At 46.2% G+C, this 262,002-nt stretch overlaps 5 protein-coding genes and 1 long non-coding RNA gene across 30 annotated transcripts; 3 read left to right on the forward strand and 3 right to left on the reverse strand.

Annotated features, from left to right (window-relative positions):
- The first annotated feature begins 1,052 nt into the window (after window positions 1-1,052).
- FNBP1 (formin binding protein 1) lies at window positions 1,053-133,494 on the forward strand. 20 transcript variants are annotated; one of them, XM_086324541.1, is made up of 17 exons: window positions 1,053-1,275; window positions 45,036-45,151; window positions 57,855-57,911; window positions 58,613-58,760; window positions 74,501-74,563; window positions 74,999-75,103; window positions 101,127-101,255; window positions 102,920-103,066; window positions 105,054-105,251; window positions 106,206-106,388; window positions 109,305-109,388; window positions 112,172-112,186; window positions 116,034-116,143; window positions 121,437-121,569; window positions 123,856-123,977; window positions 124,292-124,431; window positions 126,592-127,266. In XM_086324541.1, the coding sequence occupies exons 1-17, from the start codon at window positions 1,252-1,254 to the stop codon at window positions 126,768-126,770; spliced, it is 1,953 nt and encodes a 650-aa protein (XP_086180667.1). In that variant the 5' UTR covers window positions 1,053-1,251; the 3' UTR covers window positions 126,771-127,266. The 20 variants fall into 20 exon arrangements, with proteins under 20 accessions (XP_086180667.1, XP_086180649.1, XP_086180650.1 ...); XM_086324523.1 differs by lacking the exons at window positions 109,305-109,388; window positions 112,172-112,186 and adding an exon at window positions 130,545-133,494 and having other exon boundaries at window positions 126,592-126,750; XM_086324524.1 differs by lacking the exons at window positions 109,305-109,388; window positions 112,172-112,186 and adding an exon at window positions 130,545-133,494 and having other exon boundaries at window positions 124,295-124,431; window positions 126,592-126,750.
- Window positions 71,719-72,618, reverse strand: LOC147362412 (uncharacterized). Its single transcript, XR_015136188.1, has 2 exons — window positions 72,408-72,618; window positions 71,719-72,076 (listed from the first exon to the last, which is right to left on the reverse strand). It is a non-coding gene; the product is annotated as an uncharacterized LOC147362412 (long non-coding RNA).
- Window positions 133,495-138,688: 5,194 nt separating the features above from the next.
- On the reverse strand, window positions 138,689-183,294 carry USP20 (ubiquitin specific peptidase 20). Of its 3 annotated transcripts, XM_086324520.1 has the most exons (27): window positions 183,250-183,294; window positions 173,397-173,511; window positions 169,508-169,604; window positions 169,033-169,123; window positions 164,484-164,537; window positions 162,672-162,734; window positions 162,263-162,394; window positions 161,153-161,249; window positions 160,812-160,881; window positions 159,625-159,738; window positions 158,495-158,573; window positions 156,222-156,669; window positions 155,540-155,677; window positions 155,071-155,180; window positions 154,618-154,790; window positions 153,890-153,984; window positions 146,844-146,877; window positions 146,636-146,681; window positions 145,338-145,518; window positions 145,133-145,259; window positions 144,219-144,388; window positions 144,058-144,139; window positions 142,968-143,076; window positions 142,023-142,125; window positions 140,889-140,960; window positions 140,183-140,359; window positions 138,689-140,032 (listed from the first exon to the last, which is right to left on the reverse strand). In XM_086324520.1, the coding sequence occupies exons 9-26, from the start codon at window positions 160,868-160,870 to the stop codon at window positions 140,199-140,201; spliced, it is 2,301 nt and encodes a 766-aa protein (XP_086180646.1). In that variant the 5' UTR covers window positions 160,871-160,881; window positions 161,153-161,249; window positions 162,263-162,394; window positions 162,672-162,734; window positions 164,484-164,537; window positions 169,033-169,123; window positions 169,508-169,604; window positions 173,397-173,511; window positions 183,250-183,294; the 3' UTR covers window positions 138,689-140,032; window positions 140,183-140,198. The 3 variants fall into 3 exon arrangements, with proteins under 3 accessions (XP_086180646.1, XP_086180644.1, XP_086180645.1); XM_086324518.1 differs by lacking the exon at window positions 169,033-169,123; XM_086324519.1 differs by lacking the exon at window positions 169,033-169,123 and having other exon boundaries at window positions 183,128-183,294.
- Window positions 183,295-183,495: 201 nt separating this feature from the next.
- On the forward strand, window positions 183,496-192,047 carry C11H9orf78 (chromosome 11 C9orf78 homolog). Of its 3 annotated transcripts, XM_086324544.1 has the most exons (9): window positions 183,496-183,634; window positions 183,999-184,058; window positions 186,442-186,493; window positions 186,628-186,698; window positions 187,229-187,306; window positions 187,845-188,042; window positions 189,043-189,179; window positions 189,283-189,381; window positions 191,393-192,047. In XM_086324544.1, exons 1-9 carry the CDS (start codon window positions 183,552-183,554, stop codon window positions 191,482-191,484), a joined length of 870 nt encoding a protein of 289 aa, XP_086180670.1. In that variant the 5' UTR covers window positions 183,496-183,551; the 3' UTR covers window positions 191,485-192,047. The 3 variants fall into 3 exon arrangements, with proteins under 3 accessions (XP_086180670.1, XP_086180671.1, XP_086180672.1); XM_086324545.1 differs by lacking the exon at window positions 183,999-184,058; XM_086324546.1 differs by lacking the exons at window positions 183,496-183,634; window positions 183,999-184,058 and adding an exon at window positions 184,705-184,815.
- A 1,114-nt stretch (window positions 192,048-193,161) lies between these two features.
- TOR1A (torsin family 1 member A) lies at window positions 193,162-201,065 on the forward strand. 2 transcript variants are annotated; one of them, XM_086324542.1, is made up of 5 exons: window positions 193,162-193,375; window positions 193,981-194,246; window positions 196,844-197,019; window positions 197,121-197,248; window positions 200,460-201,065. In XM_086324542.1, the coding sequence occupies exons 1-5, from the start codon at window positions 193,192-193,194 to the stop codon at window positions 200,708-200,710; spliced, it is 1,005 nt and encodes a 334-aa protein (XP_086180668.1). In that variant the 5' UTR covers window positions 193,162-193,191; the 3' UTR covers window positions 200,711-201,065. The 2 variants fall into 2 exon arrangements, with proteins under 2 accessions (XP_086180668.1, XP_086180669.1); XM_086324543.1 differs by lacking the exon at window positions 200,460-201,065 and adding an exon at window positions 197,634-198,981.
- A 1,947-nt stretch (window positions 201,066-203,012) lies between these two features.
- TOR1B (torsin family 1 member B) lies at window positions 203,013-210,132 on the reverse strand. The gene is made up of 5 exons (XM_086324547.1): window positions 209,876-210,132; window positions 208,977-209,242; window positions 207,067-207,242; window positions 205,352-205,479; window positions 203,013-204,898 (listed from the first exon to the last, which is right to left on the reverse strand). The coding sequence occupies exons 1-5, from the start codon at window positions 210,072-210,074 to the stop codon at window positions 204,657-204,659; spliced, it is 1,011 nt and encodes a 336-aa protein (XP_086180673.1). The 5' UTR covers window positions 210,075-210,132; the 3' UTR covers window positions 203,013-204,656.
- Window positions 210,133-262,002: the final 51,870 nt, after the last annotated feature.

Below are 262,002 nucleotides of genomic sequence, written 5' to 3' on the forward strand. Positions count from 1 at the left end.
TCGCAAAGAGTGGGACACGACTGAGCGACACACACACACACAATCCTGGAATGTTATTTGTGTATACTCTGGGAGTGTAGGGAAAAAGGAGTCCGTATCTACTTAAAAATTAGTTCTCAATTTACCAACCACTGGCCGGGTAACAGGTGGTCATCTCCTCTCGCTGAGCTGGGTAGTTACTGCCTCCCTTTGGCGGGAGGTGGGGGAGGAGGCTCTGAGCTTCTCCAGAGGTGGAGGCCTTGTCCTAGGCCACCCAGCTAGTGAGTGCGGGTTGGCGGGACTGGAACCAGAAACGCGAATCTGTGGACCCAGAGCCTTTGCTTTTTTCACCCACTACGCGGCAACGTGATTTCAACGTCTGAGAGTTTCTTGGCCGAACAAGTCGGAAATCACCGGTTTCAGAGATTAGAAATCACCGGTTGTGCGCCCCTGGACTCCTTTCCCCAGCCACTCTGCTAGGTCGCTCTCGGCCTCCGAGTCCTTCTGTGTGCAGTACGCAGACAGCACCGCAGCTGGCCCCACGCCCACCCGCGCAAGGCTGCGAAAGACCCCCGGGCCTCCAAGGCTTCCCGGGCGGTGGGGGAAAAGACCCGCTCGAGCTAGCTCTGATGGTTGAGCAACGAAAAGCATGGTCCTTAAATTCAAAGCGGCGCTCGGCGCAGGGGAGCAACCTCAGGCTACTCGGCAGAACCCCCGTAATAACAGAGGCCGGCTCCGTTCAGAGGCGAGTGGTTTGTCCCTAAGAGCAGAGAGTGTGGCTGCTAATAAATAATTTAAAAAACAACAACAACAACAAACGGCAGCGGGGAGGCCGGCGGCTCCAGGTCCCACCAGGGCCCCCGGCTTTCTGCAAGTCCTTCCGGACCCCTGGGCCATGCGGGCGGGGGGCTCCCGGGGGGAGGTTGGGCCGGGGGCGGGGCGCGCGCGTGCGCGAGCTGTCAGGCCGGCCCCGCCCCCGGCGCGAGGCCCCGCCCCTCCCCTCCCCCGCCCCTCGCTCTCGGGTGTGGGGCGGGCGGGCGCTGCGGAGACCGCGGCTGCTGCTTCCTCGGGCCATTTTGCCGAGGAGCGACCGGGGAAGAGGACCGCCGCGGAGACCCTAGGCGAGGAGCGGCGAGCCGGAGGAGGCGGCGGCCGCACGGAGCACGAACTTTCCTCGATCGCGGGGATCTCCCGGGGAGACGGGATCGCTGGGGAGGGGGACCGGAGAGCCGCGCCCCGCCGTGCGGCGCGCCCCTTCCCGCCCCCTGCACCATGAGCTGGGGCATCGAGCTCTGGGTGAGTGAGGGGCCGGGCCCGCGAGGATGCAGGGAGGTCGGGGAGCGGTGCCTGGTGCGCCTGGGCTGGGGGACGCGGGCCGGGCTGCCCCCGGTGGACGAGATCGCTTGCCAGTCGGGGGTCTCGGCGGCCCTGGCGGGAGGCGCAGGTCCGAGTGCCTCTCGTTGGCCTCGGCTTGAGCGGGAGGTGCGCGCCAGATTCGCCCTTCCGAGGTGAGGGGGGGCTGGTGTGAACCGCGCCCCCCGCCCCGGCGGCCAGAGCAGGGGCCGCTGGTGTGGGTCCCCTCCACGGCCCGAGAGGGGCACGCGGATCTGGGTCCCCGCACCTCCCGATCAGAGGCGCGGGCGGGACCCCCGTGTCTTCAGCGCGGCGGGCCGACTCAATGGGGGCGTGGAAGGCCGGGGATTTTCAGGGCTGCGTTAGGTATTCGGCGCCCAGACCCGCGGTCCCCTGCTGTCTCTCCAAGGAGGTGCGGGTGTGTCGGGCGCTCTCCCGGGGGGCGGGGCGGCCCTGGCGGGGCCGGATCCCAGGGCTTGGGTTTGGGGGTGCAGGGGTGAGTGAGAACTGGTGTCTTCCCTCTAGTGGCGAGGACGTTTGCCCTGTGGTGGTTTGGGGTGCGCTTGGGATTCTCCCGGGGCAACTCAGATCTTGGATTTGATGGGATTGCGGCGTTCGGCCTGGAGGGGAGAGTAGTAGGAGTTAGAGGGACGCCTTGCGTTGCCGCCTGCGGGAAGAGGCATTAGCGGGGTCAGTTTTGTATTTTTTAACCGCTGGGAGGAAAGAGTCTGAAAAGCGGTAGGGAGCGCCCCGCCGGGATGTTTAACCCGGGGCGCGGATGGATAAACAAGCGGCGTGGTGTGTGCAAGCTCCTCTCTCCCCGGACCCGGATGCCAAGGCGGTGCACTGGCGGTCCTGGGGAGGAGAGGCTGTGGCTTGTGGACTGGGGCTTGTTTTCCTCTGGATTCCTTGCTTCCTCTGGATTCCTAAGGAGATCTCTGGGCAAGCGATGGGCAGAGCGGAGTGCAGAGGAAGAAGGAGATGAAATCTCAGTTATTGCACCGAGACGTCCTCAAGATGAGACATTTCCCAAGAGGAACTCGAAAGTGCCTCCTTTCGGAATTCCATTTGTAAAGGGTGTGGAGAAGAAAGTGTGGGGTGGTGGTTGCTATCTGAGTGGAGGCCAAGAAATCTCACGTCAAAATAAAAGGTTAGAGCAGCTATAGAAACAGAGCGCATCCTCCCTTAATTAATTTTTTTTTCCCTTTAATTGTTTTTACATAACCACTTCTTAGGCTCAGAAGCAGCTACTGTTATTGATACCAAAATCCTGAAGGCAGTAGTTTCCTTAAATGAGAATTCATTTTGTAAACATCCCCAGCTAAAAGGATCTCAAATTTTCGACTGATGTTTGCAAATATTCATTCTTAAAGTAGCAGATGGTCGTAAGTATTCATACACAGCTAATTAGGCAGAGTCTACCATTTTAAGTGTTGGATTTCTTTCCTCTTCAATTCCTTCTGCACTCCCTTTGCCTCTTTTTACCCTAGGGGGAACGAATCAGAATAAATTTTTATCAACAGAATAGAAATTTTGGCACAATTTTTATTTTCACTTGTTCAAACAAGAGAAAGGGTTTATTGGGAGGAGGGAATACAATATATTTCCAAGTGAAATAGGCTGTAGTTTAGGGATTGAACACCATGGTGGCCATTTCATGGTGATGTTGGTGAATGTTATAGAAGGTGATCCAGAAAGGGGTGGGCGGTGGGATAGTAGTTATGAGGAAACACCAGATAAAATAGCCTCAATCCCCTGCGTTATTCTGTACACTTCTTTTGGCAGGTAGAGGGTGGAAAGGAAGGCAAAGGCAAGTTGTTGAAAATCAGTAGGAAATGGAATATATTCAAGTACAAAGAAACCTTAGATTTGCTTCAAAAGAGTTTGGGGTGATAGTGGATGGGAATGGGAATGAAATGAAATTGCGCCAGAGCCGGTCACTGCTGACCTGGGTAATGGGTACAGGAAGGCTCGTGGTACCAGGTTTTCTACTCTCTAGGACTGAAATTTCCTACAGTGAAAATAACTGGAAAAGATTTTTAAGGGAGAGGGTGTGTAAACTACTTGAAATTTTTTCTCACTTGTTAAGGTTTACGAGAAAGAACAGTTATCTGTTGTCTCTAGGAAGCACCTGTCCATGAAGAGTTAAAAAAAAGAAAACGGCATTCTACTAGAGTATCGCCCTTTGCCCTTGAGTGGTTTAGAGGTTAATAGAGGGAAAAGAATGGAACTTGTAATTTGTACTAAGAGAAGTGCAAAATCTGAGTTTAAATTCCAAGAAGCATAAGGGCACCAAAATGTCTGTTTTCAGTTGCCTCATTTCATTAAAATTTGAGATTAAAAAAGAAAATTTAAAAAAACAAAAAGAAGAAAAATGTGAGATTAAAAAATGAAGAATTCTGAAAAACGAACCTCCAGTTCTCTGGTGGTGAGAGACTGTGGTGTGGTGCATGGGGCGGCCTGGCAGAGCCCTGATTGAGGGTTTTCCTTGAATGGTGGCTGTGGAATTTTGCACAGGGGTAATGAGATAATGACGGGGCACTCAAGCCTAACTTGGCAGAACGATGCTTCTAGATGGAGAGAGATGGAGCTCTGGTTTGGATGGCCATGAGTTCTTTGCGACAGGTCTTTGCAGCTTTCATAGACCTTCACAAACGCCATCAGGTTTTACACATGTTTTAGGAACGCAAGTCAACGTCCCTATAGGCTTTTCAAAAGGATGTGTTTCTAACGTGCACTTCACATTAAAGTTCTGTTCTTAGCCACATCCTGCTTTGTAGACAGTAAAACCGTTCTCTTCTCTTTTTTCTTTTAACCTCTTCATCGGCATAAATTTTGATATTCCTGATAGTGAGAAATCAGGAAATGTCAGGAAGGTCTCATGCAATCATAAAAATGAACTCAAAACCCATGATTTGTAATAACTGTACTAGATTGTGTGAAAATTGGGGCTTTCTATTTTATACCAGTAGGTCGTAACAAAGTATAAAATGGATGATTTGAAGTGATGGGGTCATTACAGAGTATCGAGCAGATGGGAATAGAATGTAAAAAAGAGTGGATATATCAACTTATGTATGTGTGACTGATTTACTTTACTGCACAGCAGACACTAACAATATTGTAAATCAACTATACTCCAATAAAGTAATTTAAAAATTAAAATTAATTTAAAAATTAAAAAATATAGTAATTAGGATATAATAAAATATTTCTGTACATCTCTTCCTAATTTGCATTTTAGTCAATTTTTAATTTTTTTATTGAATAGCTATTGTGTGTAAGACTGACAGGAGCCTGTGGTTTCGCTTTATATACTTCGAAGGGAATCTGCCTATTTCAGTGAAAGCATGTAAAATCGGGTTTAACTCTAGCCTGCAACCTCAAAGTCAAAAAAGAGATTTGTTTCCAAGATTAACCAAAATGCATTTACTCAAGACTGTGTTTAAAAGGTCATGGTAAGAGGCTATCTAGTTTGTACTGACTTGTTCAAGTTGTCTCTGGTCATTGGAGAAATGGCAAAGCAAGAATTTCTTTTGAATTTTTTGGGGTTTTGTATCTGCATATTAAAAAGAAGTAAGGCATTATTGAAGTGTCAGCTCAACTTTTTATAAGCTTGATCATTAATGTGAAGTAAAAATAAATCCATTGGAAATTTTAACCTGCCTTACAATGGTCTACTCTTTGTGGCTAATAAATTACTAAGTGATATAATCTGTTTTTATCTCCTACTGTTCTCTCTGCTATCTTTCTTTCTTTTGATGCTAATAAGAAATGGAATAGCCCAAAATAATAACAAGAAAGCAGAGACCCAACTAATACATATTGGTTAACATATTACTATGTTAAGCCACCTGTGTTGATGGTACTTAATTTTCTTTTAAACATATTGTTTTTAGGACAGTGCCAGGCATATAATGCTTTCCACAATTTGTTGGCTATAGTGACATTGATTGTGGTGTTCACTTTTAAGAGGCAGCAGTGAAAGTTGTCGACCAACTGGATCAGGAACAATACCTGCCTCACAGTAGTAGTTCAAGAAATAACCTATTGAATAAATGAATGAATCCTTTTTTTTCCCTCTTGTTTTAATATTTGCTGTTTTTTGTTTTTTTTTTTAATATTTACTTATTTTTTATTTGGCTGTGCTGGATCTCAGTTGCGGCATGCAGGATCTAGTTCCCTGACCAGGAGTCGAACCCGGGCCCCTGCATTGGGAGTGTGAAGTCTTAACCTCTGGACCACCAGGGAAGTCCCAACATTTGCTGTTTTAAAGTAATGGCAGGGTAGTTTTAATGCCTTTCTTTGCTTTGGCAGTGTAAAGATTAAAAAAAAAAAATTCTAGGCACCTTTTTGTAAAAAGTAGACTATTAAAAAATTTTTTAATATATATTTATTTGCTTATTTATTTGGCTGCGCCAGGTCTTAGTCGTGGCTTGCACTCTTAATTGCAGCATTTGGGATCTAATTCCCTGACCAGAGATGAACTGGGGACCTCTGCGTTGGGAGCTTGGAGTCTTAGACACTAGGCCACCAGGGAAATCCCAATAGACTACTTTTTAGAGCAGTTTTAGTTTCACAGTGAAAATGAGCAGAAGGTCCAGAGATTTCTCATATACTCCTTCCACACAAACACAGTCTAGACCTTTTTTTGTTTTTTGGCCACCCCAGAGACCTGTGTGCGGAAGCATGTGTGCATGCTAAGTTGAGTCTCTTCGATGCCACGGACTGTAGCCTGCCAGGCTCCTCTGTCCGTGGGATTCTCCAGGCAAGCACCCCTGGAGGAGGGCCTGCGGAAGCACGGAGTCTTAACCCCTGGACCTCCAGGGAAGTCCCTCTAGACATTTTTTTTTACCTTTAAAGTAGAGCTTGAAAAGTTGTCTCTTTTCTGTTGTTCGTGCGGCTGATACCTGATGCATATGTGTGTGTTTATATAAGAACACTGTGTGTGTGTGTGTGTGTGTATGTGTGGACACGCTCCTGTGCGTGCTAAGTCACTCATTCTTATCCAACTCTTTCTGACCCCATGGACTGTACACCAGGCTCCTCTGTCCATGGGATTCTCCAGGCAAGGATACTGAAGTGGGTTGCCCTTCCCACCTCCAGGGGATCTTCCCAGCCCAGGGATGGAACCCCCATCTCTTGAATCTCCTACATTGGCAGGCAGATTCTTTATCACTGCACCTCCTGGGAAGCCCATAAAGAGCACTTTATAGTGTGTTAAAATTTCAAGCTAGACAATACTGATTCTTTTTTTTAACATTGACGTAATTAACTAGTTGCAGGATTTGGAGAATTATTAGCTTTTCTCACTGCCCAGCACTCAATGGAGCAGAGTACTAACAACAGTTCATAGCTCTCCTCCAGCTCTTTTCTTCTTTAACCCTTCAGAGGTTTCTGTTTGGGATAAACACGGCAAGACTGACTTGGGAGACATCAATCCTGGAACTAGGGTGAGCAAAACCACCTCAAAAGACAGACCAAAAAAAAAAAAAAAATCAAGTGTAGTTCTGTCAACCCCACCTTTCCATTAAAACAGGGTTTGCATAGTCTTCTCTGGATAGTAGATTTTTAAAAAATATTAATTTATTTTTTATCTTTATGTTCTGTAACTGAAGTATAGTTGATTTATAATGTTTCAGGTGTATAGCAAAGTGATCCAGTCATATATATATATTTCAGTCTCTTTTCCAGTATAGATTATTACACAATATTGAATGTAGTTCATACAGTAGGTCCTTGTTGTTTATCTATTTTATATATAGTAGTTTGTATCTGCTAATCTCAAACTCCTAATTTATCCCTCTGCTGACTCAATGGACATGAGTTTGAGCAAACTCCTTGAGATAGTGAAAGACAGGGAAGCCTGGAGTGCTGTAGTCCACGGGGTCACAAAGAGTCAAGACACGATTTAGCAACTGAACACCCTTCTCCTTTGGTCACCGTAGGGTCGTTCTCTATGTCTCCGAATCTATTTCTGTTTTTCTTTTTTTTTGCCACACTGCTCAAGGCATGCATAATCTTAGTTCCCTGACCAGGGGTGTATCTGGAGCCGTAGTATTGAAAGCGCCGAGTCCTAGCCGTTGGGCTGTCAGGGAAGCCCCAGTCTATTTCTGTCTTGTAAGTAAGTTCCTTTGTGTCATTTTTTAAAAATTCCACTTATAAGTAATATGATATTTGTCTCTCTGGTTCAGTCAGTTCAGTTCAGTTAGTCGCTCAGTCGTGTCCAACTCTTGGTGACCCCATGAATCGCAGCATGCCAGGCCTCCCTGTCCATCACCAACGCTCTGGTTAGTAGATATTAAACAAAACAGGGGAGATCTGGTGATTTTCTGCTTGACATTTACCCATCAGTTTGTTGCTTTCACCTTGTACTCAGATATCATCCTAAACCTGCATTTTGGTAGGTAAAGCTGTACTTCACTACCGTAAGCGGTTTTGCCTGTGCTTCCTGTGTGACTACATCAGAACTCTTGCTTTACATTGGTGCGACATGGAAAGTGCCTCTTGGAAGGACTGCTCAAGTGTCACCCACTTCCTCGCTAAGCTAATATTGTGTTTCCTGCAAGTATTACTCATACTTGTTTCATCAACACCGCCCACAGTTTAAAATAAAGCTTTATTTTGACACTTAAAAATTGCAAGCTACCAAGAATACATGTATGCCCTAGGAAATTAATCTAATTAGATTTTGGAATGTGGGTGTGAAGTCTTCTGGAATTAGTGTTTGTAATGAAATATTTGTTTCCTGATTTAGTAATATATAGTCTTAACGGCCTGAGCCTAGTGATGTGTCTGGTTAATGAATTCAAAAAGTCAATAAAGGGCCAAATGTGTTTATTATGTCAAAGAGTTAGTTGGGAATATACACATTTTTTTAATATTGATTCTTTTAACTCATAAACTTCATCTGTAAGACTCTGTGCTAACTTTCTGTAAATCTTAACAACCTCAATTGCCTAATACTAGAACTGGATTCATACCACCACCACCACCAAAAAAATAGATGAAACTTAAAATTTCCTGTTGCACAAATTATAAGATTTGTTCACCTCGAAACTGTAATATCACATTCACTATATTATGGTTTCTTTTTAAAACTTAGAACACACTATTCTAATAACTGGAATGAAATTTTTAATAAGAATTAATTCTTAGACTAAAGCTATGGTTTTAGTGTGTTAACAGTTCAGCAGCTACAGTTTCCACCTTTACTTCTCTACTCTACGGGTTGTAAAAATAGAAATAGATTATCATTGCATAAACTCTGTAGTTCTTGTAATAATTTCACGTGCACCATGCCTTAAAAACAGTTGAATTGGTGTCATCAACGTTGCTGATTATTATCATGCTGTATACCTCACACTTATTTTCTGTATGTCAATTATATCTTAATAAAACTGGAAGAAAAACAAAACCAAAGCAAAAAACAAAACACACTGCTGCTTACGGAGAGCATACCATGCCTCAGGTGCTGTGAAAGTTTGTTGTCCGTCATCTCATTGAATCTTCAGAAGAATCCAGTGAAGTTAAAAGTACCATTTGGGCCAGCATCTGAGAAGATTCTGAGATGGAACTAGGAATGCTGAGCTGTGTAGGGAAGGAACCACCTGTGAAAGGAAAAGGGAGTGATTGCGATTGGGCCGAGGGAGCCATCAGACCATAATGCTGCCTGAGAAAGTCTCCACCCGGCCAACGAGAAGCTCTAGAGCAAAGATTATCCATTCAGGGAGTCTCACGGTGGGCAGAAACGGCCAGGCCCTTGTACCACTGCCTTGCTCGTTCACTGGCAAAGGGCTACCCCAAGAACAATGTGACTTTGGCTCGGAAGACAAGGCAGACCCTAAAGGAAGCTGTCTGCTAACCACACCCTGTGCAGCTGGGCAGCAAGTCCTTTCTGGAAGAAGGATCTGAGTGGCACAGCTCTGCACTGACCACACCATCATTATCCTTTTACAAGAGAGGAAATCGAAGCACAGAACAAACAGTACGATAACTTAGCAAGTTCACAGAGCAGAAAGCAGAGATTCAATCCCAGGTCTGGGATGCTAGAGCTCTCCTCATCTTTCTTTCAAGTTAATACTTTCAGATGTTTTTGTTGTCGTTGTTGTCTATTTTATTTTTATTATTTATGTATTTTTATTTTTTTAACACCAAAACCATTTTCTATTGGGATATAGTCGATTGCCAGTGTTGTGATCGTTTCAGGCGAACAGGGAAGTTCAGCCACACGAATTTTAATTGTTTGAACTTCTTAATAGGAATTTTCAAACATACATAGAGAAAATACGATGAACCCCTCTGTACTCACCACCCAGCTTCAAGATTATCAGTGTTTTGGCATCTTTTTGCCCCCATGTGGTTTTTCCGGCCCCTCGGTCTTCACCAGCACACATCGAAAAACCTCTCTGCTGCCTCCTTTTCTGGGGAATCTGCAAAGAGCCCAAATTGTCCCTCCATCTTTTAAAGTGTGAAAACAGAGAGAACCAGCCTGTTCAGTGCTTGACACACCTTGATTAAGGGATTTAAATACATGCTTTCATAAACTAATAAGGACCCTGTGAGTTTGTTATTCACATTTTATAGACCAGACCCACCCAAACCATGAATACCAGTGCTGGAATGTTGTTTTTTTTTTTTCTCCTAACACTAAACAAATGTGAGTTTTAAAAAATGTATCTTCTGTATTAGCAGCTCATAATCCCTCTTTCCCCAATTCAGTTCAGTTCAGTCGCTCAGTCGTGTCCGACTCTTTGCGGCCCCATGGACTGTGTTGCGACTGTGTCGCGACCCTGGCGACAGCACGCCAGGCCTCCGTGTCTATCACCAACTCCCGGAGTTTACTCAAACTCGTGTCTGTTGAGTCGGTGATGTCGTCCAACCATCTCGCCCTCTGTCGTCCCCTTCTCCCGCCTTCAATCTTTCCCAGCATCAAGGTCTTTTCAAATGAGTCAGTTCTTCGCATCAGGTGCCAAAGTATTGGAGTTTAACGTCTTTAACAGCTTTGACAGCTTTAACATCAGTCCCTCCAATGAATATGCAGGGCTGATTTCCTTTAGGGTAGACTGGTTGGATCTCCCTGCTGTCCCCATTACTCACTCGTGTTTCCCCAACCACTGATGGGGGTTTTGCTTTCTAAAGCATTTAATGTTACTCACGTTGAGAATCACTGAGAACTAATGACTCATAGTGCTGTGCTATAATCACAGCAGAAACCACTATGAACAAAGCTTCTGTTCTAGCAGGTGCTGCGTGCATGTCTAATGATCCCCCATTCCTGTAAATCTGAAGGTTATTTTTCTTTTTAAAGAAATTAATTTGTAAAGGTATGGTGAAAGAGAATGAAAGCAAAAGTCACTCAAAGTCGTGTCGGACTCTGCAACCCCATGGACTGTAGTCCATGGATTTCTCCGAGCCAGAATACCAGAGTGGGTAGCCTTTCCCTTCTCCAGGGGATCTTCCCAACCCAGGGATCGAACCCAGGTCTCCCGCATTGCAGGCGGATTCTTTACCAGCTGAGTCACAGGGAAGCCCTGTAAAGGTGTTATAATTTGTATCTATTAATTTGTATTACAATTAAATAAAGGTATTATTTTGTAAAGGGAGTATCAAGTTTCTGATCTGGGGTCTAATAAAATTATGTCTTGATGAAAAGTACTTTTAATGAAATTGAGACAGAGCAAAGAGAATTAGATACTGACCACTTTGCGGGTGATCTGGCCGTCCCAGGCAGCACCTCAAAGTTTTGGTTCCCTAGGAACAAGAAATTAAATATTTCCCTTCATTTCAACAGCAAAAATAAAAAAAAAACAAACCCGGCACCTTTACAGGAAGCTATACCCTTTGTACTTCTATCTGCACAACCAAACTGGATGGTTCCTGAAATGCAATAAAATACCTATAGGTCTTTGGGAGAAATGGTGTGGGCACACCCAGATGGATGAGAGGGCCTGGAAGCACTCAGCCAGGACTGCATGGCTTGCCCCATCCAGCATTTATTAGTGTTGGGCACATCTTTATCTCTGCTCCTCGTTTTCCTGATCTATCAATTGCTACGATGAAGCTTTGCCTTCACAAGAAAGTGCAAAGATGAGTGCATGCTTGCTTGTGAAGTGCTTCAAAATTGTTGGATGAGAGGGGATGGGTAAATACAAGTTAGGAGAGTCTTGTTGTTCAGTTGCTCATGTCTGACTCTTTGTGACCCCATGGACTGCAGCACATCAGGCTTCCCTGTCCTTCACTACCTCCCAGCGTTTGCTCAAACCCATGTCCATTGAGTCAGTGATGCCATCCAACCACCTCATCCTCGGTCGGCCCCTTCTTCTCCTGCCTTCAGTCTTTCCTAGTATCAGCATCCTCTCCAGTAAGTCAGTTCTTCTCATCAGGTGGCCAAAGTATTGGAGCTTCAGCTTCAGTATCAGTCCTTCCAATGAAGATTCATGGTTGATTTCCTTTAAGATTGACTGGTTTGATATCCTTGAAGTCCAAAGGACTCTCAGGAGTGTTCTCTAGCACCACAATTTGAAAGCATCAATTCTTCGCCGCTCAGCCTTCTTTACGGTCCAGCTAGAGTCTGGGGGAAGGTTAAAGGGGAAAAAAACAGACAAACCTGTTCCTTGGGAACAAATTGCAGAGTTCTCCTGCCGGAAGCTAGTCTCTGTTAAATGAACATTTCTAGTTTGCATGGCACAGGCTGTCCTTTGATTTAAAATTCTGTTTTCATGTTAACCATAAAATAAAATAACCTAATAGTAGGGAGAAGGCAATGGCACCCCATTCCAGTACTGTTGCCTGGAAAATCCCATGGATGGAGGAGCCTGGTAGGCTGCAGTCCATGGGGTCGCTAAGAGTCGGACACGAAAGTGAACGACTTCACTTTCACTTTCCACTTTCATGCCTTGGAGAAGGAAATGGCAACCCATTCCAGTGTTCTTGCCTGGAGAATCCCATGGACAGAGAAGCCTGGTAGGCTGCAGTCCATGGGGTCACATAGAGTCGGACACGACAGAAGCGACTTAGCAGCAGCAGCAGCAGCAGCAACAATAGTAGGAAAGTGCCTGGAAATAAGTGCTTTGGAAAGGAAATCTGAATTATAGACTATGCATGCATGTTTATCTCTTTTCTTTAAGAGATAAGACTCTAACCATTCTAATTTTTTAGCAACATACTTGGATCGACTTAAGGTATAATCTTCATATTATCCCTCAGGTGGACATAATTCTTTGTGGCTGTTCTTACCATTTAAAAAAAAGTTCTGCCGAAGTCACATTGTCCTCCCCCCTCCCCTGCAGAAGCTGGGTGTTTGTTGCTTGAGGCAGCTAATGAATATTCTATATATCAGCTCAGTTTGAGACTGTTTTCTTCTTAGCAAAGAGAACTAAGAATTTTAAAAATGTTTGTGTTAGGACAGATACATATGAAAATGACAATGTTTGTGCAAAGAAAGTTGGATTTCATGAGTGTACATGTGTATGTAAAATATATTTTTCAGCATGACTCTGAATTTTTAAATTTAAAATTTACTTATCTTTAAAAGTAAAGCAATTATCCTTCAATTAAAAATAAATAAATTAAAAAAAACTTAGGTTATCTGTTTGCATTATTCAATTTTCAAAAGATACTAAGGTTACATGAAAAGTCTATCTATCATCTTAGGATAGATGTAACTCTTAATTGTCATTACCATTTTCAGCAAGAGGATCAGTGATGTTGGTGGCAAATAATTACGACTTTAGTAGATAAAGGAAGACACCAAAATTAGAAAAAAGTACATCAGACGAGGGAGACAAACACCTTGAAAGTGACTGAGACTTCATATTTTGTCCACAGTATCTGTGTATTCTTTGAGCAGCTGCTAAGTGCCAAGACAGTGTTCTTGCCCACTGGCTTGCAGTCTAGTCAGGGGACAGAAACATACATAGGAAATTGCAGTACAGTGTGATAAGAACTACGGAGAAGGCAGTGGCGGCCCACTCTAGTGCTCTTGGCTGGAGAATCCCATGGATGAAAGAGCCTGGTGGGCTGCAGTCCATGGGGTCGCAAAGAGTCGGACACGACTGAGTGACTTCACTTTCGCTTTTCACTTTCATGCATTGGAGAAGGAAATGGCAACCCACTCCAGTGTTCTTGCCTGGAGAATCCCAGGGACAGGGAAGCCTAGTGGGCTGCCGTCTATGGGGCCGCACAGAGTTGGACACGACTGAAGCGACTTAGCAGCAGCAGCAGGGGTAAGAACTAAGCTAGAGTAAACTACCCAGAAACTTGTACATAGGAGTGTAACTCAGTTGGGGAAGAACTGGATCTATATCCTGTCCTGTAGGACTGGTAAGTTACACAGATGAAGACAGGTGATCAGGTTGGGAGGGCGATCTGGACAGCCTTCCTGGAGGAGGGATTAAATGCCAGGTTCAAAGACCCACAAGTACAACAGAATGCCGAGCTCCAGAATGAACCGAGCCATGAAGAGAAGCCTGAAAAGGTAGACTGCGGCTGAAAACAGGTGAAGACAATGGCTTCACCTTGGGGACATAATAAGATATCCATCCTTGAACTGCTGAAAGCAATTGCTATGGGGCTAGTTCTTCAGTCTCCTTACTGCAGTGCAGAGAAGGTTGGAAAGCAGCGACAAAGCTGCGGGCCAGACTAGGCTTAATTGGCCTATTGGATTAATCCCCTGGTTTGGAGCAGAGAGCACCCCTTCACATTTTTCTAAGGGTGGCATCACTGACTCAGTGGCCATGAGTTTGAGCAAGCTCTGGGAGTTGGTGATGGACAGGGAAGCCTGGCGCGCTGCAGTCCATGGGATTGCAAAGAGTCGGACACGACTGAGCGACTGAATTGAACTGAAGCGTGGAATTGGTGTAAATGATTTGCCAGGGAGTCTTGTTGCCTAGGGAAGACCTGGCAGTGCACTTCGTGTGTGGTGAGCCAGGGCATTGGAAGGATGAGGTCAATTCACTGCTTTGGCTAATGGGTTAAACAGTATATTGGCCTTAGTTCATTTTTGTTTTCTCTCCAGTTGGACACAAACTGCAAACCTACAGTCACTTCTTTCTTGCTGTCTCTTTGTTTGTGCTCAGTGCAACCTTGATGGGGCTACCGGGGTCTGCTTCTCAGCTCTTTTCACCTAACAGAATTGGTATTTTCAATCTGCGTTAGAGGTGACTCACATTAACCAAACTCCCAAGACTGATGCACAAACCAGAACGCAAAGTTTCAAATTTACAACGAGAAGTATATCTATGAGCAGACTAAGCTATTCATATTTGCTGAAGCGCACGTATTTCTTCCTGAAGGCTAATCTTTGTGGAAAGTTAAATTCTATACAAAGTTTCTTGGAGAGCATAAAATCAAAATAGAGTTGGAGGAATTTAATGGATTGTGACGCCAAGCAGTGGAAGCCTGAGGCATCTGTTTCTTCTAGAGAGGTAAATCTGCATTAAGGATAGAATGGAGTCTGTTTTGGGTTTCCCTCAGTGGCTCAGTGGTAAAGAATCCTCCTGCCAAGCAGGAGACACTGGTTTGATCCCCAGATTGGGAAGATCCCCTGGAGAAGGAAATGGCAATCCACTCCGGGATTCTTGCCTGGGACATCCCATGAGTCAGACACAACTGAGCGACTAAACAAGAGAGTCTGTTTTACTGATACTATGTAGATTATTCCCTTTCCTTTTGTATTTCTTTAGACAGACTATAATGTATTTAGTTAAGTCAGACTTTCTAAATTCTAATCTCTATTCCATCTTCCATCCCTGAGATTCCATCAGGGTTTCCAGGTTGGGCGTTGGGTGTTCATCATCTTCTCCCTTCCCAGCATTCCCCAGGCTGGCACATCCAAGCATCTGTGCATTTAAAAGCTCTCCTAGGTAATTCTGATGTTGCTGAAGAAAGCATGATTCAACACTAAGATTCCTTTTTCATACATCCTCAGTTTTTGCTCATTTTATCCTTTATAACAAGTTTAAAATCTAGCAATACTTTGGAGCTACTTTCTTACCCCGTTAACCACTTACAAGCATAATCATTCTAAGGTACTCTTTCTTTGAAGTTACATGACATGGTGTCACTTCTTTTTTAAAATGTTTATTTATTTAATTTCGGCTGAATGGGGACTTCATGGCCGCACGCGGGCTTCCTGCTCTGGATGCAGAGCGCGGGCTTCTCACTGCGGTGGTTTCTCTTGTTGCAGGCTCTAGGACACATGGGCTTCAGGAGTTGCTGCTCCCAGGCTCTAGAGCACAGGTTCCGCAGTTGTGATGAACAGGCTTATTTGCCCCGTAGCATGTGGAATCTTCCCCGACCTTGTCCCCTGCATGGGCAGTCAGACTCTTAGTGGCTGGACCACCAGCGAAGTCCAGGCCTCTTTATTCCTTTTGGGTCTCTCATTGTGATTTATTCAGGCACCAGGTAAGTCATCATTCATTCATTCAGCAAGATTAATGACCACCTCCTATATGTCAGGCTTTGTTCTGGGCATCGGGAAAGGGACAATAAACCAAATGGTAAAAAAACATTGCCCTCATATATGTGATCGAAGGGCAAGTGTAAGGGTATATCTAATGTATCCAATAACGATAAATGCCGTGGAGAAAAATAAGGCTGTGAGAGACTGAGAACAGGATTAAGGTTGACGGTGGCGGAGAGAGGGGGAAGAACAGAAGTTTAATGTTGGACATTTTGCCAGATGCTCTTAGATATCTAAGTATCTAGTTAAATATATGCATCTGGAGCTCTGGGCTCTGGGCTGTTTGGGTCTGTTTGGATCTGATTATTCAATATAAGGTTGGGGAATCAGAAAATTCTAAGCTCTTGACATGGTTATATTCCTACAAGCACTCTTATTTAACTTTAGAAAAACTGTCATAATATGCTGCCCTTTTGGACAGGGGCTGTGCTCTCTCTGCTCCACTGTTTGCCTTACTAAAAATCCAGACTTGCCTGGTGGTCCAGTGGTTAAGACCCCATGCTTCTAATGCAAGAGATGAGGTTTCAGTCCCTGGTCAGGGAACTAACGTCACACATGCTGCGTGGCATGGCTAAAAAAAAAAACGAAGACAAAAAAAAGAAAACCTTACTGAGAATCATAATGTGAGACTTGTGTTAGGTTAGGAGGGCATAGACTATTAAGAGTTGATTGGTTTTGTAAAATGTTATAGGAGCATAATAAACAGATCTGAAGCTTCGATAGGCATAGAAGTAAAACTAATGTACCGATTCATAGATGAAAAAATAAAAGTAAATGGCCACTGATGGGCACTGAGTTTTTGGTAATAATCAGAAATTAATGTCACACATGCATCATTTTAATAAGCTTTTGCAGACAATCTGAGTTTCAATTGTACTTCTTTGAAAGCTCCGCGTGTGCTTTGGAGATGCTTAAAGAATGTTTATAATTATTCAGTTTGCATTCTGTTGACTTAGGGATCTCTCTCGTGCCTGATATATGGCCTAATATTCCCCTTTGCATTTCTCAGAGGTAGTTTAAAATATTAGATCACAAAATCAATCAGATTGGACGGGGTGGGGGGGTGGAGGGAGGGATTCTACTTCACACATGTGACAGGTTCTGTTTTGCAAGGATGACCACAATAGTATCTCCCATTCTACCTGCTCTTCCAATGTCACCTTGAGATTCCTCCCACTGAGGAGCGGGGGAAGGCTTCTGTCCCTTTCCCTTGACCCTAGGCAGAACCTTATGACTTCCTTGACCGGTAGAATATGGTAAAAGTGACGCCATGTTATTTCTGAAGCAGGATTGTAAATATACCAAATACACCATGCACTTTGGCCTTGCCCTTTGGGGATGGTTACTCTTAGAATTCAGCACCATACTGTTAGGAAGCCCAAGCAGCCCATGTTGTTGTTGTTTTTCAGTCGCTCAGTCGTGTCTGACTCTTTGCAACCCCATGGACTGCAGCACGCCAGGCTTCCCTGTCCATCACCAACTCCCGGAGCTCGCTCAAACTCATGTCCATCAAGTCGGTGATGCCATCCAACCATCTCATCCTCTGTCATCCCCTTCTCCTCCTGCCCTCAATTTTTCCCAGCATCAGAATCTTTTCCAGTGAGTTGGCATCAAGTGGCCAAAGTATTGGAGTTTCAGCTTCAGCATCAGTCCTTCCAATGAATAAGCTGTCCATGTAGAGAATCCATCTGGAGAAGTTAACTGTAGGGGTCCCAGCTGACAGCCCAACTGAGGGCTTGGCGAACAGTCATAATCAACAGCCAGCCTTAGGGAAGGGCATGCAGATGGTCATACCCTCTTGCAGTCAAGTCCCCATACACAGCCTTCAAGCCTTTCCAGTTGGGGTCCCAGCCATGGAGGATCAGAGACAAATTGTCCCTGTCAAACTGCTGGCCTAGAAATGATTCTTCCTCACTAAGGTTTAGGGGTGATTTCTTACACAATAACAAGTAAAACAATATCCTTGGGTGTCATGCTTGATAATAATACTACCATTGTTCATTTACTTAAGAATAGAGCTACAGTTTGTCTTTTTCTTCTATCTAAAAATAAAATAAAATACCTTTCCAAAGAAATTCCTTAGAATAAGAAATCGAAAAGTTGAGGAACATTCAAGTAGTATTTATGCTTACTCTTTCTGAAGATGATGGGATAGGAAACAGAGAAGCTCTGACATGAAGACTTATAGGAGAAAATAAACTCCCTAAACTATGCTGTGCTTAGTCACTCAGTCATGTCCAGCTCTTTGCGACCCCATGGACTATAGCCTACCAGACTCCTCTGTCCATGGGGATTCTCCAGGCAAGAATACTGGAGTGGGTAGCCTTTCTCTTCTCCAGAGGATCTTCCCAACCCAGGGACCGAACCCAGGTCTCCCGCATTTCAGATGGATTCTTTACCATCTGAGCCACCAGGGAAGCCCAAGAATACTGGAGTGGGTACCTTATCCCTTCTCCAGGGAAACTTCCTGACCCAGAAATTGAACCAGGGTCTCCTGCATTGTAGGCGGATAGAGGAGAAAATAAACTCCTTAAACTAAATTTGTCCTAAGGTTCTTGTCATGAAATTGTCAACTTTGAATATGATGATACTGTGTCATTCTTTACCAAGCCTCAAGATTTTCTGCATTATTGTCACAGCCATGGACCCACAGAAGAGGACATTTCCCTGCAATTCCTTTTCATAGCAAATAGTTTTTCTAGTTTTTTCCCGCCTAAAATGCATCTTCTCTCCGTAAGCCATACTGATCCACTAAAGAAGTGTTATATAAGAAATATCAAGTAAAATGCCATGATTTCTGTTGCTTTAGTTGTGAAATAGAGTCAATATTCTGGAGGCAATGAACCTGTTAGACTAAAGCTAAGCAGATGCATCTCGTTGTCTGTCTGCTGCTCATTCATTCTGTCTTCATTCTCTGAGTGGACCACTTGGGCTTGATAGCCTCTAATGATTCCCTGGCGTGCTGCGATTCATGGGGTCACAAAGAGTCGGACATGACTGAGCGACTGAACTGAACTGACTGAACTGAATGATTGCTTAAAGTTCTTTTATTTTTAACAAGATTTCCACAATTTAGCCAGCGCCACATTGTTCAACAGCAAGGGACTGGATGGTGACGGCTTGGTTCATAACATGATACTAACTAGCTGAGTAATTGTGGACAAGTCATCCGACCTCGGTTCCTTCATCTGTAAAATGGGGAGAAGAGTGCCTGCCTTATGGGGGTACTGAGAACATTAAATGAGTTAATGAATACTTGGAGCAGTGAGTGTCTGACACAATAAGCTTTATGAGCGTTGTGTGTTGGTGTTCACCTTTCCATGTTGTGACGATCTTGAGTTTTCTGTTGAGAAGAAACTAAATGAGTACTCCTTTCTGTGTTGGGGGTTTTGTCGAGGTGACTGATGAATTAGGTGTAAATTAGACCGCATGACCTCAGGCCCCTTCAAGTGTTCTAGGGTAATCTGAGTTCCAGGATCAATTGACCCTAGAGGTGGTTGTCCCAAGAGTAATACTTCATAATACATGGAGAATACATCAAGGTCAATTATGGTCGGGTAACTACTTCCAAGGCTAGCAACTCTATTTAGAAATTTTACATACAGTTCCCACACTGGAGCTCAAAGAGATGCCAATAATTTTAATCGGAGGTTTGTAGAAGTTTCAACAGATCAAAAAGTGGCATGTAAATAGACTCATTAGACCCATTCCCTAAGTTGTCAGATGCTCTATACATGGATTGAATGTCTTGGGTGTGACTCCATACACAGAAATATCTGGGACTATTTTGCCAAACAAAAGCTTTTTGGCTGAGAAACCTGAAAGGCTGGATGTTAAACTTATTTTGTCACTTTGGTAGCTGCAGGTAAATAAGGTAGCTACATGAGATCATTCCAGGAAAACTTTTAGGCCGTCAATGCTTCGTTTCTAGATAAAAATATTCAGACACTGATGGAAATGAAATGCAGGTTGGCAACTTTTTTCTTCTTTACTTTCTGGATTATCTTTTGGTTTATGAAGTGCTAATAATTGAGAAAGTGGAAGGAACAGCCAGTCGAATGAGAAGGAAACCCTCCATTAGATGAGAGACACTGGGATAAAGAATGTTCCTGATAATTCCAAGCAGATCTACACATGCTTTGATTGTTGGAAGAAAGAAAAACTTAAAATTTTGTCATTTGCAGAAATGGGCAAAAAAAAAAAAAAGAAATGGGCAAAGGATCATCTCCATCAGCAGTGTTCAGTTAGGTGCCACCCATGTCCCATAGTCTGTAAAAAGATCTGTTTGATTAAAAAGAGATCAAGTTTGTTTGAGGTATAGACCCCACTCAGGTCACATGCTTGGAGTATGGGACTGGCTGTTAAACGATTGCAAACGTAGGCCAAGCTGAAGATTGTACGTATCTTGATTTTACAATGTGGCAGAGACCAGGGTAGCTCAAAGGGAGATTAGAGGATTTTCTACACTATTTACTTGGTCATCTTTGAACTGTGGGCTCATCCTGGGGACCAGGCAATCTCACATGGGATGAAAGGAAAGAAAGAAAGGGAGAAAAGAGAGACTAGATAGGAGGAATGTCGGGTTTGCCGACGTCAGTAGGACGTTGAGCTCAGGTAAACGGAAAATGCTAAATACTCAGATTTTAAAAGATGACCCATTCTTGGGATCTCGTAGGCAGCTTCAAGGGGTACTGCGGGGAGAACACGTAGGAACCTGGGTTATCTCCTACGCGGTAGGTGAGGCGTGGCCCTGAGCCCACACCTAAGGAGGTCTTTCTTGCCATGCTGGAGTAAAATGGGAATTTAAGAGGACTTCCCTGGCGGTCTAGGGTTTCCGACTTTGCCTGCCAGTGCAGGGGGTGCAGTTTCGATCCCTTGGTTGGTGAGCTAAAATCTCACATGCCTCTAAGCCAAAACACCAAAGCATGAAACAGAAACAATATTATTTAACAATTATAATAAGGACTTTAAAAATGGTCCACATCAAAAAAAAAAAAAAAAAACCCTGTAATTAGACAACCCTTTACCTTGCCAGCCTGCCCGGTATCCCTAGACACTCTCTTCAGCCAAATCTGCCTTCCTTCCTAAGCACCAGCCTGCTTCTCCCCTTGGGCTCTGCACTGCTCTGTCCAGCTTCACCCTCCACCAGGAGCACCCTTGCCTGGGTAGCTTCGTGCCTCTTCACCTCCTCCCACCAACCCTCCTTGTGTGTCGTTTCTCCCTGTGATATCCTTCATGTAATTCCACACTTAAATGAACTCTGCGAGTTCAGCCCTGAGAGAAGACTGTTAAAGTAGCCAAACTGGAGAAGAGTCATGATTTCAAAGGAATGATTTATTTCTTATTTACATACTGAATTTATTTATGTATTTGAATAGGCGATACACCCTTTTTCCTCCCTGGGGACAATCATTGTTACTATTTTGTTTTTTTTTTAATTATTTATTTTAATTGGAGGCTAATTACTTTACGATATTATGGTGGTTTTTGCCATACACTGACATGAATCAGCCACGGGTGTACACGTGTCCCCCATCCTGAACCTCCCTCCCCGTCTCGTCCCTCAGGGCTGTTCCAGTGCACCGGCTTTGAGTGCCCTGTTTCATGCATCGAACTTGGACTGCTGATCTGTTTCACACATGATAATATACATGTTTCAATGCTATTCTCTCAAATCATCCCACCCTTGCCTTCTTCCACAAAGTCCAAAAGTCTGTTCTTTATATCTGTCTCTTGCTGTCTCACATATAGGGTCATTGTTACCATCTTTCTAAATTCCATATATATGCGTTAATATACTGTACTGGTGTTTTTTTTGTGACTTCTTCCAGTGACTTGTTGGTTTTCGTTTGTTAAGTCATGTCCAACTCTGTGATCCCATGGAATGCAGCACACAAGGCTCCTCCGTCCTCCGTTTTCTCCCAGAGTTTGCTCCAATTCATGTCTGTTGAGTCAGTGATGCTATTTAACCATCTCATCCTCTGTCACCCGCTTCTCCTTTTGTCTTCAGTCTTTCCCAGCATCAGGGTCTTTTCCAATGAGTCAGCTCTTCACATCAGGTGGCCAACGTATCAAGGCTTCAGCTTCAGCATCAGTCCTTCCAGTGAATATTCAGGGTTGATTTCCTTTAGGACTGACTGGTGTGATCTCCTGGCAGTCCAAGGGACCTTCAAGAGTCTTCTCGAGCGCCACAGTTCAAACGCATCAATTCTTTACGGTCCAGCTCTCACGTCCGTATGCGATGGATAGCTCCAGTGAGCTATCGAGTGTTTATAAACAGATGCCACTCCCCCATAGAAACGTTAGTATACTATTCTCACTTTTTGCTACCCTTTATCACTTGTAATATCTTGGTATTTTATTTCGTCTTTTTCCTTAGCTACCTCGTTCTTCGTGTGTCCCTTTTTTCCTCTTTTCTTTTTGTTTAAATTCAAGTATAGTTGATTCACAATGTTGTGTTAATTTCAGGTATACAACACAGTGATAGTTTTATATAAAACTGTCTACATCAATATATATAACTATGTATTTAATTATGTGTATATTCTTTTTCAAATTCTTTTCCCTTATAGATTATAACAAAATATTGAGTATAATGTCCTGTAATTTAATGTAACTTAACTTTTAGTTAATAAAATCCCATGATACTGATATATTGAAATTTGCTAAGATCATTCAACTGCCTTCAGTATATTTTCCTATTAAAAACAGTGCAGATTAATAGTCTTCTATGTGTTATTTTCCATCAGTGTAAGTATATTTGAAGGATAAATACCAAAAACTTGGGTAAGTGTCATCAGATCACCCTCCAAAGAGGTCTGACAACTGTGTTGTCACCAGGCACGTATTGAGTTCTCCTTAACTGTTTGTAATCAAATGTTTCAATATCTGCTCAACAATTGAGTGTTGTTAATTTTACGTTACGTGAATTTCATCTCAGTTTAAGACAAAAAAAAGATAAAAAGCAGATTGGTACTGGGCATATTTGTTATCTCCAAGACGACAACCAATCTGGGAAGCTTCTTGATCTTTGGAAATTTAAAAGCCATTGTAAACACTATATAAAACAGTTGAGCTTAAACTCCTCAGAAGGGTTCTAGAAATTTTCTCCCAAGTAATTAAAGGATTGCTGTGTTGTGTTTCAAGTCTCCTTAATGATTGTCTGAGAACTCTTGTTGCAAAACAGGTTCTAAGGGTATATTAGGTGCAATTAAAAAAAAAAAAAATACACCCACAACATTAGCCCAAACTCAAAGAATTAATTGGGAACTGTTCTCTTTGCAAATTAATTTTTCACCAAATCAGTTGTTAAGCTGTCTACCCAAACCAGTACTTAGTGGCTTTCAGTTAAGTTGGCTAATGTTAGTGTTCCAAAGAAGAGAAAGGAGCAGACGGTGAGCAGTCAAGGTTGACTTTTTACATCTCACTGTAATTACTGCGTGGGACTAAAAATAGCTACGTGGTTTTGTTTTTTTTGTAAAGCTACTATAGTTAGATCGACTATAAACATCATGCAGTTTACCTGTGTTGTAACTCACTTCCACAAACATGCAGTGTGCAAAGCACGGAATGAGGTGCCTAGGGGGTGGATATGAAAAGACCTGACAGCCGTCCTTAAGCTGACCAGGTGTGAGGTTTCTAGAAATTGCTGTCATCATTTTTCAATACCCAAAAACCCATTTGTTCTGAATGGCCAGTTTTCTGTTAGGTCAAAAGCATGTTGGAAAAATATTAATAGCCAGTATTTGACATTGTTTGAAGAAGGCTTTTTTTTTTTTTTTTTTTTAGCAGGTGGGGATCTAGAGTATCTATTAATGGTGATTTTGATTTGTCTTAGTAACAAAGGATGTCCTGACACCCACAGTCTACAGGGGCCAGTTGGGCTTTATATTCTCTGCTGTTCCTGCAGTGGGAATGAAAGGCTGAAGGCTGCCTGCCACTTGAAAAGATGGCAGCTTTTCAAAGTCCTGGAGTGCTCCCCTCCCTTGAATCTGTTAAGGCATTCAGAGCCAAGTACAAGAAACTCAAGGTCTGAATTGGATTCTCTCTTTGCTGAGTTGGCATAGCATATTAATGCTCTCTTCCTATTGGCAATTTTTGGTGTTGTTAATAAATTCTTAGGGCTTCCCTGGTGGCTCAGACAGTTAAGAATCTGCCTGTAATGCAAGAGACCTGGGGTTCGATCCCTGGATTGGGAGGATCCCCTGGAGAAGGGAATGGCAACCCTCTCCAGTATTCTTGCCTGGAGAATCCCATGGACAGAGGAGCCTGGCGGGCTATAGTCTATGGGGTTGCAAAGAGTCGGACACGACTAAGCAACTAACACTTTCTTCTTAATAAATTCTTAGTACCTTTTTTTTTCCCTGTAATTTATTATTATTATTATTTATTTTTTGACCAAGTCATGGGGTGGGTGGGATCTTAGTTCCCTGACCAGGGATTGAATCCATGCCCCTGCATTGGAAGGGTGTAGTCTTAATCACTGGACTACCAAGGAAGTCCCACCTTTTGGTTTTATGTTGATGTAAGGTAGTTCAAATGTTACAGAAACTGTCATTTTAAAGTTGTCATTGTACTATTAGTCTCAAATAGATAACATTTAATAAACCAAAAAAGGAAAAAATGCCTAACACAAGAATAATGACAGGGCGATTCTCAAGTACCCGAATTCAATGAGAAAAATCAGTGTTCACGTGTATTGCTGATGTGACAATAAGCACGTATGCCATTTTCTCCCAGGCTGAATCACTGCTGTTCGTACCTTGTGTATCATCTAGGGTGTTGACAGCCAGTGGGGATTTTCCCTTTAGTATCCACATGGAGAAATATGATTGGAACATACTTCTGTTGCCTAAAAGGCAGATCATCAGAACAGCCTCCTAAGGGACGTCCAGGTTGCTTTCACGTTCTGTAGGCTTTTTTTGTGTTTAATCTAGTGGGGTCCTGTGAAATAGTCCACTGTTTACAGAGATATGATCAGCACTGCGCATTTGACCACTCGAAAAACTCGAGGTTCCTTCCTGGCCAGCCATCATTTAGAAAACCAAAACAAACAGCCAAACAAGCAGGAGTGGTATTGTTTCTTTCTTTCCGGTTAATTATTGTCAAATAGGAATTTGTGTGGCAGCTTGGGCCCCAGATGGAGCAGTCAGCTCTTTTGGAGCTTTACTTATTGATTTTTGTAAACACAGGAGCAAATTACAAAACTGATACTCCCAGAATATTTTCTTAAATCACTCCACTCCATGATGTCTCTTTCATCCAAAATCACTGTTAAACTCATAAAGACTTTTTATGAAACCAATGCAATCGCATTGTTGGTTTAACCCAGGAAATCATCTTGGCTGGTGTATGTTGGCTTTTGTCTGGGGAAAAATATAACAATTTGATTGTCTTTTTGATGTGTTATTTTATTATTTCTAGCTAGGAAAAGCTGATACTTACTTGCTTGAAATAAATTCCCCACTTCAGATTTTCATGCAGCAGAGTTTTCAGTTTGTAGAAATTCTCGTAAAACAATTTAGCTACCTTACATTCGTTATCCCAGCTTTATTGATATAATTGACATATAGCATGGTATAAGCTTAAGAAGTACAACTTGTTGATTCGATGCTTATATATTACAAAGTGGTTACCACTATCATTACCTAACACCTCCATCATGTCACGTAGTTATCTTCTCTTTCTTGTGGTGAGAACAGTGAAAAGCTACTGTCTTAACGACTTTTAGGTATGTAATATAGCATCATTAACTATAATTACCATGCTGTGCATTAGATCCTGAGAACCTTTTCACCTTCTAACTGGAAGGTTCCACCCTTTCACCAACATCTCACCATTCCCACATTCACCTCCAATGCTACTCCCTGGTCCTTGGTAACCACCATTCTACTCTCTGTTTGGCTTTTTTATATTCCGCATATAAGTGACACTATACAATATTTGTCTTTTGGTGTCCGATTTCTTTCATTTAGCATAATACCTTCTGAGTCTATCCATGTGTCACAAATGTTGGAATTTCCTTCTTTCTCATGACTGAATAATACTCCATTGCTTATATGTACATCACATATCTTTATTCATGTATTCTTATTTTCGTAAGTGGTAAGTGCCTGTATATAAAAGTGGACTCTTCTTTACTGCTTTTAAAATCATCCAGGGGGTGGTGGGAGGGAGGGGATACATGTGTACACAGCTGAGTCACGTTGATGTACAGCAGAAAATAACACAACTTTGTAAAGCAGTCATACTCCATTTAAAAAAATAATTCCGTATTCTCCATATGCTATGTGACAAGTCTAAAAACAAAATTTTGAGGTAGCGAAAATTGCAGTGAACCTTAGCAATTCCTTTTTGTCTTTTTCTTTCTGCAGTAATTTTTAATCAGCTGTATATGAGATGCTGTTTGAATCTTTTCAAAACCTGAAATGTTTTTAAGTTTAAGAAATTTCTCACTAACGCTGGCTCTTTTGATATTATTAAAATAGTTCTTTTGCCAAAATACTCATTCTGTTATACCCCAGAGGAATACAGGGGTGAGCACACAGAGGGTGCCTACCCTCATAGAGCTTACTAATCAAATAACATCCCAGATAAGTGTGGATTTATACTCTTATCATTACCACAAGAGAGGAGTACATCATATTATGAGACCGTGCTTGGAGAGCTAGCTAAGACTAGGAGTTTCAAGAGGTTTCCCTGGGGAAGTGAATACCGTCTTGCTCGTTTATGCTATCTTTACAAATACTGCCTGAAAAAAAAAATTTGCATGGCATGCCTACAATTTACCACACTTTAAATTAGTCAAGATTTTTTTTTTCTGAAGGGAAAATATCAGTCAGATAGACACACCCATGTTTATAGCAGCTTTATTTATAATTGTCAAAACTCAAGAAAGAAACATGATGTCTTTCAATAGGTGAATGGTAAAACAAACTGGTATATTCAGACGATGGACTATTCTTCAGCAATAAAGAGAAATGAGCTATCAAGTCACAGAAAGATATAGAGGAACTTTAAAAAAAATTTAATTGAAGTATAGTTGATTTACAATATCATGTCAGTTTCAGGTGTATAGCACAGTGATTCAGTTATACAGGGACACACACACACATATAAATATATGCATTCTTTTTCAGATTATTTTCCCCTATAGGTTATTAAATAATATTGATTAGAGTTCCCTGTGCTATACAGTAGGTCTGTGTATGACAGGGAGGAACTTTAAATGCATACTGCTAAGTGAAAAAACTGGTCTGAGAAAGCTACGCACTGTCTGATTCTAACTATATTACATTTTTGGAGAAGGCAAACTATAAAAAAAAAAAGTCACTCAGTCTTGGCCCAACCCATGAACTATACAGTCCATGGAGTTCTCCAGGCCAGAATACTGGACTGGGTAGCCTTTCCCTTCCCCAGAGGATCTTCCCAAGCTAGGGATCGAACCCAGGTCTCCCATATTACAGGCAGATTCTTTACCAGCTGAGCCACCAGGGAAGCCCAAGAATACCGAAATGGGTAGCTTATCCCTTCCAGGGGATCTTCCTGACCCAGGAATCAAACCAGGGTCTCCTGCATTGGAGGTGAATTCCTTACCAAACTAAAAAAGTCATATTTGGTACAACCCCTAAAATTTGGTACTACACCAAGAGGGAGGCTCTAGTTTCAAGAATATTAAAATATTCAAATACATAATGGTGTTGTATGACAATAACCAGGGTGTGATTGGCTTACTCTGTTGGGCAGTATTGCTATTCATTTATTTGTAATAAGTAAAAAAGCAAGTAACTCTGCAAGCCAAATTCTATGTTGGAAGTGCTTTGGGTCACTCCGATGAGAACAACAAGGTTAATCGCTATTAGGTTTTGATCTTTCTTAAAGCGAAACTTGAACTTGACTTTTGTTTCAATTGCTGTTTATAGTACCAACTATTATTATGACCTCTTCTTGTGTTGTTGGACTTTGTTTCCTTTACTTAGAATAAACAGAGGTTTTATTTATTTATTTATGGTTGCACCGGGTCCTTGTTGCAGTACCCGGGTTTCTCATTGTGGCTGGCTTCTCCTGTTCACAAGCTGTGGCTCTAGGGCCCTAGAGCGCAGTGTCTTTGGTACTTGTGGCTCACAGGCTTAGTTGCTCTAAGGCGTGTGGAATCTTCCCAGACCAGGGATCAAACCTACGTCCCTTGCGTTGGAAGGGGGGTTCTTTACTACTGGACCATCAGGCAAGTCCGCATAAACTTTTTTTATTGTAAAATATACATAATATTTCTCTGAACTATCTGTTTGTGTTGATTTTTTAAACTTGAATACCTTTTAGTTATTAAGACGTGAGTTTGAGTAAACTCCGGGAGTTGGTGATGGACAGGGAAGCCTGGCGTGCTGCAGTCCATGGGGTCACAGAGTCCGACAGGACTGAGCAACTGAACTGAACTGATAAGTGTACAGTTCAATGGCTTTAAGAGTGGTATTTGCACTCACAGAAGTTATGTGACTTCACACTGTTAGCGTGGTGGGGTGCTGAGATAGGAGGCCAACTGTGGTGCCTCATGCTGCAGCGTCCACAAACCTCCCTCCCCCTGCCCTGCAATAAAACACGGAGTCTGACTAGCAACGCTGTATGTTTTTAGCTTACTCATTTTAGTTCATTTTTAAAGCGTGACACAGAAATAGCTCAAAAGAATGGAATAAGATGCAGCTAGAAACGCTTTACAACCTCTCAAAAATAGAACCAAACACGATGGGTTTTCTTTGAGCTATCTGTTTGTGTTTATTTTAAAAACTTGAATAGCTTTTACTTATTAAGAAAACTGTGCTGAGTGCTACATCACTTCAGTTGTATCCGACTCTTTGTGACCCTATGGGCTGTAGCCCGCCAGGTTCCTCTATGCATGGGGATTCTTCAGGAAAGACTATTAGAGTGAGTTTCCATTTCCTTCTCCAGAGGATCTTCCCGATGCAGTGGGTCCTTTACTACTAGTGCCTCCTGGGTAGCCAAGAAAACTGACTACTCATGTATGATTAATGAAAAGAAAAGAAAATACTTGTGCCAGAATTATAGCTATCTAAACATTTGGCTGTCTCACATTCCTTGGTAACAGCTTGGGAAAGCAGCCATGTACTAGAATTTTAAGGTTTTTTTTTTCTTTTTTTTTTGCACCTGAGCTCAGAGACGTAAGGGCATGGAGACCTTGGTTCGATTCCTGGGTTGAGAAGATCCGCTGGAGAAGGGATAGGCGACCCCCTCCAGTATTCTTGGGCTTCCCTTGTGGCTCAGCTGGTAAAGAATCCGCCTGCAATGCAGGAGACCTGGGTTTGATCCTTGGGTTGGGAAGATCCCCTGGAGAAGGGAAAGGCTACCCACTCCAGTATTCTGGCCTGGAGAACTCCATGAGCTGAGTGACTTTCACTTTTAGGGACTTAAGGCAAATCTTAGTTATTGTGATTGGAAGTTGTAGAAAACAAGGCCAAAAAGTAAAAGCAACCTTATATATGTAAAATCTCATGTTATTGTAGGTTCTTCAAAAGTAACATGTTTAATGCCTCCATGAGAGCACGGTACTTTTCTGCTCGCAACTGCAGTCCTAGCTCTTGGCAGAAAGGCCAGCACACATTATCCTGAAATCCAGGATAAAAACAACGTATGTGAGCTAAACTCATTCTGATCATGGACTTGAAGGAATTAAACAGCAGAAGAGTTACAGTTGTAGCTGAAGAAGTTTCCACTGATTCATTCATTCCGCAAATATTTAACAATGACCCCCCTGGTGGCACGTGCCATGTTAGTCTTGTTTGATGGTGCAAGACGTGGTGAGCCAGGCTCAGATGAGGTCGTGCTCCGTGAAAAAGGTAACTAGTGTTGGGATTACAGGTGAGAGTTCCCAGCGCATCTTTGGTAAATGGATTACTATGAAGGTGTCGGCACTTGGCAGCACGTTTAGAAATTTAGACGAAAAGACATTTGAAAGTGAGCCATGGATTCCTGTTTAATGTACATAAGTCAGTGGAGATGTTTTCCCTTTTAGTAGAAGCACCACACTTGAATAAAATGGCAGCATTTATGCTATTCTTATCATGAATTAAGGAAATGGCAACCCATTCCAGTATTCTTGCCTGGAAAAGCCCATGGACAGAGGAGCCTGGCGGGCTACCGTTGATGGGGTCGCAGAGTCGGACACGACTGAGCGACTAACACACACACAGCCTGGAAGGAAATGGTAATACAGTAAAGTGAAGGTAGGAGTTACTTCCGGTATACTAGATGTTTACGTATGCTATTTCCTTAGGTGTCTTAAAATACGTATGTATGTGTACTGTGGGCTGCAGCGGGTCTTAGCTGCAGCACACAGCCTCAGTAACTGTGGTTCGGGCTTAGTTGTCCTGCAGCATGTGGGGTCTTAGTTCCCCGACAAGGTATCAAACCTGTGTCCCCTGCATTGAAAGGCGGATTCTTAACTACTGGGCCACTAGGGAAGCCTCTCCTTAGGTATCTTTAAAAATAATAGCTAATTTTAAATTAACACCAAACTATATTGATAATCGGAGAAGGCAATGGCGACCCACTCCAGTACTCTTGCCTGGAAAATCCCATGGACAGAGGAGCCTGGTAGGCTGAAGTCCATTGGGTCGCACAGAGTCAGACACGACTGAAGCGACTTAGCAGCAGCAGCATATTGATAATCAGGGAAAATGCTCATTGAAGAAAACTTGGAATGCACAGAGAAGTATAAAATAGTGGGGGGACCCTCAGAGTTCTCTAATCCCCTGAGATAACCATAACCATATATTACATTTCTCTGCATAAAAAATATACATCCAATTTTAAATCCAACAAACTACGAAAGACATTTATACCAAACATGACGCTTAAACTTTTAAGAAATGGTGAGCTTATGCAAAGCAATAAGATAAATTCAAAATTTCTAGTAGATAAGTGAATAGAGGTTAAGAGAATAGTTATGAGAGGAAATTCCAAATGCTAATGAACCAGTGTAAAAAACTTAAATTCATCAGTCGTCAAAGAAACACATAATAAAGCAATGTGTTTAACAGATTGGCAAAATGAATTTTTTTTGTTCGTTTTTTAAAAAAAAATTTAATTGAAAGATAATTGCTTTACAGAATTTTGTGGTTTTCTGTAATGCAACAACACGAATCAGTCATAGGTACACCCGTGTCTCCTCCCTCCTGGACTTCCCTCCCACCTCCCTCCCCATCCCAGCCTTCAGCCTGTCACAGAGCCCCGTGTGAGTTCCCTGAGTCATACAGCAAATTCCCGTTGGCTGTCTATTTTACATATGGTGTTGTAAATTTCTTTGTCACTGTCTGCATCCATCTCCCCTTCTCCCTCCTCCCCTCCCCCCACGCCTGTTCTCTGTCTGTTTCTCCATTGCTGCCCTGTTTCTTCCCCATTGACCTTTGATCATGATGGTATGATGGTGGTCATGATGCTAGTATTAACACTCACTAAGGACTGACCATGTACCAAGCAGTGTTCTAAGTGTGAGACAGCTTATACAAATCCTTTTACAAATTCCTACAGATCCTGCTATTATTCCCAGTTTTTAGATAAGAAACAAGCACAGAGAGTTCAAGTAACTTGCTCCATGTGACATAGCTGGTCTATCAAAGAGCTAAAGTGAAAGTGTTAGTTACTCAGTCATGTCCAACTCTCTGTGATCCCCATGAACTGTGTAGCCCACCAGGCTCCTCCGTCCATGGGATTCTCCAGGCAAGAATACTGGAATGGGTTGCCATTCCCTTCTCCAGGGGATCTTCCCAACCCAAGGACTGAACCCTGGTCTCCTGCACTACAGGCAGATTCTTTACCATCTGACTCCCCCAAGGAAGCCCCAAAGAGCTGGAGTTCAAACCAATTCATTCTAGCCTCCGGTTCCTGCCTTTAGCTTCTCTGACTCTTCTATACGATTACCTGTTTTCTAGACAAAGTCTTTTTTGGCTTGGGCCTGTTCCTGGCCGTCTCGTCTTTGCATTCTCCTATTTTTCTGTCCCTGGCCAGTACCACACAGTACCACACAGACTTTACAGTAAGTCTGTGCTGGGTGTGGCCACTACCCCTACCTTGCTTTTCAAGAGTGTTTTGTCTGTTGACTGACTTTTGCAGTTCCTTTTAGTCTTGAATTACATTCTCCAGAAACCTGGGATTTTAATTGAAACTACATTAGATCTATAGATAATTTGGGAATGATTTGATATATTTACATTATAGAGCCTTGTATCTCTTCATTTCTTCTGGGTTTCTTCAATGTCTCAAGAAGGTTTTATTGTTTTCTCCCTGATGGTCTCACAGATTTTTTATTCAGTTCATTTCTACCCAGTTGCAATTTTTCATGCTGTTGTGAATGATATTATTGCTAAAACTTCACGTTCAGCTTGTTGCTCTTGTACTGAAAAGCAGTTGCGTCCTATGCATTGATTTTATATCCAGCAACTGTATTAAACTCTTAGTTCTTAAAAGTTATCACTGGATTCTTTTGTCTGTGCTACATAGTTAATCATATGCTCTGTGAATGACATATTTCTTCCTTCCTAATCCTTATATTTTTTTCCTTATCTTGTCTTATTGAGCAACTGATTTCCCCAAATTAGGTCTGACACCCATTATCCAAAACCTTTGGGACCAGATGTGTTTGGAATTCCAGATTTTTTAAAATTTAGAAAGGAACTACAGTAAATATATCATGTAATGTAATAACAATCTGGTTCTACCATGGAAGATAAAACTAATCACAGTAAGTGTGACACATGGGTAAAGCGTGTCACTAGATGAATTAATATTTCTTAAAATACTTTTTTATTATTTATTTGTATGCGTCAGGTCTTCATCATGCAGGGTCTTTCATTAGTTTTTCTAACATGCCTTCTTTAAACTTAAGTATTTAAAAAATATGTAGTATTTGGACCAGATGTTGTGAATAATAGCAGAAATAAAAATGTTTTATTCTGTATTTTTAAACCTGTTTCGTACAAATAAGAGCTCTCCTGGTCGCAAAACAGACTCTCAAAAATTCTCTAGCTGTGGCATGCAAGCTTAGTTGCTCGGTGGTAAGTGCAATCTTAAGTTTCCCGACCAGAGATTGAACCTGTGACCCCTATGCTAGAAGGTGGATTCTTAACCACTGGACCACCAGGCAAGTCCCTGAACCGACTTTACTTAACATTGGAAGTGAGTTAATTGCTACGCGTTTACTCTTTTTCATTGGTGTTAACTAAGTTTCAGGTGCCAGGACTTAAACAAAAATTTTCCCCTATGGTATTTCTCTAATATTCTGCCCAATCCCACACACACACCTGGAAATAATTTATAGAGTTTAGAAATAAGTCAGAGTTTTAAAATCTGGCTTTTTCCTTCTCATTAAAAGTTTAGTTTATATACTTTGCTCTTCGTTAGAGTTTGGACCGCCTTCAAAGTTCCTCCTGGTATTCAGAATGTGGTTTCCTCCTCTCTCCCTCTCCCTCTTTTCTTCTGCCCTTGGGTTAGTCTTAAACCTGTGGAGGATGGTGTGGGACGTTTGAGAGGTACAGTGAGTTCTCTAGGACTCAGAGGACGGCTGGCCAGCTGGAGGAGGGGGAGGGGACTGAACTCTTGGACCTGCTGAGGGAGCCGGCCCAGGAAAGAAACCAGTTCGTATTTAGACAGCCTTCCATGTCCAAGCTGATGCACAGAAACCTGGAAAGGAATGAGAAGATTCCATTCCAGGTCGAGGCCAGATGGCGATGATCCTGAGCGTTTGTTTTAAAAATGTTCATCTTAACAAACTTGACTAAGCAATGAGAGCGTTCTGTCACAAGGAGAGCGTTTTTTTTTCTTATAAAGAGCAAGGTTTTGTTCTCTGACTAATTTCCATCTTCAATCAGCATTGATGCAGCCCACTACAATTTCAAGCTAGACCCGGCTTTCTGAGCCTAGTTTTTATAGTTTCATCATCCTTCCTTCCTTCCTTCCTTCTTTCATTGAATATACTTGATTTACAATGTTGTGTTAGTTTCAGGTATACAGAGCAGTGATTCGATTTTATATATATATATCTATATTTTTTCAGATTCTTTTCAGTTATAGGTTATTACAAAATAGTGAGTATAGTTCCCAGTGCCATACAGTAGGTCCTTGTTGTTCGTCTATTTTATATACAGTAGTGCTTAGTTGCTTAGTCGTGTCCGACTCTTTGCGACTCTCAGACACCCATGGACAGAGGTGCCCGGCGGGCGACAGTCCATGGGGATTCTCCAGGCAAGAACACCGGAGTGGGTTGCCACGCCCTCCAGGGGATCTTTCCAACCCAGGGATGAACCCCAGGTCTCCCGCATTTGCAGGTGGATTCTTTACCTTCCGAGCCACCAGAGCAGCCCTATACAGTAGTGTGTATCTGTTAATCCCAAACTCCTAATTTACCCCACCCTACCCATCACCCTTCATTCTTTTCTTCCTCTACTTAAATATTTGACAATGTCTGTCTGGAGGAGTACCATTAAAAATATCATTTACAGGCAGAAACTTAACACAAATTGTAAAGCAATTTTCCTCCAATTAAAAAATATATATATTAACCATGAAATATTATTTACAAAGTTAGTGTTTTTTTCTTTTTTTTAATGAAAAATAGTGAAAGCTCCTTGAAATGTTTTTTCGTTCAAAATCTTATTCTTTGCTATCTCTTTCACGCAGTCTGTTTGGGGTAGTTACAGATGTCTGTTTTTGTTTGTTTGTTGCTTTTACTGTATCCAAAGGAACAGAGAAGAGGGCAGAGAGTGATTAAGGTGTTCTAAGAACATTGAAATAGGCCGGAAGCTCACTGCAGCTTCTTAAAGCAGTATGTTCCAGAGCAAATTCCCCTGCGAGTCTCATCTGCTTGGTCTCCAGAACAGTCAGAATTTGGGTGCTTTTTCTCACATATGATTTGTTACCTTCTCTTTTCATTTCAGGATGCAGGGTAAAATCACATTACACTTGGCCGAGGGCACCCCTCATTCATTGGCCTGAGTCCTCTGCTTTCTGGGGCCTTTAATTTGTTGTACATCCAGCCAGCACCAGCCTCCTTACTGCCCTTTGTACACAATGTAATTATTGTTAGAAAAATTCCAAGACGCAACTTTTCATGTACTGTGCGCCTTTCCACATTCTTTATGTCAATAACTTTACCCATACGCTGTTGCCTCTTAAACTTCAGCTACAGTTTTTGTTTTTGACTTGAACATGTATTTTCATCTCGTGTTTATGTCCTTACCTTTCATGTTTCCAGAGCACTGGCTGGAAAGAACATGGAGTGATTCTTTAGTATTTTCATTTTCGTAACAGAGAGAGTTCACAACAGTGACTCATTATAGCAAATATACCTAACTTTGTACCTGTTTTTTCTGACATGCTGTAGACTTCCTTGTTTGTTTTTAAATGTTTATTTATTTGGCTACAGTGGGTCTTAGTTGTGGCACGTGGAATCTTCGATCTTCGTTGTGGCATGTGGGTTCTTTCAGTTGCAGCACCCAGAATTTTTAGTGGCGGCTTGCATTATACACCCTTATACCATGCAAACTCTTAGTTGCAGCACGTGGGATCCAGTTCCCTGACCAGAGATCGAACCCACGTCCCCTGCATTGGAAGCACAGAGTCTTAGCTACTGGACAACGAGGGAATCCCTAGACCTGCTTTTTAAGGAGATCTCAAGTTCAGGAACGGAGAAGGCATTGGCACCCCACTCCAGTACTCTTGCCTGGAAAATCCCATGGGTGGAGGATCCTGGTGGGCTGCAGTCCATGGGATCGCAAAGAATCAGACACGACTGAGCGACTTCACTTTCACTTTTTACTTTCATGCATTGGAGAAGGAAATGGCAACCCGCTCCAGTGTTCTTGCCTGGAGAACCCCAGGGGCGGGTGAGCCGGGTGGGCTGCCATCTTATGGGGTCGCACAGAGTCGAACATGACTGAAGCGACTTAGCACCAGCAGCAAGTTCAGGAAAGCCTTTCGTTTTGCATGCATTCCCTTCCTAATTAAAATCTGTTGTACCAACTTGACTGTCCAGCCGTGACCCTGTCACATCAGAGCCCCTATTTTGTCAGTTATGTTACAGGCTGTTGCCTGAGTAGGCATTCTCAACCCAAGGAGCCGCACCACCCCAATTCACTGGACCCATTTCAGAATCAGCAGATGTATATATGGTTTGACAGAATCTGCAAAAATCTGTATTGTCAAAACACAAGGCTATCTGGCTCCTTGAAAGAAACCCTCTAATGCTGTCTCTCACGTTTTATCTACTGTGGACAAACGCTGACGTCACTTTGGGTAATGGTTTTTCATCACTTTCAAGGTTTGACAGCTTTTACGTTGAACCTATATTTTGGGGTATTTCTGCCTTTAATTTAATGTATGAGGACAAGTCTTCCTTTGTCCAAGGAAATGAATTGAAATCTTTGTTAAACATCCAAGAAATAGAGTCGCAGATGGTATTTTGGATGACACATTTTTGTTTATAAAGTTCTATAATTTTTTGTTGTTCTTTCTATAGATGCAACCACTTGAATATTCAGACTCAAGTGGATTTTTAAAAACTTTTTAAGTGAGTTTTTCTTACATTCAGTCTGGGTAAATCTATATCTTCTGACATTTTGTGTGTGTGTGTGTAGTAACTTTTTTAAAAATTTTATTTTTAATGGGAGGGTAATTGCTTTACAATATTGTGTTGGCTTCTGCCGCAGAACAACACGAATCAGCCATAAGTATACATTTGTCCCCTCCCCCTTGAACCTGCCTCCCGCTCCATTCTACCGCTCTAGTTCTCACTGAGTTCCAGGCTGTGTTCCTGTTACACAGTGACTTCCCGTTAGTTGTTTTACGCGTGGTAATCTGTATGTTCGATGGCTGCTCTCTCAGTTCATCCCGGCTCTCCTTCCCCTGCTGTGTGCTGTGACCCCTCTCGGTTCTGTGTGTCTGTGTCTCTATTCCTGTCCTGCAAATAGATTCATCAGTACCATTTTTCTAGATTCCATGTATATGCATTAATATATGATATTTGCTTTTCTCTTTCTGACTTATACTTCACTCTATAAAACAGGCTCTAGGTTCATCTACCTCACTGGAACTGACTCAAATGTGTTCCTTTTTATGGCTGAATAATATTCCATTGTATATATATACCACAACTTCATTATCCATTCATCTGTTGGTAGACATCTAGGTTGCTCTGACACTCTTTTAAAAGTTTTTTTATTTTACATTGGAGTATAGGACATTAACAGGGCTTCCCTGGTGACTCGGACGGTAAAGAATCTGCCTGCAATGTAGGAGACCTGGGTTTGATCCCTGGGTCAGGAAGATCCCCTGGAGAAGGGAATGGCTACCCACTCCAGTATTCTTGCCTGGAAAATCCCATGGACAGAGGGGCCTGGGGGGCTTCAGCCCACGGGATCTCAAAGAGTTGGACATGACTGAGCAACTAGGGACTCATACAATAGTAGGTTAACAATGTTGTGTTAGTTTCAGGGATCCAGCAAAATTATTCAGTTACACATATACCTGTATCTGTCTTTTTTCAAATCTCTTCTAACACTTCCCTCAAAGAGAAGAGGACGCCAACACCGGTAATATCATCCCAAGGGATTGTGTTGAAATAGAGCCATTTGGGGCACTTCCCTGGCTGTCCAGTGATTAGGACGCCTAGTTTCCACCACAGGGGGCACACGTTTGATCCCTGGTTGGGGAACTAAGATCGCGTGTGCCCCATGGCACGGCCAAAAGAGAAACAGCCGTTCAGGATCAGGTGCTTCTCAAGGCGCCCAAATCCTTAGGAAAGCGGGTTTCTTACAGAATTAGAGCACCCTAAAACAGTGTTTTGATACCACATGGAAGTGCCCCACTGACAGGAGGGGATAATTCCCTTTCCTGAGTAAGTAACTTCCGGCAAGGGGATGGATTTCCGCATTTCTGTGTGGAGGAGGGTTGCCTTTGGATACCCTTTCTCCAGTCTGCGCCATTTATACAGAGGTGACTTTGGCAACTTAGTTTCTTATTAGATTGGCTTTGGATGTGTCTGTTTAATATCCTTTTTGATTAGAGGAAGTATCGTGTTAAAAATTGACCTGTACTTTGGAGACAGCTTCACTGTGGCCGATATGGGTCTCTTCATCTTAAATAGTTTTTGTGCTCATAGTTCCTGTGTTAGTTCTTTGGTATAATTTGAAAAAAAAAAAAAAATCCGATTTCAGAAGTCTTCTTGAGTAAGCAAGAATAGTCATTATATCTGACCTAGAGAAACCAGTCTTCACCCTGACTGATGGGTTTATATTGTAGGTCTATGGGAAGGCAAATTTTGTTTGTATTAAACTTTATGATTTGGGGACTTGACTGCAAGGAGATCCAACTAGTCCATTCTGAAGGAAATCAGCCCTGGGATTTCTTTGGAGGGAATGATGCTGAAGCTGAAACTCCAGTACTTTGGCCACCTCATGTGAAGAGCTGACTCATTGGAAAAGACTCTGATGCTGGGAGGGATTGGGGGCAGGAGGAGAAGGGGATGACAGAGGATGAGATGGCTGGATGGCATCACTGACTCGATGGACGTGAGTCTGAGTGAACTCCGGGAGTTGGTGATGGACAGGGAGGCCTGGCGTGCTGCGATTCATGGGGTCTCGAAGAGTCGGACACGACTGAGCAACTGAACTGAACTGACTGAACTGATGGCGGTCCAGTGGTTAAGACTCCACGCTCCCAATGCTAATCCCTGGTCAGGGAACTAAAGTCACGCATACCACATGGTGGAGCCAAAAAAAAAAAAAATAGAAACCCAAAATACAAAAAAATAAATAAACTTCATGATTTTTTAGAACCTCTGATGACGATAACTTCATGACCTAAACCAATGCTAGAGGTCATGCTTATTTCATTGTTCAATCTTCAGTGTATAAAGGAGCTTGATCACAGTCTAGGACGTAAAACCAGACCTGAAAAAATAATTGTAAAATACTGATTAATACAGTTGCACTTTCCTCATTTGTCTTTTCGGCTTACTCAGCCCCTTGTGGCTGAAAGCTCCTGCCAGGAGCCTTTGGTTCATTAGAATTCAAGGAGCAATGAGAATTCAAGAGAAGGGGGGGGGGGGGGAGGGGGAAGGGGATTCTGAAAAGGTACCTGTCAGGTTGTAATCAGTTACTTGGACACATCCGTTTGCAGTTCTCTTGGCAAATTTGGAGTTATTTGTTGAGTGTGTATATAGTATACACTTATAAATTAAACATTTTCCATTAGGTCCTACATTATCCGACTTTCTTCGTCTTTGGCAGTATGAAGCTTTCAAGTGAAATTTTAGGGTATGTGTCATATGATAGAGGTTCCTCAAGTGCGTCTCTGAACCTCTGGAGGTTCCAGAAACCCTCTCGTGGAGTGCACGAGGTCAAAACTATTTTCATAATGATACTAAGACATTGTCTTTTTCACCGTGTGGGCATTTGCACTAATGATACAAAAGCAGTGGTGGGTAAGATGACTGGTGGCTTAGCAGGAATCAGGGTGCTGGCTCCAAATTGTGGTAGTGGTTATTGTATTCTCATCATTGCCTGTTTAAAGAAAAAAAAAATCAGTTTTATTTTTAAATGTCTTTGATGAAACAGTAAAGATGAATGATTTTATTAAATTTCAATGTTTGAATATACATCATTCATCTTTTTAATAGTGTGGCAAGATAGGAACCAGAATACTTAAACCAGATATTAAAGTATTAAGTAATTAAACCAGTATATTAAAGTATTAAGAATACTTAATCCAGAATACTTAAGTGATTGTATTTTGAGCTGGACTAGCTGCTTTTATCAGGGGCCTTCCCAGGTAGCTCAGCTGAAAAAGAATCTGCCTGCAATGCAGGAGACCCTAGTTCAACTCCTTGGTTGGGAAATTTCCCTGGGAAGAGATAGGCTACCCATTCCAGTATTCTTGGACTTCCGTGGTGGCTCAGACAGTAAAGAATCTGCCCTGCAATGAGGGAAACCATGGAAGACCAAATGAAGGAGGGCATGGTAACCCACTCCAGTGCATACTTGCCTGGAGAATCCCCATGGACAGAGGAGCCTGGCGGGCTACACTCCTTGGGGTTGCAAAGAGTCGGACACGACTTGAGTGACTGAGCACAGCTCAGCTGCTTCGGTCATGCTGCTGCTGCTGTTTAGCTCCTACGTCGTGTCTGGCTCTTTGCAACCCCACAGACTGTAGCCCACCAGGCTCCTCTATCCATGGGATTTCCCAGGCAAGAATCCCACAGCAGGTTGCTATTTCCTTTTCCAGGGGATCTTCCCAACCCAGGAAATGAATCTGAGTCTCCTGCATTGGCAGGTGGATGCTTTCCCACTGATCCACCAGGGAAGCCCACTTTTATCATAGGCTATCGTTTTTACTTCAAAGAACAATCAACAGATGAACTCTTGGGCATTTGGCAGACATTTTCTCTAAAGTGAATGAATCAAGCCTGTCACCTCAAGGAAACAACTGACCGTATTTGTAGCTAAAGATAAAATCCCAGCTTTTAAGTGGAAATTAAAGCTTTGGAAAATGTGTCCTTGCCACTGTGACCTGACTGTTGCCACATACTTAAAGACTCATCGGATAAGATCAGTAATGATATAGACGTGTGTTTCTAAAATGGTTTATATTGAAACATGTCGACACTTGGAAGATCTGCATAGTAAGTGAAATAACATTTCCAAATGACCAGAGCATAATGCAGTCATGCCCAGGTAAGAGATCCATTCACAGTGCAAGACAGACTAGTGCATTTTATTGCAACTGGTATGAAAAATTCATTGCCATGGTTTCAAGTTTCACATTCCAGCTAGCCTTTAAGAAACTAGTATTTGTTGAGTTTGGGTATGGTATCCACAATTATCTAGAAAGGACATTGAAATATGCCTCTATTTTCTAACCATTGCATATCTGGGTTAAGTTGTATTTTTTTATATACTTCCACCAAAATAAGGACCCACAACAGACTGAATGTGAAAGAAGATGAGAATCCAGCTGTCTTCTATTAAACCAGACATTAAAGAGATTTGTAGACATGTAAAACAGTACCATACTTCTAATTTTTGTGGGGCGAGGGGGTGTTTTTTTGAAATAAAGTGCCTAAAAATAATATATATAGATATATATATGCTAGGTAAATTAATATACAACAAATTTATTGTTGTCTTTTAAAATTAATTGATATTTTTTAAGTCTTTCAACTTTTAATTTCTGATAGAGTAAATATTGATAGCTATAAAGCAGATAAACAGGAACCTGCCTGGTGGTCCAGTGGGTAAGACTCCTCGCTCCTGATGCAAGGAGTCTGGGTTTGATCCCCAGTCAGGGAACTAGATTTCACATCCTGCAGCAAAAAGGTCCTGTGTGCTGCTGCTAAGACCCAGCACAGCCTCTGTGTGTGTGTACACAGATACACACACACACATGCGTATGTGATAAAATAAGATGAGCAAAGGCTCTTTGGGGTCTTTAATGAATTTTAAGAGGGGAAAGGAGTCTTCAAAACTGCTGCGATGTGACATCAAACAGCAAAGGATACATTTTCTCTCTCTCTTTCTCTCCCTGCCGCTCTTTAAATCAAGTATAATTCACAGAAAATGGAAAGGACTCATTTTTGATCATGGTACCATCTGCAAAGTGGTAAAGGCTATTTTGAAAAATACCACCTACAATATTTGTTCATAAAAGAGTCTTTTTAAGATCTGGAGGGTTTTGGGTTTTTTTTTTTTTTCCCATTAAGTTTTCCACATTTTCATCAAGAATGTAAGCGGGTTGATTGGTTTTTCATCTGTTTTGAATTTTCTTGTAGCTGCTGTCAGAAAGTCCATGTTGCGGCCGTCCATGTGACAGCAACAGTAGAGTCTTGCATCACTGAGGTGTTGTAATATAGCAGAAAAAAGAACTATGCTGTATTCATGAGCAAGTGCTAGTTGGTTACTGAGTCAGGTTTTTTTTTTATTATTATTATTAAGATCTTCTATCCCATTTGGACACTTATTTTAGTAAGTGCTTTATTATAGCTTGCAGAATGGTCTTGAATAGAGATAACTTTATTGAAAACATATTGTTGGTTTGAGGCCAGTAATTTTTAAGGTAGGCTCAATTCAAGTGTAAATTTTTTTTTTTAAGTTTTTTGATCTCAAAAGCTATTGCTTTATATTGTACGCATTAGTGCTGAAAAGAATTGCAAAATAATATAGTAAGGAAAAGTAGGAGATTTGGTTGTTAGCAGGACAAGGGTGAAATCTAAGAGCAGATGATCTTAGTAAGATTTTGAGGAAACATCTATACCTTTAAAACTAGTAAGGCTGGGGACTTCCCTGATGGTCCAGTGGTTGACTCCATGCTTCCAACGCAGGGGGTGTGGGTTTGATCCCTGGTCAGGGAACTAAGATCCCACATGCCCTGTAGCATGGGTGAAAAAAAAAAAAAAGTAAGGCTCTGGTGGTAGAAATTATACAGAGAGAGGGGTCTCAAATGGAGGGAGGGGTATGAAAAAGAGTTAAATAAATAAGGTCATTGTAAAACTGTATTAACAACGGTTTACTGATTAGCAGAAAGCTTTAAAGTAGCCTTGCTCTGGGAATTCCCTGGTGGTCCAGTGGTTAAGAATCCAGCTTCCAATGAGGGGGACACAGATTTGATCCCTAGTTGGGGAATTAAAATCCCACATGCTGTGGGGTAATTAAGTCCACAAGCCCTGCAACTAGAGAAGCCTTGATGCACCTCGACGAAGACCCAGAGCAGCCAAAATAAAGAAGAAAATAAAACAGCTAATTAAAAATAAAAGAAGCCTCTGAATAACTAGGAACGATTGCAATCATTACTTGAACTGTTTGTATTTTTGTTCTCTGCAGTACTTTAAAGAGATCTACAGTCTTGTTTACACTTTAAATTTGCCTGACCATCCTTGTCCTTAGAGGTAACATAAATAACCTTCTTGAGCAGTGAAGTCTCAGTTTGTGAAATCTATTCTCGGGGACCAGGAATCAGTGAAAGTCTTTAATATTGGTCCTTGATTTTTGGTGGCTCAGCTGATAAAGAATCCGCCTGCAATGAGGGAGACCTGGGTTCGATCCCTGGGTTGGGAAGATCCCCTGGAGAAGGGAAGGCTTCTCCCACTCCAGTATTCTGGCCTGGAGAATTCCACGGACGGTACAGTCCATGGGGTCTCAAAGAGTAGGACACGACTGAGTGACTTTCACTTTCTTTCACTCAGTTTTTTTGTGGTAACAGTAAACATTATTAGGTATGGAGATAAACATTTTACAGTGCTAATTTTCAATTAGAAAACATTCTAGTAAAAGAAAACCTGAATTTCCTTTTTTTTTAAATTAATTCTTTTCGGTTATGCTGGGTCTTCGCTGCTCTGCATGGGCTTCATCTAGCTGGGGAGAGTGGGGGCCACTCTGTTTTGCGCACCAGCTTCTCCTTGTGGCAACTTCTCTTGTTGCAGAGCACAGGTCTAGGCACATGGGCTTCAGTGGTTGCAGCTCACGGGCTCTAGGACACAGGCTCAGTGGTTGTGGAGTTGGCTTAGTTGCCCTGCTGGCATGTGGCATCTTCCCAGACCACGGCTCAAACCCATGTCCCCTGTATTGGCAGGTGGATTCTTATTCACCGTACCCCACCAGGGACGTCCAAGAAAACCTGAATTTCTTACGTCGTTTCTCCAACTGTTGTGTGGGGCCGAGTTCTGCTTCATGGAGAAGACAGGCAGAGGGGCGGCAGTTTGGGGTGAAGTGATTTGTTGAGTTAGGGTTCCATGAAGCAGAACCAAGCAGCCACCCTAGGATTCTCCCCTCCACATCCCTTCCAACTCTCCATCTAATCTGTCATGAAGGCTAGCTGAGTTTGAGCTCAGTGGTGCGAGCCCATGGACTGTAGCCCACCAGGCTTCTCCATCCATGGAATTCTCCAGGCAAGAATACTGGAGTGGGTGGCCATTCCCTTCTCCAGGGGACCTTCCCGACCCAGGGATTGAACCCAGGTCTTCGGCATTGCAGGCAGATTCTTTACCATGTGAACCACCAGGGAAGCCCTTCTAATTGAAGTACAGTTGATTTAGTGTTGTGCCAATCTCTGCAGTATAGCAAAGTGTCTGAGTTATACACATATGTATATTCTTTTCTTATAATCTTTTCAATGCATTTTTAAACATTCTTTTCCATTATGATTTATCCCAGCATTCTGAATATAGTTCCCTGGGCTGTACATTAGGTCCTCGTTCATGCATTCTAAATGTAATCGTTTGCATCCTCGCTGATTCTTTGTTCATGATCTGTAGACTCCTTCCCTCTGCTCCTGGTTTTTTGCCTTTGGATTACTGAACAGTCCCCTGACTTCCAGATCCTGGTGATGCTAAATGTATCTCTGGCAGTGCCCCTCCATTTGTAAGCCGTTCAGTGGCTCACTGGTGCCCACCAGAGAGTCTGAGCACCTTAACTCGGCATTCAAGGCCCTGGGTGATTCAGCCAGGCCCCTCTGGTTCCATCAGCCACTGCCACTCGTTCCCTTGCATCCTACCCCCACCTTGGGCTCTAGCAAGACCAGTCCACCTGATTCCTCTCCCTCCCTTTGCATTAGCTGTGGCTGGAATACCTACCCGTTCTCACTCTTCCAGACTGCTGTTCTCAAGGCACTCGGCACATTGGGGCTATATTTTTATTCTTGGTTCCCCAGCCCCAGTCACCATACCTGCCCCACACGGTAGGCTTGACGCATGGGTGAATGTTGAATAGAGTCCATGTGAGTCATTTTATTTGTTTGAACTCTTATTTTGTAACTCTTCTCTCTCCCATTTCTTTGCCCCAAATTTCAGTGAGCTTATGTTGAAAGTTAACTCGCAAATGACCCTTAAGGGGCTAAGAGTATGGCTGAGTTAACTCGGGAGTGTGTTTCATGTCTCAGTTTTTGGTATCTGCAGAAGACACTCTGCTTTGCGCCAATACATTAAATATATCCAAACACCACGTTTCTAAACAGAAATAGGGAACGTGAACGGATGGGTCAGAGTTCAATATCTCAGGCAGTTTTCAAACCAAATTTGGTAATGTTGATTTAAAATTGCTCAACGAAAAAGCACCCAAGTACAATCATGGAAAATGTTAGAACTGCTTTCTACGTACTGATATATTGTTGAGAGAACTGTGCACTGAAGTTATGTTAATCACAGAGAAAGATTACAAGCTCTGCCTTTGTTTTTTTTTTTTATTAACAGGATCAATTTGACAACTTAGAAAAACACACACAGTGGGGAATTGATATTCTTGAGAAATACATCAAATTTGTTAAGGAGAGGACAGAGATTGAACTCAGCTATGCAAAGCAACTCAGGTAAGTTGATATTGAGAAAGGTTGTTTGTTAACTGCAGAATGAATGTAAGGGTCATTTATATCCTCATTTTATACCATAAATGTGTAAGCCTTTAAATATTGATTTTCCCCTTTCAGGAAAGCTTATATTTCAGTGAAAGCAATTTTTTTCATATAGAAAATTATTTTTCAGAGCACAGTAAACAGAAAAAACAAATTATTGCTTTTATACTCTGTTGCTTAAAAGGTCAGCAGCTGAATTTTTGAGCAGCTTTTTTCTTCCCCCAGAAAACTTTATCTGAAGCATAACAACAGAGAAGTACACATATCACCAGTGTATGACTCCAGAAGTTTTCAGAGTGAATACAATTATGTGATCGGCACCCAAGTCAAGAAACAGAAAATTACCAGCCTCAGTGTCCACTCCCCCGGTTCCTTCTGGTTCATGCCCCTCCCCTGCCCCCGTGGTTGACCACTCTGCTGATCTCTGGCCGCATGGATTGGTCTGGCCTGTTTTTGAAGCTTTGGTGAATGTTATCATTTATTATGCACCATTTGTATGTGGTTTCCTTTGTCCCTCATTAGGTCTATGAGATTCATTCATGTTACATGTTGTGGTGCTTTTTATTTTGGTTGATGAGTGTGCCAAAGCTTGTCCAGTCTGCTGTCACTAGGCTATTGCTTGTTTCCAACTGGGGGCTGTAAAGTACATGTCTAGGAGTGGAATTCCTGGGTCTTAGGCTTTGTGTATGTTTAGATTTAGCAGATGGAGTCAGTTTTCCAGAGAGCTCGTCTGGTTCATCTTCCCTCCAGCAGCAGCTGAGAGGTCCTCAGGCAGCCCTTCTTACAACTCCAAGGACAAAATTATCCAAGAAGTTTGTGTTCTTACATAAAATATTTAAAAGTTGCTGGCAGAACTAAGCTTGAAGTGGCAAGATCTTTAATGACTTCTTGTTTGGTTGGTTTGTGCAGATTGTGAGTATCTAGATGACTTTCGATTTAGAAACATTTCATTTTAATCCAAAGACCATCTGGACAAGGTGAATGTCATGTATCTTTGAAAGAATCATCTTAGAGAGCTCCTGATGTCATTTAATAAGCACCTAAGTGGTACATACAGTGCACTTCATGGATGATAAGTTTTGTTTCCATTGAGCAAATAAAATACAATATATATTGCTCAATGAAATAATTTTTATAAAGAATTTTTTATAAATTTACTATTTATTTGCTTAATAGTACAGCTGGGAAAGAGTGCAGACAACAGGAGACAGGGGCGGCAGAAGATGAGATGGTGAGATAGCATCACCGGCTCAATGGACATGAATTTGAGCAAACTGTGGGAGGTAGTGGAGGACAGAGGAGCCTGGCGTGCTGCAGTCCATGGGGTCATGGAGTTGGACATGACATAGCGACTGAGCAGCAGCAACAACAAATTTCTTTAGTAATAAATATATTATTTAATAATAATTTGATAATTTATTTACTATGAATTAAATTGTCTTTAATTTTGCTGAATAAAATTTAAGTAAAATTAAATTTCCTCAATAAGAATTTCATAAATAAACTTATTTTTATAAATGAATTCTATTGCAGATGAACTTCTGATGCCTTATATGTGCATCAGCCTCATTAGCAGTTGAAAGCTTCATAACTGACAGTGTGAGTGGCCAGCGAGCTGCTCCGTGTTGATTATTTAAACATTGCACCGTCATAAAATGTTGTCTTTCCTGTGGAGATGGGTTGCGCAACAGCTTTAGCCAAAGTGTGCTGCGCTGTGCTTGGTCTCCCCTAAAGGATTTCCCTGCCTCCATTGACTTTCTGTCTTGGCGTCATCTCCTCTTTCCTGGAGCCTCCGCCACTGCCTTGATTTGCTTGGGAGGTTTGTCATCCAATGTCGTGAAGTCTGTCCTCGGCAAGCTTCTCCGTCAGTTCTGTGTCAGGACAGAAAGGCACTGCTTTTGCTGCCCTCTGGGCAGCACCTGTCTCCCGGCCCTTTCTCATGACTCTGTGAGCGAGGATTTAGGTAACAAAACTGGAGGCTATTGGAAAAGACTCCCAATTCCAGCAGTAGGTTTGGGGTAACATTTAATAGCTCTCTCCATTGACCATTTCCCCCTGTTTCAGATCTAGAATAGCAGTGTTACTGCTGTGGCTGTTATCTCTTGGGAAGTCCTTTTCCTGAGATGTAAATGTTAACATTTGTTTCACTCCATCCCTGCAAAGTATCTAAATTTGTGCTTATGGGTGTGTGCTTAGTCGCTTAGTCATGTCCGACTCTTTTCGACCCTATGGACTGTAGCCCACCAGGCTCCTCTGTCCATGGGGAATCTCCAGGCAAGAATACTGGAGTGGGTTGCCATGCCCTCCTCCAGGGGATCTTCCCAACCCAGGGATCGAACCCCAGGTCTCCTACACTGTAGACGGATTCTTTACCCTCTGAGCCACCAGGAAAGTCCTATGCTTATGGGAGAGGTTGACAAAAACAGATAATGAGTAATTGAACCTTGCCTTCAAGACAATTACTAATCCTCTGAAAGTGTCTTCTAATCTTTAAGACTGAGATCTGGGCAGGGCCCTTGGCGCTGAGGAGTAATCAGACTGTCTTTTGTTGATCTGCTTTTCCATTTGCCTGAGTTCTTCATGGCTTCTCTTGCCACACACCCCAACATCTCCTTCCTACTATCTTCACTGCTTGCTTCCCGCTTCCCTGAGAAAATCGAAGCAGTCCAAGGAAAACATCCTTAGAGTTTCACACTCTGTAACCCACCTGTCCGAATCTGTTCCCATACCTGATGCTCCTGTCTGAATCCCAGCCCACCTCTTACACCCTGGCCCTTCCCAGAACTCGATTCCACTAGTTTTTCCTCCATCTCCATGTAATCAGTGCTTCACTTTCTATTAGATGATCCCCATCTGCACAAAAACGCACCGTCTCCCGTCGTTGAAAATCCACAAAGAAAACAAAACTTTTGAGCTCACCCCTCCTCTCCTTATTGAGCTCACCTGTGTGAACTGCTCCTAGGGGTGCCCGTGACCTTCATCCTGCCCCAGCCAGTTGCCTGTCCTCAGTCCTCACCATCCTTGACCCCTCAGCAGCTTTGATGGGGTGGATGCTGCCTCTTCGAAAACACTTCCCTCACTTGGCATCTGAAACCCCTATCTCTAGGCTTCCTTCCTATCTCACTGAAAGCTCTTTGGAAGGCTCTGCTCAGGCTCCCTAGAGGTTCCTCGTCTCCTCCCGCCCCTTCACCCCAATCTGTCCCAGTGCCCAACTCCCGGTCATCTTTTCTTATCAGTCTATGCTCTCCTGGTGATCTTGTCTGTCTCCTGGCTTTCAGGATGGTCTCTATGGCAACAGATATGTGTCTCCAAGCTAGACCTCTGTCCTGAACTCCAGAAGCAGGTTGCTCAGAATCTCCGTTTGGATGTCTAGAAAACATCTCACATGTAACGTATCTGAAAAGGCATCTCTCCGCTCAAAATCTGCATCTCTGCAGCCCAGTTCTCCCTCTCCCCACTGCCCCCCCCCCCCCCCCCGCAATTCAAGTTTCCCTCAGAGTAAATCCTAAATCCTTACGGTGGATGTCCTACAAAGCGAACACAAACGGTCTCCCTCCCTCTCTTACATCATCTCTCCCTTCGTATCTCTGCTCTAACCATCCCCGCCTCCTTGTTCAATCTTGTGCGCGCCAGGCCTGCTCTCGCCACAGGGATGCTGCATGGCCGTTCATATGGATCACATAGAGGTTTATCTCCCGGGATCCACGTGGCCAACTGCCTCACCTCCTTCAAGTCTTTGCTCTAATGTCGCCTGCACAGTGAGGGTCTCCCTGCCTCCCTGCTGTACTTTCTGGTTTTTCCAAAGTGCTGATAACTTTCTAATATTGTATAATTTTCTTATATACTGTTCATCATTGCCTTCCACTTCTGCTAGAATATAAACCTCTCAAGGGCAGGGCTCCTTGAGTTGTGTTGACTGATGAATCCCCATAGTACGGAACAGTGACTGGCACATACTAGGGACTTAGTAAATAGTTGTAGAAAGAGTGAATCAATGGGAACAGGTCTGCAATATTTGGTCAACACTGTTTCAAGGAGAATTGCGTGTTGTCACAGGCCTATAAGAGCTGATGAGGCTTTAGCAACAAATAGAACAACTAACAATATGTCGGTAGGGTTAGGGGAGGGGATTCTAGTGAAAGAGACATCGGAAGTGCCAGAGCCTGAGGGATTCATCTTCGCACTATGGAAAACAGACCGCAGGCAAATGAACAAGGCCGTAAATCACTTAAAGATAGCATTTTATCACCTTGAATAAGTAAAACCAGTGATGCATTAAAGCTTGATGTGGGGCAAGGGTTACTTAGTCACACCGGCCAGGGAAAATCCATAGCTTGAGAACTGACAGACAGCAAGCAAGGGTCTGAGAGTCGTTCTTCCAGGCCAAGGAGTCAGCAAGTGCAGAGCTCCTACAGTGGTGACAAGTTCGAGGAATGAAAAGTTCCAGCCAGTGTGACTGGAGCATATTCAACAAAGACTTGCTTGAAATATCAGTATGATGTTGAAAAACATCACTTTTTTGGGGAGATATCTGTCGTTAATTCTTTTCTGCATTAGAAGAAAAAAAACGCTAACTTATTTTAGATGTAGAAGATGATAATTAAGGCTTTGGTTTCTGTAGGTCAGTGGTTAACAAACTATTGGCCACCTCTGTGGCCCAATCCATCACTGCCTGGTTTTATAAATAAAGTTTTATTGGAACACAGGCACATCCATTCATTTATGTATTGTCTGTGGCTGTTTTTGCAAAAAATAATGGCAGTGGAATAGTGCAACAGAGACCACATGACCATGACCTGCTTGCAAGTCTGAAATATTTAGTGTCTGGTCCTTGCTAAGCTTGCTTATGTACGTGTTCAGTTCAGTTCGGTCGCTCAGTCGCGTCCGACTCTTTTCGACCCCATGAATCACAGCACGCCAGGCCTCCCTGTCCATCACCAACTCCCGGAGTTCACCCAGACTCACGTCCATCGAGTCAGTGATGCCATCCAGCCATCTCATCCTCTGTCGTCCCCTTCTCAAATGTAAATATAAATATAAATATATATATATATATATATGCTTATATAAGCTTGCTGACACCTACTATAGTTACACTCCATTCAAGGCATGTGTGCATGAGTGCTCTGTCGCTTCAGATATGCCTGACTCTTTGCAACCCTATGTACTATAGCCCACCAGGCTCCTTTGTCCATGGGATTCTCCAGGCAAGAATACTGGAGTGGGTTGCCATGCCCTCCTCCAGGGGATCTTCCTGACCCAGGGATTGAACCCATGTCTCCTGTATTGTAAGCAGATTCTTCACTGCTGAGCCACCGGGGAATCCCCTCCATTCAAGGCAGGGTTAAATTCTGAATATAATCTTAAAATATGTTATATGACCTATATAAGAGAACCAAATATTGATTGCCCCTTAGCAACTGTTTCTTAAAACAAAACAAAACAAAACACTGACTTATTTGTTATGACCAGGTAATGAACTCATATGACTGAAACTTCTAATCCTTGCTTCCCTGAAGTTCAGGGTGGCCTTGCCTTTCTGCATCCTGCAGATTATTCTAGAAGTTCATGTTTATCTTTTATAACTATACAGTGTTGTACTGGATTGGTGGATAGTTGATTGTTTCCAGCTGTTTGCAACTCTGAACAAAGTTGCGATGGATAACTTTGAATGAAACACTTGGGCAAACATGTCTAGAGAATAAGTTACTAAAAGAAGCACTTTGGTTCTGGTAAAATTTGCTAAGTGGCCCTTCTTGGAAACTGTAACATTATTACCATCCAAGAGTGCATGGCACTGCTCCCCACCTTGACCCTCAGTACTTCTTGTTACCCGTCTTTTTTAAATCTTTGCTAATTTGATAAGTAAATATTGCTAGATCTGACCAGTAATTTATGTTTTTCTTCGTAAGAATGAGGTTGAGTATGTTTTTATGCATTGGAGTCATTTGTACTTTCTTATTGAGCCATTCTTATCCTGGTCATTTGTTTTTTGTTTTTTTTAATTGGAGCCCATTGTAAATAAAAGGAAACTGTCAAAGTCATTTTATAAAATATACTGCACATTGTATATACAAGGTATTGAATTTAAATTTACTTGAACAGTTAGCAAGATATTAAAGGGAAACTTGAAGGATTTACTGAGCTTGAAATATTAAATTCTTATAAGATTTAGCAAAAAAAAAAAAAATGCAGGTTGTCATTGCTGTTTGGTGGGGTTTTTTGTGTGTGTTTTTGTTGTTGTTTGTTTTGTTTTTAACTCATGTTGTAATTTTAAACAGTCTCAGTTGACTCACTGCTAGGAAAGATAAAGAAGAGAGTATTTACATCTTTTACTTCCTCTCCTAGTTGAGTTATATAACTTGGTTTATAAAATGAGTCTCACAGTTAGTTTGTCTTAATTACAGATAAATGTTCATCAGCATTCCTTCTACCACAGCCTCTGCACTTGTTTGTTGGCATCAAGAAAAATAGGGATATTTTACCCGTGATGGGAACTTTTGGCATGCTCCTCGAGTTCTTTCTTGTTTGAGAATACCACTCTACAGTCATCCCCCAGTGTCTGTGAACATCGGTTCCAGGAACCACCTCCTCAGATACGGAGATTTGAAGATGCTCAAGTTGCTTTATATAGCAAGACATAGTATTTGTGTATAACCCTCACACATCCTTCCAAATATTTAAATCATCTCTAGACTCCTTATAATACCTCATACAATGTAAATACTGTGTCAACTGTTGCCAGCGTGAAGCAAATTCAAATTTTGCTTTGGGGAACTTTCTGGAACTCCCCCCTCCCCTCTAATATTTTTCATCTGCAGTTCATTGACTCCATGGATGTGGACCCCAGAGATATGGAGGATAGACTGCACCTAACAACAATTTGACTTAAATTATTCTGTGGTCATTCTTTCTCTCCAAACCTTGTTGTTGCTACATTGTCTTCTGGTGTAAAAGTCTAGGGGCAGCCCAATATTTATTCTAACCTTTTTGTGCCACTTAGCAGTTTGGTAACTTTTCCAAGCAATGCTTTGTGGTTGATCCCTCTTTATCAATTTTCCTTACTTTCAATTGCAAAGTCAGTTGTTTATTTCATACCCTCATATATTTTCTTCCAGATTGGGTTTTTCTCTGTCATTTTCTTCCTCCCTTGTCTTCTGTATTACATTGCATCTTTTCACCTTGCTTGTATTTAATGCAGGCAGTTTGGTGAAGTGCTTAAAAGGAACAGACTCTAGAGCATCGGGCCCCAACCTTTCTGGCACACCAGTTTCACGGAAGACAGTTTTTCCACAGACTGGGGTGCGGGAGGGACGGTCTCGGGTATTCAAGTGTGTTGTATTTATTGTGCACTGTGTTTCTATTATCATTACATCAGCTCCACCTTGGATCATCAGGCATCAGATCCTGGAGGTGGGGGACCCCGCTCTAGAGTCTTAGTGTCCGGAATGTTCTTCCACTTAACAGTAATAATGATTGGGGGCAAATTACTCTATGTGCTTTGTCTTTTTTCATCTGTAATATGTGAGTAATAAGGATGATGATCTTTCCTGCCTTACGAGGTTGTTGAGGGGTCTTAATGAGATAAAGCATGTAAGTGTCTTAGGTTGATGTCTGAGCATGTTTTTGGTATTAACAAGCGTCACCAGCGCTCCTGTTTGATCTGATAGAATGTGAACAATCGTTGCTGTGCTTCTGGAACCACTGGTCTTGCCTTGTCTCCATTACAGGGTAAGGGTAGGGGAAAGTGTTACCAGATCAGGTTCGTTGGCCAACACGCGGTAAACCAAACACTGAGACACCGAGGTTTGCAGCAGAGAAAGGGTTCATTCACAAGGCTGCCAAGGGAGGAGGCAGGAGAACGAGTCCCAGATCAGCCTCCTGGAAGGCGAGGGGCTTGGGATATTTATTAAAGAAGCAGGGTGGTGGTTGGCCTTAGGTGTGGAGAACGATGATTGCAGGCAGGATGAGGTCATCCGTTTTCTGTGCAGGTGTACCTGAGTTGCCTGCTTCTTTGTGGGATGCATGTTCCAAAATGGAGGTGCTTAGCATGATCTGAGGGTGGAGTTTCTGACCCTCTGCCATCAAAAGGCCATTCACTGGACACCTGTGCAGCTCCAGGTTTAGGTGGGGCTTCCTTGATGGCTCAGATGGTAAAGAATCTACCTGCAGTGCAGGAGACCTGGGTTTGATTCCCGGGTCGGGAAGATCCCCTGGAGAAGAGTATGGCTACCCACTCCAGCATTCTTGCCTGGAGAATTCCATGGTCAGAGGAGCTTGGTGGATTACAGTCCATGGGGTCTCAAAAAGTCATACATGACTGAGCAACTAAGACACAAAACCAGTGTTAGTTGGCTTGAACTTGAGCTCAACACAGCTGACTCCAGGTTCCCAGGCAAACATCTTACTGTTTCGGCTGTGTAATGCCTGGAAGACAAGCAAGGCTTTTGTAGCAAGAAAGCAAGCTTGAATGGTGAAGGCAGGTTACAAGCAGAGGGGTTTTGAACAAACTGGAAGGCAAGCTCAAGAATTCGTGTTAATCACCAGTTTCAGTTAACCCCATGGGGCGCCTGACTTTGTACCTCTTGTCTTTGAGACTCTGAGTTTCATTGTCTCTTCTGAAACTTTGTTAGTGTTTCTATTTTGACATTCACTCCATTAGGTCACAAGCATTCACTCCTATTCCTTGGGGGTCCTTAGGTTTGGGGTGATCTCCCCCAGGCATTCAGCTTGCGGCCCTGAGAAGTGGAAACCCAGGGGGCCAGCCCCGGCCCCTGCCAAGTCCTGGAATCTGGATGCTCAGTCTGCCTGTCTCCATCTCGGAGCTTATCTGTCTCTGTTCTGGCTCACCCCTCATTTAACTTCTGTCTGACTCGATTTTCAGTCAGTCCATGTTCCGCGGACTTATTTCCCTTCCAGTGACTGTGAGGGAGGGGTCAAGCATCTGTTGTACACTGTTCTAGAACCTTCCATCTCTCACATGGGTCACCGCTTCTCAAAGTGTGTAGACTGAGGTTATGTGCCTTTCTTCATTGGTTTATTTTCTGCTCTGGAAAATTTCCTGGCTTTTATTTTACCTCTTGTTGGAAAAAAGCACAATTCTCTGATGAGATTTTATTTTGCCATCTTTATCTGGAAATCTGCGGTGAGCTTTTAAAAGTATGAAAGAAAGATAGAAAAAAAAAATTTCCTGGGTCCAACCCTAGACCTTCCGTTTCAGAGGATCTGAAATGGAGCCTAAGCATCTCCTTTTAAAAGCCTCCTGGCAGCTCTTAGGAACAACCAAATTTAAGTCTAGTATTTTTATTAAAAGAAGTGTATTTTCCTCCTACCTTTTAATTAGCCTATCTGAAGAGCAAATATATAAAACACTTGTTTCTCAGAAAGATCCCATAAATTTAAATTTGCTTTTGGTGGTTTATTTGCTTGCTTATTTTTATAATAACTTCATACACATAGGGCAAGAAAGCCCATCTCGAGAGAATGGAAAGGCTCTTTTTTTTTTTTTTTTGTAGTGGCCCCTGACAGAAGTATCTTTGGATCTGAAGTTCTCTTCTAGACCTCTTAAGGTTTTAGTTTTCTGTTAGCATTTATAGAGTAAATTATTCATTGATGTTTTTAAGAAGCATTTGAATGCTATATATGTGTAACACTGTCAAAGTGATACTCATGCACAGAAGTGGACCATCTTTACTGCAGATCTTCCACAACAGGTCTTTAATCCTGTTTGGGGTTTGACTGGGAAAACGGAACTATAAAAAGTGCTGGTTTCTCCTGGATCTCTTCAAGCTCTGCTTCCTTCAATTAGGTATAAAATTTGAACTATTTTTATGGCTGCTAAGGACTGGAAGCTAAAAAGAAAGTGTGGGTTTAAATAAACCTCTAAAAAAACAGTTTTGAATGGATTTTTATATAAGGTGTGAATTTAGAAGGGGCATTTTTCCATTTATAGTTTATGGTTAGCAGAAGAAATGGTCATTATTTAAAACCATGCACTAAAAATGTCTCATAAAACTTCTAGGCTTTTCAATACTGAAGATCACATATATGCTACTTTAAATATATTTGCCAAAGAATCTATTGATTAGGCATCTGCTTTCCATGGCTCCCCTTTTAATATTCCTGGTACATGTAAGTTGGAGCCACTGTTTTTGTTAAATCTATCTTTTTTTTGGCTGCACTTAGTCTTCACCGTGGTGTAGGTGCTTCCTTGCTCCAAGGAACATGGGATATCAGTTCCCCAACCAGGGATCGACCACCAGGGAAGTCCCCAAATCTTTAAAGATGAAATGTGGTAGACCACCTCAAAGAATTCCACTGTGTTCTCGATATGCAAGATTTCTCTTTTCTGCATCATTGTTTTTCTCTGAAGTACTTGCTTTAGATATTTCATATTTAGGAAATATTGCTTCTTCACAGTCTTTTGAATCTAAATCTACCAGATAATCTTTGCTGTGAGAGTATCAGTAGAGAAAACACGACGTAGTTGAAACACAGCTCATGTGATAGCAACCTCCAAGTCAGTACATTTTTCTTTTATCAGTTTGTCTACTTAGAAATTTTAAATTGTTATGTACCCCTGCCTTTTTTAAGTAATTGCAGCAATCACTATTCTATTGGGTGATGTATATTCCCTTGGAATTTCGAAACTTTAAGGGACAAGAGAGGTCATTTCATGCCCCTACCTCAGGGTTTGAGATGAGGAACTGGAAGCACAGACTTGCCCATTGATTTGTTCGAGGTCACACCATCCAGACACTTGGTCTCTGGATTCCCAGAGCAATGTCCTTTTTGCTGAAGTCCTCTGCCTCTCGTGTCATCTAGTAACACCTGTTGGAGATGAACTCACGTTTCACTCTGTCTGTAAAATGTACCATGATCAAAATTGCAAATTGATTACTGTATACTTCTCTAGGCACATCTGTAGATTCAGGGGAAATGAAAGAAATTAAATGTGAAATAATGAAAGTAGGTACTATGAAAGAGGAATAGCAGTAGGGAATAAAAAGAGAAGTGAACAGTGAAATGGCGTCATACGGAGAGTCTCAGTGTGGACCACGGGTCACCTCCTAGGACTGTTCTTTCTCCTCCCTTCTTCTTTTTGTAAAAGTTGAAGTATAGTTGGTTTACAATGTTGTATTCATTTCTGCTGTACAGCAAAGTGACTCATTTATACATGTACTTACTGAGTCACTTCTTTTTCATATTGTTTTCCTTATGGTTTATCCCAGGACATTGAATATAGTTCCCTGTTCTATTCAGTAGGACCTTATGGTCCATTCATCCGACAGGCAATAGTTTACATCTGCGAATCCCAAACTCTCGGTCCTTCCCTCCCCCGTCCCCTCCCCCTCGGCAGCCACAAATCTGTTCTCTGTATCTGTGAGTTTCTAAACTTACATAAAAATGTTTCACAGACAGGTTCCTCTGTGCTGTGCTTTGGCATTTGTTTTTGTCTTTCTGACTTACTTCACTTAGTACGATAGTCTCTAGGCCCACCCATGTTGCTGCAAATCCCATTGTTTCATGCTTTTTTATGACTGCATAGTATTCCAGTGTGCACCCCACTCCAGTACTCTTGCCTGGAAAATCCCATGGACGGCGGAGCCTGGTAGGCTGCAGTCCGTGGGGTCACTACAAGTCGGACACAACTGAGCGACTTCACTTTCACTTTTCTCTTTCATGCATTGGAGAAGGAAATGGCAACCCACTCCAGTGTTCTTGCCTGGTGAATCCCAGGGATGGCGGAGCCTGGTGGGCTGCCGTCTATGGGGTCGCACAGAGTCGGACACGACTGAAGCGACTTAGCAGCAGCCGCAGCAGCAGTATTCCATTGTACATATGTACTGCATCTTCTTTATCTATGGCTGTTCTTCTAACTACAGAAGCCAAAATAGGACCCAAGAGAAATCAATCAGTGGAGCCATTAGTGAATTTTCTTTTTTCGAGATCACTCTTAGTTTTTATGTAAATTTAGGCCTGCAGAATGTAGAGGGGAGTATTTGGATTCTTGACCTGGAGGTGGGATTAGGAAGAGAGATTAGAGCAGTTTTGGCTAATCTGAGTGTGTTCAGTGTGAGCCTGCTACACAGGTTAAAATTTCTCCTAGTTAAATGTCTTAGCATAAACATCCCTCCAAATATTGTTTCTACTTCCTTCAAGGAGACTTATTCACACAAGTGGTTTTCATTAGCTCTTTGAAAGAAAAGCCGCAGAGCCTTGAAAACACGCCCTTTGAATTTTAATTTTAAACATTCGGACCCAGCCCGTATGTTTGCCTTGGATTTAGAGCAATAATGCTTGACTGAGGATGAGTATAGGGGATGGTGACCTGGTAAGAAAAACTACCCCAGCTCAGTGCTGTAAATAAAAGCCACTGCATAGAAACCCATGGTCTGCCCTCTAGTTAAATCATGTCAGGTCTTAACATCCAGGTAAGTGACCAGCTGGTGACCATGCCTATTCTTATTTGCTCTGTCTTTAGCTAAAAGATTCAAACCTATGCAAGTCTTTCACATTGAAAGATGGAAGGAATTAAATGGTTCAGTTGTGAACATTTTGTGGCTTTTTAACTTGTAAACAAAAATACTAACTTCATCTTTTATCCCTGATTTCTCAATTATCTTCTGTATAAGGTGATATGTCTGCCTTTTTGTTTTAGGAATCTTTCAAAGAAATACCAACCTAAAAAGAACTCGAAGGAGGAAGAAGAATACAGGTGTGTTTATCACTGATTGTTATGTGGCCGTATGTATATGTCCTTGGTGATGATTATAAAGGAAATCTACATATACTCTGTAGATGTAGTATACCTACAAAAATAAGTTGCATTCCTCATTCATATTTGTGTCAATTTTTAAATTTGGGGGAAGACAATAAAAACTTAAATAACTTTTCTTATAGAGGCACTAGACCTCGTCCAGATTGTTTCAATTAAGGTAATTAGGAAAAGCTTAGCCTATAAGCAAATACAGGAAGTGTGGATGGACTGTGCATTCCTCATCTTGGTAAATTCAGGTGTCTCATTCATCTAGGAAATATGTCCGTTTCAGACAGCAGTTAAGACATCTTAACATGGCTAGTCCAAAAGTATCATCTCTAATTTAGATCTAAATATCCATGACATTAGAACATTTAGTAGGTATATGTATTTGGGGTTTTACCTGGGCTAGTAACAAAGCCAAATGTTGCCTGATACAGAGCAATTTGGCTTCGCAAAATGAAAAATGTTTCAGTTGTAATTAATTGTGTGCCATGTTGATGAGAACACCCTGATGTGTAATGAATTTGTCAAGACCCTATGGGAGCTGGAGGCATATTACCCTGATAGTAATGTTAATTACTCTTTCGCTGGCGGGAAGCCGCGTGAGAGAGGATGTGCCCTGTTTGGAAAGGAGTGGTGTGTGTTCTGTTCTGTAGGTATACGGCTTGCCAAGCCTTCCTTGCCACCCTGAATGAAATGAACGATTATGCTGGGCAGCATGAACTCATCTCCGAGAATATGACCTCTCAGATCATTGTGGAGTTAGTGCGCTACGTCCAGGAGCTGAAGCAGGAGAGGAAATCGGTAACTAAAATTTGTTTTTCTTCCTAAGAGGTGGAGCAAAGATGATGGGACTATCCCTCCAAGTTTTTGTTTGTTTGTTTTTATGGTTTCCTGTGCTATACAGTAAATCCTTGTTGCTTATCTATTTTATTTATTTTTTGACCATGCCGCTAGGCATGTGGGATCTTAGCTCCCCAATCAGGAATCAAACCTGTGTCTCCTGCATTGGAAGTGCAGAGTTTTAACCACTGGGCCGCCAGGCAAGTCCCTCCTGAGAAGTTTCAAAGTTAAATGAAATCATATGAGACAGTGGGTCTTAAATTGCCACCTTTGAGAAGCATATAAAAATTCAGGACCCTATTCCTAGAAAGTGTGTCCAGGTCTTTACGTATGATTTCAAGGGTCCATTATATACTCTGCAACTCATTTGTGGGCCCCAGAATACTAACCTTTTACGATGAATTTAAATATATTTGAGGCTCTGGGACATACAAGAGCAAGCAAGGTAATATGGTGTCTGCTGTGTGGAATAAATTGTATTAAAATAAATCCTTATAAGGAGTTCGAAAGAGCCAGAAAGATGGCCTCAGTTACAGACCCTCTGTTCCCTGGCTCATTCATTGTCATCTAATAAAGGGCCTTTTTGGTCCTCTCATCACCATTACAGTCTTTTCATGACTTTTATTGTTAACAAAAGGGAAAAATGTACCCTCGAGTAAAGTATATTCATAGTCAAGATTTTGACCGAAGAGATTTACCATTAAGCCGTGGTCTATATCACTGTACTTGGATTGCCTGTGAGGCACGTAATAATTTGTTGTAATAAAATACCAAAGTTGGCCAGTGACATGCTTTTCTCATGCAAGAGTCGACTCATTGGAAAAGACCCTGGTGCTGGGAAAGATGGAAGGCCACGGGAGAAGGGGGTGGCAGAGGATGAGATGGTTGGACAGCGTCACTGACTCAGTGGGCATGAATTTGAGCAAACTCTGGGAGATAGTGAGGGACGGAGGAGCCTGGCGTGCTGCAGTCTGTAGGGTCACAGTTGGACACAGCTGAGGACCGAACAACGATGACAAAATGCTTTCCTGTGTACGTTTGAGTCCTTCTCTGAGTGCTCTGGAGATACATGAGCCAATAAGACTGGTAGAGTTTTTGCTGAAATGGAGGAGACATTAAATAATAATGACCAAAATAATTATTTAATTGCAATTGTGATAGTGTCAACAAAGTCCAATGTATATACACAAATGAACATATAATGGGAACAGCTGACATGCTCATGCGCCATATCAGGGGAAGGTTCCCCAGAGGGCTTGAGGGACAAGTGGGAGCCACCTGGGACAAAGATTCAGTAGAGAGAACAGCTGTGCAAAGGCCCTGAGGCAGGAAGGTGTTTGGAACAAAGTTATATTGAGATGAGGCTTTTTGTCTGTTCACATTAGAGTGGTGATTCCCAAGAAGGCACAGCTTTTTCTACCCACCCCAGCAAATATTTGTCAATGTCTGGAGATGTTTCTGGTTGTTTGGGTTATTATAGCTGGGGGTGGGGGTTGCTGCTGGCTTCCAGTGGGTAGAACCCAGAAGTGCTGTTAACATCCCATAATGCACAGGATGAGCCTCCACGACAAAGAATTACCCGACCCAAAATGTGTGCGCCAGAGCTCCAGTAGGGTGACAGGCTCGATAGACTGTTCACGAAAGGGGAACTTTTATGTGACGGCAAGGAAGCAGCGAAACAGAATACTGAGGTTTGGAATGAAGCAAAATCCCCATACAGTCATAAAATAAACACGGTAAATCTGGATGCAATGTTGGACTGCTTCCCTGGCTCCAGAATTTCCCTCGACCCCGCAAAGTTTCTGTTAAACACCTTCTTCTTATTTGTTCCTTTGGTCAGTGCCTCGTGTCTCTTACTGACCTTCCTTCGCTCATACGGTTTAGCATTTTAGCCAACACTCTGAGTTGAAAACTCCGTGTATTTACCTTAGAGGGAAGTATTCATTCTCTTTTCTGGAGTGAATCGTGAAGTGTGAAGTCCACGTGACTTGGCCTCCTGTTGCTTTTTTCAGTGCCTCCCCTCCAACCACACGGCCCCTCGCTGCTCCTCGCCCACGCCCTCTGCGTCCTGGCCCAGAGCCTTTGCACTGCGTTTTCTTGCCTCGGTAAAACTTTTCCCTAAGTATCTGCAGAGTCCACTTCCCGACTTCTTTCTCAGGAGTGTCGGCTTCTCGTTCAGGTCTGTCTCGTTTATCTTATTGAAGACTATAGGACTTTCCTGGTGGTCCAGTGGCTAAGACTGCACTCCCAGTGCAGGGGCCCAGGTTCCATCCGAGTCAGGGCACTAGATCTCATGCGCCGCAACTAAGCTGCTGTGCTACAACTAAAGAGCCCACATGCCACAGCTAAGACCCAGCACCGCCAAAGAAAGAAATATTTTTTTAAAATTACAAGGTCCTCCCACCTTCTCCACCTCATTTATGCTACTTCCCCCTGCTTTATTTATTTATTTTTCTTTAGCTGTTGTTGTTCAGTCACTTAACTTGTTGTACTGCTGCTGCTAAGTCACTTCAGTCGTGTCCAACTCTGTGCGACCCCAGAGACGGCAGCCCATCAGGCTCCCCTGTCCCTGGGATTCTCCAGGCAAGAACACTGGAGTGGGTTGCCATTTCCTTCTCCAAAGCATGAAAGTGAAAAGTGAAAGTGAAGTCGCTCAGTCGTGTCCGACTCTTAGCGACCCCAGGACTGCAGCCCATCAGGCTCCTCCATCCATGGGATTTTCCAGGCAAGAGTACTGGAGTGGGGTGCCATTGCCTTCTCCTTGTACTAAAGCAAAGCTTAGATTCTCATGTTTGCATTTTCATGTAAATAACATTATGTTGTTGTTGTTGTTGTCCAGTCACTAAGTTGTGTCTGGCTCTTTGCGACCCCAAGGACTGTAGCACACCAGGCTTCCCTGTCCTTCACTATCTCCCAGAGTTTGCTCAAACTCATGTCCGTTGAGTTGGTGATGCTATCTAACCGTCTCATCCTCTGCCATCCCCTTCTCCTCTTGCCTTCTTTAGTACCTAATAGTACCTAACATTTTAAGTGTTTGTTTATTTCTCTTTCACCCCACACTGGAAACTCCACAAGGGCAAGACATGTCTTGTCTCAGCCCCTAAAAGAGTGACGAGTGTCGGGCTCTCGATCAATACTCTTGGAGTGAAAGGAAGAATTGAGGAGTAGAAGCAGCCATCTTCAGCATAGCTTAGTTCTCAGTGGGACTTTACTAGTTGGGGATCCTGTGTTTCTGTGTTATGACTTCATCCTTTTGTTTAATTGACTCACTGTTAATCATATGTCTTTTTTATAGTGTGTCATATCTGTACTTTGAATTCTTTTCCTTCTTTAATCAAAAATTATAGTCATTTAATGAGTAAATGATAGGTAGTACAGTCAGACATTAAATGATATCTTGCAATACATAGCATTGCTTTTATTTTAGGGAGAATTACTCTCTCTGAGTCAGATGTTCTGCTGGGAGGAGATGTAAACAACATACTCTTTTAAAGCCTTTTGTAATTCTATTCAGATGAAAATTTAGGAAACTGAAACTTTTTAAAGTTCTAGAAAGAATATCAATAAATACATGTACATTTCCAGTGTTTTAATGTAATGATTTATGAACTTATTTGCTTTATTACATGGTAATAGTTACCATTATTTAGAATGCTTGATATGGCAGTATGTTGATGCTCTAATATCGACAATTATTTTGATAATATTGGATATTTAACCATTTGGCCTCAAGTGCTTATTTTTATAGGTGATAATAACTATGAGGAGGAGGGGCGGGCTGTTATACATTTTGCTCATTGTTTTACTTACATTTTGCCCCCAGCCAGCCCCCCTCTCTGGGCAGTGGTTGTTCGCATACGAGCTTTTGTTCCCGCTGAGTTTATTTTCTTGAACTTACATCCAAGGATGCCAGATTGACAGGTATGAAGGTCTCTGCAGTGTAGAAAGGGCTGTAGAAGGGCTCCTTGGGATGCTCTCGTGCTGAGCAGCCTTTCTCCCCGTGACCTTTTACTTTTGGTTACCCTGACTTTTCTTAGTAAGTGATCTAATTTTCTTAAGGATGATTCTCAAAACCACAGTGCACTGCTATCGCTTCCACTTTCTGGTGATGGTAACTATCAGCAGAAGGACACCAAGAGAGCTAGAGACCAAATCCAGCTCTTCTGGGGTCACATTCAGTTGCTGCTTCACTGCGGCACTGTGAAGCGCTGCCAGTGAACTTCAGATCTTCCTGGGAGGAGAGGAGAGCCTGAATCAGAAGTATGTCCGGAGAGCTTCAGCTCCTGGTGGTCGGGGAGGTGAGGAAGGGACCCAGGGTCTGCAGTCAACAAACCCGCTTAGGACTCCAACAGCCCCACTAGCTAGGAAACCTTAGTCAGGATGTAAAACTCTGAGCAACTTAGTTCTGCATCTGTAAGTGAGGCTGATGGTAATAAACCCCTTCCAGAGTTGCGGGGAGGGTTACAACAAGACAAGTACCCACCGCCTAGCACCTCTATGGTATTGATGCGTAGGCACTGCACATCCGGAACCTCCCATCAGGGCCTTCTGCTTCTCAATACAGAATCTCCTTCCTACTCCAGAGAAAGGGCTTGATCAGGGTTTATTACAGAAAGCAGGAACGTCTACAGGTCTCCTTGTGACCATGTGTCATAACAGGTGCATTTAAAAGGATCTTTCTAAAAATGTTGACTTGGCGGATGGCATTGAAAACAAGCTGCTTTTAAAATTTTAGGTCAAGCTATTGTTTCTTGTGGCTGGCTAGAAATACTGTCCTGCTGAAGTACCATTCTTAACTGTCAGCCTAATACCTTCTGAGCCACTTAATATAGTGGTGAGTTCCTCCCTGCCCAAAGGGACAGTTTAGAATTTACAGGATTACTGCTGGATCTTATTACTCCCAATAGAGAGTGTTTCCACGTTCAGTTCCAATAGCAGTAGAAAATCATTTTTCATCTAGATTTTTCTATGTTTGAGCACATTAATCTCTAACAAGGTGAGAAATGGCTCACTATGCAAAAGATGAGGTTTCCTTCCTTCCTTGGATGGATTTGAAAGGAAGTGGAAGAACCCGCCTGCCAATGCAGGTTAGATGTAAGAGGCACGGGTTCGCTCCCTGAGTTGGGAAGATCCCCTGGAGGAGGGCACAGCAACCCACTCGAGTATTCTTGCCTGGAGAATCCCATGGACAGAGAAGCCTGGCAGGTGGCGATCCATAGCGTCACACGGAGCTGGACACGGCTGAGGCAACGCACGCTGGTGGTGTGAGAGATGAGAGTAGAGGGGGATACGGACATTCTCCTTGCCTCTGGGCCATGTTGTGCTCACAAGTGAGTTGTCTGATCTTAAGCAGAATCTTGAAGTCTTAAAGGTATAACCAATTCACGATGCTGTAGAGCAGAAACTAGGCTCCCACATGCTGAGTGGCCAAAAAAATTTTTTAATTAAAAAAGTGTACAACCTGAGAGTTTCAAAAAATTAATTTCAAAAAATCTCCAACTGTAAGATAGAATGATGCTCACTGTTCATATTTTTAGGGGGAAAGATGATTTTTTAAAATTTATTTCATTTTTTAATTGAAGCATGGTTGATTTACAATCTTGCTCCAATCTCTGTTGTACAACAAACTGACTCAGTTATGCACATATAGACATTCTTTTAAAAAATTCTTTTCCATTGTCGTTTACCCCTGGAGATTGGATGCAGTTCCCTGTACTGCACAGTAGGCCCTGGTTTATCCATTCTAAATGGAATAGTTTGCATCTATCAGCCCCAAACCCCAGTCCATCCCTCTCCCTCCCCTGCTCCCTGTTGGCCACCACGGGTCTTATTTCCATGTCTAGGAGTCTGTTTCTGTTTTGAGGGTACGTTCATTTGTGCTATATTTTACATTCAACATAGAAGTCATGCCATATGGTATCTCTGGGCCCATCCGTACTGCTGCAAATGGCATTATTTTGTTCCTTTTTATGGCTGAGTAGTATTCCACTGTATATATGTACCATATCTTCTTTATCTATTGTTCTGTTGTGGACATTTAAGTTTCCATGTCTTGGCTCTTGTGAATAGAGCTGCTATGAGCGCTGGGGTACAGGTATCTTTTCGAATTCTAGTTTTGTCTGGATATATGCCCAGAAGTGAAGTTGCAGGATCTTATGTGCTGTGCTGTGCTTAGTCGTTCAGTCGTGTCTGACTCTTTGGGACCCCATGGACTATAGCCTACCAGGCTCCTCTGTCCATGGAGATTCTCCAGGCTAGAATACTGGAGTGGTTGCCATGCCCTCTTCCAGGGGATCTTCCCAACCCAGAGGTTGAACCCAGGTCTCCCACGTTGCAGGCAGATTCTTTACCACCTGAGCCACCAGGGAAGCCCCGGGATCATATGATAACTCTATTTTTAGATTTTTGAGGAACCTCCATGCTCTTCTCCATGATGGTTGCACCAACCTACGTTCCCATCAGCAGTGTAGGAGGGTTCCCTTTTCTCCTTACTCTCTCTTTCATTTGTTATTTGTAGACTTGAGGAAATACGATTTTTATGCAGCAGTTTCCACACATGCTCTGTTCTGTAGGGAGCTCACTCACCTAGTATTATGAATAACCAGTGTCTGTCCTGATACACAAAAGTGTGTTTGCTTGTTTTGACGAAAATGTGTTGATTTTGTGAAAGGAAATTCTTTAAAAGAGAGCTTTGACTTGCCATTTGCAAGAGCACAGCCATTTAGGTTCTTTCCTGCCTGGTGTTTGAGCCAGCAGCAGTCCTCACTAGGGACCACCAGCACTTCTGGAAGCCTGAGAGGGGCAGTGGCTCTTAATTTCTTCACCTAATGGGTCCACTCAAGGCAACTGTATTTTTGGCAAGATGCTCACCTTCTCTTTAGAAGTAATGGAATTAGTAGCCTGCCCTTGGGGTGAGTATAAGTCAAAATATACAGTGACCATTTCCTGTGCTTCGCATAAGTCTTTTATTCTCAAAGATAAATTAACACATCTGATTTTGTGCCAGTGTCTTGGATTTACTGGTGTTCAGTGATCATGGGTAGAAACAACTGGGGAAATCAACAGTTCTTTCTAAGGCAGCATGATGAATTTTAATGTGTAAAATCTGGAAGTTTTATACTGGCTTGCTTTTCATGAGTGTGAGTGAGTGCTCAGTCATGTCTGACTCTTTGCAACCCCACAGACTGTAGCCCACCAGGTTCCTCTGTCCATGAGATTTTCCAGGCAATAATAGTGGAGTAAGTTGCCATTTCCCCCTCCAGGGGATCTTTCTGACCCAGGGATCAAACCTGTATCTCCTGCATTGCAGGCAGATTCTTTATCTGGCTATCAGGAAGCTTGGGCTGGTTTTTTTAGATTTTTATAAATTTATAATGAGAGCGATATTCATTATCTCTGTAATCTGACCACATGCAATGAAAACTTCAATTTCTTTTATTTATTCTTTCTTTTTAGGTAGAGTGACTGTGATTCATTTATTAGTTGCCAAAATTTTACAAAAACTCTGAATTAAAGAACAAAAACTTAAAATCCTTGTCAATCAAAATCCTCATTTTTGTGTTTCCTTCTGTGTATATGCTCAGTCACTCAGTTTTGTCCAGTTCTTTCAGTCCATGAGGTCATTCTTTGTGACCCCATAGACTGTAACCCACCAGGCTCTTCTGTCCATGGGGTTTTCCAGGCAAGGATACTAGAATGTGTTGCCATTTTCTTCTCCAGGGGATCTTCCCAACCCAGGGATTGAACCCGAATCTCTTGCATCTCCTGCATTGGCAGGCAGATTCTTTACCACTAGTGTCACCTGGGAAGTCCTGAAAATATGTGGTTTTCATAATTAGAATTTTAGTGGCTATAGTTATTAAATAATTTTAGAGAGCAGTGTTCAGCTCCAACCTCTGAGTCTGTGTAGGGTTATCTGCAGTGGTCACCACTAACCACATATGAGGGATTTATGGAGATTTATAGCTCCAGGAGGGGAATCAGGAGGTTCCAGCCAACATTTACTGGAACCTCTAACTACATTTCTCCCGGCAGGTGGAAAGAATGCTTCATTTCAAAATGTTGGCCAGGAGCAGAATCAGTTTTTGGCAATGGTTATCTGAAGAGTTCTAGAGGAAATAATTATACAATGCCTTCAGTGACTCACTAAAATTTTTCTAAATCTCAGATAATGCTTGCAAGACCCTACATTACTGCAAAATGACCATAAGAAAAATTTCCCCAAGGTTTCAGAGATGTTGAAAAATTGATAACTAAAAGTCACGCACTCTTCTTAAAGTTTAGGTGTTGAATAGGTTCTGTTTATGAAACTTACAAAACAAACTTAATTGCCTGTAAGGCAGTTCTGCAGCCCAGACTGGCTCTCATATGTCTAGGGCATGTTTTTTTTTGTTCGTTTGTTTTGGCTGCACCCTGCCGTGCAGCTTGGGGAATCTCAGTTCCCTGACCAGGGACTGAACCCCAGCCATGGCGGTGAAAGCACCAAATCCTAACCATTGGGCCACCAGCAAACTCCCTAGAACATGTTTTTATAAGAGATGACAGTGAACAGTTAAAACGTAGCATGAAGGAAAGCAGAAAGTAAAAGGAGCTTATCTGTGTGATCAAGCTAATTGCAAATCTGTTTTTGATTTATTCAGTCCTGTTGAGATTCAGCTGTGGATACTCTATTATAAAGCCAGAACCTGTAAGAAGAAAATGCAGAAAAGCAAGGCAGATATTAGATTTCATGATCAGGAAAAAGAGCAGTGGGTCTAAAAAAGCAGTTAGTTCTTCCTTACTGGTGTTACTGTGCTGAGTCACTCAGTCATGTCTGACTCTGCAACCCCATGGACTGTATAGATAGCCCACCAGGCTCCTCTGTCTGTGGGATTTCCCAGGCAAGAGGGGGTTGCCATTTTCTCCTCCAGGGGAACTTCCTTACTCAAGGATGGAACCCACATCTCCTGCATTGCTCATTTACCACTGAGCCACCTGGGAAACCCCTCACAAAGCAGGAAACCCTCCAAAACTAGTTGGCCTTTTGTATGTCATGCTTATACAACACCCACTAATAGCCTCGGGTTTAATGTATATCTAGAAGGTATATTTTGTTTTGTTCTGTCCTCTTTGTTTTCAAAGAATATTCTATTTAGACCAGCATTCTATTAAGACCTTGTCCCCACTGTGGCTCTGTCACCTGCAAAACCACTGGTCTGATGAAGCAAAGAAATTCTATTTTCTCATTTATGGGATGACATACTTAGTTATCAGGATCCTTCAGTTTTGTCCTTGACTTCCTGAATTTGAAATGTGACTTTGTATTTCCCCCTTGTAAGTAGGAATGAGACCTTTTTCTTATAAAATTTGTGAGAATTCCTTGACAAAAGTTGTGTGTCTCTCCCCTGATTCACTGACACAGCATCGTTGTCAGTGGAGGCCCTGGAGCCCAGGAAGAGTGTAAAGGATGTCCCAGAGTTCTGTGATGAGGTGGCCCACTCAACCTGTCCAAAAACAAACTGTGGATCCCCAGAGTTTATCCTTTATCCTGCCCCAGTCCTATCCTGTTATCCAGTCCAGCACTTCCCTGGTGCCTCAGACAGTGAAGAATCTGTCTGCAATGCAGGAGACCTGGGTTTGATCCCTAGGTTGGGAAGATCCCCTTGAAAGGAAATAGCAACCCATGCCAGGATTCTTGCCTGGAGAATCCCATGGACAGAGGAGCCTGGCGGGCTACAGTCTGCGGGGTCACAAAGAGTCGGACACGACTGAGTGACTAAGCACAGCATTCCTATCTACAATTCCCACCGTCTGTGAATGGCAGCCCTTTTTAACCCAGTTGTTCTGGCCAAAAACGTGGGGCACCCAAGGCTTATTTTTCCCTTACGCCCCATCTTCTGGCTAACGTCAGGTCCTGTCGGCTGTACCTTCAGTAAATGTTCTGAATCCAGACACTTCTCAGCACTTCCTGCACAACCAGTCTCTCATCATCTCTCATCTGATGGACTGTCCTAAGCCTTTTAGTTTTAACTCGTCTCTGCTTCCAGGCCTGCTCCCTGGTCAGTGGTCCAGCTCCCCATCTCCATCTCCACCACCAGCTCCCCCTTGGGCAGGTGCAGCAGCCTGCCCCTCCTGCTTCCATTCAGTACATTCTCCATACAGCAGGCAGCACAACCCTGTGATAATGCAAATCAGACCATGTCACTTCCCTTCTTACATTTTTCCAGTAGCTTTCCACAGTGCTCATGGGGCTTGGGAAGCCATCCACGGTCTGGCCCTTGCTTTCTTCTCCTGCCTTACCCTCCCTCTCAGTCTAATTGCACTGGCATCTCTCAGTTCCCTGGACAGGCCAAGCCCTTTCCCACTTCAAAGCATCCTCATTAGCTGTTCCCGCTGCTTGCTTGGAACGGTGTTTCTGAGAACTTTGCAAGTTCACTCCTGCACTTTGTTCAAGCCTCTGCTTCAGCATCCTCCCAGACTGCCCCGTCTAAACGCTGCCCACACCCACACCCATCCCTCCCTAGTTCCTTACCCTCTTCTCCTACCACTGTGTCTACAGGTCCACAGGGAAAGGAACTTTGTTTTATTCACAAGCAATGTAGCACCCTGCACGTGTGGGTGTGCAATGAACACACTTGAATGAATGATTTGAGTTGGACTTTAAACCTTTCAGCTCAGGGAAGGATGACTGTCCCTGAAGCTTCACCTATTCACCTAGCACTCTATCTAAAACCCTTATTAAAGGTGATTTCCCTTGGTTTGGTTTGGAAGAACAGTTTCATACCCTTGGAAGAGATCACCTGAAGAATCTAAGCCATTGGCTGCTTACTATCGATCCTTTGAAGATCCTTTCATCCTGAGTGAATCAGGATTCTTCAGAGGAATTAGAATCTTAAGGAATGTGAAAGAATGGATTGTTTTGAAGAACAGTTTTAAAAAAGACTTCTGGAGTCTAGGTGAAAAGTGTGGATGCGGGGAATTCTCTGCAGGTCCAGTGGATAGACTCTGTGCGCTCACTTCCGAGGGCCCAAGTTCAATCCCTGTTTGGGGAACTGAGATCCCATGAGCCTCGTGTGCAGACATAAAGAGCAATAGTGTGTTTGTGGAGAGTTCTGGGGAGTGAAAGCCAGCAGGAGAATAAGAGCGTGCTGGGGGGAGGGGAGCAGCAGGAGAGGGGATGACGGCAACTTGACCAGAGCTGCTGGACCTGGACTGGGCTGGGGGTGGGGGCTGCCCAGTGCCCGGACGGTCAGTATTATGGGGGAAGTTAAGTAACTGCACACGACACAGGGAGGCAGGCATTTTAGGAACTTTAAACAAGTCCATTGAGAAAGTATTTTTGTTATAAATGAATTTGGAGGAAACAGGTCTTACTGAAGAAAACCACAAGGCCATTCCCATCACAAATGTTTCTGGGGTTATGGTTTGGGCTTCACTGAAGTGACAACTGCCTTGAACCTGTCTGAAGGTGCTTCACAGCTTCCCTACACAGGCCACATGAATATCCACACACACAGATTTATCATTAGGTTAATTAACCCTGAGTCAGGCTAGCACTAGAAGCCTGCTGGTATTCAAGCCCATCACACTGTACGGTTTTTTGGAAATTCTAGTATCTGTCACAGCTATATTTTCTGGAAACTCCTTTCTTCTTCCCCTTTTAAAGTTTTTTGTGTTCCTTTGTTTTCATATGTAGAATCTGAGTTTTATTTAAAATTCCAGATGGCTGGCTGGCTGGCTGTCCTTATTTGAGTGTTTATTCTGTTATTTTTTTTCCACCTTTTTTTTTTTAAAGACGTGGCTCTTTTCACATCAATGCCGTATTTTGCTTTTTTAATGTAGTTTTTAAAATTGTTGATCTATGTTATATATATAGCAAAATGAGTAGCTGTTGTACCTAATTGCAGTGTGTGAGTAACAAATAATCTCACCATTTATCTATTCAGCCTAAGGATGATTTCTTGCAGCACAGTTAAATCTGCTTCGAAGCTTTGTCTTTGTCATTTTGCTTTGAGTTAATGCCTGCCTATTTTAGGTTTCTTGTGATTTTTTCTTTTTTTTTTTAAATCTCAGCTCCTCCTGGTCCCTGGGAAATTTCTGAAAAATTTTTGAAGGCTCATTTGATTTGTATAGATTTTACCTGTATATTCTTAAGGTTCAACCAAAAGTTGAAAGTAAGCTTTGCTGCCACCCAGATAGCATCAGGCATTTAAAAAGGTCTATTATCATGTTTGAAGAGAGACTAAAGCATCTTATTACAGGAGAAAGCAAAGAGCGTTGTTTTGTTTTTTTTTTTTCCTGGGTCTCTAGAGATGGCATTTCCTGTCTCTCCTCTGATAGGAGCAAAGAGCTGTGATGACTTCACTCCGTGGCTCCAAAAGAAGTGCCTATTATCTTTTTTCTCGAGAACAATTCGTCTTTATTTAGAGCTTGGAGGCACACTTTTTAGATCCACACTTGCTCACTGCCCAGCGAAGAAATGTTTGACCATTGTTTGTTAATAAACAAGAAACACATCTGGCAAGCTGGTTGGTTTGTTTAACTTTGCAACTGTTGAAATAAAGCCATTAAAGGAGGGAAGATCTAGCTGGCTACAAAGGGCCGCTGCTATTTAGGTCAGGGGATGCTCAAAACCATCAGAAGGGCTTTTGTTCCGTCCATTGGTTTCCTAAGGGATCAGCCAGCCCAGGGTTTTTGTGTCTTGTAGGCAAATCCATCTTGGAGAACACATACTAGGCAAGAAAGACTAGAAAGAAAATCGGTGACAGTTTTTTTTTTTTTTTTTTTCTCTTAAGCCACAGGAAATGCAAGCACAAGTGTACTTCTTGAATAATTGTTTTGGTGTTGCGGGGGCGGGGGGCGGGGATGGTGGGGGAGAATGTCATGACAGGAGCCCTTCCTGGGAAAAAGCTAACCAATAAAGTTGAGGTCCACACTGTGCTTGAAAAATAAATGCATATTTATTATTCAACCTGGAAATGAAGAAGCAAGAGAATTTACTATCTAGTAGGTTTTTGATCAAATTATCCACTCGTGCATCCCAAACATGGCCTTTTTTGGAAGACTGTGGTCTTCAGAGCCGGTCCCTCTGCTGGTAAAGCCCGATCCCCCTTTCCTGTGCAGGGTCCGTGGCTTTTGCACGTTCTTGGGCTGCGTTTCCTCTCGGTCAGGACGGTGCTGGCTGTGGGGGAGCTTTCGTTTTGTGAAACCGTTCATTTCAGAGCTGCTGTTAGAGTAGAAGCTTAGAGCCCAGCTCTGAATTGGGTGCCGAGGTTTTCTTTTTGTGTCTGTCTTTGAATCTCAAAGTAAGATTGGGGAGAAATGGGGATAGCTTTTCAGCCAGCTATAGGACACCAGGGACCTGCATAGGAAATGGGGCTGGTCCTCTGGATAGTTTGGGGATGAGGGACTCGGGGCCGAGGGGCACAGCTGAGCCTTTGTCCCCCTCCCGAACCCCTCACTCCTCTGTCTCCCCAGGTCCTCCCCACCCCCCTTCGCCGTCTTTAAAGTGATGTCTGTGGCTTTCAGAAAACCTGCTCCCGTTCTGTACTTCCCCTCAAAGCTCAACTCTGCTCTGGGCTCATCTTACGCCTCCCCAAAGTCCATCCTTTCTTACTTGTTTATGCCTACCTTCGACTCCATCTCTTTTTGGTCGTATCCACCTCTTTTCTGTCGTATCCCTCTGTCTATTATGAGACTCGAAATACGAAGCCCCACGGGGCTCCTCCAGACCAAAAAAATTGCTAGATGGGTAAACCTTGCTGTCAAGAGGCACTTAAAATGGTGAAACGTGACCTCCGAAGAGAGACAAGAAAACATTCCCTTATAAAGGAACACTGTTCTTTAAGAAAAAAAAAAAAAGAGTCTGATTTTTGTCTCCTCCTCTCTGGCCTCCCGGGGTCAGTTACCTTGTGTGTCTCGGCTAAGCCATAGGTTCTGATGAGGTGAGAGAAAAGGCTCTGAGTACCGAGGGGACCTCTCCATGCCCGCCACCCTTTTGCTTCCCTCCACTACACCCCCCTCCCAGCCATGCTTACCTCCTCCGCCAGAAGACAGACAGCACATTCACGCCGGGTCACTGAAGGAAGGTCATTTATTAAAAGGAGCATTTAGCACTTGTGGAGAGGATTCAGGAAGAGCAAAGGGATGGACTGGTACTCCCCACACCCCGGGCTGATCACAGTAGGGAGCTGCCATGGCCCTAGGTCTCAAAGAGCAGGGGAGCCTTGTAGGAACTTCAGAGATGAGCTGTGGGGGCACTGCCCGGCCAGAGCTGTGGCCTTTGGTCAAAGGACTTGGTCACCCCTTTGCATCCTAGCGACGGTGCAGATGGAAATTCCCGCTCTCTGATCTGCCAGAACCTGTCAAGTCTAACAGGGGGCAAGGGCTTTCGTGCACATGGTCCATGCAGGTCAGAACATCCTTGGAATCACTCTGACCTCTCCATATCTCACAGCCCACATCTGATCTGATTTATTGGTGATTTTCCCGATCAAAGGACACCGAGAGTCTGAGCCTCTGTCACCACATACACTGCCGCCCCAGGGTGCAAGTGTCCATCATTTCTAGGGTTGGAGAGGGACTCCCACCTGGAACATTCTTGCATGACATCCCTGACTTCCCAGCTCATGCAGACAAAAAGCCTACAGACTCTGCATAGGCTGCACCTTTCTTCTCTGACCCCATCTCCTCACATTCTCGAGACTCACTTTGATCTGCCTCTCTGACGTCCCTGGTGGTCAACACCAAACATATACCTGCCACAGGACCTTTGCAGATGGCAGGAAGGTGAATCGAAGTTTAAGAAAATCTAAGTTATGGAAACATCTACCCAAAACTTAGACAAGTATTTGCAGGAGCGTTATTCATAATAGCCCCAAACTGGGGATCGGTCACCCAAAAAATTACCATGTGGCAATAAAAGGAATAAAGTACTGATATGTGTGATCATTGGAAACATCAGACTAAGTGAACATTATGATATGTTGAAAGCATGATGTCAGTCACAAAGGACTTCATATTGTACAATTCCTTTCATATGAAATATCCAGAATAAGCAAGTCTATACAGACCGGAAGTGGTGCGGTATTTGCCTAGGGCTGGGGAAGATGGGAGGTGACAGCTAAGAGGTGCAGCATTTCTTCTGAGGTGATACAAATGTTCAAGGGGCTTCCCCAGCAATCCAGTGGTTAGGACTCTGCCTTCTAATGCAGGGGGTGAGGATTCGATCTCTGGTTGAGGAACTATGATCGCACGTGCCTCGGGAGGGTGGGGTGGCAGGGGTATGGCCAGAAAATTTTTTTAAATGTTCTAAAATTGATTGTGATGAGAGTTATTTATTTTGTGACTAGACTAAAACCCATTGAATTGAACAGTTTCAGTGGGTGAATCGTATGATATACGAATTACATCTCAAAGCGATTAAAAATAAAGATCTGATTGCCATCTTTATAAAGCATTCCTGTCATTTTTACAAGTAGCATAAATAACTCTTAGCATTCAGTAGTCTTATAGCTAAAGTCAGATGGAACTCTGTGACTATTGACTTATTACTGTTTTCATTTCTCATTTATTTTTTAAGTCTTACATTTCTTCGGAATGCATGGGCTAGATATTCAATATTTAAATGTCCTTGGAGTGGGTGAATTTTTTTTCAAGTCTTAATAAGAGCAAGATGGGGTACTAATCATGGGTGTGTCTCTGCTCCTCCCCCCACCCCCCAGCACTTTCACGATGGACGGAAGGCACAGCAACACATAGAGATGTGCTGGAAGCAACTAGAATCAGTAAGTGAAAAACCAACCGCTCAAGAAATGTCTTTATAGGTGTTTCTGATCTGAATTTAACTTAAGTTTGAATCAACAGGAAGTACAAAATAGAGACCCTAACGTCTTTAGGGAATTTTACAATTTGGATTTAATTGATTTCTAGAGATTATTACTGGAAGTAAAATGTTGAGCCCCAAAGAACCCAAGTGGAGTCTTTTTTCTAAAAATCATAGGGAAGAACAAAGATTAGACAGTTTGGATGGAAATAAAGGCAGATTTTAAAATAAATTCCTGAAATGATGGCATGGAACAAATCAGTTCGGAAAAGAATGCTTTTGGGGAGGGGGCATGAGGGAATGCCGATAAAATTATGATAAAATTACATCTTCATATAGGAATCTCATGGTTTCATTAACAATCACTTTCCCTGTCACCATCTCCCTCTGCTCTTAGAGTAAAAGACGTTTTGAGCGGGATTGCAAAGAGGCTGACCGAGCCCAGCAGTACTTTGAGAAAATGGATGCTGACATAAATGTTACGAAAGCAGATGTTGAAAAGGTAAGGTGAAAGCGAGAGTCTTTTTTTTTTTTTCATTTCCCCTTTTAATGCTTGTCACGTATCCTCCCAGACTGCTGGTCCCCAAGTTCTTCTTTCTGATGCAACCACAAAAGGCCACTCAACTTGGGATTATTTTCGTTTCGTGTCAACTTGGGGTGTGGGGTGTTAGGAGGAGGCTGGTGGGGGAATCTAAAATGTGGGGGAATCTTCAGTGTTCTGATTTAAGCAGCGTGTTGATTTCTTTAGTCACCAGGACGATTAACGTGGAGACTTAAACCATGAACATATCTTACGGGGTGGTTTCCGCAGACTGTGGTTCTCTCTTAATGGCTTTTCAAAGAAAAAAAATCGACCTCTTAAAAGCTGGAGCAGACCGCCCAGCGCCATCTGAAAGAGCTTGGCTGCTGGCACTGCTTCTGATAAAAAGATAAAGAGACTCACGCTAGTGGCCAGAGTTCTGATGGACTCATTCAGGTTGCTAACAGGTTGTAGCCCAAGGCTTGCATTGGGAGGTCCTCTCCAAAGCTTTTCCCAAAATGGACTTGTGTGGTTGGCAATTAGGAATATAATTATAAAGCTTGTACTGTGTCTTCTTGTGGTTCCCTGTGTGTTTTTTCCCTAGAAGCTAAATTTTCTTTTTATAAAAGTCATCAATATGACTGTAAACAAAATTAGGCTGTTAAAGAACCGTATTCATTCCTGACTGCCCAGGGCTGATTTGGCATTCATAGCTTCATGCTTTTATGTGGGGAAAAGCACTGCGTTTTTGCAGATTTCTTTCACTTTTTGCCAGATAATTTGGAGATGAATTTGCTTGGAAAATATTGCAAATTAGGTATTTAGTTATTCGCCCAATTCTGCCAAATTCCTTGCTTAAAGCCTAGGCATAGATTAGTATGGCTTCCTCTAAAATTACCTAGTATATTAGAAAACACATTCTTAATATCTATATTTGATCTTGAGTGGGGATATTTAGTTTACCAAAAGATACATTCATTTGCTGGTAAAATTACCATGCTCATAGTAATGTAACAGTCACTCAGTCATGTCTGACTCTTTGCAACCCCATGGACTGCCACCCACTGGGCTCATCTGCTCATGGAATTCTCTAGGCAGGAATCCTGGAGTGGGTTGCCATTTCCTCCTCCAAGGGATCTTTCCTACCCAAGGTTTGAACCTGAGTCTCCTACATTAGCAGACGGATCCTTTAACATCGAGCCACCTGCTGCTAAGTTGCTTCAGTCGTGTCCAACTCTGTGGGACCCCATGGACTGCGGCCTACCAGGCTCCTCCGTCCATGGGATTCTCCAGGCAAGAGTACTGGAGTGGGGTGCCATCGCCTTCTCCAACCTGAGAAGCCCCAAAATGCACCATAAATTACCATAAGTTCTCATGAAATGTTAATGCCCCAAAGTATTTAATATGTTACTCAATTAAAATAGATTGACCCAAAGTTTATTAAAAAAAAACAACTGGAGGTTAAATGAACATAAAACTTTTGTATATTCATTTAGAGCCAGATCCTTGCTAATAAACTCTTTTTATTTCTATTTTGGGGTTTTCCTTAGAGACAGTCGTAACAGCAGATAATGACAGTCTTATTCAGTCTTTATGCCTTTTATTTATTTTTCTTATCTTGCTCTTCTGGTTATGACCTCTTTTATCCTGGCAGAAGCAGTTATTGTGGACTTCCTTATCTCGTTCTAGATAAAGAGAGTGTTTCAAATGTTTCCCCATTAAACATGATTATAATAAGCCTTTATCAGGCTTATTATAAGGGATTCCCTTCTTTTCCTATTTTGCCAAGAGGTTGTTTTTGTAAAAACTCAACTTGATATTGAATATCATCAAATACCTTTTCTGTTTCCTTTAATCCATTAATGGACAGATTACATTATTAAGTTTTCTTATATTGAACCAAATTAGCATTCCTGGGACTAGTGTAACTAGATTTTGGTGTATATTTTTTTTAAATACAGAGCTGAATTTACATTATTAACATTTTACTTGAGATCTTGCATCGATGTTCACTGAAATCAGTTCAGTTCAGTCGCTCAGTCGTGTCCGACTCTTTGTGACCCCATGGACTGCAGCACACCAAGTTTCCCTGTCCATCAACAATTCCCAGAGCTTACTCAAACTCATGTCCATTGAGTTGGTGATGTCATCCAACCATCTCATCCTCTGTTATCCCCTTCTCCTCCTACCTTCAATCTTTCCCAGCATCAGGGTCTTTTCCAATGAGTCAGCTCTTCACATCAGGTAGAGTTTCAGCTTCAGCATCAGTCCTGCCAATGAATATTTAGGACTGATTTCCTTTAGCATGGACTGGTTGGATCTCCTTGCTGTCCAAGGGACTTTCAAGAGTCTTCTCCAACACCACAGTTCAAAGGCATCAATTCTTCAGCGCTCAGCTTTCTTCACAGTCCAACTCTCACATCCATACATGACCACTGGAAAAACCATAGCCTTGACTAGACAGACCTTTGTTGGCAAAGGAATGTCTCTGCTTTTTAATATGCTGTCTAGGTTGGTCATAACTTTTCTTCCAAGGAGCAAGTGTCTTTTAATTTCATGGCTGCAGTCACCATCTGCAATGATTTTGGAGCCCCCAAAAATAAAGTCTGTCACTGTTTCCATTGTTTCCACATCTATTTGCCATGAAGTGATGGGACCAGATGCCATGATCTTAGTTTTCTAAATATTGAACTTTAAGCCAACTTTTTCATTCTTCTCTTTCACTTTCATCAAGAGGCTCTTTAGTTCTTCTTCACTTTCTGCCATAAGTATGGTGCCATCTGCATATCTGAGGTTATTGATATTTCTCCCAGGAATCTTGATTCCAGCTTGTGCTTCTTCCAGCCCAGCATTTCTCATGATGTACTCTGCATATAAGTTAAATAAGCAGGGTGACAGTATACAGCCTTGACGTACTCCTTTCCTAATTTGGAACCAGTCTGTTGTTCCATGTCCAGTTCTAACTGTTGCTTCTTGACCTGCATACCGATTTCTCAGGAGGCAGGTCAGGTGGTCTTGGTATTCTCATCTCTTTAAGAATTTTCCACAGTTTATGGTGATCCACACAAAGGCTTTGCCATAGTCAATAAAGCAGAAGTAGAATGTTTTTCTGGTTCATTGAAATAGAAACCTGTGGTTTTTCTTTCTTGGCTGTTCTAGTTTTCTATATTAATTTTGGAATGTTCCTTTTTATTTTCTAAATTATTATTTAGAAATGTTCCTTAAATGTTTTGTAATATTTTATAGTGGGAGAGTTTCTAACTACTGATCTAATTCCTTTTTTGTCCTTGAAAGCATTCACTTTCCGCAAAATGAAAAATCTGATCCTACATGTAGTTTCCTACGCTTACCTGTTTTTACACAGGTGGAAATATCATTCCAGATTTTGCATTCATAGTCCCAGCTTTTCTAGAGAGCTCACAGAATGCACATTGTAGTACTTCTTGAAGCCGCTGAGCCAGCCACTACTTGCAATCTTTAGCCTTTTTCTTCCTTTTTTTTTAAATTGAAGTATAATTGACTTACAATATTATATTAGTGTCAGGTGAACTTCACCTTTGTGTTAGTTAAGATCTCATGATGTTGTAAAGGCTTACCCATGATTGCTTCCAAATATTGAGTATGAAAAATTGCATAGAGACTGGCAAGCCTCCTATACCAACATCACCACTGCCTTATATTTCAGTCACATAAGAAGGTAGAAGTCACAGGAGAAAACCTGTGAGATTGAGAAGACAGTGTGTGTGATTATAAATGTATGTTCCTTGGAATTTCCACTCTGGCCCACATTTAAAGTGGGTTCTCCGGGAAGCTCTCCCGGCTCACGGCCAGGCCGGGACCACATCAGTCTGAGTTTCCCACTTAAGGTTAGGGAATCTACACCTGCTGGGTGAGTTCTGGGCCTTTGTGATTGAAAAATTTTCCAGGGTGATTCTTCAGTTTTCCTCCCTTGGGTCGGGTCCAAGAGAGTTAATGTATCAAAAGCACAATTTCTAGGTCCGGTTGCAGCTTTAGCGCTTTTGAAAGGTACTACCAAACTGAATCGCTCTTCTCAACTATTTTAATATTTCCAAGGATGCATTGTTATTTCTTATACTGACAGTGTCATTTAGTTATGTTTACGGAAGTCCTATTGCAGTTCTGTTCAGTTCAGTCGCTCAGTCGTGTCCGACTCTTTGCGACCCCATGGACCGCAGGACGCCAGGCCTCCCTGTCCATCAGAAACTCCCAGAGTTTACCCAAGCTTATATCCATTGAGTCGGTGATGCCATCCAACCATCTCATCCTCTGTCGTCCCCTTCTCCTATTTACCTCCTCCCTAAGGACGTGCACTGTCTAATGTTGAAATTCTGGGACTTGCCTGGTAGTCCAGTGACTAAGGCTGTGCTCCCAATGCAAAGAGCCTGGGTTTGATTCCTGGTCAGGGAACTAGATCCCATGTGCCGCAACTAAGACCTGGGACAGCCAAATGAATAAAAATAAATAAATATTTAAAAAACAATAATAACAACGATAACTGTGCTTCTCCTGACACAAACTAGGGCACTTCACACTTAAAAAAATAAATAAACATCGGAATTCTTAAATTATTCTGTTTATGAATGTGACTTGAAGCGCTGTAATTTCCCCAAAGCAAAGCCATGATTTGATTGTTGTATTAGTTTTTGCATTATCTGTCGCCAGTGAAGCCTCTTGTCAGGATCAAGCTGAAAGGAAGCAGTGTTTCAGTTCTTAGGGGCACTTAATGTAATTTCCCATCTTAACTTCTGAGAGTCTTCGGATCTCTTATAAATGTCTTTTCCTCCAGTTTCTGCAAATGATTCAGTTACCCAGTTGTCTTTGAGGTGACTCCCCCTGCTTTTTCCGGCAGTCAGCTCCACAGCCCTTGGAATGATAAGCCTGTGTTTACAAAGATACTGTCGCTGCTCCTACTGCGCGTAGGACGGACTTTCCTAAATCGCGCTTGTGTTTGATGACACCGTCCGTGGGGACTGTGTCTGCATGATGCTTCTTCTGTGCTGCATGGGATCTGGGTGGGAGCTGATCTTCTTTCCCTTTGGGGGGTTAATGTTCCGCAGAGAGACTGCCCAGATCTACCCCAGCCCACACTTTGGCTTTGGGTTCACCTTGAGTATGTCTTTCGTCCTTTGCTTACAAGCGGGCATGTGTTAGCTTTGAGGTGCCCAGTTTAACTAAATGTAAATTTATATGTATAAATAGACAGACAAAAAAAAAACCCCAAACCCACTGGCAGTCTTGTCTGTGGGCCCGTGGAAATATCTGGGTGTCATGATCCTGCCATGTCCCTTAGAAGAATGATGGGGAAAGAAAGTCAGTTCAATGGAATGGTTTTTATTGGTGATGAAAATGCAAGGAGCCAGGCGGTTTCTTTTCCCTTGCCAAGAGGCCGCTGTCGGAAAGTTTTGAATTTGAAGACTTGGAGTGAGCTGTAGTGACTTGAAATGGGTGAAGCGGGGTTTGTCAGAGAACCAGTATAGGGTGGAATAGGTCATCTTGTGGCTTGTGACCTACATGTTCAGGTTAAAGGTAAGGGAAACCAGCCTTTTCCCCTCCCTTTTAACGAGATGGAAAAGATAATCCTTACTCTCTGTCTTGTAATATTGAGAGGTCGAAGGACTGCAAGCAAACATGGAACAATTAAACCATGTTATGTCTTACTCAGCTACAGGAGTCTCATGTAAAAAAAGGCAATTAAAGCACTGAGAATAAGGTGAAGTATTCTCTGCTGTCCAGCCCTCCCCTTCCCAGACCCTCCTCAGGGGTGGTCACTTTCGCCACATGATATGTGTCCTTCTAGGCTTTTTTTAAAATATATTTTATTTGTTTACTTGGCTGTTCCAGGTTTTAGTTGGGGCACGCAGGGTCTTTGCTTGAGGTGCACGGACCCCCTAGTGGTGGTGGTGGGCTCAGAGTGCAGGGCTCAGTAATTACAGTGTGCACACTCAGCTGCTCCCTGGCTTGTGGAAGCCGATCCAGGTCCCCTGTGTTACGAGTCTTAACCACTGGACCACCAGGGAGGTCCCGAGACCTTTCAAATGGGTGTTTATCGAGGTGTGATTTACATACCATAGCGTGGCCATGTCTTATGTGGACAGCTCAAAGAGTTTTTGCATATAAATGAAATTGTGTGCTAGGACCCCAAATAAGGGACGTTCCTAAGACCTCAGCAGTCCCCCTGGGACCCTATCCCCACCTCAAAGTTATTATTATAATAATAATAACTATTATCCTGACATGGGACATATATTTGTTTAGCCTGTTTCTATAGTTCATACAAGTTATACCATCCGTATTCTCCTGTCTAGCTTCTCTAACTCAATATGGTGTCTGTGAGATTCATACTCTCGTTGCAAGTAAGGGAGATGTGTGTTGCTGCGTGGCATCCGTCGTGCGGATGTACAGTTTATCCGTTCTCAGGTTGGCAGATGTTTGGACTGTTTCCATACTGAGGCCAAATGAAGAACAAAGCTCGTACGAACATGTGTATACACCTCAGTTGGCAGACACGGGCTCTCCTCCTCCTTAGTGGTGTGCCCGAGGCGGAATGCTGAGTCACAGGTGCGTATCTGGCGCAGTGCGCTGTCAGACCTTGACAAGGTGGCTTTACCAGTGGACACACCTTCAGCAGCGGCTCCTCACCCTCACCGAGGGTTGGTTCTCAGTCCTTCTATTTCGGCCTTTTTAATGAGTATGGAGTGGATTCTGGTAGTGTTTTTAATTTACCTTTATATTTCTTTGATAAAAAATGATGTTGAGCATCTTTTCGTATGCTATTATCTGCTAGTTATAATAACCTTTTTTGTAAAATGCCCAAATCTTTAACTCATTTTAAAAACAGACTTTCTTCTTTCTGGCGTATGGTAGTGGTGGTGGTTTAGTCGCTGAACTGTGTCCGACTCTTTGCGACCCCACGGATTGGTAGCCCATCAAGCTCCTCTGTCCATGGGACTGTCCAGGCAAGAATACTGGAGTGGGTTGCTATTTCCTTCTCCAGGAGACCCAGGGATAGAACCTGTGACTCCTGCTTGGCAGGTAGATTCTTTACCACTGAGCCACCTGCATAGCCATATACATATGTATGTATGTATATAATTATACAGTTATCTTTACTTACCCCAGTCAAGCTTTTTGCTACACTTTTAATTACTATGTGATTGATCTTTTAAAATTTTCATCACTACTATTGAAATATTGTGTGATGGGAAAAGCCTAGACAACTGGAATATTAACATTTCCAAGTCACACATTTTTAAGGGTTAGGCTTAGAAGTACAGACAGCCCAGCTCTCCATGGCCCCTTCTCTCAGAAGCTCAGTACCAGTGCCATCAGAGTGGACATGGTGCCAAAGGACTAGTGTTCATGGCCACCGTGAGCAATTAAGCTCTTCATGTATTCTCGATTTTGGGGGGGGGATGGTGGTAGAGTACAGTGTATAAAGAAGTGGGCAGGAGACGTTTTTTTTAATATTTATTTGTTTGACCATTCTGGATCTTAGTTGCAGCGAGTGGGGTCTTTGATCTTTCAGTTGCAGCGTGCAAACTCTTAGTTGCGGCATGCAGGATCCAGTTCTCTGACCAAGGATGGAACCCGGAGCCCCTGTGTTGGGAGCAGGGAGCCTTAGCCACCGGACCACCAGGGAAATCCCAAGACTACTTTTAATGGAGTCAGTATTTCAAGTTTTATACAGTTTGGAGATTACTCGTGAAGAATAAGAATTCTAAGTAGCCATTAATTTATTTTCATAAAAATTGTTTCTAGTAATGTCTTTCTTGCAGTTTCCTTCCATTTGGTATAGTTCTAAATTTGGTATAGAATTAAATTCCAAATTTGTCTTTTTCTATGTAAACATAGGCCCCCAAATGAGTTGCTCCATACTTTTTTTTTTTTAATTTAAGAGAATTCTAATAGAATCAGCATTTCATGGTCTTATTCTCATTTTTAAAAAACTTGTTTAAATTTGTTTTATGGATATATAGTTGGTTAATAACACGTTGGGAAGGACTGAGGGCGGGAGGAGAAGGAGACGACAGAAGATGAGATGGTTGCATGGCGTCACCGACTCGATGGACGTGAGTTTGAGTAAACTCCCAGAGTTGGTGATGGACAGGGAGGCCTGGCGTGCTGCGGTCCATGGGGTCGCAAAGAGTCGGACACGACTGAGCGGCTGAACTGAACTGAACTGAACTGAATAACGTGTTAACTTTTACGGTACAGCAAAATGATTCAGTTGTACATATATGTGCATTCTTTTTCATCTGCTTTGTCGCAGGATACTGAGTAATTCTCCCCGTGCACACAGTAGGGCCTTGTCGTTCAGCCATTCTCTATATAATAGTTTGCATCTGCCAAGCCCAACCTCCCGGTCCATCCCTCCCTCACTCTCCCTCCGTCTTGGCAACCGGAAGTCTGTTTTCTAAGTCCGTGAGTCTGTTTCTGTTCACAGATAAGTTTATTTGTGTCGTATTTTTTTAGGGGGGGAGGGTTAACATTTTTTAAATTTATTTTTTAATTGGAGGATGATTGGTTTATATTGTTCCATTAGTAACATCTCCCTTTGTTGACAAAATTCCTGAGCTGTGAACTGTTCCCATCCATCGATTCATCCCCTCAGCCATTATCTATGGCCTACATCCTGGCCAGGTGCGGGGTTGACACAGACACCATCATGGAATCACTGCCTCCTTGACTTTAAGGAATTCGCCTTTCACTCTCTTCCTAACACTCAGGGACTGTATGGTGAGTTTTCCCACGTGTTCCCTAAGTACTTCTTGAATGCCATTCTGGTGACAAACACATTAAAGTCGGGTTTTATCTGTCCCTGTGCGTTGGAATAATAATACACTAGACAGACGTGGAAGAGAAGCGGTGCCTCATCTCTGCTTCCTGATAACGCTGCAGCCGGCTAGTGTGGCGCTGGGATGAAAAGGAAAAGGTTATCAAAATGAATGGAATGTGCACTAATATTTCCCAACAGAGAGCACAGTGTTTTCTAAATGCATGCATTAAACTGAGTTCATCCATGTCAGGCAATGAATAATTCCCTTTCTCCAACTCACCCTCGCCTTGTGACTGTTGGCTCTTACATAATTTCTAAATGCAAAATAGGATATTGTTTAACAGAAACTGCTGTTCGTTTGGTTACAAGTAGCTGCAGAAATGGTTAGTGAGTTCGAGGTTTGATTTTTAAACTCCAGCATCCATTTCTCCTTTTCCTGTATAGGTCTAGTGTCGTTTAACTTGTCTGATTCTTTGACTGCCAACGTCTTCATTTTCTAGGCAGTTGTTTGCCGTCTAATGGTTAACTTGGCTTCTTAATTCAAATTCATTGCAATTCTGAGTGTTGACTAACCAGAAGAATTCTCTAGACCATGTGAGAAGTTGCCTTATTTGGCCTAATCGTGAGTTTTCCTGTATCACCTGATTTAAGAAAATGTTTTTAAAGTTATATTAGATTAAAAGGCTGACTATGAGCCTTTTGAACAATGTCTCCATTTCTTAGGGAGCTTGCATTCCATTTTTGTGTGATATTACAGCTTCTAAAAATATTTTGACTTTGAACATTATTAGCTTTTAAATTCTTCATCGATGCCCCTATCATAAAGTATTATAGAATAAGACAGTCATCTATGAATTAAGGTAGAATTCTAAGAAGTAGGTGATAAAACTTCACGTTTCTAATTATAATAAAATATACAGGTACTGTTTTTATGTGTCACTGGAGTGGGTTGCCGTTTCCTTCTCCAATGCACGAGAGTGAAAAGTGAAAGTGAAGTCGCTCAGTCGTGTCTGACTCTTAGCGACCCCATGGACTGCAGCCCACCAGGCTCCCCCATCCCTGGGATTCTCCAGGCAAGAACACTGGAGTGGGTTGCCGTTTCCTTCTCCAATGCATGAAAGTGAAAAGTGAAAGTGAAGTCACTCAGTCATGTCCGACTCTTAGCGACCCCATGGACTGCAGCCCACCAGGCTCCTCCGTCCATGGGATTTTCCAGGCAAGAGTACTGGAGTGGGGTGCCATTGCCTTCTCCGATATTACAAAATAGAATCCCTTAAAGGGAAAAATACAGTTTTAGTAAAGAATCTGTGTCAGTATTAAGCAAGAATGAAGGAGTTTACTTTGATTATCAGTTTGATACTTATCTTAATAAAGCAAATTAAATTTACTAGTTTGGGAGGTTGCCCTCAGTTGGAATCAGGGATGCTGGCTCTGTGAAGCACCAACAGGGCAAAGTTGTTCTAACTGAAGCCAGCTGAGGAGCAGAGTGTTAAATTTTTTTACCATTTGGGGAAACATTCTCTAGCAAGATGACTACTTTAGTCGTTGTACGTATAAGGAATTGTACTATTAAATTTTTTTCTCTTCCCTCTCTGTAACTACGAGGTTGACATCTTTATTAAACATGTGAATATCTTTAGTGTTTTCCCCAAATTTGCTTTATAGCAAATGTCTGCCTGGTTATCTGAAGGGATTGTTCACTGTAACGATTTAGAAAACAATTTTTTTTTTCCCCAAAAGAGGAAGTGGTTAGCATGAATGCAGGAAACAAATTTTGCAACGGCAGCTTGATCTTTTACTTTAAAAATTGTTTTGTTTGCAACAAGAGAAAATGTATAGAATTTAAAATGGTATTGTTGCTGTAACTATTCTTTAAAAGAGGATCAATGTTCCAACAAAGATGCTCAAAAAAGTCACTTTCGTTACCCTCTTGTTTACATCTGTCCAGTAAGCAGTCATATCTGTAGAGTTTGTTTTATTTATTTTACTTCTCAGTGTGCCTGTATTGAATGAACATCGGTTTCCATTGTTTTGATGCTTAATATTTGTCCTGAGTAATAATGGATGTGTTTTCTTCCTTTGATGCTTCCCATGGGAAATGGAATTTAATGGAAATTCCCCCAAATTATTAAATATAGAATACATGTATTTATATTTGGAAATGGGACACAACTTAGATCTATGTCATAAATGAATATTAGCGTGATGAAGTTTTTTTTTTAAGGCTACACTCAATATTTAAAAATTGAATTTGTGATAGGAATGTCAAAACATAAAATTATTTACTATGGTTAAATGTTTCACATACCAGATACTCTTAAAGTTGCATTCAGCTCCCAGTTTTAGTCCATTTGCTAGTGATTACTACAGTCTCTATGTTGTTGACCTTAATTTTTGCTTATTTGCTTTGGAAATAAGTGGTTTTTGCACAGCAAATGGAGTTTGGGTAAATGTTTAAAAAGAAATAGGAAAGTAAAAATGTCAAAATCTCAGAGTATCAGAAATGCTGGGGATGGGGGTGCTGCCCAAAGTGAATTTGTGTAAAGACTGAATACTTTTAGGACTTCCCTGGTGGCCCAGCAGTTAAGAATTCTGCACTCCCACTGCAAGGGGCACAGGCTCGATTCCTGGCCCTTCCTGGTTTGGGAAGATCCTGCATGCTGTGTGGCATGCCCCCCCTCCCCCCCAAAAAAGAATAAATACTTTAAGAACCTCTTCAATGAAATATTTCCAGTATACATTATGTGATTTACATGAAAATGCTAACATGAAGATCTATCTTAGCTTTGCTTTAGTACTCCTAACAGCAAGCCTCTAAGTAAATGTTCAAAATAGCAATAGGATGAGGATGATAGTTCATTCCCATACCATAGATCTGAAAATAAAAATGAATTGAATAAAACATAAAGTGAATACAAACACTCATATTATATGAATATATGAGTATAAAATAAAATGAATTTAACTAAAAACGGTATTTACTTATTTGGGGGTGTGTGTGTGTAGCTTCAATTCTTGGCATTTCCATCATGCCCTTCACTGTTCTAAAGGCTTTTGTATGGCAGGTCATTTAATAAAATGCTTTAATTTTTACTAGTAGTAAATGGTCTAACTTGGCCAGGAGCTGTGTCTTGATACCGCACAGATAAGGGTTCTTATCTTGTTTCTGTCATTTGATAATGGTCTGGTGTGACGCAATTTACTTCATCTCTGAGCCTGTTTCCTACTCTATAAAATAAGGATAATATTATACACTTCAGGGGCTGGCTGAGAGGTTTCAGTGGTACATGATGTAGGAAAACAGAGCCTATGTTTGGATGTGAATCCATTGGTTGACACTATTGTCATCTGTATTTTCCTTGTTGGGGTTCTTCTGATTGCTTCGGACTCTTCTCTTGTTAGTTCTTCTCCCTTCAACCTGCTGTGAATCAATAAGTATATTTTATCTTCTTGTTGTTGTTTTTGGCCATGCCACACAGCATGTAGGATCTTAGTTCCCCAGCCAGGGATTGAATCTGCACTCCCTGCCGTGGAAGCAGAAGGTCTTAACCAGCGGACCAGCAGGGAAGTCCCTGATTAAGTATATTTTAAACATCCAAGGCATTTGCTAGAGTATTTATTGAACCAATAGTTCAGAGCATCAGTAAGGTTATAAAGGAATATCTTTCATAAGGGCCTTGGTTAGCAGATAACAAAGAGATGGAGAGATCAGGAAAACTCAGTTACAGAATAAGATAATGTTTATATATGCAAAGCTGCCCATGGTGAAAATATTAAGAGCAGCAGTAGTTAAAAAATTATTGAGGGCCTTCCCTGGTGGTCCAGTGGCTCAGACTCCACGTTCCCAATGCAGGGGTCCAGCTGGGTTCCATCACTAGTCAGAAAACTGGTCAGAACTAAGGATTCATATGCCACACTAAAAATAAAGATTCTGCATGCCACAACTAAAAGACCCATGTGCCTCAGCTAAGACCTGGTGCAGCCAAATAATTTAAAAAATAATGAGGTACATCATACGTGGAATTACCTGGTCCTGTGACCAGCAAATACTAGGAGCTCAAAAGTTGCTCATAGGTTCAGCATCTGGAAAAGCCCTACATGGATTAAAGATTGTTGGGAGAGAGCTGAAGGAAGAATCAGGACTTGAGTATGATGGATGGGTAGAAATTGAATAGATAAAGCAGAGAGGGAGCCTCTGAGATGAAAAGAATTTCATCCCAGGCACTGAGGGTAGCATGCTGATGGTATTACAGAACAGGGGGCTGAGTAGGGTCTCCTGGAGAGATGATGTGAGAACCGATTGTGAAGGATATCAAGAGTAAAATGGGAGAATGAGTGTGATCCGTGTAAAATGCTATTGAACCAACTTCTCAAAAAATTTACACTGAGAACATGGTTTATTTTTTTCTTAAAGGATTTCAGTCCTTACCATAATTCTTTTATCCCTCTACAGATAAAAAAAAAGGTAAGGCTATCAATGTTAAATTGCCATTAACCTCAAGTGGCCCTGCTGGATATGGGAGAGCTGAGACTGAAGCATATTTCGATGAATTCTTTTTGAATTCAGTGTTCCTGCCAGTGTACCATGTGATTTCACTCCTGGATTGTATAGTAAATGAGCTCTTTGTTCTTAACCACTGCTCTTGTCTACAGAACTCGGCCAGGGATAGTGGGTTGGGAATACATGATAAATAGTAATTGACGTGAAGCCTCAGTGTGTACAAGGGGTCCAGTAAGGAAAACTGGGCCCCAGGGATGATCTAGAGGGGGAAGCCATGTCTTCGCCATCTATCCACACAGCCATAGACATGTGCTTAGGCAGGCTTAGTGTTGTTCCTTCTTGCATATTATTCCCTTCTCAGGGAACATTTTAAATTTATATTAAAAATTTTAAAAACTATTTTAAATTTTACATGTTTTAAGTTAAATTTCCTCCTTCCTAAGTGATGTTGTTTTTATTTTTTTTCATAAGGGTATGTGGGCTTGGTGGCTCAAATGGTAAAGAATCTGTCTGCAATGCAGGAGACCCAGGTTCGATCCCTGGGATGGGAAGATCCCCTGGAGAAGAGCATGGCAACCCACTCCAGTATTCTTGCCTGGAGAATTCCATGGACAGAGGGGCCTGATGGGCTACAGTCCATGGGGTCACAAAGAGTAGAACATGACTGAGTGACTACAACTAACACTTTCTTTTCACTTGTGAATCATAAGTTGTTTATTTGTCTGAAATGTTTTTATTGTGTCCTCACTCTAATGTGATGGTTTAGTTAGGTATAGAATTCTAAGCTGACAATGGTTTTCTCTAAACATTTTGAAAACCTCATTCCATTGTCTTTTATCCTTGATTGTTCCTCTTGGGAAGTTGACTAACTACTTAGTAACATTCCTTTTGTGGGTATTTGACTGTCCACACTATCTGTTAAGACCTTATCTTTGCTTTTGGTGTTCTTTTGGTGTTTTGACATTTCTGTGTTATTTCAAAATACAGACTTTTTGGTTCTCATTTACTCTACTTGGGATTCACTGGGGATTTGTTTCTTTCATCTATGTAGGAAAATTCTCAGGTGTTACCTCTGCAAATATACCTGTCTTTTCATTTCTATAATTGTCAATTCTGGGACTCAGATGTGTATGAAACTTTTTATTCTGTGTCTCTCGTTTTCTTATGATTTATTTTGATTCTTTTATTTCTTTAATCATTTTAAAATGTTCTTCTCTTGTATTTTCTTTAAACTGTTCTTTTAGCTCAAGATTATTTTAAAAACAATAACTTTATTTATTTGACTGCACCACTCAGCATGTGGGATCTTAGTTCCCTAACCAGGGATCATCCTGGGCCCCTACACTGGAAGTGCAGTCTTAACCATGGGCCAGCAGGGAAGTCCCTTAGCTCAAGTTTTTATGGTGCTAGTTTTTCTCCCTATTGTGTCCGCTCTCACGGTGGTTTATTTCCTTGTGCTTTTATGATTGTTAATATTATTATTTTTTTTTGTATGAACATATCTTCAGCAGGGATGGACTTTTTCCTCTGGGAATCCTAGAGGAAATATCTATTGTGACTTGGGTACTGAGGATGAACAGCTGCTCACCAAACACCTCAGATTTCTTTTTTCTTTTTAATTGAAGTATAGTTTTTTAATAATGTTTCATGTACACAGCAAAGTGATTCAGTGATACACATGTGTGTGTGTATATATATATATATATACACACACATATATGTATGTGTGTGTGTGAAAGTGAAAGTCGCTTAGTCATGTCCAACTCTTTGCAACCCCACGAACTATACAGTCCATGGGATTCTCCAATCCAGAGTACTAGAGTGGCTAGCTGTTTCCTTCTCCAGGGGATCTTCCCAACCCAGGGATCAAACCCACATCTCTCACATTGCAGGCAGATTCTTTACCAGCTGAGCCACCAGGGAAGCCCAAGAATACTGGAGTGGGTAGTTTATCCCTTCTCCAGCTGATCTTCCTGACCCAGGAATCGAACTGGAGTCTCCTGCATAGCAGGCAGGTTCTTTGCCAGCTGAGCTACCAGGAAAGCCCACATATACGTGTATATATGTACTTTTCCAGATTCTATTCCATTACAAGTTATTACAAGGTAGTGAATATAGTTCCCTGTGCTATATAGTCATCATTGTTTATTTTATATATAGTGGTGTGTATCTGTTAACCCCAAATTCCTAATTTATCCCCCTCACATTTTCCCTTTGGTAACCATAAGTTTGTTTACTATATTTGCGAGTCTATTTTTGCTTTGTAGATAAGTTCATTTGTATCATTTTTAAAAATATTCCACGTGTAAGTTATATCACATGGTATTTGTATTTCTCCGCCTCCACTTACTGTGATTATCTCTGGGTCCATCCATGTTGCTACAAATGGCATTATTTCATTGTTTTTAATGGCTAAGTAATATTTCAGTGTGTGTGTGTATCTCAGATTCCATGGTATTTCATTTCTCTCCCTGGGGTATATAACATGATTAATTTTTTTCACTCTTCTACGGAATGTATCTTTTGTAGAGCTGCATTCCATAGTGCTTTCAGTGTATTTGTTCTTCATAATAACGCCACAGCCACAGAGAACAGTGATCACTGTTTATCATCATACAGTTAAGTCATTAACTTTCCAGAATCTCAGCTGTTCTCATTAGCTGTGCATATATGGAACCTCACAAGTGTCATATTTGGGGGTGATGTTGTTCATTAACGGGGAAAAGGGAAGAGAAAGAGATAATTAATGTCAATCTACTGTAACTAAAAACTCAAGACCCTTGCCAAATATAATGTGTTAGAAACCAGGAGGGAGGAGGGACCAAGTCTTGGAGACCATGCTTTATATTTGACCAAGATCTCTGAGCTCATGCCACGTTTGTTTTCTCCAGCTTACCTTGGAGGTATGCCAGCATCAAGACAAGTTATATCAGCAGTGGCTTCTCTTCCAGCAGAAACTGCAGCTCACCTTCTAATTCTACTTTTTAAATAAGGCAACTGGGGCGTAGGGAAACAGAAGGCTTTTCTTAAAAACTGTTTAGCAAGTGAATGGCCCATGAGAGATTGAGATGCTGGTCTCATTTGCTATCTTTCCGTATTCTCTCGCTTCTATTTCAGTGACTGGGTACCAAAGTAACCTACAATACCGGGGCTAGAAGTTGTAAGCCTGTTTAAAAAAAAAAAAAATCAGGAAATTGCTGGAATAGTTCAGGCATATTTCTTTGGTTAACTTATTTTGAAGTTTTTCTCTGTTCTGTATTTTAGCTGGCCTTATAATTTATCAAAGACAGGCTCATTGTTTTGGCAACTCCCTGGTCTGGAAGTCTCCAACAAAAACTCACAGCACTCTGTCTGAATAGGAATTTTTAAATGCATTCTTAGTCTTGAACTGAAAATGTATTCTAGATGCAAGAGTTTGCTGGGAAATTGAAACAATGCCATCTATCATACAATAACATTACTCCAGACAGAGAGCTCCTTCTCTTCCTTTGTTAATGCCCCTCCTACTATACCTCTCAGGGCAGTGTGTGTGTGTGTGTGTGTGTGTGTGTGTGTGTGTGTGTGTGTGTACCTCAAAGACAAGCCTTACTGCTTCAGTCTTTCACTGTTTCTGGAATTCTGCATAGAATTTGTCTCTTTCACTAAGCTTTTTAGCAAACTAAACTATAACTTCATCACTTTCAAAAGTGATCATTAGTGATGGGGTTTTTTTAATAATAATGAAGGTATGTTGTAAATATTGCTTTGGAAACTTAAACAAATTAAATCACATAGAGCTTTCACTTTCCCTTATTCAGTACTCTTTCAAATTATTTTTTCTTCCAAGCCACACAATTTTCTTGATTTTCAGCTGCTCAGTCGTGTCTGATTCTTTGCAACCTCGTGGATTGCAGCATGCCAGGCTTCCCTGTCCTTCACCATCTCCTTGAGCTTGCTCAAACTCAGGTTCATTGTGTCCGTGATGCATCCAACCATCTCATCCTCTGTCACCCCCTTTTCTTCCTGCCTTCAATGTTTCCCAGCATCAGGGTCTTTTCCAATAAGTCGCCACTTTGCAGCAGGTGGCCAAAATATTGGAGCTTCAGCTTCAGCATCAGTCCTTCCAGTGAATATTCAGGATTGACTGGTTGGATCTCCTTGCAGTCCAAGGGACTCTCAAGAGTGTTCCCTAGCACCACAATTCAAAAGCATCAATTCTTGGGTGCTCAGCTTTCTTTATGGTCCAACTCTCACATCCATACTTGACTACTGGAAACACCACAGCTTTGACTATACAGACCTTTGTTGGCAAAGTAATGTCTCTGCTTTTTAATATGCTGCCTAGGTTGTCATATCTTTTCTACCAAGGAGCAAGCATCTTTTAATTTCATGGCTGCAGTCACCATCTGCAGTGATTCTGGAGCCCAAGAAAATTAAGTCTGTTACTGTTTCCATTATTTCCCCATCTATTTGCCATGAAATGATGGGACTGGATGCCACGACCTTCATTTTTTGAATGTTGAGTTTTGAGCCAGCTTTTTCACTCTCCTCTTTAACCTTCATCAAGAGGCTCTTTAGTTCCTCTTTGCTTTCTGCCGTGACGGTGGTGTCATCTGCATACCTGAGGTTATTGGCAATTCTCCTGGCAATCTTGATTCCAGCTTATACTTCTCCCAGCCTGGCATTTCGCATGATGTATATACAATAGGCTAAATAAGCAGGGTGCTATGCAATAGTATGACATACAATTAATCAGTTACATTACTGGACATTTGTCTCAAATTATTAGGGTTAGTGGATTTCTTTATGAACATTGAAGATTATTTCATTAGGACAAATTCCCAGAAGTAGAATTGCTAAGTCAAAGACTAGGGTGAAATCAGTTTTGCTTCTAATCATTAACTAATGTTAGAGAAATTCAGTCTAGCAGTTAGAGGTTTCAGTGATTCTTAAAAGAGTGCTATTTTTCTGATCTCAGAAATACCTATTGGAACTTCCCTGATGGTCCAGTGGTTAAGACTCTGTGCTTCCATCATAGGGGGGTTGGGTTTGATCCCTGGTCAGGGCACTAAGATGCCGGGTGGCACAGAAAAATTAGTAAATTTAAAAAATAAAATACTTAGGGCTTCCCTGGTGGCTCAGTGGTAAAGAATCCACCTGCCAACGCAGGAGACGTGGATTCTACCCCTGGTCTGGGAAGACCCCACATGCCACAGAGCAGCTGAGCCCCAACTACTGAGTCCACGTGCCCTAAAGCCCGTGCTCCGCAACAGGAGAAGCCACAGCAGTGAGAAGCCTGCACACGGCAACGAAGAGTAGCCCCTGCTCGCTGCAACTAGAAAAAAGTCCGCACAGCTGTGAAGACCCAGCACAGCCAAACAAACCAACCTAAAAAACAGGTTATAATATCCTTGTATGCCATGAAAACGTGTGCATTTCTTCCCATTAACCTGGCCACATCCCAAAGGCAAGGTGCTCCAGTCGCCGGAGCTGCTGGTGACTCTGAGACACACCAACTTTGCCAGCTGTTGACTAGCGATCCTTATAGCGTGGTGGTATCATTCATTTAGTGATGCCCTTGCTGCTGTGTTCTTGGAACTTTCACCAGAAAGTTCCTGAGGCTGCTCTACCTCCTCTCCATGTCACCTGAGGTCCTGTTGTCAGTGTTACCAGTGATTATCAGAAAATGGGACGTGCAGGGACTTTTACTTTCTACACCGTACAATTTTATAAATTTGAATTAGTTACCACAAGCATATTTTTGTAATCAGGTGAAAAAAAAAGAACTGATGAAGATGGAGAGAAGTCACATAACCCAGATTATAAAACTGGTGTGTTTAATTTTATCTATGACATGAAGTCAGCAGCTCAGGTAGTTGCCGCATTCTTGCTGTGCCTCCAGGCCAGGCTGTGTGCCCTTTTGGAATGCTGTATGCTGGTTTCCGGGGCTGATGGTTAGGCCATCTGCCCCCTAAGTGGAGCTGCTACAAGTTGCTGGCTATTGAATAATAAATATGGGCAGCCTTAGCTGTGGTGCAGAATAGTAAATTCAGAATACAATCTTGATTTAGCCTCCCCTTTCTTCCTGGCCTAAAATACAATTGGTTTCTCATCATGCTGAGAGTTCCTTGAACTGCAACGAGATCAAATGTGTTGATCCTAATGGAAGTCAACCCCGAATATTCACTGGAAGGACTGATGCTGAAACTGAAGCTCCAATAATTTGGCCACCTGATGAAAAGAGACAACTCACTGGAAAAGACCCTGATGCTGGGAAAGATTGAAGGCAAAAGAAGAGAGTGGCAGAGGCTGAGATGGTTAGATAGCGTCACTGCCTCAGTGGACATGAATTGGAGCAAACTCCGGGAGATAGTGGAGCACAGAGGAGCCTGGTGTGCTGCCGTCCATGGGGTCTCGAAGAGATGGACACGACTGAGCGACTGAACAACAACATGATGATGATGAAATAAAATATTGGAAGTCCAACTTCTCCAGAAGATACTTACTGCTGTTGGAACTACGACTGATGAAACCCTCTACATTGTGTTCCCCCAATTTTTGGTAATCGAGGAGGGCCTTTCTAAGTTCTTATATTACATACTCCAACCCAAGGGAAAAAATGACTTTTCAAAGCTCTGAGTTCTTCTGCAATGAATAGTTTGTCATTTAAGGAACAGCAATGGATACAATTCTGAGAAGTCTGAGGACCTGTTCAAAAAATTAATATATCTCATGAGACTTCCCTGATGGTCCAGCGGTTATGAATCTGCCTGCCACTGCAGGGGACACAGGTTTGATCCCTGGTCTGGGAACTAAGATCCCCCACACATGCATGCTCAGTTGCTTCGGTCATGTCCAACTCTTTGTGACCCTACAGGCCATAGCCTGCCAGGCTGCCCGTCTCCATGGGATTCTCCAGGCATGGATACTGGAGTGGGTTGCGATGCCCTTCTCCACGGGAAATTCCCGATCCAGGGATCGAACCTGCATCTCCTACATTGGCAGGCGGGTTGTTTACCACTAGCGCCACCTGGAAAGCCCAAGATCCCTCATTCCACAGCTCCTGAAGGGGCATGCTCTGGAGTCCTCGAGCCACAACAAGAGAAGCCGTGTTACGCTTCATTATGTATATGAGTTAGGGCATAGGGATCAGACTTGTCGATCCTAAAAGAAATCAACCCTGAACATTCATTGGAAGGACTGATGCTGAAGCTGAAACTCCAATACTTTGGCCACCTGATGTGAAGAGCTGACTCATTGGAAAAGACCCTGATGCTGGGAAAGATTGAAGGCGGGAGGAGAAGGGGACGACAGAGGATGAGATGTTGGATGGCATCACCGACTCAATGGACATGAGTTTGAGTAAACTCTGGGAGTTGGTGATGGACAGGGAAGCCTGGCGTGCTGCAGTCCACGGGGTGGCAAAGAGTCGGACACGACTGAGTGACTGAACTGAGCTGATGTATATGAATAGAACCAGTCTGTATTTATTCATTTCGTTAAAAGGTCAAAAGCCATAAGAAGTCCTGGTAAAATATGTGAGGGTATAACATAGTAAGAAAATCTACGACGTTCCCCGTATGAAAGTAAACACATCCCTTAGTACGGCTCATTTTCTCTGTTTATGACGACTGAGACTCAGCCAGCAGTATTCTTTTCTTAATGAATTGAACAGGAAGTAGCTGCACATTTTGGCCATGTTGATCATCTAAATTTAACTAACTAAATGGATTATAGTATTTTTGTCTTTAAACCCATTAGGATTTAGAAGCATTGGGCTGCAGCTTGGTTTCTAAAATATTGTTTCCTTTATTTAGAAACTGTAACTCTGACCTTTGAAGCAGATGTCGATAAAACAATGTTAAGAATTACCAAGCAGTGAAGTCACACTTAAGTGATACATACTTAGGCCAATTTGGATTTATTTGGGGAGATTCCCAAGGATTTGTTAAAGAAATTCCACAGTTCAAGCTCAGTCTTTCTGACTGACGGTGAAAGTGGTGTAGCGCTTATTTAAAGATCTCTGTGACTTATGGCCTCAGGCAATTGTGGTCATTCTGGACTTTTTTAGAATATTATCTCTAAATTCTGTAACTCTGACTCGTTAAAAAAAAAAAAAATCCTCTGAACTTCTCTCTGCCCCACAGTAATGTTGCCACAAGATGCTTTATCTTTTATTCTTAGAATGGGAACTTGAATGAAAAGAAATAGCTGATGGTCTTACTGAGGATGGAAATACTGTACCTCTTTAAGATAACAGTTGCTATTTTTAGACAGACTTACAAAGAGCTGGGAAATGGTGATGCTTCTAATCTTCACGCAGCCTTAGGCATGAGGAGATGCACTCTCGAAAATATCTAGTTATTTAGCAGTTTCTCCAAATAAGTTTTCGAAAATACTTTACTTTTAAAAGCATATTTGTAATAATGAGTAACTGACTCAGCCCTGTTGTTTGAGAGAGACTCTTGAAGTTCCAGTGCAAAGTAAACATCACAGCTTATGAAACAAAAATAGATTTCCATAGTAAATCTTAGTCAGAACAGTGGCACATTCCTGGGCCTGGAGTTCAACAGTGGGTATTAATTCAAAGCAGCTGGGTCCTGGGATGAGCGTTAAGACAGCCCTGTGTTCCGTCTATGGTCTTGCAGAACGTGATATGCGACGATGTTTTGCTGCTTCTAAGTGTTGCTTTATCTTTTTAATGACTCAGAGACAGACTGTAGATATACGAAGGCTTTTGCATCCTGAAGGCCAAGATTTTTCTTTTCAGAAAACTGCCCAAGACGTAATGCTTCTTTCACAAAGGGTAGACCAGTTCCTTCCCTCTGGAGTCTGTTTTCTTCCGTGCTCTCACTTTCCAGGCTGGACTTTATCCATGCTCTTCTTTATCTCAGTTTCTTCCGTAGCTTACGTGTAGCAGTCACCAAGCTGTATTTAGGGATTACAGCGTATGGGGCATTGCGAAACAATGAGTTGATAGGCTTATTAAAGCAATTTTGGGCTCCCCTGGTGACTCACTGGTAAAGAATCCGCCTGCCAATGCAGGAGATCTGAGTTCAGTCCCTGGGTCGGGAAGATCCCCTGGAGAAGGAAATGAAATGGCAATCCACTCCAGTGTTCTTGCCTGGGAAATCCCGTGAACAGAGGAGCCTGGTGGGCTGTAGTCCATGGAGTAGCAAGAGTCAGACACGAATTAGTGACTAAACAACAACAGAAAGTAATTATCTAGACAAAGCAAAAACATTAGAGATTCTGGGGAGTTCAGAGGAAGGAGGGTAACAGGCCCTTCCCATCAGGTGGACCTGGGGCACCTCCAGCAGGCTCGCCTCCTGTTCTCATGAGTGAAATATTCCACAGTCGTTATGATGGACAGATTGTCAGGAAGCATTGATCTGCTTATGTGGGCTGTGTGTGTGTGTGTGTACACGCACACATACGTGCATATTTAGTGATGACATTCTGATCCTTGTTTCAGAACTAAGCTATATTCAGTGTTCACCAAGTTGGATCATTTCTCCAAAATAAATCAGGAGATGCTCCACCTTGGTACTCTTCATTTATAAAAGAGATGAAGGAACCTGCCTGCCCTGGGGATTTTCTGACTTTTTTCTGAAGAAGGTTTGTGAATGAAGTAGTGAGTTTTTTAGAAATGGCTGGGTGGGGGGGGACGGAGGTGGGGGTCTACCTGGGAATTTCCTTGGTGGTGGGTTGTCATTGTCGCTTTTTTTCCATAGTCCTAGCAGAGTGAGACATGATAAAACTCTAGGTAACTGCAAGAGTTAAAAGGGTTTTTGAGTTGGTTGCATCACGGAAACAGATGGAGTGCACGTAGGTGGGAAGGCTACTGTTTAAACGGAGGGGGGTTACTGTGTATTGGAAGGGCATGGGTTTTACAGGGTAGCTGGGGACTGGCTAATACATGTGCTGGGGAGCACAGTAAAGCGGAAGCCGAAGCATATGGTCAGGAAGGGCGTTAAGAGGCCGCCGACAAAGAGGAAGAACGTGGCAGCTGGACTAATAACGGAGGGGAGATGAGACGTTGGTAAATTGGGTTTTAAGTACCTAAAGGTCTTAAGAAACTAAGAAATCTCAGGTAATAAGGAAATCAGTTTGGAAATGTTAATATTGATACCTGCACTAGGGAAATGTTTACCGAGAAACAGAGAAGGGAATGAAGGAAGCAGGTCTGAATGACCCCCGTGGCTTCACAGATACACAAATGAGCAAAGCGTGTCACGGAAGTGAAATCAGGTTAAGCCTTCAAGTCACAGAGGCAGGAAACCAATAAAGGACTTTGAGATGCAAAGAAACCGACCTGGAACCAGCGACTAGACAGAGGGTAGGACAGACAGACAACTCCAACCTTTTTTCTTCGTGTTGGCATTTGAATGGTTCTCTGTTTTTATCTTAAAAAAAAAAAAAATTAGTTTCAGTAAAACAAAGCAAAACAAGCAGACAAGAGTTGCCTTGGTTGTGTTGGAACAAGGCCCTTCTCCTGTTGTGTTCTTGGCTTGGTGTGGTAAGTTTGCCAAGCACACAAGCCAAGCCATCTCTTCACCTGGCAGGAGGCAGTTCTTGCCCTGCATGGACCTCAGATCGTCTTAGAGATTCATGAGATTATATTTATCAAGGCTCCTCCAAGGAATCTGAGGAGCTAATACCAGCATAACAATCATTGATATTTGTGGAGGACTTTAGGCTTTTCAGACATTCTTGTTTGAACTTTCAAATCGATTACACGGCTTGTCGGTAATAGCCTCTTTGTTGTTTGTGTGTAATTAACCAAACTATGAATTAAAAGAGAGAAACAAATTTAGGAGTTCTATTATTATTTAGGAGAAAAGCAATGCAATAAAACATTGGAAAAACCCTGATACTGGGAAAGGTTGAAGGCAGGAGAGAAGGGGGCGACAGAGAATGAAATAGTTGGATGACATCACTGACTCCATGGACATTAGTTTGAGCAAACTCCAGGAGATAGTGAAGGACAGGGAAGCCTGGTGTGCTATAGTCCATGGGGTCATGAAGAGTCAGACACAACTGAGCAACTGAAAGACACACACACACACACACACACACAAGGCTCAAAGAGGGCTCCATACTTAGTGCTGCTTTAAAATATGTTCTGAAAAAAACCATAGTGGAGGGTTTTAGAAAGACCCCTATAGATTAGTGGTTCACATGCCTTTTTAATTCATGAACTCTTTTGATAATTGGATAAAAAATATTATGGATCCCCTGTCCCTGACTCAAAAAATAAAAAATAGGATCAGAGGTTCCCATGAGGGAACCTAAATCTTGGTAATAAATATGTGAATTGGGCCAAGTGTAGACAATAAAGAATGTTGGTACATTTCAAACTAGAAAGTAGTGCCGTGTTAAGGCAATAATGGTGGGGTTTGTGAAAATCGAAGTGTAGTTGATGAGTTGGATAGATAGCATCACCCACTCAACAGAAATGAATTTGAGCAAACTCCAGGAGATAACGAAGGACAGAGGACCGTAGCATGCTGCAGTCCATGGGGTCGCAAAGAATCGGACACGACTTATTGAATGAACAGCAACAGAAGTTGTTTTATAATATTATGTTAGTTTCAGGTGTTGGCTATATTCCCCTGTGCTATACGGTATATCCTTGTTGCTTGTCTATTATAAATATAGTAGTTTGAATTGTTAGTCTCCTACCCGTAATTTGTCCCTCTCCCTTTTGATAATCACAAGTTTGTTTTCTATATCTGTGAGTCTGAGAATCATTTGTAATATTTTTTTCTTAGATTCCACCTGTAAGTGATCTGCTACAGTATTTGTCTTTCTCTATCTGACTTATTTCACTAAGCAGAATAGTCCCTAGGTCCATTCATGCTACCACACATGGAAGTGTTTCCTTCTTTTTTATGGCTGAGTAATATTCCAAGACATAGCTCAGATGGTAAAGAATCTGCCTGCAATGTAGGAGACCCGGTTTTGATCCCTGGGTCGGGAAGATCCCCTGGAGAAGGAAATGGCAACCCACTCCAGTATTCTAGGCTGGAGAATCCCATGGACAAGGAGCCTGGCGAGTCACAGTCCATGGGGTGGCAAAGAGTTGGACACGACTGAGCGACTAACACACAATATTCCGTTGTGTATGTATATCGTATCTTCCTAATCCATTCATCTGTTGGTGGGCGCTTGAGTTGCTTCTCTGACTTGACTGTTGTAAATAGTGCCACTATGAACACGGGGGTGCACGTATCTATTTTTCTGGATGTACACTCAGGAGTGGACTTGCTGGATCATATGGTAGTTCTGTTTTTATTTTTTTGAGGAACCTGCATATTGTTTTCCATAGGGGCTGTACCAATTCACAGTGTACAAGGGTTCCCTTTTCTCTACATCCTCACCAACATTTGTTATTTGTAAACTTTTCCTAATAGCCATTTTGACAGGTGCAAGGCAATAGTTCACTGTTGTTTTGATTTGCATTTCTCTAATAGTTTGTGATATCGAGCATCTTTTCATGTGCCTATTGGCCATCTGTGGGTCTTCTTTGGAGAAATGTGTCTTCAAGTCTTCTGCCCTATTTTGGATTGGGTTGTTTAAACAATTTTCAAAAAAAACCAGCACCTGGTAAATAGAATATGTTTGAGGAAAATGTGACACCCCCTACCCCCAGTCCCTCCAGTTTGCAATCCTAAGCTTTTATATATTATGTATAAACATGGGAAGTTCTCATTTTTTGCCTTAAGGCACGACAGCAAGCTCAAACGCGTCATCAAATGGCAGAGGACAGCAAAACAGATTACTCATCAATTCTACAGAAATTCAACCACGAGCAGCATGAATATTACCACACTCACGTTCCCAATATCTTTCAGGTAAGTGGTTCAGCTCTCTCAGATTTGCTTGGTTTAGAAACACGTTACTTGGAATCATGATTTCCAAGTATTTATAGCATTCTAAATTTCCTCTAACTCAAATCACTTTAAAAAAAATTTCAGATTAAGCACATACTGACATTAAGATGAAATGTAACATGAATTTCAAGATTAATCCATAGACTTTGTAAGTTTCCTTAGTTTGACCCTGCAACCATTCTTGGTCAGACTTAGAACTGTGATTCTTACATTAACACTCTTTTTGCTAAAAGGACCACTCTGCTCACAAAAATGCCAAACTAACCTTTAGGAGTCAGAGCAACATGAAGACAGTTGTAGGATTTGAGCAGATGACTGTCAACATTGGGGTGCATGTGTCTGTTGGAATTAATGTTTTCTTTTTTTTTTCTGGATATATACCCAGGAGTAGATCATATGGTAGCTCTATTTTTATTTTTTGAGGAACCTGCATACTGCTTTCAAAGGGCTACACCAATTTGCATTCCCACCATCAGTGTACAAGGGTTCTCTTTTCTCTGTATCCTCAGCAACATTTGTTTTTGTAGACTTTTCCTGATAGCCGTTTTGACAGGTGTGAAGTGATAGCTCACTGTTGTTTTGATAGTCCTGTTGTCTTTCCTTTGGACTGTTTTTCTTTGGGCTACTCTAAGTTGTCAAGAATAGTGTGAGAGAGGATACATGATGCTGTTCTCCCACTATGGGAATTTTTTACAACTTCAAGTTCCACTGTAGAAAAAATAACAAAAATGTGTACCCTGGTGTCTACACAGCAAACAAGAACTTCCAGCTTGCGAAGGAGAGGGTGAGACAAATTGAGAGGGTAGCAATGAGGCATATACATTACCATATGTAAAACAGATAGGAAGTGGGAATTTGCTGTATGACGCAGGGAGCTCAACGAGGCAGTCTATGGCAACCTGGAAGGATGGTGGGGGGGTTGGGAGGGAGGTTCAAGAAGGAGGAGACAAATGTATACTTATGGCTGATTCACATTGTTGTATGGCAGAAATCAGCACAATATTGTAAAGCAATTATCCTCAATTAAAAAGAAATAAAACAAAAACAAAAAAAAAACACCCAACTTGTAGAAGGAAGGTACACTAGTTAATCTCAGCCTGTGTTGGGTCAAGGCAGTTAACCTGGATGCCATGCTTTTGGTAAAGGATGAAACAGTGGCTCAAAGATGGAGGAAATATTTGAAATCCATTAACTGAACTGAACTGAACCAAATGGTATTAATAGTAAAACTACCTGCATTTCAGGTTCTTACTGAAATTGGAATGGAATTGTGTAAAGTGTACATTTAGACAGCCTCACAATTAGTAAAGTATGTGTCCAGCTGGCTAAAGTAGAAGCACAAGAAATTTATGGTTGCTTTAACTCTAACCTTTTTTTATTTGTTTTTGGCCACCTCGAGCGTCATGAAGGAATCTTAGTTCCCTGACCAGGGATCAAACTCCTGCCCACAGTAGTGGAAGGGCAGAGTTTTAACCACTGGACCGCCAGGGAAGTCCCTAACTCGAACCTTTTTGTAGGCCTATTTCCCTCCTAGAGAATTTTTTAGAGGTAACAATGCTGCCAAAAAACAACTTCTTTAAATAGTAGTAAACCAAACTAATTTTATGCAAACTCTAATGTTGCAGAAAATACAAGAGATGGAGGAGAGGAGGATAGTGAGAATTGGAGAATCAGTGAAGACATACGCAGAGCTGGACCGGCAGGTGATTCCCATCATTGGGAAATGCTTGGATGGAATCGTAAAGGCAGCCGAGTCAATTGATCCGAAAAATGTAAGTACTATAGTTTGGACTTAATGTATAACTGTGGTTCCATTATTTCCCTGTCCCTTCCCACAGTGACCATATTCAGTCATCTGAGAGTAGTTGCTTTCAGTGGTCACAAGTACTTTTCAACAATGGCAATACCTTTTCAGAGTTTTTTAAATTCAGCCCTCCGTGTTTTGGATTTAGTGTGGTCCCTGGCGCATTTGGGACTGTGGATGTTACTAAGTTTTGTTGTCACTGTTTAGTCACTAAGTCGTGTTTGACTCTTTTGCATCCCCAAGGACTGTAGCCCCCCAGGTTCCTCTGTCCTTGAGATTTCTCAGGCAAGAATACTGGAGTGGGTTGCCATTTCCTTCTCCAGGGGATCTTCCTGACCCAGGGACTGAACCACGTCTCCTGCTTGGCAGGTAGATTCTTTACTGCTGAGCCACCAGAGAAGCCTGAGAGGGTAGGTTTAGGTTCATGTAACAATGACAAGAGAGTGTCTTAAGAGTTTGTTTTTCCTCCCACATGAAGATGTCTGCCAGGCAGAGCGTCCAACCGCGGTGTGGGCAAATGATCTGCAAATCCTCAGGAATTCAGGCTTCTCCTAGTTCACAACTTTTGATGATATGACTTTCAAACTCAACATGGCTTCCATAGCTCCAGCCATCACATCCAAATTCCATAAAGCATTATATAGAGAAGAGTCCACACTATCTATTTAAAGAAGCTTTCTAAAATTGCTCACTGTGCTTCTGCCTACATCTCAGAGATCTCAGAAGTCAAAACTTAGTCCTGGGGCCACTTCCTGCTGTACAGAAGGCTGGAGAGTGAAGCTTTTTTGCTGGGTGGCCGTGTGCTCAGCTTAAAATCAGGGTTCTTATTACTCAGAAGGAAGGATGATTGGCTCTTACAAGACAACTGACATCTATGGCACACCTACAAATTCCATGTTAGCTAAAATAGCTACAACAAATTAAAATGTGGGCTCATGGTAGAAAGTTGAGATCTTTCCAAATTGTCTTCTCTAATAGATTTTTCTTTTTTAATCAGATATCATTGAGTTAGAATTTTATTACAAGTCACAGGTGCTTTTGTAATACTTTAACTGTACATCTATCTATCTTGGACACGATGGTTGTCATTTCCTTACCCATTGGTCTTCATCACCTGACCCCGAAAAGACTCTGAACTCAAAGTTCCTAGCAGGGGGACACCACAGAGTAGGCAGTCAGTTCCCTCATTTATTCAGCTAATAATTATTCTGTCATTATCATCAGGCATCATCCAGGTGCGAGGGATGCAGTGGAGGAAAAACAGAAGGGAGCTTACATTCTAGTGAACAAATATATATATAAAGGAAAATATTCGATAAATTTTTGAACCACAGTGAACCAAAGAAATTGGAGGGAGCATCTTTTTTTGCCTTGACTTTGTGTATGTCAAATTGCTTTAAGACCTTCTGATGAGAATCAGTTTATATATTATTGCATTTTTCAAGGGAAGGGCTTCCTAGGTGTCTCAGTGGTAAAGAATCTGCCTGCCAAGCAGGAAATGCAGGTTCGACCCCTGCATCAGGAAGATCCCTTGGAGAAGGAAATGGCAACCCACTCCAGTACTCTTGCCTAGAAAATCCCATGGACAGAGGAGCCTGGAGGGCTGCAGTCCATGGGGTTGCAAAGAGTCAGACATAACTTAGTAACTAAGCAACAACAATTTTTCAAGGGAATTGCATAATAAATGACCCAATTTTTCTGCTTTTTGGCAAAGTTGTTCTTAATATTCATTTCTCTAAATATAGAAAAGTAGTTATTAAAATTATCTTGAAATCTCAACTACATGTATAGCTTTACAAGTTATTCTTTCAAATGATAAAAATATTACTAGAAAAAAATTTGTTACTCAGTATAACTTCCTTAGAATGTCATCTGTGTGAGGGCATCATAGTTCAGTGTGTGGAAAGTATTTACATAGATTGGAACATATTTGTGTGTGATGGGTATCATTGCAGGATTCACAGCTGGTCGTAGAAGCTTATAAGTCTGGGTTCGAGCCTCCAGGAGACATTGAATTTGAGGATTACACTCAGCCTATGAAACGCACTGTGTCAGATAACAGCCTTTCAAATTCCAGAGGAGAAGGCAAATCAGAGCTCAAATTTGGTGGCAAATCCAAAGGAAAGTTATGGCCATTCATCAAAAAAAATAAGGTACTGATGACTGGACCCAGTGTGATATGAGTGTTACAAGGTGTGGAGATGTTCACTCTGTCTTTTAGTCTTTAAAGGAATGAAGATTTTTAAGCTCGTAGTTTCAGAATGCAAACAGAAGGCTAGTGTGCTGTTTTGTTTTAAGGCAATATCTCTCTTCGGTGGTGGTACCTTGGCCATGGCCATTTGTCTTATTTCAGATGCACTTATCACCTGCACCGTGTCACCCACACTAACAGACTACTGACCTCTGGCCGTTTCGCATCACGCCTTTCACTCCTAAGTCTCCTAGATTGCTGGTTCCCTGGGCTGAGAGAAGGGACGTTGTGCCACATTTCTATAACCATGTATCAGCATCTCTAATCGAAATGGTTTCCATGGATTAACAACTTGGTTTTGAGCTCATGTTAACATATGTATCCATGAACATTTTTTATTTTCTTTCTAGAGTGTGATACGTAGGTGCATGGCAGCATTAACCTGGGCATAAAGTGGGTGATCGAGGCGACATGAACCGCTTTAACCTTAGAATAATTTAAAATTTCGTTTTAAGACTGTCTTGCTGTTTTCACAACCTTAGCATTTAAGGACTTTCATTTTCTCCCATCCAGCTGTGTTAGTCTAGGTGGCCTAGAAGTATTTACCCTTCTGGCTTAGACTGGGTTAGGGTACCTAGTTAGAACGGTAGTTTGCATGTCAAAGTCTGCATGAGCTTCTTGTCAGATATTTCTTGCTCTTCTTCTGTTGCTTTACTTACTAAAACTCCCACTTTCACCATATTCTCCATTTAACATGTCCTTCCATGTTTTCCTTTGGACCATGGCCTAAATTTTTAATTGTTTGTGTTTGACTTGCTTTGGATTTCAAATATTATTTGATGCTTATTTTTGTTTTGTGTCTTATCTTCTTGTTTCTGATTTTTTACTCTGTCACCGCTCCATCTCTTACACGTAGCTTATGTCCCTTTTAACATCCCCCCATCAGCCTCCCCCACCTCCCCCTGCCTCTGCCTCACCCTCTGCTGTTCCCAACGGCCCCCAGTCTCCCAAGCAGCAAAAGGAACCCCTCTCCCATCGCTTCAACGAGTTCATGACCTCCAAACCCAAAATCCACTGCTTCAGGAGTCTAAAGCGTGGGGTAAGTTCTCCTCTCAAGTCCTGTCTCTCTGGTGCGCTTTGGTTGCGTGTTTTGTTCCGCATAACTTAATTTTGTTTGTGAATGACTCCATTGTGTTTTCCCATAACATAAAACAATAAGAACCTATGATTCATTATAGCCAGAAAGAAGAGCCACAGAGAGCACAGAGAGAGCAAAAAAAAAAAAAAGAAAAAGAAAAAGGAAGGAAGCAGGATGGATGGAAGGAGAGAGAGGGGAAGCCAGCCAGCCAGAGTTCTTTTTTGTCTCTAATCCATTTTGGTGGGACCTTGCTTCATTTCCTTTCTGAAATATCTAAGTCATTAATATTTTACCTTGATCTAACTAAAAAATGGAAACTTAAATTTGGTTTCTAAAGCTAGCAACATTTGAAGAGGTGAAAATCACTGCATAGTCAGAAAATATTTGCTTAATAATTACTGAAACAGTGTATAAAGAGGGTACTTCTCTCTGAGCTATGCCTCCAGGTCTGCAGGGAAATGGTATGGGTTACAGGGGTTTCTTTAGCTGTTTTCAGTGAATTTACAAGATGTTGATCAGATATCTGGGAACAGATCTGACTGCATAAGAGCTAGTGCAGTACGTATCTTGAAAGGGTGACGTAACAGCAGCTGACATGTCCTTTGCCAGACTCTGTTTTACGTGCTTATTTAATTCTGTCAACCACCCTATGAACCTAGGTACTAAGATTTCTTTATTTTACTGATAAGCAAACTGGTACCTACAGAGATGAAGCTAGGAAGATATATAGCCGGGATTTAAAGCCAGAGAACCTGTTTATGATCTGAGAGTCTATGTGTTCACACTCAAGAAGAACCTGTTTTATTCTGACTGACTCAGTTTTGCCGTCCTGATTAAGATCGCGTGTGCTTAAGTCACAGGGTTTTATGGAATTGATCAGCAGCCCAAAGCAGATACCAGTTTGGTTTTTCAGAAAAAAATTGGAACAAGGTCATTCATTTGTAGCCACCTGAATAAACCTAAATGGTCAGTCTAAGCCATCTCAAAACACTCTTTATAATGAATAATGGGTAAACAAACATTAAACACATATGTGGTAAGGTTTTCTTTTATTCTGGTCTGTGAGAGTTACAATATGGTTGTAGTGGAGATATGTTCCTTGTAACAAATTTTTTCTTTTCTTTTCCTCTGTGTATAAAAGATGTTAAAAAAAATAGCTACATTGTTACCTTTTAAAATAAGGGGCAAAACCCTCATTTTTTTATATGCTGATTGCTTTGGTAATGAAATCTGAGTTTTCTGCAAAGAGTATAGTTGGTGGAATTATCCTGTTTTAAGGTTACCCAGCATATCAGGGTAAGAATTCAAATTTAATTTCCTGAAGATTTCAAAAGCGCCTTTGTCAGAAGGCAGAACATAGCTTCAGCAGTGGATGGTGGCTCATGTTGAACTCTATAATTAGATCTCCATTATGCTGGCTTTTAGAATTAATTCTCCATCCATCTCAGCTCCTTGTTCATGGGAGAATCTCCAACAGATGACTATAGGTCGCTATACTAGACTATCAACTAGGAAGCTTTACATTAACTGTAAAACAGTTACCCCACCTCTGCTGCTTCCAAAACCTTTACAGAGCACTCATTTATTATATTTATAAAAATATGTCTGCATTGTCTTTTGTAATCTCATAATGAAAAATGTCGAATATTCATGGTTTTTCACTGTTTGTGTATGTATCTATCCCGTTCTTCCGTCAACATCACAATCTTGGTGGCAAATGGTTTCTGAAGCATGTTTCATGTGTTCTCTAAATGTTTAGGAAGAGACCGAGAATGTCAGTAATCAATAAGCATAAGAAAAGATGGCTAGGAAAAAAATAAACACTTGAAAACAAAAACAGTGAAGTGAGAAATGGGTTATTTTGATAAATTAAAGGAACGCCCTTCTCTTTAAAAAAAAAAAAACATAATTAGCAAAATAAATTTTATTTCTTACGCCTCAAATCTGTGCTCAGCAAACCTCTATCTTTAAAAGAAACTTCCCAAACGGTGAGTGTGTTTTTGAGAATAAACACACACACACATGAGGCATCAGTAAATAAGTATAAACATATTTTTACTTCTCTCATTTTTAGTTGATCTGTTTTTAGGGTCAGATTTGATGTGCTTTTCTTCAGGAAATAGCAGTGCGAAAAAAGAAAAGGAAATGCATCATAGAAATAAGATAAGGAAGTTTAAAAAAAATCTGAAGTTTGGGGAAATAAATTTGATTTTAAAGCAATTTCAAAACAGAACGTACGTGGTTTACAGGATCCCTAACTAAAATGATACAGTCCTCACTAGTATTTCATTTATTCCACTTTTTAAGATTATTGCACCAAAGACAGGGAAAGGCTTCTAGGAGAATAACAAATCTGTGACTTTAATGTGTCTTTTATGGTGCTGTGCAGCTTTCTGATCTAGATTTTAATCATTTGTTTCTGATTATCAGAATGTGTAAATGCAATGCAAATATTTTGTCACATAACTGATTTTGTTTCTGAATAAGTAGGATAAAATATTTTTTGTTGTAAATCATTCACATTTGTAAGAAAATGTTTCATTGAACATCTTTAAAGATTGGCATGCCACCATTATTAACCACTATTTCATCTTTATGTAAGTTAAAGAAAAATGAAGCAAGATTGTGTGTTCTCAATTTGCAGTCTACAAAGTGTGACTTTACTGTCGTAAGATTTCCTGATCTGAGTAAGGGCCTTCTAAATCTAAAATATGTACCTATCTCCCCGCTCCCCACACTTTAGAGTTCATTGTATGGAAAAATACCATCAACATTGATCAAAAGATTTTGAAAATCCCTACCAATTGTTTGTCAGATGTTACAATCTTCTGGTTAATTTCATTTGATTTACTTTGTTCTCTTGCTGATTATTGGCAGACTCAGGCTCTCTGTTTTCACAAAGAACTCATGAAGAGGACGATAGGGAAACCCACGTATGCTTTTGAAGCTAGGGACTATGTTGTAAGTTTACCTGTGACGGCCAGGTCGTGCGGTCACGGCACAGGCACTAACCCCTGTGACAGCACCAAGACTGGGGACCCAGGTGCTCTCTGACCCAGACAGCGGGAGAAGCCTCCTTGTACCCACCCAACCACAGGCTTCTTCATCCCGGAAAGTTGCATGGAAAAAGGGGCCGAACTTTCCAATAACAAGCTTCCTAAAAACGTCAGCGAGCCGAGCTTGTGTTTCTCCCCTTTGCGTGGATTGGGACTGCTGTCTGAGCTGGTGTCACTGAGTGTGATTTTACGGCAGAATCTCACCCCTAAAACGTCGCTGGTCACAGGAGAATGGCAGTCTCGCAGACGGCCGTGTGTGGCTCCCTAACCCACATGCACATCTGAAACAGATGGGTCCATAAAGGACAACCAAAAAAAAAAATCAGCGAAGCCTGAGCAAGGTCACAGAGCAGTGAAATGACCTTCCATGGACCTTAGACCACAGACACTTACATATTCGTGTTCACTGTCCCCTTTCTCTGTACTTGAGGTTAGTACCTGTGACGGCCCAATAACACATGGACCCGCCAGCTCTGTGTGCCCTCATGTGTTATTGACACTCGTGGCTCCCCAGGCTCTATAATCGTTGCCTGAAACTGACAGCTTTTTAGTACTTCAGGTGTCGCGCAGCGCACTTAATGCAGCCTTTCAAAGTATTCTCTTGGCAGGTGATTCAGTTTCTAATTTAAAAGGATCTAACTGGCTGGCTTGCAACTTAAGATGGAAAACCAGTTTACAGTCGTTAAAAAGATTATACTGATGGCACTTCTTGTAGATTATCCATTACCTGTCCACTTCAGAAAATTGGATTTGAGAATGCAATATTGCCTATTTCTATTGGGATCTGTTCTCAATCCTAATGACTTATTTTTATTATGAAGTGGTAATAGTCCTGTGCTATTAGTCTTGATGTTAGAATTCTGTTTTTGGAATGGCTAAGAAAAAAATATATTACTTTAAAAATAAATAAAATTTTAAATATATATATATATATATATATTACCTTAAGCCATGGAAGTAGCCTAATAGACAGCAGGTAGAGTGCCGAGTTCAAATTAGCAACATTTACACGGTAATGTGTGAGGAAACGTTTATATACGGTCATCTGCTTTGCAAGAAAGATATTTGCAAGGTTTTCTGCTGTGCACCAAAAGCGTTGTCTGTAAAAAACTCAAATTGTGATAAACAGATCTGTGCTAAAATTTACAGGAGGGGCTCAAGGCATTATATAGATTGCCTACCTGGACAGCGATCACAAATATGACAGTTTGCATCTTTTCTTCCCAAAACTTTGTCTTGCTATGCCTTTCCTTAAAAGTATTTTTCCCCCAGAGGGAAAATTTCTTTAAAAGCTTAATGTCTATTCACAATGAAGTATCAACTTTGAGTTAGTCTGAATAATAAGATTTTTTAAATCTAGTTAAGGAATTTTTAACACCCTGTTCCCTCCCAATTTAAAACCAAAGGGCCCTGGGGACTTCCTGGTGGTCCAGTGGCTAAGACTCTGCATTCCCGATGCAGGGGGCCGAGGTTTGATCCCTGGTCTGGGAACTAGATCCCACATGGAGCAACTAAGAGTTTACTTGCCAAAACTAGAGATCCCATGTGCCCCAACTAAGACTGGGTGCAGCCAAATAAATAAATACCCAAGTAAGTAAATAAATTCAAGAGGCACTTTCTCTGCCACTCTATCTCCAATGTATTTTTGGATCCTCCTACCAATTGCCTGAACTTTTAGGATTACAACAGCCGAGTAAATATGCACCAAACTCTCAAAATACTGCTTTATTGCCAAAAAGCACGTCTCACCTATCACTGAAGAACCAGTGTTTCTTTTCCTAATTTTGAGATGCCTTTTAATCTGGTTTTGGATCCAGTAATCGGTATAGTTTTGCCAACCTCCAGGCCTAGCAGAATTGCAAACTGCTGTGTCCTGGCAATTAACAGGAAATCCACAGCGAGGAGTAAGTACCCCTCAGTAGTTAAGACAGTTGGCTGTTTCCTAGAGGTCACTTGCAAGAGCAGCAACTTCTGTTAACTCCCCAGGTGCTCTGGAACCTCTGTGGGTGGGGCCCCCAGTTCGATAGAAAGCTCCAGAAGACACCTTCTGTATAGCAGGAAGTGCCTGCAGTACACAGGTAGGAGAGAGCATCCACCTCCAACCTGGTGCTGAGAGGCTTCCTGGTTCCTGCAGGTCGGGTTTCAGAGCATCTTCCAGTCCTTGGTTCCCATTTACCAATTTGAGACTTTGCCTTAGTCCTTTAGGAAATGCCAGTGTTCAGATGTATTAGAGCCCCTTAAGATAAAAATATTACTGATATGTTGTGGAATTCATTGCTTTCCCAACTCTGCCAGTCTGTGGGAAACTTTCCATGGAAAATTTGGTGAACAAAAGTTTCTGTGATCATTTCCATCTTCTATCATCATGACATGTCACCGACTGCAAACTCTTACTAATTTATACTCAGGCTGACATGACCAATCCAGAAGAGTAAGCGGAAGCTCTCCTTTCCTATCTTTATACTTTGCTCTGGCAACATGACCACTAAAGAAAGGTTTGGGTAGATTGGCCCCTCTTGGGAATTTCGGCACAGATCCGCTACAAGCCATGTTCACAAAGCGCCAGGTTGAATTTATGTGTTATGTTAATTCAGTGGAACGGACCAAGTTCCTCTTCTTCTCATGTGTTGTTGTTTCTCTCTCTCTCTCTCTTTTTTTCCCTGTTACCCCTTCGATTTTTACGCGAAGCTTTCTCTCAAGCTGGTAAGCACAATTACCCCATGCATGTCCTGAATCTACTCAGGCCTTTCGGTGTACATTCTGTGGGTGCTGTGCCTCGTGCAACCTATCTTCACAGTTAACTGTCGATGTGTGTTTCCCTTGTGTGTGGCTTTGTTGGTGTTTCCTTATTAGATCTCTGGAATACGAAGGTCCAGAGTCTAACAGAGGTGATCATAATCTTTCCCCATTAAGAAAATTAACGCTTAACTCATGATTTGGTTTTCTTTACCACTGGAGTCTTAAGAGGATGACAGATGACAGATGTTGATAAGCTTTATTTAAATATGAACATAAACATAAATACTAAATATGAGGAAGTTTATGTATCGAATCATTCTAAATGAAAGCAAATTGAATAGCTGAAAGTTGCTCCTCTCCAGGAGCCACAGAAGCAGATGACAATCACTGGGGACCTGAGGGAGGCATGCAGGAATGATGCTGGGCTCAGACTCAGGTCTAAGGCACCTTCGAGAGTTGAAGGTCATGAAACTTTTAAGTTGCTCCGTAAATACATTGGTGCCTTGTGCGTAGCTGATTCAAGAAATCAAAGACAATTTTATGGACAATGAAAAGAGCCTCCTAAGCCTTTCTAAAATGATTTCTTTAGTGTTCGGTGTTTTCTACTTTTAATTTCATAGCCCTAGTAAATAGTCAAACTAATCATTAAATCTATTAAAAGAAACCCTTAACCACATAACCCATACTGTTCTTCAGATATGTGTAAGTTATATAATAAGCTCAAACACCACAGCTGAGAGTATCCTGAAGTCATGGACAGGATGAACTTGACAGTCCGACCAGGAATAACATCAGCATTTTACGCACTGTTATTGAGAATATAGGACAGTATTTATGGTTATCTTTGTAGGTATGTACTATTACATGTGCTTGAGTATATATAAAAGTATATACATAATTTTTTCGACCTGACCTGGTATTTGACAACTGATCCAGCCCTAAAGAGAATTTTTTATTAAATGGAACATTTCTTAGAGGGTAAAATAAAATCCTGAGAAGAGTTCTCGATTAAGGTGTCTACAAGAAGGAAAGATCTAGATGTTTAAATGAACATCAGTATGAATTTGGGAGACAGTGGGTCAATTAACTGGGAATCTGTCAGATGCCAGGGCTTCTTTTTCGCCCTTTATTTGTTCTTTTGCTGAGGTGCTGGCGGCAAAAGATAATATTATCAGACAGTCTTTCTGTTTGAGATATTGTTGCTTGATACCCTCACTTTGAAGCTGATAAAGAAGTTACACAAAGATAGGGTGGATGTAAAAATTATAAATCTCAAGAAGCAGCTCATGTCAAGCGAGCAAGTGTTTGATTCCGATAGCAAGTAAAACAAGATCTCCTTAGAGTCACAGCCATTGAAAATATACATACGTGCCTTCGGCCTGTCTTCCAAACCCTGGTAGGGCCAGTCTCTTTGAGGCCCCTCCAAAGAGTTCAGAAAATCTACTCCAACTCGAAGGCAGAAATAAAAATTCTTTCATGGCAAAATAAATCATAGGTTAGAGTATTGTTTGAAAGAATTCAAGCTTCAAAAGGTGAATACGACAAAGTGAACTTTTGAAGGTACTGTCCAGAGACCTGAGTGTCTTTGGATCTAGAGGAACTGTTGACCTGAATCTCCCATGTAACTAAAATGTTTAAATTTAGTTCCATAATTGCACTGGGCACATTTCAAGGGCTCAGCAGCCACGTGCGGCTACCAGGTCGGATGGTGTGGACGTGTGAAAACATTTCTATCATTGTAGAAAGGTCTTTGGGTCTCACAGCACATAGTGAGGCTCAGAGCATCTGAATGAATGAACGTCGACCACTTACTAGCTTTCCTGCCTTCGGAAGCAGTGCGTCTTCCACCGTTTTGTCACAGTCTAGCATTAAAACACGGAGAAGGCGATGGCACCCCCCTCCAGTACTCTTGCCTGGAAAATCCCATGGATGGAGGAGCCTAGGAGGCTGCAGTCCAGGGGGTCGCTAAGAGTCGGGCACGACTGAGCGACTTCACTTTCACTTTTCACTTTCATGCATTGGAGAAGGAAATGGCAACCCACTCCAGTGTTCTTGCCTGGAGAATCCCAGGGACGGGGGAGCCTGCTGGGCTGCCGTCTATGGGGTCACACAGAGTTGGACACAACTGAAGTGACTTAGCAGCAGCAGCAGCAGCATTAAAACAAAAATGAAAATAAAATCTCCAGTTCCAGAAAACATGCTGATTTAAGTCAATTCAGCATAAGAACAAACTATTGAGCTTTTGGGCTCAGTGACTGAGTTGAGAAAATTGGAAAGCAATTGAGGTTTCAAGTATTATATGGAAAAGGAAAAACAAGCCTGTTTTATTATTATATTGAAGATTAGTTGGCTTCATCTTAGCTTTAGAAGCAAGTCGAGCTTTCTTGGGTTGGCATTAGGGAATAATCACTTCTATTTTGCTTTCACTCAGATCTCGTCCCACTCAAACACGTGCACGCACCCGCGCGTGCACACACAGTTTTTGAGAATATTAGCTGAAAGGTCTTTGGTGGCCTCAGTGGTGAACTATTTGCTGAATCACAAACTTCCAACCCAGAAGCCTGGCATTTTCTAATAAGCAGCCTAGGAACTTCAGTCACAAGCCCCTGTGTAAGCTGCTTGGCAAACTCAAGCTGATTTTGCAATTACATTATCCAGGTCCCTTCTTTTCCATCCACTCCCAAGCAAGTCTGTCTTGCTTTTTTTTTTTTTTTTTAAGGGATTCTAAAGCAAAATCTCTTTTCAAATTCCCTGGCTTATCCCTGGCTATTGAGCAAATTTCTTTCTTTATGAAAATAGCCTCATTTAAGGAAATGATGTGTAAGCGTGGGTAAAAGTCTGGCAAGTCATAGTTGATATTTTCTACTTATAACATATACACAGAGGAAAGAGAGCAGTTGTTTTTGAAAGGGAATCAAGATATCAAAGTATACTTCTTCCAAGACTTCCCTGGCGGTCCAGTGGTTAAGACTCTGCCTTCCAATGCAGGGGGCGTGGGTGCGATCCCTGGTCAGGGCACTAAGATCCCACATGCCGTGTAGTACAGCAAAAAAACAAAGTGTACTTCTTCCGATGAGTTAGAAACAGCTGAGGCTGATTTCAGACATTATGGAAAAGTTGGTTTTGAAACTGGGGGAGTGGGGGCGGGGGTGATTCTCTGCGAATTCTCTGAGATGCTCCTAAAGGTGATAAAAAGAAGTGACTTAGAGGAAGCAGAGGCAAGGAGAGTGGATGGGAGCTGGGGGAGGGTTTTTTCCCTTAATGTCCTTTTCACCCACATTCCTGGAGGAACTAGATGTCCCATCTGCCACTTCACAGGGGTGGAAACTTTTGGCCTCAGGCTCTATGCAGAGACGGGAAGGAATACTCAGCCGGGGTGGGGGTGGGGTGGGGAACAGTGCCATCGACATGAAACAGTTGATGGGGGCACTTACCAGTTTTTTTATTGGAAGAAAACATAAGCCTAAAGCTTCAGTGTTGCCATCGACACTGACAGCGAAGTGCAGACTGTCTCCAGACTAGTTCCTCACTGATTCTCGCTGGGGTCAGAAGTATGTCTTCCTGTCTCAGGGGTCCCTTCCTTGTCGGAGGCTGCGGGGCCAGCATGGAAAACGGTTTGCGGGGCCTTTGCAGTTTGCATGCATGGATTTTTGCATCTCAGCTGGGTGTCGTGGGAAAGAGCTTAATTTATTTCATGAAAACACACGCAGACATCTGCATCGCCCTGGTGTCTGGGGAATCTCCCTGCAGGCTTCTCTCGGTGTCTTTTTTTCAAGGAGGCTTTCTGGCTAATTTCTGTTTGTATCTGCAGGGCGCGACACCAGAAGATTTCAGCAACCTCCCACCCGAACAGAGAAGGAAAAAGCTCCAGCAGAAAGTCGATGAATTAAATAAAGAAATCCAAAAGGAAATGGATCAAAGGTAGAGTGGATTGAAACGACTTATTAAGAAATTCGAGTTCAGTTTGGAAAGATGAGAGGCTCTAAATTAGATTTTAATTTAGGTGGTTGTTTTAGCCAGGTGTTTGGTCATAGCTAGTCTACTGGATTCCTTTATTCAAGACAGAGAGGATTCCTGGGCACTTTGCTGGTGGTCCAGTGGCTAAGACTCTGTGCTTCCAATGCAGAGGGCACAGGTTCAACCCCTGGTGGGGAAACTAAGATCACATATTCCCACATGCCACACATCATGGCCAAAATAATAATTATTATTATAAAAATAAGTAAAGACGGGGAGGATTCTTTTAACAAATAGGTATTATTCTAAGTTTGGGGAACAAAATGCATTATGGTTCTCTCTCTCCTTTTTTTTTTTTGGATGTGTTCACTTACTGTAGTAGCACTACATTTACCACATTGTCACCATGGACTATAGAATCAGGTTAGATAAGAGAATTTCACAAGTACAACGCAACATTCTGTTGTCTGTATGATGTCTGAGCAAACCAGCTTATTCTTAAATCACCTTCCATTATAGGCGATTTATTTGGTTTAATAGTTATGATTTTTATAGAGAAAATAAACGTTCTGCACAGGTTTAAAACGCATTTCTCATTTACCTGTGCATTAGCACTTAAAATACACGTTTCTGTCTCTGCTGTTGCTGGCATTCTACAGACCCTGAGGTTGCAAGGAGTCGGATACGACTTAGCGACTGAGCAACAGCAACTCAGTGTTTTGTAATAACCAATAAGGAAAAAGAGTCTGAAAAAAAAAAGTTAGACGTGTATGTATAACTGAATCACTTTGCTGTATACCTGAAACTGACACAACATTGTTAATTGACTACACGTAATTTAAAAAGAGAAAATCCCCCACTTTCTATATTCTCACTGAGGGACTTCAGTGAGTCATTGAATAATGGAGATTTGGACTTAAAGGATAACCTGAGGGACCTTCCTGGTAGTCCAGTGGCTAAGATGCCACGCTTGCAGTACAGGGGCCGTGGGTTCAATCCCTGGTCAGGGAACTGAGAGCCCACATGTTGTGTGGCATGAAGTCGCCACATGGTAGCCCTACATAGATTCAGTGACATCGAGGGAGTGAGTGACAGTCACTCAGTCGTGTTCAACTCTTTGTGACCCCATGGACTGTGTGGCCCACGGAATTCTCCAGGCCAGAATACTGGAGTGGGTAGCCATTGCCTTCTCCAGGGGCTCTTCCCAACCCAGGGATCAAACCCAGGTCTCCCACATTGCAGGCAGATTCTTTACCAGCTGAGCCACCAGGGAAGCCCAAGAATACTGGAGTGTGTAGCCTATCTCTTCTCCAGCGGATCTTCCTGACCCAGGAATTCAATCAGAGTCTCCTGCACTGCAGGCAGATTCTTTACCAGCTGAGCTGCCAGGGAAACCCAGTGATACTGAAGCTGAGGTTATAATTTAGTTATTCAAAAAATAAACCAAGTTGGCAAGGCAGCCAGTTTAAAAAACCACAGATAAAAAGTGGTTTATATATATATTTTTTTAATCCCTGGAAGAGCAACTCCTGAAAAATATATCACTTTATAAACATTGTTTCAGTATGTTAAAAATAAGAACACATATAATGAACTTTGTTCTAGATTTGAATTAAAAATATACTTTGTGAAATAAAAATTTTGTCTTTGTACTTTTTATAACATCTGGGACCATATATAAAAGGTTTATAAATCCATTATAAACCTCATGCTGTTTACTAAGTAAGCAGATATAGTTTGCCTGGAGTAGCAAGTTATGACTCAGATATCTGAAATGCCATTTTATAAGTGATTGACAGACCCTCCCTAATTGTTTGATTTCATGGAGAACAGTTTCTGTCACTTGGGTTGTGACCATGGTATGACCTTTGAACCCCCAGAGCAGCGCTCGCTAGTAATAAAGCAAATCACCTTCACCTTTCACTGCACCTCTGTCTGTTGACCATTTACTGTATGTAAGGGAATATTCTAGGCCTTGAGGATAAAGAATGAACAAAACATCAAAAACCTCTGTTGTGCAACTTACGTTTTACGCAGGACAAACAGAAAATGAAAGGCTTTGAGCAGAGGTGACATGATCTGGAAAAGGTTGGATTTTTGGTTTGTTTTTGTTTAAAATAATCCAAAAAGGCAAGATGGGAGAGAAAAAATATATATAAAATAGGCAGGACAAATCAAAAGCACAAATTAGGGTGGAAGATTGAAAATACCAAGCGTACTAGACACCCCAGTTCCAATCTGGTTCCACCTGTTTCATTTGCAAACGTTGGACAAGATTCTTAAGCTCTTGGTAGTTGGGTTTCCTCACCATGAAAAGGGAGTTAATATGCCCGCGTGAAGTGTACCAGGGTACCTCAAGGGCTGAGGACAGTGCCTGGCATATTGTGTTTGTAAAATAAAATGAATCAGTATGTTAAATGTGAACAGACTACATGTTCCAATTAAAAGAGATTTTCAAACTGGACAAAAACCTGAAACTAGCACACCACTTGTGTGCCAGTTACAAAAGACACACCCGCTCATTAGGTGCAGAGAGGTTGAGAGTAAAGAACGGAAAACGACAGACCATGAAGGTGTCAGCTAGAAGGAACCGGGTGTGAGAAGACTGACTCTCAAGCCAAGTAACCGCCCCCCACCCCAAACTATTCAGTTCAAAAGAATCAACTTCAGGGCTTCCCTGGTGGCTCAGTGGTAAAGAATCTGCCTGCCAACGCGGGAGGCATGGGTTCGATCCCTGGTCCAGGAAGATCCCACACTGCATGGGGCAACTACCCCATGCACCACAGCTACTAAGCCTGTGCTCTAGAGCCCATGCTTTGCAGCAAGAGAAGCCACTGCAATGAGAAGCCCACGTGCTGTAACTGGAGAGTAGTCCCCACTCCCTCAACTAGAGAGAAGCCCAGGCGACAGTGGAGACCCAGCTTTGTTGCTGTTTGGTCACTAAGTAGTGTCCCACTCTTCTGCAACTCCTTGGACTGCAGCACGACAGGCTCCTCTGTCCTCCGCTATCTCCCGGAGTTTGCTCAAATTCACGTCCATTGAGTTGATGATGCCATCCAGCCCTCTCCTCCTCAGTCTCCCCCTTCTCCTCCTGCCCTCAATCCTTCCCAGCATCAGGATCTTTTCCAGTGAGTTGACTCTTTGCATCAGGTGGCCAAATTATTGGAGCTTCAGCTTCAGCATCAGTTCTTCCAATGAATATTCAGGATTGATTTCCTTTAGGATTGACTGGCTTGATCTCTTCGCAGTCCAAGGAACTTTCGAGAATCTTCTCCTGCACCACAATTCAAAAGCATCAGTTCTTCAGTGCTCATCCTTCTATACTGTCCAACTCTCATATGACTACTGGAAAAATCATAACTTTAACTATACGGACCTTTGTTGGCAAAGTGATGTCTCTGCTTTTTAATATGCTGTCTAGGTTTGTCATAGCTTTCCTTCCAGGGAGTAAGCGTCTTTTAATTTCATGGCTGCAATCACCAGCCACAGTGATTCTGGAGCCCAGGAAAATAAAGGCTGTCACTGGCTTCCACTTTTTCCCCTTCTATTTGCCATGAAATGATGCGACCAGCTGCCATGATCTTAGTTTTTTGAATGTTGAGTTTCGAGTCAGCTTTTTCACTCTCCTCTTTCCCCCAATTGTAATTAGTTTTGAATAAAATCTGTTTTTACTGCTTTAGAAAAGGAAAGAATGTAGCTCTAAGTAACACATAGATTAAAGAAGAAATCATCATAGATATTAGAAAATATGTGAAACAGAACTTAACCTTAACACACATTCTCCACCTACATTTGGGGATGTCATTAAAGCCAATGCTCACAAAGGGAAATTGACAGCTTTCAATACATATTAGAAACAAATTGAATCAAAGAAGATAGAAAAAAGGAAATAAATACTAAAGGAAAGGGTACCAACTAACGAAATAGAATCACATATTCAACAGAGAGGATGAACAGATCCAAAAGCTGGTTCCTTGAAAAGATTAATAAAAATGATAAACCTCTGGAGAGATCTGGAGGAGAGGAATGGGAGATAATGACTTCAAACACCTCTTTTGAGAAGTTTTACTGAGAAATAGGGCAGTAGTTGGAGGTACAGGTCATGAAGTAAAGAGACGACTCGTGAACCTGTGGATGACCGTACAGTCTGTCCCACATCTCTTGCGTCTCCTGCATTGGCAGACGGATTCTCTGCCACTGTGCTACCTGGGAAGGTCATGTACTTGTTGAGCATCTGTTGTATGCCAGGTGTGGTCTGGCCACTGGGGGTGTATCATGTTACCAAAGGGCTTGAGCCCAGAGAGCTTCTCAGAGAGCTGCTGTTCTAGGAGGAAGAGATAGACAATAAGCAATAAGCATAATAACAAGATATGTAATGTTGGGAAGCAATACATGCAGTGGAAATAAAAGAAAGTAGAGTGATGGGACTTGCCCAGTGGTTCAGTGGTTTAAGACTCTGAGTGTCCAATGTTTGGGACCCAGGTTCAACCCATGGTCAAGTCAGCAAGATCAAACCAGTCAGTCCTAAAGGAAATCAACCCTGAATGTTCATTGGAAGGACTGATGCTACAGCTGAAGCTCCAATACCTTGCCACCTGATGTGAAGAGCTGACTCATTGGAAAAGACCCTGATGCTGGGAAAGATTGAGGGCAAAAGGAGAAGGGGGTGGCAGAGGATGAAATGGTTAGATATCGTCACTGACTCAATGGACATGAGTTTGAGCAAACTCTGGGAGATGGTAAAGGACAGGGAAGCTTGGCACACTGCAGTCCATGGGGTTGCAAAGAGTCAGACGCCCCTTAGCGACTGAACAGCAATGAGAGAAATAAGATCCCACATGCCGCACAGCGTGGCCTATGTGTGTGTGTGTGTGTGTGTGTATAAAAGATAGAACAGGGTATGTGGACTGGGAGGGCAAGTGGGTAGAAGGCTCCTACAGAGAACAGATGGTTCATGGCACCCATCATGTGGCAGCAGGATGTGTGGGCTCAGAGGCAAGCAGGCAGGTGGAGGGGTAGTGAAGACATAGAAATTCTCTTCCACTTATTTCTATATTTTGGTTAAACTATTTCCTGTGACTCGCAATGCAGTTGGTGTCATTGGTCTTGTGTTGGGTGGTTAGTGTAGAGTTTCTTTTGCTGACGTTCAGCAAAGTTGTCCACCCTACCGCCCAGTCCCCTGCCTGGCAGGGAGTCATTTGCTCTAAATCTAACAGTGGCATTAACTTGACCATGTTCTGCCCCTTCTCTTTTTCAGAGACGCCATCGCAAAAATGAAAGATGTCTACCTAAAGAATCCGCAAATGGGAGACCCCACCAGTTTGGATCACAAATTAGCGGAAGTCGGCCAAAATATAGACAAACTGAGACTAGAGACCCAGAAATTCGAGGTAGGAAAAAGCTGTTGTGGAAAAGTTTTGTTGGGGGAAAAAAAAATAAAGGAAAGAAACAGAAGTAGGTGTGGGGTCATGGGACGATGAGGCTGTAGAGCACCAGCGTTTCTTTCCCTGTGAGGGATGCAGCGGGAAAAGTCAGGTGTTCCACGAGTTATGATGAAAGGAAAAAGAGACTGTCATCCATTTGCTGTTCTGCTTTTCAGCGTGTCCTGTTTTAGTGGTGTCCCTTAAAGGGGACACTGTTTAAGGTGATAGTTATATACGGGTGTTTTTTGGTTTTCATTTAAGTGTTTCACTTAAATTCACTCAAGTTGGTTTGTCTCACCTTGTGTCGACAGTGGGTATAATTGGGGAGTATACAGTTGTCCATCATCTCAGTGAATCAAAACGACAAATTTAAGAAAGCCATTAATATTTGTAATTGTCTTGCAGGGTCTTTGTCTGGCTTTGGTATCAGTGTCAACATTTTCAAAATATATTCTGGATGTGAATTCCTTTTCATATCTATGATTTGCAGATATTTTTTTCCATTCTGTGGATTGCTTTTCTACTCTCTTCAAGATGTCCTTTGAAGCACAAAAGTTTTTGTGGTTTTTTTTTGACCATACCACACATCTTTCAGGATCTTGGTTCCCTGACCAGGGATTGAACCGGGGCCCCAGCTATTGAAGCACTGAGTACTAACCACTGGACTGCCAGGGAACTGCCAAATCATTTTAATTTTGATGAAATCAATTTATCAGGTTTTTTTTCTCTTTATCACTTGTGCTTTTGGTGCCGTAACTAAGTAACCAGCACCTAATCCAAGGTCACAAACCCTTATGCTTATGTTTTCTTCTAAATGTTGTAGTTTTCCCTTTTCTGTTTAAGTGTTTGGTTCGTTTTGAGTTAATTTTTGTACACGGTTAAAAGTACAGGTCCGGAGTCATTCTTTTTCAGTTGTCCCAGCACCATTTGTCAAAAAGACCTTTTCTCTCCTTGAACTGTCTTGGCTGTTCAAGACAGCTTGTAACTGGCTGTTACAGGCCAATTAATCATAAATACAGGGTTTATTTCTGGGTTGTGGGGGGAACCATCGAAATATGTTATAGTTGTTTTTAAGGACCCATTATCAAAAGATGAAAACCAGTAGGAAACACACACGAGACTTGAAGAAGAAACACAGATAATGAATCTTTCAAGCTGTGAACAAAAGGCTTCTCCCCCCACCCCTAAAACGTAAAGACTAGAAAAATAAATTACTAACTGATAATTCTGATCAAAATAGATTATTTCCAGCCATGAAAAGCCAAATATGACATTTTCTCATTCTTTCTAGAATCTGTCAGTAAGTTGTTATTGGTTGAGATTTTAGAACCTAGAAATGTCCTTTTCTGGTCATTTGGATTCTTTTGCCATTTTTACACTATTTCAAAGGTTGCTGAAGAAAATGTGATCTACTTTGATTTCCTGTATACAAGGTTTCTTCACTATTATAAAAAATACTACATTCCTAAGGCGGGGAGGGGGGCAGATAAAAGGGAAGTGTGGCTTTTAAACTGAGTCACTGCTTAAGTGTGGCAGGACCCTCATGGTTCCCAGTGTGACATCACGGTCACAGAATTTTTGGAACCGGGGGAACTAGATGCGACTTATCAGAAGTCACACAGCTGCTTAAAAAGCCCGAGAGTCGTGGGAACTTTGCTGGTGGTCCAGTGGCGGAGACTCCAATGCAGGGATGCAGACATGGGTTCAATCTCTGGTCTGGGAACTAAGATCTCATATTGTTGTTGTTAGTCACTCAGTCATGTCTGACTCTTTCGTGACCCCGTGGACCATAGCCCACCAGGCTCCTCTGTCCATAATGTTTCCCAGGCAGGAATACTAGAGTGGGCTGCCATACCCTCTTCCAGGGGTCTTTCCCCACCCAGGGATTGAACCCGTGTCTCCTGCATTGGCAGGCGGATTCTTTACCGCTGAGCTATGAGGGAAGCCCTAAGACCCCACATGCCGGGCAATAAATAAATGAACGAAAGCCCTAGAGTTTAAGACAGGCCGGTGTCTTTCTGCCACTTTATGAGCAATGGTTAAATGTAAGTCTGCTCACACGCCTCCAACTTTGCCTTCAAGTACGTGTATACAGTCAAGGCAAACAGACTGGAGGCTCCTCACCCCTGCCACGTGGTCCTTCTTCAGTCGGCTTCAATGACCAATCAGAAGCCCAGACTGGGGGCCTGAACCCTGCTTGGTCCGGCCCTCAGCTGAGCTCAGACCAGAGTCTTTCCTGATTTCTCTTTGCAGGCCTGGCTGGCCGAGGTGGAAGGCCGACTCCCAGCCCGCAGCGACCAGGCCCGTCGGCAGAGTGGGATGTACGAGGCGCAGAATGCCCCCTCCGTCAACAACTGCGCGCAGGATCGGGAGAGGTACAGTATCTGTACGGCGCCTGCTTGGGGCTTTTTGTTTGTTTGTTTTTGGCTTTGTACTTACTGCCCGATTCTGGAATCAGAGACAAGCACAAGGTCCTTGTCAGGTTCCATGCGTCTGTCATGACTGGCCTGTGGTTTTCCCCACAGTGCAGCTGTCTGATGCCCCGCGGATGGTGCTGGAGCCTGCGGGGTGAGGGGCGGTCCCTGGTTACAACGCTCCGGAATTGCCAGCACTTGGCTCTCGCAGGGGCTGCATTCGAGCGCTTGCTGGGGTCAGTTGCTATAGTTGCTGTGTGTTTTGCTTTCTTGAGCAGCCCCGATGGCAGTTACACAGAGGAGCAGAGTCAGGAGAGTGAGGTCAAGGTGCTGGCCACAGACTTTGATGACGAGTTTGACGACGAGGAGCCTCTTCCTGCCATAGGGACATGTAAAGCCCTCTACACGTTTGAAGGTAACACCAACTGTCTAGGTCCCTCTTCTCTTTCTGTGGTCAGACTTTCTTTTGAAGCCTTCAGAACCTTCCTTTCAGGAAGAGGCTTCAAATGAACCTTCCTTCAGAACCTTCCTCTCTTCCTCTTTCGTTCTGCCCGTAATATCTGTGATTCTGATTTCTTTCTGTTTGAGGGCTGTGTATTTTGCCTTTGGGTCTGGACTGTTGACCAACTTTTGGTGAGCTTAATTGCAGCAGGTAGTATGGAATAATGATTATATCATCCACACCTTCAATACTTATGGAGCTCCTGTCTTGCAAAGACCCCTGAAAGCGTGGGAGGCAGGTGGTGTGGTCTGGCATCTGCCCTGGGAGGAAATAAAGCAGAGGAGGTTCAGCAGAAGAGAGGGACGGAGTGATGGGGGGTCCACACGAGGATATGACCCCTTCCCTGAGGGGATGTATTTATTTTTATTTTTGGCTGTGCTGGGTCTTCACAGCCGCATACAGGCTTTCTCTGGTTGTGGCGAGCGGGGGCTCCTCTCTCGTTTTGGTGCAAGGGCTTCTCATCGCGCTGGCTTCTCTGGTGGGGCACTGGTTCTAGAGGGCACGAGCTTCAGTAGTTGCAGCTCTCGGGCTCTAGAGCAACAAGCTCAATAGTGTGGCGCACAAGCTTAGCCCCTCTGTGGCATGTGGAATCTTCCCAGACTAGGGATCTAACCCGTGTCCCCTGCATTGGCAGCTGGATTCTTATCCACTGAACTCACCATGCTGCAGAGTGTCAGAGGCACAGGCACTGCCAAGCGTGGAGCAGGAAAGGCACGGGGTTTGTGCGCCTGGAGCTCAGGTGTCTTAGGAGTAATAGTGGAATATAAGACGAGGAGGGGTCTGGGGCCAGTGTGGGGGATGGGTAAGAGAAACACTTGTATGTTATCTGGCAAACATCAGGCCCTCCAGAAAGTATTTGAGCAGGTTGTTGACACAAGCAGACATTTACTGTAATGTCTGTACCATAGACATTTATTCTCATACGTGTGCTATCAGTTAGAAGACAGGGCAAATGCTTAGGACGCCTAACCTCATGGTTCCCAAACTGATGAGCCTTGAAACAGCGTCCTGCAGGATGCTGGGAAGGATGCTGTGAAAGAAGGAATTGGCACTCAGATCGTTTTCAGAAACCCTGGGATAAATGAACTTCTTTGCTGTAAGACTTTTTTTTTCATCCTTGCCTCTTTGATTTGCAGGATCTGAGTTCTCCAATCAGCGATCAAACCCATGCCCCCTGCAGTGGAAGGGCAGAGTCCTAACCACTGGACTGCCAGGAAATTCCCTTTACTGTAGGACTTTTAGAGCCTTCGATAAACTAAATGTTCATTGTGACAAAACAAAGAAGAGAAGCCTGAGGTTCAGTGCTCCCAGTGTAACTTCAGGTCCACACCATCCCTCTCCCCCTGCATCCACAGTTACCGCTATTAACAGCCCCCTAAGCAGTCTGCCTTTCGGGACACTGCTTGGGCGGTGGTGACTAGTCTTTTGAAATTATCTTAGTGAATGGTATTGGGGGCCTTGATTAGGAGACAGATGAACGTAGAGATGCTGCAGCCAATAACACGCTCAGATGCGCGGCTGATTGGAAGTTGGAAACGAAGCGGGGAGGAACCCACAGCTGATCCCTGAAGCTGTGCTCCTGGGATGATGGAGATGGCCGCTGAAATGGGAAAGTGGGAGGAGGATCTAGTTTGGGAGGCCAGACAGTGAGCGCAGGTTCACCTGAATTGTGTCCCAGATGCCCAGGCACCATCAGGGTGGAAATGGACTTCAGAGAGAAGGCATGGTGGCACCTAAGCCTCAGATAAGAACCAGAACGGGAGAAAGAAAAGCGGAGATGCTGCTGTGTAAAGAGGTGTCGTTGATGCCAAAGGAGCACCTTCAGGGGAGGGTAGAGAAGAGGACCTAAGATTTCCTCCGGGGGAGATGCCGCCTGTTCTGGGAGGCAGGAGAGAGAGGGCTCCCACGGGGAGTTTAGAGAAGGGTCCTAGCGACGCAGGATGAGGGCCTGGCAGCTTCCGGATGGGAGGAGAGCGTCCGTCTTTTCTCCACTTGTTTCACTGCAAGACTCGCCGTCTGCTCCAAACCCGGGTTTGACAAGAAACCTAAACTACTCTGACTTTGCTTTTTCAGGTCAGAATGAGGGAACCATTTCAGTAGTTGAAGGAGAGACGCTGTACGTAATAGAGGAAGACAAGGGCGACGGGTGGACCCGAATTCGGAGAAATGAAGATGAAGAGGGTTATGTCCCCACTTCCTACGTCGAAGTCTATTTGGACAAAAATGCCAAAGGTGCTAAGACTTATATTTAATACAACTTTAAAAAAAACCACAAAACTTTAAAATTGGAGTTGTTTCTCCCCGCAATCATGCCTGTTACAGGCAGTTCTTCAAAAGACTGGATGGGGAGCGTCACGGTGTGTGTTTCTTTTAGGCACAAGCTGAATTTCCTGGGCTGGTTTTGATGATAATTCAGTGTCACTTGCTCATGACATTTTCCCTGGAAAGCTGCCAACTGCCAATTTACAATGGTGTCCTTTGAAATCTGATAAACATTTCTCCTTGGGGCAGCGACTGTAGATAACCAAAAAGTTGCCTTTTAGCTTCTGATTCATATTTCTGAATCTGAAAGTCCATGCATGTCCTAGGGGTGCAGAAGACTTCAGCTCTCATTAATAACTAGTGTCTGCCAGAAAGTGAACCACCTTAAGATGTTACATTTGGTAACTTCATAAACTGAACTGCGTTAAGTTTTACAGTCATTCATTTTGGAGGAAGTCATCAATAAAGAATAGCGTAAGTAAAGAATGGCGTTGGTACCAAAAGTGTGTCTATTTCCTTAAACATGTTTAAGATCATTGTTAGAGCACCATGCTACCCGGTTATGTCGATACGATCCTAGACAACCCATTGAATTATGGAAAACTTGGTCTTTCAACCAGTTGGTTTTCACATATGACTACTCATCTTTCTTTTGCCAGTTGACAGAGTTGATCAGACGTGCTAGAGCTGTTGAGATAGATTATGTAAAAACAACTCTCTTCATTCTGTTCTGTGGGAGGTTTCTTGTGCCCAGGTGGTGTTGTGAATAGACCCTTGTAAGCAACACACAGACCCCAGCACATCACTTTTTAAGGTTCTTTTGGTTTGTTTTAATTGTTGGCATTGTTAAGACCCAAAGTGTATATTTACTGAAAATCATTTTAGAACTTCTGGATCCTTTTATATAATAACCATAAAGTGGTTAATTATATAATAAAATGTTTCACCATCTTAAAGGAATCTGGGTCACATGGGGATTTGCATTTTTAAATTGGCAGGCTAGGTAGTGAAACTGGGGACATGCCCAATGGTTGTGCTTATGTCTAGAATCTTCCCTGAGATCACAGAGAACCAGCTAAAAATGAGTCAGAGTAAAGGTATAGGATTGAGATTCTCTTTTTTTTGGCTTTGAAAATTATTTATTCATGTCCTTCCTACTTTTAAATAGGAAATCAGCTCCTTGCTTCTACACTATGGACTCCTTTTAGAAGATCGGGTCAATTTAAAACTGATTTTAAAACTGACAGCAATGCATTATGGGGTCCAGGACCTGGCAGGAGTTATGGGTGCCTGTGGCAGATTCTAGCAGAAAGTTCTTCTGCATTTCCCAAGGGCCTCTCCATTATTCTTGCCTGGAGAGGAACTCGGTGACTATGGTCCATGGGGTCACAGAGTTGGACAAGACTGGGCAGCTAACATTTTAAGGGCCACCAAAATGGAATGTAGTAACCTTTACTTAATGACTGCCTGATTTTTAAAACACTTTTAATTTTTAAATAATCACAGATTGTCAGGGAGTTGCAAAGATAGTAGAGAGATCCCCTTTATCCAGCTTCCCCAAGTGGTTACATCTGACAAAATCGTGATCCAGTATCAAAAACAGGAAACCGACACTGGCCAGCCCGATTTTATTTTTTTAGTATAATTGTCATTTAAATTTCTTTTGCATTATTATACCTTTGCTGCTGTAGTATCGATAAAACCACCCATCCTGACCCCAGATCTCTCAGGAGAATCATTTCAGCACTTCCTTTTAACTACCACAGCAAGGAAAATCTGTTGGGGAGTTCATGAACAGTAGGTGGTCACAGCCTTGGGCATGTAAACCAAGTGAATACCTAAGACATTAAAACCCAGGATGAACTCATTTCCAGACTGTGAAGTATTGGAGAAAATAAACTAGACACTGAAAAAAAAAGTCTTAAAATGAGGCAAGTCAACATTAGGCTTTTTAAAACTTGATTTGAAAAGTATGGCATGCCATGAAGTCGGTTGAGTTTTGATTTATTTGTTTGTTCATTTTGCTTTTATTCCCCTCCTCTTTAGAGCTGTGCAAATCTAATTCAGGAAATAGCTCAACGTCTTTTGGATATGGGTGGGGCGATTTGGGCACGTAAATTATGATCATTATTTTAGCTTGTATGCCTCAGTACCTTCAACCAGATGAATCTGTGTCCTAGTGACTCAACAGCAGAAGATATTTTTTAGTTTCAGGTCCATCTAAGTCAGTGTGCAAAGGATTAGCAGAAGTCTTGAAACAATTCCCAAAGAGTTCGGGAACTTCCATTTCCACCCCCAAGGCACACTTTGTGTTCTTGTAACAGTGAATCCGTCAAAAGTAGCGAAGTCTCAGCTTGTGTATAAAGTTTTCTCCTTTTATGCAGAGATACACTTAGAAGCTAAGAATGGATGTAGACTCTTTCTTTTCCCTACCTTGTTCATAAGTCTGTTCAGCCTGCCCCACAAACGCTGCCCTCCCTTTAAGCCCAGCGCAGCCGGGTGGGGCTGCTGCTTTCCGATGCCTGCGACTCAAGAGCAGTGGTCTTATCGTCAGTGATGCCCATGCACTTTCGTGTATGTGTGTGGTGTCTGCCAAGTGACTATTTAATAACCGCCAAAATAGTTAGACTAGAGGAAGTTCCACTGGCCAACTGAATTGTGACTGTCCTCTTTTATGGTTTAGTTTGTTTTTTTTAATTGCTCTCTGTGAAATATGTCCATAACTGCCCCTTCCCCAATCTATTTGTATATACTGCAATAGAAAAACTAAAAGGATGACTTGAATTCGTTGTTTTAACGTTTTACTCTTTTATTTGTTTGTTTTATTGGTGATTCTGCTGCCTAATGACCTTTTTGTTTTTGTAACCGCTGGGGGAGCCGGAAGGACGGTTACACTGGTAGCTAGGTCCCCTGCCGGCTGATCCACACTTGAGTTTATTGTAGACACTTGGGTTCTGAGTAAGTTTTGTTTAAATACGGCCAACATGACTGTTTCCTCTCTCTTCCTTATCCTCCGAGAAAAGAATCTGTGTGGCATCTTGTAGCTGTACCCTCGTATCTGACTCTCTAATAAACGTTATATTTTTCTCAGTGTTGTGTATTTTAAATGATTTTTCACCTCTCCAAGAAATTCTGTGTAATCCAAGCATTTAACCCTCTCATCTTCAATAATGGGGAGTTTTCTAGCCAAATGCTTTTTTTAAAAAAAAGAAAAATTCTGCCCTTTCCCCCTTGTTAAATGATGACACCTTCTCTGTTGCTCACCCTGTGTGCGCCTGTGGGCTTCGGGAGTCTGTCTCTCATTTCTCTTCTGTCCCCCAGATGAAGAACTTTCACTGTTTATTACTGAGCGATAGGTTTTCCTTTTCATCAAAGATGCTGCCTTTTACTGCCAAGGAACCAAGAGTGTCGGTCACAGAGAGAACCGGGTCCTTGGGCTCCTGACATCTTTCTGGGAAGCTGGTTTCTTTCTTTGTCTCAGAGCTCAATTGATGAGACAGATGAGTTGGGGGCGTGCGGGAGTGCACCGTCTCCTGGGTGCTTTCTCTTGCCCCGGAAGGAAAGACTAGCTGCTCTGACTGCAGATAAAACCGTGAAAGTTCCTTATCTCAGACTTGCCCTGTGGTAACCAAGTGCTATAAAAATGCCCCCTCCCCCGCCCTGTCCAGGGCGGTGCAGTCTGCCTGAGAGGCGGAGTGCCCGCCCCTGACCTGCCCGCCCTCCACTCTAACTGCCTTTTTCTTTCTCTGTCTTTTGTGTTGTAGATTGCTAAAGGTGGTTCCGGGAGCCAGAGCCTCGGGGAGCCTTCCCAGGAGAAACCCTTCGGTCTGCTTGTCTCCACAGGCCTGAGCGCCCGCGAACGCCCTGGGCCTGGGTTGCTGTGTGGCCCTGGGCCCCTCAGCCTGAAGTTGACATCCATCCCCACCTGCAGCTGCTCGCTTTCTTCTTTTCTTTCCTTTTTACAGCATGTTCCTCAGAGCCCGGCTCCGCCCCTGGCCCAGTCTGGCCGCCTCTTGGCAGGGGGAGGGCGTCCCTGCCCCGCGACCTCGGTCCACCTGGCGCAACCCGGCCCGTCCACGATTCACACTGTGCCTTTCCGTGAAAACTTTGCCACTGGTCTCCCGGCGAGACAACCGAATCTGGGCGAGGAGGGTCAGGCCTGCGCCTGGTGGACTGGGTGCCCAAAAGTCACTGATGTGTCCCTTACGTTAGAAAATACTCATCTTTTCCCAAGTCCATTGGGTATTCGGTGGTCCTTTCCTGACTATGGACCCTCACCAGGTACTAAACAATCGGCCCTTGAAATGTTTCACGGCCTGAGTGTCCATGGTGGACACACACACACACACACGTTTTTGTTTGAGGTCTTGTCTTCAGTGGCCTAGAAAAGTCCACACCAGAAGTCAAATTCCAGCTCTTAGGCCAGTCCCGCTGTCTTGCCTGTGTCCCCTCCCTTTTCATGGGGTCAAGGAAGATCCCAGCCCACCTTCTCCCCGTTGGCCACCCATTGATAAGGACCGCGGGTCGTGAATGAGCGTCTTGCCTCTGCATTAGCTCATTGGCCAAAGGAAGACTCTCCCCTTTCTGTGAATTCCAAAGTCCGCGCCTTAGGACTCCAGTGCTGTCATCACCAAAGCCCCTGTGCTTCTCGTGGTCCGCCAAGTGATCCTGTGGCTGCAGCTTCCACATTTCAGCGTGTGCTCTCCAGGCCACGCAGAGTTAATCGTGTTTTGAGCTGAATCTCCTTCCTCTCATGGATCTTTGAGGAAGACATGAGGTCCCGTACCCAGTGGGCCGCTCACGCCTTAGAGCAGCGTAGCTTCTCTACTTACCTGGTGCAGAAACAGTCAAGAGAAATCTTGGACTGTGGGTTTCTGTGAACAAAGATCCCGTCAGAAGCCCCAGGGTGCCATCAGGCATCTTTCCTGTTGTTCGGCTTTTGGTGACTAGATGGTCACCTTGAGCCTCCTTGCTGCTTTGCCACACTTGCGAATCTAAGACAAGGAAATCTGGCAGGAGCTGAAGGGACCGGTACAGACAGGACGGGTCCCGAGGGTTAGGCCTTGGTTCAGGGGTAGGAAAATGGTTCCTCTCAGCAAACCAGGGTTGACCACACACCAGCCTCAAAGCTGCTCAGTCAACCTTTGGTGACAGGAAACCACGAGGGAACAAACGCCAAGTGTGAGCAGGGGAAGAGGAAGTGGCTTCAGGTTGGAGCAGGCATTGGGCCCCTCTCACTCCTTCCGCCCCAGAGTGAGCCTCTGCAGCTGTGAGCGTCTGGGACCCCTCTGTTAACCCAGGGGGCAGCCCCATTGTCCCAGGCTCCTCAGTCTCACAAGAAGACTGTCTTGGCAGATGACGGCGAAGCCAGGATGCCAAAGGACAGGAAGAGTCTGGGCTCCACCCGCGTCCCTGCAAACCAGCAGGCGCGTGGTTGCTCCGTGCAGCCCCAGCAACCCCACATAGGGTTTGTCCATCAGGCGTCTCCAGGAATTCTGAATTTCACCAAGTCAAGCTGCCCGCTCTCCACAAGGATGCTAATTTTTTTTTTTTTTTTTAAGAAAAAAAAAATTGGATTCTAGAGCCTCGGGAATGCATGTGCATTGCATCTTTCATATTAGGGGTCAGGGTAGATGAACTCCTTCCGAATTAGGGGGAAAGGTATAAGCTGCAGGATTTGTTCTTTTAAACGTCTGTTTAACCTGACATGGACTATGCTTGTGTCCTCTTGTGTCCCCTCTGCCTTTCTTTTTCTCTGTACCACCTGCGTCCAAAAAAGAACGAAGAAGTGCTTTTCAATGTTCACCTCGGTGTTTGCTTCTCTGCCAGTCTGTGTGGCTACGGGGAAAGGGGAGTGCTGTACCAGCTGGGGCTTAGTCAAGAAAATAAGTTATTATAGGCTAGTTGAGACTTATCATTTACTCTGGGAATCCTACTGTGAAGTCGTCTATATATTATTATGAGCAGTTCACATAGAGTAGAAACGTGGACTCTGCCATGTGCTTTCTCAGCCTTCCCTCATATCCACTGACCATCATTTCTCCACCGACGCTAGAATATTGTTATGCCGTAAGAATGACTCATTGTTAAAGAACGTACTCTGAAAATAACTTAAAAACAGAAAGTGAGGAACTTGTCGTTTACCCAATTTTTCCTTTGCAGAATAGGAAAGAATAAAAAGGCATGGTAAGCTGGGATGGGATTTTCCTTTGGGCTTTTATCATGAACACCCTGAAGCTTTGGGGTTCGAGGAGTCTGTCTCTCCAGCGGTTAGTGCAGAGGCCTCAGTCCCTTTTGGTAACATCTGTAATTGCTGGGGAAAAGTTTACTGAACATGAAAAGGTTATGTGGATGCTAAGTATTTTTCCAGAGAAGTCAAATTTCATACTTCCTAATGGCTCTGCCTCCTGTGCTTATATCATCAAAAGAAAAAAAAAAAAACTTTAAAAAGTGATCCAGAATTCTATTTTAACCTGGTGTCCAGCACCTTTAAACTTCTGGGTTTCTCAGTGTGTGTTGCACTAATTCTAAACTTCGGAGGCGTTTCAGTGTTGTAACGGCCCACTGCCATTGTAAAGGTTCTGGAATTGCCCATTTGTCTCTAGAGATGGAATTAAACCAAATAAAGTGCTTCCATTGGAAGGCTCATATCGACCTTGTAACTATATGTTAATCCTCTAAATGTTAAATAAAAGTGTAACTTCTGGCACAGTATCGCGGGACTGCTTTGTTGCACAAAGAGGTGACCCCAGTCTTGGAAGCAATCAGAGTCCCCTGGGCTGGAGGCTGAGCTCCGATCAGGTCATTGATTTACGGTGTAAACTGGACATAAGTCCCGGCGCCATCTGCCTGGAGAAGGGCCTCAGACCCAGCCAGCTCGAAATTCCACCCTGGCCCTCTGGGGAAAAGCTGTCAGAGACCTTGGTGATGCAGAATTCAGGTTGACTCAGTGCAGAGTTCTGGGGAAGCTCCTTCAGTCCGGGGCATTTTTCATGCATGCAAATTTGGCTAGCAGCTACGCTGGGATTTCGAGGACCCAACTGTCTGTGGGGGGATGGAGGGAGCCGTGAAATTGCAGCAGGTTTGCATTTCATTCGTGGTCTGGTGTCACGAGTGCTCAAGCCCACCCTCTTCTTGGCAGCTTGGCTGGAATAATCACTGGCTTGTGTGAAGCTCAGGACAGCCTGCTGCGTTTAAGGGTAAGGGCCTTGTGCCTGCACCGGCCGGCCCTTTCCATATCCAGCACTGACAGTCTCACCCCGGGTTTTGCTGGGGGGAGACTGGTTCATGCCCAGACCTCTTTGTTTTTTAAGGCTCTTTAGAGCCAAGGTAGGAAAACAGTTGGTGAGGGAGTGATATATTAAGTGAGCAGGGCGCCCTAGCTAATGCCAAGTGCCACTCACTTGCTGAGGGGGTGGGAGGGGAGGCCACCAATGAGATGCCAAGCCTCACTGTGGCCTCAGCTCCTACGGACATCGCCAAGTTCTCAGCAAAGCCTGATGTCTTCTCTGCTGGGGAGGATGGTGTCAGAGAGCCAAGGCAGGGTTCTCGGGCAAGAGACAGGGGTGGTCAAGGGAACAAGGCGGCCTATGACTGTCCTGCCGAGGCCCTCTGGTCCAGGTTGTCAGCAAAGGGCTATTATGGGAAGACTGTTGCCAGCACTTTCTTTCTGGGCTTTTCTCATATTTGGGGAATAGTCTCTTAACAGTCTGTAGGAGGCAGAATGTCTCCACCTGTCTCTTAGAACCGCCCTCTCCACCCTACCCCCACCCTTCACACACACCGCCCCCCTCGCCGACTGGACCGGGGAGCACCGAGGGGCTGGGAGCTGGGTCAGCCTGGGGCGCGTGTTGCCACCTCTCTGGCCTCCGGTTCCGGGGTAGCGGGGTGAGGACAGGAGGCCGGCAAGAAAGCACTCGGTCGACGCCACAGCTACAGCTTAGATGTCAGTTCTGAGGTTCTTAGATATCAGTTCTGAGCGGGAGCTCACTCCCGTCTCCGTGATGGTGTTATTCTGATTCCTGGGCAGAATTCAGGGCTGGGAGCTCTGTGACCTCACTCTGCGCGCAGGTCTGAAACACTGAACCGCCCGCCGTCCAGCTCGGCCCGTCTTTATATACAGCTACTTGCTTCAAGCATCTGGGGATGTGACACTTGAACCTTCTGCGACCCACCTCCCGCCCCTGCGGGATCGAAAACCAGGGGCGGTGACGCAGTAGGAGCGGCGGACCGTTGGTTTCCTGGTGCGCTCCCGAAGGCAGCCTCGGTAGCGCAGAAAGCCCTGACTCAGACTAGTCGGTCAGGGTCCTCGGGTGGGTCCGGGAATCGCAGCATCCGCCCCGGCCAGGCCCCGCCCCTCTCCGTCTCTCCCCGCCCCCTGCGGCCGGCCCCGCCCCCGCTCGCCGTTGCGCAGAGGCGCCCGCGCGACCCCTAGTGGCAGAGAAGCCTGCCTGCGAGGAGGGAAGGACGAGGGTCCCCAGGAGGGCGACTAGACCGGAAATGGAAGTGGGCAGAGGCAGCGGGGGTGGTTCCAGGATGCCCTCCCTCTTAAAATTAAAGCGAAAGAGATCTCTGGATTGTGCGATCCAGGGACAGCAAAAAAAAAAAAAAAAAGGATGGTGCAGGTGTGAGTGAGGGAAGGAGCAGGAGGCCTGGATGGTGACCAATAGCAGGCCCAGCCGCCACGTGGGGATTAACGTCTCCATGGGTCCTGGGCAGTGAGGAAGTCCAGACCCTGGCGCTGCCCACCTGGCCTACAGAAGGCCTCTCCTTCTTCTCCCTGGCTTCTGCTGGCCTTTTCTGAGAAGGGGAGGCATAAGCCTTGTTGCAGCACCCTTTGAGACCCAGGATTAAAGTGCAAAGGCTGCAGAATGGCACTCAGCAGCCTCTTTGTGTCAGGAGTCATTTCTTCACAGCTGCACGTGTTCGGACCTAACACTATCTCTGTCCAGATGGTAGAACGAGTGGTGTTTACTTAAATGACCTCCCATGAGCTGGAGATGGGAGCAGAAACAGAACCACCCCCACGTGGCTTTGTCCTCAGAGCCTGGGGGCCAAAAGCTGCGGGAGGACACAGGGATTTCCTCATTTTCCTCTGTTGGGCCTCGGGAGCAAAGGGGGTGCGGAGGATCCCCTGGGTGCTACAGCATTCTGCCCCAGGAGCCTCATGACCCACATGCGTGTGCATCCTCCCACCATGCCAGGCCAAGAGCCCTGCCTGCAGTGCCGACTCTCCTGTCAGCCCTCATCTGGGCTGCATGCTGGTGCCTGGTCCAAAGACGGCCTGGAGGCTGCATCGGAACACATACATCCTGGGGGCAGCCTTCCTGGACACGCTTTGTCTAAAATGGGGATGGCTCTCTTTAAGAGCTTTTCCCAAAGGCATTAATTTCTTCTGCATCCTGTGCCTTTGCTATGACCAACAAGCCTCTCAGCTGTGGACAGATAAAGGTGTCATAGGGAAGACAACCAGAGGGAGGTATGGTTCCGAAACACCACTTCCTCCCCCGAGGCTCTCAGGGACTCAAAATGTGGTTGGGCAAGACTCGCAGGATAATCTACTGTTCGCATGGAATTCCAACTAGAATAAAGGTAAGGAAACTACACTTTGGGGATAGCCGCACCTTACCAATGGAGAAATCAATGGCACCCCACTCCAGTACTCTTGCCTGGAAAATCCCATGGACGGAGGAGCCTGGTAGGCTGCAGTCCATGGGGTCGCTAAGAGCAATTTCACTGTCACTTTTCACTTTCATGCAATTGGAGAAGGAAATGGCAACCCACTCCAGTGTTCTTGCCTGGAGAATCCCAGGGACAGGGGAGCCTGCTGGGCTGCCGTCTATGGGGTCGCAGAGTCGGACAAGACTGAAGTGACTTAGCAGCAGCAGCACCTTACCAATGTATTTTCTGATGCAGCTTTGTGAACAGAAGCACAGACAGGTGGAAAGGCCTGCAGACACAGGTAGCAGTTGGTCTACAGACTCCCCGGTCTGCCAGGTGGCTTTTGACTCTAAAAGGTGCTGCTGGAGCAAGGCCTGGGCCAGCCTGGAGGGAGGAGCCAGACCACAGGATGCCATGTGGGAGACAGAAGATGGAGGCGACTTCCTCTGCTGCCCAGCGCTGCCCATCTCCACTCGTCTGTAAACCAAGTTCACCAACCACACACTCCTGCTCTGCTTTCACATTCTATCTCAGTATGGCCCAGCCTGTTATTTCAAGGGAAAACAGAGGAAATATCTGAAGGCCAAGTGGTACCTATATCCTCCTGTGCGTGTGGTAAGTCGCTTCAGTCGTATCCAACTCTTTGTGACCCTATAGATCATCACCCACCAGGCTCCTCTGTCTATGGGATTCTCCAGGCAAGAATACTGCAGTGGGTTTCCATGCCCTCCTCCAGGGGATCTTCTGGACCAAGGGATCAAACCCACATCTTTAACATCTTCTGCACTGGCAGGCAGGTTCTTTACCTCTAGTGCCACCTGGGAAGCCCCACCCTCCTGTGGTAGCTGCAACAAATGAATATTCATCTCCAAGCCTCCAGATGACTCCACCCTCCAGACAAAACTTTCCCATTCCCATCTTCCATGTTAAACAGGAAAAGCCAGTCACCCTATCTTTACCATGAGATTCCCCCATTCAAATGGGGGAGCAAAGCTAAAATGAGGCTCAGACACATACACACACACACACACACACACACACAGCACGCACGTGGTGAAAGTATAAAGAAAAGTGAGGCCGACTATAAAGAAAGCTGAGTGTCGGAGAACGGATGCTTTTGAGCTGTGGTGTTGGAGAAGACTCTTGAGAGTCCCCTGGTCTGCAAGGAGATCCAACCAGTCCATCCTAAAGGAAATCAGTCCTGAATATTCATTGGAAGGACTGATGCTGAAGCTGAAGCGCCAATACTTTGACCACCTGATGCAAAGAACTGACTCATTTGAAAAGACCCTGATGCTGGGAAAGACTGAAGGCAGGAGAAGGGGACAACAGAGAATGAGATAGTTGGAGGGCATCACCGACTCAGTGGACACGAGTTTGAGTAAGCTCTGGGAGGTGGTGATGGACCGGGAGGCCTCGAGCGCTGCAGTCCACGGGGTCCAAAAGAGTCGGACACGACTGAGCGACTGAACTGAACTGGGGGCCAAAGGAAATGCAGGGAACAAGCTTCGGCTGAGGCTGGCGGGGGCGATCCGCAGGCTCTGGAGGGGCTTCAGTGGGACTGTAAGAGTCTTTCCTGGGGGTGGGTATCTGTTGCCCCTTTTATCACTCTCTTGATGTTTCTGCAGATCTGCGTCTGATGGGATTTCGCAAGTAAATGTTTCAAGTCATACATAAAATCTCAAGCTCTTCTCTCCCCTCCAAACCCCCAAAGCATAAACAAAACCAACTCAAACCGCAGAGGCTGTAAAACACTAGCGTCACTTAAGTGTCAGGGAGCCCTGGGTGCCAGACACGGGCAACCACAATGCCATGACAGAGGTGCCAAGGTCAGCCGCTGGGGAGGAGATGGTGCCCCCGCCCCCCCGCCCAGGCTTTGCCGCCCTCGAAGGGTCCAGCAAGAACCCCTGCTTCTCAACTGCTCCGAGGGGTCCGTGCTGCAGAGAAGAGAGATCTGTGGGCGATGGGGGCCTCAAGCCCCGACCACAACCGGACCCCCTTCTCTGGGGCTGGGGTGGGTCCCAGGAAAGGAAGGACAGAGGCCAACACGGGCTGAAAGCGATGCGGTCTCCTCTTCCGCTCCTGCAGCCTCTTGGGGAGCCGTGCAGAGCCCCCTGCCACATCTGGTCACTTGTCACGTTTATCACGGTGGTTCCACGGCCCTCCCCCACGGCAGCCAGGTTCCCTCGCCTCCTCCCCACCCAGGAACAGAATTAAGTGCGGCGGATGCAGAGACGCGGGCAAGGACTGTGGGGCATGGCATGTGTTTACTGGGATGCTCTGAGCTCACGCTAGACGCAGACGTGGGGCGAGTACAACCTGCACAGCGGAGTCCATGTCACAAAATGGGGCAGCGGGCGGCTGCCAGGATCTGCAGGGCGGGGTGACTGCTGGCGGCGGCGCCGACTTCCCAAGGGCTGCGGCAAATGTCCAGAGATTCCAGCAGCAGCCTGTTCTTTGATCTCGGCTGCCTCAGTGGGGAAGGAACCAGATCCGGGTGCAACGAGATCATAGAAGTGACACACTGTGAGAGCTTCGGGGGCCCTGCCAGGGCCACCGGCCGCCACGTTCCATGGGCATCTCTTCTACGGAGACTGAGGGCACAGCAGTTGGGGGGCTTTGGTCCCAGGACCCCTTCCCTGCCCCTCATTCACTCTGGCCCCAAGGAGGTGGGCCTCTCCACCTGGCTCTTTTGTCCAGGGGCTTCTGTGTCACCTTGCTGTGCTCAGGGGTCCCAGCACCCCGGCGGTGGCCTCACTCAGCATCTACAAGACACCCTTCTGGGACCCACCCATGTGAGCTGGTCCAGGCACTCCCCTCCCCGGGCCAGGGGCTCTGCATGGCTCAGTGCTGGGGAGAAATGTCAGCGCCCCCGCTACGGAAGCTGCATTAACAGCAGACACAGGAATATGAGGGATTCCTGCTGCACCACCTGGGTCCCTGGCAGGGGCAAGTGACCAGTGATGCCCGGGGCAGGGCAAGGCAGAGTGAGAGGGGACCAGCTGCCTCTGGAAACCGTCCCCCCGAACAGAACACCAAGCCCGCCCCTGGGTCCCAACTGCCAATGCGTCCAGAGTTGTTAAGTCTGCAGGAGAAACGCTGCGAGCAGGATTCTGGAGACTTCTGTGATGACCGACCAGGTGTGGGGCGAAGCAGGGCCTCAGCAGGAATTGGCACGGGGACCCGCGGGGGCGGCATCCTCAGGGCCGGTGTGCGGCACCCTGCTCGGGGCTCTGACCCGCAGCTGGACCAGGCACCGGTGGGCAACGCCTGGGAAACAGCAGCCCCCCTGCGACCCCCCATCCCAAGGCCGCAGCCCCCAACTTGAGGGTTCCAGGGACCACGGCTGGGCCCGAGCCAGCAAGAGGGCAGGTTCGGTGACAGCGACGACACAACGGCAGGGACCCGAGTTAACGTCGCGGAGCCGTGGTCATTTAAACAAGCCTGAAAGGGATGTATTTCCGAGCTGCGGTGTTACTCACTGTGAACCAAAATAACTCTTCTGCCTCTTTACACATCTGGGTTTCCAGAGCGGCCAGCCTCTCTTCTGGGGACAGACACCCTCCACGGGGCGGAGGGCAAAGGCGGGGGCCTGTGGGGACAGCTGGGTCATCCCTCGAGAAGGTCCTTCTTCTGAGCAGCCTCAGGGAGGGGGTGCAGGGGTGGGGGGGTTGTGTGCGCAGGGCACTCCCCAATGCTTGAGAGACATGGGAGGGTCTCTGCCAGGGAGGAGGGGACTTACAGACTGGCCCACCGAGTCACAAGGCCCGGGTCTCGGCTTCGATCTTCTGTTCACCGTGCAAGCTCTCCGGGTCCGGGAGCTGAGCCACGCTCTGGCGGATGGCAATCTCGGGGCCGCCGCCATAGAGGTTGTTCAGGTACACCCAGGTCTCCTCGGAGATCTGCCCATAGTCAGCTCCTGCAGGGTCCGAGGGGCTGCCGCTCAGGCTGGGCTTGCCCTTGCTGGAGCCACCACCTTGGCAGTATGGGGGCTCTGAGAGGGGGGCTCTGGGAGCGCCAGGCCCCAAGGAGGTGGCGGGGGGGCAGGGAGGACAATCATGGGCTTCTGTGCCAAGCTGTAAATGGGAATCTTGGGGTTCTCCAGGGGCAAGCCCCTCCCCTGAGGACCCCCAGAGGGCACATCTGTGGCTGCAGCCCCTCATTTCCTGGGGTGGGGGTCATGCAAAAAGGACGGCAGGTGAGGTGGCAGAGTGGGGAGAGGGCGTGGGTAGGGAACAGAGGGGCTGGGGCACCCACGCAGAGGCTAAGCACCTCGATCGCTCTGCTCAAGGCCCAGGCCTGGACTTGGGTGGATGTCGCAGCCTGACTCAGGGGGCAAGGGGGCTCCTGGGAGGACCTGGAAGCCAGGAAGTGGCAAGAGGGGGCTCCCAGGAGCCAGGAGGGGAGCCTGGCCGGCTGGGAGGGGGCAGGGTAGGGCTGAGCCTCACCCGGCTTCAGCTGGATGTGGCCGCTTCCTTTGACCTGTGCGATCCTGCTGTTGTCAATGGGCCCCGGGGGCTCTGAAACAGACAGCTCGGGCTCAGGACCTCTGGGCCTCTGCAGCAGTGGGCAGAAACCCAGTCCCCAGCCACTGGCAGCCTCCAGCCCTCAGCAGATGAGAGCTGCTCTCCAGGTGTGAGATCATACCTGTGACCCTGGAGAGGTGGTGCTGGGCCCCAGGAGTCAGGGTCAAGGTCTTACGGGGTGAGGCACCCAGGGCTCCAAAGGCTCATCTACATGAGTCTAAAGGCTGGAGGCACTCATGGTGTCCCTGAACCCGGCAGAGGGGCATCCTGAGGACACCAGCCCCAGTTTCAGACCCTAGCTTGGGGCAGAGGCGGTCGTGGGGAGGTGGACATCCAGTGTCAGCTGGACCCTGCCCTCATCTGAGAGTCTGGCCCGAGATGGGGCTGTGACTCTGGAGCCGGGTTCCTGATCAATTGAAGCCGCTACAGGCGGGGAGGGGGTGTGTGGATGGCAGTGAGACCCGCCTCCTTTCCCCACGTCCTGTCCAGCGCTTGTGCTCGAAAGGGTGAAATGAACATTCAGAGGCTCCGGGCTCTGCTGGCCCCGCTGGGCTCTAAACCCTGGTCTGGGAGCCGAGTGTGGGACTCAAGGGGTAGGGAGAGAGCCACGTGCAGGTGAGCGAGCCCAGGGTCTCAATGAACGGCCCTGCTGTCTCCACCTCTGTGAGCGGAGAATAACAGCATCCAAGTCCTAAGAGTCTGAAGGCATCGAACAACTAACATCTATCTAGGGCCACGGAGTCCCCAGAGGAAAGGGCCTGGCAGGAGGAAGGGCAGTCACCCTGGTCACCACAGGGCAGAGGGGCAGGAACGGAACGGGCAGCACGAGATAGCTCCTGTCCTGCTGCAACCAGAAGGCCCGACCGGGGCGGGGAGAACACCCGTGCTCTGTGCAGAGGGTGAGCGCTGGAAAGGGTGGCACCAAAAACCTGCTGGGCGGGCTCAGATCCGGGCACCCCAGCCCACACCTCCTGGGACACTCCCGGGAGGTGGGCAAGCCCCAAGTCCCTGCCAGCACGGGGTGCGGCGGGCATGAGCCAGGTCCCCCTGACTCACCGTTGTCCTTGCCCTTGACGAAGGCCTCCCACTCTCGGAACCACTGCATGCTGATACAGTAGATGACGCTGGGCGACTCCTCGGCCTGGAACGCCTTGTTCAGCTGGGCGGGGTGGAGCCGAGGGGAGGGTCAGTGAGAACATCCAGCCCCTCTCGGGCCCCACACTGGACTCTCACGAAACACCGGACACCCAGAGAAAGTTTAGAACTGCCAGACGAGTTCAAAGAAAAGAACCCTCTCCTCCATGCTCCCATCACTCTGAGGACTGTTGCTAACACTTGGGTGAATCTCTTGTTAATGACTTTGTAAAAACCCAGTTGAGATCGCATGGCAGATGCTGTTCCCCCTGCACTGAACTGAACCTGGTCCCCTGCTCACTCCTTAACTAGCCTGACATATTATTTTTTAACAGCGACGAAGCCAGGTGTCTAACGTCCAACCCTGGACTGCTGAATGATGGAGGCACCCTGGGTCCCACCCCTGTGAGCAGCACCTGGGGTCTCGGTTCTCACATACCCCGGTGGCCCCCGCAGGAGTCTTTTTCTCCCAAACCGGATCATACTGGGTCCCATCTTGCAACTTGGTGTTTTCATTCAATGCACCCTTCCGTTGTCAGTTCACAGAGCCCAGTGGTTCCCCGGGGGAACACCTGCCCAGGTCTGGAGGTAATTTTTGCTGTCACTGGCATCAAGTGGGCAGAGGTCGGAATGTTGCTAAACATCCTACAACCAGCCCAATAAAGGACTATCCAGCCCCAAAGGGCAGCACCCATCCCTTTAACAGCTGCGTGGAGTCCCCTGAGCGGAGGCACCTGAATTTACTAAACCTGACCCTTCCCTCCGGTGACCCCCTTCACCATCTGGCCTGGCCTCTGGCCCTCTGGTCTCCTACAGAACTAGGCTCCCACCTGAGCCTGCCTGCCCTGGGCTCCCCGCCCCTCGCACCTTGATGAAGGTGTCGATCTCCACCCGCCTGCGCTTGGCCAGAGCCTCGATCTCCACCTGGCAGATGGAGCACACGTACAGATGGTTCACAGCGGGGCCGCCCCCAAACCTGCACCCGGGTGGGCGGGAGAGAGAGACACACACACACACGAGTCCTGAGGGGAGGGCTCCGCCGGGGGAGGCAGCAGAACCTGCCAGAAAGTGAGGTCTCCTAGTGCCGCCCTGGCCCAGCCCTCAGGCTCCCTGGGCTCCCTGCGCACGGCCTGTTGGCTCAGCTCACCTTCCCCACTTGACTGGCGGGGCTGCCCGCGCACCTGAGGGCCCGGAGCATCCAGGAGAGCGCCTGCCCCAGGGCAGGGGCGTCACAAATATGTGCTTCATGGTCACGAGGACCATTCAACACTCTGGCTTCCCGTCCTGGCCACTGGGCAGCGGCCGTGGTGGCCGAAGCTCACCTGACCTGACTCTGAGGACAACGCTGAAGGAAGGCTGCAGGTCCTTCTGCAGGCAGGTTGGGGGCGCAGGGGTGGTCTACACTGGGCCTGGGGATGCTCTCACGGGGTTCTAACCCATCCATCAGGGCACAGGCCACGCCTGACCTGCCAGTGGGTGGGGCCGAGCCAGTCCAAGGAGTTGGGGCAGCAGGGATTCCCCAGCCTCTTCCTCCCCATACTATGATATCACCCCGATGACATGGCACAGCCCGCCTGCTGGGTGCAGAGTGACCTGAGTCTGGGCAGGGGCTCACCCCTCCATGAGAGATCCACAGGCTCTTGAGGGACTTGAACCTGGAGGGCCTCAGGCAGCAGGCACTCATGGCCCCAAGTGAGGCATGGGGTGGGGAGAGACATCTACCAGCCGGCAGCCCCACAATGGACTGCGAGGGGACCGCATGCTCTCTCTGGCCAGGTTTCTGTCCCCTGTGACTGCGAGGGTCTGGCTGGATGCCCCAGGCAGACACGGCTGCAAGGGGGAGCCACTCCCAAACTGCTTCTGTGCTGCTCTGCTACCGGGGTGAGGGCAGCGTGGGGTCAAGGAGGCACCCCTCCCAGGCCCTCCTTGACAGAAGAGGATGCTGCGGGCGCCGTACCTGCTGTAGAGGTGCTCCCACACATTCTGCGGCAGGATCACCACCAGGTCATCGATGTAGTGATATTTGTTGGGCGGGATCCCTGAGGAGGAAGGTACACAGAGGAGCTGGACCTGCCAGCCCTCCCCCGCCCCGCCCCCCGCACAGGAAGGTGGCCTCACCTCCGTGGGAGCAGAGGAACGTGTGGTTGGTGATGGGCCCTGGCTCCGCGAAGGTGTTAAACTTGTTGAGCCATTCCCGGGACACGTAGAACCGCAGCAGGCTGGGCTCCCGCATGGCGGCCAGGGACACCACCTGCTGCCGCTCCCGCACAGCTTCCTCGCTGCTCTTCCTGGGGCAGGGCGGCACGGGGGCGGGTCAGGGGTGGGAGCCACGCCCCGTGCAGGAAGCCCCACGTCTCAGGCCCCTCAGCACCCCTCCACATCTCAGCACCCTCCTCATCTCAGCACCCTCATTTCAGCACCCCTCATCTCAGCACCCTCTCATTTTAGCACCCCTCCATATCTCAGCATCCTCCCATCTCAGCACCCTTCATCTCAGCACCCTCTTCATCTCAGCACCCCTCCCTACCTCAGCACCCCTCATCTCAGCACCCTCCTCATCTCAGCACCCCTCCCTATCTCAGCACCCTGCACGTCTCAGCACCCCTCCGTATCTCAGGACCCTTCTGCATCTCAGCACCCTCCTCATCTCAGCACCCCTCATCTCAGCACCTTCCTCATCTCAGTGCCCTCATCTCAGCACCCTCGCATTTTAGCACCCCTCCATATCTCAGCATCCTCCCATCTCAGCATCCTCCACATCTCATAGGCCCCACCACCCCTGCCAGAATTCCAGCGTCATCACCTCCCACCAGGACCACTGCAGAAAACCCAACTCAACTACGTGGGTTTCCTGCTTTTCCAACAGCAGTCAGAGCAGCAGGCTCTTTCTAAAACCCCCAATCATCACTCTTCCCTGGCCTAAAGCCCTCTCAGGCGCCCCTCTGCACCCGGGTGAAGTCCCGTGGAGGTGGCGCGGAACGCTAGGCTCGCGGGTTGCTGGGCAGGGCCCCGGCGCGCTGGCAGAACCGCACCTGTAGAAGAGCACGTAGGCCTCCGCGTTCTGCACCACCGTCTCGTGGACCTCGGTGACGTACTGGTCGTCGAACTCATACCACTGCCCGTTGATCACGTTCTGGCAGTAGGCAATGTAGTGGCCACCTGCGGCGGGAGATGCAGGCGGTGACGGAGCCCCCGGGGGACTGGGCGGGGTCGGGGCAGGGGCGGGCGCAGACTCACTGCCTGCCGTGCCGTGGTGGCAGATGACCGAGAGGAGGTCATAGGTGGTGATCTGGGACGTGCACTCCTTGGCGAGGAAGGGGCGCAGGTCAAGGCCCTCGAGGGGGAAGGATACGTGGCTGCTGATCTTGAAAGAGTACATGACCTCGTGCCTAAAGCGCTTCAGGTGAATGCACAGGATCTGGGGGAGGTGGGTAGAGGTGCCGATCACTCGTGGTCTGGCCAGGGCCCCGTGACCCCCAGCACCTGATGGAGGCCTCAAGTCAGGGCTCCGGGAACTGCCCCCCCAGCCCACTGTGTGACCCACTCAGGCCCTGCAGCCCAGGTGACTACAAGAAAGTGCTTACAGCCTCGCAGAGGCCCGGAGCCAATGGTCCGGCCCTTGACTCCGTGTGAACACCTCAAAGAACCACGCCTGGGGGTATGCTGCCCACCCTAGCTGGGCACCCCCTGGGTGTCTGAGCAGCCTCCCTTTGTTCAATACACATTTTCAAGGATGGAAAATCCTTATTGACTACTTGTAATTTGGTTGTATTTTAGATTAACAGCCTTTATTAGAGCCATTAAAAAAAGAACCATGGATGGGAGTGGGCCCAGGCCAGCTTCCAGTCCCTAGAGAAGGTAGGTGTGACTGAGCTGCACCACCAGGCCTGGCCGCTGGGATGGGCTGTTCTCGAACACTCGGCTGGTCTGGACAAGAAGCTGTCACTGGCCCATCACACTGACCCCCCAAAGAACTCTAACCACCAGCTCTGTGGGTGCCAACTTGTAGAAGGCTTCTCCACAAAGGCTCCCCCCAGACCGGCTGAGCCAAGCTCGGCACGTGTGCCTTAGGCCACGCACACCTCTCGTCGCAGCCACAAGCCTCGGCCAGGCCTGTTTCTGCCTCAGGGTTTCCCCCACCGGTTCCTCCCCTCGTCTCGCTCCACCAGGCCAACACCTGCCTACGACCGCAGGCCCGGCTCAGACGCCACTTCCTCAGAAAGGCCTTGCCAGCAGCCCTGCCTCGGGCTCACCCCAGAGGGTGAGCTCGGTGGCCCCACACCTGCTCCTGCCCTCACAAGGCGTGCTGAGGGATGAAAGAACTGGGCTCTGCGTTACACACTGAACAACGAGCCTCCCTGGCATCGGCCAGACCCTCCCGGGGTGGGGGGTACGGGGGGGGTCTCTCAAGACTCAGCAGCAGAATCTCCACGGGTCTCCTGAGTCTGGGAGGGGGTCAGCCACTGCCCTGCACAGCACTGTGCACGCGGTGGACAAGGACCAGCAGGCAGAGGGGCGGGGAGCTGCCCACTCACCTCCGGCAACCGCAAGACCTTACAGTACTTCACCCCGTTGCGCAGCCTGGGAGGAGAGAGCAGGAGACGTGAGCATCTGGAGAGGGGCCGGGGTAGGCGAGTGCCCCTCCCACCCCAGGCACTCTGTGAGGCTGAGTTCCCTGGGGAAGGCCAGGGGGAAGATAGAGACAGGAAGTCGAGGAGAAGCCTCCAGAATGCACACACTTACTTTTTACACCGTTCACAGCTGTACATGTTGTCACCTGGGCAGTAAAATAAAGAGACCAAGGTTAGAAAGGATGCGACATGGTGGAGAAGGACACATGATGACTCAGAAGTAGAACCAGACCATGCTGCCTACACGAGATCTCTGTTTTATCTTCAAGGACACACAGAGGTTGAAAGTGAAGGGATGGAAAAAAATATTCTGTGCAGTGGTAACCAAGAGAGAGCAGGAGTGGCTGTACTTATCTCAGATAAAATACTTTCAGCCAAAATCAGTTACAAGAGACAAAGAGGGTCACTATAAGTGATAAAGGGGTGCGTTCATCAGGAAGATGTAACAACTGCGGGCAACACGGGAGCACCTGAATACTGAAGGCACGACTGAAGGGAGAGATACACAGCAATTCAGTAACAGCTGGAAACTTTGACAGACCATCCAGACAGAAAATTAATAAAGGAACAGCAGACATGAATAACACTAAAGACCAAATGGACCTAACAGGCACACACAGAACATTCCATCCACCAGCACCAGAACACCCGTCCTTCAGACATGCACACAGACACTCTCCAGAAGAGATCATATGTTGGCTCACAAAGTAAAAACCCCAACGTATTTAAGAAGGCCAAAATCACGTCTAATATCTTTTCCCACCACAACGGTATGAAGCTAGAAACCGGTAACAGGAGGAAACCTAAAAAACTCACAAATACGTGGAAATTAAACAACACATTCCTGAACTGATGGGTCAAAGAGGAAATCAAAAGGAAATCAAAAAGTATTCTGGGACAGAAATGAAGATACAGCACGCTAGCACTTATGGGAGGCAACAAAAACAACTCTGAGAGGCAACTTTAGAGCAACAAATACCTACAGTAAGCAAAAAAGAACGTTCCCAAACAATCTGTTTTACACCTTAAGGAATCAGAAAAAGAACAAACTAAACCCAAAGTTAGCAGGAGAAAGGGGATCATAAATATTAAAGCAGAAATAAATGAAACAAACTAGAAAGACAATAGGGAAAAAAACCAATGAAACTTTTTTTTTTCCAAAAAGAAAAAATTAACAAATCTTTAGCCAGTTTAAGCAACAAAAAAGAGACAGGACTCAAACAAAATTATAAATGAAAGAAGAGACATACAACCAACACTGTAGAAATATAAAGGATCATGAGAGACTTTATATCAATGAACTATACACCAACAAATTGGATAACCTAGAAGAAATGGATGAATTCCTAGAAATATAAAACCTACCCAGACTGAATTATGAGGAAATGGAAAATCTGAAAGGAAATGCCGCACAGCTTCCCACATGACCTGTCCGATGTACCTCTTCCATCTGGCTCTTCCTAAGTCATATCCTTTTATGTTAATAATAAACCAGTCATCTAGGAATAAAATGCTTCTCTGGGTTCTGCAAGCTGCTCTAGCTGCTCTAATTGAAGCCCAGGAGGGGGCTGCTGGGACTCCCCTCTGCAGACACTTGGTCAGAATCCCAGTGACAACTTGCACTTGTGTCTGGCGTCTGAAGTTGGGGAGGGGGAGGTTTTGTAGGACTGAGTCTCTAACCTTGGGCTCTGGGGCTGTCTCTAAGTAGAAAGTGTCAAAATCAAGTTAAATGGTAGGATACAACTCAGGAATACTGAGTTGTTCCCACACAATGACACGGATAAATGGAAAGATATCCTATGGTCATGGAGCAGAATGATAAATATTATTAAAATGTCCATACTACCCAAACCCATCTACAGATTCAATGCAATCCAATGACGTTGTTATAGATATAGAAAAAAATCCTAAAATTCACATAAAACTATAAAAGATCCCAAATAAACAAAAGAATCTTGAGAAAGAACAAAGCTGGAGGCATCACATTTCCTGATTTCAAACTCTACTGCAAAAAGTCCAGTTATCACAACAGTATGGTACTGGCCTAAAAACAGACACAGAGAATCATGAACAGAATTGAGAGGCCAGAGGTAAACCCGTGCATATATGGTCAACTAACATTTGACAAGGGCACCAAAAATACTCAACGGGGAAAAGATAATCTTTTCAATAAACAGTGTGGGAAAACTGGATATTCACATGCAAAAGAATGAAACTGTACCCCATCTTACACCACTCACAAAAATAAACTTGAAATTAGTTAAAGACTTAAATGTAAGATCGGACACTGTAACACTTCTGGAAGAAAACATAAGAGAAAAGACTTCATGGACATTGGTCTTGGCAGTGATTTTTTTGGCTATGACATCAAAAACACAAACAAAAAAAGCAAAAATAAACAAGTGGGCCTACATCAAACTAAAAAGCTTCTGCATAGCAAAAAAAAAAACAAGCAACAAAATGAGGAGGTGACCTACAGGATGGGAGAAAATATTTTAGAAATCATATAATATTAGGGGTTAACATCCAAAATATGTAAAGAATTCATGCAGGTCAATAGCAAAACACAAAGAGTACCACTTAGAAATGGGCAGAGGACCTAAATAGGCATTTTTCCAAAGAAGATATCAGATGGTCAGCAGGTACATAAAAGATGCTCAACATGACTAATCATCATGGAATGCCAATGAAACCCACAATGGGGTGTCACCCCACACCTGTTAGAATAATTATCAAAAAGAAAGCTTTTCAATTTTTGAAACTTATTTATTTTTGGCTACATCAAACGGCTTATGGGATCTGAATTTCCCGACCAGGGACTGAACTCAGGTCCTCAGCAGTGAAAGCCTGGAGTCCCAACCACTGGACCACCAGGGAAATCCCAGAAAGGTTTTTAAAAAAGACAAGAGAATACAACTTTTGGCAAGGATGTAGAGAAAAGAGAACCCTTGTGCCCTATTAGTGGGAATGTAAATCAGCACAGTTATTATGGAAGATGGCATAGTAGTTCCTCAAGAAAATAAAACTATTAATAGGACAATCATTCAGTTCAGTTCAGTCACTCAGTCTTGTCCAGCTCTTTGCAACACCATGGACTGCGGAATGCCAGGCTTCCCTGACCATCACCAACTTCTGGAGCTTATGCAAACTCATGTCCATCGAGTCGGTGATGCCATCCAACCATTTCATCCTGTCGTCCCCTTCTCCTCCCGCCTTCAATCTTTCCCAGCATCAGGGTCTTTCCAATGAGTCAGTTCTTCCCATCAGGTGGCCAAAGTATTGGAGTTTCAGCTTCAGCATCAGTCATTCCAATGAATATTCAGGACTGATTTCCTTCAGGATGGGCTGGTTGGATCTCCTTGCTGTCCAAGGGACTCTCAAGAGTCTTCTCCAGCACCACAGTTCAAAAGCATCAATTCTTTGCTGCTGAGCTTTCTTTATAGTCCAACTCTCACATCCATACATGACTACCGGAAAAACCATAGCTTTGACTAGACAGACCCTTGTTGACAAAGTAATGTCTGTATTTTTTAATATGTTGTCTAGGTTGGTCATAGCTTTTCTTCCAAGGAGCAAGTGTCTTTTAATTGCATGGCTGCAGTCACCATCTGCACTGATTTTGGAGCCCATGAAAAGAAAGTCTGTCACTGTTTCCATATCTATTTGCCATGAAGTGATGGGACTGGATGCCATGATCTTAGTTTTCTGAATGTTGAGCTTTAAGCTAACTTTTTCACTCTCCTCTTTCACTTTCATCAGTTTAGTTCAGTTGCTCAGTTGTGTCTGACTCTTTGCGACCCCATGAATCACAGCACACCAGGCCTCCCTGTCCATCACCAACTCCCGAAGTTCACTCAAACTCGTGTCCATTGAGTCGGTGATGCCATCCAGCCATCTCATCCTCTGTCGTCCCCTTCTCCTCCTGCCCTCAATCTCTCCCAGCATCAGGGTCTTTTCCAATGAGTCAACTCTTTGCATGAGGTGGCCAAAGTACTGGAGTTTCAGCTTTAGCATCATTCCTTCCAAAGAACACCCAGGGCTGATCTCCTTTAGAATGGACTGGTTGGATCTCCTTGCAGTCCAAGGGACTCTCAAGAGTCTTCTCCAACACCACAGTTCAAAAGCATCAATTCTTCGGTGCTCAGCTTTCTTCACAGTCCAACTCTCACATCCATACATGACCACTGGAAAAACCATAGCCTTGACTAGACGGACCTTTGTTGGCAAAGTAATATGTCTGCTTTTGAATATGCTATCTAGGTTGGTCATAACTTTCCTTCCAAGGAGTAAGCATCTTTTAATTTCATGGCTGCAATCACCATCTGCAGTGATTTTGGAGCCCCCCAAAATAAAATCTGACACCGTTTCCACTGTTTCCCCATCTATTTCCCATGAAGTGATGGGACCAGATGTCCCATCACTTAGTTTTCTGAATGTTGAACTTTAAGTCAACTTTTCCACTCTCCTCTTTTACTTCCTTCAAGAAGCTCTTTAGTTCTTCTTCACTTTCTGCCATAAGGGTGGTATCATCCGCATATCTGAGGTTATCGATATTTCTCCCAGCAATCTTGATTCCAGCTTGTGCTTCTTCCAGCCCAGCGTTTCTCATGATGTACTCTGTGTATAAGTTAAATAAGCAGGGTGACAATATACAGCCTTGACGTACTCCTTTTCCTATTTGGAACCAGTCCGTTGCTCCATGTCCAGTTCTAACTGTTGCTTCCTGACCTGCATACAGAGATCTCAAGAGGCAGGTCAGGTGGTCTGGTATTCCCATCTCTTTCAGAATTTTCCAGTTTATTGTGATTCACACAGTCAAAGGCTTTGGCATAGTCAATAAGGCAGAAGTAGATGTATTTCTGGAACTCGCTTGCTTTTTTGATGATCCAGGGGATGTTGGCAATTTGATCTCTGGTTCCTCTGCCTTTTCTAAAACCAGCTTGAACATCTGGAAGTTCACAGTTCACGTATTGCTGAAGCCTGGCTTGGAGAATTTTGAGCATTACTTTACTAGCGTGTGAGATGCGTGCAATTGTGTGGTAGTCTGAGCATTCTTTGGCATTGCCTTTCTTTGGGATTGGAATGAACACTGACCTTTTCCAGTCCTGTGGCCACTGCTGAGTTTTCCAAATTTGCTGGCACATTGAGTGCAGCACTTTCACAGCATCATCTTTCAGGATTTGAAATAGCTCAACTGGAATTCCATCACCTCCACTAGCTTTGTTCGTAGTGATGCTTTCTAAGGCCCACTTGACTTCACATTCCAGGATGTCTGGCTCTAGATGAGTGATCACATCATCGTGATCATCTGGGTCGTGAAGATCTTTTTTTGTACAGTTCTTCTGTGTATTCTTGCCACCTCTTAATATCTTCTGCTTCTGTTAGGTCCATACCATTTCCGTCCTCTATCAAGCCCATCTTAGCATGAAATGTTCCCTTGGTATCTCTAATTTTCTTGAAGAGATCTCTAGTCTTTCCCATTCTGTTGTTTTCCTCTATTTCTTTGCACTGATTGCTGAGGAAGGCTTTCTTATCTCTCCTTGCTATTCTTTGGAACTCTGCATTCAGATGCTTCTATCTTTCCTTCAAGAGGCTCTTTAGTTCCTCTTCACTTTCTGCCATAAGGGTGGTGTCATCCGCATATCTGAGGTTATTGATATTTCTCCCAGCAATCTGGATTCCAGCTTGTGCTTCTTCCAGCCCAGCGTTTCTCATGATGTACTCTGTGTATAAGTTAAATAAGCAGGGTGACAATATACAGCCTTGACGTACCCCTTTTCCTATTTGGAACTAGTCTGTTGTTCCATGTCCAGTTCTAACTGTTGCTTCCTGACCTGCATATAGGTTTATCAAGAGGCAGGTCAGGTGGTCTGGTATTCCCATCTCTTGAAGAATTTTCTAGAGTTTGTTGTGATCCACACAGTCAAAGACTTTGGCATAGTCAATAAAGCAGAAATAGGTGCTTTTCTGGAACTCGCTTGCTTTTTTGATGATCCAACGGATGTTGGCAATTTGATCTCTGGTTCCTCTGCCTTTTCTAAATCCAGCTTGAACATGTGGAAGTTCACGGTTCACGTACTGTTGAAGCCTGGCTTGGAGAATTTCAAGCAAGCCAGAATTTTGAGAATGATCAAATAACCCAGAAATCCCACTAATGGGCATATAACCAAAGGGAATGCAATCACTGTCTCAAAGAGTTATCTGTGAATCCCTGTTCATTACAGCGTTATTCACAAGAGCCAAAAGGTGGAAGCAAGCCAAGGGTCCACTGACAAGATGATGAATAAACAAAACACGGTCTATCCAAAATGATGGAATATTATTCGGCCTTAAAACAGGAAGGAGATTCTATACCTGCCATAATATGGATGAACCCTGGGGACGTTACGCTAAGAGACACAGGCCAGTTGCTAAACGACAAACACTGTATGATTCAACTTGGATGGGGCAAGTAGAATAGTCACGTTCAGAAAAACAGAAAGTAGGATGGTGGTTGCCCAGGGCGGGTGGAAGGGGAGACCGGGCACGGCTATCTAAGGGACAGAGAGTTTTAGCTCCGCAAGAGGAGAACGTTCTGAAGACTGGGTGCGCAACAGTATGTATATAGTTAACACTACGCTGAACTGACCACTTAAAAGTAGTCACAACGCTACATTTTATGTTATGTATGTCTTAAGTGAAAGTCACTTGTGTCCGACTCTTTGCAACCCCATGGACTGTATAGTCCATGAAATTCTGGCCAGAATCCTGGAGTGGGTAGCCTTTCCCTTCTCCAGAAGGGAATACATATCTTACCACACTTAAAAATTAAAAGGGGTTTTCCCAAAGGTTAACGCAATGCCAATCACTGAACAGAAAAGCAGGAAGAGGACAGGAACGGGAAGTTTCAAAATGGGAAATACAGTCATTTTTTAAATGTCTGAGCTTATCAATAATCAAGGAAACGCAAAATTAAAGAATGCTATCCAATTTGCCCACCAAATAAGTAAAGAAAGGAAAACAGGGGAACCCCTAAGAGCTTCAGGCTGGTGGGGCTGCCAGAGTGTGCAGTCCCAGACCCAGTCCACAGGCAGGGGTGAGACGCTGAGAGTGCGTCCCGGAACCTTGAACCGTATGCTGACCCAGCCCCCCAGCCCCATTCCCGCCCGATCCACTCACCCTTCAGCTCATCAGCAGCAAAGAAGGCAGCCAGGCAGTCTTCCAGGGTGACGACTGGCCCCCAAAACCAGCTAGGGGTACAGGACACCACGAACCTACAGAGACAGAAAGCGAGTGTGGGGGGGTGCTGCCAGGGTCTTGGCAAGAGTAAGACGTGGGGGGCCTGGGGGGCTGAGGTCTGTTTGGATCCAGAGAGGCAGCCTGGCCTGGCACATGGTCTGAGCTGAGGTCTGGAGCCAGAAACCTGGGACCACCAGCCAGTGTCCTTGCGAGGGTGACGTCACCTCCCCCTGAGTCTTGCCTTCCCTGTCTGTGAAGAGGCCCTGGCCATGCTGGCCTGTCTTCAGGGCAGAGCACAGGTTCCTGACATCAGGAGGGTAAAGCAGGCTTCGTGGAACACACAGGGGCTCCAGAAAGCCCACCGGCTCTCCCTGCAGGGCCAGGCCCTCACTCAGCCACTGCCCTCCTTTCTAGCTGCCACCTGGTCACTCTCCCCATCATACTGCCTTCCAATCTATGGCCCTGCTCACACCAGGCCACCTCAGTATGGCCACAGAACATGCTAACTCACGAGCATCCTTCAGCCTCAAGCCCCTTCCGAACTACACCCTCATCCCTGTGAAAGCTGGTATTTTGCTGTTAAAGGTCTGTTGGCCCATCAGGCTGCCAGCTCCAGGAAGACCAGGTCAAGGGTGGTTATCTTCCAGCAGGCAGGGAGGTGGACCCACCGTCGGATATACTCCACAATAAAGGCAAGCCAGCCCTGGGCCACATAGCTGTCCCCGCAGGCACCCGGCTTGGCCGGCACGTTCTGGTAGATGGCCGAGTGGAGTTTGGCCAGGTCCTCCTTGCCAGGAATGGGCAGTGACAGGTCCTGGAATGTCTCCACCGTGGTGGACACCTGGGACGGGGGGAAGGTTGAAGGTCAGCCTGGCTTTCCATCTGCCAGGGTTCTGCCCTGCCCAGATGAGCCCAGGTCTGGACCCCAAACCCCAGCTGCCAGATGACAGGTGTGTGGCAGAGAGCCAGCTCCCCAGTCCTGGGACACGGGGAGCCCCAGGACCAGGGCCTGCCTCTAGAGAGATGCAGGCGTCGGGAGGTACCGGGCGGAGAGCCAGTGCCCCAGCCCCAAGCTGAGTGGGAAGCCCTGTGCATCGCTCCCCTCCCCGCGCGGCACCCACCCGGTCACAGGTGAGACACTGCACGAGGCTGAGGACGGAGCCGTCGAAGATGTCCGAGATGACGCTGCGGTAGCTCTGCTCCTTCCGCCGCCGGCTGCCGGGGACCTGGGCTGGGGGCACCACATCCTGGGGCTAGACCTGGGACTAGGCCCCGCCCCGCCCGCCTGCCCGGCGCCAGGGGCAGGCGCTGGGTGGTCACGCCTGTACGAGTCACGTGACCAGCTCCCACTCCACCTCCTGGGTCTGTGGGATCCCCCCCAGCAACAACTCGTGTCCCAGCCATGTTAGGACGGCTCAGAGACACCGCGTGAAGGGCGCCTGGCACAGCCCCTGGTAGCAAGTGCTCGCGAACCAAACATCGCCACCAGGGGCGCAACCTCCGCCACCCGCCCCGCTCCCGCCCCCTGCCCGAGCTCCAGGATGGGAGGCCCTGCCCGCCTCCCCTCTCCACCTTCCCGCTCCTCCGAACCTTTCTTGAGCACATAGGCCGGCCCCATCCTCACAGGGCTTGCACGATGAGGGCTGCTGGCCAGCTTGGCGTGGCCTTCGTGGTGGTGGACGGGGCTGCAGGGCCGGGAGCTGCGCATGTGCGCCTCGTTGTCCGGCTCTAGGGGCGGACGGAGCGAGGGGGACAGTGCTGGGCGGCTGAGCCAGCCCCTAGCCTGGTCAGGAAGACCTCCAGCACCTCCGAAGGGCACCAAGGCCTGAACCCACCACGTCTCCTCTGTCCTGAGCCCAGCCCACTCCCCAGCCCCTACACAGGACCTGTGTCCACACACTTCCCATTCCCGCTGGGGGCTTGAACTCGGGGAAGGCTCCTATCTCACTCCTTCACCAAGTGACATGCTATTCACCTGACTGCTCACCTACAGGCCAGGTCTAGTGGGAGAGCAGCCCCCTAGTGTTAGTCACTGAGTCGTGTCCGACTCTTTGCGACCCCCATGGACTGTAGCCCACCAGGCTCCTCTGTCCATGGGACTCTCCAGGCAAGGATACTGGAGTGGGTTGCCATTCCCTTCTCAAGGGGACCTTCCAGATCCATGGATCAAACCCAGGTCTCCTGCACTGCAGGCAGATTCTTTCCCGTCTAAACCCCCCAGGGTAGGGCTGCGGCCCAACAGGGCCGGGGTGCTCCCGCAGCTGGCTGGTACCTGGCGTCCGGCAGGGACTGGTGGACCGCGGGGAGGGGGGCTGCGTCTCCGGGGGCTGCTGCTCCAGGGCGGCCATGGCGGTGTCCACGTCGGCGTCCTCGTCCACCTGCTCCGAGTTGGTGCGCTGCTGGCCCCACGAGAACTTGCGGTCCTTCATGCGCTCCTTCTCGGAGATGGCGCGGCCCGCCTCATCCGCCATCAGCAGCTCCGCCTCGGCCTGGGAGCCTCCCCCGCTGCGCCCCTGCCCGTCGCCCTCGCCGCGGTCGCTGCTGGAGTCGCAGGACAGGAACTCGTCCTCTGAGGGGCTCCGGTCACCCTCCCGCTTCTCATCCGTGTCACTCGAGTCCGAGTCCCGCGCCTCGGTCAGCGCCGCCGCTGTGGCCACCACGGGCTCCTTGAGTTCCTCGTGCAGCTGGTCCATCAGGCAGCGCAAGAATTCCTGGGTGTCCTGGAATTCCAGGGCGGCCTCAGCATGGGTAGCCCTCCCCAGAAGGGCCCACCTGACCCTCTTCTACTGCCGCTGCTGCTAAGTTGCTTCAGTCGTATCCGACTCTGTGCGACCCCGTAGATGGCAGCCCACCAGGCTCCTCCATCCCTGGAATTCTCCAGGCAAGAGTACTGGAGTAGGTTTCCATTTCCTTCACCAATGCATGCATGCGTGCTAAGTCGCTTCAGTCGTGTCCAACTCTGGGCGACCCTATGGACAGCAGCCCACCAGGCTCCTCTATCCATGGCATCCTCTAGGCAAGAATACTGGAGAGGGTTGCCATTTCCTTCTCCACCCCTTCTACTGAGGAGGACGCAAAGGCTGGGTGGCCAGCCGACCCCTCCCAGGTCTCGTGCTCTGAAGTGGCAGAGTGGACAGGGTGACCCAGGTCTGCCCGTCTCCAGGCTCCTGCTTTCCAGCCCTGCTTCTGACTGAGCATGGGAGACAGCGGATGTAAGCGTTCAGCCATGAAAGTCTCCTTGTTCCCAAAAGGAGGGGAAGTGAGAGTAAGCACGGAGCTGAGTAGGACACAGGTGACGCTGTGGGGGTGTATGCATGTGAGCACCCGGCTGAGTTTTGTGGGTAGCAACGCCAGCCGGCAGGCCAGGCCACCAACAATCTTAACCCATCTCTGGTGCTCTCTGCTCCTCTGGCCCTTTGCCAGCCCTGGTGCCCACGCCTTCCAATGACTTGTGGCAGGAGGGACAGGCGTCCCACAGGCCTGGGCACGACTCAGTGGCCAGGACAGGAAGTGGGCAGAACACAGCTGCCACTGCAGGCTGGCTGGGCCTCTGATCCTGGCAGTGCTGCCGTGACCCTGACTACTCTGTGATGAGGTCGCAAGCCCAGGGGGAGCCAGGGCAGCAAGGCCTCTGGCACAGCTTTGCCCACTGGCTCAGGCAGGCACGGTGCACACAGGAGGTGCTTCAGAAGGTCAGAAGATGATGGTGCAGGCCGCGGGCAGCTGGGGGCCCCTGGTGCCTGTGTGGGACCACTGGGTTCAAAGTCCAGTCCTGTCCCTCACAGTCCCCAACCTGGATGTCAGAAGCAGCCCCTAGGGCCCAAGTCCCACCCACACAAGGTGGCGACTATGCAGTGGCCAGAGCCAGCTGCACACCCAAAGCCTCAGGTCGCCGACATGGAGAGAGGGGCCTTGATTTCTCAGTTCTAGCTGAGGGAGGGGGCCGGCTCTGGGTGGATTTCATCAGCAGAATGTCAAACAGGTTCAGCCCCGGCTGCAAGCCCAGCAGTGAAACCCCCATCTGGGGTAGGACCTGAACGGTCAGCTTGGGGCAGTGGGCAGCATGTGGCTGCATTCTGCTTCACCGTGGGTCCATGATTTTATGCTGTAGAAAGATACCACTGATTCCAGAGGGGTTCTCTAGATTTACAAAAACTTACCATCAAAATGTCTAGTTTACTAAGAGTGAAATTCTGCCCGTGGTTCGGGGAAGGAGAAAGCACAGGCCTATGTGAGTGGTCAGAGATGCATGCGCCTAGAATCAAGGCTGCCTGAGGTCAACTCTCCCCTCTGCCTTGTACCAGCTGTGTAACTGATACGTGGTCACTGGGCAAGGACTTGCCTGCTGAACCTCAGTCTCCCAACCTGTCAAGTGGGGAGAACACCAGCAGGTTCTGGGAGGCTCTGAGGTCCTTGCACCCATGAAGGGCTCGGGCAGCAAGTCTGGTCTAGGAGTCCCGTCTGGCAAAGCAGACCTCTGGTTTTTTCCACACTGGTCTTGGTTTATAGCCCTGGGTGTCCCCCGGGGCAGCTCAGATGGCCTACCTGCTGGGCATAGCCTCGGAACATTGGGTTGACCAACTTGATCCCATGGGACAGGCTGGTGGGAACCACGTAGCTGGGGCTGTAGGAAGACCAAATCCGTTAGTACAGGCGGTGGTCTGCTCTGAGCTACTCAAGCCTGCGAGGGCAGCTGGACAACCATGATGGCCAGATCAGGCTCTGTGTGGCGTTTACCGCGATGTTGGGCGGTGCTGGCCCGGCCAGGGACCCAGCAGGTCTGCACATCTCTAAGGTCAGGAAAGGAAAACATCAAGTCATGGCTCAGCCAGGCCTAGTCAGCTCTTGACTAGGATGGCATCACGTCCTGCCAGCCCGTGACATGCCTCCTTTAAAATGGTTCTCATTCTGAAATATTTACTGTTGCTTTCTAATTTCAAAAGTCATACATGTTCATTATTCAACAGTAGAAAATTTCGGAAAAAAAAATACAAAATTTCAGGAAAGCACAGCAAAGAATCATCAACACTAGCAGCATCCTGCAGAGATAATGACCGTGAAGATTTCCAGACGTTTCCTGGACAATGCAGACACAAAATTACACGCAGGTAAACACTTGAACGTGGCTTAAAGTTGGAGCTGTATTGCATCATGCTGTTTAATAATCTGCTTTTAATTTAATATATTTCGATGCACTCACTTTATTCCCAATGTTAACGTTTTCCTGGATCTACCCCAAGCATCTGGTCTTTAAATTCCTTTTACACTGAGCTAAAGCCCCTGGTCAGTGTCAGCCACCACTTCTGAAACCTTGTTCGATGTGCACAGATGTGGCTGAGACCTAGGAGTGGTCACCGTGTGTCTCCAGACCGCAGCACACACGCTCTGAAGCACTGCCAGCTGCAGTCAACGCCAGGTTCAAGTTCTTGCTGCGCCTTTCACAAGATGTGTTATCTTGGGCTAGACGCTTCAATCTCCCTGAACCTCAGTTTCCCCAGTTTGCGAGCCAGAGTTGGCTGTGACCTGTACCTGGAAGGGCCCCCATAAGCATGACACAGGGGAAAGTGTGGCCCGTGGTAGCGAGAGGTTGAGGGCACTGGAAGTGCTCCATCAAGGGGCCCGACAGAAAGCCTGTCCCCATGCCCCTGCCAGAGGTCGGGGACTCGGTCACTCACCGTTTCCTGTGCCAGACCTCAGAGACCAGCTTCTGATAACTTTTGCACAGGGCTGGCTTCTTGTCTGTGCGGACCAGGCCTCCACACTCCAAGAAGAACTGGGTGAGCGGGGGGCTGAGGGAGGGGGCAGGGAGCCAGGTCAGCAAAGAAGAGAAGGGTACATGGCATCATTTACAAGAGCTGGCTGGAGAAGAAAACCTGTCCTGTGTGGGGATATACCAGGGCCCCCCAGAGCCATAAATACCTGTAGGTGACTTGACAGACCCCATCTGTTATGGGGCTGAATTGTATCCCCCTGCAAATTCATACACTGAAGTCCTAACCCCGCCACCGTAGAATGTGAATGCACTGGAGATAAGGTCTTTCTTTAAAGACTGTTGTGTAAAAATTAGAGGAAGCATCACCCCTCCTTTCATCGGCCCCTGCTTAGAAACCTTCCTGAGCCTGAAGGCCTCTCCCTCGCTTCTTTTTTCTTTGTTTTTGTTACCTCGTTACATAAGAAATAGTCATTTATTGTAGAAAAATTAGGAAGTACAGATAAGCAAACAATAGTAACTGACCTTAATCCTACCATGAGTGGGGATAGCTACTCTGAAGATATCCTCCTAGAATTTTCTATGCATGCAGAGCCCCCATCCTTGCCCTCCTTCTCTCTCTCTCTCACACACACACACACACACACACAGAACCCTTAGTAGGTGTGAGACCCTGAGTGCCAGGCAGAGGAGATGGCCCAGCCTCAGGGAGTAGAGGGTGTCTTAGATGGAAAAAAATATTTTCACCCCCAAAATGGGACTGCACCATATAAAGGATCACAACCTTTTCCTACTTATCATATTCTGAACTCCTCCCCGTTTCAGTAAATATTGTCCTGCACCATTTTTCCCTGAACTCACCGTAAAGCTGGTCTGTACTAAATTTGTGATTTTTATGGGCCTTTAACATGTTTCCAATAAATGGCAGGGTGAGGAACAGCACAGACAGCTTTTTCAACCTCTCTGGGTACTGGTACCTCCTTTAGGAGAAATTCCCATTGGAGGGATTGCTGGGTCAAAGGGCAGGTGTGGTTTGGGGCGTTTTGATGTGTACGCACATCCAGGCTTCTATGAGCAATACACACGCCCCAACTTGGGGGCGGCAGCTGCTATTCCCAGGGCCCCCCAAATCCCAGATGAGGCGAAACCTACCAGTTGGACAGAGCCTGCAAGGCCGCATTCATGTAGCAGGAGTTGCCGAGGTTCTTCATGCCCGTGAGGCCTGGGGACCAGCACACACAGAGGGAGGGGACCATGAGCACTCGGAGAGGAGCTGTGGCTCCCGAGCCCCCGAGGACCTGCCCGGGAAACCTGCCGAGTCAGCAAGGGCAGCGACCCGGGTTGAAAGAAGCCGGCCTGCCCAGGGGCACAGGGCTGAGGCGTGGCTGAGGGCTGCTGGGCCCCAGGGCTGCACTCCAGGGAAGCCCTCATGTCACAGAGACCACCCTACGCCGCCCCACCTGTCCAGGCGGCACAGCTCGCGGGGCTGTTACCTCGTGGCTTCAGGTCGTCGTCCTCCGACTCGGACTCTCCTTCGTCCGCCACAGCGATGGGGACGGCTTTCAGAGGGTGGGAGGGCGGCGGAGAGTCCTGCGTCCAAGAACCAGGGTGAGAAGTCAGGAAGACTAGTAGGTGAGGGGGGAGAGGGGCTGGGCACGGGCCCTGCGCTGGGGTGTCGGGGGAGAAGCCCAGACCCCTAGCCACTCAGTCAGCCCACCTGAGCAGGGGACATGGTGGTTAAGAGAGGGCATGAGTTTGAGCAACTCCGGGAGATGGTCATGGACCAACTGGGAGGCCTGGCGTGCTGCAGTCGCCAAGAGTCAGACACGACTGAGCGACTGAACTGAACTGGTGGCTTTGCCCTAAGAACTCTCTGGCTTGTGCTTTACTTACAGTAATGAGTAATAATATTTTATTTATAACAAATTTGAGAAAAAAATAGAAACAAAGAAAAAACAACAGGCAGCCCAACTTTTCTGAGACAAACACTGTTGATTATTATATCTCTGTTGCATTTAAACTGTTAATACACACACACACATCCAAAACAGGACTTGTATATACTTTTTTATAGACTTTTTTGTAAAACAAAAACAAAAACAAAAACAAAACAACTCATATATATTGATCATTTAAGTCCACAAACATAGGCCATACACATTTATTGAGCACCTATTATGTGACCATCATTGTCAACATGGAGGAAAGACAGCACTGTACCCAGACACGTCAGGCCTCTCCGGAGGCTCAGATGCTGATTTAATGAGCCCTCCCTGAGGGTCAGCTCCACGCTGGGCTCTCCCACCCGCCTCCTCGAAGGGCCTGAATGGCTCCTGGCCTGGTGCACTGCCTGGGGGGAGGGTGTCTGGGTGTTTCCCGTGCCGGCCTTGGCCCAGGGCACCCCCAAGGCCTACCCGCCCCCAGTCACCTCTGCATCCTGAGCCCTCACACCGCCCTGGACAGGGCTGGGGCTCAGCGGGCATTAGCTGACTTGAGCTCTTCAGAGCCACCTGGAAACTCGGAGTGGGAACAGACACCATCGGGGACCCGCTGCCCTGCCCTCGCCCTTGTTTCGCCGCCGGCTGGCCCCTGCGCCCCCTCACCTGCTCTGAGAACTTGGGCGCGGGGCCAGGCGGGTGGGCCGCCAGGCGCGGCTCCAGGAACACTTCCTTCTCACAGGCGTAGCACCACACCCGGAACGTGGTCAGGTTCACCGTCAGGTTGTGGTTTTTCGCCTAGAGGGCAGGGTGCAGAGGAAGGAGAACACACTGGCCTACCGGGTGCCGCGGGCCTGCCTCAGCTACACGGGCTCGGGAAAATCTCAGATTTTCAGGAATCTCAGATTCTGCTCCCCCCACCTCAGCCAGGCTTGCCAAGGGCTGCGGCTGCCTTCTCTCTTCCTTCTTTGCCGTGACTGTTCCCATTTTACACACACAACCGCCGAGGCCCAGAGAGGCGGGTGGAGCCAGAGGGCGGCTGGAGCTGGGGTCTGACCTCAGGGCCCACGCTCACCTGTGCGTGCAGGGTGCTGTGGTCAGCGAAGGATTCTCCGCAGCCAACGTAGGAGCAGGAGACCTGGGGAGAGATGGAAGGGGAGCGGGCGGGGGGCCGAGAGAACAGACAGGGCCACGCCGTGAGGGGGTATCCCCGCTGCCACCCCGGGACCCCAGGGACCAAGGCCCGGCTGCCGGTTTGCACACCCAAGGTGTGCACTGGGCACGGCTGGCCGCAACACAGCTGCCCCGCCTCTGAGCGAGACGGGCGGTGGGCCCTGGGCTGAGGCCTGGCTGCTGGGCGCCCTGACCTGCTCCTCCCTCCACTCACCCCTTTTCCACCAAAACCCCACTTCCTGATGGGCCAGTTGGCAGGGCCACACTTTTGGTGGGGGCGGGGGGAGCCTGGGCCTCATGGCCATTTTCTGACGGGGACGCTGAACGGGCAGAGGCAGCCGGGGGCCCTGTGCTGACCCCGTGCCCCGTGGTGACCTGCCTTTGGCCTTGCACTCTCCTCCCCCAGATCCGCCCAGCTCCCACGGCCCAGCTTGTGGTCTCCACCCAGCCCTGGCTGTCAGACGGCTTCACTGCAGGAGAGCGCTGGTGCACCCTGAGCAGTGGTCAGCCATGCACCAGCTGGAGAGGGGCGGCGTCACTTTCTGCGTCGGGTTCCGTCTCGGTCTCTAGGGGGGCGTCTGTGGGCTCCCAGGAGGCAGGGCCATGACCCCCACTTCCTGCCGTCCCCGGGGCCCCAGACCATGTCCTGCAGCGTAGTTTACCCTGAGCGACAGGCCCCAAAGGACGAGGCCAGAGCCCTACGGAGGCTCCTGTGCCTTCTGCTAAGAGACTTGAACTGTGATCTTTGTGCCCATTTGCTGCCTTTTTTTGTCTCTCCTTGTATTTGTTTTCAAAGAAATTTTTAGTAAGATTATATAGTGTGATATATACTTGTGGCAAAGTTGGAAAACACTACAAAGTTATAAAGAAAAATGAATTATCTGTAATTCTGCCCCCCTCAGAGAAAATCGTCACTTGTTCACACATTTACTGTTACTCTTTTGCGTGAGCATAATAATCACAACCAGATTTTACTGGACACTGTCTAAGGGCCACGAACCATGTTAAGGCCATCACAGGCACCATCTTGCCAAATTCTACCCTAAGGGGGGTGGTCCACAAGGCGGGGGCAGTCGTCAGTATTGTGGCCTCTGCTTTATAGATGGCAAAACGAAGACCCAAACTGGCCCAGGGGTGTGTGTGTGTATGTGTGTGTGGCTGGGTGGGTGAATGCTCAGTCACTCAGTCACGTCTGACTCTTTGCAACCCCATGGACTGTAGCCGACCAGGCTCCTCTGTCCATGGGATTCTCCAGGTAAGAATACTGGAGTGGGTAGCCATTTCCTCCTCCAGGGGATCTTCCCGACCCAGGGATCAAACTCTTGTCTCCAGCGTCTCCTGCACTGCAGGTGGATTCTATACCACTGAGTCACCTGGGAAGCCCCAGCCCAGGAACTGACTGCCACTAACAAGTGCCAGGGTTCACAGCCAAGATGCTACATCGTCTCATATGCACGTGCTGAACAGAAATTTCCCCTTCATGTTGATGGGCTCATTCAGTCCAGAGCTTTTCCCTCTTCATCTTTAATGGTTGGAAGGGCAGGCAGCCCAGGGGCTCACACACTCTGGGGCCCTCTTGGTTTGGGCACCACACCCGAGACATCCATGCCCTGTGTCCCTGCCCAAGGTTTCAGGCCACGCCCACAGAGGACAGGTATTCCCAGCCCAGAGTCTGGACCCAGCTCCAGGGCCCCAACAGCTGCAGGAAACTTACCTGGAGACAGGCCCACAGGTTGGGTCCAGAAACCCCGCATGACTGACAGGTGCTCTGTGTGAGGCGGGGAAAGAGACCAAGAGGAGGGTGTGAGTGGCCACAGGACATGAGCCATCAGACTCAGCCCAGAGGCTTTGCCTCACAGAGATTCCAGCCCACGGGGCCACTTTAAGCTTTACTGTTCGAATTTTGTTTTTTCATGTGCCTGAAAAAACATTTTCAATACAATCACTTAAAGCTTATCAGGGAATGTTTAACAGGAGGATTCCTACGTGCTGTTTCTCATAAATCCTCTGTTGCTTATCAGCTTCTGCCAGAAGCGAGTAGAACTGCACGCAGCTCTCAGGACTGAGGTCATACGATGAGACAGGCTTGAATCTCCTTCAGTAAACATTCTCCTTAAGACAAAACTGCCCAGTCTCGATCTTCTTTCTTGGATATGGACTGTCTCCTGACCTTGTGACCATTATTATCCCTTGTTCCCTTGGTAACGGTTGTTGTACTTTTGGTTTTCTGATCTTTATCATTGTTGAAAGAAATTTCTTGTACCATAGCCTATATATACTCACAGAAAGACCATTAAAGCACTCTGCTCCATCAGAGCTTGGGTCCCCGTGTCTTTCTTTCTTTCTTTCTCTCTCTCTCTCTCTCTCCGGCTAATTTGATGGAGCGCAGAAACCCGTCGCGCGTACTCTCCTGCCCGGGTTTCCAAGACTCCCTAGAGAAGGCGCCCTGTGCCTTCAGCCCCTTGAGAGGGTGCCCTGTGCCTTCATGAGCAATACAAGCCCTGTGTCAAGAGCTTTATTGGTTCTCTGCGTAAACCAGGGAATATCAGCCTCTTTCTCTCTTGCACGTTCTTATCATCAACTCCGGACTGCCAGTTCCTTTATGACACTCATTTATTTAAGCCTTTCTGCCCGGCTAGACTATGGGCTCCATGAAGGAGGGATGGTCTGTTTTGCCTACCCCTACGACTTCACAGAGTATGGTACAAATCAGATCAGTATATCTGTTGACCACAGAAACACCCAGGTATCTGTTGATCAGGATGACAGAGCCTGCTTCTGGTCCACTGATATCTCTCTTCCCTGCTTTAATAAAAGAATCTACGTATTTTGGCTGAGCACATGGTCAGTGAGCTACAGACTATGTGTCCTAGCCCCCACTGTGATCATGGGACTCGGTTCTAGTCGATAGCGTAACAGTAAAAGTGACATGTGCCACTTCTGAGTTTTGCACAACCCTTGGTCTCTCTCCTGTTTCCATTGGCTGGAATGCAGATGTGATGGCAGGAACTCAAGTAACCACTTTGGACCTGGAGGTGAAAGGCATGTGTTGAGAATGACAGATCCACTCTATCAGAGCTACCTACATCTGGACTGCTCAATGAGAAAAGCAAACTCCTATCTCATTTAACTCACTATATTTCAAGGTCTTTTCATTATAATTTAAACTGTCCTAAGTAATTTTCTCTGTGCCTCTCTAGAACAGCAGTTTCCAGCTGAGCTTTCACAATACCCAGTGTGTCTCTGCCAGTTGTGAGATGAATTCTAAGCACTGGTCTCTGAAGCAGTTACAGAGCTGATCCCTGGTGAGGGATCATAATGAGCCAGGTATCCAGCTAAGTTCTTTGGACCTTGCTCATGTAATCCTTATCACAGTCTCTGCAATAGGTCCCAAGACCCCCTTCTTACAGATGAGAAATGGAGGTTTGGAGAGGTCATGACCCTACTGTCAGAAGCACTATCAGCTGAGGAGTCAGGGTCATCAGACTTACGGGAAAGGTCTAGTGTCCTCCCAAGGGTGGCCACATCGACCCTTAGGCCTCCATGGGAACTTCTTTCCACTAAGCCCAGATTCTGGCTGTGTTTGTAAAAATCCTGAACATGGCTCTCTCAGCAAGGTTGAGAAGGCGCAGCTCATCCCATCAGTGGGGCTGAGGTTTGCAGTCTGTGTCTTAGGGTCTCTTGCCAAGGATGCTAAGGGGGCAGGAGACCAGTCTGCTCGATAGACTCAAAGTTGCTACTCCTGACCTTTCCAAATTTGTCATCTCTTTTGTGACTTTCTGATTTCACAGTTCACTCCCATCTTCCCAAATTTGTTTTTTCATTTCAGTCATATGAATGATAAAAGTATTATGTGCTTATTTCAACAACTTAAATGACGCATACACTGTATATAATATGTAGCATATTACATACAACACATATACACTGTATATAATATGTAGTATATTATATATAATACATGCTATATGTGTGTCATATATTATATATAATACATATATGCTGTATATAATGTGTCCTATATTACATATAATACATATACACTGTATATAATGTGTAGTATATTATATATAAAACATATATGCTGTATATGTGTCATATATTGTATATATGTATGCTGTACATAATGTATCATATATTACATATATGCTGTACATAATATGTAGTGTATTATATATAATACATACATGCTGTAATAACTTGAAGTATTTCCCTCCATACCTTGGGCTAGTAAAAATGAGATCACACTGTACACACTTCTCAGTAACAGGCTTCTGTCACCTACTTAGGGCCACCCTTCTGTGTCTGTACACAGAGATCCCCATCTCATTCTTTGCGATAAGTACACGGGGGCCCACACTGCGGGTACAGACGCCACAACTGTTTCACTCATTCCCTTCCTGGTAGATATGCGTTTGACCACCAGTGTTTTCCTTTTACAAAGAATGCTCAGTAAACACTGCTGTATTTGTATCTTGTAACTGGTACACACACTGCTCCTAGACACATTCCGAGCACGGGAACTGAACCCCTGCAGTCACGGTAACTTGACTGCAAACATCGGGTCCACGTCCCTCCTCCCTATTCCTGAGTGACAGCAGTTTGTGCCATGCGCATCTGAAACGGTGCCATGCTGGTTTCCTGGCCAAATCCTTGACCACCAGGGAAGTCAAGCACCTTTTTTCAAGAGTTTCTCAGCCACTTGCATCGCCTCCATTGTGAGCTACCCGGCTCAGTCCTTGCGCCTTCTGGGTATTTTAAAACCACGTTGGTTTCATTTTGTAGATTTCCAAAAGGCTGCCATGTCCCAGCCCGATCTTCCCAAGTTCTGCCTCCCTCTTCCCACCTTGTTCGTCTCCTCCCTGCTCTCAGATTTCCCAAGAAACTCTCAGTTTGTTTCACTTATTCCTTTGTGCAGACGCAGGAAGAGACCAGTGTTAGATGGGGCAAATGCACCACAGCCTTGCTCTGCTCTTCCTCCTGACCACACTGAAACCATCCTCTACAGGGTTAGCAGAAACTGGTGATGAACAGAAATGGAACTTGTCTTACACAACAGCAACTAAGGGAACAGCTGGGTAAAAAACCCCTAGCCTATACATCACAAGACTCCTTAATCACCCCTACAGATAACAGCTCTGATGTATGCGTTGCTATAGTAATAGGGGTCTAAGCTGTTTTTTCAGAAACTTGGAGTCTTGTCCAGTTCGAGCCGGCTAAGACTGTTTGGGACCACTGACCCTAAAACTGGGTGTGTGTAAGTGTCTGATAAATGACATTTTGATGTCAAAGGGCCCAAAACTTCAGCCTCAGATCATGCTAAGCACCTCCATTTTTGAACACGCATCCTAGGAAGAAGCACATAACTCAGACACACTTGTGCAGAACACTGATGACCTCATCTCTCCCCATGCCTAAGACCATCCTGCTTCTTCATCCCATAAATATTCCAAGACCCTCGCCTTCTGGGAGGCTGATCTGAGGCTTGTTCTCCTGTTTCCTCACTTGTGAATCAACCCTTTCTTTGCTGCAAACCTCGGTGTCTCAGCGTTTGGCTTGCTATGAATCAGCAGATGAACCTGGTTCAGTAGCAGCAAACAAGACGACTTCAAAAGAAGCCACAGGAACTTTGAAGAATCACACCTGAGACTGAGCCAGCTCAGGCCAGAAGCCACCCAGCACCTGCTGGTGCAGGGAGGCTGAATGACCAGCATTAGGTGCCTGGAAAGAAGACACAGGAATCTGTCTAGGAGTCTGACCCAACCCCACCCCTGGGAATGGCCCCTCCACACGGCCCTGCCCCTGAACACGAGGACACTATACAGACAGAATGCTGCAAAGCGCCCAGATGTCCACCCACAGAGGATCGGCTGCGGAGTCTACACAGTGAACTATGATGCAGCTTTAAGACAGACCACGAGACCCATGTGCTGAGACCACAGAGCTCCAAGATACTCTGCCAGGCGAACAGAGCACGTTACCAAAACAGCTACAGTACGCTGCTTTCTATGTAATAGAGGGGAAATGAAAAATAAGTATTCCCATAAGCAAACTCTGAAAAGATACAAAAGAATCCAACGTTCGTGGCTGTCTGGAGGGTGGGATGGAGAGGGTGAGCACAGGACGGGTGGGAGGGGGACTCCCTGACATTTTTCTTCTTACATCATTTCATTTTTGAACCATGTGAAAGCGTTACCTACTTAAATTGTTTTTAATCTAACAAACAGACAAACAGCACATCCTCCCTACTCAGTGTGGCCCACCTTTGGGAGTCCCCTGGGGGTCCCACGGTCAGGACTCCAAGCTTCCACTGCAGGGGGCACGGGTTGGATCCCTGGTCAGGGAACGAAGACCCTGCAAGCCACAGTATAGACAAAAAAAAAAAAAACAGAGGCCCACCTCTTCTCTTTGAACCTCCCTGAGCCCTCCTCAGGTCAAGTGTGCAAAAACGCCCGTGGACTCTCGGAGCCTGACTCTCCGCCTTGCACCTGCTCCAGCCACTAATGGGCATCAGCGCTCCCAAATGGATGGTCTACGTGGTAATTAATGGCTGTTAGGACGCAGCCCCGGAAGGCCTCCTGAACAGACGCCAGCTTTTCCATTTACATAAAAGGCCAAGCTGAGACTGCTGGGAGCCAGTGCTTCCGCGGCTTCAGAAATGTCTGTATCCCAGGAATGCGGTGGAGGCGGGGGGTGCCCTGGGTGTGGGCCTCAGTCCCGGAAAGTTTGACCCTTTACCTTGGATTTGAGCAGCAAGTCCTCTTTGGTCACCTCCCCTATCGAATCAAGATGAGGACAAAGGTCCCTGGAGTCCCCCATGCTGGCCCGGGCTCACCTATAAGGAAACACAAGGGATCCTGGGTTAATGGCAGCCCCTGCCGGCTGGAGGCAGGAGAGGCTGAGGGGTTAAGTGCATACTTGGGTCTCGAGCCCCAGATCTGTCACGTACTTGCTGGTGACCCAGAGAAGCTACTTAACTGCTCTGAGCCTCACCCTCTTCGCCTGACGATTGGAGAAGGAGATAACACCTTCCGGAAGGGTTGCTCAGAAGATTCACTAAGGAAATATCAGCGAAATGCCTGGCCCAGGGACAGCAAGTGCAGGGAGATGATTAGAATTCAAGCGCTGGGTGTGATGATGAGAACTGTTGATAGGGAAGACACAAGGGTGCTTCCTGCATTTGGGGAGCTGCCTGTTAGGGAATCTAAAACTGCAGTCCTGTTGAGAGACACCAGCTCCCTGACCTGGAGACCACTCTACACTAGGGGGCAGCAGTGGGCAGGGTGGAGAGGCCAGGGCTGAAAACCAAGGAGAAAGGCAAAACCAGAAGGGGACTGCGCTCTTCTCTGAGCAAGCAAGCTCCCTCTTCTCAAGAGCTTCAGAGAGGCCAGGTGACCCAAAGGCCACTTATCTCACTTCCTGTGAGAAACCCCACTTACAGAAGAATCTTTAAACTCCAAGATACTAGAGGAGGAAGTCAGAGCAGCAGCTCCTCCAGATAATGTTATTTGAGAATGAGAAAGTCGCAGAGAAGGGCGGGCAAACCAAGCTAGGAAGGGGTCTGAAGATGTTCGCTGAAGCACCAACGGTGGTGTAACTGGGTGACAGATTTCATAAGAGCTGTGTGGTTGTTGCTTTTGTTTTTTTTTTTTTTACAATTATAAAAACAAAACTCAGACGATATACTTTTTAAAGTACAAGGTATAGGAGCAAAATAGAGGGCTTCCCTGGAGGCTCAGACGGTAAAGCGTCTGCCTGCAATGCAGAAGACCTGAGTTCGCTCCTTGGGTCGGGAAGATCCCCTGGAGAAGGAAATGGCAACCCACTCCAGTACTCTTGCCTGGAAAATCCCCTGGACAGAGGAGCCTGGGAGGCTACAGTCCACTGGGTCACAAAGAGTCAGACACGACTGGGCAACTTCACTTCAGTTTCTGGTGACTCAGTGGTAAAGAATCTGCCTGCCAATGCAGGAGATACGAGTTTCATCCCTGGGTCAGGAAGATCCCCTGGAGGAGGAAATGGCAACCCACTCCAGTATTCTTGCCTGGGAAATCCCATGGACAGAGGAGCCTGGGAGGGTTACAGTCCATGGGGTCACGAAAGAGTTGGATATGACTTAGCAACTAAACGACAATAACAATAAAGTAAAATAAACTGCTGATGATATTGTGGCAAACTTCCATCCTGACGCTCTTCTGTGCATAATTCTTTTTTTTTCCTGACCAAAACATTTAATTAACAAAAAAATATTACAATGGCAGAGAAAATAATAATAACAATAAAGAGAAATTCGAAGTGGGAATCAGGGTAGAAAACAATGCAAAGACTTTGGTTCCTAGGAGACCAACACGCCGGCTGAGGTGGCCTTAGCCCCAGCGCCTTCTGAGTTTTCCTTGGCTGCTGGCTTCTTGCCTTCCCCCAGGAGACGAAGGTTGTGCTTTTCCCAGAGTTCATTTAGTTCTTTTCCCTTTGCCTGAAGCTGTTGTGTCAGCATCTGTGATCTTCTGTATCTGCTCCTTGTAGTTCCCCAAGGCAGGCAGCGCCTCTTGGACGGTCCGCTCCCCCAGCACCCCTCCAAGCATGAGGCAGCACTTGCGGGTTTCATCTGCCTCCTTCAGAGTATCAGTCACTGCGCTGTGCTCAACCAACTCCATCGCCAGCTCCTTCAGAGTATCAGTCACTGCGCTGTGCTCATCCAACTCCATTGCTGCCTCCTTCAGAGTATCAGTCACTGCGCTGTGCTCAACCAACTCCATCGCTGCCTCCTTCAGAGTGTCAGTCACTGCGCTGTGCTCATCCAACTCCATCGCTACCTCCTTCAGAGTATCAGTCACTGCGCTGTGCTCATCCAACTCCATTGCTGCCTCCTTCAGAGTATCAGTCACTGCGCTGTGCTCAACCAACTCCATCGCTGCCTCCTTCAGAGTGTCAGTCACTGCGCTGTGCTCATCCAACTCCATCGCTACCTCCTTCAGAGTATCAGTCACTGCGCTGTGCTCAACCAACTCCATCGCTACCTCCTTCAGAGTATCAGTCACTGCGCTGTGCTCATCCAACTCCATCGCTACCTCCTTCAGAGTATCAGTCACTGCGCTGTGCTCATCCAACTCCATCGCCAGCTCAGCGGCCTTGGACGCCAGGCCCCGCTGATCCTGCCCAAGACGGTTGAAGCCAGCGATTACCCGCTCTGTGGACACCCCTGCCCCGTGCCGCTCCCACTGCTCTCGCCGGCGAGACCGCCATTCTCCGCCATCTTCACTGCCTGCTAATTCTTCTTTTTTAAACCAGAAGGGGAAAAAAGCTATTTCAGTTTGAAAAGCAGATGCTTCCTTGGAGGGAACTCCTTGGTGTGCCGGCAGCTCTGTATTTGACTGTGGTGGTGGTGACATGGACCTGTATGCATTTGTACGTATTAGTTGCTCAGTTGTGTCCGACTCTTTGCAACCCCACGGAATACAGCCCTCCAGGCTCCTCTGTCCATGGGATTCTCCAGGCAAGAATATGGAGTGGGTTGCCATTCCCCTCTCCAGGGGATCTTTCCGACCCACGGATCAAACCCAAGTCTCCTGCATTGCAGGCAGATGCCTTTGCCGTCTGAGCCACCAGCGAAAACTGCCTGGAACTGAACACACACACGTGCACACACACACACACACAAGTGCGAGTAAAACTGGTGAAGTCTGAATGAGCTCCCTGGTGTACCGGTCTCTCTGCTGGTCATGACGCTGTACTACGGATACACCAGAGATGCGGTACCACTGGGGACCGTGGGGAAGGGAACCTCCCAGCACAGTTTTTGGCAACTTACTCTGAGTCTATAATTATCTCGAAAGAAAACGTTTAAAAATAAATAAGTAAATGCTGCCGCCACCCAATATTTTAGCAGAAATTGTACCCAGGAACCTGGCTTTTGACTCTAGCTCCAAACTGTTACCGAGAAAAAGGGCCCAATCAAAGATGCAGGAGAAGCCAACGGTGCTTTAATCAAAGGCAGAGGTTGTGCAACCACCAGAGGGAGGTGGACCCCTCAAGCGCCCTCCTGCAAGCCCCACCCCACCCCAAAAGATCTGCCCACGGTGAAGTGGCCCAGACTCCACGCCAGACAGGAGTGACTGGTGCTGACGAGGGGCCAAACTTAGTGTTTTCCATGCATTCTTCCCCTGAAAGCTTCCCCGGCCATCTCAGAGGCGGGGCTTTCCCCGTTTTATAGATGACTAAACAGGACACCTCTAGTCCCAGGTCTTGCAGACGGGAGCTCCAGGACTGGGGCCAAAACCCAAGTGGGTCAGACTCTTGGCCCGCTCTTTGGAACGTACAGAAAATGCAAACATAGGCAGAAGGAGACAGAAGTGTGTAACCCACCCCCAAGCACTCATTACCTGGCTTCACAATTAATCCATGGCCAACCTTGCTGAATCTCAACCTGCCACTTCCTCCTTTGGGCAGCAAATCCCAGATATCACATCATTTCATCCGCATACATCTTTCTATGAGACTCAAAAAAGAAAAAAAAAAAAAAACCCACACAACCAAGATTCTATCATTTCACCTAAAAAGAAAAATCTATACTTCCTTCTTGGTCCGTGTGTAAGGGCGACACCTGAGTGGGAGAGGCTGAAGGCCCTACCTCTGTGCAAAGCGACAGCCCCCGGAGGCAGTCACCCTCCGCATTCTTCGGTCCCGGCCAACGGTGGTGAGTTGATGCGCTGGGCTGGGGTGAGCACAGGCTTCTGCTGGGGAACCTGGGAAGACAAACCAGCACACTTCATGTCGTTCTGTTAACCTTAAAAATCACTCTCAAGGCTTCCCTGGGGGTCCAGTAGTTAGGAGTCAGCCTTGTGATGCAAGGGACACCAGGTTGACCTCTGGTCTGGGAAGATCCCCACGTGCCTTGGAACAACTAAGTCCTTGAGCCACAACTGCTGAGCCTGTGCTGAAGAGCCCAGGAGCGGCACCTACTGAAGCCCGCGCACCTAGAGCCTGTACTCTGCAGCAAGGGAAGCCCACACACTGCAACAGAGGGTGGCCCCCGCCGGCTGCAACTGGAGAAGGCGTGCTCGCAGCAGCGAAGACCCAGCACGGCCAACATCAAAATAAAATACATACATAAACCTTGAAAAAGAAACACTCTCAACACCAAGCAGAAGCTATAAACAGCCCACAATTCCTCCTGAGGGAGGGGGGGCAGGGAGTGAATTTTTGGACATTTGGGGCATCCACAGGCTAGACATACTCTCCGGTATGTCTCCAGGGACAATGAAAACACACCACTGCTGGGACGGCTGAAGAAGGCTTGGGTGGAGCTGGCAAACAGGGTCAGCCCTACCCCCGGGGCGGTGTCAGACCCCTCACTAGTCACTGCTGGGCATTACCTTTGTGATCCCCGAGAGATGGTTTGGCAGCGGAGGGCCACGGGGGGCCGCTCCGACAACTGCTCCCCGCTGGACCAGAGGATCCACCCTTTCCACGAGTGCCTCAGATCGTGGAAGCACTCAGATCATCCTTTTGATCTGAGACCCTCAGATCAGCCTTCCAGCCTCCCAAGAACTTCCCGCTGCTCAGGACCCCTGACCCCCGGGTCGGGAGCAAGCCTAGGCTACTGACACAACAGGGTGCGTCTGCGCGTCAACACTGGCCCCCCGTGGTGGGCCACGTCTTCTAGGCGCGGGCAGTTCAAAGAGGGAGAGGCAGTTAGAAGCTACCATTTAAAACGGTCACGTGACAATGACGGGGCTCAAGGTTCTGAATTCCAAGCCTCCTCACTTGAAGTCAGACTTTTAGTTTTTTCGTTTCCACTGAGGTCAAGTGTGCTGGGTGGCTGCCAGCTTCACACTATTTTAAGCTGCAGTATGTGGGCTTTTCAGTGTCTTTGGTATGCGCTCCATCTCTTGGGCTAGATGGTGAAGCCAGGTCATGAGCGGGAGACTCCATGCCAGGAACACTGCCCCGGACAAGGACGACGGTCGACAGGCCCACTCCTGAGTCACAGGTGCCATCCTACGACTCAGGTTCTTGCAACTTCAGATAGAAGAAGCAGAAGAAAAAAAAAAAAAGCCCTGTGGCAAACAAACCTGTGTACTGTCGCTGCCCCTGCTTCATGGATGAAGAAACAGAACTGGAGTTTAAGGAGCCAGGAACCTGGCCAAGATCAATTCTGGGCTAGTAAACAGTGGGCGGGGACCTGACTGGTCTATCCAGCGCACAGCCTTGCTCTAAGTCAGGGGTCAGCACACTTTTTCTACAAAGGCCCAGGTAGGAAATATTTTAGGCTTTGCGGGCCACGCTGATCTTTATCACGTACATTAATTTTATTAAAACCAAACCAAACAGCCTTTTTCTATTTACAGGCTAGGCAGGAGATGAAACGTTTTAATCCAGCACGGAAATTAACGAGGCAGAAACAAAGGAGTGAAGAGGAGACCCTTTTCTGGATGAGTCATGGGGTGAAGAGCTGCGCTCTCAAGCCAGCCAGGTAGCAGCCTGGGGCACTTCCTGGGTTGGGGCTTCCGGGACCTCTCAGGGGCTGATGCCCTTCTCTGAAATGGTCCCCAAGTGTCTTGTTCACTCTCTGTGGGCCTGGAGATCTCCAGGGAAGGAGGTTCTGCTCCCCAAGGTGCTCTCAGGGGTCTGGGGAGAAACAAGCACAGACCTAAGAGGGGAACCTCATGTACCAAGGATGCCAGACACAGGTTCCTCTTATTTTCAAAACTTTAAAGATGATACTTAAAAGTAACCTATTAGGGTCTGTATTACAAAAGCAACACAAATTCATCATAGAGTTTGTAGAAGGGACTCTCCTGATGATCCAGTGGTTAAGAATCCGTTTGCCAAGGCAGGGGACACAGGCTGGATCCCTGGCCTGGGAAGATTCCACATGCCGAGGGGCAACTAAGCCTTTGTGTCCCAACTACTGAGCCTGCATGCTGCAACTACACCCATGCTCTGCGAGAAGAGAAGCCACTGCAGTGAGAAGCCTGTACCGCAACTAGAGAGGGAGCCAAATAAAGCAACGAAGACCCAGTACAGTAAGAAAATAAAGTAAAACATTGTAGAAAATGCAGATGAACAAAAAAGAAGGAAACAAAAATCGCTTGGGACTTCCCTAGTGGTCTAGTGGTTGAGACTCCATGCTGTGGAGGCAGAAGGTTCAATTCCTGGTCAGGGAACTAGACCCCACATGCTGCAGCCAAATAAATAAATATTAAAGAACCTAAGCTAAAACATAACAGATTTAATTTGTATACAGCTTTTGGAGGTTCACATTCTGTTTCCCATGTCACTAAATTTCTTTTCAACAACTTCATTGCTGGGCTTCCCTTGTGGCTCAGCTGGTAAAGAATCCGCCTGCAATGCAGGAGACCTGAGGTGGGAAGATCCCCTGGAGGAGGGAACGGCTACCCACTCCAGTATTCTGGCCTGGAGAATTCCATGGGCTGTGTGGTCCATGGGGTTGCAAAGAGCCAGGCAGGACTGAGTGTGCTTATATGCTTCCCACATCACTTAATTTTTTTTAACAGCTTCATTTCTAGTGGCTGGATAATATCACACCACATATAATCTAAGCTCTACAATACCTTACTCAATCATTCTCCTACTGGTAGACACAGGATATCTGTGTGAGTGTGTGTGTGTATGGCAGTGAGGATTATTTTAGAATATAAGTCTTTGACTACATCTTTGATCAAAAGAAAAATTACTGGGTCAAAATATTTGTTTTGAAAGTACTAGATATATACCGACAAGTTTTCCTCCAGAAACATTATATAAATTTATTGGCCTCCCAACAGTGTCTGAGCAACATAGAAAGTTTAAGGCTTACTAATATTTTTTTTAAGTTAATGTTTAAAAATCAGTTTATAGAAACAGACTCACAGATATGGAAAACAAACTATGGTTACCAAAGGGGAAGGGGGGGAGGAATAAATTAGGAGGTTGGGATAAGTATATACACACACTACTATATATAAAGAGATAACCAACAAGGGCCTACTCTATAACGCAAGGAATTATACTCAATAGTTTGCAATAATCTATAGGGGAAAAGAATCTGAATAAAACATAAATTCACGTATATATGTATAACTGAAGCACTGCGCTGTACACCTGAAACTAACATGACACTGTAAATCAACTAGACTTCAATTTAAGAAAGCCAGTTTATATATGGGGAAATGTCGAGTGGTAGTATCAAAAACTAGATGCTTAGTATTCTATGCAGGACCTGAAACATCTGAAGTGCACAAGTCTGCAAGGATCACACTCTGATGACCCCGGCCGTCTAAAAGCTGTCATTTTGCTTTATCTTGGTCCCCAGTCAACGCTGACCAGGCACCTTCCTGGGTGATGGGAAACAAGCCAGGCATGGGCGCTGCCCTCATGGGACACAGAGTTCCCTGTTTCAACACCAGGGTGCCTGTGTGCAGCCATGAAGGATATTATAATCGCTCACGGGAGCCACTTTCCGTTCTTACTGCAGTCAGCTGCTCCGCAGGCGTCACCCCTGGAGTTGACTACGATCACGGAGGGCAATTATGGGGACAGCCAGACCTGCATTCAGCTCCTCGATCTTGTCACTCACAAGCTGGTGTCTTTAGCTAAAATCACCAATCCTCAGTTTCCTCATCCAGGAAAATGGGGACAAAGACAGCAGGTGGCTGGTAGGGTGACTGAGAAGATGAGGTGGGACGACACATAGCAAGGATTTAGCGTGACGACTTCTGATCATAGGGACTTGCTCAGAGTTTGTATTTATCTGAACAGCAAGCACCTCCCTACTAGTCCAGTGGCTAAGACTCCAAGCTTCCAACGCCGGGGCCCCAGGTTCATCCTTGGTCAGGGAACTAGATCCCACATGCTGCAACAAAAGATCCTGTGTGTGGCAACTAAGACCCAGCACAGCCAAATAAATAATTTTTTTTTAATAAATTTTTTAAAAAAGAGGAAGAATGTTCAAAAAATGCTCGGTACTATAAAGTTTGTTGTGGCGCTCAGTCACTTAGTCGTGTCCGACTCTTTGTGACCCCATGGACTGTAGCCCGCCAGGCTCCTCTGTCCATGGAATTCTCCAGGCAATACTGGAGTGGGTTGCCATTTCCTCCTCCAGGGGATCTTCCCAATCCAGGGATCGAACCCTGGTCTCCTGCAATGGCAGGTAGATTCTTTACCACTGTGCTGCCTGGGAAGCCTGTAAAGTATGTCACTGGCTGTGTTTTTGGTTTTGTTTTAAACTATGTATTTATTTATTTTATATAAAAGGTAATTAAGTCATATTAATGTAGGCAGAAACCAACACAACATTGTAAAGCAATTATCCTCCAATTAAAAATAAGCAAACTATCCCCCCAAAAGTAAAGTAGTTCAGTTCAGTGAGGTCTTTAGGGTGGACCTTAATCCAATGTGACTGGTGTCCTTATAAGAGGAGGAGATTTGGATCCACCAAGAGGCACCAAAAGAAAGGACCACGTGAGGACATAGCAAGAAAGTCACCACCGCTATGTCAAGGGGAAGTCTTAGAAGAAATCAAACCTGCTGACCTCTTGCTTGGACCCCCAGCCTACAGAACCGTGAGAAAATAAATTTCTGTTGTGTAAGTCATCCAGCCTGTGGTACTCTGTTATGGCAGCCCGGGGAAACTGACACAGTGTTAGATCAACACTAAAGCTTCTGAAGATGGGGACTTCCCTGGTGGTCCAGTGGTTGAGAATCCGCCTTCCAATGCAGGGGATGTGGGTTTGATCCCTGGTCAGGGAACTTGGATCCCCATGCCTCTGAGCAACTAACCCGAGCTCTGCAACTAAGCCCTGATGTAGTTAAAAAAAAAAAAGCTTCTCAAGATGAAAACCATTTTCTGGTTATGTATCCTTGTTCTTAGATGATTCCTCCTAAATATTGAAGGGCAAAGGGTCATGATATCTGCAACTTACTCTTAAATGGATTGGCAAGAATAATTCTGATGCTGATGAATATATAAATACATAGAGAGTAAATGGGGCAAAAATGTTAACAGTTGGTGGATATAGGTAAAGGGTAAATGGCATTTCATTTTATGACTCTTTTTACTTGTCTGGGTTTGACTTTTTTCAAAATAGAAACTTTTTTGTTTGTTTGTTTCAAATTCTTTATTACACATCATGGTTGCACAATTTGAGGCTGGTTAAATACCACTGGCTTTCAATTTTTCTTTGAATATTTTCCAGATCACTACATGCAAGTGACCATGAAAATATTTGGCATTTTAAAAATCTGAAACACTGAACAGGCGCTTACATGATCAAAATAGAAACTTTTTAAAGATTCCTTTTATCTCACTTAAGATGGGAGCAGAGAAGGGTCTTTTGGAAAAGGTAACCTTAACTCACGTCAACGAATGTGAGCTTGAGCAAGCTCTGGGTGTTGGTGATGGACAGGGAAGCCTGGCGTGCTGCAGTCCATGGGGTCGCAAAGAGTTGGACACACCTGAGCGACTGAACAACAGCTCAACAACAGGAGCTCCAGGACCGAGTGCCTACTCTGAGCCAGGCGTGATGGGCAGCGCTTCACTACATACTCTCGGGTGAGGACAGCTGTTTCTTATTTTATGGAGGAAGAACGGAGGCTCTGAGATGGGAAGCCACTTGCCCAAGACCACAGAGCAAGGCAGTGGGACAGCGGGAAGTGAGCCAGGTGGGGTGAGCCTTCCCATCCTTCCCTCTGTGCAAAATAAACGGAAAGGACACAGAAGGTGTTTAATAAAGACTGAAAAGGAAAGACACCTCCACTGCGGGGAGGCCTGGATTTGGGCATGGGCCCTCTTGAGAGCAGCAGCTCCGTGGTGCTGTTAAGAGTCACCGCCCCATAGCTGGTATTCGAGATGCCAGCCAAGGGGCTGCGCCTCCGCTACAGACACCCAGGGCACCTCTCCCTCCTGACCCACCAGACCCACCTCCTCTCGGCGACGAGAAAGCAGGAGGAGAGGAGGCAGGCTGGCAGGTCTGGCAGAGAGCCTGCCCACTGCAGGCCCCGGATGAGACGGCTAAGAGGCTTCTTGTCCTGAACAAGGGCGGGTGAGTCCCCCCTCCCCGGGGCCTTCATGGAGTGATGGGGAAAGCCACCCCCACTTCAGCCCCGCACAGGGGCACAGGCAGTGAGGCAGCACATCTGGGCACCACCACTGAGACCAGGCCTCAGGGGCCCATTACTCATCAACTTCCTGGAGGCTCTGGCTACATCCTTCTGCCAGCTGCGAGCCCAGCTCCTCAGGATTTAAAGGTGATGCTGCCAACTCCGGCACCAACACAAGGACACCCCCTGCCCTGATCCTCACCACACTGGCCACCCCACACACCTGTGCCCACACCTTTCCATGCTCCCCTCTACCCCACAAAACATGTCCCCTTTACCTCCCGCTCCTGCCTGCTCCCCACTCTACTTCCAAGCCATCCCCTTGCCCCCAAATTCCTCTCTTTAACCAGACTTAATACGCCAAGTCCACTGTCCTTCCAACTCTCAAGGCAGGACCCTCAGCCCTTCTTTCTTGCCAAGTTCTGCTTGCCCCCATTCAGGATGGCCCTGTGAACTGGAAACGGATACTAACAGACCTCACGAAATCCTCACAATCACCCTGGAGGTCAGGCAACATTGAGAGCAAAATTCATCTCCGCCTCCATCACTAAAAGAGGGAAGGCTGAGGCTCAGAGAGGGGAAGCAACTGGCTGGGGGTTGCACAGCTACAGAACAGCTGAGCCAGGATTCAAACCCAGGACTGCCTAACCCAAAGTCAGTGCTCTGAACTGTCAGCTCTACCAGCTGCCAAACAGCTTGGAGTGGGGATGATGACCTTCAGGTCCTCAGACCCAAATGCCCAACCCCAAGGGTGGCTTCCCCTGGCCTTCCTCACAAGCAACTCTTCTGAGTCATTCTCCACACAGCACTTTTTTCTGCTCAATTTCAGTTCCTTAAGTTTAGGTTAACATCCTTGCACGACCTGAAGCCTGGTACTGCACTCTGTCCAAGGGGCCATAAGAGTCCGTTAATTGGGGTTATGGCTGCTCCATGCTGGCAGTCCCTGGGGGCTGACAGGCTAGAGGCAGTGACTGGCCCAGGTCACTGAGAAGCTGCAAACCCTGGAGTAAGTAAAAGCAGAAACTCAGACCAGGACCCCTAAAACCACGAAGCAGGAGAGGATTAGAGAGGTTCATGCTGAAGTCACACGACCAGCGGATGGCAGAGCAGGGGCTCTGGTGGGGAAAGGCTCCTGTCCAGGCTCACACAGCAAGCTGGCAGAACTGGTCCTTGAACCCAGGGCCTACAGTTCAGTCCACTGCTTTGTCATGTCACCGACCAAACCACAAACCAGAACACCAATTTAAATCTGCAAGTCAATTCTCTCTCGATCCTGATTCCCTCCCCTTGCTCTACTTTTTTTTACCCATAGCATCACCTTCTAACACCTTTACATAGTTATCAGGTTATCTGAACATAAAGTCCATGAGTTCAGGGGGTCTTTAGTCTCTTTTGCTCCCTGACGTATTTCAAGCACCCAAAGCAGTGCCCTGTATACTGAAAGCTCAGTAAATATTTGCTGAATAAGTAAGTCTGTCCCACACTCAATGAATACTTACTATGGCCAGGCTGTGAGCTGCAATCATTTTGCTGGATTGCAAAATGATTTTCCTAAATCGACCTAGACATTAATGCTCACTGAGACAAGCCCACATTTCACCTGGTTCCAGGAGCTAGTGCGCGAACCCAAACTCAAGCCAAACCTGGACACTTTCTTCAAGAACCAAACCTTCAAACCAAATGAAAAACATGGCATTTCTCTGAACTGAAGAGAACTCAGATTTCCCACAGGCTCCCTCCGGGAAGCAGTTTCAACCCACCCCCTAAAAGGCCCAGCCAAGTTCAGAGGATCTGCAGCCCCTCAGCCCAGCCACAGGCCACCAGATTCACCCCTGCCACTTCTGCAGCATCACTTCTGCTAAACTCAACTCAGTCAGACCGAGGTTATCAGTGGGCACGCTGGTCTTGCCCAGCAGGGACAGTACATCTGTACCAGATGGTCCTTCCTGGGATATCAGCAGAAATGTCCTTGGCCTTGCAGCCCTCTCCTTAGTGCTGTCCAGTACCCACTGGTGGGAGGGATCCTGGGAGGGCAACATTGGAGCCAACTCTGACAGCATGAGAGCTGCAGGCGTCCACTCCCTGGGTTCCTGCGGCAGTTCCCAAGGAGCGTCTCCTGCAGCCATCACAGACGAGGGGCCCAGTGACCCCCATGTGCATCTGGGTTTGGTTGAACCAGACTGCAGAGGGTTAGACCTGGACACTTTTAAACTATGGCTTTTCATCAAAACCACAAGGCTGTTCCAACAAGTCCCGAGTCTACTATCTGTCTCAGTACACGGAAGACGACGGCAACCTCAGAGGAGACTGTTCCAGAGAACAGTAAGGCATTCCAGAAATGCTGCCCGACTTCCGGATGGTCTTCACGAGGAGGGAACCTGCAGAAAACCAACTCTACTGTGCCAGGTACTGAGCGCAAGGTGCCGCGAGGGAGGCCTGTAACTGATTTCTACTCCCCCTTCCAGCTGTGTTCCCTGAGGTACACACTGCCTCTCTGAGCCCTGGTGTCTTCCTCGGCAAAATGAGAAACAATAATTGAATCTACTTCCTAGGACTATTGGATGAGTTTAATGAAATAATGCTGAGTCCAGTGCCTGCCACATTAAGCGCTTAATAAGAGGTAGTTCTTGCTAAGGAAAGGACAGACAGCATATTGAAAAAAGGAAAACTAATAAGGGCTTGCTAGATGTCCCATAAGCCATTATTTATGCCTTTAGTTATATCCTAAGCGTCGGTTGATTCCTGTTTTTCAAATAAACTTAATCCTCAGAGCATCCTCGGGTAGAAGGGGCGGAGGCCAGAGCGACAGTCCTCGTGACAAAGGACGAAAACAAGGCCCCCGAAGGTCCCGGGAAGCGGCCAGCAAGCACCCTCTGCCCTCAAACCCTCCCGAGTGGGTTCAAAACACCAGACACGACTCTCCTCCGGGAGAAGTGGCTGGAAGCGATCGTTAGCTGGGGAGTCGGGGCTGGGGCTTTAATTCATCACGGCTAAGAAGTGGTTATCTTTTGTCCCTACAGGAAAAAAAAAGTGCACGTCAGGGCCCAGACCGGAGGAAAGAAGTCAGCGGTCCGAGACGCCACAAGCGTGCTTTCAACCCTGGGGCAGGCCCAGGCAGAAATGAAAGAGACGGCGCCCCCTGTTCCGGAGCCTAGGGGCCCGAAGTGGGGCGCCCGGGGCCCGAGAAGATACCCTGGGCGCCGGCCGGAGGAGGGGTCAGGGCAGTGGCGGCCGAGGGGGGTCCCGGGCTCCGCTCACCTGGCCACGGCGTTATGCGCACCAGGCAGGGCCAGGTTCCCGCCGGCCCGGAGCCGGACTGGGGCGCCCCTGCTCGGAGAGACCCGGCCCCCTGAAACAGCCGGCGGCGGCCCGGAACTCACCTGCAGTCGCAACCGCGCCGCCACCGCCGCCTGTCAGTCAAGCGCGCCCTCCGAGCCGCGGGCGCAGGGTCTTGAGGCCCGGCCAGCCGCGCCCCGCCTCCTCCCCCCTGGGCTGCCCAATCGGGAGAGGCCGACGCCACGGACGGGGGCGTGGTCAGATGGGCGTGTGGACTGGGGGCGGGACCGGAGCTGGGGGCGGGGCCGGGCTTGGCCGGCGCTCTGACCTCACAGCCGCGCGCCGGAAGTATCCCAGTTCTCGGCACAGAGGCTTGGCGGCTCTGGACAGCAGTGCCGGTGCGACTATGCGGGTCACCGGGAAGACTTTCCGCCGGCGCCGCGCCGACTCGGAGTCGGAGGAAGACGAGCAGGACTCAGAGGAGGTTCGGTGCGTTTGGGGCGGGATCCTACGGGGCAGGAAGAGAGAGGCAACCTAAGGGGACTCACGACCAGCCGGGTACCTCGTTGACACCATTGCTGTGAGCGGTGTCGTTACCCCTCTGCGAACGAAGAAAACGAGGCTCCTAGGGATGAGACCGCCGCCCCAAGGTCTCATGGTTGGGAGGGGTGCCCCTGGGATGCGAAGTGGATCTGACTCCTGGTGTGTTGAGACACAGTCACTCTCTGGACCACTGCGGGCGGCTAGACGGCCAGTCATTGGTGTCCGTCGAAGCTGCCTTTTGACTCTTTGAGTTCCGTGAAGGGTGTCTCAGCCTGTGCGTTGCCTTTTTATTTATTTTTTCTCTTCTAAGATTAAAACTGGAAGAGACCCGAGAGGTGCAGAACTTGAGGAAGAGGCCCAACGGGGTGAGGTGGGTACCGCTTGGGAGTAGAGGACCCAGAACAGGAGGGGATGACAAGAGACACCACCTCCCCCGACTCCTCTCACCCCGCCCGGGTCGTTGTCACAAATATATTCTCAGACATAGACAGCCCCTTTTCTTGACAAACTTTACACTTTGTACTTCCTGGAGAGGGATTCAAGCGTTGTTGTTTGCAAATGTTCAACCAGGACATGCCCTGAGCCTTGTGGTCTTGAAGTCTGCTCCAGAGCTACCATGGGCTTCCCTGATAGCTCAGTTGGTAAAGAATCCGCCTGCAATGCAGGAGACCCTGGTTAGATTCTTGGGTCTGGAAGATCTGCTGGAGAAGGGATAGGCTACCCACTCCAGTATTCTTGGGCTTCCCTTGTGGCTCAGCTGGTTAAGAATCCGCTTGCAATACGGGCAACTTGGGTTCGATTCCTGGGTTGGGAAGATTCCCCTGGAGAAGGGAAAGGCTACCCACTCCAGTATTCTGGCCTGCAGAATTACATGGACTGTGTATTCCATGGGATCGCAAAGACTCGGACACAACTGAGCAAGTTTCACTTCTTCCAGAGTTACAGGTCATTGCTTGTGTTTTTTGGTTTGTTTTTGTTTTAATTCCAATACTTTGGCCACCTGATATGAAGAACTGACTCACTGGAAAAGACCCTGATACTGGGAAAGATTGAAGGCAGGAGGAGAAGGGGACGACAGAGGATGAGATGGTTGGATGGCATCACCAACACGATGGACATGAGTTTGAGTAGGCTCTGGGAGTTGGTGATGGACAGGGAGGCCTGGCGTGCTGCAGTCCGTGGGTTCGCAAAGAGTCGGACGTGACTGAGCGGCTGACCTGAGCTGATGGCTGCACTGGGTCTTTGTTTCTATGCAGGGGCTTTCTCTGGTTGCAGTGCTTGGACTTCTCATTGTAGTGGCTTTTCTTGTTTCAAAAGATGGGCTCTAGGGTGCCCAGACTTCAGGACTCATGGCATGTGGGCTCCGTTGTGACTCACAAGCTTAGTTGCCCCTCAGCTTGCAGAATCTTCCCCCGCCAGGGATCAAACCCATGTCCCCTGCATTGGCAGGTGGATCCTTAACTACTGGACCACCAGGGAAGTCCAGACTAGTGTCTTTATTACACTTCAATTAATTGTGAAATGCACACTGATTGTTAAGGGTTTGGGAAATTTAGAAAGGTATAATCAAGAAAATAAATAGTACCTATAATTCTCCCATAAAGAGGTAACCAATATTGACATTTAATGTTCTTCCCTGCCTGTTTTCTCTCTCTCTTTTGTAAAGACTGTGAGCAGCCTTATTTTTATTCTATGCTTCAGTAGTCTCCTCTTATCCACAGGGGCTATGTTCCAAGACCCCCAGTGGATGCCTGAAGCTTGAATAGTATCTAATCTTATGCAGACTATTTTTCCCCACACTGATAGGTGGGTCGTGTATACAGTGTGGACCCTCGGGACAAAAGGGTGGTTCACTTCCTCTGTTGGACCAGGCAAGAGGGCAGAGATTCGTCACACTGTTCATAATAGCTGATAGATAATGTAAAACTTACGAATTTTTTTATTACTGGAATTTTCTATTTAATATTTTTGGACCATAGGTAACTGACACTGTGAAAAGTAAAACCACAGCTAAGGGGGGGGTAACTACTGTATTTTCAATTCATGATATTGTGGGTATTCATCCACATTGTGGGTAATCGCCCCCCCCAAAAAAAAAACCTTTTTGATAGCTGCATAATATTCCACCAGATATACATACCATAATTTAACTTGCCCCCTCTGTTTTGGGATCTGTAGGTCATTGTGCCAAATTTCAACCACCAAATAAGGCTGCAATAGTATTTTCCTACACTTGTCTTTAGCTTCATTTTCTGTGAGGGCAAAATCTTAGAAATGAGGTTTCTAAGCCAAGATAATGCCAAATGACTTTGTAGGAAAGTGTACCACTTAGGTGAACACTACCCCCATCTCTAGCATCTAGAGCGTCTCTCTCGCTTTCTTATTGTTTCATAACATTTATTTTATTTATTTGGCTGCACCAGGTCTTAGTTGTGGCACATGGGATCTTCAGTCTTCGCTGAAGCATGCAAACTCTTAGTTGCTGCATGTGGGATAATTCCCCGACCAGGGCCCCTGCATTGAAAGTGCAGAGTCTTAGCCACTGGACCACAGGAGAAGTCCCTAGAGTGTCTCTTGATCCCTGTTATTCTTGTAGGCTTTCCATCTGACTTTGGTGTCCACTCCTCAAATCTTAACCCCGCACTAATGTTGCAGACTTCCTAAATGTCTCTTCAGACTTCCTAAATGTTTCTCCTGATCTTTGAACTGTGCCATTTCTCTCTCTCTCTCCTCTGCTTTTTGGTTATTCTCAGTGCTGTTGCCCTGCTGGTGGGAGAGAAAGTACAAGAAGAGACCACTCTAGTGGTGAGTTGTGGAACCCTCCCTGGGCAGTGGGAAGATGTGACTGCTCTTCAGTGGGTGATTGAGTTTTCTTTAAGAACAAAACATTCCACTGCGAGTTACATAGATGTTGCTTCTCCGCTGTTTGCTTTCTGCAGGATGATCCCTTTCAGATGAAGACAGGCGGGATGGTGGACATGAAGAAACTAAAGGAAAGGGGCAAAGATAAGTACGTGCAAAACAGGCTCAGATACAAACTCACCTGCACCACCTGCCAGCCAGGGAGCTGGGGCCTGCTGCAGCTTGTATACGGCTTGAAGTGCCCTTTGTGCTCTGTAAAGAGTATGTTGTTTAAAAGCAAAGAAAACAGAAACTCTTCAAACGTTAACTTAGTGTAATGTAGGTAGGCACCTCTTGTAAGGGTGCATTATATATTGTCTTTCAAACCCACGTGGAAGTTATTTTTCTTTTTTAAGAAAAACATAGAAAACACAATTACCAAAATAATACAAGCAACGCAAAAGTGAAAAATAAATATATCTACTCTTTCCCCCTGAAGTATCTCCAGAGGCCATCAGTGTGCTTGCGTATATTCCTGGAGTTCCTTTTGGTTACGTGTTATATATGTATCTTATTTTTTCCAACTATGGACAGGATGTTGTACATTTCATTGCATACTTGTTTTATTCATGTAGCATCATATTCAGCCTCATTTATATGTGACTCTAAGGCTCTCCTTCACTGTTCTCTTTTTTGTAGGATCAGCGAAGAGGAAGACCTCCATCTGGGGACATCATTTTCTGCAGAAACCAACCGAAGGGACGAGGATGCCGACATGTAGGTGTCAGTCTTTTCAGCGCTGAGCGATTGGAGGTGGGCTCCAGCCAGATAGTGTCTGACATTTAGTCACAGATGACATTTCTAATCTTATCCAAAAACAGCAAATTTGACCCCTCTTGTGTCCCTGGTCCCCCTTACCCCACCACCTCAGGCTTGAGAACTTTGAAAACCTCAAGATTTCTTTAAGAACGTGGTTCTTAGAATTTTTAAATTCCTTGGCTGGTAATATTCCCATCCCACCCCTTAAAGAAAATTGTAGGGAGAAACATTGGACTTGCCCATTTTTCATTTTGCCACCAAGGCTGTTAAATAAAAACTGCCATCAAAGAAACTTCCACATAATGTGGTGGGACAGGATCTCATTGTATAGACTAGTGCTTTAAATTGAAAACTTTTAGCTTGATTTAAAAACTGAAAAGTTATTTTTCTCACTTCTCCATGGAATGATGACAACTTCATCATCACCCATCATGGCTCTGGGCCAGGGTTGGAGCTGTCCTGCCCCTCCCTGAGGCCTGCGGGTATCTCATTTCAGGATGAAGTACATTGAGACAGAACTGAAGAAGCGGAAAGGGATCGTGGAACATGAGGAACAGAAAGTCAAGCCAAAGAATGCAGAGGATTGCCTTTATGAGCTGCCAGAAAACATCCGGGTTTCCTCGGCAAAGAAGACGGAGGAGATGCTGTCTAACCAGATGCTGAGCGGCATCCCCGAGGTGGACCTCGGCATCGAGTGAGTTTCAGACCCACAGTTGCGCCTCTCTCCTGCCCCTAGGCAGAAGGGCTAGCTCTCTGCTTTCCAGGTAACAGTTAAGGGGGCTGTTTCTTAACCTGTCTCCTTGGAAATCCACAGATACAAACTTACCCTCTCTGGCCTGCTGACATGGTTGCTGCCCAGAGTTTCTTTGGGTTGATCAGAGGAGTTAAAGACCCTAGGTACTGTCACCACCAAAAACAAAAGTATTTGTTTTATTTTATAAAGTAGAGGGATACTTTCTTTCTGTTTTTTCTTTTATATTTATTTATTAATTTGGCTGCTTCGGGTCTAAGTTGCAGCATTCTGGATCTTTTCATTGTGACATGCTGGCTTCTCGCTAGTTGTGGCGTACGGGCTTACCATGGCGTGTGGAATCTTAGTTTCCCAACCAGGGATCACACGCAAGTCCCCTGCATTGGAAGGTGGATTCTTAACCACTGGGCCACCGGGGAAGTTCTGAAAGTGTTTGTTTTTGTTTAGCCTTTGTTCACAGTCCTTCCAATAGGTGCTTGTAGTCTCCCGCTCGCTTCAGCAGGAGCAGTGATAAGGTTCACCCACCCCGTGATCCTCCTTTCATTTCAACTACAAAGCATCTGCTCTAAAAGGGGACTTTTGTGGAGGAAATACAGGGTCAGAATCTTCTTCGGGTGTGGTAGAAAGTTGGGAGACGTCTGAGTTCTCACCTCTTTGCTGGCCTCACTGGCTTTGAGCCTTAGGGAGTTCACCTGTTCACCTGACCTCTGGCTCAGTTTCCCCTCAATCAGAAGAGAGTAAGTCCTGCATCTCCCATGCTGTGAGAGTGCCATGATGTTCTGGTCGCAGGGGAGTTGGTGAACTGTAGAGAGCTGTGCCCTGAGAAAGATGACATCCTTATGCAGCTGAGCGAGGAGGGGTGCTTTGAGCCCCTCCAGTCAGTTCCATCTGAGGCCCGCAGTGGCAGAGCTCTAACTGTGGAGTGGCCCCTCTCTCCCCACAGTGCGAAAATAAAAAACATCATCTCCACGGAGGACGCCAAGGCCCGCCTGCTGGCTGAGCAGCAGAACAAGAAGAAGGACAGCGAGACCTCCTTCGTGCCCACCAACATGGCTGTCAACTACGTGCAGCACAACCGATGTGAGCGCCGCGTCTCCGGGGCGGCGGCTCCTCCCCGCACCCCTGGGCTCAGGTGCCTGGGCCCTGTTCTGTCTGACACACCCCCTGGTCTCTTTCGGTCCAGTTTACCACGAGGAGCTCAACGCTCCCATACGGAGAAACAAAGAGGAGCCCAAAGCCCGACCCTTGCGAGTGGGGGACACAGAGAAGCCGGAGCCTGAGCGTGAGTACAGCAGGGGCCTCAGGGCCGCTGGGGGCGGCTGTGGCCCAGGGTCGGTGGAGGCGGGGAGGGGTGGCGCTTGGGCTTTGGGGCCAAGGCATCTGGGTTCTAGTTCTTTCTCTGGACCATGGTTATGTGCCATCTCCTTTCCAAGCCTCAGTTTCCTCACCTTTAAAATGGGGTTGGTAATAAAATGTACCACTGGGGGTTGCTCTAAGGATTCAATGGGCTATCAAGTGTAACAGAGACTCAGAAAACTTGAATAAGCAAAAACAAAAGTTACTCATGATTTCACCACCCAAAGAAGGCCACAGTTAACATTTTTTATTTTTACAATTTACTTTATTGAAGCATAGTCTATTTACAGTGTTGCATTAATTTCCACTGTATGGCAAAGTGGCTCAGTTACACGTACATATGCACGTTCTTTTTCACAGTTTTTCTGTTACGGCTTATTGCAGGAAATTGAGTATAGTCCTCCATGCTGTACAATAGATCCTTTTTTTCCCTGAGCTATACAGTGGGTTCTTTTTATTTATTTATTTTCCAGTTGTAATATAATTGCTTTCCACTGCCGTGTTAGTTTCTGGTATACACAACATTGTTACGTAGTGTTAACCCTCAGTGTTCTCGGGGGGCTGGTTCCAGGACCTGCTGCCAACACCAGAATCTGTGGATGCTCAAGCTCAAGTTCCACAGTCAGCCCTCGGTACCCACAGCTGCCAACCAACAGTGATTGCAAATGCAGCACTACACTGCCTGGGATTGGCTGTTGAACCCTAGATACCAAGGGCCAGCTCTGTAACCTTCCCGACTTCTAAAAAAGCACACACATATATTGTATACATACTTAATAGGATATCACCGCTCTTCAGTGTCTGTCCTCTGCCTGTTTGTTCATGACAGTAAATTATATTTCCCTTTCAGTGGGCACGTCACGTTCTGCTGTACAGGTAGACATCCTTTAGTCTAACTGCTTTCCTCTGGCGAGACACTCAGGCTGTTTCCCATGTTTCCCTATGTAATGATGATCGTCCATCCAGCAGTGCCCTTCCCCACGTGCTCTTAGCACCAGGCAGTATCATCTTTTTCATCAACAATGGGACAATTCTTAGGAAATGCTACATTTGCTGAGACTTCTCTTGTTCCTCCTTCTTACTTCAGAAATTATTTCCTGTAACACTTTGGCCGAGTAGTCTTTGATTCCCAAAGAGTTTCCTGTTATTAATCTCTGTTAAACAGAAATTTTAGAGGCACCAGATTTGGGTTCAACGCTTAGCTTCCTGTCACTTTCTGAGTGACCTTGAGCAAGTCAGCTAACCTCTCTGAGGAGAGACGGTAACATGCACCTGCTGGGATTTCTGGGCAGGTGAAAGGAAGTCATGTCTAAAAGCTTGTGCCATGCCTGACCTAGTCAGACTCTCAATGCAGTTAAGAGTTTGCTGAATTAGTTATTATTCATTTGCTGAGTAACATCCGACTGTGACTCCAATGGACTGAAGAACATCAGGCTTCCCTGTCCTTTGCTATCTTCTGGAGTTTGTTCAAACTCATGTCCATTCAGTCAATGATGTTACCTAAAAATCTCATCCTCTGTCGCCTTCTCCTCCTGCCCTCTATCTTTCCCAACATCAGGGTCTTTTCCCGTGAGTCAGCTCTTTACATCAGGTGGCCAAAGTGTTGGAGCTTCAGCTTCAGCATCAATCCCTCCAATGAATATTCAGGATTGATTTCCTTTAGGATTGACTGGTTTGATCTCTCTGCAGTCCAAGGGACTCTGCTACTCACCTGGTCTAACACTAAAGTCAGTGTATTTCAGCTGGCACCTGACTCCACCGTGCTTGTTGCTCAGCAACACATATTCCCTGCGGCCCTCCTGTGTTCCTCTTGACCAGGGTGGGCATTGGGGCGCCTCTCGAGAGTGAGGCACAGGTGTGGTTGACCTAGCCTGTGCAGAGCTAACCTGTCAGTGGCTTCTAGCGTGGCAGACAGCTTTTCCTCTTTTCCTTCTCAGGGTCCCCTCCCAACCGCAAGCGTCCTGCTAATGAGAAGGCCACGGATGATTATCATTACGAGAAGTTCAAGAAGATGAACAGGCGGTACTGAGGGAGGCTAAATGGGGAGAGGTGCAGCGTGGGATATAAATAACTGTTGTCCACTCCCTTTATCCCCATGATAAAAGATTTCCTGGACAGAAGCCTGCTCATTGGCTAGCAGATGGCTCCCAAAACAGACTCTGTCAGTCCCACTGCTTACCTGTGGGATTTTCAGGCATTGAATTTGTAACCTTTTGAAACAATGTGTAGTTTTCCTATTTGGGGGCAAACTAGTCTTGTGAGCATTATTAAATCTTGTTTGTAAATATGTTGACTTTCTCTTAGTATTTGCCCCGGGTCAGGAGGAAATGGGTCTGTGTTTCAGGGTAAGATAATATCCTTTAGATTGGGCTTTTATTATAATACATGCTGTCATTGTCTCTTGCTTTCAAATATCTGGAGTGAGATTCAGAAATGCCTCCTTCACTGTTTACAATGGATCCAGCTGAAAGTAGAAAAATCTAGACGATCAAAGGAACACTAGTATTTTCTGACTTTTACAGTTATGTTTCTTTTCATTAAAGAAAGAAAAATAATTTTAAGCATTTAAATATTAAATATGAAGTGGACCTAGCCTTATTTGTTTTGTGTCTCCTTGCACCAGCAGTGACTCAGATCATATGTTCTGGGGTTGGGCAACTCGGAAGCACAGTTCCGTCACTGAGAGGGGTTCTTCTCGTTTGGGATAGGCACCAGCCTTTGAGTGACCAGGTTTGGTGCCACTTGTGGTGTCGCTTTTTGTGAGGCAGGTACACAGGTTGTGATGAGGAAAGAACAGGTTGGTTGACTCCTGGGCTGATTTAAATCAGGTATCGTGTGGTTAGTGACATTTGGCTTTGGAGTTGGATTTGAGTCCTGCTCACAGCCTCTTTATTAAATCCTTGGACACATCTGTTTGCCTTGCAGCCTGTTTTCTCATCTGTAAGAGATTTTCTTTTCTTCCCCTTCACTCAGATGCAAGGTCAGTGAAGGCAGGATTCACCTGCACCTCATTTTTTTTTCTTCAATCCCCAGGATCTAGTCCATAGGAGATCCTCAAAATTATGAATCAATGAATGAGAGGAAGTAACTGTTAACTGGGAGAGACCTGACCAACACTACCTTATCCAGGTGAGGAAGGTCAACGTCAACAGTCATAAATCATGTTGATTATATGTACCTATGATATGATGTTATAAAAATAGTATCTCTGTATATTCCTCACCCAAACCCATAACTCCAATCTAATCATAAGAAGAGCATCAAATTCCAATAGTTGAGAATCCTACAAAAGATTAGGGCTTTCCTAGGTCGCTCAGTGGTAAAGAATCCCCGTGCCAAAACGGGAGACACGAGTTGGATCCCTGGCTGGGGGAATCCCTGGAGTGGGTTGCCATTTCCTGCTCCAGGGGATTTTCCCGACTTAGGGATTGAACCCGGGTCTCCCGCATTGCAGGCAGACCGTCTGAGCCACCAGGGAAGCCCATGTAAAACTGTTCCCCAAATGCAAGTTTTACTAAAAAGAGGAAAAGGAAAAAAAAAAAAGGCCCCTCCAACTACCCCAGCGCCCAAAGCAGGAAAGGGCTTTGCCCTTCACAAAGATGGCGGCCGCCGGCGTCGGAGGCGATCCGCCCCTTTGAAGTATGGGGGCGCCGGCGGGAGGAACCGGAAGCGCGGTCTGGTGGCGGCGCCGGTCGGCGGTAGGCGCGAGAACGCGCGGGGCGGCGCGGGTCCCGGCATGAAGCTGGGGCGGGCCGCGCTGGGCCTGCTGCTGCTGGCGCCGTTGGCGGTGCGGGCGGTGGAGCCCATCAGCCTGGGATTGGCCCTGGCCGGCGGCGTCCTCACCGGCTACATCTCCTACCCGCGCCTCTATTGCCTGTTCGCCGAGTGCTGCAGCCCGAAGCGGAGCCTCAGCCGGGAAGGTAGGATGGGCCGGGGTCTGGTGTGAGAGCTCGGAAGGGGGTCAGAGGCGGGGGGCAGCCAGGAGGCCCGGAAGCCCGGGCAGTGCCCAGCCGGGGGATGGCGGGCGGGGGGGAGCCGGACCCGGAACTGGCGTGCGGCACGGGGCCTGGCTCCTGGGCCACGACCGCAGGCCGACGGGACTTTGGTCTGAGACCTGCGGATGCCAGCTGCACCTTCGCCCAGAAGGCGGACGGGTGGACGATCCGAAACTTCCTCCAGAGAATTTCTTGCTCGTTCCTCACCGGAGACGGGAAGGCTGGTGGGGGCTCTCCCGACTCGGAGCAGCGGATCTGAATTAAGCTGCCCTTTTTTTCCTGCCGGCCTTCGGGTGGGGAGGGACAGGGCCGGGGTGGGTCTCATCCGAAAGTGTGGGCAGGACTTGCAGAGGGAGGGCCTCCTGGACTCACGGGTCATCTGGGCCGAGTGCCTACGTACATCTGCGTCCCAGTAAACGGTTGGAAGAGCTTAGCGGGCTTTGCCGGCTTTACGTGAGCCTGTAAACGGCTACGTTTTGCCAGGTGTGTCCCCCTACTCCTTGCCTGACTGGCTTTGGATTTTTTCGCAGCGCTGCAGAAGGATCTCGACAGCAAGCTCTTTGGACAGCATCTTGCAAAGAAAGTCATCTTAAATGCTTTGTCCGGCTTCATCAGCAACCCGAAGCCCAAGAAACCTCTCACCCTCTCCCTGCACGGGTGGACAGGCACTGGCAAAAATTTTGTCAGCAAAATCATCGCGGAGAATATCTACGAGGGTGGTCTGAACAGTGACTATGTCCACCTGTTTGTGGCCACGCTGCACTTCCCACACATCTCGAACATCACCTTGTATAAGGCAAGGGTCGAATTTGGGAATCCTTCAGGGACGATGCTGGCTTTAGGGTTTCTTTGTTGGGGGATGGGATTTGGATGTTCTGTGTTGAAAGGAGTGAGCCCTGAAAACAGCCACACATGGCCGTTTCCCTTTAAAAAGTGTGGAAATTACAGAGGGTTGGAGATGACAGAAGCAATGACAACGTCAAAGCTGGTTTCTGAAAACAGGCTGCATGTGGTACTTAGTAAGTGGTGTGGTAGGATTTTACAGATGGACGTAATCAAATCCAGGTTAAAGCTCTTCGAATCTAACATGTTTTATAAAAGGGGAAACATTTCTAGGGAGGCCTAAGTTTGCTTTTATACTTGAACTCACTGATTTAACAGCCTGGCTTCCAGGGCAGACACATCTGAATTTCAGCCCCAGGCTCCCACTTAGCTGTGTAACGTTGGGAGAGTCACCTGACTTCTCTTGAGACTCAGGTTCTTCATCTGTCAAATGACAGTTGTGAGAATTTCTTTTTTAAAAAAAATTTTGATCATGCAACGTAGCATGTTGGGTCTTCATTCCCTGATCAGGGTTTGAACCCGTGCCACCCCCTGCAGTGGAAGCTGGGAGTCTTAACCATTGTAAAACCAGGGAAGTCTGAGAATTTCTTGAGCTCTTAAACCTGTCAAGTATGTAACATGATGCTCAGCACATGAGCGTTCAAATCATTGGTAACTATTGCCTTTTTTTTGTCTCACCTGTGTGAACACATTTTTCCCTTCAGCTTGGATGAGCATCAGGGTCACTGACCGCCCAGGAGTTCCTGGGATGTGAGGCTTTCGCTGCTACAACTGGGAAAGTTCCAGGCAAATAGGGACGAGTTGCTCTTCCTAGTTAGCATTCCATCTTCACTGTTCAATAGCTGTGTGACTGAGCAAGTTACGTAACCTCCCTGCACCTCAGTTTCCTGGTCTGTGAAATAGGAAATGCAGTAGTTAACTGCTTTGACGGGTTTTGGAACGTCACAATAAAACGGGTGAACCGTGCTTAGAACAGGGTCTTGCCTGTAGTGAGTGCTCCATGTACGTTCTCTGTTGTCTGTAAGAGGGAGGAACAGAATGGAAGGCCTTGGCGGCTAGAGCCCGCCAGACCTGAAGGAATTCTCGTTTAAACAGTGACTCACTTTGTGGCCTTGTTCAAGTCACTCCAGCTCTCCTGAGGTTCTGCTGTAAATAGAGGTCAGTTCATATCTCCAGAGCAGAGATGGGCTTCCCAGGCGGTGCTAGTGGTGAAGAACCCACCTGCCAGCGCAGGAGATCTGAGAGACACGGGCTCGATCCCTGGGTTGGGAAGATGCCCTGGAGGAGGGCGTGGCAACCCACTCCAGTATTCTTGCCTGGAGAATCCCATGAACAGGGGAGTTGATCGGCTACAGTTCATGGGGTCGCAAGAGTCAGACACGACTGAAGTGACGTTGCACGAACAGAGCAAAGTTACTGCTTTGGTTAATAGGCACCCATGGAACACTGTAGCCGTGGTCTGAGTAGCCAAGCAAAACTCCAGATCATAAGAAGTCAAGACCTATATCGTAACTTCTAGAATTTTCCTCGGAAACTAATAGCTAACTCTTCTTCTTACCTTACGTCGTGCTTGGTTGCGTCAGTTGTGTCTGACTCTTCGCAACTTCGTGGACTGTAGCCTGCTAGGCTCCTCTGTCCATGGAATTCTTGACGCAAGAATATTGGACTGCATTGCTGTGTCCTCCTTCAGGGGATCTTCCTGACCCAGAGATCAAACTCAGGTCCCCTGTGTCTCCTGCATTGCAGGCGGATTCTTTTACCTACTGAGCCACCTGGGAAGCCCTCTCCTTATCGTAGGGGGAAACATCTAGGAAAGCATTGTGCAAAACCATAGCTCAAATTTCTGATGGAAAGGGTCCTCTCTCCTTCTCATCTTGATTGCTTAATATAAGAAGTACCTACATAATGTTTGTAGGGAATGTTCCATTTAAGCAGATTTATTCCAGCAGTCTCCAGGCACTGTTTCAGAAACTCAGGAATGTTGCCTCCCCACACTCATCCTCGAGCATGTGTGCTCTTGAGGTCTCCTTACCCCTCTCGAAACCTTAGAGCCCTTCTCCAGGCTCTTCCAAGGACTTAATCAGGGAAGAGGTTGCTCGGTCTCTGCTTTCTCCCAAGAAGGCTGGTGTCCACAGGATACATTTTAACATGTTCATTTTGATGACAGAGGACTAGCAATGTAGCATCCATGTGACACGTCACAGAATTATAATCAGGGTGTGGGGCCGTGGAATCAGGCAGGGTGGGGTTCAGGTCTTCACTCTGTTACAGCCCAATTTTGTAACATTGGGAAAATTTTGGAACCTGAGTTGATTCTGCTCTTTGTGCCTCGGTCTTCTCATCTGTAAAATGGGCATGATGATGCCCACTGTGTGGGGTTGTGGTGAGGAACAGAAGAGCTCGTGTGAAGTTCTCAGCACAGCAGGAAGCACACAGTAAGCTCTTGTAAATGCAGCCTTTGTAGACCCCAGTTGTGGTGTTAATAGTGCTCCCCCCGCTGTGTCAGTCGCACTTCTGAGAATCTCTGTTGGCTTCCCCCTTGTCACTCAGGATCAGTTACAGTCGTGGATTCGCGGCAACGTGAGTGCCTGTGCGAGGTCCATCTTCATATTTGATGAAATGGACAAGATGCACGCCGGCCTCATAGACGCCATCAAGCCTTACCTAGACTATTACGACAACCTGGATGGGGTCTCCTATCAGAAAGCCATCTTCATATTTCTCAGGTAAAGTCGGGGCCGGGACATGGTTGAAGAGCTCTGAGCCCCAGCCCTGGGGGCTTCGGGGAGAAACACCCCAGTCCTTACTCACTGGAATTGTCCCGCAGCAATGCTGGAGCAGAAAGGATCACAGATGTGGCTTTAGATTTCTGGAGAAGTGGAAAGCAGAGGGAAGAAATCAAGCTCAAAGACATGGAGCATGCCTTGTCTGTGTCGGCCTTCAATAACAAGAACAGTAAGTGGGGGCACTGCTCTGGCGGTCCGGTGGTTACGACTCCGCACTTGCAATGCAGGGGCCATGGGTTCGAACCCTGGTCAGGGAAGTAAGATCCCACATGCAGTGCAGCGCAGCGAAAGAAAAGAAAGCACAGTAAATGGGGTTATCTGCTCCTAACACCAGACCCCTCCCCTGGCCCCATTCATGATCCTGCATCCCTGTTTTAGACTGACAGCCTCCCCATCACCTGGGACCGATTTTCGGTCTCTTCCCCAGGCCTACTGAGGTCTGAATTCTGAGGGAATCTGTGTAAACAAACTTCAGGTGACTTATACTCACACTCAAGAAAGAGGAACTTTGTTGATCCTCAAGATCTTGAATATTTGTTTCCTGTTTTCTTCAGTTAAATCGAAGCAGATGGTGGAACAAGGAAGACTGCTGGGGAGGCTTTGATGCAGATGGGCCGTCAGGTCCCTTGCTTTCTTGCCTTGCCATGGAACTCTGAGGGTCTGTGCCCTGGAGGAACAGCCCGACAAGGAAGGGCTGCAGTTTTAAATAAATAGAGTGGTGAGGGAATGCTCACGTGAGGGTGACATCTGAGCTGACCTGAGGAATGAGGGAGCCATGGGGAAATGAGAGAAAAGCATTGCACCAGGGGGAACAGCACACGCAAGGCCCCTGAGGTGGGAGTGTGCCGGGACGAAGAGGAACATAGGAGAATAGCAGGGGGCCAGATAAGAGCTGGAGCTTGGGGTGGGCTGCAGATCGTGGAAGGCCTGGGGACCCACAGCAGGGCTCGGCTGCAAGTGGAAAAGGGAGTCCTTGGAGGGTTTTGAGCCGACTGCCCTGTTCAGACCTAGTTTTAACAGGACTGCCTGGCTGCCAGGTGGAGAACAAACTGAGGGCGGCAGTGGGGGCACGGGGACAGCCGGCGAGGAGCGGCTGCAACAACCTAGAGGAGAGATGCTGGCGGCTTGGCCAGGCGTGGCCGCGGTGGGGGTGGTCAGCCACTGTCGGCCTGGTGTGTACTTTGAAGGTAGAAACAATGAGATTTCCCACAACGAGACTGTGTGTGGGAATGAGAAACGAGGATCTGGTCTGAGCACTTGGCAGGGCCCCCCTCCCTGCCCCGTTCGTTAAGGGGGTGGCCTCCAGGAGGAGCAGGTTTGCAGGGAGCAGGGGAAATGACGCGTTGGAGGCATGGGAGCAGGCAGCTGAAGTCCCAGTGCACTTGTGTGGGGACATGTGGGGGAGTGCCTGTCAGGCTGAGGACAGGCCAGGGAGTGGTCACCAGGGCTCTGTAAAGTCATTTGCTCCACCTGAACACTCTTCAGGGGTCTCTCTGTTTGGGGGTCCTGGTTGTCCTGATTCCCTGGCTGATTAGCCTTCTGCCCTCCTTGCCTGACGGCCCCAACTCAGCATTCACAGCCCCTGGCACTACGGGGGATCATCTGTTTACTGGCTGACTGGGCGGCTCCTCCGTTGTGAACCCCGGGAGGCAGGTCAGCGTCTGCCTGGCTGTGCTCTGTCCCCAGCCTCAGGCAAGTCCAGCAGGCCTTCGGGAGACTGGCCAGGGCTGTCCCACTTGCTGCGGGCCTACCACCCAGCACTCAGTTTGGTTCTTTCCCACGGCCACAGACTCCACCCCATCCAGTCAGTCAGATGTTTACTGAGCCCCGGCTGTGTGCAAAGCCCTGTTGGGCAGGAAAAGAATAAACCCCAGTTGTGATGCCATGATTGACAGTAAGAAACGTGTGTCTGGCCTTTGTCCGCATTTTCTGGCCCAGCGCTCCTAAAGCCCTTTGGAGGTTCCAAGAAGTGAGAGCCATAAAGGTGTCTTGATGTTCCTGACAAGCCCCTTTCAGCCACCCGGAGTCTGTGTTAAGTGAGGTGACTTTTGCAGAATACCTAAGGTGGGGGGTGCTTTCCAGGGGAACCGCCCTGGATTGGAGGGTTAGAGCTTTCAGTCTCCAACCCTTTCAGGCCCCTGGGGAGGGGAGGGGCAGCTGAAGGTTGATTCAGTCGCCAGTGGGCAGTGATTTAATCAGTCATACCTACGTAGAGAATTTTCCTTAAGAACCCTAAAAGACAGGGTTCGGAGAGCTCCGGGTTGGTGAAGACGCAGAGATTTGGGGAGAGTGATGGGCTCAGAGTTCATGGGAGCTCCACGCCCCTTCCCACATGCCTTGGCCCCTGCGTCTCCTCCAGCTGGCTGTTCCTGAGTCATATCTTTTTATAATAAACCAGTAGTCTAGTCGTAAAAGATTTCTCTGAGTTCCATGAGCTCCACTTACAAAGAAATTGAACCCAAGGAGGGACATCATTGGCCCCTCAGAAGCACAGGGGACAGCCGGAACTTTCGGTCGGGGGCTGGGGGGGCTGTCTTGTGGGACAGCGCCCAGCCTGTGGGACCTGATGAGGTCTCCGGGTGCAGTGTCGCCAGAACTGAGGTGAACTGTAGGGCCTCCAGGTGGTGTCCGAGGAGTGCTTGGTAGTGTGGGGGAAAAACCCAGGTGGGAAGGGCGGCAGAGCCAGCCCGGGATTAAGGCACAGGACAGAAGCGGGAAGGTGGAAGGAGAGACATTCTGAAGAACCTCCGGCCGTGACCCAGCGGGTGCTGGCTCGCCTCAGGAGGGAGTGGGAGGGTCCAGAGGCCGGGGTCCTCCCAGACCCGTGACCGCGGCGGCTCAGGCCTCGTCCGGGAAAGCGTGCGCCCTGCGGCCAGAACAGCACTGTCTTCACACGTTAGTGGGGGCTCTAGCTTTTGGTCCCCCAAACGCTCTGGAGGGTTTGGACACGGTGGCGGCGGCAGAGAGCGTCCACCCTGTCACTGATCCAGCCACAGGAACCCCAGCCAGTCGCAAATTTCCAAGAGGCTGGTCTTTCCCCGGGAACTCCCGTCACCTTCCCCGTTCTGTGAACCTGCCAACCTGTGAGTCTCTGGTCCCTTCCCTGCATGGCCTGTCTGTCCTGGGACAGCCGGTGAGCCTCCTTCCCGCGTGAGGTCTTGAGCTCACGTCTTGAGAGGCCTCCCCGCCCACTGTGGCGTCACCCTGTCATTGGCTGCTGACGAGCCAGGCGAGCTCACTGGTTAGTCTGCCTGCTCCTTAGACCAGTCTCCCCTGAGGGCAGGCACGGGGCTCCCCCTCGTGGTCGACACACTGCCCACGCGTGTGGACAGGCCGATGGGCAGACCGACGGTGGATGAACAGCACCTTTTTCTTCCCAGGTGGCTTCTGGCACAGCAGCTTAATTGACCGAAACCTCATCGATTATTTCGTTCCCTTCCTCCCGCTGGAATATAAACACCTGAAGATGTGCATCAGAGTCGAAATGCAGTCGCGAGGCTACGAGGTGGACGAGGACATTGTGAGCAGGGTGGCTGAGGAAATGACATTTTTCCCCAAAGAGGAGAGAGTTTTCTCCGACAAAGGCTGTAAAACCGTGTTCACCAAGTTAGATTACTACTATGATGACTGATGGCGCCAGAGCGGCTGCTTCCCGCGTCCCCTCTCTGGTCCTGGACGAGGAGTGAAATGAATTCGTCCTGTGTGACAGGACAGGCGCTTGCCCGGGCATTATTTTTTCATCCAGCAGAATCTGCAGGCTGTTGGTGACAGATGCGGACGGGGAGCAGACCCCAGGGCCTGCAGAGGAGGGGAGGAGCCAGCTCCCAGCCCAGCCAAGCCAGGGCTCATGATTTTTTTTTTTTAAAATCATGTTTTAATTTCAAATGTTTCTGTTTCAAGGAAGGATGAATCAGTTTTACTGAAAAATGTGATCATTTTTATTTAAAATGGTTTTTAACATTATGAGAAACTTTTCAGACTCTTAAGTTGTTGACTTGTGTGTGTTTTAGTAATTTCCTATCATTACAACGTACGCTGTGATGTCACTACTGCGTAAATGCCCACGCCTGCCGCCCTCAGTCTGTCCTCTAGGGTGGCGTGACTGGGGACTGAGGCTGGAGCAGCGAGCAGACCTGTCATGGGATGACCATTGCAAGGGCGATGAGCCTTAGACAGCAGACAGACACACTCAGGCCCAAGTGTCCTTCCCAAGAGTGTTCATCACAGTAACACTGTGAACTGTAACACTGTGAATGATCTTAGTAACACTGTGAACAATTTGTTAGAAACAGAATTTCCTGGAAAGCAAAGTGTCTGCAAGCCTGTCGCTTGCCTGTCAGTCAGCTTTGCAATGGCCCCTCTCTGCTTTCCATTCCTGAATGAGTCATGCACTCAGTGGCAGGTTTTGCCAAATTTTCATAAAATACGGTTTTTCATATTTTTTTACTCATTTTCATCATGTTTAATCAACTCCCCAAACCTCTAGGAAAGCTTAGCCCCCATGACGCTGAGCACGGTGTTTCTATTTGTTAAATGCAAATGCTGCCACTTTACAATAAAACAGTATGATTCGTGAATACATTTTTAGTGGGAAAAAAACACCTCGAGGCCCTACCTTCTGTGCTTGAGCTGTGAATTGAGACCTAACAGCGCATCCCAGGCTGAAATGGGGAGGAGCGTGACACAGCTGAGGATCCGGGTGGCTCCGGCTCTGCTCAGCTCCCTGGGGTATCACGGGTTCATGGAGCTCCCAACTCCCAGCTGTGAAGTTCATTCAAGTCTGGAGACCTAGCCCCCACTGAGAAGCCAGGCAGGAGCACAGAGCAGTGTAGGCGCCTAAATACCTTGTATTGTGCAACACATGTGTGCCTACAAGGGCTCCTGTGGGTGTGTGTCTGCAGTGCTCACAGGGGCGGTCTTCAGCAGGCACAGAAGACGGGGGACCCCTGCCTCAGGGCTATGCACCCAGTACAGGAACTAAGGCCACCCAGGCCCCTAAGGCAGCCCTGAGCACTGGGAAGTTCCTGATGTTGCCCTGAAGCTGGCCTGCTGTCATGTCCCCAGGAGTCACGGATTGGGGCTATCCATTCATCTGAAGAAGTCCCCAGCCCCTGGGAGTCTCTGTTAGGGGACACTGGGGTCCCTGACTCACCTAGAAAGTTCAGTCTTCCAGATGAGGCTATGTGGGGTGAAGTGGAAGCGGCAGAGGCCTGGGACCCAGATGGAGAGAGGGCAGGCTCACGGGGTGCACACTTCCAATCTGAAAACGGGGGGAGTGGGTGACCTGATGGTGAAGAGGGTCTCAACTTTGTAGAAAGGGCTCCATCTTCAGTCCTAGGAAGAGCCATTGTGAACAAATCACTTGCTGAAGAGCCCAGGTTGAGAGATTAAGCTGAGATCTGGTTAACGTAACAAGGATTTTGTTATTTTCAGGTTCGGGGCGGGAAGACCAGGCAAGCAGGTTTCCTGATCTGAGCTTGGCCACACTTTAGGTCCAGAATGGCAGCCGTGAATCACATTTTAGGGCCTCGCTTTCCTGCCTGCATTCATTTTAGAACATATCTGTTAGAAAACCAGCTTGGGACTTCCCCAGTGATCCAGTGATTAAGACTGCCTTCCAGTGCAGGGGGTGTGGCTCTGACCCCCGGTGGGGGAACTCAGGTGCCACATGCCGTGGAGTGCAGCCAAAACACAGAGTGAGACCAGCTCTTTCTGATGGTACTTACATCCAGGAAAATTAGCTGGGGTGTGACTCATCATCTAATCCAACTTAACTTTGTACCGAACAGCCTTTAAGGTAAACATTGACATGAAGACAGCCAACCAGCGTGTCCAGTAAGCCTAATTCACCCAAGTTATTAAAGAGCCTTTCTTCTCAGCTCAAACTTCAGAGCTCCCAAATAAACCAGAAAAGAAAATCTTCAAGTGGCATCTCATGATAAAATTTAAGCTTTATTATTTGACATTCAGTAGGTCAGTCCAAACTCATCTACGTCTTACTCGGGGTGAGGAGGCTGGGCCATGGGCATCTGTGGCCTTTTCAAGTTACAAGTCAGTAACAGCAGTCCAAAGGTAGCCAACACGTCTTGAGTTTATTGCATCATTGTAAACAAGAAATCTTATCTCCTCCTGACCAGACACCCAAAAGGTTATAAAAGAAATTTAATTTAGATCCAACTTGAAGACAGGTACTAAAAGTTTCAAGCCTCACCTTGACATTTTTTAAAGACTAAGTGTGATCCTCTATAAGGCACTGCCATGCTGTAGGAACATTCATTCTGCCACATCTTATACATATAAAAAAGCTGCATGTTCTCATTACGCGTCTTCAGTTGCATTGCAACCACAAGATGGAGCGATTCACACTGGCTGGAATCAAAGTCTTATTTCCCCAAGGCCAGGGCAGTGCAGCCTGGCACCACCATAAAGGACATCATTCTTAGATGACACCCAGGACCAGCCAAGACCATCTGTTTTAAGAGCATCTGATAAAGAAACAGGAAATTATCCCTTCACATGTTTTAAAATAAGCAACGTTTTGTTTCTCTATTATGTAAGATTCCCAGTAAAAACATTATTAAAAATAGCCATGTTCTTAAAAACTCAAGCGTTTCTAGTGTACAATACTTTCTCTTTGGCAATGCAGAACCTGCAAGCTGACCATCCAGTTGGCACGTGTCATCTGTGGAGAATGGTGGGGTTCTGCGGATTTCCAATGGTTCTGTGGAGTCAAGTGAAAAGCTGACCCACATGTAAACTGTAACAAGCATTCCACCGTGGGAACCAAGGACTCAAACTCGAAGCCAACGGCTGTGTTCTGGTCCATCTCTAGAGATGAGATGGCTGGTGGGACCCGGAGCCCTGGCTGAAATTCAGGAGGAGCAGCAGTACCAGAAAGGCTGCGGTCAACACCAAGTGAGAATTGGGGATGGAATCTCACGACGAGGGTTGTAAACAGCAGCAAAGCCGCGGACAGAAGGAGAGGTCCTGCCCGTTCTGTGGGGCCGCAGGGGCCTGGCACGGAGCCCCCACCCCACAAGCAGACGGCTCGCCCAGCCGTGTGCTTGGCCTTCAGACCTGGGTTCTCCCACTGGACAATCTGTGCCCGAAGGTGCCACCAATGTTACCTGAAAATACTTCATCTTAGTGAACGTGTTCTGTAAAAGAAAAAGAGCTAGAGCTGAAGAGTGTTTCTGGCAGGTGAAAACCAATGCTCCCTGGCTTGCATTAGCCCCTGAACTTTAGTTCAGCTTCTGGGATGAGGGTACCGTTGGGTCAGAAAGAGTCCTTGGCCTCTGTTCTCAAGGCACTTCTGTCAAGGTCAGTTAAGTGTGTGGGGGAGGCGGATTTCAAAAGTTCATTTCCATCTGTGAACAACTGCGCCGCCGTCATGCTGCAACACAAGTTCACTTGACAGCGGAGCATCATTTCACAAATCAACCCTCAGAACCTTCCGGATCCTGCGAGTCCACAGGTGCAAATGAGCAAATCCCGAGGAGGTCTTCAAAGTGCTTCTTCGGGCCCGGCCCCAGGTCTGCTGGGCGCCTGCTCGCGTCTCAGCCCGCCTGCACGAGGGCTCAGTAGAAGTCCAGCCGTGACTGCACGGTCTTGCAGCCCTTGTCTGAGTATATTTTCTCGTCCTTCGGGAAGAACGTCATCTCCTCTGCCACTCGGGTGACGACGTCTTCATCGACGGCGGAACCGCGGGCCTTCATCTCCGCCCGCACGCACATCTTCACGTGTCTGTACTCCAGGGGCAGGAAGGGGATGAAGTAGTCGATGAGGTTCCGGTCTATCAGGCCGCTGTGCCACAGGCCACCTGGGGAACAGGGCACAGCTGGGTTTCCTGACACTTCTGTCCTTGTCACCCCGCCAGCGTGCGGCTCCTACAGGGCCTGTCCTGATCCCCAGCACATTCCCCACGTATGCGGCCCTCAAGATTCGCTTTTGGTCAAGGCTGATGTAAGGTTGGTTGGCTACCCCCGCTAACTGGCTTCTAGAATAGCATGCCCTCCAAAAAAAGAGTCCCTACTTCAGCCAAGCTACAGGGGTGAGCAGATTCTGTGGTTTTGTGAAAGGAAGAGAGACGGCTGGGACTTTCCTGGCAGTCTGGTGGTTAGGACCGGAGCTTCTACTGCAGAGGGCACAGGTTCGATCCCTGGTTGGGGAACTAAGATCCCACAAGCCGCAGGGCCAGAATAAAAAAAAGAGAGAGAACAGTGATGCTGTGGGCAGGGCGGAGGGCAGAGGGCACCCACTCAGGGAGACTCACTGTGTTTGTTATTGAAGACTCCGACAGACAGCACCGCCTCCAGGTCCTTCAGCTGGATGTCCTCTCTCTTTCTCCCAGCCCGCCAGAAGTCAAGGGCCGTCTTAGTTATGAGGTCTCCGCCTGCGTTGCTGAGTTTGCCAAAGAAACCAGATTAAAATCACACCCTGACTTCTCTATGACATATACACACTAGTATATATAAAAGATAACTAGTGAGAACCGACTACATAGCGCAGGGAACTCTACTCAATGCTCTGTGGTGACCCAGATGGCTAAAAATATCTAAAACACAGTGTACACATGTATGTATCACTTTGCTATAACCTCAGATATGCAGATGACACCACCCTTATGGCAGAAAGCAAAGAGGAACTAAAGAGCCTCTTGATGAAAGTGAAAGAGGAGAGTGAAAAAGCTGGCTTAAAGCTCAACATTCAAAAAACCAAGATCATGGCATCTGATCCCATCACTTCATGGCAAATAGATGGGGAAACAATGGAAACAGTGACAGACTTTATTTTCTTGGGCTCCAAAATCACTGCAGATGGTGACTGCAGCCATGAAGTTTTTAAATTTCTTTTGACACTTGCTCCTTGGCAGAAAAGCTATGACCAACCTAGACAGCATATTAAAAAGCAGAAACATTACTTTGCCAACAAAGGTCCGTCTAGTCAAAGCTATGGTTTTTCCAGTAGTCATGTATGGATGTTGAGAGTTGGACCATAAAGAAAGCTGGGCACTGAAGAATTGATGGTTTTGAACTGTGGTGTTGGAGGAGACGCTTCAGAGTCCCTTGGACTGCAAGGAGATCCAACCAGTCCATCCTAAAGGAAATCAGTCCTGAATATTCATTGGAAGGACTGATTCTGAAGCTGAAACTCCAATACTTTGGCCACCTGATGTAAAGACCTGACTCATTGGAAAAGACCCTGATTCTGGGAAAGACTGAGGGCAGGAGGAGAAGGGGGCAACAGAGGATGAGATGCCATCACCTACTCAATGGATATGAGTTTGAGCAAACTCCAGGAGATGGTGAAGGACAGGGAGGCCTGGCGTGGTGCAGTTCTTGACGTCACAGAGTCAGACATGACTGAGCGACGAACAACAAACTACCACAGAAACTAACACCACACTAAATCAACTAGACTCCAATAAAAATTAATTTTAAGAAAAAGACTCTAATCAGGAAACGTACCTGCTCTAAGTTCACTCTTTTTTTTTTTCAGTTTCTATGCAGCTTAAAGCCAAATATATAAACCAGTCTATATGTATTAAAGGGTTGTAATGACTTCTTACTGATGTCACTTATTATCAGGAAATGCTGTGAGTTTTCTAAGATGGAATCAGTTTGTGATAGTTCTCTAAAGTTTATTTTTAATCAAGGAGTATTTAGTATGTGCTACTAGACAAAGAAAAAAAACAAAGCATCTGCCCTCAGGAGCTGAAAATCTGTTTTCTCAGGCAGAGAAGAAAAAAAAAACAACTTGGTGTGTAACGCTGCAACTTTTTATAAACCCCAGAGATGACATGTGTAGGCAGCGAAACTGCCTATTTTCAGAAACAATTTCCTTCATTCGTTTCCTCCTGCCCCTGCCCTGGAAGACGTCTGCAAGTTACTTTTGCCAGGCTGGCACATTTGTCCCCAGCACCTCATTCTAGCCCTGGGAAAATGAAGGGCTCGGTACATTCCCACTCAAGAAATGCCTCCCACTGACCTGAGAAAGATGAAGATGGCCTTCCGGTAAGACACGCCATCAATCTGCTCGTAGTAATCCAGGAACGGCTTGATTGCGTCAATGACTCCCGGGTGCAACTTATCCATCTCATCAAATATGAACACAGAGCCCGCACATGCACTCACGTTACCCCGGATCCACCTCTGTAACTGGTCCTGGACCAACCATAAAAGAAGAAATGGGGCATGGGGACTCAAAAGGGTGTGCCCAGGGGAGAAATGCTATGCTGTTCTTCACACTCAGGAAGGTGAAAAATCAGAGCTCTCTGGGGTTTAACAAAAACCACATCCTAATCTGCACTCACTGGGTAACTAGTTTTCCAAAACTTCATCTATAAAAAGCGGGAGGAACGTGGCTGATTCATGTCAATGTATGGCAAAAACCACTACAATGTTGTAATTAGCCTCCAATTAAATAAATTTTTTTAAAAAATTAAATTTTAAAAAAAGAAAGAAAAAAAGGGGTGAAGGGGGGACGGAAACCAGCAGAGAGATGGGTGCTAAAAGGCAAATAAGTGTTTTCCTAACTCAAATGAAGTACCCAGAGCAACTTTTTAAAGGTTTAAGAAGTATAAGATATGTGAATATTTATCATTTCACTGGTAACCAACCAGTAATTTTCATCTCACTGTGGATGGAAATCTCAATTCTACTAGACATACTGAGGAATAAGAAACTAGACTAAGACCAGCGCTGTATCCAAGGCCAGTGCCTTGTACGGCGTTACAAGTGCAGTGAACAAAGACGCTGACCTAGATAACATGTCATGACAAGCGTTTGTGCCTGTATTTCCAGGGAATTATGAAAGAATTTGGAAAATAAGAAAATCATTCTCTTTTTGGCTGTCTTCCCTGTCTTATTGTTTATGTGGCAGATATACACTTTTACTTCCTTGTTCAGTTTCTATTCCTTATCTCAGTCCCCACCTAACACTAAATAGGAACACTAAGGATGTAGGAATACAAGGATGTCCACTTAAACAAGAACCCTACTGGACAACTTAACAATACAATGCCAAGAATGCGAAGGACGGGAGGAGCAAAGGGAAAAACGGCTACTGAGGAGGAAAAAAAATCCTCTGGTCCTCAGTGCTTAAATGCAGAGGGCAAGCTGAAGCTACATCATAGGCAGGAATTTATTTTTTCATTTTTGGCTGTGCTTGAGGGATCTTAGTTCCCTGATCAGGGATTAAACCTGTGCCTTCAGCAGTGAAAACATGGAGTCCTAACCACGAGACCACCAAGGAATTCCCAAGGGAGCCTTAAATAAAGCCATTTGAGTCTGTTTCACTTAACCAAGGGCTGGGACGGGGATGCTGCGCATACTCACTGCACAGCACAGCTACCCTGCAGACTGGGAGACAGGAGATTTGGGTTCCAGTTTCTCATTTGTCGTAAGGTCACAAAGACTGTAGGGAGCAAGTCACCTTCCCGCTCTTGGCTCCATCTTTTAATGGAACATCACCCCGCTGTACTGGGCTTCCCTGGTGGCTCAGTGGTAAAGAACCCACCTGTCAACGCAGGAAACGCGGGTTCGATCCCTGGATCGGGAAGATCCCCTGGAGAAGGAAATGGCAACCCATTCCAGTATCTTGTCTGGGAAATGCCACAGACAGAGGAGCCTGGTGGGCCACAAGTCCATGGGGTGGCAAAGAGTCGGACACGACTTAGCGACTGAGCACACCCACACCCCGCTGTATTATTTTGGAATCGGTGAGGCAGAAGCTGCAGAACTGCAAATGGCAAAGGGTCACCAGGGTGGGGGGCTTGTGCCTTAAACCCGTGGGGTCTGGGGCTACTGCAGCGCAAAGAAAGAATCAGAGGATGGAGTCAGGGAGTGGGTCACCCAGACCAGTCGGAGAAGCCAGAGGACGGGATAACAATTCCTTGCCTGATACAGTTTTATGTGCTGCTCATGAGGGAAGTGCAGGGTCGACACAAACAGGTGGACAAAGTTGCTCTTCAGGCCTTTGGGGTGAAGATTTTCAGCCACAATTTGGCTGACAAAATTCTTGCCTGTGCCAGCCCAGCCGTGTAAGGAGAGAGTCAGTGGTTTCTTGGGATTTTTGTTGTTCTTGAAGCCGGTCAGCGCCTTGACAATCACCTCTGTGGCCAGATGCTGCCCAAACAGCTTCTCCTCCAAGTCCTGCTTGAGGGCTGCAGGAGCCAGCCCGAGAACAAGAGAGAAAAATACACATTAAACACGCACCAGAAAAGCAGTGCTCGCCCCAGCTGGCCAAAGTGGAAGGCACAGGTTCGCAAAGTGGTCCAGCATGGGATCTCTGCCAAACCCCAGGGCTGGCACTGAGGCGGAACCACGGGGCTGCGGTCACACGAGGCCACTTCCAAGGAAACGGACTGGAGAAGGAAACTAAATGTGTTCGCTCACCCAAGGACTGGCCCTCTCGACTGGGCTGCTTTGCAATTCCCCGAGTCAACCCTACTGGCTTGGAAGAAAACCGAGGGCCAGATGTGGGCTTTCGGGGCGGACGCTGCACGTCTGAAAGGTACTTAATAGGGTCGACACGGCACAGAAGGGCGGGTGCTTTTTCAGTTTCTTCTTACTGTCCTCCCAAGGAATGCAAACTTTTAGGGAGGAAGTTGGGCAGAACCCCCCACGATCCGGAGGATCTCTCCGAAGACACGGCTTCCGAGGCTGCAGCCGGGACCGAAACCCCACCTCTCCCTCCTACCCCATCGAAGGGTGAGCGCGGGGTGCGGGGGCACTGACGCCCGCGAGGGGCCTGTCTCCCGCACCCCGCGAGCCCCTCCAGGGCAGCCCAGCCGTACCCGACGCGTTGAGCGGCCGCTCGCTGCGGCAGCACTCGGCGAAGCGGCAGTACAGGTCCTTGTAAGACAGGTAGCCAGTGAGCACCGACGCGGCCCCGATGGCGATGCCCACAGTTATAGGCTCGAATGCCGCCACCACGTGGGCCGCCAGCAGCAGCCTCAGCGCCGCGGCGCCCCCAAGCCGCGGATCCAGCCGCATAGCACACAGAGCGCCCACAACTACGGCCTTCCCAGCAGTCTGGGCAACCCAGGCGGCCGGGCGGTGGGATGGACTTCCGGTGTGCGTCACTTCCGACCTCTAGGTCCGCCCACTCCATAGGACGGCTTCGTTGGCTAGGGGTGTGGCTCCGTGTCGCCATCTTTGTGAGTGGCACAAAAGCCAGACGTCTCCGTTCAGGGGCGTGGTTTTGTGCCGCCTTCTTTGCGAGTGGCACGAAAATCGTCTCAGCTTGGTCCAGTTGAGTCGCTTGCTAGTTTCCGACTCTTTGCGACCCCATAGACTGCAGCACGCCAGGCCTCCCTGTCCATCACCAACTCCCGGAGTTTACTCAAACTCATGTCCATCCAGTCGGTGATGCCATCCAACATCTCATTCTCTGTCGTCCCCTTCTCCCACTTTCAATCTTTCCCAGCATCAGGGTCTTTTCAAATGAGTCAGCTCTTCGCATCAGGTGGCCAAAGCATTGGAGTTTCAGCTTTAGCATCAGTCCTTCCAATGCATATTCAGGACTGATCTCCCTTAGGATGGACTGGTTGGATCTCCTTGCAGACCAAGGGACTCTGAAGAGTCTTCTCCAACTCCAGAGTTGGAGAAAAGCCGTCTAGGGACCCGCTTGGTGGTGGTGGTGGTTTAGTCTCTAAGTCCACTCTTGGAATCCCATGGACTGTAGCCTGCTAGGCTCCTCTGTCTGTGAGATTTTCCAGGCAACAATACTGGAGTGGTTAGCTTCTGTTTCAAACCCATGCCTAACTTCTACTGTTTCGTTTTCTTCCCAGATCTTCCCACACTTTGCTTTGTCAGCCCTCCTTTCACTTCCCCTGGAGCTATCCTGAGCGTTTGTCAAGTCTCCCCACCCACCTGCCTTCCTGAAACAGTTGCTGAGTGCTGTGGACTGCGGGCCCCAGGCTGAGCCCTGTGGCTACAGCAAGGCAGACGTGCGAGGTCCAACCCAGAAGTCCATTCTTACGTTGAGCTGCTACAAGGCCAGCTCCTTGCTGGATGCTGGGAGATAGCAAGGAAGTAGAGGGGGCTGCCCCTACCCTCTGGACCTCTGGGGAAGGCAGTCAGTGGGTGAGGGTCCATACTGAGCTCCTTGAAGCTCAGGGGCCATGGAGCAGGGAAGGCGTTTGTCTAGACTCGAAAGAGCTGACGAAGTGAGAGTGATGTTGTTAAAATGCTGCGCTCAATATGCCAGCAAATTTGGAAAACTCAGCCAAAGAATGAATGCTTTTCAACTGTGGTGTTGGAGAAGATGCTTGAGAGTCCCTTGGACTGCAAGGAGATCAAACCAATTCATCCTAAAGGAAATCAGTCCTGAATACTCATTGGAAGGACTGTTGTTGAAGCTGAAACTCCAATATTTTGGCCACCTGATGCAAAGAACTGACTCATTGGAAAAAGCCTGATGCTGGGAAAGGTTGAAAGTGGCCACAGGACTGGAAAAGGTCAGTTCTCATTCCAATTCCAAAAAAAGGCAATGTCAAAGAATGTTCAAACTATTGCACAATTACACTCATCTCACATGCTAGCAAAGTAATGCTCAAAATTCTCCAAGCCAGGCTTCAACTATACGTGAACCATGAACTTCCAGATGTTCAAGCTGGATTTAGAAAAGGCAGAGGAACCAGAGATCAAATTTCCAACATTTTCTGGATCATCAAAAAAGCAAGGGAGTTCCAGAAAAACATCTACTTCTGCTTTATTGATTACGCCAAAGCCTTTGACTGTATGGATCACAATAAACTGTGGAAAATTCTGAAAGAGATGTGAATACCAGACCACCTGACCTGCCTCCTGAGAAATCCATATACAGGTCAAGAAGCAACACTTAGAACTGGACGTGGAACAACAGACTGGTTCCAAATCGGGAAAGGAGTAAAGCAAGGCTGTATATTGTCACCTGCTTATTTAACTTATATGCAGAGTACATCATGCAAAATGCCAGGCTGGATGAAGCACAAGCTGGAATCAAGATTGCTGGGAGAAATATCAATAACCTCAGATACGCAGATGACACCACCCTTATGGCAGAAGGCAAAGAAGAACTAAACAGCCTCTTGATAAAAGTAAAAGAGGAGAGTGAAAAAGTTGGCTTAAATCTCAACATTCAGAAAACTAAGATCATGGTATCCAGTCCCATCATGTCATGACAAATAGATATGGAAACAATAGAAACAGTGACAGACATTTATTTTCTTGGGCTCCAAAATCACTGCAGATGGTGATTGCAGCCATGAAATTAAAAGACGCTTGCTCCTTGGAAGAAAAGCCATGACCAACCTAGACAGCATGCTAAAAAGCAGAGATATTACTTTGCCAACAAAAGTCCGTCCAGTCAAAGCTATGGTTTTTCTAGTAGTCATGTATGGATGTGAGAGTTGGACTATAAAGAAAGCTGAGGGCCAAAGAATGAATGCTTTTGAATTGTGGTGTTGGAGAAGATGCTTGAGAGTCCCTTGGACTGCAAGGAGATCCAACCAATCCATCCTAAAGGAAATCAGTCCTGAATACTCATTGGAAGGACTGATGTTGAAGCTGAAACTCCAATACTTTGGCCACCTGATGCAAAAACCCTGATGCTGGGAAAGGTTGAAAGCAGGAGAAGGGGACGACAGAGGATGAGATGTTTTGGATGACATCACCAATTCCATGGACTTGAGTTTGAGCAAGCTCTGGGAGATGGTGAAGGACAGAGAAGCCTGTTGTGCTGCAGTCCATGGGATTGCAGAGTTGGACACAACTAAGCAACTAAACTGAACTGAACTGACTTGTGAGCCTCATGGGTTTGTTGAGAGGGTCAAAAAGAGGTGACAGTCACAGCAAAAGGTCTTCCTGACCTCTTACTATCTGCAGCAGTAAGGGCTGTATCTGCATCAGCTCACTGGTACCCAGACAACTTCAAAAAGAAGGACCACTGTGATCCCCAGTTTACAGATAGGGAAACAGAGGCCCAGAGAAGGGACGTTCAGTGTCCAGAGCCACTCAGCCAGGAAGAGAGGGAATGAACCAAGTTCTGTGACCTTTGGAGTCCCAACCTCCTTCTCTCTGCACGGATGGCCCCGGAGGCCACAGAGCTGCTCCTCCATCTCTTACAGCGGCACCCCAGGGAACATGCTGGACTTGGCCAACTGCATGCCTGAGTCAGCCACTGTCCTCAGAGGCAGAAGGAGAACTGATTAGACTCAACAGATATGGTCTGGCAGCCAATCCACCTATTCATACCAGCTCACCTGTTCATACCAGCCCTGGTGGAGAAAGCTTGTCAGGGGGTCCTAGGAGAGGTGCTTTGCACACCCACCTTTGGGGGTAGAGTGGCAGCCCTTGCTAGGCTAGCCATATTCAGCCTGGGGTATGTGAGTCCCTGGAGGAATAACAGATGACTTATCAAGGTCATGTGGGATGGATCACTGTAAGGATGCAATACACCAGAAATTCAGCCACTTTCCTTTCTTCTTTTTCTTTTTTTTTTTTTAATTAAAATATAGCTGACTTACAGGCTTCCCAGGTGGAACAGTGGTAAAGAATCTGCCTGCCAATGCAGGAGATGTGGGTCTGATCTCTGGATCAGGAAGATCCCCTGCAGGAGGAAATGGCAACTCATTCCAGTATTGTTGCCTGGAGAATTCCATAGACAGAGGGCCTGGCAGGCTACAGTCTATGAGGTTGCATAGACTTATATTATATATAATATTCAATATATAAATATATAATATTATATAATTATTTAATTAAATATTATATATAAGCATAATAATATAATATAATTATAATACATAACATAATTATAATATATACCCATGAACAATATGAAAAGGCAAAATGATAGGATACTGAAAGAGGAACTCCTCAGATCAGTAGGTGCCCAATATGCTACTGGAGATCAGTGGAGAAATAACTCCAGAAAGAATGAAGGGATGGAGCCAAAGCAAAAACAATACCCAGTTGTGGATGTGACCGGTGATAGGAGCAAGGTCTGATGCTGTAAAGAGCAGTGTTGCATAGGAACCTGGAATGTTAGGTCCATGAATCTGGGCAAATTGGAAGTGGTCAAACAGGAGATGGCAAGAGTGAACGTCGACATTCTAGGAATCAGCGAACTAAAATGGACTGGAATGGGTGAATTTAACTACTACTGTGGGCAGGAATCCCTTAGAAGAAATGGAGTAGCCATCATGGTCAACAAAAGAGTCCGAAATGCAGTATTTGGATGCAATCTCAAAAACGACAGAATGATTTCTGTTCGTTTCCAAGGCAAACCATTCAATATCACAGTAATCCAAGTCTATGCCCCAACCAGTAATGCTGAAGAAGCTGAAGTTGAACAGTTCTATGAAGACCTACAAGACCTTTTAGAACTAACACCCAAAAAAGATGTCCTTTTCATTATAGGGGACTGGAATGCAAAAGTAGGAAGTCAAGAAACATCTGGAGTAACAGGCAAATTTGGCCTTGGAATACGGAATTAAGCAGGGCAAAGGCTAATAGAGTTTTGCCAAGAGAACACACTGGTCATAGCAAACACCCTCTTCCAACAACACAAGAGAAGACTACACATGGACATCACCAGATGGTCAACACCGAAATCAGATTGATTATATTCTTTGCAGCCAAAGATGGAGAAGCTCTATACAGTCAGCAAAACATGACCGGGAGCTGACTATGGCTCAGATCATGAACTCCTTAATGCCAAATTCAGACTTAAATTGAAGAAAGTAGGGAAAACCACTAGACCATTCAGGTATGACCTAAATCAAACCCCTTATGATTATACAGTGGAAGTGAGAAAGATTTAAGGGCCTAGATCTGATAGATAGAGTGCCTGATGAACTATGGACTGAGGTTCGTGACATTGTACAGGAGACAGGGATCAAGACCATCCCCATGGAAAAGAAATGCAAAAAAGCAAAATGGCTGTCTGGGGAGGCCTTACAAATAGCTGTGAAAAGAAGAGAAGTGAAAAGCAAAGGAGAAAAGGAAAGATATAAGCATCTGAATGCAGAGTTCCAAAGAATAGCAAGAAGAGATAAGAAAGCCTTCTTCAGCGATCAATGCAAAGAAATAGAGGAAAACAACAGAATGGGAAAGACTAGAGATCTCTTCAAGAAAATTAGAGATACCAAGGGAACATTTCATGCAAAGTTGGGCTCGATAAAGGACAGAAATGGTATGGACCTAACAGAAGCAAAAGATATTAAGAAGACGTGGCAAGAATACACAGAAGAACTGTACAGAAAAGATCTTCACATCTAAGATAATCGTGATGGTGTGATCACTCATCTAGAGCCAGACACCCTGGAATGTGAAGTCAAGTGCGTCTAAGAAAGCATCACTATGAACAAAGCTAGTGGAGGTGATGGAATTCCAGTGGAGCTATTTCAAATCCTGAAAGATGATGCTGTGAAAGTGCTGTACTCAATATGCCAACAAATCTGGAAAACTCAGCAGTGGCCACAGGACTGGAAAAGGTCAGTTTTCATTCCAATCCCAAAGAAAGGCAATGCCAAAGAATGCTCTAACTACTGCACAATTGCACTCATCTCACATGCTAATAAAGTAATGCTCAAAATTCTCCAAACCAGGCTTCAGCAATACATGAACTGTGAACGTCCAGATGTTCAAGCTGGTTTTAGAAAAGGCAGAGGAACCAGAGATCAAATTGCCAACATCCAATGGATCACCAAAAAAGCAAGAGAGTTCCAGAAAAACATCTATTTCTGCTTTATTGACTATGCCAAAGCCTTTGACTGTGTGGATCACAAGGAAACTTCTGAAAGAGATAGGAATACCAGACCACCTGACCTGCCTCTTGTGAAACCTATATGCAGGTCAGGAAGCAACAGTTAGAACTGGACATGGAGCAACAGACTGGTTCCAAATAGGAAAAGGAGCATGTCAAGGCTGCGTATTGTCACGCTGCTTATTTAACTTCTATGCAGAGTACATCATGAGAAGCGCTGGGCTGGAAGAAGCACAAGCTGGAATCAAGATTGTCAGGAGAAATATCAATAACCTCAGATATGCAGATGACACCACCCTTATGGCAGAAAGTGAAGAGGAACTAAAAAGCCTCTTGATGAAAGTGAAAGAGGAGAGTGAAAAAATTGGCTTAAAACTCAATATTCAGAAAACTAAGATCATGGCATCCGGTCCCATCACTTCATGGGAAATAGATGGGGAAACAGTGGAAACAGTGTCAGACTTTATGTTTTTGGGCTCCAAAATCACTGCAGATGGTGACTGCAGCCATGAAATTAAAAGATGCTTACTCCTTGGAAGAAAAGTTATGACCAACCTAGATAGCATATTGAAAAGCAGAGACATTATTTTGCCAACTAAGGTCTGTCTAGTCAAGGCTATGGTTTTTCCAGTAGTCATGTATGGATGTGAGAGTTGGACTGTGAAGAAAGCTGAGCACCGAAGAACTTCTGAACTGTGGTGTTGGAGGAGACTCTTGAGAGTCTCTTGGACTGCAAGGAGATCTAACCAGTCCATTCTGAAGATCAGTCTTGGGTGTTCTTTGGAAGGACTGATGCTAAAGCTGAAACTCCAGTACTTTGACCACCTGATGGGAAGAGTTGACTCATTGGACAAGACTCTGATGCTGGGAGGGGTTGGGGGCAGGAGGAGAAGGGGACGACAGAGGATGAGATGGCTGGATGGCATCACTGACTCAATGGACATGAGTTTGAGTGAACTCCGGGAGTTGGTGATGGACAGGGAGGCCTGGTGTGCTGCAATTCATGGAGTCTCAAAGATTCAGACACCACTGAGCGACTGAACTGAACTGAATATAATTATATATAAGTTATATATAACATTATATATACAATATATACCATATGTTGTATATAGTATAAGGAGAAGGCAATGGCACCCCACTCCAGTACTCTTGCCTGGAAAATCCCATGGACGGAGGAGCCTGGTAGGCTGCAGCCCATGGGGTCGCTAAGAGACGGACACGACTGAGCGACTTCACTTTCACTTTTCACTTTCATGCACTGGAGGAGAAAATGGCAACCCATTCCAGTGTTCTTGTCTGGAGAATCCCAGGGACGGCGGGGCCTGTTGGGCTGCCGTCTATGGGGTCGCACAGAGTCGGAAACGACTGAAGCGACTTAGCAGCAGCAACTTAGCAGCAGTATATAGTATATATATAATATTATATTAAATATAATATACAATTATACCTTAATTGTTCATTATATTTATATAATTATATATTATATAATGCCTATAATATATATAATTATATAGTATATATAATATAATGTATATATTATATATAATATAAATTATATGTATATAATTTTGTATTATATATATTTATATATTTATATTTTATTATAAAATAATATATAATATTTTAACATATAAACTATTGATTGAATTTATTTAATAGTTATATAATTTATAATTATGATATGATTGTATATAATTATATAATATAATTTTATATATAATATGTATTTTATTATATAATATAACAATAAACATACATATAATGTATATATATTCTTGTTCAGATTTTTTCCATTATACATAATTATGATATATTGAGTATAGTTCTCTTCCATACAATAGAAACTCAGCTCCTTTCCTCTTTCCTTCCTGAGCAAGACTCCAGCAGCCCAGCTTGCTGCAGACTACTTTCTCACCTCCCTTTTCTTACCTCCAGCCCTTGGAGAGAAGAAAATCAGTCAGTAATTTCTCCCTGTGGAAACTCAAAATAAATGGAAAAGAAAAAGAGAGTGAGAACCCTGTCCATCTCATTAAAAGATACACCTTCCATAAAAGTCTTACTTTTTGGTGTAATAATTATTTATTTTAAAATTTGTAACACATTTATGTTGCTTTGATCGATTATGTACTAAACACAGTATTTCCCAGATGGCATTAGTGGTAAAGAACTCACCTGCCATTGCAGGAGACATAAGAGACACAGGTTCGATCCCTGGATCGGGAAGATGCCTTGGAGAAAGAAATGGCAACCTGCTCCAGTATTCTTGCCTGGAGAATCCCACAGACAGAGGTGCCTGCTGGGTGACGTCCATGGGGTTGCAAAGAGTTGTACACGACTGAAGTGACTTAGCACACTCACCCACATACTAAAATAGAGTCGTCCAAAAGAAATGTTTTAACACCTAGAGCTTTGCAGTCACCAGAAAAAGTTTCATGTTAAATTTTAACTTGTTGTATATATGTGTGTGTGTATGTAAATATATATCTTGTTGCAGATAAATTAGACAGGATGATTAATAAACTACTTCATGCAGAAAGTACACTTCATTAGGATGACATTTCATGGGGTAACAGGATAGAAATGTGAATTCAAGTACAAAAAACTGATTGTAAATATCTGACTTGTTCCTGCATTTTGTAACTGGAGGAAGGCAGGTGAAACTGCCATGGAGTTCAGATTCCACTGAGCATACCTACAAGAGCAAAGCAACTAGTGGTGTTATTATTATTAGCAATAATAGACAAGATAATAGGGTATTGAGTCTTTTGCAACCATTTAAACTTGGAGAAGGACATGGCAACCCACTCCAGTATTCTTGCCTGGAGAATCCTGTGGACAGAGGAGCCTGGTGTGCTACAGTCCATGGGGTCGCAAAGAGTCGGACACGACTGAGCGACTTAACTCAAACTTATAATGAGGGACTTCCTCGTTGTCAGTTTAAGTGGTCCAGTGGTTAAGAACCGCCTTTCAATGCAGGGGATTCAGGTGCTGTCCCTGGCCAGGGAACTAAGAACCCACAAGCAGTGCAGCGGCTGCCCCCCCAGAAAAAAAGGGGAGGGAGGGGCAATTAGGTGTGTGGGCTATATGGAAACTGTCTGTATCAACTTTGCAAATTTTCTGTAAATCTAAAACTATTCTCAAATAAAAGGTTTCTTTGGTTAAAAAAGACAGCTTTGTATGTGCTACTGTCTGACCCTTGGTGATACTGTAAAAATCATAATCATATAAGTTTTGCTTCTTCTAAACTGAAATTGGTTTATGAGAGTGTATAAATTGCACTTGATGGGCAGAAAATGCTCAAATCGTTGGCTGCAATGGATGTATCCATGAAAATGAATCTTTAAAGTGGTAAAACACTCTTTTTACTGATCAACTGTCATACATAGGGGGAACAAAAGTGGAAATACATACTAAAACTGTAAAGTGTATAAAAGTTCCTATGAAGCCTATGCTAAGTGACATAAGCCAGTCACAAAAGACAAGTACCGTATGACTCCACTCAGACGCGGTCCCTAGAACAGTTGAATTTGCAGAGACTGGACTGCAGAATGCTGGTCGCCAGGGCTTGGGGGAGGGGCCATGGGGATTAGTGTTCACTGGGTGTTGAGTTTCACTTCTGCCAGATGAAGCGTTTTGGAAGTTGGAGAGACAACAATGTGAATGCGCTTAACAATACTGAACTATACACTTAAAAATGGTTAAGATGGCAAGTTTCATGTCTATTTCCGCAACTAAATTATGTTTTGAATTTTAATTTAATTGGCGTATACTTGAGTTATAATGTTGTGTTAGTTTCAGGTGTGCAGCAAAGTGATTCAGTTATATATACACATGTATTCATCCCTTTTAAGATTATTTTCTCATATAGGTTATCACAGAATACTGAGTAGCATTCCTGTACTATACAGTATGTCCTGTTGATTATCTGTTTTATATATGTGTGAGGGTCCCCTGGACTCCAAAGAAATCAAACCAGTCCATCCTAAAGGAAATCAACCCTGAATATTCATTGGAAGGATTGATGCTGAAGCTCAAACTCCAATACTTTGGCTATCTGGTGCAAAGAGCTGACTCATGAGAAAAGACCCTGATGCTGGGAAAGATTGAAGGCAGGAGGAGAAGGGGACGACAGAGGATGAGATGGTTGGATGGCATCACTGACTAATGGAAATAAGTTTGAGTAAACTCCAGGAGATGGTGAAGGACAGGGAAGCCTGGCATGCTGCAGTCCATGGGGTTGCAAAGAGTCAGACACGACTCAGCGACTGAACAACAGATATGTGCGCATGAGTGCTGAGTTGCTTCGGTCGTGTCCAACTCTATGTGACCCCATGGACTGTAGCCCACTGGGCTTCCCTGTCCATGGGATTTTCCAGGCAAGAATACTGGGCTGGGTTTTGCCATGCCCTCCTCCATGGGAGTCTTCTTGGAGTGTGTATATATTCATCCCAAGCTCCTGAATTATCCCCCCACCACGTTTCCCCTTTCAAAACCACAAGTTTGTTTTCCATATCTGTAAGACTGTTTCTGTTTTGTTCATTTTGTTCATTTGTATCACTTTAAAAAATTAGATTCCACTTATGAGTAACATCATATGATATGTCTTTCTTGACCATAACTAAATATTTTTTTAACTTAAAAAAATGTTAAGTTCCTCTGATTATAACCCTCTGAATATGGAAATTTTCTTTCTGGATTGAGTCATCCTTATAATCGTCCTTTAGCCACAACGGCCAAAATAGCATGAATATGTTTTTAACCTTTTGGTAAGTAATGAATACATCGATCGTGGGGGCCGTGGTTGAAGGAGACTTCGCTGGTACCCACAGCTTCAGTTTGTCTAATGGTGTCAGGGATGGGGTGGCTGAAAGCCGGCTCTTTCTTCTGTACCGTGAGAGAAGGGCAGGTTGAGAAAAGGAGATCAATTTTAGGAAGGAGTTCAGTGGAAGCTGAGGATCTAAAGATTGATTCCTTTTCCATTATTCATGCTGAGCTCTCCTTGGAAAGTCTGTGGTACCCAGGGGTGTGCTTCCTGCAGTGTGAGGCTCCAGCCCTACTTATACCCTTTTGATGTCACGTGACAGGGTCTGTGTTTGGTCCAGGCTTGCATTAATCAGCCCGCAACACTGCCTGATCCCCGGTCACCTGGCCTGCTGAGCCAGTCCCCCTGTGCAGTCTCCTGTGTGTCCCGAGCTCTGCCAGCCCTCCTTGGTTGGATAACCTTCAAAATCTATAGCTCTCACACCCCGCACCCCCCTCCCCCAGATGGCCTGATTATGTGAAATAGCGGATTCTTGCAGTTCCTTCAGAGGTGGAGTTTCTTTTTTCTTTTCAGTGAATTAATTGGCTGCACTGGGTCTCTGTTGCCCCACATGGGCTTTCTCGCTTCGGCGAGTGGGGGCTACTCTCGGGTTGAAGTGTCTGGCTTTCTCTTGGTAGTGGCTTCTGTTGGTGTGGTTTGCAGGCTTAGTTGCTCCGCCAATCGTGGAATCTTCCAGGAGTAGGGATGGAACCTCTGTCCCCTCCACTGGCAGGTGGACTCTCAACCACTGGACCACCAGGGAAGTCCTTGGGGGCATTTCTGAGGGTCTGGAGCTCCAGCTGGCCCCAGTCCTCCAGACAGCCCATGGCGAAGTCCATTATGCAATTTTCCACACCCCACTTTTTCTCTAGCAAAGACCTGGAAAAATGGAATTTTAGACCACAGTGTGGTTTAGCCCCCATAGAATCCATCTCTCAACTCTCCAGAGGTCCTGGCCCTTTGGATACAGTAGAAAATTTTTCCAGACAGATCTTCACAGAAAGGCCTGGGGGCCTCTGAGGCAAGATGTTGGCATTTGCACGTGGCGTTCAACTGCTTCTGACTTTCCAGTTCTGTTAGTGCCCAGCCCTGTCCTGGTGGTGGTGGTGGTGGTGGAGGGCGGTCTCAGTCTCAGCTTCTCAGAGTCTTGGACCCCTTCTCCTCGGCAGTCACATAGTCCCCAGGGGAGCTGGGGTGACACCTGCTTTGCATGTGGTCACTTTGAGCTCTGGGTCTCCCCTCTCCTGGAAGATGGAGGGTGGGGACGGGGGTGCCTCCTGCAGTATCTCCACATGGGTTCAGTAATCAAGTCCAAATCCCCGCATTTCCCTGAGCTCCCTGCCTCTGTTACCACCTGCACCATCAGTGGAGGTTCTTGGCTTCCGAACAATAGAAGCTGATACTGACTGGCTGGGGCTTCTCCAAGGCTTCTTAGAAGAATCCAGGGTGGCCCGTGGAAATGTAAAAAACACTTGAGTGACCCCCAACTTGGGAGAGAGGATCCCAGAAGTGGGGCGTGTAGGTCTCAGTGGTGGAGGCTCCAAGGCCCCATTGGCCTGGCAGTGCCTTCATGGAGAGAGAAGCCAAAGGACCCAAGCCCAGTATCTTGACCTTGGATCAGCTAGCCAAGGGCAAGGCTGCTGTGGTGCCTGGGTAACCCTCCCCATTTGTGCTATTGTGCGTTCTCCAATGGCATTATGTCCCCTTGAAAATGTGAATATTCCCTGATTTGTCATTCGGCCACTTATCTTGAAGTTGGCCACTGGAATTTATGGAGGATGGGAAGATGGCCACAGGGCAGAGAACCTCAAAACCTTCCACAAAGAGCTTTCTGGACAATCTGGCCGTATCTGTGCCTCAGGAGGACATAACTGACCCCCCACATGCCCCTCAACTACATAATGACCTTGACAAGGTCCCATTCCTCCTCTTTTAAGAAAGCTTTTTTTTTTTTAATGTAAAACAACTTATGTATTTCCAGTATCACTGAGTATCTTAAGATAAAAATTAGTTCATTTAGAACATCTTAAGAGAAATTGTAGGGACTTCTCTGGTGGCCCAGTGACGAAGACTCTGCGCTCCCGATGCTGGGGGCTCAGGTTCAATCCCAGGTCAGGGAACTAGATCCCACATACTGCAACTAAGACTCAGCGCAGCCAAAGAAAAATAAATATTTTAAAAACAAACAAACGAATATCTTAAGAGAAATTGTCTTTGAATGGGAGCTTCTAATACTCTGAGATCTGTGCAAGGTATACCTAGAAAACTTGCTGCTGTGGCAAAGGAAGCAATCGGATTGGGGGGATGGTGGTGGAGAGCCTGTGGGTTTTTTTTTTTTTTAATTATTTCCTATAATATTGTCCTTCAGGCGACTGAAGGAGTTTCATATTTTCTTCAGACAACATTAGGCACTGAAGCTCTCTGTGGGCAAGTTTGATGCTACATGAATTCTTCCATTTTGCTAGCATGGATATGGCTCCTGGTGGCCACTCCATTAGAATTGTTAAGTCCATTTCATATTTTAAAAATTGGTTTAATTATTTATTTTTGATTGCACTGGCTTCTCTTGTTGGGGAGTGTGGGCTTGAGGGTGTGAGGTTGTGGTGCATGGGTTTAGTTGCTCTGAGACATGTGGAATCTTCCCCGACCAGGGATCGAACCCGTGTCCCCTGCATTGGCAGGCGGATTCTTATTCACCATACCACCAGGGAAGTCCTCCACTTCATATTAACTTTTGTTATAAATCTTACAGAGGGGAGTGCTTCTGGGTATTTCAATCCACATTCTGTCTTCATAAATTGTCCAAGCCCATGGTAGCTGCCATCCTGCATCACTGTCCCTGGAAGCCCGACCCCTTCACTCCCACTGTCCCCGGGTCCCTACATTGTTCCTTTCCCCCTTACACTTTCTATCACTTCTCTCTTGGAGCATCACCTACAATGTTTAAATTGATAATAAGAAACATTCAAAACCACCAGCTTGACTCCTTAAGGCCGTCATAACTCTAAAGAGCAACCAGGAAAGTCTTGGAAGGGTGCTTCTGCTGGGGATGGGGCTTCGCTGATGGCTCAGCTGGTAAAGAATCCGCCTGCAACGCAGGAGACACAGGGAACTCGGATTCAATCCCTGGGTTGGGAAGATCCCTTGGAGGAGGAAAATGGCAACCCGCTCCAGTATTCTTGTCTGAAAAAAATCCCATGGACAGAGATGCCTGGGAGGCTACAGTCTGTGGGGTCGCAAAAAGGGCACACGACTGAGCAACTGACATTCGCACGGGCACCTCTGCTGCGGGGTAGGGCACGGCCCTTGGGGTCGCAGCTGGAGGAGATTTTCAGGACCAGAGACAGCGTCGCCCTGGTCCACACCTGTTTCCCAGAGCGCTTCCGAGTTGACGGTAAGGCGAGGTCTCACCAGGCTGGTAGAACGGCAAACTGCTCCAGGCTGGCGAGACCCGCTCGCCCCGAGGGAAGCACTAGAGGGTGCTGGTGAGCTGCTGGTCTGAGGACTCAAGAGACCTGGGTTCAAATCCCACTCTCACTACCTCTGTGCCCTTCAGAAAAAATGACAACAGAAAAATTTCAAACCCCTAGATTATATAAAAAGCCAGCTGTCCACCCTAAACGCTGTACTCAACTTAGTCGCATCCGTATCTATTTCAACGGAGGGGCTCTCCTGGGGCACGTGGCATTTGGTGTTCTTTTCTTGTTATCTTTTACAGTGACACCCATTTTATTTCTGTAAAATCTTAATGGCTATGGAGCATTAAAAACAGCATTTTGTTGTTTAGTTGCTCAGCCATGTCCGACTCTTTGTGGACTTCATGGACTGAAGACTTCATGTCCGACTTCATGGACTGTAGCCTGCTGGGCTCCTCTGTCCCTGGGATTTCTCAGGCAAAGACTACTGGAGTGGGTTGCCATTTCCTTCCTTTTACAGAGGATCTTCCCAACCCAGGAACCAAACCTGAGTCTCCTGCATTGGCAGGCAGATTCTTTACCAAGGAGCCACCAGAGAAGATCCAAAGTTGATATACAACAAATCAAACCAAGTTTAGACACATTTATATGCCCGTCATCCCCAGAATAGTCCCCTTGCCATTTTGTAATTCTCGTCTCTCCCCTTCCGCCTCCTCCCCTGTCAATCAATCACTGATTTATTTTCAACCACTGTGGATTCAGACACTTTTATAGACCATCATATGTTTTACAAATAACATTATTATATGTAGTTTTATTTAAGAGCTTGCTAAGGGCCAGGTTCTGGGTGCATTTGAGTCATTATCTCATTTAATTCTCAGCCTGCCCTGTGAAGTGGAAATCTTTATTTTACAGGTGGAATATTTATTCCAAGAGGTTGAATGATGTGCCCAAGGAACTCATCACATGAGTAGACAGTGGTGGAGTCAGGATGGGTACTCAGACCCTGGGAGGCCCCCTGAGCCCTCCTCACCCATTGACCTGCCTCTCTCTCTCCTCCAACCTGCAGGAAACAATAGGACCCTGGGCAGGTTAGTGTTGCTCTCTAGGCCCTGGTTCCTCCTTTGTAGAATGGCTGTAACCATCGTCCCTGCCTCACAGGTCGGCTGACAGGATGAGCGTGGGGCACCTTAGCAGAGGGCTCAGGGAAGATGGAGGAGTAGATGTGTGGTCGTGGGATGTGAGTGCAGTGAAATGGACGTGTAGGACAGGGTGGGAACCTAGAAGGTAGGCAGGGAGCAGGTGGCGTGGAAGGCAAGACTTCTGGAAAGTTCTCTCCTTGCACTCCTGGATGATTAAAAAAAAAAAAAAATCAAGAGGGTACTCCCCAGGAGATTCTCTGATTTTCTCTTTTCTTGTGCATTTCTGCAATTGTGTTTCTGGTACAGACTTTCACCAAAACCCTTCCTTTTAAAAAAATAAAATTTATTTTTGGCGGTGGTGGGTCTTTGTTGCTGCACGTGGGCTTTCTCTAGTTGCAGTGAGTGAGGGCGACTCTTTGCTGTGGAGCACGGGATCTAGAGTGCTCGGGCTTCAATAGTTTTCGGCACACGGGCTCAGTAGTAGTGATGCACAGTTTTAGCTGCTCCAGGGCATGTGAGGTCTGCCTGGACTGGGGATCAAACCTGTGTCCCTGGCATCGCCAGGGGCGTTCTTAGCCACCACACCACCAGGGAAGTCCTTCTGGATGTCTTTTGTCCATTCTACTCCTTTACCTTCAAGCAGTCCAAGGCTTTCTCGGGTCTATCCCCCTAGAGATCTGGATCTATCCCCCTAGGGATTTACAATGAATAAGAAAGACTCAGTGCCGCCCAACAGGGTGCCCTTCTGGCGGGGGGGGGAGGGGGGGAGCGGGGGGGGGGGAGGTCCCAGCAATTACAATCCAGTGTTTTCAAGGCTGTGTGTGTTGGGGAGGGAGTATTCTTCCATTTCACTTTTATGATCCCTCCAAGTCCCATGAACATCACCGGAGACTGACCAGCTGCCCCATGGAGAATCCTTTATAAACGCAATATTGCTGGAAAACACCCCAAGGCGTTGTTACTGCTGTTGTTGAAAAACCTCCGGAAGAAGTTTCTTGTTCTTTCTGCTCCTACACACCACTCAGGTCTCTCACCGTTGTTCCCTAAACACGTGACACCTCTGGTCCCCAAGTCGATCACAAATGCATGGCCAAGAGCCAGGTCTGGGAAAGACTGGCCTGGCTTCTCTATGGCATTTGTTTAGCTCAAAGCGGGCTTCTTCTCCCTCTGGGACCTAGGCACCTGCTTTGACCTCCCGACGGGCGTGGGCCCAGGGCTGCCCTCCCACTTAACAGGCAAAACACAAAGAGGAAAGGGGATCTTCCTCCCGGGTGGACACACACACCCAGGTGGCAAGTTAACACATTGATTTCATCCATAGACACTGTGGGCTTCAAGCTAAAGAAAATACCAGAACTGGATTAAGCGGTAAAAGTAACTGGGTCATCAGGCCCAGAGGGGTCTCGCAGTGCCCAAGTGCGAGTGCCCACGGGCCAAGGAAGGACTTGAGTCAGGTCCAGAGTGCCTGCCTCTCTCCTCCTCCTCTCTCATCAGCTCCCTGGTGTGGCCCCACTCCATTCTTCTCTGCATAGCACCTTGTTTTATGTGCGCGGGTCCCAACACACACACACACAGAAACCATGAATCACTCTCTCTTTCTCCCTATTGACTCTTAGCCCCAATTCCAAACTCCCAGGGAAGCGATTTGATTGGCCCAGCCTGGATCAGGGTGCTCCTTGATCCAATCAGCTGCGGCCTGGGGTGGGAGCGGCATCTCCTGGTACGATCATGGCTGCCCCCAGTGTAACTGTGGGATGCGGAGAGGGCTGTTCCCACCAAAGGAACCTGGTACACATCCACCGCTCCAGTGTTGGCTTTTGAGCACAGGACTCCCCTCCTGCCGCTAGTGAGGCAACTGAGCCGTGGCTCCTTGCAAGGACGTCGTAAATGCTCAGAACCTGCAGATTACTTACTTCCCACCCTCCTCCAGTACAACGTCTCCATGCCCACCACTGCCGTTCTCACTCTGCTCTGGTCCAGCGCCTATGTTTACTCATTCATTCACTCAGCCAGGATTCTCTGAGCATCGCCCATATGCCAGGCTCTCTGCAAGGGTGAAGAAGACAGACCAGGGACCTCCTTTCATGGGGTTGTGGTGGATGGAAAATAAGCAAAGGAACAAAAAGCACTGCTGTGATCACCTGATGGTAATAAATGCTATTAAGAAAACACAGGGTGTGGTGTGAAGTTCTTTCTGAACCGTGAGCCCCTTGTACTAGCCAGGGTTCTCCAGAGAAATGGGCCAATAGGATGTATATGTGTGGATGGATATGTGCGCTCAGTCGCGTCTGACTCTTTGTAACCCCAGGGACTGTAGCCTGCCAGGCTCCTCTGTCCACGGGATTCTCCAGGCATGAATACTGGAGTGGATTACCATGCTCTTCTCCAGGGGATCTTCCCGACCCAGGGACTGAACCTTCCGCTCCTGTGTCTTCTGCATTGCAGGCAGATTCATTACCCACTGAGCCACCTGGAAAGCCCATGTGTGTGTGTGCATGTGTGCACAAGTGTAGAGAAATTTATTACAAAGAATTGGCTCACATAATTATGGAGGCTGAAACATCTGAACCCCAGAAGAACTAATGGTGTAGCTCTAGCCTGAGTCTGAGTTCCAAGGCAGAAGTTCAATGTCATACCTTGAAATCATTGAGGCAGAGAGAGATTTCTTTCTTACTCAGCCTTTTATTATACCCAGATTTCAATGAACTGTACAAAGCCTATCCATATTGGAAAGGGCGATCAGCTTCACCCATTTACCAATTTAAATGTTGATCTTGGGAATTTCCCTGGTCGTCTTGTGGTTAGGACTTGGAGCTTCTACTTCTGGGGCCCAGGTTCGATTCCTGGTCACAGAACTAAGATATTGCAATCCATGAGGTGTGACCAAAAAAAAAAAAAAAAATGTTGATTTCATCCAGAAACATTCTCATAGACACACCCAGACATAACATTAAACCAAATACATGGGCACTCCAGGCTTCCCTGGTGGCTCAGATGGTAAAACGTCTGCCTACAATGCAGGAGACCCAGGTTCAATCCCTGGGTTGGGAAGATCCCCTGGAGGAGCACATGGCAATCCACTCTAGTACTCTTGCCTGGAGAATCCCATGAACAGAGAAGCCTGGTGGGCTACAGTCCATAGGGTCGCAAAGAGTCGGACACGACCGAGCAACTAACACACACATACGTGGGCGCCCCCACGACCCAATCAAGCTGATGGATGAAATTAACCATCATACCTTTCAAAACAGGCCAAGAGGGAGCCTTCTGCCCCCAGCAGGCTCATGATAGTGCCTTGCACGTGGTGAGGAAGGGTCTCAGATTTTGCCCTGTTGGCAAGCTCACAGGTAGTTAGCCTGCCAGCTTCACAGAGGCTGTCAAAGACACGAGCTTCTTGGGTCAGACACAGGGATGGTATGACTCATGGCACAGCTGATGTCAAGAAATACCTGTGCAATGAGCAGATGGCGGCATGCACTCCAGGGCTAAGCTATATACCCAGGAAATGGCAGTCACCCAGATCTCTTGGGGGAGCAATATCCCCCCAATGTCAGTTAAAGAGGTAGCACTGGGGATAAGACCAATTTGGCAACACCTGGTGAAGCTGAAGACGTAAGACGTACATGCCCTGTGACCTAGAAATTCCATGTGCTGGGCTCAGGGGCCTGGCTGCCTCCAGCCCTTCCCACCTGCCCACCTGTAACCCATTCCTGGCAAAGCCCAGTCCTAGGGGGACCCACACACCGACACAAGAAGACACATTCGAGGATGTTTCCTGTAGTGCTGTTTGTAATATTAAAAATTGAAATCAAGGCTAATTTTCCATCACTAGAGGAATAGATAAACAAACCCTAGTTTAGTCCTGCAATGGGATGTTATACAGAAGATAAAAATGGCTGCACTAGAACTATGCGGATTACTCTCTGTAAGTTTCAGGAACCAGAGCTGAGTGACAGAGAAAAAGTGGCAAAAGGATATGTGCAGTACATCATTTATGGGTCTGCATTTTTCGCTTTGATGAGTAACTGGTGGGATCTCAGTTCCCTGAGCAGGGATTGAACCTAAGCCCCCACTGGACCACCAGGGAATCTCTACATTTTTATGAGAGACTGTAGCCCACCAGGCTCCTCTGTCCTTGGAACTCTACAGGCAAGAATACTAGAATGGGTAGCTGTTCCCTTCTCCAGGGTATCTTCCCAACCCAGGGATAGAACCTGGGTCTCCCGCCTTGCAGGCAGATTCTTTACGTCTGAGCCACCAGAGATGCCCATATAACGTGTGGTTAAAGCAAAGCCAAAAAAAAAAAAATTATGGGACCTCCCTGGTGGTCCAGTGGTTAAGACTCTGCTTTCCCAATGCACGGGCACAGATTTGATCTCTCATGGGGAAACTGAGATCTCACATGCCACTCAGTGCAGCCAAATAAAACAAACAAACAAAATATAATTACAAGGAACTGATGCTCTCAATTTTGGCATGGAGATGACTTTTTGGGAGGAAGGCCAAAAAGATGGGGCTTAGAGGTCTGCTTTTACTGAAGATTCTGAGAGCTGCAGGAAATACAGCAAAATATCACACCTAGTAAATCTAGGATGTTCTGTTATTTCCTTTTATTAAATAGCTTATAATTAAATAATAGAGTTAAGGCGACCTCCCAAGAGATAGCTAGAACGCATCTGGAGAACCTGGCCTCTGGTGACCTGAAGACTGTGGCTAATTTTGTCCCAGAAGCGCTGGAAGGCATTCATTCTCCCAAACCTTGCCTCACCCTGCGGCTTGTCGGAGGAAGGCCTGTGTACTTCCCAACTCTCACCACTAGATGGAGAGAGCGCGCAGGATTGTGTGTTCAGCCCCTCAGTCTGAATCTGTGCGACCCCATGGACCGCAGCTGGCCAGGCTTCCCTGTCCTTCACCATCTTGCAAATTTTGTGCAGACTCATGGGCATTGAGTCAATGATGCCATCCAACCCTCTCATCCTCTGTCGTCCCTGTCTCCTCCTGCCTTCAATCTTTCCCAGCATCAAGGTATTTTTCTAATGAGTCAGTTCTTCGCATCAGGTGGCCCAAGTATTGGAGTTTCAGCTTTAGCATCAGTCCTTCCAATGAATATTCAGGGTTGATTTCCTTTAGGATTGACTGGCTTGATTTTGCAGTTCAAGGGACTCTCAAGAGTCTTCTCCAACTCCACAGTTTGAAAGCATCAGTTCTTCGGTGCTTAGTCTTCTTTATGATCCAACTCTCAGATCCATACATGACTACTGGAGGGCAGGAGAAGGGGACGACAGAGGATGAGATGGTTGGATGGCATTACCGACTCGATGGACATGGGTTTGAGAAAGCTCCGGGAAATGATGAAGGACAGGGAAGCCTGGCGTGCTGCAGTCCATGGGGTCACAAATAGCCACAACTGAGCGACTGAACTGAACTCAGGAGGCATTCATTCCCCAAAACCTTGACTCACGCTGCAGCTTGACAGAGGAAGGCTGGTGTACTTCCCAACTTTAACCACTAGATGGGGCCAGCACTCAGGATTAGAAAATGGGAAATCTGGGTTCATCCCAGCGATTTCAACAAGGAAGAAATTTTGCAAAAGAGCCAAGGCAGAAAATTTACTTGCGATCTTGAGAGACGGGCAGAGGTAGAAAACAGCGGCAACCAGGTAACAAACGGACCCCTAGTTGAAGTAGTCATACTATTCACTGATATTAATAAAGCATCTATTTTCTACTTCTTAAAATTACCCAAGATGCAGTTTGTAGGCATTAAAACAGATGTCAACAGGGGTTCAGAGAAACTCCAGTTCTCAACCCCCTTTCCCTGCCCTTGTGTCTGATGGATATCATTTCACTGAATGACTCAGATGTGTGTTTAGTTTCAAGGGCCTGGACTTGGAAGGTCCTGAATTCATATCTTGACATTGCTTCTGCCCAGCTGTGTGACCTGGGTGACTGCTTTAACCTCTCTGGGCCTCAGTTTCCTGATTTGCAAACTAGGGGAAATAATAACACCAGGTCCACAGAACTTGCAAAGGTTGAATGAAATTGTACACACAAAGCCCCTGTACATAGGAAGCCTTTGGTAAATGGTAGAAATGTTAGGCCCTAAAGCCCAAATTACTCTATTTTTTTTTTTCTTGCTGTGCCATGTGGCGTGTGGGTTCTTAGTCCCCAGACAAGGGATCCAAGTCATGGCCCCTGCACTGGAAGTATGGAGTCTTAACCATTAGACTGCCAGTGAAAGTGAAAGTGTGAGTCGCTCAGTCGTGTCTGACTCTGTGTGACCCCGTGGACTGTAGCCCGCCAGGATCCTCTGTCCATGGGATTCTCCAGGCGAGAATACTGGAGTGGTTGCCATTCCCTTCTCCAGGGCATCTTCCCAAGCCAAGGGTTGAACCCGGGTCTCCCACGTTGCAGGCGGATTCTTTACCGTCTGAGCCACCAGTGAAGTTTCTAGACTACCAGGGAAGTCCTCAAATCACTCTAAAGTCAGTAATTCCAGGGAACAAGGACAAGGTTTCAGACTGCAGCATGATGAACAGGATTGAATGCTCTCCTGAGGGGTAAAGGTATTCCCGGGTACTCAGCCAAGGGGGCTTCCCAGGTGGTGCTAGTGGTAAAGAACCCACGTGCCAATGCAGGCAACTTAAGAGATGCAGGTTCAATCCCTGGGTCAGGAAGATCTCCAGGAGGAGGAAATGGCAACCCACTCCAGTATTCTTGCCTGGAGAATCCCATGGACAGAGGAGCCTGGCGGGCTACAGTCCATGGGGTCACAAAGAGTCTGACACAACTGAAGTGACTTAGCACGCACACAGCCATGGAAAAGGATAGTGGTGAAATATTTGATGACCATGTAACAGGAGCAACTAGAAACCCTGCCATTTCCCGAACGGGAAGAACATGACACCATCCCTTCACTCATTAGACAAATATTTAGAGAGCGGCTTCCTCGAGCAGGCCCTGGTGTGTGGTGTGAGCAAAACACACACGGCCCCTCCTTCCCCTGAGGATGCACAGCCCAGTGGGGGCAGCACAAATATGACCAGAGAGCGAAGGAGATGACGGCGGGGGATAAGACCGCCAAGCAAGGGTGACGGGACCCGGTGCGTCCAAAACCCCGAGGTCGTAAGTTAGTGTGCTCCGGCCCAGGGACGTTTAAAAACAACATTATTGAGGCATATTTGCAAACCGTATTGTTCACACTTTTCATGTGTGCAATTGAGTAATTTTTAGTAAATTTACCAAGTTATGCAACCATCATCATAAATCAGTTCTGAAACATTTCATCAACCCAACATGATCCTTCATGTACAGTCACCGCTAGTTCCTGTCCCGGCCCCAGGAAACCACTAATCTTTCTGTCTGTAGCTTCTCCCTTTCTGGACACGTCACATAAACAGACCGTGTAGTACGTAGTCTCTTGAGTCCAGCTTCTTTTCCGAAGCATATGTTTGAGGTTCATCCAGGTCACAGCGTGTACCCGTAGATACTTCTTTTCTCTTGCTGAATAGTATTCCGTCGTAAGGATATGTCACCTTGTGTCTCTCTGTTTGCTAGCTGATGGTCATTTGCATTGTTTTCCATTTCTGTCTAGCCCATCAAATTTCAACCTAAGGCCAGTGGGTGGACATCACAAGCTTGGTGGGCATCACAGCTTGTGTGATGTCAGGATGGGGGACTTCTCTGATGGTCCAGGGACTAAGACTGCGTGACCCCAATGCAGGGGGCCCAGGTTAGATCCCTGGTCAAGGAGCTAGATCTCACATGCTGCAACTGAGAGTCTGCATGCCGCAAGTAAAGATCCCACATGCCGCAGCCAAGACTGAAGATCCTGTGTACCGAAAGAGGACCCAACGCAGTCAGATAAAGAAATAGTTTTTAAAAATTTTATTTACTTGGTGGTGGCATGGGGTGTCTTTTAGTTGCAGCAATGGCACCCCACTCCAGTACTCTTGCCTGGAAAATCCCATGGGTGGTGGAGCCTGGTGGGCTGCAGTCCATGGGGTCACGAAGAGTTGGACACGACTGAGCGACTTCACTTTCATTTTCACTTTCATGCATTGGAGAAGGAAATGGCAACCCGCTCCAGTGTTCTTGCCTGGAGAATCCCAGGGATGGGGGAGCCTGCCGGGCTGCCGTCTATGGGGTCGCACAGAGTCGGACACGACTGAAGTGACTTAGCAGCAAACTCTTAGCTGTGGCATGTGGGATCCAGTTCCCTGAGGCGGGAATCAAACCTGGGCCTGCTGCACTGGGAGCACAGAGTCTTAGCCACTGGACCCTCAGGGAAGTCCCCATCTGGTATCCTCTTTCTTTTTTCCCTGACCCATCTGAAAGCAGAGATCATTAAACTCCAGCCCTAAACCCTTCATCATGTGTCTCCTAAGGTTAAGGACCGTGTCTAAAATCACCATTATCTTACTCAATTTAATTTCAACACGATGTTATCTGACATGTGGTCCACATTGAAATTTCCCCAATTATGTCAGTAACATCCTTCAGGGTTTTTTTTGTTTATTGTTGTTTTTAACTCAAGAGCTAATGAAGGATTGAGCCTTGCCTTTGGCTGTCATGAGAAGCCAGGCTTTTTTTTTACCTTTTTAATATTTTTCATTTTTTGGCAATGCTGAGTCTTCATTGCTGCAAGTGGGTTTTCTCTAGTTGCAGAGTGGGCGCCACTCTCTAGCCGAGGTCCCCAGGCTTTGCTCTGCGTTGGCCTATCCTTACGGAGCACAGGCCCTAGGTGTGCTTCAGTAGCTGTGACTCGTGGGCTCAGCAGTTGTGGCACATGGGCTTAGTTGCCCCGTGGCATGTGGGATCTTCCCAGACCAGAGATTGAACTGGTGTCCGCGGCATTGCAAGGTGGATTCTTAACCCCTGGGCCACCACGCATGCCCAGAAGCCAGACTTGGAACTGAATCAAAATGAATGCAGATTGCTAATCCGTGTGAGAACTTGCATGGGGCAGGCTTCTGAGGGAAGTGTCAGAGCAGTCACTCAGTCCTCAGAAGAGCCAGGCCGGGACCGCTGCCCACATCTCTGGAGGCGAGGTGGCAGGTGGTGTCGAAAGCTGAGCTGCCCTCGTCTGGGTTTGGTAAATGAGAAAAGCAGGGTTTGGGACCTGGGACACCTCGTCTGTGTCCTCACACTTGAGCATGAAGGAGTCCTAATGTGAAGCCACGTTTGACTGACTCTGAGCGCCAAAGTCTTTGACTGTGTGGATCACAACAAACTGTGGAAAATTCTTCAAGAGATGGAAATACCAGACCACCTGACCTGTCTCCTGAGAAACCTGTATACAGATCAAGAAGCAACAGTTAGAACTGGACATGGAACAACAGACTGGTTCCAAATAGGAAAAGGAGTACGTCAAGGCTGTATATTGTCACCCTGCTTATTTAACTTCTATGCAGAGTACATCATGAGAAATGCTGGACTGGAAGAAGCACAAGCTGGAATCAAGATTGCCGGGAGAAATATCAATAACCTCAGATATGCAGATGACACCACCCTTGTGGCAGAAAGTGAAGAGGAACTAAAAAGCCTATTGATGAAAGTGAAAGAGGAGAGTAAAAATGTTAGCTTAAAACTCAACATTCAGAAAACTAAGATCATGGCATCCGGTCCCATCATTTCATGGCAAATAGATGTGGAAACAGTGGAAAGAGTGAGAGACTTTTATTTTTGGGAACTCCAAAATCAGTGCAGATGGTGACTGCAGCCGTGAAATTAAAAGACTCTTGCTCCTTGGAAGGAAAGCTATGACCAACCTAGACAGCTTATTAAAAAGCAGAGACATTACAAAGGTCTCTCTAGTCAAAGCTATGGTTTTTCCAGTAGTCATGTATGGATGTGAGAGTTGAACTATAAAGAAAGCTGAGCACCAAAGAACTAATGATTTGAACTGTGGTGTTGGAGAAGACTCTTGAGAGTCCCTTGGTCTGCAAGGAGATCCAACCAGTCCATCCTAAAGGAAATCAGTCCTGAATATTTATTGGAAGGACTGATGCTGAAGCTGAAACTCCAATACTCCAGGCTCCTGATGTGAAGAGCTGACTCAATGGAAAAGACAGATTGAAGGCGGGAGGAGAAGGGAATGACAGAGGATGAGATGGTTGGATGGCATCACCGACTCGATGGACATGTGTTTGAATAAGCTCCAAGAGTTGGTGATGGACAGGGGAGCCTGGTGTGCTGCATTCCATGGGGTCACCAAGACTTGGACACGACTGAGCAACTGAACTGAACTGGCAGTCCAGTGGTTAAGATTTCACCTTCCAAAGCAGGGAGCATGGGTTTTATTTTTTTATAAAACACGATTTTATTTAGATTTCTCCAGTCAACCTTTCCATTTGGTTTGTGTCCGCTGATATTCAACCCAGGGCTGTGCATCATGTGTGATTGTACATTCTTGAGATTATAAGCTAGTGCCCTCCTTTCAGAGAAGGCGATGGCACCCCACTCCAGTACTCTTGCCTGGAAAATCCCATGGACGGAGGAGCCTGGTGGGCTGCAGTCCATGGGGTCGCTAAGAGTTGGACACGACTGAGCAACTTCACTTTCACTTTTCACTTTCATGCATTGGAGAAGGAAATGGCAACCCACTCCAGTGTTCTTGCCTGGAGAATCCCAGGGACAGGAAATCCTGGTGGGCTGCCGTCTTTGGGGTCTCACAGAGTCGGACACGACTGAATCGACTTAGCAGCAGCAGCCCTCCTTTCGGGGACAGTGACCCTTTGGAGAGAATGGCTAGGTGTTGTACAGGAAGTCCCGCCCTCTAGATTTGTCTCTTACTGCCTCCTGGGGTCAGTCCGTTTGTCCCTTCATTCCCCACAATTCCTCTAAACTGGCAGTTAAAGCAAGGCTGGGAACTTCCCTGCTGGCCCAGCGGCTAGGACTCTGTGCTTGTAATGCAGGGGGCCTGGGTTTGGTGCCTGCTCAGGGAACTTATATATATATATATCGCAAGGCGGGATGGTGTGAAATAAGAGCTTGTGATTAAAATTCCCACCAATATAGAAGTGTGTAAATTAAGGGGGATGCTCTGCCCCTCCTCTTTCCGTCTCTGGTCCTTCTCCCCAGAGATAAACACTGTTAATGACTGGATGACTGGGTGTCCTCCTTCCAGGCTTCCCAGATGGCAGTGCAGGAGACATAAGAGACGTGGGTTAGATCCCCGGGTCAGAAAGATCCCCTGGAGAAGGAAATGGGAACCCACTCCAGCATCCCTGTCTGGAGAACCCCATGGACAGAGGAGTCTGGCGGGCTACGGTCCATGGGGTTGCAGAGGCAGACACAACTTGAAGGGACTTCAGTTCAGTTCAGTTGCTCAGTTGTGTCTGACTCTTTGCAACCCCATGGACCGCAGCACACCAGGCCTCCCTGTCCATCACTAACTCCCAGAGTTTGCTCAGACTCATGCCCGTCGAGTCGGTGATGCCATCCAGCCATCTCATCCTGTCGTCCCCTTCTCCTCCTGCCCTCAGCCTTTCCCAGCAGCAGGGTCTTTTAGCATGCACCTTTCCTCCCGTCACAGAAATGTCCGATGTCACTATGTGCGACTTTTTGCTTTTGTTTCTACAGGAAAGTGATTGATACGATAGCTGTTCTGGAAGTGGAAAAGTCATGTATTTGGGCCATCTCTCCACGGCTTAAGTCCTGAGCTCTGTCACTCTAACCTAAGACCACATTAGCTTTTGCTGACTAAAAAACATTCCTTTTTATATCTAAGTTTCTATTAAGCTCCATGTGGAGAATTTGGGGAACTTCAGTGAAAAGTTCCCCAGGCAAGATAACATCTGATTTATTCAAAGGACTTTCAGCTCACCCCTTCCCTCACCCACCGCCAACCCTTCTCCCACTGCAGTCAGTGATTTTTTTCTTTTAATATTTTATTTACTTATTTTGCTTGCGCTGGTCTTAGCTGCGGGATGTGGGATCTTTCAGTGGCAGCATGTGGAATCTAGTTCCCTGACCGGGGATTGAACTCAAGTCCCCTGCATTTGGAGCCTGGAGTCTTAGTCACTAGGCCACCAGAGAAGGCCCACAAATTAGTCCCACCTAATTCTTGATCTTTTCTCTCAAGTCAGCATTTCTTTCAGGCTTCCCACCTCCAGAAATGACATCCCCATCTACTCAGCTATTCAAGTCCTAGATGTGAGCATTGGAATTTTATTTTAAATTTATTTATTTATTTCTCTCCCTCTCTCTCTCTTTTTTTTTTTTTTGTTTTGGCTGCACCGCTTGGCTTGCAGGATCTTAGTTCCCTGGCCAGGGGTTGAACCTGGGACCCAGCAGTGGAAGTGCTGAGTCCTAAGCACTGGTCCGCCAGGGGATTCCCTTTATTGTTTTATTGAGGTACAATTTATCTCAGTAAAACACACAAATCTTAAGTGACAGCTCCACAAAAAAAAATTTTTTTTTTTTTAAACCTTTGTAGACATGCGTGTTACTACCACCCAGATGGAGGTGGAGAAACTTCTCAGCGCCCAGGAAGTTCCCTTGCATCTCATCCTGGTCAATTCCCCTCCTTCCCCCAGAGGGATCAGCTCTTCTGACCTCTGTCTCTGACCCCTGGTGGCCAGCCTATGGCTCAGGCCTGCCGGTCTCTGCTGTATTTTTCTCGGGCCTCATCCTTTCCCACCCAGGCAACCTCACTGGCTTCTTCACTTGTCCCCTCTCCTCTGGCACCCCATCCCCCCAGCAGCCAGAGACCTGACCGCTCGCCCCCCGGCCTGAGACCCCCAGAGGCTCCTAGGGCCCTCAGAGAGGTGCTCAGCACCTCACCTTGCTGACACCGTTTCCCGAGTCCTCATGCATGCGTGCAAGTCACTTCAGTCGTGTCTGACTCTCTGCAACCCATGGACTGTAGCCCACCAAGCTCCTCTGTCCGTGGGATTATCCAGGCACGGATCCTGGAGTGGGTTGCTATGCCCTCTTCCAGGGGATCTTCCCAACCCAGGGATCGAACCCGCATCTCTTACATCTACTTCATTGGCAGGCGGGTTGTTTACCACTCGCGCCACCTGGGAAGCCCTCCTCGGTCCTCACCACACCCCATACAAGGGGATGGAGGTACAGTGGGGATTCACCGGTCTACGATCGCAAAGACAGCAAGCAGTGAAGCTGGACACACCAACAGGTTGACTCCCGAACATATGCTCTTAATAGTTCTGTGCCACTCCATGAATGAATGAATCATCTATTCATCTATTCAGGTTTTCTTTCTCAGAAATATAGCGACCCAGGGACTACCCTTGGTGGTCCTGTGGCTAAGACTGCGCTCTCAAGGCAGGGGGCCTGAGCCCTGGTCAAGGAACTAGATCCCACATGCCGCAACTAAGAGTTGGCATGCCACAACCGAAGACCCCACACAATGCAGCTAAAGATGCCGTATGCTGTAGCGAAGACGGAAGATCCCTTGTGCGGCACTTGAGACCCGGTGCATGCAAATAAAGAAACAAAAATAAAAACCAAAGGAAATACAGTAAGTTTAGGAAACATCAAATCTCTCATTGCTGAGCAGTGGAACGTGAGACCACTTTCTTGCCTGGGGAAGAGGGAAAAGAGGCAAAGGGAGAAGGGGGAGAAGGGGAAGGAGGGAGGGAGGAGGGAGGCAGCCTTGCGTCCCAGCCTTGCGGGGGCAGAGGGTGTTTCTGGACCGAGGCCTGCCTCCACGGCAGCACTTTCTTGAGGACTGGGCTTGACCCCAGCAGAGGAGAGGTTCCTTATTTACTCAGTGTCTAAATCCTGACCGTCACTGGGTTGAGAAGGGAGGTGGGGATGCCCCCTACAAAGCTTGTGGTTTGAGTGAAGAAAACAATTGCGTAAAAACAGAGAACCTTACCACATCCCAGGTCCTGTCTGTGCCTGAGTCACGCTGGAGAAAAGCAAAGCCCCAAGCCCCTCAGATTTCAGGCCAGCAGTTACATCACTGAAGTCAGCGCCTGTGAGCTCAGGAAAGGGTACCCGGGGACAGGGGACGAGGCAGGATGGAGGGCCAAGACTGGCTCAGAGGAACTCCAGGCCTGGGTTAGGGAGAGGTCGCCGGGTCAAGTGACGGCTTCGGAGGGAGCCCTGAACCCCTCCCAATGTCGGGAGCCTCTGATATGACGTCTGTGACCCGGGCACACAGCGCAGCACTCAGGGTTCAGGAGTTGAATGGACGAATCAGTGAATGAATGAGGGAGCAAGACACCTCGCTGGGCACTCCGGTCTCCCACTCAAATTCTGCAACCTGAAGAAATGGCTGTTCTCAGGAGCTCCCTGATGGGCCAGTGGCTAAGACTCAGCGCTCCCAATGCAGGGGGCCTGGGTTTGCTCCCTGGTCAGGGAACTAGATCCCGCATACCGCAACTAATAAATTAAATGTTAAAGAAAAAAAATAAATGGCTGTTCTTGGGAATGCCCTGATGAGCCAGGGGTTAGGACGCCGCGCTCTCACTGCCGAGGGCCTGGGTTCAATCCCTGGTCAGCGATAAGATCCCACAAGCCTTGTGGCACAGCCAAAAACAAACAGACACACAAAAACTGTTCTTGGGCCTTGCAGGTCCCTGGTTCCCACAGGGGCTGGCCTTGGCATTCCGATCACCCGCCTGACTTTTCACCTGCTCCGTGCAGAGCTGGGGGATGACTGACAACTGGAAGCAAATCCAACCTCCAACCAGGAGGAAACAGCATTTTTCCTTCCTGCGGGAACTGCGGCCAAAACCGCGCTGTCTCCCGGGTGGGAGGGGATGGTTTATGATGAGGTGGCGGGGACAGGGCCTCCAGAGGTGCATAAAACCGAGCTGCGTGGGTCCCTGGCTGTAGCTTGCCCTGAAACAGTGAAGTTGGGGACATATCTGGTCCTTCCTCTCCTGGCTCCAAGCTGAGGAAGCTTCTGGAGCATCCCACCCCCCCTCCCCGCCCCCCTCCATAGCCCAGCATTCTGGGCTGAGCAGTCGATGAGAGCCCACGTGCTACTTGACTGCAGTTCTGAGATGGACAGTTTGAATTGGAAGCTGGAGCTTGTGGGAAAGGTCAGAGGGTCCAGCTGGCCCCGTGGGGGTCAGCTCCATCTGAGTATCAGCCCATTCTCAAGCCAAGTCCTTTCCTCCACCCTGCCCCCAGCTCTCTGAAGTCTTTTTCACATATATCAGGTATATGTATATAGATCTCACTGTGGTTTAGCATGGAAATTGATCAAGTCATTTCACTCCTCTGAACCTCAACTTCCTCACCTCTAAAATGGGAATAAGGAAGACAACTGACTAATACTGTGTATACACAGAGTCCGGCAGCTAAAGTTGACTCATTGTTGGTAATCTTGTTATGTAACACTTTTTACTTTATCACTAAGTTTACTGCCCAGCTTGTGTTTCGAGCTCAAGCTGAAGCTCTGTCTCTCAGTTGGCCTGTCTGGGAGGGGAAAGCCAATTCTCTCTGCCAGGTTTCACTCTTTCCTGGGAGCCAAACTTTCCTGCTCATCCTTGGGGTCTCACCCCCTCCCCAGAGTGCTGGTTTGTCTCTTTTCTCAGTTGCTGCTGCCAACACGGTCAACAGTGATGCACCCGTGGCCCTAGTGGCCTTTGATGGGTCCACATGGCCAGAATCTTGCCCAGAGAATGGACAGGTAGCAAATCCACAGTGAGGAGGGGGCTGCTGGCTGGAAGGGGCGGGTCTGGGTCAATACTGTGCTCTTATCTGGTAGTGGGGATCTGGCTCTTGGGATGAAGTGGGAGCAGGGAGGCCTTCAGGGAGGAGGAGTTACGGTCAGGTCGGGGGAAGGGAAGCAGAGAGAGGGTTGCATGGAAAATGTCATCTTATCCTATGGTACTCAGAGGACAAGCCGGATCTGAAACGCTCTTCTGTGGGGACTTGGCCTCCAGTGGACTCGGTGCCGTGTAGAGCAGGTGGCAGACCCGCGCTGACTAGCTCTGGTTGGTGGCAGGTAGCTTCCTGGTTGCTAGAGCCACACTGAGGCTTCAGGGTTCGAGGGACTTCCTGTGAGACGCCGCGGTGGGTGCAAGGGGAACCTCTCCTGGGGGACATGGGAACACAGGTGAGGATCCCAGGGCTGGCGAGGACCCGAAGCGGATTCATGGAGGGGCCTTTTGTCAACGTTCTTTGATCTGTTCCTGCTGCTCGCACCGACTTCTTGGACTGCTGAGCTCAGACTCTTCTTCGTGGTCCAGGCTCCATCCCCATGCCCACCTTTCCATCTCTCTTGGTATCTTCTGTTCACACCTGGGGACGTCTGTTTGGGTGGAGCTGTCCAGCTGTGAATTTCATTGGCTGTGGGTTAGCCTCCCATTGGCTGCCTGCGGTCAGATATTCTCTGTTGTCCAATCAGCTGTGGCCATGGTGGCTCTGACCAGCCTGGGGCTGCTTCCCTGCGTCAGCTATCTCTATAGAGGTAAGCCCCCTATAGGGGGCCAACATTCTGGTCTTGCCAGTACACCCCCTAGTTTCCAACCAGTCAGTTGGGTTCTTGGGCCGTCCAGCAACACCCCGACTCCTTTCTTCCTTACCTAGTACACACATCATTATGTTTTGTATTTTTTTAAGAAACAGTTGTTTTTTTAAAGATTTTTTTTTTCTGGGCGGGGGAGACTGTGTGGATCACAATAAACTGTGGAAAATTCTGAAAGAGATGGGAATACCAGACCACCTGACTTGCCTCTTGCAAAACCTATATGCAGGTCAGGAAGCAACAGTTAGAACTGGACATGGAACAACAGACTGGTTCCAAATAGGAAAAGGAGTACGTCAAGGCTGTATATTGTCACCCTGCTTATTTAACTTAAGTGCAGAGTATATCATGAGAGACTCTGGGCTGGGAGAAGCACAAGCTGGAATCAAGATTGCCAGGAGAAATATCAATAACCTCAGATACGCAGATGACACCACCCTTATGGCAGAAAGTGAAGAGGAACAAAAAGCCTCTTGATGAAAGTGAAAGAGGAGAGTGAAAAAGTTGGCTTAAAGCTCAACATTCAGAAAACTAAGATCACGGCACCCAGTCCCATCATTTCATGGGAAATACATGGGGAAACAGTAGAAACAGTGTCAGACTTTATTTTTTGGGACTCCAAAATCACTGCAGGTGATGACTGCAGCCATGAAATTAAAAGATGCTTACTCCTTGGAAGGAAAGTTATGACCAACCTAGATAGCATATTGAAAAGCAGAGACATTACTTTGCCAACAAAGGTCCGTCTAGTCAAGGCTATGGTTTTTCCAGTGGCCTGTATGGATGTGAGAGTTGGACTGTGAAGAAAGCTGAGTGCCAAAGAATTGATGCTTTTGAACTGTGGTGTTGGAGAAGACTCTTGAGGGTCTCTCGGACTGCAAGGAGATCCAACCAGTCCATTCTAAAGGAGATCGGTCCTGGGTGTTCTTTGTAAGGACTGATGATAAAGCTGAAACTCCAGTACTTTGGCCACCTCATGCAAAGAGTTGACTCATTGGAAAAGACCCTGATGCTGGGAGGGATTGGGGGCAGGAGGAAAAGGGGATGACAGAGGATGAGATGGCTGGATGGCATCACCAACTTGATGGATATGAGTTTGAGTGAACTCCAGGAGTTGGTGAAGGACAGGGAGGCCTGGCATGCTGCAGTTCCTGGGGTCGCAAAGAGTCGGACATGACTGAGTGACTGAACTGAACTGAACTGTGGACCATTTTTAAAGTCTTTATTGAGTTTGCTAAATATTACTTCTGTTGTTTATGTTGGTTTTTTTAGGCACAAGGCACGTGGGATCTTAGCTCCCCTACCAGTGATCGAACCCATGCCCCCTGCTTTGGAAGGTGAAATCTTAACCACTGGACTGCCAGTTCAGTTCAGTTCAGTTGCTCAGTCGTGTCCAACTCTTGGTGACCCCATGGAATGCAGCACACCAGGCTCCCCTGTCCATCACCAACTCTTGGAGCTTATTCAGACTCATGTCCATCAGGTCAGTGATGCCATCCAACCATCTCATCCTCTGTCTTTCCCTTCTCCTCCCGCCTTCAATCTTTCCCAGCATCAGGGTCTTTTCCAATGAGTCAGCTCTTCACATCTGGAGCCTAGAGTATTAGAGTTTCAGCTTCAGCATCAGTCCTTCCCATGAATATTCAGGACTGATTTCCTTGAGGATTGACTGGTAGGATCTCCTTGCAGTCCAAGGCATTCTCAAGAGTCTTCTCCAACACCACAGTTCAAAAGCATCAATTCTTCGGCACTCAGCTTTCTTTATAGTTCAACTCTCACATCCATACATGACTACTGGAAAAACCACAGCTTTGACTAGACAGACCTTTGTTGGCAAAGTGATGTCTCTGCTTTTTAATAAGCTGTCTAGGTTGGTCATAGCTTTTCTTTTCAAGGAGCAAACATATTCATGGAGGGGCCTTTTATCAGTTTTATTTGATCTGTTGCTGCTGCTCATGCCAACTTCTCAGAGAAATTAAAAGAGCATGCCTTTTAATTTCATGGCTGCAGTCACCATCTGCAGTGATTTTGGAGCCCCCCAAAATAGTCTGTCACTGTTTCCATTGTTTCCCTATTTGCCATGAAGTGATGGGACCAGATGCCACGATCTTCGTTTTCTGAATGTTGAGATTTAAGCCAACTTTTTCACTCTCCTCTTTCACTTTCATCAAGAGGCTTTTTAGTTCCTCTTCACTTTCTGCCATAAGGGTGGTGTCATCTGCATATCTGAGGTTATTGATATTTCTCCCGGCAATCTTGATTCCAGCTTGTGCTTCATCCAGCCCGGCATTTCTCATGATGTACTCTGCATATAAGTTAAATAAACAGGTGCCAATATACAGCGTTGACGTACTCCTTTCCTGATTTGGAACCAGTCTGTTGTTCCATGTCCAGTTCTAACTGTTGCTTCTTGACCTGTATACAGATTTCTCAGGAGGCAGTCAAGTGGTCTGATATTCCCATCTCTTTAAGAATTTTCCACAGTTTGTTGTGATCCACACAGTCAAAGGCTTTGGCATAGTCAATAAAGCAGAAATAGATGTTTTTTTGGAACTGTCTTGCTTTTTCAATGATCCAATGGATGTTGGCAATTTGATGTCTGGTTCCTCTGCCTTTTCTAAATCCAGCTTGAACATCTGGAAGTTCATGGTTCACTCACTGTCGAAGCCTGGCTTCAAGAACTTTGAGCATTACTTCACTAGCATGTGAGATGAGTGCAATTGTGCAATAGTTTGAACATTCTTTGGCATTGCATTTCTTTGGATTTGGAACGAAAACTGACCTTTTCCAGTCCTGTGGCCACTGCTGAGTTTTCCAAATGTGCTGGCATATTGAGTGCAGCACTTTCACAACATCATCTTTTAGGATTTGAAATAGCTCAACTGGAATTCCATCACTTCCACTAGCTTTATTCATAGTGATGCTTCCTAAGGCGCACTTGACTTCACATTCCAGGATGTCTGGCTTTAGGTGAGTGATCACACCATTGTGATTATCTGGGTCGTGAAGATCTTTTTGGTGCAGTTCTTCTGTGTATTCTTGCCACCTCTTCTTAATACCTTCTGCTTCTGTTAGATCCATACCATTTCTGTCTCTTATTGTGCCCATCTTTGCATGAAATGTCCCCTCGGTATCTCTAATTTTCTTGAAGAGATCTCTAGTCTTTCCCATTCTACTGTTTCCTCTATTTCTTTGCGTTGATCTCTGAGGAAGGCTTTCTTATCTCTCCTTGCTATTCTTTGGAACTCTGCATTCAAATGGGTCTATCCAAAGGGACCTCCAGGGAGGGCCGGTGGCCCTTCTCACACACACACACTCACACACACACACACACACACACCCTAGCCTGAGGGCTCTGCCTCTGGCGTTAGACAGGATCACTTAAATAAACCTATCCCAACACCAGCAGCAGCAGTCGTGTGCATGTAATGCCAGTCACAATTCTATGTGCTACCTGGATTAGCTCAGTAATCCTCAGAGGAAGGTCTATTCTCATGCCCATTTTAGAGATGGGGAAAGTGAGGCTCAGGGAGGAAGCGGTGGTGCCTGGCAGCAACTGAATCAGGCCTGTGCTCCTTGCTGCTCCTTAGCCGCTTGGCCCTGAGGGCAGGTAACTGGGCATCTCCAGGTCCCAGTTTTACTTTCTTCAAAAGTGGGATAAGAAGATTTAACACATAGAGTGGTCACAGAAAGTCAGCGCCTTTCAAACTAAAACTCAACCTCTGGGTTGACATTATCATCACAGACAGGAAGCAGAGTTCTGTTCTTTTGGTAATAAGCTGGGGTTTTCAGAGTTGAATTTTTTAAGTCCAACTTGCTCGAAATCAACCCCCTATTTGGGCCCATACCTCACAGGCAACTTTGACAGATTGATTCACAGGTCCTGGGAGCTGAACTGAAAGGCTTGAGTTTCGCTTGAGATTCTAATCACATCTGTGACCTTTGTATCAAGTGTCTTAAGGAAATAAAATAAAACCAGAAAGACAAGTCCTAGAATATTTTATGTAGAGCTGCACTGTCCCTATGGCAACCTCAAACCAGAAATGATCCCTGAGCTCCTGAAATGTGAAAAGCCCAAACTGAGATGTGTCATGAGTGTAAAATTCATACCTGAATATGAAAAAAAAAGTTAAATATCTAATTAATAATTTAAAAATATTGATTATATGTTAAAATGATATTTTGGATCTACTGGTTAAATAAAATACATTTCTGTGTGTGTGCTAAATCACTTCAGTTGCATCCGACTCTTTTCAATCACATGGACTGCAGTACTCCAGGCTTCCTTCCTTGTAAGTGGGAGGGGTGTAGCCTGCCAGGCTCCTCTATCCAGGGGATTCTCCAGGCAAGAATACTGGAGTGGGTTGCCATGCCCTCCTTCAGGGAATCTTTCTGACTCAAGGATCAAACCTGCACTTCCTGCTTTGGTAGGCAGGCTCTTTACCGCTAGTGCCAACTAGGAAGCTCAAAATATATTATGTTGGCTAAATGATATCCCGCAAGGATCAGTTCAGTTCAGTCGCTCAGTCATGTCCGACTCTTTGCGACCCCATGAATTGCAGCACCCCAGGCCTCCCTGTCCATCACCAACTCCCAGAGTTCACTCAGACTCATGTCCATCGAGTCAGTGATGCCATCCAGCCATCTCATCCTCTGTCGTCCCCTTCTCCTCCTGCCCCCAATCCCTCCCAGCATCAGAGTCTTTTCCAATGAGTCAGCTCTTCGTATGAGGTGGCCAAAGTACTGGAGCTTCAGCTTTAGCATCATTCCTTCCAAAGAAATCCCAGGGCTGATCTCCTTCAGAATGGACTGGTTGGATCTCCTTGCAGTCCAAGGGACTCTCAAGAGTCTTCTCCAACACCACAGTTCAAAAGCATCAATTCTTCAGCGCTCAGCTTTCTTCACAGTCCAACTCTCACATCCATACATAACTACAGGAAAAACCATAGCCTTGACTAGACGGACCTTTGTTGGCAAAGTAATGTCTCTGCTTTTGAATATGCTATCTAGGTTGGTCATAACTTTCCTTCCAAGGAGTAAGCGTCTTTTAATTTCATGGCTGCAATCACCATCTGCAGTGATTTTGGAGCCCCCCAAAATAAAGTCTGACACTGTTTCCACTGTTTCCCCATCTATTTCCCATGAAGTGATGAGACCAGATATTATGTCTTAACTCCTGGAATCTATGAGTGTTACCGTAATGGAGAAAGGGTCTTTATTGCAATTGTGTTTCAGTTAAAGATTTTTTTTGGCTATGAAATCTTACTTCCCTGACCAGGAATTGAACCCATGCCCCCAAAGTGTGGAGTCTTAACCACTGGACCACCAGGAAAGTCTTCAGTTGAAGATCTTCAAATAAGGAGATTATCATGGATTAGCCAGGTAAACCCTAAGTGAAATCACATGTTGTTGTTCAGTAGCTCAGTCACATCCGACTCTTTGCAACCCTGTGGACAGCAGCACGCCAGGCTTCCTTCCTTGTAAGTGGGAGGGGTGCAACCACAAGCCAAGGAAGCTGGAAGAGACAAGGAACAGATTTTCTCCTAGAGGGTGGGGGGAGCTCATCCCTGCTCACACCTGGGTTTCAGACTTTCAGCCTCCAGAACTTGAGAGAGTTAAGTTTCTGTTGTTTGAACTTCACCAAATCTCTGGTGATTTATTACAGTATTCTGGGGGAACTCAAACAGTTATTGAAATTCATTTCACTGTTTCTTTCTTTTGTTTTTTTTAGACATGGTTACTAGAAAATTGTTACTTACGAACATGGCTGGCCCTCGTGCTGATCTTGGAGCTTTCTCCAGGGAAAGGAAGCCACCTGTCCTCTCTGGCTCCTTGTTCAACAAGGCATTGAACCAGAGTCACACTTCCCATCCACAGTTCTTGGGTCTCTGAGGATCCAGGAAGGTGCCTGCAGATTTATTTTTAGGTTGGCGGTACTGGTTAAAGATATCTTTGGTCTTTGGCTGGATTACATGAAGTAAGCACTCTCTAGAGATCCAACCAGCAGTTACACGTGTCCTGTGGACATGCAAACCCTTTTAAAAACACAGAAAGACATTTTGTTAGTTTCTTGGGGCTGCTGTGACAAATTACCGCATATAAACAACAGAATTTTTTTCTCTAGTAGTTCTGGAAGCCAGAGGTCTGAAATCCCAGTGTAGGCAGGGTTGGTAACCTCTGGGGGATTCTCTTTCATGCCTCTTGCCCAGCTTCAGGTGTCGGCTGGAAGCCCTTGGTGTTCCTTGGCTTGTGGCTGCATCAGTCCAATTTCTGCCTCTGTCTCTACATGGCCTTTCTTCTGCATCTGAGTCTCCTTCTCTGTTCCCTCTCAAGGTCACCAGCCATTGCGTTGAGTCCACCTCAAATCTGAGATGACTTCATTTCAAGATCCTTAACTTAATTAAGGATCTAGGTGATCGTGAAGGATAGGGGAGGTACGGCAGGACTGGTGTGCTGCCGTCCATGGGGTCACAGAGTGGGACACGGCTTAGCGCTGAAAAACAGTGAGCTGAATTACGTATGCAGAGACCCTGTGGTGGTTACCTTAATGTGTCAACTTGACTGGTCACTGGGTACCTAGATCAAGCATTACTTCTGAGGGTGTCTGTGAGAATGTTTCTGGATGAGATTAGCATTTGAATCAGTGGATTCAGGAAAGTCCGACGCCCTCCCCAGCGTAGGTGGGCTCCATCCAGTCACCAGGGCTGAACGAGGATTCACTCTTCTTTTCCTGCCTCCCAGGCTCACTCGCTTCCCCAGCCCTCAGGCTGAGGTTTAAACCATTGACTCCCCTGGTTCTCAGGCCTTTGGACTTGGACTGAACGATGCTACCAGTTTCCCGGGTCTCCAGCTTGCAGATGGCAATTGACAGGACTTCTCAGACTCTGTAATCACATGAGCTAATTTCTCATAATAAATCCCTTTAGAGGATAGATAGATAGACAAACTCTATATGGATTATATATAGATACCCAGGTGGTGCTAGTGGTAAAGAACCTGCCTGCCAGTGCAGGAGACTCAGGAGACTCGGGTTTGATCCCTGGGTTGGAAAGATCCCCTGGAGAAGGAAATGGCAACCACTCCAGTATGCTTGCCTGGAGAATCCCATGGACAGAGAAGCCTGGCGGGCTACAGTCCATAAAGTCACAAAGAGTCAGACACAACTGAAGCCACTTAGATTATATCTATATAGTTATATAGTCATATAATCTCTCCTCTCTCTCTGTGTATATACACACACACACACACACACACACATACATATAAATGATTTGATTGATGATTGATTTTTTGGGGGGGAGAGGTGTCTGATCTTTACTGTAGCACTCAGACTCAGTACTTCTGGCACTCAGGCTTAGTTGCCCTGCAGTTTGTGGGATCTTAGTTCCCTGGCCAGGGATTGAATCTGTGTCACCTGGGTTGGAAGGCGGATTCTTAACCACTGGACCACCAGGGAAGTCCCTGATTTTGTGTTTGATTTTGTTTCTCTGGAAAACCCTAATACAGACCCCGTTTCCAAATAAGGGCACATTCACAGGTGCTGTGGGTTAGGACTCAGACATATGTTTTCTGGGGACATTATTCAACACCCTACAGACATGTTAACCTCTGTCTTTGTAGAGGCTGGACTGCAAAGGGGTTCACAGCATGGGTCTGCAACTCTGTGGATCAGGATCTGAATTCTCCACTTGTGATCCTGTTACTATTGCTGTTTTTCTCCCTGGAACCTCAGGAATCTTCTATGAAAATTGGAAATTTTGGTGTTATGAGTATTTGCTCCAAAAGATTGTTGTCAGACCTCTCATTAGCTCTTAGAGTTACCCTGAAGCTGCAATACTTTGGTCACCTGATGCGAAGAGCCGAATCACTAGAAAAAACCCTGATGCTGGGGAAAATTGAGGGCAGGTGGAGAAGGTGGCAACAGAGGATGAGATGGTAAGACAGCATCACCAACTCGATGGGTATGAATTTGAGCAAACTCTAGGAGATAGTGGAGGACAGAGGAGCCTGGCATGCTACAGTCTATGGGGTTGCAAAGAGTCATATGTGACGTAGCAACTGAACAACAAACAGCAACAATTACTGTTTGTGTTTTTATTTATAATAAGATGCTGGCCTCCAGAAAGGTCCTATCAAGGTCTGATGTTATTCCTTCTCTGGCTTTGATTAGGACATGCCTTCTCCTCTCACCCCACACTCAGTTACCCTGAGCTCAGGGCCAGTCTTGTGTGTTCACACAGGGTCCTGAGCTTGGTTAGCTGCTCTGCTGTCTTCTTAATAACTGCTGAACAAGAGACTTTGCATTTTCATTTTGCACTGGGGCCCACAAACTTGGTAACCAGCCCGGCTTGGGGTCACTGTGCTTCCTGTGTCTGTAGCTGCGAGGGGTAAGAATTTTCCCCTCTGGTCTGAGTTGGTTCAGTGACACACGGGGTGATGGCCCCTCTAAGAGGAATCTTTCTGAACTGGGTCGTGGCCGCTGGAAAATATGGGATCTAAGGATCAGCTGATGGGGTGGCAGCTGTTTCACCCAGAAGAGGAGATTTGGATGGACCCAGTGTGTCCTCCAATTTCTGAAGGGCAGTGGGGAGAAGAAGGGAATAGCACTATTTTCGGTGGCCCAGGAAGGCAGATCCAGCTCAGTGTAAAGGAAGAATTTTGAACAGAGAGTTGTGCAGGATGGGAATGGCTGACTTCAGTTCAAACCTTAGCTCTACCTGGAGGCTGAGAGCACGGGCTCTGTCTTGGGGTATTTCCATCTCTGCCCAAATCTGTGGTCTTAGAGAAGGTCATTCTGAGCCCTGAGTCCATTTTCCCATGTAGGAAACAGGCCTGAGAATGCTCCCTATCACAGGCCGAGGCGCTAGACATAAAACAAAAGGCAGGTTTACAGGTACAGCATGGAAAGGAAGCCTGGCTCCTGGGAGGTTACCTAAGGCTAACAGCTGCCATTGCTATTGCTGCTCTTGTTATTATTACTGGAAGACAGTGAGTTCCCCAAACTGGCAGGGTTCGAGTGGAGATGGCCCAACCGGGACTTGCAGAAATGACCCTTGCACCAGAGCTAAAGCAGGAAGTGACCTCTTTGCCCCCTGGACAGTTTCGGCATCTGGCATATTTGGAGGATTAGTTTAGAAGCCTACAGTCATAAAAGACTGTCTTTGTCCTGGAGGGAGAGGGGTTGGCGCTTTTTTTGGTGGAGTGGAGGAAGTTTGGGGGCCTGGAGGCTGCTGAAGAAGTGGGAGGTGGGGGTGTTCCCATCGTTCCTGCCTTTGAAAACCTTAGCCAGCTGTCCCCTGAGCCATCGCACGCTGAACACGATCTCAGGAATGTACAAGAGCCCCTCCAGGGCCTCCCATGAAATGGGCTCCCGATGTGTCTGAGAGCCGGACACAGGAAAACAGCATCGGTGGGTGGCGTGCGTGGGAGAGCAGGCTGGCATGTTCCGCTCAATGCGAGCACCCCGGACAGGGAGGGGCCTCAACCCTGGCTGATTCCGGAGCCTCTGCCTGGATTCCACGCTCGGGCTGACTGCCGCTTCCCTGGAAAAGTCTTGGCCGTGGTTCGTGCTGAGACAAACATTTCTCCTCTCTCCTACTCACTCCGCCCGCTCCTCTAGGCTATGTCATGTCCCCAAGCTGTTTCCAGGAACTGCTGATCCTGCCTGACTGCATCAGTGCCGGGATCTGAGGCCCGGAGCCCAGGAGCAGCAGATGGGGTCCATCCAGGACACGCTGGGTCAGAGCTCGGAAGAGCTGGGAGGGCGTTTCCCTCCCCAGAGACAGACCAGGACGGGAGCCACGGCCAGCCCCAGCAACTCACCAGCCTCTCGTGCACACAGGCAGGCAGTCCGTCTCCTGACAAATGCTGACCCAGCACAGCTCTATGCAGATGCTGCTCTAGGTGTGCAAATACAGCCACGAACAAGACGGCCACCTTGGCTTTTCTTTTTCATGGAAAATTAGCCATTTTAAAGTGTACAATTCAGGGACATCAAGTGTGTTCATATTGTTGTGCACCCATCACCACCAACCCTCTCTGAAACATTTTCATCTTCCCCCAAGGACACTGTGTATGCATCAAACCATCACTCCCATGCCCCGCTCCACTGCCCCCTGGCCACCATCTGTTTTCTGTCTCTGGATTTGCCTCTTCTGGATATTGCTTATGCCAACTTAAAAAAAAAAAAGATGTAAAAAAAAAAAAAAAGATGTATAACTTAAGAGTTGTGAGTTAAGTTTTATTTGGGGCAAAATGAGGACTGCAGCCCAGGAGGCAGCGTCTCAGATAGCTCCGAGAGACAGCTCCAAAGCGGCAGTGGGGAAAAGTCAATATATAAGGTTTTGGTAATGGTATGGACCTAACAGAAGCAGTATGTGAACTGTGAACTTCCAGATGTTCAAGCTGGATTTAGAAAAGGCAGAGGAACCAGAGATCAAATTGCCAACATCCGTTGGATCATCGAAAAAGCAAGCAAGTTCCAGAAAAACATCTACTTCTGCTCTATTGACTATGCCAAAGCCTTTGACTGTGTAGATCACAACAAACTGTTGAAAATTCTGAAAGAGATGGGAATACCAGACCACCTTACCTGCCTCCTGAGAAATCAGAAAGCAACCGTTAGAACTGGACATGGAACCACAGACTGGTTCCAAATAGGAAAAGGAGTACATTAAGGCTGTATACTGTCACCCTGCTTATTTAACTTCTATGCAGACTACATCATGAGAAACGCTGGGCTGGATGAAGCACAAGCTGGAATCAAGATGGCCAGGAAAAATATTAATAACCTCAGATATGCAAATGATACCACGCTTGTGGCAGAAATCGAAGAAGAACTAAAGAGCCTCTTGATAAAAGTGAAAGAGTGAAAAAGTTGGCTTAAAAGTCAACATTCATAAAACTAAGAACGTGGCATCTGGTCCCATCACTTCATGGCAAATAGATGGGGAAACAGTGGAAACAGTGACAGACTTTATTTTTTTGGACTCCAAAATCACTGCAGATGGTGGCTGCAACCATGAAGTTAAAAGACGCTTACTCCTTGGAAGAAAAGTTATGACCAATCTAGGCAGCATATTAAAAAGCAGAGACAGTACTTTGCCAACAAATGTCCATCTAGTCAAGGCTATGGTTTTTCCAGTAGTCATGTATGGATGTGAGAGTTGGACTATAAAGAAAGCTGAGCACCGAAGAATTGATGTTTTTGAACTGTGTTGGAGAAGACTCTTGAGAGTCCCTTGGACTGCAAGGACATCCAACCAGTCCATCCAAAAGGTAATAAGTCCTGAATATTCATTGGAAGGACTGATGTTGAAGCTGAAACTCCAATACTTTGGCCACCTGATGCAAAGAGCTGACTCATTTGAAAAGACTCTGATGCTGGGAAGGATTGAAAGTGGGAGGAGGAGGGAACGATAGAGGATGAGATGGTTGGATGGCATCACTGACTCAATGGACATGAGTTTGAGTAAACTCCGAGAGTGGTGATAGACAGGGAGGCCTGCAGTGCTCCAGTCTGTGGGGTTGCAGAGTTGGACACGACTGAGCGACTGAACTAAACTGAACTGAAGGGTTTGGTGAAGGGGGAGTTCAGTGCCATGAAGCACTCATTTTACAAAAGGTTTTTGTTAGTCATGAGGATCTGATGTCACCATGAAGGGATTCAGTGCTTCTCTAGGATATGAGGAGATGCAAGGATTGAGATCATAAAATCTGTTCCTAAAAACATCCAACTATCTAAAGATCTGTCCCACCAGATTCCCTGGAGCATGGAGTGCCTCGCTCCACCCTGAACTCCCTCAGGGACTGTTGAAGGTCAACACCTATAGCAGCATGGGGTTCAATTTCCATAGAGGCAGATGGCAAATGCCTTTGTGGTTCAGTCATTGGCAATGCTCTTGGTAAGTGCCAATTTGTAGTTGACACCTAGCCAGAGAATCATACAGTAGGTGGATTTCTGTGTCTGGCTCCTTTCTCTCATCTTGACGTTTTTCAGGTTCATCCGAACTGTAGTCTGTCAGTATGCCATTCCCTTTAATGGCTGAATAATATCCCATTGCGTGACTATCCAGTCTTTTCTGGATAGTCACTGGGCTTTACATCTGAGCAATCCTGCTATTTCTCATTAGGAAGAGTTTCCTGATGTGGAGAAGCTTGGAGACAGTGGAAAGGACCTTATATTACACATTAAATTATTTAAAAGTTAAAAAAATTGATTAATAAAAGAGGGCTTCCCTAGTGGTCCAGTGGTTAAGACTCCATGCTTCTATGGTAAAGGGTGAGGGTTCAATCCCTGGTTAGAGAACTAAGAATCCTCAGGCCACATGGTGGGGCCAAAAATAATTTAAAATTACACAGTAAAGGTTGCTGCCTCTTGAGTGCCTGCCACGTACCAGCTCCTGTGGGCCTGGTAGAACAGCACGGACTCTGTGACAAGAATGTCCACCTTGGACTTCCCTGGTGGGGCAGTAGATGACACTCCACCTGTCAATGCAGGGGACACGGGTTCAATCCCTGGTCCGGGAAGATGCCACATGCCGTGCAGCAGCTAAACGCATGGGCCACAACTACTGAGCCCACAGGCTGAAGCTACTGAAGTCTGCATGCCTAGAGCCTGTGCTCCACAACGAGAGAAGCCACAGCGACGAGAAGCCCACACACAGCAACGAAGAGCGGCCCCTGCTCACCGCAACTAGAGAAAGCCCGTGCAAAGCAACGAAGACCCAATGCAGCCATAAATAAGTAAATCAATTAAAAGAATGTCCTCCTGGACCAAAGCCCAGCTGTAGGACCCGGGGCAAGTACAGCTTCCATCTGAGCCCCGCATCTCAAAAGTGGGTCTAACAGTCATCTCTTCTCAGGAAGGTTGAATATCATGACGTCTGTGATTAGCCCTGTGTCGGGTGTGAGGGCAATGCTGCAGTGACCCTGGGGCCATCATCCCATCTGACTCTGGTCCTTAGTGGGATGGCATCATCCCTGAAGGTTATCTCAAGAATGGGTTTCAGGGTCAGGCTGGACTCAGGAGCCTAGACAGAGAGCTTGGCATGCACGCATGCTAAATTACTTCAGTCATGTATGAGTCTTTATGACCCTGTGGACCATAGCCCACCAGGCTCCTCTGTCCATGGGCTTCTTCAGGCAAGAATACTGGAGTGGGTTGCCATGCCCCCCTCCAGGGGATCTCTCTCATCTCTTGCATTGGAAGGTGGGTTCTTTATCAGTAGTGCCAACTGTTGTCGTTCAATAGCTAAGTCCTGTCCAACTCTTTGCGACTCCATGGACTGCAGGATGCCGGGCTTCTCTGTCCTCCACTATGTCCTGGAGTTTGCTAAAACTCATGTCCACTGAGTCAGTGTTGCCATCCAACCATCTCATCCTCTGTTTGCTCCTCCTCCTCCTGCCTTCAATCTTTCCCAGCATCAGGGTCTTTTCCAATGAGTTAGCTCTTTGCATCAGATGGCTAAAGTATTGGAGCTTCAACTTCGGCATCAGTTCTTCCAGTGAATATTCAGGGTTGATTTCCTTTAGGATTGACGGGTACGATCTCTTTGCCGTCCAAGGGACTCTCAAGAGTCTTTTCCAGCACCACAGTTGGAAAGCATCAATTCTTTGGCACTCAGCCTTCTTAATGGTCCAACTCTCACATCTGTACATGACTACTGGAAAAACCATCAGTTCAGTTCAGTTCAGTTCAGTCGCTCAGTCATGTCCGACTCTTTGCGACCCCATGAATTGCAGCACGCCAGGCCTCCCTGTCCTTCACCAACTCCCGGAGTTCACTCAGACTCACGTCCATCGAGTCAGTGATGCCATCCAGCCATCTCATCCTCTGTCGTCCCCTTCTCCTCCTGCCCCCAATCCCTCCCAGCATCAGGGTCTTTTCCAATGAGTCAACTCTTTGCATGAGGTGGCCAAAGTACTGGAGTTTCAGCTTTAGCATCATTCCTTCCAAAGAAATCCCAGGGCTGATCTCCTTCAGAATGGACTGGTTGGATCTCCTTGCAGTCCAAGGAACTCTCAAGAGTCTTCTCCAACACCACAGTTCAAAGGCATCAATTCTTCAGCGCTCAGCTTTCTTCACAGTCCAACTCTCACATCCATACATGACCACTGGAAAAACCATAGCCTTGACTAGAAGGACCTTTGTTGGCAAAGTAATGTCGGAGAAGGGGACGACAGAGGATGAGATGGCTGGATGGCATCACTGACTCGATGGACATGAGTCTGAGTGAACTCCGGGAGTTGGTGATGGACAGGGAGGCCTGGCGTGCTGAGATTCATGGGGTCGCAAAGAGTCAGACACGACTGAGTGACTGATCTGATCTGATCTAGGTTGGTCATAACTTTTCTTCCAAGGAGTAAGCATCTTTTAATTTCATGGCTGCAATCACCATCTGCAGTGATTTTGGAGCCCAAAAAAATAAAGTCTGACACTGTTTCCCCATCTATTTCCCATGAAGTGATGGGACCAGATGCCATGATCTTCGTTTTCTGAATGTTGAGTTTTAAGCCAATTTTTTCACTCTCCTCTTTCACCTTCATCAAGAGGCTTTTTAATTCCTCTTCCCTTTCTTCCATAAGGGTGGTGCCATCTGCATATCTGAGGTTATTGATATTTCTCCCGGCAATCTTGATTCCAGCTTGTGTTTCTTCCAGCCCAGCATTTCTCATGATGTACTCTGCATTTAAGTTAAATAAGCAGGGTGACAATACACAGCCTTGACATACTCCTTTTCCTATTTGGAACCAGTCTGTTTTTCCATGTCCAGTTCTAACTGTTGTTTCCTGACTTGCATACAAATTTCTCAAAAAACAAACAAACAAACAAATTTCTCAAGAGGCAGGTCAGGTGGTCTGGTATTCCCATCTCTTTCAGAATTTTCCACAGTTTACTGTGATCCACACAGCTTTGACTATATGGACCTTTGTTGGCAATGTGATGTCTCTGCTTTTTTAATATTCTGTCTAGGTTTGTCATAGAAGCCCCAGATCAGCCTGGTTCACTGATGGGTGGCTTCCGAGCTTAACCATTTATCCTTGTCAATAAAGGTCAGCTTCTATATTTCTACACTGCTGGATGAGTGTTTGTGTTGTCAGCATGCCAACTATCCAAATTTGAAGTCACATTTTCTTTTCCAGCCCTAACTGAATAGTTATCAAAGATAGGTGTCCTGGGGCAATCTTGTTCTGGTCCCAACCTGCCTGGCAGCCAGTCCCACTCAGAGACACCCAGTTCTCTTCCTGTACTCTTTGCTTGGCAGGCAGGAGAGACAGCCAGGCTCGCTGCAGGGGAATTCCAAGAAGTAAGCAGATGGGAGTTGGAATGCAGAACTAAACTCTGGGACTTTACTTATTTTGGACTAGATTCATATTCTGATATATTTATAAAGATATCCAAATCAAATTAGCTTGCATGCATGCGTGCTAAGTTGCTTCAGTTGTGTCCAACTCTGTGGGACCCCATAGATGGCAGCCCACCAGGCTCCGCCATCCCTGGGATTCTCCAGGCAAGAACACTGGAGTGGGTCGCCATTTCCTTCTCTAATGCATGAAAATGAAAAGTGAAAGTGAAGTTGCTCAGTCGGGTCCGACTCTTTGGGACCCCATGGACTGCAGCCTACCAGGCTCCTCTGTCCATGAGAGTTCCCAGGCAAGAGTACTGGAGTGGGGTGCCATTGCCTTACTTCAGTTCAATTCCGTTCAACAGGTAACAGTGGTGTCTACATGTCAGGCGTGGGACTGATGCTGGTGGTTCATTAGTAAACAAAAGAGATACCCCTCCCCAAGAAAGCCAGGTATTAGAGCATTTTAGTCACTAAGTGGTGTCTGACACTTTGGTGACCCCATGGACTGTAGCTTGCCAGGCTCCTCTGTCCAGGGGATTTCCCAGGCAAGAATACTGGAATGAATTGCTGGGTAAGGATACTAAATAAGTTATCTGATCTGTCTTTGAGTGATATGTGTTAAGAAAAGAAAAAGTGGAGATAGGGAAATGGCATCAGGAAAGCTGGGGGTGGAGACAGGCTTCAAAACTGATTGAAAGGGATTGGGAAGGTGAGACTTGAGCAAAGACTTGAAGGTGAGTTGTCAATGCAATGGATGCCTGGGAGGAGAGAATTCCAGGCAGAGGGATCAGAGAAAGGACAGTGTCAGGCCTATATTTGAGGACCAGCAAGGAGGGCAGTGTGACCGAACTGAATGAATGAGGAGAGGAAGGAGTAAGAAGGGAGTTCATAGAAAACCAGATGGGGACCAGATGGGCTAGGGCCATGCGCTGTTGTTCAAACTTTGGCGTTTATTCTGAGTGAGATGGGCACCACTGCAGAGTTTGGAGCAGAGGAGGGATGTGATTTGAGTGATGTTTTATTGAAGCTAAAAAGGAAACGCCTAGACTCCTAGGCTGGATGAGTCAGAGATTGGAGCCTCTTTGTTTCCTTGAGAATAACAGCCTGCACCATGCAGGGACAGTGGGAAAGTGAACGGCTGCACGAAGCATCAGGCCACCACTACCACAGCCGCCCCACCCCAACCCCAAACCTGGAGCCTAGAGGGATTTCTTTATCAGTGTGGGAATATAAACTCCCAGAGAACGTTTCTGATTGGCTCTGCTTGAACCAATCTCAGTGCCCAAATGCTAAAAACATTGTGATTGGCTGGTCTGGGTCACATGGCTACCCCATGGGGTGCAAGGAGATGAAAGGAAGGTTGTGATTTCCTAGAGGAAGGCAGATAGGAGAGGTGAGCTGGCAGATGAAAAGCAACAGCCCTTCCTTGAATTGCTCATCTCAAGGGGAGCTCAAGGTTCCCACCTGGTGGCCTCTGCCCCAGGAGGGGCTGCAGAGCCATCTGAAAGCATTCACTCATCCAGGTTTGCTTCTCCCGTTGACCACATACCACATTTCGCAAACATTGCTTCTCTGAGAAAGCATGATGCTGAGACAGTCTAATTTTTTTTTTTTTTTAATCACTGCGTTTCCCCATCCCTGGCTGGAGAAAACCCCAGTAATAATGACCGAGGTCAGGAACTGAGGTGGGGCCACTTCCTCGTCTCTCTAAGCCTCTTCTGAAGTCACAGACAATTGAAACAGCGGGAAGAACTTGGTCTCTGATCCTCGGGAAATGCCGAGGAGAGTGAGCTGGAAGAAGGCTGGCACACAGCAGCTGCTCTCTGCTCAGGGCTCTAGACTTGGGACGGGGAAACGTTTGTAGCTTTTTTTTTTTTTCTTTTTAAACAGCAATGTAACACATTTTGACTATACCGTGGTGAATTTTTAGGTATATAGTCACCTGTGGAACTACTACCCGGACAAGACCAAACATTTACAAAGCCCAGGTGGCAGGCCTCTTCCCGGGGTGGCTCAGGGCCTTCTCTTGCCCTCATTTTTGTGCATTCACCCCTGTATTTTTGGGGGCCTTGGGGCCAGGCCCATGGTGCACACTCTCACCTCCTGCTCTCCGCCCAGCACCGCCCCCCCCACCACGCCCCCTGCAAGGAGTGGAGGGGGGAGGGGCACGGATCCCATTTTATAGGCAAAGAATGTAACTGGAGCTCAGAGAAAATTAACACCACCACCAAAAACAACAGCAGGCAGCTCCGCCGACTGAGGGAGGCTTTAGGGAAATTCTTGAAAGAAGATCAGAGAAGGGTTTGTTGTCCTTACTGGGCCCTGGCTTAGCTGGTTCATGTCAGCAGACGATGAGGAAAAGATTCCTACCGTGAAGTCACACACGTGGGTCAGAAGGGCCTCCCCCACAAAGTCCCTCTTATTTTCGGCTACAGGTAACAGTAGGTAATCTTTGTCCACCCTGGTTTTCCCTGCCTCTGCTGATGAAGTTTCTACCTAGCTATTTTAGAAGACCAAGCAGGCCCCTTGGCCCAAGGAGGGATGAACATGAGGGTCCCCCCTTGGCTGTCTCCAGCCCACAGTTCAGGGGTGGTGCAGAGAAAGACCCCTGCCCTATAACAGAGCTTTTGGACGAGGGAGACAGCCCCCTCCAGTGGTTTCCCTGAATTGATGGCAAGAGAGGTGGGCAGCCTCTGTTCTCAGACAAAACATCAACAAGGAGCAAGTTAGCACAGTTCCTCCCAGTCTCCTGTCAGAGATAAAACATGTTTCAGGACATCCATTGCTTTCTGTGATGGTCCTTGATTGCGTTCTATCATTTATCTCATGAGGCTAGGACAATCTGTCCGGCAGCCCCATGCTCCAGTGACATGGGTGTCAAACACATCTTTTGTCCAGATAAAGGGAGGCTTGGCACATATAAATGGACAAGAAGCCAGCCCCTCCCCTCCCCTCCCCGACCCCTCCAACCCACTGTTCCCTGCAGCAAGAGTGGGCATTTTCCAAGCGTCTCCCTCCCAGCAACCTTGCTAGCTGCTGCTGCTGCTGCTAAGTCACTTCAGTCGTGTCTGACTCTGAACCTTGCTGGCTAGCCATCATTATCCCCATCTTGATGAGGAAACCAAGGCTCAGAGGCTCCAACTGATGGAGGGTCAATTATGTACCAGGTGCTTAATAATCAGACATAACTCCTCTTTGTTCCCACAACTACTGTGGGGAGTGACTGACTGTTGGCTGAATTTTACAGTTGAATAAATGGGTTCAGAGAGGGCAGCTGCCTGCCCAAAGCTACACAGCTGTCACTGAGGGCTGGCTCTGGGATTCGAGCCCAGCTGAATCTGGCTTCAGAGTCCACGGCCAGCGTCTTTGCCCTCTGCTCAAGTCTTTCCTTGGTCTCTGCTGCTTTGGAGTACAGGCTAGGCTGTAAGATAGGGTAGGGGGTCCCCAGAAGAAAAGAACCGTATATGGTTTTTTGGACACAAGAGAAGCCATTTTGACCTAAGCCATTTTGTGATCTAAGCCTGGCCACAGTGCTAGTCCTTGAACGGGTCCCAGTAATAATGAGATTAAGGGAACCAAAGAACAAACTGCTATCAGGCAGGAGGAGTTGTAAAAACTCCCATGTAAAGTTTCCATGATAAAAATTAGCCTGAAGCACCTTCCTAGGCATTTTTCTGAATTTAAAGCCTCCTTACATGCTTGGCTCCCAGATCAACCAAAACCTGGGGAATGATAATAACATTTTCTGAGCCTTGGAATTTTAATCAACTACCCAGATAATCACGGTGGTGTGATCACTCACCTGGAGCCAGACATCCTGGAATGTGAAGTGAAGTTGGCCTTAGAAAACATCACTATGAACAAAGCTAGTGGAGGTGATGGAATTCCAGTTGAGCTATTTCAAATCCTGAAAGATGATGGTGTGAAAGTGCTGCACTCAATATGCCAGCACATTTGGAAAACTCAGCAGTGGCCACAGGACTGGAAAAGGTCAGTTTTCATTCCAATCCCAAAGAAAGGCAATGCCAAAGAATGCTCAAACTACCACACAATTGCACTCATCTCACATGCTAGTAAAGTAATGCTCCAAGCCAGTCTTCAGCAATACATGAACCGTGAACTTCCAGATGTTCAAGCTGGTTTTAGAAAAAACAGAGGAACCAGAGATCAAATTGCCAACATCCGCTGAATCATTGAAAAAGCAAGAGAGTTCCAGGAAAACATCTATTTCTGCTTTCTTGACTATGCCAAAGCCTTTGACTGTGTGGATCACAACAAACTGTGGAAAATTCTTCAAGAGATGGGAATACCAGACCACCTGACCTGTCTCTTGAGAAACCTATATGCAGGTCAGGAAGCAACAGTTAGAACTGGACATGGAACAACAGACTGGTTCCAAATAGGAAAAGGAGTACGTCAAGGCTGTATATTGTCACCCTGCTTATTTAACTTAAATGCAGAGTACATCATGAGAAACGCTGGGCTGGAAGAAGCACAAGCTGGAATCAAGATTGCCAGGAGAAATATCAATAACCTCAGATATGCAGATGACACCACCCTTATGGCAGAAAGTGAAGAGGAACTAAAAAGCCTCTTGATGAAGGTGAAAGAGGAGAGTGAAAAAGTTGGTTTAAAGCTCAATATTCAGAAAACTAAGATCACGGCATCCGGTCCCACCACTTCATGGGAAATAGATGGGGAAACAATGGAAACAGTGTCAGGCTTTATTTTTTGGGGCTCCAAAATCACTGCAGCTGGTGACTGCAGCCATGAAATTAAAAGATGCTTACTCCTTGGAAGGAAAGTTATGACCAACCTAGATAGCATATTCAAAAGCAGAGACATTACTTTGCCAACAAAGGTCCGTCTAGTCAAGGCTATGGTTTTTCCAGTGGTCATGTATGCATGTGAGAGTTGGACTGTGAAGAAAGCTGAGCGCCGAAGAATTGATGCTTTTGAACTGTAGTGTTGGAGAAGACTCTTGAGAGTCCCTTGGACTGCAAGGA

The sequence above is a fragment of the Bos grunniens genome, chromosome 11 (genome assembly GCF_055505025.1).
Source record: "Bos grunniens cultivar Pamir isolate PY7600 chromosome 11, Bosgru_T2T1.0, whole genome shotgun sequence".
Lineage (NCBI taxonomy): Eukaryota > Metazoa > Chordata > Mammalia > Artiodactyla > Bovidae > Bos > Bos grunniens.

What these genes read in the sequence shown, in the direction of transcription:
- FNBP1 (XM_086324541.1), top strand. Translation starts at nt 1,252, where the DNA reads ATGAGCTGGGGCATCGAGCTCTGG. An exon ending in AGTCAATTGATCCGAAAAAT is followed by an intron (nt 103,067 to 105,053) that starts GTAAGTACTATA and finishes GTATCATTGCAG; the next exon opens with GATTCACAGCTGGTCGTAGA. An exon ending in AGCCCTCTACACGTTTGAAG is followed by an intron (nt 124,432 to 126,591) that starts GTAACACCAACT and finishes TTGCTTTTTCAG; the next exon opens with GTCAGAATGAGGGAACCATT.
- USP20 (XM_086324518.1), bottom strand. Translation starts at nt 169,588, where the DNA reads ATGGGGGACTCCAGGGACCTTTGTCCTCATCTTGATTCGATAGGGGAG. An exon ending in CGCCCAAGTTCTCAGAGCAG is followed by an intron (nt 161,250 to 162,262) that starts GTGAGGGGGCGC and finishes TCTTGGACGCAG; the next exon opens with GACTCTCCGCCGCCCTCCCA. An exon ending in TGGGAGCACCTCTACAGCAG is followed by an intron (nt 143,077 to 144,057) that starts GTACGGCGCCCG and finishes ACCCGGGTGCAG; the next exon opens with GTTTGGGGGCGGCCCCGCTG.
- C11H9orf78 (XM_086324544.1), top strand. Translation starts at nt 183,552, where the DNA reads ATGCGGGTCACCGGGAAGACTTTCCGCCGGCGCCGCGCCGACTCGGAG. An exon ending in AAGAAGAGACCACTCTAGTG is followed by an intron (nt 186,494 to 186,627) that starts GTGAGTTGTGGA and finishes TGCTTTCTGCAG; the next exon opens with GATGATCCCTTTCAGATGAA. An exon ending in GAGGTGGACCTCGGCATCGA is followed by an intron (nt 188,043 to 189,042) that starts GTGAGTTTCAGA and finishes CTCTCCCCACAG; the next exon opens with TGCGAAAATAAAAAACATCA.
- TOR1A (XM_086324542.1), top strand. Translation starts at nt 193,192, where the DNA reads ATGAAGCTGGGGCGGGCCGCGCTGGGCCTGCTGCTGCTGGCGCCGTTG. An exon ending in GCCATCTTCATATTTCTCAG is followed by an intron (nt 197,020 to 197,120) that starts GTAAAGTCGGGG and finishes ATTGTCCCGCAG; the next exon opens with CAATGCTGGAGCAGAAAGGA. An exon ending in GGCCTTCAATAACAAGAACA is followed by an intron (nt 197,249 to 200,459) that starts GTAAGTGGGGGC and finishes TTTTCTTCCCAG; the next exon opens with GTGGCTTCTGGCACAGCAGC.
- TOR1B (XM_086324547.1), bottom strand. Translation starts at nt 210,074, where the DNA reads ATGCGGCTGGATCCGCGGCTTGGGGGCGCCGCGGCGCTGAGGCTGCTG. An exon ending in AGCACATAAAACTGTATCAG is followed by an intron (nt 207,243 to 208,976) that starts GCAAGGAATTGT and finishes TGGTTGGTCCAG; the next exon opens with GACCAGTTACAGAGGTGGAT. An exon ending in GCCATCTTCATCTTTCTCAG is followed by an intron (nt 205,480 to 207,066) that starts GTCAGTGGGAGG and finishes TGGCAAACTCAG; the next exon opens with CAACGCAGGCGGAGACCTCA.